The following is a 288,358-nucleotide window of genomic DNA, read 5'->3' as shown; positions in this document are numbered from 1 at the left end:
AATTAGACCAACTGAAAGAAGCACTTGATGAAAAGCGTTTGGAATTAGTCAACAGAAAACGCATAATCTTCCATCAGGATAATGCAAGACCGCATGTTTCTTTGATGACCAAGCAAAAGCTGTTACAGCTTGGCTGGGAAGTTCCAATTCATCCACTGTATTCACCAGACATTGCACCTTTGGATTTCCATTTATTTCGGTCTTTACAAAATTCTCTTAATGGAAAAAATTTAATTCCCTGGAAGACTGTAAAAGGTACCTGGAACAGTTCTTTTCTCAAAAAGATAAAAAGTTTTGGGAAGATGGAATTATGATGAAGTTGCCTGAAAAATGGCAGAAGGTAGTGGCACAAAATGGTGAATACTTTATTGAACAAAGTTCAAGATGCCTTTTATTTTTACTTAAAAACCGAAGGCACTTTGTGGCCAACCCAATATATGGATGAAGATAAAATAGCAGTGAAAGTTGAAGTCAGGCATTGAGAAGGGTAGGTAGTCAATCTTCTGGATAATATAAGTATTTAATATACTATCCAGAAATTTGAGTATCTATCAAGGATTTTTAAGGCTTTTTTTTTTTTTTTTTTTTTTGCTGTATGTGGGCCTCTCACTGTTGTGGCCTCTCCTGTTGCGGAGCACAGGCTCCGGACGCACAGGCCCAGCGGCCATGGCTCACGGGCCCAGCCGGTCCGCAGCATGTGGGACCCTCCCGGACCAGGGCACGAACCCGTGTCCCCTGCATTGGCAGGTGGACTCTCAACCACTGCGCCACCAGGGAAGCCCTTTAAGGCATATTTTTGTCTTATCATTTTTTAAACTCTGAAAGCTTAACACCCTTAAAAAAATAAAAGATTTAACTATTTTAGACCAGTTTTATGTTCACAGTAAAATTGAGAGGCAGGTAGAGAGATTTCCTGTATACCCCTTATCACCACATGTTTGGAGCCTCCTCCATTATCTATCTGTATCCTCCACCAGATTTGTTACACTCAATGAACCTACATTCATACATCATAGTCATTCAAAGTCCACAGTTTATATTAGGGTTCACTCTTGGTGTTGTACATTCTGTGGGTTTGGACAAGTATATCTTGACATGTATTCATCATTATAGTGTCCTAAAGAGTAGTTTCACTGCCCTAAAAATCCTGTGCTCCACCTATTCATCCCCCAACCACCAACCTCTGGCAAGCAGTGCCTTTTTACTGTCCCTGTGCTTTTGTCTTTTCAAGAATGTCATATAGTTGGAATCATACAGTATGTAGCTTTTTCAGATTAACTTCTTTCACTTAGCAATATGCATTTAGGGTTCCTCCACGTCTTTTCATGGCTTTATATGCTCATTTATTTTTTGCACTGAATAATATTCCATTGTCTGGATGTACCATGGTTTATTTTTCCATTCACCTACTGGAAGACATCTTGGTTGCTTCTATATTTTGTAAATAATGAAAAAAGCTGCTATAAACATCCATGAGCAGTTTTTTTATGTGCACATAAGTTTCCAACTCATTTGGGTAAAAACCAAGGAGCATGACTGCTGAAATGTATGGTTAGAGTACATTTAGTTTAGTGAGAAACTGCCAAACTCTCTTCTAAAAAAGATGTTTCACTTTGTATTCCCACCAGCAATGAATGAGAGTTCCAGTTACTCCACATCCTCATCTGCGTCAGCATTTGGTGTTGTCAGTGTTTGGGGTTTTGGACATTCTAATAGGTATGTACTTGTATCTCATTATTTTAATTTGCTTTTCCCTGATGACCAACGATGTATAGCATCTTTTCATATGCTTATTTGCCATCTGGATATCTCCTTTGTGTCTGTTCAGGTCTTTGGCCCATTTTCTGAAATGGGTTGTTCATTTTCTTATTGACTTTTAAAAGTTCTTTGTGTATTTTGGATAACAGTCTTTAATCAGATGTGTCTTTGCAAATATTTTCTCCTAGTTTGTGGTTCGTCTCTTGATCTTTTCAACATTTTAAAAACGCATTAATCTAACAGTTTTAAGGCTATGATGAAAAGACAGAGTTGCTATTATCATTAGGAATATTACCCTTCCCTAAGGTACATTTTGGAAATTGTGTGGGGGGATTTTGGGTGTCATAATGTTATTGGTATTTATTGAGTGGTATCTAAGAATGCTAAATGTCCTACAAAACATATGAGAATACTGCCTGAAGCAGAGTTGTCCCACATCCCATACAATTATCAAATATCCTACCAAACATTGAAATAGCTGACATCTATGAATCATTATGTAATTTTAGAACTTTAATCCATTCTTCATAGAAATAGTTTTTAAACATGGTTTTATATACCCTGAAAAGTTTATTTAAATACAACTTTTTTATAAATAAAAAAATGTGTATTTGTTTTAGATTTTTATCAAGCAGTATTCACCATTTTGAAAACTTTCATCACAATTTGCTACATTTCTTGAGATAATGAATGGTTCATGAAGAAAGCACTCTTGTATCTGTCTACACTTGTAGCTATTGTAATCACTGATTCTACATTTAGGTGTAAGCATCTAACTACTTCACTGTTTACTTTGCAATAAACTACTTGCCACAGAATAATAGATGAATGCTTGACAATTTGCCAAGAGAAAAATCTGGTACAAAAGGGTACATACTATATGACCCCATATGAAGTTCTAAAATAGGAAAAATATATAGTAGAAAGAAATAGAAATTCTAGTTCTGAGAGTTCCCACATGTTCATTCACTATGTCCACCTTTTCCTTTAAGCCCCGAATCATATTTATAACAGGTGTTTTTGAAGTTCTTACCTGGTATTTCAAACATCTGGGCTATAAAAAGTACTGCTTCTCCTGGATTATGGTTGGTATTTCCTTTTTTTTAATCCTTGTCTAGTTATCTTAGATTATATGTTTTACATTGAGACAGTGCATTGTAGACAATGGATTTTGTGTTTTCCTTTAAGGGACATTTTACTTAAATTACCAGTGGGTCCTTTAGATCCTTTCAGACTTGGTTTTTAATCTTTGAGCCACTCTAGTTTTGGCCTTAGTCCCAGGATATGACTCTTGTTTGGGTGCATGATTTTCATTGCCAAGTTACAGTCTCTCTATTGTCTTAAATGAATGCCCAATGTTCTCCATGAAGTCTCTCCACTCTGCTTGGACTATAACTCCATCACCCAGTCCAGTATGATTTCAGGTATCTGTATTCATTCATCTCCCAGTTTTACCATAGTCACCCTCTCCTAGGGCTCATGGCAATTTTTTCTATATATTTACACCCCAGTTCTGTAACAAAGATCCATGGGAGAACCCCCAGGCAGACTTCTGTCTCCCTCCATCACATAACTCCTTTTTCTCTAGTACTCTGGCCTGCAAATTCCAGTTTGTTCAGCTGCCTTGAACTCTGATCTCTACATTCTCAGCTTGGGAAGAATACCATTCTCTACCTGGGCTCCATGTCCCAGTGCTAAAGTCTGAAAAATAGCCCTAGGCAGGAAGATTGAATACTTTATATAATACCTATGCATATAGGGCACTTAGCATGATGCCTGCCCAGAGAAAACGGTCAATAAATGCTATTTTTATTATGAAATCTATATTTAGTAAAATATAGCTACAAATTTCATTTTAGAAAAAATCTGTTATTAAAATATTTCGAGGGCTTCCTTGGTGGCGCAGTGGTTGAGAATCTGCCTGCCAGTGTAGGGGCCACGGGTTTGATCCCTGATCTGGGAAGATCCCTCATGCTGCAGAGCAGCTAAGCCCGTACGCCACAATTAGTGATCCTGTGCTCTAGAGCCCACGAGCCACAACTACTGAGCTTGCGAGCCACAACTACAGATCCCACATGCCACAACTACTGAAGCCCATGCGCCTAGAGCCCGTGCTCTACAACAAGAGAAGCCACCACAATGAGAAGCCCGTGAACCGCAACGAAGAGTAGCCCCCACTAGCCACAACCAGAGAAAAGCCCGTGTGCAGCAACAAAGACCCAACGCTGCCAGAAACAATAAATAAATTAATTAAAAAAAAATACTTCAGGGCTTCCCTGGTGGCGCAGTGGTTGAGAGTCCACCTGCCGATGCAGGGGACACGAGTTCGTGCCCCAGTCTGGGAAGATCCCACATGCCATGGGGCGGCTGGGCCCGTGAGCCATGGCCGCTGAGCCTGTGCGTCCGGAGCCTGTGCTCCGCAACGGGAGAGGCCACAACAATGAGAGGCCTGCGTACGGCAAAAAAAAAAAAAAACAAACAAAAAAACAAACAAACAAAAAAAAACTTCAAGTGATCTCAGTTTTGGAAAATGAACTTGCATTGATAGCTGAAAAGATATTTATTAAATAATACTACTAAAAATTTTTACCAAACTATGATTATAGTGGTCTTCAGGTAAAGACATAATGAGATAAATTATTATAATGTATTTTTAAAATAAATGATAAAAAAAAAACACAAAAGAGCACGGTTAGTGGTCTGTGAAGAGAGGGGGCAGGTCCCTCCACTTGGCCTTGGACGGAGTAAAATCATTTACCTATTTTTCATTGCAGTGGACCCTCTGGTTTTTGGGACTATTGGCTGGAAGTACTGTCTTCTCTGCCCAGTAGCCTCTGAGTAAGGCCTGAGTTACTGGCCTGGGCTCCTGAAAATACACCACCATAGGAGTACTTCTAAATTGTGTGTTTGAGTAGTTTAACTGAATTTTTCCCAGTTTTTTTTTTTAACTGTAAGCCAGTCTTATCTTTTAATCATACTGTTAGTACTCACTTGGATTCAGATAATTTTTTTATATCAATACCCTGTTTTAGCCTCTCCACATGAGTAAAGGAATAGAGGATAATTGTATATCTTTACACCATTGTCCCTGGGTGTTCCTCCTTCAGCTGGATCTCCCTGTATCATTGGTCAAGAAAGCACAAGCCACCAGAATCTAACATTTGTTATCATGTTTATTCAGGAAATTTAGCTGGCTGATCTAGATGGCTAGCATCTCTTTCCCAAAGCATTGGGCTTAGTTAAATAAGGCTGCCTTCCCTCTCAGAGGAATATGCTGTCTAGTCAAAAGCAGAGAAATATCTCTACTAGATTAAGGCAAAACACACACCTGACTAATATAATATGTTCTCAAGGATCCCACTATGTGGGCTAGTTTAAAAGTCAACAATTGTCAGTCACCTTGTTGTTTTCTCTCCAAAGAACCTAACAATCAATTTAACTAAAAAAAAATACTGTTAACCCTGCTTTAGCTTTAGCTACAAGGACTATAGACAAACCAAAGGAGAGATGGCAGAGTTCACCATTCCCTAGTAGTCATTCAGTGCCTGCAGATCTCTGAATGTCAGGGGATTACAGGCAAATACATATTTTCTTGGGAGCACTACTGTATATGCTCCCACTGCGAGTGAGGAAAAAATTAAAATAGCATTTTACCTGTGATTTGAAAGACTGAAGTACTATTAACTCCCCACAAGGAGGCTCCATTATTAAGTACAACAATTTTCAAAGAGGAAAATATCAACCATTTTAAAAGTGGCACATCACAGTGCATTTAAATACTTTAACATTCTTGTTGATTATGGTTTGGTTCTCATAAAAATAATGTATCTTCTTGGTGCTATGCAAATTTAAGGCAAATGTATCGTGTTAGATCCATAATTTAAATTGAGGTGAGTGCATAGAATAAGACAGTCTATTTGTGGAACAGAGAAAGTTAAAGGGTGGTAATAATAAAAAATTTAAAAACAAGTTCCTCATGCTTCAGTTATTAAATTTCATCCAGCAGTTGTCACCAAGGTTCAGCTTTCGCTTTCTAAGTCAAATAAGAAAGATTATTAACCTTTGGTTAAAATTCTTTCCCTTTATATTACCTGTTTGGTAGCACCTAGGGCCATGATGTTATTTTTATTTATTTGTTTCTAAAAGGTTTTTTTTTTAACATCTTTATTGGAGTATAATTGCTTTACATTGTTGTGTTAGTTGCTGCTGACAACAAAGTGAATCAGCTATACGTATACATATATCCCCATACCTCTTCCCTCTTGCATCTCACTCCCACCCTCCCTCCCTATCCCACCCCTCTGGGTGGTCACAAAGCACAGAACTGATCTCCCTGTGCTATGCAGCTGCTTTCCACTAGCTATCTATTTTACATTCGATAGTGTATATATGTCAGTGCCACTCTCACTTCGTCTCAGCTTACCCTTCCCCCTCCCCGTGTCCTCAAGTCCATTCTCTACGTCTGTATCTTTATTTCTGTCCTGCCCCTAGGTTCTTCAGAACCATTTTTTTTTTTTGATTCCATATCTATGTGTTAGCATACGGAATTTGTTTCTCTCTTTCTGACTTACTTCACTCTGTGTGACAGACTCTAGGTCCATCCACCTCACTACAAATAACTCAATTTCATTTCTTTTTATGGCTGAGTAATATTCCATTGTATATATGTGCCACATCTTTATCCATTCATCTGTCGATGGACACTGAGGTTGCTTCCATGTCCTGGCTATTGTAAATAGAGCTGCAATGAATATTTTGGTGCATGACTCTTTTTGAATTATGGCTTTCTCAGGGTATATGCCCTGTAGCGGGATTGCTGGGTCATATGGTAGTTCTAGTTTTAGTTTTTTAAGGAACCTCTATACTGTTCTCCATAGTGGCTGTATGAATTTACATTCCCACCAACAGTGCAAGAGTGTTCCCTTGTCTCCACACCCTCTCCAACATTTATTGTTTGTAGATTTTTTGATGATGGCCATTCTCACTGGTGTGAGGTGATATCTCATTGTAGTTTTGATTTGCATTTCTCTAATGATTAGTGTTGTTGAACATCCTTTCATGTGTTTGTTAGCAATCTGTATATCTTCTTTGGAGAAATGTCTCTTAAGTCTTCTGCCCATTTTTGGATTGGGTTGTTTGTTTTTTGGATATTGAGCTGCATAAGCTGCTTGTAAATTTTGGAGAATAATCCTTTGTCAGTTGCTTAATTTGCAAATATTTTCTCCCATTCTGAGGGTTGTCTTTTGGTCTTGTGAATGGTTTCCTTTGCTGTGCAAAAGTTTTTAAGTTTCATTAGGTCCCATTTGTTTATTTTTGTTTTTATTTCCATTTCTCTAGGAGGTGGGTCCAAAAGGATCTTGCTGTGATTTATGTCATAGAGTGTTCTGCCTATGTTTTCCTCTAAGAGTTTTACAGTGTCTAGCCTTATATTTAGGTCTTTAATCCATTTTGAGTTTATTTTTGTGTATGGTATTAGGGAGTGTTCTAATTTCATTCTTTTACATGTAGCTGTCCAGTTTTCCCAGCACCACTTATTGAAGAGGCTGTCTTTTCTCCATTGTATATTCTTGCCTCCTTAATCAAAGATAAGGTGACCATATGTGTGTGGGTTTATCTCTGGGCTTTCTATCCTGTTCCATTGATCTATATTTCTGTCTTTGTGCCAGTACTATACTGTGTTGCTTACTATAGCTTTGTAGTATAGTCTGAAGTCAGGGAGCCTGATTCCCCCAGCTCTGTTTTTCGTTCTCAAGATTGCTTTGGCTATTAGGGGTCTTTTGTGTTTCCATACAAATTGTGAACTTTTTTGTCCTAATTCTGTGAAAAATGGCATTGGTAGTTTGATAGGGATTGCATTGAATCTGTAGGTTGCTTTGGGTAGTAAAGTCATTTTCACAATGTTGATTCTTCCAATCCAAGAACATGGTGTATCTCTCCATCTGTTTGTATCATCTTTAATTCTTTCATCAGTGTCTTATAGTTTTCTGCATACAGGTCTTTTGTCTCCTTAGGTAGGTTTATTCCTAGATATTTTATTCTTTTTGTTGCAGTGGTAAATGGGAGTGTTTCCTTAATTTCTCTTTCAGTTTTTTCATCATTAGTGTATAGGAATGCAAGAGATTTCTGAGCATTAATGTTGTATCTTGCTACTCTACCAAATTCATTGATTAGCTCTAGTAGTCTTCTGGTAACATCTTTAGGATTCTCTATGTATAGTATCATGTCATCTGCAAACAATGACAGCTTTACTTCTTCTTTTCTGATTTGGATTCCTTTTATTTCTTTTTCTTCTCTGATTGCTCTGGCTAAAATTTACAAAACTATGTTGACTAACAGTAGTGAGAGTGTACAACCTTGTCTTGTTCCTGATGTTAGAGTAAATGGTTTCATTTTTTCACCATTGAGAACAATGTCATATATGGGCTTCAGTATGTTGAGGTAAGTTCCCTCTATGCCTACTTTCTGGAGGGTTTTTAATCATAAATTGGTGTGGAATTTTGTTGAAAGCCTTTTCTGCATCTATTGAGATGATCACATGATTTTTATCCTTCAATTTGTTAATTTGGTTTATCACATTGATTGATTTACATATATTGAAGAATCCTTGCATTCCTGGGATAAACCCCATTTCATCATGGTGTATGATCCTTTTAATGTGCTGCTGGATTCTGTTTGCTAGTATTTTGTTGAGGAGTTTTGCATCTATGTTCATCAGTGATATTGACCTGTTGTTTTCTTTCTTTGTGACGTCCTTGTCTGGTTTTGGTATCAAGGTGATTGTGGCCTTGTAGAATGAGTTTGGGAGTGCTCCTCCCTCTGCTATATTTTGGAAGAGTTTGAGAAGGATAGGTGTTAGCTCTTCTCTAAATGTTTGATAGAATTCGCCTGTGAATCCATCTGGTCCTGGGCTTTTGTTTGTTGGAAGATTTTTAATCACGGTGTCATTTTCAGTGCTTGTGATTGGTCTGTTAATATTTTCTATTTCTTCCTGGTTCAGTCTTGGAATGTTGTGCTTTTCTAAGAATTTGTCCATTTCTTCCAGGCTGTCCATATTATTGGCATATAGTTGCTTATAGTAATCTCTCATGCTCCTTTGTATTTCTGCAGTGTCAGTTGTTACTTCTCCTTTTTCATTTCTAATTCTGTTGATTAGACTCTTCTCCCTTTTTTTCTTGATGAGTCTGGCTAATGGTGTATCAATTTTTTTTTATCATCTCAAAGAACCAGCTTTTAGTTTGGTTGATCTTTGGTATCGTTTCCTTCATTTCTTTTTCATTTATTTCTGATCTGATCTTTATGATTTCTTTCCTTCTGGTAATTTTGGGGGATTTTTGTTCTTTCTCTATTTGCTTTAGATGTAAGGTTGGGTTGTTTATTTGAGATGTTTCTTGTTTCTTGAGGTAGGATTGTATTGCTATAAACTTCCCCCTTAGAACTGCTTTTGCTGCATCCCATAGGTTTTGGGCCATCGTGTTTTCATTGTAATTTGTTTCTAGGTATTTTTTTTATTTCCTCTTTGATTTCTTCAGTGATCTCTTGGTTATTTAGTAGCATATTGTTTAGCCTTCATGTGTTTGTAGTTTTTGCAAGAAAAAAACTAAAAACTACAAACACATGAAGGCTATTTTTCCTGTAATTGATATCTAGTGTCATAGTGTTGTGGTCGGAAAAGATGCTTGATATGATGTCAATTTACTTAAATTACCAAGGCTTGATTTGTGACCCAAGGTATGATCTATCCTCGAGAATGTTCCATGGACACTTGAGAAGTAAGTGTATTATGTTGTTTTGGACGGAATGTCCTATAAATATCAATTAAGTCCCTCTTGTTTAATGTATCATTTAAAGCTCATGTTTCCTTATTTATTTTCATTTTGGATGATCTTTCCATTGGTGAAAGTGGGGTGTTGAAGTCCCCTATTATGATTGTGTTACTGTCGATTTCCCCTTTTATGGCAGTTAGCATTTGCCTTATGTATTGAGGTGCTCCTATGTTGGGTGCATAAATGTTTACAATTGTTATATCTTCTTCTTGCATCGATCCCTTGATCATTATGTACTGTCCTTCTTTGTGTCTTGTTATAGTCTTTATTTTAAAGTCTATTTTGTCTGATATGAGAATTGCTACTCCAGCTTTCTTCTGATTTCCATTTGTATGGAATATATTTTTCCATCCCCTCACTTTCAGTCCATATGTATCCCTAGGTCTGAAGTGGGTCTCTTGTAGACAACATATATACAGGTCTTGTTTTTGTATCCATTCAGCCAGTGTATGTCTTTTGGTTGGAGCATTTAATCCATTTACATTTAAGGTAGTTATCAATATGTATGTTCCTATTACTATTTTCTTAATTGTTTTGGGTTTGTTATTGTAGGTCTTTTCCTTCTCTTGTGTTTCCTGCCTAGAGAAGTTCCTTTAGCATTTCTTGTTAAGCTGGTTTGATGGTACTGAATTCTCTTAGCTTTTGCTTGTCTGTAAAGGTTTTAATTTCTCTGTTGAATCTGAATGAGATCCTTGCTGGGTAGAGTAATGTTGGCTGTAGGTTCTTCCGTTTCATCACTTTAAATATGTCCTGCCACTCCCTTTTGGCTTGCAGAGTTTCTGCTGAAAGATCAGCTGTTAACCTTATGGGGGTTCCCTTGCATGTTATTTGTTGCTTTTCCCTTGCTGCTTTTAGTATTTTTTCTTTGTATTTAATTTGTGAAAGTTTGATTAATATGTGTCTTGGCATGTTTCTCCTTGGATTTATCCTGTATAGTACTCTGTGCTTCCTGGACTTGATTGACTATTTCCTTTCCCATATTAGGGAAGTTTTCAACTATAATCTCTTCAAAAATTTTCTCAGTCCCTTTCTTTTTCTCTTCTTCTTCTGGGACCCCTATAATTCTAGAATGTTGGTGCGTTTAATGTTGTCCCTTGAGACTGCCCTCAATTCTTTTCATTCTTTTTTCTGTAGTCTGCTCTGCAGTAATTATTTCCACTATTTCATCTTCCAGGTCACTTATCCGTTCTTCTGCCTCAGTTATTCTGCTATTGATTCCTGCTAGAGAATTTTTAATTTCATTTATTGTGTTATTCATCATTGTTTGTTTGCTCTTTCATTCTTCTAGGTTCTTGTTAAACGTTTCTTGTTTTTTCTCCATTCTATTTCCAAGATTTTGGATCATCTTTACTATCGTGACTCTGAATTCTTTTTCAGGTAGACTGCCTATTTCCTTTTCATTTGTTAGGTCTGGTGGGTTTTTACTTTGCTCCTTCATCTGCTGCGTGTTTCTCTGTCTTCTCATTTTGCTTAACTTACTGTGTTTGGGGTCTCCTTTTCTCAGGCTGCATGTTCGTAGTTCCCGTTGTTTTTGGTGTCTGCCCCCAGTGGCTAAGGTTGATTCAGTGGGTTGTGTAGGCTTCCTGGTGGAGGGGACTTGTGCCTGTGTTCTGGTGGATGATGCTGGATCTTGTCTTTCTGGTCGGCAGGACCGCGTCCAGTGGTGTGTTTTGGGATGTCTGTGAACTTATTATGATTTTAGGCACCTTCTCTGCTAATGGGTGGGGCTGTGTTCCTGTCTCGCTAGTTGTTTGGCATGGGGTGTCCAGCACTGGAGGTTGCTGGTCATTGCGTGGAGCTGGGTCTTAGCGTTGAGATGGAGATCTCTGGGAGAGCTCTCACTGATTGATATTACCTGGGGCCAGGGGGTGTCTGGTGATCCAATGTCCTGAATTTGGCTCTCATACCTCATAGGCTCAGGCCTGACACCCGGCTGGAACACCAAAACCCTGTCAGCTACATGGGTTTTGGGAAGTCTGAGGTCTTCTGCCAGTGTTCGATAGGTGTTCTGTAGGAGTTGTTTCACATAAAGATGTACTTTTGATGTATTTGTGGGGAGAAAGTTGATCTCCACATCTTACTCCTCTGCCATCTTGAAGATCCTCCCTCTAAAATGTTTTTGTCTAGTAGGCTGCCCTTTTCCAGACCTTTGGTTAAAGAAATCAGGCTTTTGTTGGGGCTTGTTTTACCTACACCCTTTGGTCATTTCGGGTTGCCAGTTTCTTCAGTAGCCAGTCTTTTTAGATTGGAAAATGCAGTTTCTGCTTAGCTCCAGCTTGAGTTCACCTATGAAGAACATAGTCTGCTATGAGGCGGTAATGGGAAGCCTGATGGGAGAACCCAGATCACAATGCTGCATGGCAGAGGCCTTCAAACCCAGGTCTGACTGCATGTCATGCTCCTTGTAGCTTTCAAGGCTTTCCTTCAAGCCTCTGTCCTGAGAGTGCCAGGCGGGCACTGTCCAGGCCTCCTCATTTTCCCATGGATGCTCTTGGAGGTGGTGCATGGCTGCCCTAGAATGCCTGAACTTTGTTTTCCTCTCTGATGTGATTAAATTACTGAACACACTTCAGGCATCCATGACAGGAGTGCCACCTGGGAAGTCCATAGTGTTATTTTAATATCTCTCTTTAAAACAAAAGCAGTGAATACTTCTTATTGGATGATGTAAGGTCTTAAAATATTGGTAATAACATTTCTAAATAGCCAAAAATTTAGTTGAAATAGTTAATAGGAAATACAGACTAAATACATAATTATTTATAAAATTAAGACCTTTATCAACATGATGTTAAAACTAAGTGTAAGATTTAACAGCATACAGTGTTGCAACTTTCTTTTGCCTCCTAATTCTCTGAAAAAAAAACTTAGAATAAATATGACTAGTGCTATGAAAGTTCAAATCATTTATTTAATAAATGATTAAGGCATTTATTTCACAACGTGTTGATAAAATGTCAGAGCAACTGAGAGACAAATTTCTTTAGATGGAAAATAGAATGAGGCTTATAACTTAGGAGTTTTAGTCTAAGACCTTACCTTCTAGAGGGGGGTGTTGGATTTGGCTGGCATGACTGAGTGCCCCCATTAGGTCCTTTGCTTACATCGCTTATTTCATATCTGTGGGCCAGATATTACTATTCCCATTCCACAGATGAGGAGACTGAGATTCAAAGAAACAACTTATTCAGGATCACATAGGCAGCTAAACAACAACTAGAATTGGAGGTACTGGTATTGGAACCCCAGCAGGGGTCTGGGGTGTGTAGGGATGCAGTTTGGGAGTCTGTGAGTACAGAGGAGGCAGGTTGATGTGAAATGAACATAGAGTCTAATCATCTGCGTGCTGTCAAATGTGTGATTTATCTCGGTTAGCATGCCTCCCTTGTCCTCCTCCGGCTCTCTGCTGCCAGATGGAGCTTGAATTTTTTTCAGTTTGAATTTCAGCATCAATATTATATTTGAAATGTAAGAGTAAAATTGACTTCTGTGATCACTTCTGAAATGATGACTGGGTGCCCAGGCAACTAGCTGTGGAACGTCAGGTCCCTCTTCCTAAAGGTCAGGACTGTGCCTGGCTGGCTCTGATAATAGAGTGAACCTAGTGGCTATGTCTCAGGGCAGCCTGAGCCAAGTGGTCAGGAACTAACAGACTCATGGGTGCCCCCTGTGTACCTGGAGGAACCTGGTTTCCTTGGAGATGCTTAGGCTGCATGATTAACTCCACCCCTTGCCTCCGTCATCAGGCCACCCAGCCTGCCGCCTACAGTGGTGTAAACCTTTGTGGCTGGGGAGCCCCTCTGGTCTTCCCCACAGGAAGGACAGGAGGCTTCAATAAAGCTTGCTTCTATTACTTTTAACTTGTAGGCAGATCCACCTCTTTAGAGGAAAGAGAAGATCCCCCTAGTTCTTTGGAGATGGAAAGTGAGTCTTACAGTCTCATGTTATGGCTAAAACAGATTATCCTCAGATTATCCACACAGACTGCCTCTGGGAACTGGGATCGGTCAGATTCTCTTAGTGATCATGCACAATCAGACAAGGGCTGGATGGGAATGCTTTTCGATTGTGGATTCTTTCTCTTAATTACATGAGACCCACAACAGGACAACACCTCCCTTAAACATTAAAAAAAATATTAAATAAAATCATGTCAATTCAGGCCTTCCTGAATTTGGTGAAAATGTAACACAGGAGACGAAGAATAGAAAATGTGGTCATGTGTAAAGGCTCTGTTCTCTTGTTGTTACTGAACATTCTGAGTGTCTCCTAAACTTTTTCCTGTGACATACTTTGAAGTGAGAAGAAGGGAAGGGAGGGGAAGAAATTTCTTCCTAAAAGAGAAATAAAGAGAAGAAAGAAGAGGAGGCTGAGGAGGGAGGGAAGGGGATAACAAGTTCTTTAAAAAGGAAAGAGGGAAAGAGAAGTTGGCTGCAATTATAGGGTGTCAGATGAGCAACAAAAACATTAGTTTGAAATATTTACTGAGCATCTACTATGTGCCAGGCTCTCAGACCCTGGTTGAAAGCAGGGGAACAGACAGTTGTTTTGTCTTACAGAGCACGTAGATTGAAGGAAGCACAAAATCTATTAAAGTAAATTAGGTTGCTAATAAGTTCTTAGTTCATTCTATTTTACCCTATTTCCTTTCATCCCCCATAAGTTTATCCATAAACCTAAGTAAAGAGAAATGAACTACTCTGGACTATTAAAATATAACATTGCCTTAAAATTTTTTTCCAAGTTAACTTTTTCTTTTTGCTTTCCTAATTGAGGTAATGTTTTTGTATTACTGCATGTCTACATATTTTAAAGGAGCTGATAAAAATATATTCATTCCCATGTAGTCTACTTGATCAGCCTATTTGCCAAAATTTTCCTGAGGAATGTGCAGAGGGAAAAAAGAGTCAAGAGTAGATTTTGTTTTAAATCAATAATTGGAATAGATGTGAGACAAAAATAATCTGAAATTAAGCACAGTGTTGGATTTAGCTTGAAGTAGATAGCAGTCTATCAAAAAAAAAAAAAAAAGAAGAAGAAATCAGGGGCTTCCCTGGTGGCACAGTGATTAAGAATCTGCCTGCCAATGCAGGGGACACGGGTTTGATCCCTGGTCAGGGAAGATCCCACATGCCGCGGAGCAACTAAGCCTGTGCACCACAACTACTGAGCCTGCGCTCTAGAGCCTGCAAGCCACAACTACTGAGCCCACGTGCCACAACTACTGAAGCCCATGCACCTAGAACCCATGCTCCGCAACAAGAGAAGCCACCGCAATGAGAAGCCCGCACACCGCAATGAAGAGTAGCCCACACCTGCAGCAACTAGAGAGAAAGCCTGCACACAGCATCGAGGATCCAACGCAGCCAAACATAAATTAATAAATTTATAAAAAGAAAAACAGAAAAAGAAATCAAATACGCTTGTGTACCACAGCATTTAAGTCAATAGCAGAGGTAAACTTGAGGTCAATGCTGTTATAAGTTCTATATAGAGTCCAGACTGGTTCTTTGTTTTGGTGCCAAAAAGACTGATCAACTTTATATCTACAACTTACCTTTTAAATGATCAAACTGTAGGTGAGATAGACAAATATTTAACAACCAGTATGGCATGGACACAGATACTGGCTATATACCCTAAAATCTACTTTTGGGTGGATCCTGGTGGAATGAATATCCACCCTAATTATGGGGAAACTGATAAGTAGTTCACATAGAATGAAATTCCCTCCTTGGTCCATTTAAAAATTAAGCTACTCCTTTGGAAGAAAGCTACTATGACTGGCTTTGTCCTCAAACAGCATAACTAACATGGGAAAAGAAAAGATGTTCCTCCTGAAGATATTCTCCATTTTTGGAGAACTTCTCAACCTTTCTAAAATAATGTTGGCATTCTGGTTGTCAACACTATGTAGCAAAGATATAGAGGATGCAATTTGAAAGCACATGTCTGTTTAGTATACATCGAAACATCAATAGCCATACTGTGAGACACGTCTCAAAGGGTGGAGACTTTTTAAGTGCTGGCTTCCCAGAGGGGCGAACCTAGCTAAGCTTTTTAACTAGGTTGTAGGCGTCACAGGTCCAGCAGGAGGCAGCACTGCTGTTACACAACGGGGAAGGAAAAATAAACTTTGTTTCACGTGGTCTCCTGGGCATCATTTAGTATTCTCCTGCCTAACCTGGCAGTAAACAAGTGCCTGAGGAGAGCATAGTGAACACGGGTTTGGATCACACAGTAATGAGGGTCTGGGTCACCTGAGCAGGTAAGCCACCTAGACTAGCAGAGGTTCTAGCCAAGGGTGAGGGGAATTTGGGATGTGTAGTAGAGAAGGGAGATGCTGAATATTCATTGCAGCTCTGAGATCAACTGCTGTAGTGGGATCATCCCACTAACGTTTATCCTGTAAGTTTCCCAAGAGAAAGAGACCAACCAGAATCCCAAGGATGCTGTACCCCTATGGAACAAATGCTTTATACAAAGCAACTGAATCCAGGCAGTGGTAGGGGTGAACTCTGGTGGATGCTGTGATACCCTGTCCAGATACCCCCTTCTGGACCAAGTCACTCGTTTTCGGAGCTGGCAGACATATTACCTGTTGATGGCTCATAGCTAATCCCTCCCTAAGATGAAAGGAATTCCTTCACCCAAGGATATGCCCACTCCCAGGGGTAGCCCATATCCAATGACTGGTCAATGTCAGGGTACAAAAATCCAGGCCTCTTATCTTAATTTGGGATAGCTCTGAAGGACCATGCCAGCTCTCAAGTTCCTGTGGGTTCTGCTGAGGACTTTCTTGAAATTTCATCACAGTTCAACTTCTTTCATCCCTACTGCTTTCTTAACGCCTCACAATTTTTATTCCTGAGAATAAAAATACATTCTATACTATACAATAAACTTCCTGTATACAAATTTCTTTCCTGGAAAATATGATGTAAGCATTTCCTATTAACTGTTTTATTTATTTATTTTTCCTATTTTGTACCCTTTTCCCATTGTGGATTTTCCCTTATTTGTAATAAACACTTATTCTGAATTTGGATTTGACTTCTGTGCATGCCATGCTTTGCCAAGAACACCATCTGTTCACTTACTGAATGTCTAGTCATCATCAGGTTAAACCAAACAATATTACTTCTAAGAAAATGCAATTTGCAATGAAAGAAGTAAGGCAGTTGGTTGATATTCATGGGATTTGCTAGTCTTGTGCCCCCAAAACAATTGGCCTTATGGAATATTGGAATTATTTTCTTGCTGTTAATATTTTTTTGAAGTATAGTTGGTTTGCAATGTTGTGTTAATTTCAGGTGTAGAGCAAAGTGATTCAGTTATACATGTATATATATATATATATATATATATATATAATCTATTCTTTTTCAGATTCTTTTCCCTTATTGGTTATTACAAAATATTAGTATAGTTCCCTGTGCTATGCAGTAGGTCCTTGTTGGTTATTTTATATATAGCAGTGTGTATATGTTAATCTCAAACTCCTAATTTATCACCCTTCCTTTCCCCTTTGGTAACCATAAGTTTGTTTCTATATCTGTGGGTCTATTTCTGTTTTATAAATAAGTTCATTTGTATCATTTTTTAGATTCCACATATAAGCAATATCATATTTGTCTTTCTCTGCCTGGCTTACTTCACTTAGTATGATAATCTCTAGGTCTATCCATGTTGCTGCAAATGGCATCATTTTATTCTTTTTTATGGCTGAGTAATATTCCATTGTCTATAGGTACCACATCTTTATTCATCTGTTACTGGATATTTAGGTTGTTTTCATGTCTTGGCTATTGTAAATAGTGCTGCAATGATTCTATTAACTATTTTAAAGATACATGGAAAAGTATGTTTGTGACACATTTTATCAAAAATATGCTAGATATATGCTATGGTTGAGTTCGTTAACTAATTTAGCAAACCTCAGTAAAACAAATGTAAAGATTTAGCAAAAGAACAATATTTGGTAATTAGTTCTAAATCACTAGTCAGGCATTCTAAACATGTTATTTTAAGGCTGTGTTTTAATAAGTAATTAATATATGTTTAGCCAAATCAAATAAACTGCTTTAGTTCTTTTTATAACATTTGAGGCTAATAAACATCAATATGATAATGCTTTCACTTTTCCATGTTGTCAATTTATCAAAAATTTTAACTAAGCTTCATAGTCACGAAACACATTTTTAGGCCTAAGGTTTATTACTTTTCAACCTCATGCTTTCAATAGTTTGGTTTAATTTGTCTAATATGACGAGTTTCAAAATTCCTTAAAAATTATTTTGTTGAAATTTCATTCCTCTAAATGGGAGATTCTACATTAGATGTCTTAAAGTTCATTTCACAAGCACATTGAAATTAATGAGGGCTGAGAGATAGTAAATAATAAAGCAACATCGTAAAAGCTGTTAAGCACCTTTGTTTTAACAGCTTTGATATATCATTTATATACCATTTGATTCATCATTTAATGTGTACAATTTAGCAGGTTATGGTATATTCACAGACTTGTGCAACCATTATCACTATCTGACTTTAGAAATTTTTCATCACCTTAAAAAGAAAGCCCACACCCATTAGCAGTCAGTCCTCATTTCTCTCTCCTTCCAGCCTCTGGCAACCACTAACCTACATTGTCTATGGATTGGCCTATTGTGGACATTCCATATTAATGAAATCATACAACGTGGGTTATGTTGTTGTTTTTGGTGACTGGATTTTTTCACTTAGCATATCTTTTAAAAATTTATTGAAGTACAGTTGATTTATAATGTGTTTATTTCTACTATATAGCAAAGTGATTCAGTTATACATATATACACATTCTTTTTCATATTCTTTTCCATTATGGTTTATCACAGGATATTGAATCTAGTTCCCTGTGCTATACAGTAGGACCTTGTTGTTTATCCATTCTACATATAATTTGCATCTGCTAATCCCAAACTCCCAGTCCATCCCTCCACAACCACCCCCTGCTTTGGCAACCACAAGTCTGTTCTCTCTGTGAGTCTGTTTCTGTTTCATAGATAAGTTCATTTGTGTCATATTTTAGATTCCACATATAAGTGATATCATATGGTATTTGTCTTTCTCTGTCTGACTTATTTCACTTAGTCTGATAATCTCCAGGTCCATCCATGTTGCTGCAGAAGGCACTATTTCATTCTTTTTTTATGGCTGAGCAATATTCCATTGTGTATATACACCACATCTTCTTTATCCATTCATCTGTTGATGGACATTTAGGTTGGTTCCATGTCCTGACTATTGTAAACAGTGCTGCAGTGAACATTGGGGTGCATGTGTCTTTTTGAATGTTGGTTTTCTCCAGATATATGCCAAGGAGTGGGATTGCTGGATCATATGGTAGCTAGCTCTATTTTCAGTTTTTTAAGGAACCTCCATACTGTTCTCCATAGTGGCTGCACTGATTTACATTCCCACAGCAGTGTAGGAGGGTTCTCTTTTCTTTACACCCTCTCCAGCATTTGTTATTTGTAGACTTTTTTTTAATGATGGTCATTCTGACCCGTGTGAGGTGGTAGCTCTTTGTAGTTTTGATTTGCATTTCTCTAATAATTAGCAATGTTGAGCATCTTTTCATGTGCCTGTTGGCCATCTGTATGTCTTCTTTGGAGAAATGTCTGTTTAGGTCTGCTGCCCAATTTTTTTTTTTTTTAAAGAAGATGTTGGGGGTAGGAGTTTAGTAATTAATTTATTTATTTTTGGCTGTGTTGGGTCTTTGTTTCTGTGCGAGGGCTTTCTCTAGTTGTGGCAAGCGGGGGCCACTCTTCATCGCAGTGCGCGGGCCTCTCACTATCGCAGCCTCTCCCATTGCGGAGCACAGGCTCCAGACACGCAGGCTCAGTAGCCGTGGCTCACGGGCCCAGTTGCTCCGTGGCATGTGGGATCCTCCCAGACCAGGGCTCGAACTCGTGTCCCCTGCATTAGCAGGCAGACTCCCAACCACTGCGCCACCAGGGAAGCCCCTGCTGCCCATTTTTTGATTGGGTTTTTTTTGTTGTTGTTGAGTTGTGTGAGCTGTTTGTATATTTTGGAAATTAAGCCCTTGTTGATCGCATCATTTGCAAATATTTTCTCCCAGTCCAAAGGTTGTCTCTTCATTTTGTTTGTGGTTTCCTTTGCTGTACAAAATCTGTATTTCACTTAGCATATTAACCTTATTTTCAAGCTTTATCCATGTTGTAGCATGTCAGTACTTCATTCCTTTTATTGCTTTACCCTTTTATTGCTGAATAATATTCCATTGTATGGATATACCACATTTTGTTCATCCATCAGTTAATGAATGGGTTGTTTTGGGGGGTTGTTCCCACTTTTTACCTACTGTGAATAATGCTGTTATTAACATTATGAGTTTTATATGGACATATGTTTTAGTTTCTCTTGGGTATATTCCTTGGAGTGAAACGTAGGGTTATATGGTAACTCTCTGTTTAACATTTTGAAGAACTGCTAAACTTTTCCAAAGTGGCTGCACCATTTCCTATTTTTATCAGCAGTGTATGACGGTTCCAATTTCTCCACATTCTCCTCTACACTTTTTATGGATTATTGTTTTGTTTTGAATATTAGCCACCCTAGTAGGTATGAAGTGGTATCTCAGTGTGGTTTTTATTTTCATTTCCCTGGTGACTAATAACTGTCCTGTGAAGGATAATGAAGAACAAAATGGACGTTTAACTTGGAAAAAGGAAGATTTTGGCAGAAGGGCCTGATAGTTGTCTTTAAGTGTTTAGAATAGGGGCAGAATTTTATTTAATTACAGATGTACAGAGAGGTGATGTGAAATAGTGAAATTTAGCTCTGTAAATGGAATGTCTAATGAAATAGATTGAACAGGGAAACAGTAGGTCCCCATTCCCTAGGGATGTTCAAGCAGATGGTGTAGAAGGATTCTGTGGTGCTACTCTAATATGCTATGGTTTTAAACCTGTGTGGCAAATTTACAAAGTATATCGTGTTAGGTAGGTACATGACACACCAACCAACCAGACAACCAATCATCTCTTGCTGATATTATTTATCTCTTGCTTACTTTCACTGTCTTATCACCTAAATACTTACCCAGTTAAGAGAAGATATGAACTTAAAAAACAGGAGATTCACTTCCAGCACTGAATCCTCTGTTGATTGATGATATCTGCTCAAGTAAAGTGCTTTTGACTCAATTGGAAAGGAGGAAAATTGAGCTTAACCTGGTGCCTGGCATTTGCCTGAGAGGCATCATGACCACTTCCTGAGTGATATGTGGATGAGTTCTGACCCGGGTAAAACCACTGGCAAGTGACATCCAAGTCAAAACTGTGGGGTTACTCAGAATCATAGATAACAATATTTAGAGAGATCAACTTTTTTGATAGTTTTAAAAATATTATTAAACTCTTTATTCTAAGAAAACTGTAGATTCCCATGCAGTTCTATGAAATAAGAGAGCCTGTGTGCCTTTTACCCAGTTTTCCCCAATAGTAACATTTTACAAAACAGTATTACAACCAGCATATTGATGCTGATACAGACAAGATATGAGACATTTTCATCACCCTCAGAATCCTTCCTGTTGCCCTTTTGTTGCCACAGCTGTTTCCCTCCCACATCCTTAATCCCTGGCAAACACTAATATGTTCTCCATTTCTATAAGTCTGTCATTTTTAAGAGTGTTACACAAACAGAATCATACGGAATGTAACCTTTTGGGATTGGCTTTCTTCACACAGCGTAATTCTCATAATTGATCCAGGTTGTTCCATATATTAAAAATTGGATCCTTTTGATTGCTGAGGAGTATTCTGTAGTATGAACGTACCACAATTTGGCTTTTGTTAGCCATTCATTGACATCTTGGTTGTTTCCATTTGGGGGCTATTACAAATAGAGCTCATGTGAACACTTGTGTACAGGCTTGTGTGTAAATTTAAGTTGTCACTTCGTGGGGTAAATGCCCAGGAGTGCAATTGTTGGGTTGTATAGTAGGTGCGTGTTTAGTTTTTTAAGAAACTGCCAAGTTATTTTCCAGAGTAGTTGCACCATTTTTTATTCCCACCAGGAAGGTATGAGTGATCTTGTTTCTTCCTACACTTGCCAGTATTTGGTGTTCTGATAGGTGTGCAGTGAGACTTCATGGTTTTCATTTGAATTTCCTTAATGGCTAGTGATGGTGAGCATCTTTGCATGTGCTCATTTGCTTATTTCAACTGCTGTTTCCAGAGCGTGCTTGGTGTCACCATGAGGTGGACATGGCAGCAAAGAGAGCTAGGCTCAGGAGCCCCCCTCTGCTTCTGCCAAAGCTGCTCTATTTCTTTGAAAAACCCGTTTTACTTATTGGGCTTTAAAGCAAGATTTCATTTATTTTTTAAATTTTTATTTTTTTAAATAAATTTATTTATTTATCTGTTTTTATTTTTGGCTGTGTTGGGTCTTCGTTGCGGTGCGCGGGCTTTTCATTGTCATGGCTTCTCTTGTTGCAGAACACGGGCTCTAGGCGCATGGGCTTCAGTAGTTGTGGCACGCGGGCTCAGTAGTTGTGGTGCACGGGCTTAGCTGCTCCGCAGCATGTGGGATCTTCCTGGGCCAGGGATTGAACCCGTGTCCCCTGCATTGGCAGGCAGATTCCTAACCATTGCGCCACCAGGGAAGCCCCAAGATTTCATTTAAACAGGTTTCCTTTGCTAAAGAAAAAAAAGTGTGAAATCAACTTACTTCATCTATTTTACTGATGATTTTGTAGGAAATGACTTAATTTCCCACTATCCTAGACAAAAATTAAATTCAGAATTAGAAATAAATGCATTCAAATATATTATATAAAAATATATTCAAAAGCCAATTGCTTAAGCCAGTATGTGCTCTTTTTATACCTTTCAGTGAATGATTGCAAGCTGACTCTAATTTTTAAAAATGAAAATTGTATCTCTCCCTAATTTTAAAAAGGCTAAAACATCTCTCATTAATAATCTGGAAGACAGTTTCCTTTCCCACAGGACAAGCACATTAATTATCTTTCTACGTGTCAGGCAGTAAGGGCACTAGTGTAGAGGAATAAAAAGTGAAGGCTTTCATAATTTGGTTGTAATATCCTAGATATAATATACTTATAACACCTAACATTGATGGCAAATACATGCAAAATGCTTGCATACCGTCTGACTTTGTGCTTCTATAGATTAGGTTTTAGAAAATAAAACATTCCCAGGGAGTGTGAGTCACGCTCACTGAAATCTTGTAAGGAAAGTTTCTCTGGAGACACTATATTTTAGCCTTTCTTCCCATATTCAGGTTCTCTTGCTTTTTCCTCAGGGAGAGATCTTTTTGAGTGTGGCCAAAAAACTTGTCACGTTAAAACAAACAAAAAATGCAACAACAGCAGCGCTATCCCTGCTATACTTTTCCTAGTAATTTCACAGCCCAGTGATGGGAGTGTCAGAGTCGGCATTCTTGGAGGGAGGTACAAGAGGGCATTATGTAGCCGGGCTGATGCTAACTTGGGAGGATCTCAGATGGCCTCAGTGAGGCCATGTGAGCCGACAGGCTGCAGCTGGACAGGAGCCAGTGTGAGCCACATCCTCCCGGAGGACTGAGAGACAGAGGCCACTCCATCCGAGTTCCTGGGGAGCAGCATGACCTCCCCAGCCACTGCGGGAGGCAACTGAGTCTCTCGGCTTCCCGTCCACGTGCACACAAACAGCGCTCTGGAGGAACAGGAACTGGCCACAGTGGAACATTTTTCTCCCATGTCATCATCCACCCTGATCCTTCTGCTGGGAAATCTGTGAGAAGTCAAGGATAGGCCTGGTGAAAAGAAAATTGAAGCAAAACACATTCGTGCGTCTTGCTTCTGCACATGTACCGTCCCCAAATACTGAGGTCCCCACGGCTGTATTTGAGGGCTTCGTACATGGTGGTCAGAAGGCTGTCTGGAGAAGTTCCACGCTGTTGGCTTGTGCGTGGTTTTCTTTTTCTCTGTGTGTGGTAGAAGGAATTAGTGCGGGGGAGGGGTGGATAATCTCTTTTGGAATAATGTTTTACGATCCCATTGGACCTTGGGTTCTCTAGCACAAGTAAATGTTGAGAAGGAGTGTTTTCATCAAGGTAGAACAGAGGCCTGCTGCCTGACTACACCTTAGGGAAGAACTTCTGCAACCTCAGCTCTTGCTTCATTGGATTTCCCTGCCCGGGCCCAGTCAGAACCCCAGCAAAACCGGAAGGTGGAAACAGGGCGCTGGCCAATTCCATCTTTCCCACGAATAAGCTAATGGCGTTCCCACCAAACTCACTTTAGCACCAGCCAGAGGGTCCAGGACTGACAAAGCCTTCACTCTTTTTCCTTGAGGAAGTAAAGGCCCTAGTGCCTAAGAAAAAGTGAGACTTGAGCCCATCCCCAGATAATTAGGGAATCAAGGCAATTACAGTGTCCTTCTGGTCCTGGCCCTTCCAAAGTAAATGTGGTTGTGAGTTTTAGCAGAAGAGCATTGTTCTAAAGTAGTACACTATCAGTTTCTGTCCTGGCTTCTAAATAATCTACATGTATCAACAGTCAGGGAAGTGAGACACTTTGAAAAGAATGATTAAAAACTGGGATTGGAATTTTATAAATATTATCTCATTTAATCTTCATAACTGCCTGTCAGGAAGGTACTATTACAAGTTCCAGTTTACACACGTGGAAACCGAGGGCTGGTAAGCTTGAATAACTTTCCCAGAGTCACAGACAGCAAGGTGAAGTGCTGGAGATTGAACATGGATTTGGGCTCCAGAGCGCTCATGCTTAACCATTCAATAACACCACCAAGAAGACCTGCCACGAAGGGTTGGTTATGAGGGCTCACAGGAGAGACACCAACAGACTGGGGGTGAGCGCGGTGGCTGAGACTGGGAGAATTCTCCCAGGACTCAGAACCTTGCTCAGTCCTGACGAATGGAAAGGAATTAGAAAGGGAAGAAGGGTAAGAGGTGGGAAATGTGAAGATTAACGCAGAAAGGGGAATGGGATGTACAAACACTCAAAGGCGAGGGGGAACATGGCAAGGGGAGGAAAGCTAAGTGGTGCGGTGAGCTCGGATCATTGAATTTCGGTTGAACTGAGCAAGGGGGTGGGGTAGGGAGCAGAAGTCGAAGTGAGAATTAAAACTGGAGATGTTTCTAACTCATGCCCAACAGAATTTAATTTTGAAGGTTAAGGGTAGCCAGTAAGGGATTTTAAGCAGAGATCAGGGTGGTAAGTTTTGCATTGCAGAAAGATCACTGTTTGTTTAGGGTGTCTCTGCAGGAAATGAGGGCTCAGGGTGTGGCAGCAGAGTCAAATGTGAGACAGCAAGACTAGTTAGGAGACAATGCCTCATCCATTAAGAAACAAGGGTACAGACTAAGAGTGGAGGTGGAGAGGAGGGAATGGATCTGAGAGCTACTGAGGGGAGTGGAAGGACTCTGATGACTGAATGAGTGGGAAGAGCAAAGGACAGGGAGTGTTCATGGTGAAATAACATTTACGCATTTCATAATACATGATGCTGGCATTCATTCAGCAGGGGGAAAAGGGGCAGGGCTGGCAAGGAGTTGGGAAGGGTAATGAGAGCAACTTACAACATAATTGAGTTTGAAGTAACAATGGGGCATCCAAATAAATATTCTGGGCGGCTGGGTTGTTGGCTAAATGAGCCTACGGCTCAAGAGAGAGGCTTGGGCTGGGGAAATAGGCTTTTAATCCTCCTGTGGCATTTAAGACTATAGGGCTGTGCCAGGTTTTCTTCTCTCTCGATCCAAATTCACTCTCTGCTCATTTTCAGCTGCTGGAGCTGAGACTCGGCAGACCATGTTTCTGCTTTGCCAGTTGCCTCTTCCCCAGGCTTTGCCACCAGAGGGCAGCTGCAGGACTGGAGGAGGGACAGCGGAGCGGGTCCCCTCCAGCTCCCTTCTTCACTCCAGTGGTTGTAGTTCTCTCCAGTAGGAGCTGCTGGGGCCAGTGTGCAGTTTTTCTAACACTTGAAGAACCAGCTTCCTCTTGCCCCCATTTGAGGCATGCCAGCCCCCAGCTATGCCCCTCCCCCAAGGGCTGGGTCCCACCTCATGGGGCCTCTTCTCTAAATGCTAGTTTTAATAATCCCAGCCTCTTCCTTTTGTACTTTCAGTCCTAGAGGTAGAACTGCTTCCAGTAGGAGCTACCTGCCATACCTTAGAGTTCTCTTTTCACCCTTTCAGTTACCTAGTTAACAACTTTATGCCTAGTCAACAGACAATTCTGTATATTAATTTATCGCAGTTAAAATAACTGATGCGGTTCTGTCTCCTCACTGGCCCCTGACTTTGTAGGGTGAATCTGGGGACACCCAGGGAAAGTGTGGAGGGTAATGAAGAAGAGAGCTTTGCAAAGGACCCTGGGGCCGCCTATGTTTAAGGGCTGTCAGTCCTTAAGGCATGGACCAGGGAGATGCTGGAGAATCCAGAGGATTCTGTGTCTAAGGGGAAAAAAATCAACCAAGGAGAGAGCATTCAGACTAGAGACATCATTGTTAATGGGACAACGTTCCTAAGAAGATGGAGAGAGTAGCCTTGTTCCTGGAAAAGAAAGGAAAGGAATGGAGGTGGGTGAGGAGTAGATGGGGAGGTCATCAGCTGAGAGTGCAGGATGTGGAGAGGAGGTTTGCAATAGCCTCTGAAGAGGATGGAAGAGAGGGCTGGCTGGGGGTTTGCTGGGGGTTTCCTGGGGGACAGCGCTGAGGGTCAGTCAGGGAACAGGAAATTGACATGACTCTAGTCAAATTACTGGGTCTGTGTGTGTGTGTGTTCTATACTATTAGAACATAGCAGCCTTTTGTGGGGCATTGACAGTGGGATTAACTCAAGGGAAGGAGTTTGCCAGGTGCTCAAGAGATGCTGGTATGAGCAAGAGAGGGATTACATGAAGGACCTTGGGCCAAGGTTGGCTAGAAAATGAAGTGAAGCTCATAGGGCTGATGTACAAAACCACATGACTCTATGTGAGCTCATGATGGTGTGCATAGGGTTGAACTCTCTTTAAAGCCATAAAAGGAAAAGTTTCAAATACGCTCTAGCCAGGCAGCGGAAAATCTTCCACAGAGATGGGACACTAGTTTTAATAAAACATGGTGGTTCATTTTTAGTTCCAACCTAATTTGCAAGTTACCTAAGTCAAACAGCTTATAAATCTGTATATTTAAAGTCCTTATTTATTTAGTAAAGGAACTGTTTTTGAGAAGCAGTGTAATAAAGAGCTTAGAAAACTTTAGAACACCTCGAATATGAAGAATCAAGGATGTAGGGATGTCGTTGTAATGAATACTACTTTGTTTTTGTTTTGTTTTGTTTTTTTTACTACTTAAACTTTCTTATGGCTGAGATCAAGTCTGATAAACACTTTACGTTAGGCAAATAATGACGGTAATAAAATACTATGCCCTTGCAAAATATACTAAATGCCCAGGCTTCCGAACTTTTCCAATTATTTTCTTGTAAATGCATTTGTATGGGGATAGTTTCCCCCTAGGGCAGACTATAATTTAAAAAACTTGAATTCACTGCAGCCCTATAAATTACTGTTTCCCCTTAATGTTGGCAAGTAGTGATTTATTTTAGTCAAATTGCAGACCTCACTAGGCATGTTTTACTGTATAAGTACTTCCCTAGGGCAAGGAAGACTTTTTAGTGTATTATTTGGGGGAAGCATAAAAGCTATTAAATTCATAAATTAATTTACACTTGAAATCTTAGTTTATCCTGATTTGTCACATATTTTGTACAAAATGGCTGTTATATGTGCATTATCCATAAGCAACTAAAATATACAACTATTAGTAATTCTTACATTTTTAGAATAGAGCTTTAATGTTGCTAAATATTTTCAAATGTATCTTTTTCACTTTTGCAATCCTGATTATGAAAAGGCATTTATATAATTTATATCTGAGGCTCATTGACATGAAATCTATTTTGCTTCTCTCATCACAGGTTTATCTAAGAAGGGCATAGGAAAAATAGTTAAGCTGAAATAGGAGTGCTTTTCTTTAATTCAGTTATAGAGACATTTGAAAATAAATGTATCCAGAAAAATATACGGAAAGGTGAATGTAGTATAAAATGATGGAACACTAAATGGTTTGGGGCAGGGGTGGTATGGGGATCCAATGCCATGAAGTGCAGCTACGCCATCACTTAAAAAGTCTGAGTACTGCTGCATCAGGGACCATGGTGGTGAACATTGTAGGGATCTTCACACACCTGACAGAAAAGAAATTACTTAGTAGAAAAACCACTGGAGTTAGACAAATATATGTTCAACTTATAGCTCAGCCACTTACTAGCTTTTGACCTTGGTCAGCTTTAACTTTTCTTAGTCACTATTTGCTCGTCTGAAAATTGAAGATAAAGTAATTACCTCTCAAGGTCCTTGTGAGACACCATTGTGACTACAGGTGTTGAGTGCTAGCACCTGGAAAGCTTGGGGCACCATGGCCTCCTGCCTTTATGGGCCCTACATTCCTCAAGCCTCAGGCTCTGACCTCCCAAATGACCATCTGGGAAGACATCAAGTAAGATTTTGCTAGAACTTTAAGGGCAGATGCCACCAACAGACCACCATCCTTTGACTGACTGCAGACTTTAAAATGTGGAACTATTTATACTTTGAAGACCTAATGTAAAATGTGTGATGAAGAGAACAAATTTGTTCTAGAAGTTGTCTCCTTCAAAGAAGGGACAGTGGACGGCACCATTGATTCCTCCACCAATGCCTTGTCATAGAAGCCCCCACGTATCATTACTTAATTTGGAAACCTGACTGAAAATGGAGACTCAAAAAGCAGTTGGAATAATCAAGAAAGTTGGAAGGATCAACCTGGTTATTTGAGGCATAGAGGAGAAAATCTCTTGTCAAAAATAGCTTGGCTTAATGGCTCCTTTGCTATCACATCCTATCCAAGGAATAGCAGTGTGATTATTTCATTTGACTGTTTCTCAGAACCATCAAAAAATCAATCCCAGTTGTACTGTTGGTTGACCTTCTCAACAGCAGCTGTTCATTCTTCTGTTTCTCATCAGTTTGAGTCTTTGCAGGACTTGACAGCTTGTAAAGGATTTTCCTGTTGTTAACCTCCTTAGGCATGCAAGACAGGTTTCATCGATCTTTCCTCAGTTCTTGTTTCTTTTTTTTATGGCAGTCTCAACTCTCCTGTGAAGATCTGTCACCCACTCCCTCACTTCTACCAATAGTTCTTGGCACGTATCTCCAGAATCTCTAGCCTGGACACTTCCCTGATTTAACCCCCTTTTCTAGTTGTCTGCTGGACACCTTCACACACGTGTCTCCCAGGTACCTCGATCTCCTCCAAGCCAAAGCTGAACTTCTCTTTCCTCTTAACTCATTCTTCCTGGTTAATGACATCACGATTCCCTTGGATACAGGCTCAAAAGCTTTGGCTTCTCTTTTGCCTCCAAAATTTAAGCAGTCTCTGTGTTCTATATAGTCTGCCTTTATTAAAAGCCTTTCAAATGGACTCCTCATAAAATTTTTATACTTTCTGCTTCATCACAGATCCTTATTACCTCCCCCCAGAACTACTGCGATAACCTTCTAAAGAGTAGCCCGACTTTACCCCATTCTGCATGCTCTTGCCAAAGCTCAGCCCTAGTGCTGGTGCTCCCCTACTCCAGCATCTTTGCGAGTCCTTACTGCTTAGGGACCTAAGATCCAACTTCTCATCCCACATGAAGGCTCTCTGCATTACGAGTCCAACTTACTTTCCGCTCCCTTATATCTACTTGTATTCCAACCAAACCGATTGAAACCACATTTTTATTGATCACTTACTATGTTTTAGACATAGTGATAAACATTTAAAATATATCATTTAATCCATAGAGCATATAATGATATTATTTTGCCCATATTACAAATGAGGAAATTGAGATTTGGTGAATTCAGGTAAATTGTCCAAAGTGTTATGGTTAGTAAGTGGCATTGAGAAAATTTAAATCTGAACTCCCCAAATAGACCCTATGCTTTCTTGCTCATCTGCCCTTATTCATGTGATTTCCTCTGTGTAGAATTGTGCAATGTCTTCTCTCCATATATTTTGACCTCAAAATCTTATTCATCCTTCAAGACACATATCAAGTGCCACTTCTTCCTTGGGGTCTGTCCTGATGTCTCCAACCAGTGGTGCTGGTCCTCCATCTGAGTGGCCACACATTGATACATGCCTGGCATTAGTGAATGGTGAGCTTGTCCGCTCTCATCTTCATCACTGGGGCTGGTGGCTTTGTGAGGACAGTGGCCACGTCTTGGTCATATTTTTACCCCTGCACTGAACACAAATCCTGGTGTGTTACAGATGCTCAGCGTTGACATGAATTATCCTATAAGTAAACAGAGAAGATGCAACACTAGTGTTGGCAAAATAAAGGCAAGAAGTCCCTACTTAACAGTCCCTGTGCCTTCCCTGGAAATCATGGTGCTCTGTCTAGCAACTAAGCAATTAAATATGACACAGAGGAGGAAAGGGTGCCTTACTGAAAGGTTGGCTTCTGACACTCAATACTTGGTTTGTACATATGAACAAACATAGACACTTTCTTAGATAATCAGTGGGCATATTTGCTGATCAACTGACTCTTTTTTTAATAAGTCAGAGGTGAGTGATTACCCAGTTCTTGTTTTGGCCAGAGAATTATGTAGTGTTATTGGCAACAAAATGGACTCTTTTCTATGTCCATGGGTGCAACATTAACCAATACCTTCCCCTCTGTTCATCAGTTATGAAATCTGGGGGTGTTCAACATTGAAAAGCACTCAAACTGATAGCACCTAGCAATTCGGCTCCATAGAAAATGTATGAAAACACATGTTCACACAAAACCTTGTGCAGCATTATTCATAACAGCCAAAACGTGGAAACGACTCAATGTCCATCAACTGATGAATGGATAAACAAAATAGATATATAACTATCTATACAATTGAGTGTTACTCAGGAATAAAAAGGAAGGAAATCCTGATGCATACTACAACATGGATGAACTCTGAAAACATGCTAGGTAAAAGAAGCCAGTCACAAAAGACCGCATATTGTAAAATACCATTTATATGAAATGTCAAGAATAGGCAAATCCACAGACAGAGAGTTGATTAGCGGTTGCCTAGGGCTGGAGGAGAGAGGAATGAGGGGAAATAAGGAGTGACTGTTAAATGGTGTGGAGTTTCTTTTGGGAGTAATGAAAATATTCTAAAATTGATTGTAGTGATGGTTACACAATTTTGTGAATCTACTAAAAGCCATTGAATTGTACATTTCAAGTGAGTGAATTATGTTGTGTGAATTATATTTCAATAAGGCTGTTATTTTAAAAAGCTGCCAACATGATATCAAGGATTATTGTGGGATGAAGAGATATGCTAGTCAATTGTTACATAAGCTGTTAAAAATTCTGTATGAAAAAGAAATTCAACATTTGAGTAGGCCTCTACCAAACTTTCTTCTTCTCAAAACAGGTTATAAGGAAGCAGAAGAGATGAAAGGGAAAAGGTATTTGGTTCTTTGCACAGCGCCCTGGTATATTTTACTTGGAGCAAAGATTATGCTTTGGTTTAGATCAGTCAGGAAATACTTTTTCAAAAATACTTTCTACTCTTCTATGTCTTGAAAAGGCAAAAATGAATATTTTATCACTTGGATAATGAGGAACTTTTATTTTTAGCTTTGGTATTTTAATTTTAAAAGGCACTTAACACTAATGAGCATTTTTACCCAGCTAGATATATGTATTTTAACACAAACAGTTTTAAACTTATCTAAGAGCATTTAACAACTGAGCTATACATGGAAACTATTAAAAAAAAAAAAAAAAGCAGCTGTGGTGTTAATGACTATTGCATACTCCCAGCCAGCTGAGACTTGACAGAACATTGGACTCCAGAAACCCTATAAGTGAATAACATGGGAAATAGTCTATAAATAGGAAGAGTATCAGTTATTCGCCAAAACACACAGATTCTGGTGTGACCACACAGAAAGGAGTAGGAAAGGCATCAGGATTTCTGACAAGCTGAATGAAACTTGGACATACAGACAGCAATAAAGATATTATGTTCTCCTGAGCAGATGTTAGGGGCTATGGCTCAGACCTCATCTCTTACTTGGTGCCTTTCCAGCTCTCCAGAAGCGAAAGCTGAGCCTGGGAAGATGAAATGCGTGAGAGTGAAATCGGGGACTTTGGCTCTGATGCTGGGCTCCCTGTGCTCTTAAAAGCCAGTGCACAAGAATTGGGTTGGCAGGGACCGTGCGCTTGTTTCAGAGATGCTGAAAGAGTTTGGAGGGTCTGGAGGGCTCCTGACCGGTGTGCCTGTGGCCGCGTGAGTTTCTCCCAAGAGACTTATATTCCAGCTCTGCTGAGGTTCTCAGCATTTCCAAGCACACTTGGTCTGATACTGCTGTGTCTGCGCACATACCATTCCCTTTAGTCAGAATCCCCCTTCTCTTCATCTGGAAACCTCCTACTCATCCTTTCAAACTCACCTTTTCCTCAGCTCCCTCAAGCAAAATTCGTTATCTCCACCTCTGTCCTCCCAAAGCTCTCTCCATCACAGCCCTGAAACCAGGCCTCATTCTCCCTCCCCAGACAGTGTCTCAAATACAAGGATTACATCTATATTTTAAAATCTTTATCACTTAGCTTGTCTGGCATATAGTTTGTGCTTAATAAATGTTTGTTGAATTCCACTAGATTGAGATTCTGATATGCAGTCTGAGAATAGAGATGAGTAAACCAGCTGCCTGGCTCAGAAGGAGATACAAGTGTGTGTGTGTGTGTGTGTGTGTGTGTGTGTGATGTTAAGAGATTATTAAACTGAAGAGCCAAAACCAAAGGACTGACTACCTCTCATGGGACTATTCCAGGCGTCCAGGGGAGAGAGTTGTTCAAATCATGTTACAGTGAGCATGTTAGTTTGCTGGGGCTGCCATAACCAAGTACTACAGACTACAGTCATTTAAACAACAGAACTGTATTTTTTCTTCTGATTCTGGAGGCTTGGAATCTCAGATCCTAGCATCCGCAGGGTCGGTTTCATCCTGAGGCCTCTTCTAGGCAGCTGTCTTCTCTCTCCGTCTTCACAGGGCCTTTCCCCTGTGTGCATCTGTGTCCTAATCTCCTCTTCTTACCAATCGTGTTGGATTAGGGCCCACCCTAGTGACCTCATTTAACCTTAATTACCCCCTTAAAGATCGTATCTCCAAATACAGTCACATTCTGAGGTGCTAAGGGTGGGGACTTCCACATATAAATTTTGAAGGGATGCAGTTCAGCCCATAGAAGTGGGTAACCACCCACTTTGCCTGAGGTTAAGGCATGCCTTGTACATCAGTACTGCAAACTCGTTTTTTATCTCCCTTCAACTTGAGTTCAGATCTAAGCCATGTTGACAGAGACCCTTCAAGCGCACATTTAGATGGTAATTGGAACTGGCAAATGGGAAGCCTGGATGCTAGTGCAGATTTTCTTTTCATTCTTCTCAGCGCTGCCTGGGCTGGGGAGACCTAGCCTTGGGTCTCTTTCATGGGATGCCAGGAGGTACCTGGTCTCCAACTCTATTACAGCCTTTATTTCACAGGCTGCTTTTATGCCACAGAAGAATGTGCCATCACAAATCTCTGCCAGCATTTTCTCTCATTGCTTTCTGGTGAGCACTACTCGGCATCAAACCAGCTTAATGCTCGTGCATGAGGCTGGAGGGGGAGAGATGACCAGCTAAGGTCTCTGTACCATCCTGACAAACTACAATTGTGAACAGTTAAAGACATCCAGCCCCGGTGCTGGACCGAAAGCTAGGCAGGTCAGAGCAGCACATCATTCAAGTGTAGGTGTCCCTTTTAAAACAGAGCAAAATAATCATCATAATATAGTGAAACTGCTCAGAGTGGATTCCTCTTGGAAAGAGCAATACTGGAGTACTTTCCTGAGACAAGATAAGCTTGGGCTTATAGGGCTGGCACTCCAGAGATGCTCTTCCCCTGCTTTAGTTAACTATTTCCCCAAGTGAGGCCCTAGGCCACTGATGGTGGACTCACAAGGGGTTTCTTTTGTTTTTTTAATTAATTTATTTATTTTTGGTTGCATTGGGTCTTGGTTGCTGTGCGCAGGCTTCTCATTGTGGTGGCTTCTCTTGTGGCATAGCACGGGCTCTAGGAGCGTGGGCTTCAGTAGTTGTGGCTCGCTGGCTTCAGTAGTTGTGGCTCACAGGCTCTAGAGCACAGGCTCAGTAGTTGTGGCACATGGGCTTTGTTGCTCTGCAGCATGTGGGATCTTCCCAGACCAGGGATTGAACCCGTGTCCCCTGCACTGGCAGGGGGATTCTTAACCACTGCGCCACCAGGGAAGCCCTCATGTGGGGTTCTTAACTAAGCTCCTCTGCACCTCGTGATGACTAAATTGGGATCTCTGGGTGAACACAGGAAAAGGAATTTTAATTTTGCCTGCGTTATTCTTACCCAAACGTGTGCAAACCACTGATTAACTGCGTGGAAATGTAGGAGAGGCACTGCCAGGTGAGTGGTTTCTGCTTGGATTGTGGCCTCATGATCCACTCAGCCTTTCCATGGGTGTGGTTCACGGAGACTCAAACAGACTGACAGTCACAATGACCAGGTACCAAGGACCCAGCTCTTGATCACACTCCAGGGCTCTGCCCACAACTCCAATTGCTCTGTCTTCCATATCCCTTTATTCTTTGAAGTCACAGCTTGGATCATCCCTAATTTAAAAAAGAAAAGTACTTGAAAGTTTCCTAATCCTGAAATGACTCAATGTTGATGGTGGTGCAGTCAGTAGAAGGGAAATATCACACCCAGCTCCTGGGAATGAAACTGGTACGATCACTTCCAGAGGGCATTTTAGCAATGTGTAGTGAGAAACTGTGAATTCTATTTCCAGAAATGAACCCCAAGGGCAAACTGATTCTGTCTAAGACTATATACAAGAGCCTTGTTTGTAATAGTGACAAATGTTCAACAGATAGGAAACTTGTCAAAGAACTTGTCATAAAATTTTAATTAGTCATTTAAAATTCTGTTGTCACAAAATACCTAACATGTGGGGAAATACATTTTATTAAGTTAAAAAAAAGTAGGGTAGGGGCTTCCCTGGTGGCGCAGTGGTTGAGAGTCCGCCTGGCGATGCAGGGGACACGGGTTTGTTCCCCGGTCCGGGAGGATCCCACATGCCGCGGAGCGGCTGGGCCTGTGAGCCACGGCCGCTGAGCCTGCGGGTCCGGAGCCTGTGCTCCGCAACGGGAGAGGCCACAACAGTGAGAGGCCTGTGTACCGCAAAAAAAAAAAAAAAAAAAAAAAAAAAGTAAGGTAAAAATCTCTCTACATATATAATAATTCCAATTCTCCCTCCCCCTGCCATACACACACACAAATTTCTCTGTTTCTATCTGAAGAGAAATATACATAGTTGTTAAAAATGATTATCTTTAGGTCAGGGGCTTCCACAGGGAGTTAAAAGGGCAGAACTCTGAGGATTGCGTCACCCAAGTATTCTGTGAACTCACATTAATCTATTGCCTTCATCTTCACTTGAGCTGAGATCAGCAAGCTTGGGTGAACAGAAACTTGGATTTGGAGTGGAGGAGCAAGTAGGCAATTAGAAACCAAAACGGTTAGTGCAGTGGCTCTCAAACCTCACTGTGTAAAAGGATCACCTGGGGAGCTGGGTTCAAATGCATATTCCTTCTAGAAAGTCACCACTTACAGAAATTTCTGTGTAAGAGATGGGGCTTAGTCATCTTCATTTTAATAAGCCCCTGATGTCATTTTGCTGCAGGTGACTTGAGGGTAGTAGTACCTGGAGGACGAACAAGCCAGAGAGAGAACCCCAGAGGAGGCCTAGGGAAGCAAAGCGTTCTGGGAAGCCAGAGTGAGGGGCAAAGAAAGAGGCGTCAGATTTTAACATGTTCCTTTCTGTTCCATATAAACCAGGACTATTTACTGTAGTGCCAGGGCTATTAGAACAGTCTGAAAGCCCTTTGTAGGCTACCTTGAGGACGTGGTTATCATTTTAAACATGATTTCTAATGGAAAATGTGTTTCAAGTTTTCTAACTCCCATCTGAGCTTTTGGAATTCAATGTGTTCCTGTCCTGAGGACTATCTGTTGTAATCACCATTGCCATAAGCCTCCCAACCCTGATGTAACTCTTTAGATGCCTTTCCATTTTTCACATTGATTTTAGCTCATTTATCAAAACAGAAAAAAGGATAAATCTATTTTTGACCAAAAAAACACCCCAGATATTCACTGTTAAATATAAGATTACGTTCAATCTCAAGCCAAAATACTGTGAGTTAGATTTGAGCCTCTATTTTTCTTTTTGCAAAGAGCCTTAGATTTTTGCCTTTTTGGAAAGAGATAGTATGAGGAATAGGAAGGAATGTAGCTTAAAAATTCTGATCAGCTTCTTTAGATTTAGTCTTGAATTTGGAATCGTCCCTTAAAATTTTATAAATTTCAGATCCAATAACTCTAAAGAATAAATTATAGAACAAATCTCTTTTGACAGACAGGAGTGGGAAATAATAAAAACTGCCAGCACTGCGTGTGTACACAAAGAATGTGCTGTCGTACAATTTGGTGGTAATAATAAGTTGTTTAAAGGAAAGTTCAGATGTGATTTGGAAACAGGTTTGAAGGTGCTGGCAATGGGGTGAGTTAGGACGGCAGTTGTTCCCGCGTCTGTCTTGACTGTGTACAAATGGTGGTGAGATTAAAGAGGCTCCTAAGGTGCCACCTTCTTCTCACGTTTTAATTCATTTGCAGAATAAATGCGTATAAAAATCAAAATTATAGTCTCCAAGAGCTGAACTAGATGGTCACAGTTTGAACTACCAAGGACAAAGGGAGCTTAGATGAGATTTATGATGCTTCCAACTTTAAAAACACAAAACCCTTGGTTCAAACAACCCTTTGCTGAAGCAGAAGCAGAGTCCTGGCCCCTCAGTCCTTTGAACACCCCCAATTAGACATTTGTATCAGGATTTTTCAGTTCCAAGCAACAGAATCTGACTCTGGCCAGTTTTCAGAATTGCTGGGAAAGCTGAAGAGCTAAGCTTCAGAAAGGACTGGACCCAGGGAAGCTCCTGAGTTCTGGGAAGCAAGGACTAACAGCAGTCTCTTCAGGGATTGTCACTGGAACCAGACTTGGTGTTCCTCAGCTCTGATTTGCCTTGCTTGGGTCACATGACCATCCCTTGATCTAGGGGTATGGGAACATTCTGATTGACCTTCTGGTGGAAGAGGATGGTTAGCAGAAGAAAGGGGAGTTGATAGTAGGAAACTAAAATGTGTGTCCACTACAATAGTCCTTTGAGGTCTCCTCCAGTCCCAGGATTCTAGGACTACTGTTCTATTATCAGAAAATTCCACTTGCAACAGTGAGCCAAAATGGCCCCAGGGAGCTAGCTGCAGGCTCTGTTCTAATTTCAAATTTTAATCTCAGAGAATAGCATCACCAACATAGGAAAAAAAAAATTAGGTGGCTAATGGCAGTGTCTTGCAAATTTTTTAAATGGAATATTTGTTAAGGTCTCAGACTTTTTGGTCAGATTATAGTTGAATTTTGTGTAACCTTGGGTAAATTTCTTTTCCTGAGCCTAGATTTCCTCCTCTGTAAAATATATGAGTCATTGGGTTTTTATTGGGTTGTTTTTATGACAAATGCTTATTACAGGGCCTAGCCTTAATAAATGGTACTTATTATCATTCTAAAATGAATTTCCTCTCAAATGTTAATCATGAAAATTTATACAGTCATATTTTTATGAGTTCATTTTCATAAGTTCATTAAAGCTTAGAGACATGGTAAACAGATATTCTTGATTCTCAACAACCAAGCCCAAGGGGGCTAATGAAATGAATGGTAGCAATTCACTGATTCACTAAAGCTTCAGATTTGTCTTCCATGAACACAGACATGTCATAGGGATTGTGTCCAGGTATGTAGATGGTATTTATATTTGACAGCAACCCGGGCAACATGGTATAAATATTATAAATATTACAAATCCTCACTCCGGGCTTCGACATAATGGCATGGAGACCACATTTCTATAGAATTTTGATATAGAATCAAAATCCTGTATATCCTCTGTCCTTTGGCAAATGGGAGAGGTTGCTGTGACTCTTTGGTACATCACTGTGATGACTAAAGCACAGATGCTTTTCAAGCCAACCATGTGTCCTGGGAGTTATGAAACCACATGCTTCCGGAAGCAGCTCTCTAAGAAGGATTTTAAAACAAAGAGGTGCTGAAGTCTGGGGAGAGAATTCCACTCACTTAGTTCATCACAAGCACCTTATTAGGAATGGGAAATGGGGAAAGGAACTGTTTCTAATGCAGATTTACAAATTATCCTGGTGTGACCAGAATTATGTCTGAGAGAGAGATTCCTGTGCCTCCACGCCTCCACTGAACACACTTCCTTCCTCTGGAGAGTGTGAGTTGGAAAGTTTACCCTTCCCTCCCAGAAACAAATGCCAGTGTTCAAAAGCTCAGCATTAACCCTCCAGAATTCCCCAATCCTATTATTTCTAAAACCAATGAACCAAAAACATTTGTTGGCCATGTACCTACCTATCTTTTTATGTATCACCTTGCTGCCCACTTGAGCACTCAGAAGAAAAGGGTGATTCAACACTTCTAGTCTCCTTGGGAAGACATGGAAACACATGAAATAGTAAGACCAAGCAAAAATCAATATGAGGCTTCCCTGGTGGCACAGTGGTTGAGAATCTGCCTGCCAATGCAGGGGACACGGGTTCAGGCCCTGGTCTGGGAAGATCCCACATGCCGCAGAGCAACTAGGCCCGTGAGCCACAACTACTGAGCCTGCGTGTCTGGAGCCAGTGCTCCGCAACAAGAGAGGCCGCGACAGTGAGAGGCCCAGGCACCGCGATGAAGAGTGGCCCCCGCTTGCCGCAGCTAGAGAAAGCCCTCGCACAGAAACGAAGACCCAACACAGCCAAAAATAAATAAATAAATTTATTTTAAAAAAATCAGTATGAAATAAAAACTTATCTCTGCAGCTCGCAGGCCCAGTGGGGCTAGACAGCTTTGTGAACTTTGCTGGATGCGTGGCCAAACCCCTTGCTCAGCTGGAGGAGATTTCAATCAGCAAGCTTATCTGTGCCTAACGGAACAGTGTCCAAATTTGTCACCAGGCCATGCTCAAAGAAACAGGCAATTTGTTGAAGTCATTTCGGATGCAGGAAATCCTGTGTTTACTACCTAGGAAATACTACACAAAGGTTGGGATTTTTTTCCCCTTGTAATGCTCTTTCGAATTGAAATTTGGCAACAGAGACACTGCTGATAAGAAGAACGTTGCTCAGGAAATGACAATATGGTGATAGCCGATCATACACAATAGGCCTTACTTCTTTGTTCTGGTTCTCAAAGTTAGTTGATAGAATCGCTTCCTTCAGGGTGTCCAGTCACTCACAGGTTCATGTTTTGCGTGCTGATGCCTTCAGAGAGTCGCTGTCATCTCCCTAATCATGTCTAAAAGGATGTAGGAGAGAAATGCCTTGAAAATACTGGACTCCTCTGTAAAGTTGATGGAGAATGTATAAGAGGGACAGTAAGAATCACTAGGTCTCAGTTAATCCAACTACATCAACTAAATGGGCATGAAGTAGGCCCTTTCTAAAGTCATCAGCTTATGCAATAACGTCTATACTTGTGACTGAAGAGCTTCCTCTAGTCAGAACATCGGGGGCTGCAGACAAAATCTGATGGACGTTACACAGCATGACAAATACGTGTGGTAGTATATTTAAAGGAAAAAGACATCAACAGAAGCCAGAGATAGGGCACCCGGAAAAGGGGTGAGTAGATGTAGAGTCATTGGAGTGTATCCAGTATTACCCAGGAATTAAAGGTCTTGAAGATTATAGTCCCACCAGCAAGGCTGTAACTAGAGTGGGCAAGGGTTCCTCCTTTAATTAACTTAGCCATGAGGCATCCCTTTAGATTACTAATATTGTTTTCTTTTGGTTTATTTTGTTGTTTTCTCTTTTTAAGTTAAACTTTTAGTTCATTTTTAGTCATTTCTGTTGTTAAGAAATGAAGGCATGGGACTTCCCTGGCGGTCCAGGGGTTAAGACTTTGCCTTCCAGTGCAGGGGGTGCGGGTTCGATCCCTGGGGGGGAACTAGGATCCCACATGCCTCACGGCCAAAAAACCAAAATGTAAAACAGAAGCAATATTGTAACAAATTCAATAAAGACAAAAAAAAAGTCTACATCAAAAAGAATCTTAAAAAAAAGAAATGAAGGCATCAACAGACATAACTTTGCCTTTGAGTACAGTTTGGTCTGTATTCCGTGTGTAGTAGCTATACTATATTTTTATATGTAGCAATGTTATCTTCATTATTTTATGGAGTTGCCACATTTAGCTAGTAAAATATTAATATGCCCAGTTAAATTTCAATTTCAGATAAACAGATACATTTTTGGTGTGTGTCTAAAATATTGCATGGGACATACTTATACTAAAAAATGATTATTATCTGAAATTATAATTTAACTGGGCATCCTGTATTTTATCTGGTGGCCCTATTATAAACAGATCTTAGATGTAGTTTTGGTTAACTTTTTTTTAAACATCTTTATTGGAGTATAATTGCTTTACAATAGTGTGTTAGTTTCTGCTTTATAAAAAAGTGAATCAGTCAAACATATACTTATGTTCCCATATCTCTTCCCTCTTGCATCTCCCTCCCTCCCACCCTCCCTATCCCAACCCTCTAGGTGGTCACAAAGCACCGAGCTGATCACCCTGTGCTATGCGGCTCCTTCCCACTAGCTATCTATTTTATATTTGGTAGTGTATATATGTCCATGCCACTCTCTCACTTTGTCACAGCTGACCCTTCCCCCTCCCCATATCCTCAAGTCCATTCTCTAGTAGGTCTGTGTCTTTATTCCTGTCTTACCCCTAGGTTCTTCATGACCTTTCTTTCCCTTAAATTCCATATATATGTGTTAGCATATGGTATTTGTCTTTCTCTTTCTGACTTACTTCACTCTGTATGACAGACTCTAGGTCCATCCACCTCATTACAAATAGGTCAATTTCATTTCTTTTTATGGCTGAGTAATATTCCATTGTATATATGTGCCACATCTTCTTTATCCATTCATCCGATGATGGACACTTAGGTTGTTTCCATCTCCCGGCTATTGTAAATAGGGCTGCTATGAACATTTTGGTACATGACTCTTTTTGAATTATGGTTTTCTCAGGGTATACGCCCAGTAGTGGGATTGCTAGGTCATATGGTAGTTCTATTTGTAGTTTTTTAAGGAACCTCCATACTGTTCTCCATAGTGGCTGTACCAATTCACATTCCTACCAGCAGTGCAAGAGTGTTCCCTTTTCTCCACACCCTCTCCAGCATTTATTGTTTCTAGATTTTTTTTTTTTCAATTTACATTCTCACCAACAGTGCAAGAGGGTTCCCTTTTCTCTACACCCTCTTCAGCATTTATTGTTTGTAGATTTTTTGATGATGGCCATTCTGACCAGTGTGAGATGATGTCTCATTGTAGTTTTCATTTGCATTTCTCTAATGATTAATGATGTTGAGCATTCTTTCATGTGTTTGTTGCCAATCTGTATATCTTCTTTGGAGAAATGTCTATTTAGGTCTTCTGCCCATTTTTGGATTGGGTTGTTTGTTTTTTTGTTATTGAGCTGCATGTGCTGCTTATAAATTTTGGAGATTAATCCTTTGTCAGTTGCTTCATTTGCAAATATTTTCTCCCATTCTGAGGGTTGTCTTTTCATCTTGTTTAGGGTTTCCTTTGCTGTGCAAAAGCTTTGAAGTTTCATTAGGTCCCATTTGTTTATTTTTGTTTTTATTTCCATTTCTCTAGGAGATGGGTCAAAAAGGAAATTGCTGTGATTTATTTCACAGAATGTTCTGCCTATGTTTTCCTCTAAGAGTTTGATAGTTTCTGGCCTTACATTTAGGTCTTTAATCCAAATTGAGATTATTTTTGTGTATGGTGTTAGGGAGTGATCTAATCTCATACTTTTACATGTGCCTGTCCAGTTTTCCCAGCACCACTTATTGAAGAGGCTGTCCTTTCTCCACTGTACATTCCTGCCTCCTTTTTCAAAGATAAGGTGACCATATGTGTGTGGGTTTATCTCTGGGCTTTCTATCCTATTTCATTGATCTATATTTCTGTTTTTGTGCCAGTACCATACTGTGTTGATTACTATAGCTTTGTAGTATAGTCTGAAGTCAGGGAGCCTGATTCCTCCAGCTCTGTTTTTCGTTCTCAAGATTGCTTTGGCTATTCGGGTCTTTTGTGTTTCCATACAAATTGTGAAATTTTTTGTTCTAGTTCTGTGAAAAATGCCAGTGGTAGTTTGATAGGGATTGCATTGAATCTGTAGATTGCTTTTAGTAGTAGAGTCATTTTCACAACATTGATTCTTCCAATCCAAGAACATGGTATATCTCTCCATCTATTTGTATCATCTTTAATTTCTTTCATCAGTGTCTTATAATTTTCTGCATAGAGGTCTTTGTCTCCTTAGATAGGTTTCTTCCTAGATATTTTATTCTTTTTCTTGCAGTGGTAAATGGGAGTGTTTTCTTGATTTCACTTTCAGATTTTTCATCATTAATATATAGGAATGTCAGAGATTTATGTGCATCAATTTTGTATCCTGGTACTTTACCAAATTCATTGATTAGCTCTAGTAGTTTTCTGGTAGCATCTTTAGGATTCTCTATGTATAGTATCATGTCATCTGCAAACACTGACAGAGGTACTACTTCTTTTCCGATTTGGATTCCTTTTATGTCCTTTTCTTCTCTGATTGCTGTGGCTAAAACTTCCAAAACTATGTTGAATAAGAGCGGTGAGAGTGGGCAGCCTTGTCTTGTTCCTGATCTTAGTGGAAATGCTTTCAGTTTTTCACCATTGAGGACGATGCTGGCTGTGGGTTTGTCAATATGGCCTTTATTATGTTGAGGAAAGTTCCCACTATGCCTACTTTCTGCAGGGTTTTTATCATAAATCGTTATTGAATTTTGTGAAAAGCTTTCTCTGCATCTGTTGAGATGACCATATGATTTTTCCTCCTTCAGTTTGTTAATATGGTGTATCACATTGATTGATTTGCGTATACTGAAGGATCCTTGCATTCCTGGAACAAACCCCACTTGATCATGGTGTATGATCCTTTTAATGTGCTGTTGGATTCTGTTTGCTAGTATTTTGTTGAGGATTTTTGCATCTATGTTCATCAGTGATATTGGCCTGTAGTTTTCTTTCTTTGTGACGTCCTTGTCTGGTTTTGGTATCAGGGTGATGGTGGCCTCATAGAATGAGTTTGGAAGTTTTCCTCCCTGTGCTATATTTTGGAAGAATTTGAGAAGGATAGGTGTTAGCTCTTCTCTAAATGTTTGAATGAATTCACCTGTGAAGCCATCTGGTCCTGGGCTTTTGTTTGTTGGAAGATTTTTAATCACAGTTTCAATTTCAGAGCTTATGATTGGTCAGTTCATATTTTCTATTTCTCCCTGGTTCAGTCTCAGAAGCTTGTGCCTTTCTAAGAATTTGTCCATTTTTTCCAGGTTGTCCATTTTATTGGCATAGTGTTGCTTGTAGTAATCTCTCATGATCTTTTGTATTTCTGCAGTGTCAGTTGTTACTTCTCCTTTTTCATTTCTAATTCTATTGATTTGAGTCTTCTCCCTTTTTTTCCTGATGAGTCTGGCTAATGGTTTCTCAATTTTGTTTATCTTCTCAAAGAATCAGCTTTTAGTTTTATTGATCTTTGCTATTGTTTCCTTCATTTCTTTTTCATTTATTTCTGATCTGGTCTTTATGATTTCTTTCCTTTTGCTAACTTTGGCGTTTTTTTGTTCCCCTTTCTCTAATTGCTTTAGGTGCCAGGTTAGGTTGTTTATTCTAAATGTTTCCTGTTTTTTAAGGTGGGATTGTATTGCTATAAACTTCCCTCTTAGAACTGCTTTTGCTGCATCCCATAGGTTTTGGGTCGTCATGTCTCCATTGTCATGTGTTTCTAGGAATTTTTTGATTTCCTCTTTGATTTCTTCAGTGATCACTTCATTATTAAGTAGTGTATTGTTTAGCCTCCATGTGTTTGTATTTTTTTACAGATCTTTTCCTGTAATTGATATCTAGTCTCATAGTGTTGTCGTCGGAAAAGATACCTGATACAATTTCAATTTTCTTCAATTTACCAAGGCTTGATTTGTGACCCAAGATATGATATATCCTGGAGAATGTTCCATGAGCACTTGAGAAAAATGTGTATTCTGTTGTTTTTGGATGGAATGTCCTATAAATATCAATTAGGTATATCTTGTTTAATGTATCATTTAAAGCTCATGTTTCCTTATTTATTTTCATTTTGGATGATCTGTCCATTGGTAAAAGTGGGGTGTTAAAGTCCCCTACTAGGAATGTGTTGCTGTCGATTTCCCCTTTTATGGCTATTAGTATTTGCCTTAGGTATTGAGGTGCTCCTATGTTGGGTGCATAAATATATACAATTGTTATATCTTCTTCTTGGATAGATCCCTTGATCATTATGTAGTGTCCTTCTTTGTCTCTTCTAATAGTCTTTATTTTAAAGTCTATTTTGTCTGATATGAGAATTGCTACTCCAGCTTTCTTTTGGTTTCCATTTGCATGGAATATCATTTTCCATCCCCTCACTTTCAGTCTGTATGTGTCTCTAGGTCTGAAGTGGGTCTCTTGTAGACAGCATATATATGGGTCTTGTTTTTGTATCCATTCAGCCAGTCTGTGGCTTTTGGTGGGAGCATTTAGTCCATTTACATTTAAGGTAATTATCGATATGTATGTTCCTATTCCCATTTTCTTATTTGTTTTGGGTTTGTTATTGTAGTTCTTTTCCTTCTCTTGTGTTTCTTGCCTAGAGAAGATCCTTTAGCATTAGTTGTAAAGCTGGTTTGGTGGTGCTGAACTCTCTCAGCTTTTGCCTGTCTGTAAAGATTTTAATTTCTCCATCAAATCTGAAGGAGATCCTTGCTGGGTAGAGTAATCTTGGTTGTAGGTTTTTCTCCTTCATCACTTTAAATATGTCCTGCCAGTCCCTTCTGGCTTGCAGAGTTTCTGCTGAAAGATCAGCTGTTAACCTTATGGGGATTCCCTTGTGTGTTATTTGTTGTTTTTCCCTTGCTGCTTTTAATATGTTTTCTTTGTATTTAATTTGTGAAAGTTTGATTAATATGTGTCTTGGCATGTTTCTCCTTGGATTTATCCTGTATGGTACTCTGTGCTTCCTGGATTTGATTAACTATTTCCTTTCCCATATTAGGGAAGTTTTCAACTATAATCTCTTCAAAAATTTTCTCAGTCCCTTTCTTTTTCTCTTCTTCTTCTGGAACCCCTATAATTTGAATGTTGGTGCATTTAATGTTGTCCCAGAGGTCTCTGAGACTGTCCTCAGTTCTTTTCATTCTTTTTTCTTTATTCTGCTCTGCAGTAGTTATTTCCACTATTTTATCTTCCAGGTCACTTATCCATTCTTCTGCCTCAGTTATTCTGCTATTGATCCCTTCTAGAGAATTTTAAATTTCATTTATTGTGTTGTTCATCATTGCTTGTTTCATCTTTAGTTCTTCTAGGTCCTTGTTAAATGTTTTTTGCATTTTGTCTATTCTATTTCCAAGATTTTGGATCATCTTTACTATCATTATTCTGAATTCTTTTTCAGGTAGACTGCCTATTTCCTCTTCATTTGTTAGGTCTGGTGGGTTTTTATCTTGCTCCTTCATCTGCTGTGTGTTTTTCTGTCTTCTAATTTTGCTTATCTTACTGTTTTGGGGGTCTCCTTTTTGTAGTCTGCAGGTTCGTAGTTCCCATTGTTTTTGGTGTCTGTCCCCAGTGGCTAAAGTTGGTTCAGTGGGTTGTGTAGGCTTCCTGGTGGAGGGGACAAGTGCCTATGTTTTGGTGGATGAGGCTGGATCTTGTTTTCTGGTGGACAGGTCCACGTCTGGTGGTGTCTTTTGGGGTGTCTATGGACTTATTATGATTTTAGGCAGCCTCTCTGCTAATGGGTGGGGCTGTGTTCCTGTCTTGCTAGTTGTTTGGCATAGGGTGTCCAGCACTGTAGCTTGCTGGTCGTTGAGTGAAGCTGGGTGTTGGTGTTGTTATGGAGATGTCTGGGAGATTTTTGCCGTTTGATATTACGTGGAGCTGGGAGGTCTCTTGTGGACCGGTGTTCTGAAGTTGGCTCTCCCACCTCAGAGGCACAGCACTGACTCCTGGCTGTAGCACCAAGAGCCTTTCATCCACACACCTCAGAATAAAAGGGAGAAAAAGTAGAAAGAAAGAAAGAAAGGAAGGAAGGAAGAAAGGAAGAAAGAAAGAGGATAAAATAAAATAAAGTAAGGTAAAATAAAGTTATTAAAATAAAAATATAATTATTAAGAAAAAAAATTTTTTAAGTAAAAAAACAAACAAAAAAACGGACAGATAGAACCCTAGGACAAATGGTGAAAGCAAAGCTATACAGACAAAATCTCACACAGAAGCATACACATACACACTCACAAAAAGAGGAAAAGGGGAAAAAATAATAAATGTTGCTCTCAAAGTCCACCTCCTCAATTTGGGATGATTCGTTGTCTATTCAGGTATTCCACAGATGCAAGGTACATCAAGTTGATTGTGGAGATTTAATCTGCTGCTCCTGAGGCTGCTGGGAGAGATTTCCCTTTCTCTTCTTTGTTCGCACAGCCTCTCTGCGTGTTGATCGCCGGAGGCCGTCTGTTCTTCTCTCAGACAGGATGGGGTTAAAGAAGCCGCTGATTTGGGGGCTCCGGCTCACTCAGGCCAGGGGGAGGGAGGGGTACGGAGTGCGGGGCGAGCCTGCGGCGGCAGAGGCCGGCGTGACGTTGCACTAGCCTGAGGCGTGCCGTGCGTTCTCCCGGGGAAGTTGTCCCTGGATCCCGGGACCCTGGCAGTGGCGGGCTGCACAGGCTCCCGGGAGGGGAGGTGTGGAGAGTGACCTGTGCTCGCACACAGGCTTCTTGGTGGCGGCAGCAGCAGCCTTAGCGTCTCACGCCCGTCTCTGGGGTCCGCGCTGATAGCTGCGGCTCGCGCCCGTGTCTGGAGCTCCTTTAAGCGGCACTCTTAATCCCCTCTCCTCGCGCACCAGGAAACAAAGAGGGAAGAAAAAGTCTCTTGCCTCTTCGGCAGGTCCAGACTTTTCCCCGGACTCCCTCCCAGCTAGTCGTGGTGCACTAACCCCTTCAGGCTGTGTTCACGCTGCCAGTCCTCTCACTGCGCTCCAACGGACCGAAGCCCGAGCCTCAGCTCCCAGCCCCCGCCCGCCCCGGCGGGTGAGCAGAGAAGCCTCTCGGGCTGATGAGTGCCGGTTGGCACTGATCGTCTGTGCGGGAATCTCTCCGCTTTGCCCTCCGCACCTGTTGCTGCGCTCTCCTCCGTGGCTCCGAAGCTTCCCCCCTCTGCTACCCGCAGTCTCCGCCCGCGAAGGGGCTTCTAGTGTGTGGAAACCTCTCCTCCTTCACAGCTCCCTCCCACTGGTGCAGGTCCCCTCCCTATTCTTTTGTCTCTGTTTATTCTTTTTTCTTTTGCCCTACCCAGGTACGTGGGGAGTTTCTTGCCTTTTGGGAGGTCTGAGATCTTCTGCCAGCGTTCAGTAGGTGTTCTGTAGGAGCTGTTCCACGTGTAGATGTATTTCTCATGTATCTGTGGGGAGGAAGGTGATTTCTGCGTCTTACTCTTCTGCCATCTTCCCCTAGATCTAGTTTTGGTTAACTTTTGACCCAGTATTTCTTGGAAGATTTTCTCCCCAAATGATTGTGATATTTTTTTGTTTTAACTTTTATTATTAAATTCTGCTCTTTTTGTGTATGTATGGCTTAATTTTAGGAATGTAACCATAGATGAGTGGGTCTCCACTGGGAGAGATTTTACTCCCCAGGGGACCCTTAGCAATGTCTGGAGACAGTTTTGGTTGTCACACTTGGGAAGGTGTGCTAATAGGTAGAGGCCGGGGATGCTGCTAAATATACTATAATGCACACAGCAATCCCTATGACAAAGAATTATTCGGCACAAAATGTAATAGTTGCTGTTGAGAAACACTGTCAATCGTTTGAAAAGAGGGTTTATCTTTTCAAATATATCTTTGTTTAAAATAGATCAATTAAATCAACCTCACCAATTGCATTATTCATGTCATCTCTATTTTCTGCATATTCAATCTATCAAAGAGAGTGATATATTGAAGTCATTCATTCAGTTTAAAATACATCACTGAGATCCTCTAGTATGTCAGAGCTTGTTCCAGATGCTGGGAATCCTCAGTGAGCAAAACAGAGTAACATCTCTGACTTCATGGAGTTTTTATTCCAGTGGGTGGGGTCGGATCAGGAGACATAATAAACAAATAGTATATAAAATATATGATAAGTGTTATGAAGGAGAGCAGAGAATAGGGATGGATGCTGGGATTGGCATAGGTTGTAATCATAAATTGAGTGGCAAGAAGGTTACAGTAGAAGAAAGACCTCAAGGAGATGACAGAGAAAGTGATGTGATATCTTAGGGAAGAGTGTTTTAGGCAAAGGAAACAGAAGTGCAAAGCCTCTGATGTAGGTCAGCGCTTGGTATGATCAAGGAAGAAGAGGAAGCAAAGGGAGGAATAAGGAAAGTAATGGTGACGGATGAGGTCAGAGAGGTGATGGTGCTGGGCTGGGGTCTAGACCATTTAGGGCCAAAGATGCCATTGTGAGAACTGTTGCATTTATTCCTAAGTGAGATAGGAAGTCAGAGCTTCAGTAGACTTGTTAGAATTTTACATACATTTTGAAAGCATCACTTTGGCTGTTGGGTTGAGAATAGATTATGGGGTGAAAATGCTGAAGCAAAGAGACTAGTTAGGAGGCCACTGCCATAATCCAGGAGAGAGATGATGGTGTTTGTTGCGGGGGGGGGGGGGGGGGAGGGGTTGGGTAACAGTGAAGATTGTGAGAACTGATTGAATCCATTAGGCACACCTACCCGCAGCTGGAGAGAATGCAAAATGGTACAACCCCTATGAGGGGAATTCAACAGTCTTTAATAAAGTGACCTAGGTGTCTACTCTTCAACCCAATGATACCACTTCTAGGAATTTATACTGGAAATATACCTCCAACAATAATTAATAGAGATACATAAGGTTATTTATTGCAATGTTATATGTAACTGGAAGGTATTGGAGATTGGTTGAATAAACTATGTTTATTCAGTACACACTATGCAGCTGTAAAAAAACAATGAGGCTAAAAATCTGGATGAATCAATATGGAGTAATTTCCAGCAGATATTAAGTGTAAAAGGCTCACTGCAAAAGGGCATATGTAGTTTGATACCTTTCATGCAAAAAAGAAGGAAAAATACATTTATCATTATAAAAGAAAATGTTAAAGTTGGGTACCTACAAGATAGCATGAGGTGAAAGGGACACAGGGTAGAGTGACACTTCCAAGTGTACCTTTTCATAGAGTTTTGACTTTGAAAGTATGTGAGTGACTACATATTCAAAAAATAAAATTAAATCAAGAAGAATGGGAAGGGGACAAAACCTAACTAAAACTGAAAGAAAATGGAAGCAAATGAATCTTAGTGTATTTCAAATGATTACTATAACTATACTGAAGGGGGAGAAAGAGCCTATCCAAGTTATTTATGAGCACAGTTTTTGATTATCTTTCTCAGTCTGGAACAGAATAGGATGTGGGGAGGGGAAGTAGAAGAGAGAAGTATATACGAATTCAGTACTCTTTAGTAGGTTAGTTTTTGGTAGTGTTAGGTAAGAAGCAATTTTGAAGCTTTTATATTCAATATAGGATTGAGTATGTGTTGAGTATGTGTTGGTATGGTTGGGAGTTAAGGTTCATACGGGGGAAGGAGGGACATAGAAATACAGAACAGGAGGCAAGGAAGAGCCTGTGGGGATGGAGTAGAACTTGAGGTATTGGTGTGAAGTCATCATTTCTAAAACATCTTATGTATATACTTGTTTTTGTGCACATGTATATTTGTGTATATGTGCGTTTTATGGATATATACATGTATACATTTCCTCACTCTGTCTGTGGAAAGGGTCAAGAAGCAAAATAAATCTTGGTCCCTAATACTATTCCCACTAAAAGGCACCAGAGTTCCTTGGAAAAATGTCTCACTCCAAGGCTGGGGCAGGGTAGGTAGAAGATAAACCTGGAAACTTTGGTTTTGTTAGAAAATTAGGAAATGTTTTTTTTTTTAAATAGCATATATTACAAGGACACAGGAGCAAGCTTGAGGGGGCTCCCCTTGGTCAAATCTAGAACAATTTGAGCATAAAAACTTATAAACCACCAGGCAAAATAGGACTTTATGAGTCCATATTGATCACAGAAAAGTAACAATGGAGGAGGTAGGAGGGATCTCGCTTATAGTAGAATACTGAGGCCAACTGGTAAATGTGGGAAGAGTATTGGAGTTGAACTATATAATCATTTTGCAATTATCGTAGTAAAGATTGGTTCAGCCAAAAATCATTGAAGAATGCTCAACCTATGGGGATATTTTGATGAGGAGCAGACTGCTTATTAATTGCAAGAGAGAACAAAACCCTGTAATTACACAGAGAGGAAACTGGGTGATACGTTGGCCTGGGTGATCAAAATTTATGTCACTTATGAGGGACGGACAAACATTGTGTGCCTCCAGATGTGATTTCTTGATACCACCTATGATATATTCCAGCTGAGAATGTATAACTTCATTCTAAAAAAAAAAAAACCAGTCAAACACAAAAAAGGGAAAATTATAGTTAAAAAAAGTAGGTGTGGAGACGTGTATTCCTTGGCTGGTGGCCCCCTTCCATCTTCAAAGACAGAAGTCACATAACTCTAACCTCTGCTTCTGTCCTCACATCTTCTCTGATCCTCCTGCATCTTTCTTATGACCCTTGTGATTACATTGGCCCCACCTGGATGACCCAGGATAAACTTCCTATCTCAAGATCCTTAATCAGTCTGCAAAGCCCTCTTTGCCATGTAAGGTAACATATTCATAGGTTCTGGGGACTAGAACATGGCCATCTTTGTGGCAGCCATTATTCTGTCATCCACAGGATTATTGTTCAAAAACATTAATGTCATAAAAGACAAAAGCTGAAGAGTGTAATAGGCTGAAGAGTGTAATAGGCTGAAGAGTGTAATAGGCTAAAGAGATATGACAACTACATGCAATATATGAATCTTGGACTAGATCCTTTTCTGGGGGGGGGGGTAATGCTATAAAGGACATTCATTATTATGTCAGCTGACAAAACTGGAACATGGATGGTTGATTAGATACAAGTATCAGTATAAATTTATAAAGTTGACAAATGTAGTGAAGTAATGTAAGAATATATCTCTATTCATAGGAAATGCACACTTGAGTATTTAAGAATTAAGGGCCATGATACATGCAATTTACCCTCAAATGGTTCAGGGAAAAATATGTGTACACACCACACATACAAAGAGCAAGAGAACAAATGAAGCAAAATGGGGCAAAATGTTAACGATAAGCAAATCTGGGAAAAAGAGAAAAGCGTGTTCTCCATGGTATTTGTATTCTTGCAGTTAGGTTTGAAATTATTTCCAAATAAAAAAAATTTTTTAATCATTTTTCTACCCTGCCATTTAATCCTAAACTTCTGACATCCCTCATGGGATGAATGGTCATTCAGTCTAGAGATGTGAATGCCTCTAAGGATAGTTGGACTCAGTATCTAATGAGGCAGCCTGTCCAATTGCTGTCAGTTAAAGGAGCTTTGAGGTTCTCTACAGGTTAGGGAAAGTGAAATCAGTGTGTGGGTGACTTTCACCTGTTGGTTGCAGCCCTGTCTTCGGGCGAAATACAGAATGTCTTCTCCCTCTTCAAATATTTGAGGCCAGCTGTTGTATCTCCTTCATAATTTGTTTTGCTAGCTAAAAGGTTCTTGTCAGTGGATGCTTCTGAGACAGTTTTTAAACCTCCTTACCGGGATGTGTTTTTGTTGCATTTAAAAGGCAGTGTCTGGGCAAACACAGCACTCCAGCCGTGGCCACTCCCGTGAGGAGAGCAGTGGGCCCATCCAGTGAGTTTGATTTGTTCCTTCCTCCTCTTCCACTTCACTCTTCCTAGGTCACTGAAACCTGTACAGGGAAAAGCCACGTCAATGGTATACACTGACTTCATGACTAAGTCAATGCATGTAGTTTTGGTGTAGCCCCGATGGGGCTCTGAGGATCCACGGTACCATGGTTGCCTGTAAAACAAAGGAAAACCCTGGAATGAGCCTTTTTGCTACTGAAACGTAATCTGCTCTAAGCAATTGCGTGACTGCTGGACAGTGCAATCAGGACAGTGTGTTTAATTCTAGTTAGTGAGTTGGTGGCATTGAATCCCCGGCACGCAGGGACAAGGACCTCTGAAGCAGGACCATGCGTCCCACTATGGGAAGTTGTAGAACTGCTCTGCCTAGCTCCCAAAAAGGGAAGTGAAGGCATTCAGGAGGTCCATGAGGCTCCTAGTTCATGGACGCTGGCAACAGACAGCTCAGAGCGATCAGGTTCTAGAGCGTGGCTTAGAAATCAGGGCGAGAAAGCTTGGGAGCAGCCTTCTGTGGGGAGTACTTTAATGTTTAAATTTTAACTGTCTCAGGAATGATCAGGGTCACCTGCGCCACATGCTAGTGAGGGAAATTCAACGCCAGGTGCCCTCGAAGCATCATTTCTCCAGATCGTGTGGTAGAGGCTTCCCTTCCCTGTGGCATTAATCCTTTAGCAGCCACCGAGTGAGACAGGGCCGGCCTGAGCCCTCCTAGCTGTGCCTCTAGCCATAGAACTCACCAGCCATAAAAATGTCAGGTCACTAAACAGCTGCTGCATTTCAGGGTCAAATATCTCACATTCAAGGCGATAGGAGAGGAGTGTTTTCTGCAAAAGCTTTTAAGAGAATTCCAAATAATGAGGCCTTTATGGTGGTGGAGTGACTAACAATACTGGTTTGAGGGAAGGAAGAATGGGAACAAGGCAGGGCAGGCTCTTCCTGTGAGCCTTCTAATGACAGTCAACCTGCAGAAACTGTCTTAATCTGGAAATCCTAAATTTATGGTCTAAACTACCTAAGCGTGACTAGTTCACTAGTGACTAGCCCTTCCTTTTGTTTCTTCCCCCCTCCACCCCTGGCTTCTAAGGAGCTGAGACATGGACAAAAAGGTCCTATTGGTCTAAGAGTTAATCCTGAGCTTTTAGAGACTGGGCTGAAGTCTCAAAAGGTGTTTTTTTGGAGATACACCCAGAGGTGAATAAACTGGGGAAGTCAGAGGGCACCATAAGTTAACCAAGGGAGTTTAGCTAAGGGGGTGTGTTCAAGGGAGGAGGGCAGCCTCGGCCAGTTTGGTAAGGAAGTGTGTGGCCAGGCATACGGGGGCTTTTCTCTCTTTAAGCAGCTGGTAGAGATACCTCCTTCTCTCCCCTGTCCTGTCTTCCTGAGTCATTGCTCAGCATCACAATCGCCGAGTCTCCAGGCACCCCTCCCATCCCTGGAGAGTTAGGACGGCCCCCCAATCTCATTAGACTTAGGAAGGTTTCTTTACACTGCAGGCAGAGTGGGAGGATGGGGACAAGGACACTAAGAGATGCTCACTACTGGAGGATTGCCACTTCCTTTGCCACAGAAATGTCCCCACATGATCATAATGGGTATAAATGAAATGGGAGATGGTACCGAAGGTCAATATAGAACCATTGCCTTTTTTCCACCTCCCATTGAAAGGAACCACAGGCAGAGAAGCAGAGAGAACACATGCTTTATTTAAGTGACATGGGAAAATTATACTTTGGAACCTTTCTCTTTCCCATGGAAAACAAAAACATATCAAGGTTTGATTAAAATAATGATCTCCATTGTCAAAAGCCCCTAGTGTGCAATCTCATGTTCATGTTATTTGTTTGATACCATGGAAACACACAGTTGATTGCAGTGGACAAAAGCATGTCAGGGAAGAGGCCAAAAGGTTAGATCTGATGTTTTCCTGACAAGTTGAATGAAAAGTAATTGACTGGTCTTCACTATGGAAAATATGAAATCCTTATAAATTTCCTTCCTCCAGAGGTTGCAAGCTTTCTCCAAGATAAAGAATTTATAGATTTTAAGCCATTTCTCAATAATGCACTTGAAAGTTTTTAGACTTCAGTAGAGTTCCTATTAATAGAGGGAACAGGGATATAGAGATATAAGCCAATATACAGACCACATGGAGAAAATGAGCACCTAACTCAACATAGTGATGGTCCATGAATGACCCCAATGCAAGAAGAACCCTGACTTTAAAACTCTCCATACAAAGTTCAATGGTTCTAGAAGCTAGTGCTTATGGAACTGAATGCTATCAAGTAGCTGTTAAACCTTGGGAGGTCTTTTTTTTTTTTTTTTTTTAACATCTTTATTGGAGTATAACTGCTTTACAATGGTGTGTTAGTTTCTGCTTTATAACAAAGTGAATCAGCTATACATACACATACATCCCCATATCTCCTCGCTCTTGCGTCTCCCTGCCTCTCACGCTCCATATCCCACCCCTCTATGTGGTCACAAAGCACCAAGCTCATATCCCTGTGTTATGCGGCTGCTTCCCACTAGCTAACAGTTTTATATTTCGTAGTGTATATATGTCCATGCCACTCTCGCACTTTGTCCCAGCTTACCCTTCCCCCTCCCTGTGTCCTCAAGTCCATTCTCTAGTAGGTCTGTGTCTTTATTCCCATCCTGCCCCTAGGTTCTTCATGACCACATTTTTTTTCTCTTTAGATTCCATACATATGTGTTAGCATACGGCATTTGTTTTTCTGACTTACTTCATCTGTATGACAGACTCTAGGTCCATCCACCTCACTACAAATAACTCAATTTCGTTTCTTTTTATGGCTGAGTAATATTCCATTGTATATATGTGCTACATTTTCTTTATCCATTCGTCTGTTGATGGACACTTAGGTTGCTTCCATCTCCTGACTATTGTAAATAGAGCTGCAATGTACATTGTGGTACGACACTTTTTGAATTATGGTTTTCTCAGGGTATATGCTCAGTAGTGGGATTGCTGGGTCATATGGTAGTTCTAGTTTTAGTTTTTTAAGGAACATCCATACTGTTCTCCATAGTGGCTGTATCAATTTGCATTCCCACCAGCAGTGCAAGAGTGTTCCCTTTTCTCCACACCCTCTCCAGCATTTATTGTTTGTAGATTTTTGATGATGGCCAGTCTGACTGGTGCGAGATGATGTCTCATTGTAGTTTTGATTTGTATTTCTCTAATGATTAATGATGTTGATCATTCTTTGATGTGTTTGTTGGCAATCTGTATATCTTCTTTGGAGAAATGTCTATTTAGGTCTTCTGCCCATGTTTGGATTGGATTTTTTGTTTTTTTGATATTGAGCTGCATAAGCTGCTTGTAAATTTTGGAGGTTAATCCTTTGTCAGTTGCTTCATTTGCAAATATTTTCTCCCATTCTGAGGGTTGTCTTTTCATCTTGCTTACAGTTTCCTTTGCTGTGCAAAAGCTTTTAAGTTTCATTAGGTCCCTTTGTTTATTTTTTTTATTTCCATTTCTCTAGGAGGTGGGTCAAATAGGATCTTGCTGTGATTTATGTCATAGAGTGTTCTGCCTATGTTTTCCTCTAAGAGTTTGATAGTGTCTGGCCTTACATTTAGGACTTTAATCCATTTTGAGTTTATTTTTGTGTATGGTGTTAAGGAGTATTCTAATTTCATTCTTTTACATGTACCTGTCCAGTTTTCCCAGCACCACTCATTGAAGAAGCTGTCTTTTCTCCATTGTATATTCTTGCCTCCTTTATCAAAGATAAGGTGACCATATGTGCGTGGGTTTAGTTCTGAGCTTTCTATCCTGTTCCATTGATCTGTATTTCTGTTTTTCTGCCAGTACCATATTCTCTTGATTACTGTAGGTTTGTAGTATAGTCTGAAGTCTGGGAGCCTGATTCCTCCCGCTCCATTTTTCTTTCTCAAGATTGCTTTGGCTACTCGGGATCTTTTATGTTTCCATACAAATTGTGAAATGTTTTCTATTTCTGTGAAAAATGCCATTGGTAGTTTGCTAGGGATTGCATTGAATCTGTAGATTGCTTTGGGTAGTATAGTCATTTTCACAATGTTGAATTTTCCAATCCAAGAACATGGTATATCTCTCCATCTGTTTGTATCATCTTTAATTCCTTTCATTGGTGTCTTATAGTTTTCTGCATAAAGGTCTTTTGTCTCCTTAGGTAGGTTTATTCCTAGGCATTTTATTCTTTTTGTTGCAGTGGTAAACGGGAGTGTTTCCTTAACTTCACTTTCAGATTTTTCATCATTAGTGTATAGGAATGCCGGAGATTTCTGTGCATTAATTTTGTATCCTGCTACTTTACCAAATTCATTGATTAGCTCTAGTAGTTTTCTGGTAGCATCTTTAGGATTCTCTATGTATGTTATCATGTCATCTGCAAACAGTGACAGCTTTACTTCTTTTCCGATTTGGATTCCTTTTCTTTCTTATTCTTCTCTGATTGCTGTGGCTAAAACTTCCAAAACAATGTTGAATAAGAGTGGTGAGAGTGGGCGACCTTGTCTTGTTCCTGATCTTAGTGGAAATGGTTTCAGTTCTTCACCATTGAGGATGATGTTGGCTGTGGGTTTTTCACATATGGCCTTTATTATGTTAAGTTCCCTCTATGTCTACTTTCTGGAGGGTTTTTATCATAAATGATGTTGAATTTCATCGAAAGCTTATTCTGCACCTATTGAGATGATCATATGGTTTTTATTCTTCAATTTGTTAATATGGTATAACACATTGATTGATTTGCATATATTGAAGAATCCTTGCATTCCTGGGAAAACCCCACTTGATCATGGTGTATGATCCTTTTACTGTGCTGTTGGATTCTGTTTGCTATTATTTTGCTGAGGATTTTTGTATCTATGTTCATCAGTGATATTGGCCTGTAGTTTTCTTTCTTGTGACGTCCTTGTCTGGTTTTGGTATCAGGGTGATGGTGGCCTTGTAAAATGAGTTTGGGAGTGTTCCTCCCTCTGCTATATTTTGGAAGCGTTTGAGAAGCATAGGTGTTAGCTCTTCTCTAAATGTTTGGTAGAATTCGCCTGTGAAGCCATCTGGTCCTGGGCTTTTGTTTGTTGGAAGATTTTTAATCACAGTTTCAATTTCATTGCCTGTGATTTGTCTGTTTATATTTTCTATGTCTTTATGGTTCAGTCTCAGAAGGTTGTGCTTTTCTAAGAATTTGTCCATTTCTTCCAGGTTTTCTATTTTATTGGCATATAGTTGCTTGTAGTAATCTCTCATGATCCTTTGTATTTCTGCAGTGTCAGTTGTTACTTCTCCTTTTTCACTCCTAATTCTATTGATTAGAGTCTTCTCCCTTTTTTTCTTGATGAGTCTGGCTAATGGTGTATCAATTTTGTTTATCATCTCAAAGAACCAGCTTTTAGTTTTATTGATCTTTGGTATCATTTCCTTCATTTATTTTTCATTTATTTCTGATCTGATCTTTATGATTTCTTTCCTTCTGCTAACTTTGGGGTTTTTTGTTCTTCTTTCTCTAATTGCTTTAGGTGTAAGTTTAGATTGTTTATTTGAGATGTTTCTTTTTTCTTAAGGTAGGACTGTATTGCTATAAACTTCCTTCTTAGACCTGCTTTTGCTGCATTCCATAAGTTTTGGGTCGTCGTGTTTTCATTGTCATTTGTTTCTAGGTATTTTTTGATTTCCTCTTTGATTTCTTCAGTGATCTCTGGGTTATTAAGTAGTATATTGTTTAGCCTCTATGTGTTTGTATTTTTTTTACAGATTTTTTCCTGTAATTGATATCTAGTCTCATAGCATTGTGGTTGGAAAGGATACGTGATACGATTTCAATTTTCTTAAATTTACCAAGGATTGATTTGTGACTCTAGATGTGATCTATTCTGGAGAATGTTCCATGAGCACTTGAGAAGAATGTGTATTCTGTTGTTTTTGGATGGAATGTCCTATAAATATCAATTAAGTCCATCTTGTTTAATGTATCATTTAAAGCTTGTGTTTCCTTATTTATTTTCATTTTGGATGATCTGTCCATTGGTGAAAGTGGGGTGTTAAAGTCCCCTACTATGATTGTGTTACTGTCGATTTCCCCTTTTATGGCAGTTAGCATTTACCTTATGTATTGAGGTGCTCCTATTTTGGGTGCATAAATATTTACAATTGTTCTATCTTCTTGTTGGATTGATCCCTTGATCATTATGTATTGTCCTTCTTTGTCTCTTGTAATAGTGTGTATTTTAAAGTCTATTTTGTTTGATATGAGAATTGCTACTCCAGCTTTGACTTCCATTTGCATGGAATATCCTTTTCCATCCTCTTTCAGTCTGTATGTGTCCCTAGGTCTGAAGTGGGTCTCTTGTAGACAGCATATATATGGGTTTTGTTTTTGTATCCATTCAGCCAGTCCATGTCTTTTGGTTGCAGCCTTTAAACCATTTACCTTTAAGGTAATTATCGATATGTATATTCCTATTACCAATTTTCTTAATTGTTTTGGGTTTGTTATTGTAGTTCTTTTTCTTCTCTTGTGTTTCCTGCCTGGAGAAGTTCCTTTAGCATTTGTTGTAAAGCAGGTTTGGTGGTGCTGAATTCTCTTAGCATTTTCTTCTCTGTAAAGGTTTTAATTTCTCTGTGGAATCTGAATGAGATCCTTGCTGGGTAGAGTAATCTTGGTTGTAGGTTTTTCCCTTTCTTCACTTTAAATATGTCCTGCCACTCCCTTTTGGCTTGCAGGAGCTGAAAGATCAGCTCTTAACCTTATGGGGCTTCCCTTGTATGTTATTTGTTGTTTTTCCCTTGCTGCTTTTACTATTTTTTCTTTGTATTTAATTTGTGATAGTTTGATTAATATGTGGCTTGGTGTGTGTCTTCTTGGATTTATCCTGTATGGGACTCTCTGTGCTCCCTGGGCTTGATTAACTATTTCCTTTCCCGTATTAGGGAAGTTCTCAACTATAATCTGTACAAATATTTTCAGTCCCTTTCTTTTTCTCTTCTTCTGGGACCCCTATAATTCGAGTGTTGGTGTGTTTAATGTCCTGGAGGTCTCTGAGACTGTCCTCAATTCTTTTCATTCTTTTTTCTTTGTTCTGCAGTAGTTATTTCCACTATTTTATCTTCCCAGTCACTTATCCGTTCTTCTGCCTCAGTTATTCTGCTATTGATTCCTTCTAGAGAATTTTAAATTTCATTTATTGTGTTGTACATCATTGTTTGTTTGCTCTTTAGTTCTTCTATGTCCTTGTTAAACGTTTCTTGTATTTTCTCCAATTTGTTTCCAAGATTTTGTATTATCTTTACTGTCATTACTCTGAATTCTTTTTCAGGTAGACTGCCTATTTCCTCTTCATTTGTTTGGTCTGGTGGGTTTTTACCTTGCTCCTTCATCTGCTGCATGTTTCTCTGTCTTCTCATTTTGCTTAACTTACTGCGTTTGGGTTTTCGTTTTCGCAGGCTGCACATTCGTAGTTCCCGTTGTTTTTGGTGTCTGCCCTCAGTGGCTAAGGTTGATTCAGTGGGTTGTGTAGGCTTCCTGGTGGAGGGGACTAGTGCCTGTGTTCCCGTGGATGAGGCTGGATCTTGTCTTTCTGGTGGGCAGGTCCATGTCCGGTGGTGTGTTTGGGGTGTCTGTGATCATATTGTGATTTCAGGCAGCCTCTCTGCTAATGGGTGGGGTTGTGTTCCTTTCTTGCTATTTTTTGGCATAGGGTGTCCAGCACTGTAGCTTGCTGGTCATTGAGTGGAGCTGGGTTTTGGCATTGAGATGGAGAGCTCTGGGAGATTTTCACCGTCTGATATTGCGTGGAGCTGGGAGGTCTCTGGTGGACCAATGTCCCGAACTCAGGTCTCCCACCTCAGAGGCACAGGCCTGACGCCCAGCCAGAGCACCAAGACTCTGTCATCCACATGGTTCAGAATAAAGGGGAGAAAAAGGAAAGAAAGGAAAAAAAAATAGAATAAAGTTATTAAAATAGATAGTAGTTATTAAAAATAAAAAAATTTTAAGTAATAAAAAAAGGAAAGAAGAGAGCAACCAAACAAAAAAACAAATCCACCAATGATAACAAGTGATAAAAACTATACTAAAAAACAAAAAAACTGTCAGAACCCTAGGAGAAATGCTAAAAGCAAAGCTAAACAGACAAAATCACACACAGAAGCATACACATACACACTCACAAAAAGAGAAAAAGGAAAAATATATATATATATCGTTGATCCCAAAGGCCACCACCTCAATTCTGGGATGATTTGTTGTCTATTCAAGTAGTCCACAGATGCAGGGTACATCAAGTTGACTGTGGAGATTTAATCCGCTGCTCCTGAGGCTGCTGGGAGAGATTTCCCTTTCTCATGTTTGTTCACACAGCTCCTGGGATTCAGCTTTGTATTTGGCCCTGCCTCTGCATGTAGGTCATCTGAGGACGTCTGTTCTTTGCTCAGACAGGACAGGGTTAAAGGAGCAGCTTCTTTGGGGGCTCTGGCTCACTGAGGCCGGGGGGAGGGAGGGGTATGGAATGAGGGGAAATCCTGTGGTGGCAGAGCCCGGCGTGACATTGCAGCATCCTGAGGCGCACCGTGCGTTCTCCTGGGGAAGTTGTTCCTGGATCACGGGACCCTGGCAATGGCAGGCTGCACAGGCTCCTGGGAGGGGAGGTGTAGATAGTGGCCTGTGCTTGCAGACAGTCTTCTTGTTGGTGGCAGCAGCAGCCTTAGCGTCTCATGCCTGTATGTGGGGTCCGCGCTGATAGCTGCGGCTCACGCCCGTCTCTGGAGCTCCTTTAAGTGGCACTCTCAATCCCCTCTCCTCATGCACCAGGTAAGAAAGAGGGAAGAAAAAGTCTCTTGCCTCTTCGACAGCTCCAGACTTTTTCCCAGACTCACTCCCGGCTAGCTGTGGCGCACTAACCCCTTCAGGCTGTGTTCACACAGTCAACCCCAGTCCTCTCCCTGGGATGTGCACTCCAAAGCCCGAGTCTCAGCTCCCAGCCTCCGCTTGTCCCGGCGGGTGAGCTGACAAGCCTTTCGGGCTGGTGAGTGCTGGTCGGTACCGATCCTCTGTGCAGGAGTCTCTCCGCTTTGCCCTCTGCACCCCTGTTGCTGCGCTCTCCTCCGCGGCTCTGAAGCTTCCCCACTTCCGCCACCCGCAGTCTCCGCCCGCGAAGGGGTTTCCTAGTGTGTAGAAACCTTTCCTCCTTCACAGCTCCCTCCCACTGGTGTAGGTTCCATCCCTATTCTTTTGTCTCTGTTTTTTCTTTTTTCTTCTGCCATACCCAGGTATGTGGGGAGTTTCTTGCCTTTTGGAGGTCTGAGGTCTTCTGCCAGCATTCAGTAGGTGTTCTTTAGGGGTTGTTCCACATGTAGATGTATTTCTCATGTATTTGTGGGAAAGTGATCTCCATGTCTTAGTCTTCTGCCATCTTGAAGCTCCTCCAAACCTTGGGGGGGGGTGGTCTTAACTTAGGTTTTCTATATGATTAGGAAATAGGTGGTGGTTGTTGTTTAAAAAAAGTCACAGAAAATTCCCCCCTTTCATAACTTGATCTTTTAAAGAATTGTGTCCAAACTAGCTTATTAAATATTATCCTTTTGCCTGACCAACCCGTGTTAAGTATAGGAAAGGGGCAGAATCCTGGAGGGTTTGAACAGCTTCACCGCCTGACAGAAGCACATTTTCCCCAGTGATGATTTTCTCGGGAAAACTGAAGATGTACAAATAAGCATAATGATCTGTAATTTTCAGGTTTTTCCCTGTTTCTGTCAATACACCAAGGGCTGCTGAGGGTCTAGATGGTTCTGTATGTAGGTCCCCATGTTTGTAGGGAGGAATATAAAATTTGCTGACCATGCAGCAGGATCTCTCCCGTCTGGATGCCAGTGTAAAAGAACAAAGTAGTCTTTGGATACTATGCAGTAACCAGGGACTAGATAGAAAAAAACAAGATGTTAGCAATTAGAAGAACATTATGAGTCCACTCTCAAGATCAGAGGTGCTTGGATTCTCAAGCAACCACTAGGATAATTTGTTTTCAGCTTGACTTCGAATTGGGTAGAGGATGGCCAGGAAACCGAAGTGATGTGGGGCTGAGAGAGTCCCAATTTTCAGAGAAGAGAATACACACTCCTTCTATATGGTAATGCTTCCCATATTGACCTATATCATAAGTTAATCTTTTAAAAGGAAATGCTTCAAAATGAAAAAGATTTTGATTGTAGAGATTAGAGACTCTTTTCTATATCCCCAGTTGAATAATTTCACCAGTAGCTCCACCACGAAACTGTTCAACACATACAGAGTTATACCAAAAACATGTTATAGAAGGAGGTAGTAGTATATGGTAGTCTGTGGACATCCTGAACACTGCCATAGCAGAAAACTATACTTCTCTAGGCCCAGTATGTACAGGTTTAAAAAATGTATCATTTCTAATTTAGTAAACAACTTGAAATATTTCATTTTAATGGTGGAAAGTGCAAAGAAGTTTGATAATGCTGTTTTAATAACTCATAGAAAGCATATACATAACACCTAATGAAGTCATCTCTTTATTGCATGTTGCTATTTAAAAAAAAATTTACAGTCTCATGACACAACATTTTTTCTTGGTACTATAACAACAGTCTCGCACCTAAAGACTAAGTGGTTCCAACTACTAAGCTAATAAGATACAAGACATACAATTAAGTTTACAAATTATAATGCTTTTTCTTTTTGGCATTAATTTAAAAAAACAAACAAACAAAAAACTTTTAAAATACACACCCAAGAGAGGAAAAAGTGGCTACTTACACCAGCACCAATCTAAAAAGTAGGTTTTTTTCTCAACAATGGCACATGGAATTACCTGCACACAGCTTTCGGGGAAAGAAACGAAAAATGGAAATGGCAAAGGCGGCCTACCAGGATGGCCATATCAAAATGAGGATGATGAAAAAGGGCGAGAGGAACATGCTACACAAACTTGCTCCTTTATGTGACTCTCCCTCCACTTGTCCATTCCTTAAACTGTAAAACAAAGCCATTTTCAAACGACAGTTCCAAACTTGAGCCAGATCAAATTTCTCCTGCTCTAAATAGAAAAGAATATATATAGAGGCACTTTAGTTAAGGAACAGACAAACCCACTAGTACATCCCACTTCTCCTCACCTCCAAGCTTTTTTGAGCAAAGTCTCTTCTGCACCTTTAATGTGGTGTACTTGCAGACCTTGGTACATAGGAGCTGGGGGAGTGCGACGTCTGCTGTGTATTTGTGACTGTTTTATTTGCTAGAGTCATCCATATAATGTGTAGAAAGTTGCTAAGTTTGCAGTGAGGGGGGAAAAAATGTAAAACCACGGCTCTTGCCAACTCTTAGAGCACTATTTCACAGCTTTCATGTAGTGCAGACCTTGCCATCTGCGCTAGGCATTATAGTTTATACAAATTATTTTTAAATAGCACGATTCCTGTACAGCACACGCATCGGTATTCTGTTTGCCCCTTAACTGTCCCCATTAGAGCATAAGCTCCTTGGGGGCAGGGGCTCTGTCTTGCTTACCACTGTAGCCCTACTATGCCTGGCACGTAGTAGGTGTTTCAATAAATATTCGTTAATTGACTGAAAAACTCAGTGAGTAAATAATGTTCTAGTGCAATAGGACAAACTACTCTCTCCACAGGAAACCCAACCACAACAGGATCGATGGAAAGAAAACAGAGAACCTTAGCTCCCCTCCCCAACTACTAATAAATAAAGCAAAGCAAAAAAAAAAAAGTAACAGTCCTCTTTATATATCATATAATTTAAGGATATTAAGAGTTGGTAGGTTAATGGTAAGCATCTATATTTTATTTTCTAATGTTCATTGTTTTTATTCATTTCTCCCTGAGAGCTTTATCTTTTGGACTGAAATTTTACAGGTAGTGTTACTGACACACAATTTAAAATGACAACATATAAACAGCAAACCACATCAAACATACTTAGAGATAAATAGCTCTTGGCATGGCATCTCTGTTGGTGGTGTTGACATTTTGTGCATTCACTAAATGTCCTTTAGTCCAGACCTATATTTACAGAAGATGCAGCTTGTCCTACAAAACAGAAAATACCAAAAAAAAAAAAAAAAATGCACCCCATAAAATTTTTTTAAAAATAATTTTTATCCCTTCAGAGAATTCCTCCTTGTAGGTCTTGGGTGGGAAATTTTATTTTTAAAGTTTATAGGTCTATATTATTAGGAAAACAAGCATATTATGGTAATTTTGTTCTTTAACAAGAGCATGGATTGCATTTAGATAGTGTTCTTTCCAAAAGCAATCTAAAGAAATCATCAAGAGTGCTTGGCAGAGAACTCGAGGAAATTAGGGGGTAAAAATTGATGTCCAAGTTTTAAACATATAAAAGAACTCTGATTGACAGTCTACATAATTCAGATTGTGTGCCAGATGTTCTCAATAAACATTTACAGACTGCATCCCCACACCAATGTCAGAAATTCTAAGCTGGTCCTATCAACTACTGATGTGATGCACCAGCATCATACTGTCAACTATCAAAAAACATTTTAAATCTATATTTTTCCAACACCAGTTTCACCAGTGAAAATAATTTCAAAGTATATCAAGCTTGGAAACCATAAAATATTTCTCAAGCTTTATTTTTTTTCTTTTTTCTTTTTACTCTAGGGAATGTCTCTGTATCTCTTTGAGGAGATAGTATTGTGCTTCTGAACAGTCATGGTGTTCAGGGGAAGAAGATGAGCCACACTCAATACGAATGCATATACACAAATGGGTTCTGAGCACATACATAAACATAGATTTTTTTTTTAACCAAACATATAGGTCTCCAGACAACTCTCAGATTTCTATATACATTTCTTCATATATACACACACATACATTTACATACACACACATTCACGCATTCACTCGCAGATGAAAGGAGAAATTGCCACTGTTTGGATTGCAAGGCAGTGTAATGAAAAGTTCTAGTCACTTCAAAGGGCCACTAATGAGCTTTCTAAAAAAGTATTCAAGGGAAATTAGAAATTAAGTTTTGTGACCGGTCTCTCCCGGCTGCTGTCTGTCATCTGGTTGGTAATGCGCTTGCGATTCCGTTTCAGTTTAGAAAGGTCTTTGTCAAACACTTCTCCTGAGCGCAAAGCAGAAACCAGGTCATCAAACTCTCCGCCTTCTTCACTGTTCTCTTTCGCTTTCCTCATTTTCCGTTCCCTTTCACGTTGTTCCTTGAGCTGCAAATGGAAAGTGACCTCTTAGAGAAGTGTCAAAATAATACTGTATTTTGTATTGAGTGGAGATGAATTCTGTGGAACATGATGGTGCTTCAGTCCACTGAGCCACGTTTGTTGATAGCTGCCAGCCCCCTTGGATGTCATGAGAGAGGATGACTGGGACATCAGGGCTCATCAGAGAAGCAAGGAACAATGAAAAAACTGACCACCACTTTGTGATTAGACTCTTGCTGTCTAGAATCTCAGTAAACCCCATGATATTCTAGTTAAAATGAGAGCAATTAAGGCTACTCATATTTCTATGATGGAATAACAAAGTTATCACTATTAAATAGACCCCAAATATTGGTTTCTTTGATGGTATAGAGACACTAAAGCAAATGCTCATTAGGCCACGTTCCTGACATCAAAGGCTAAGCCTGTATCTACTGTGGATGCCTGGAACCTGTTATGCAAGAGTTACTATTATTAAGAGCCAAATAATACACACACATTATAGAAAATTTAGATATCCTTAAAGAATTAAGGATAATTTGTTCCCCTTTTGTTTATCAAGAGATAACCATTGTTATCTAAGCTTTCTCACATCATTAAATATTCTTTAAAGACATGACTTTTAAGGACTGCATAAACAGTCCACTATGTAGCTATTACATCATTTAGAACTAATGCCCAGTCAGTAAATGTGTAGGTTGTTCCAGGTTAGGGCTTATCATAAAGACTGCTGCTCTCTTTGTGCTCATGTATGATTATTTCTTTAGAATGATTTCTAAGAAGTGGAACTCCAGATCAAAGGAAGGGGATATATTTTTTTAGGCTTTGTATATAGCTTGCCACATTGCCCACGAGAAACTTTCTACCGATTGAAACTCCCAGCAGCCTTCTAGAGAGGACATTGATGCCCTCCTTCTTGCCAGCATGACAGAGTGCTTCCTAAAAACCAAGGAGATGCAGCAACAGAACTTTCCAGGGGTGGAACTGGCCACCCACTTACCTGAGCCTCCATTCGAGCTCGGCGCTCTTCTTCCTCCTTCTTCTTTCTCATGTTTTCATTCTCTTGTTTGGCTTCTGACACAGCCTGAAGAAACTGATCAAAAATGCCAAAGAACTCATCTGGCTGTATTTTGCCAGCCTCTTCCCCAAAGTGTTTCACTGCTTTAGTAAACTGGAAAAAAGAAGGTTTTAAGAAGTTCAGTCTTCCAAGAGAACACCATGATCACATAAATATCAATCTCTCTCAAGGGGCTAAAGGTCAAATTGAGTCAAATGTAACTCGCTGGATTTATCTTCAGCTGCTGAACGTGTCTATCAATCGCTTCTAAAGGAAAAAATGTAATACTCCACGACTTGTGAAACCATTTATCCTTGTCCACCTAATTTCAGCTTAACATCTATGATTACATCCTATGACTCTTTATTAACTAAACAGTAGTAAAAACAAGAAAGCAGAATATCACAGGGCAGAGCTCCCAGGACATAAAACTAAGAGCAAACTCAGCAGGGGTAAGGAAACTTGTACTTTTAACTTTTCTTTGAAGTAGCTTAGTATCATTTATTGGTGCCATGTGGTTAGTATCAAAAGCAAAAGGATACAGTGTTTCTTAGCTGCTTTTACTAATCATAAATAATATTGGTATTACTGTACTTCCTGGGCCTCAATTAGAAAACACTCATTGATTATGGAATCATTAAGGCAACCCAAAATTCATAACAGAATACAATTTTATTCTAAATCCTTTGTTTTAGAACCCCCTTCAAGGCAAACTTTTAAAAACAGATAAAATGCAAAATATTAAGGGCGAATTTTAAAAAATTAAATTAAAAAAATATAGGGTAACAAAATAGCACAGCCAGTCTTTTTAGTTTTAACATTTCTGTTTTTAGTTCTTCTGGTTGTTATCTTCACAACTCGAGATAGTATGCTTTCAAGTGTCTTAGCATTATTATGACCATCCAAATACTGTTCAATGCCAGTCAAGTTGTTTTTTAGAACTATACTCCTTTCTGTAAGGATCTAATGCTATTACGTCTAAACTACAAAGGACAGTGTTTCTAACTTCAAGGTCAAACAAATTCTTACTCCCTAAGCCTAATCAACTACTTCAAAATTTCCAGATCTTTCATTTTCTTCACAGTTTGAAACTCTTAGGTTGCAGAGGACTGCATAAATACTTCATGGTCTAATTGCTTTTATTTTTCTTGCACTACTTGTCTTTAGTATATTAAGATTTCCTGACATTTTGGCAATCCTATCTCTATAAAGGAAATATTTTCAACATTTATTCTTAAAGAAGACAATTTTCAATTTTTTATATATATATTTCATATCTTTAAGTTTATAATAATGCTTTTTTACCATTTTTCTTTTCATCGATGCGTTCTCAATCTTTTACTTATTTGGAAATATTTTATTAGAAACTAAGCTCTTTAGGGAAAAATACGACATTCTTCATACACCACATGCAGCGCTTCAGTTGCTCCATGGTTTTATAAGCTAATTTCTGAAAGTTCTGGTATGAACAAAACAGCAACAGATAGCCTACAATTGAGTTTCTAAAACACTCAAGTTCAGGCACTTCAAAGCCATCCTGAATGATCTTTTTATCTAGGAATTCTAGTGATGATGAAGTCATGTATATTTTAGTCTTAGAAATCTGAACAAAACTAGTCTGAGACTAAAGTTCCCACACTAAAATTTAAAAAAAAAAGAGTGTGTATAAATCAAAAATTAACTATTCAGTTGATTCTTAGAAAAATGTTTGAGCCCGTGATGAAATAGGTACTGTACTGCCTAGATTGAGGTGGGGGCCATCACAGGGGAGGCTGCTGACATCAGTTCACTGATTTCAATCAGGGGTACCAGGGGCTGGACCTCTGACAGTGGTCATTCAAACATATCTTGTCTTCCATTTATTTAATAACATTGGAGGTGGGGTTTCATGTTAAGATTAGCTAGTGTATCTTAACACAGTCTACTTCTGAACTTCAATGAGTATGTGTGTACACTTACATATACAATCATCCATATCTACAACTGAACAGGGGACCACAGAAAAATGAGATTCATTACTCAAGTTTCAAAGGAAAGATTCAAGTTAAAGCAAAAGAGTGTTGTCACAACTGAGAGATGGGCAGTGTGGAGGAACTCAGTAGGGTGGATAGAAGCTTAATGACATTTGTTAATAATGAGAAGGGGACAAGAGAATGTGCACATGTATATGAATGTGTATGAATTTTGGAAGAGGAAATAACCAGAGAGAGACAGAGACAGAGAGATGGGGCAGGGGGATTTTAAGGTGTTGGTTATTTGCCAATGAAAACTCTTCCCTTACAGGAAAACAAGATTTTGTAATAGCAAAATTCATTTTTTAAAAAAGTCATATTAAAAATATGCCTTTTGGGCTTCCCTGGTGGCGCAGTGGTTGAGAGTCTGCCTGCCGATGCAGGGGACACGGGTTCGTGCCCTAGTCCAGGAAGATCCCGCATGCCGTGGAGCGGCTGGGCCCGTGAGCCATGGCCGCTGAGCCTGCGCGTCTGGAGCCTGTGCTCCGCAACGGGAGAGGCCACAACAGTGAGAGGCCCGCGTACCGCAAAAAAAAAAAAAAAAAAAAAAAAAAAAAGCCTTTTGCAATGAGGCTCTGAATTAAAGTGCCTATCAATCATTTAGTAAGTTCTTCTAGAGATTTAAAGAGGGAATATCCCACCCTCCTAAGTCTCTATCTCAGGTGAGCATCTTACAAGTTTCTGAAGCCCGAGGCCTCAGTCATACCTTGATCTCACATTTCATCCTGCCCTTGGTTTTCATAATCCACTCTTTTCTGTCTCCCAGAGATAATTACTTTGATCCAATAACAATCAAGAGAAAAACTATCAAAGTATTTAAAACTGTCAAAGTATTTACTTGTTTTACACCATTCAGATACTTCAAGGTCTTACTAACCTCAAGGCCAGTTAGATAGAAAGCATGTGTTTCAACTGATCACAGTCCTAGAAATGAAAGTATACTTATAATATCTGAAAGTACCAGCTCTGTCAAGCAACACTCAGTGCCCAAGGGGAAATTTACCAGGTCTTTAGCTTCTGCTAGAAGATCTTCAACGTCAGAGAAGCTGAAGCTGGCTACCGTGATGAACTGGCTGACAACAGACACAAACTTATCTCCAGGCCTTGAGGGCTGAGACTTCTGATATTCCAGCTCCTTAAACACAGGAAATGGATAATGTCAACGTAGGCTTCAAACACAGACACCCCTTTGTCTCATTTTCCTTATGCCTCAAGTTTAATAAGTCAGAATGGCAAACCCATCAAAACTAGTGTAAAACATTTTATGATAGTCCAGTTCCCCCTGCCCTTCCACCAACCCTGCCAGAGCCAAACCCATGTGCCCACACACAGTTGCAAAATGCAATTTAACCAGTCATCTGAGTATTTTATTGGTGTGATTTTGTATACTGGCTTTAGAATGTAAGGAGATTAGCATTTGGATAAAATTAACAGAAGTTAAACAAATAATGGAGAGCAAATTGGATTCAAAAGGTGTGTGACTGAAAGCAAGGGAATTTGATTGTTGATATTCTGTGCTCAGATCTCTGGTACTTTTGATTTTTTCCTTCTCTCCATCTCTGCCAAGTCTACTTATTTCCTAAACTGTGATATCTAGGTGAGTAGAATTTCAACTGTAGCGTTTGGCACCATAATGCCATTTTTCTTCTCATCCATACCATTTGGATTTTGTGAGCAGACAGGTAGGAGTATTAGTGTGTCATTAATCATCCATATTCTCCATTACCATGGTGATGAACATAGATTATTCAAATCAACTTCAATAATAATTTCAACCATTGCCAGATGCATTTTCTTATTTCATCCCACAAAGCCTCTGTGAGTGAGGCATTATTATCCCAATTGTACAGACACATAAATTGAGGTTCAGAGGGATTAAATTCTTTGCTCAAAGTCAAGTAGCTGATAAGTGACAGAACCAAAATTTGAACTCACGTCTGCCTGACTCCAGGGTCTCAGTGACAACTATTCTGTGTACCTCCTGACCTAATCTGGATCTCTGTTTCCTTCCATACCTGCTTTGGCAGAGATTCTAACGAGCAGGACGGTAGAGGTCACGGGCTAGGGGTTCTGATTCAGTTCTACCACTGATTTGGTACTTATCCATGGCAAGTAGCCTGGGCCTTAGTTTCTTCACTCATAAAAAGAGGGCAGGGAGCTTCAAGATGGCGGAAGAGTAAGACGCGGAGATCACATTCCTCCCCACAAATACATGAGAAATACATCTACACGTGGAACAGCTCCTATAGAACACCTATTGAATGCTGGCAGAAGACCTCAAACCTCAGACCTCCCAAAAGGCAAGAAACTCCCCACATACCTGGGTAGGGTAAAAGAAAAAAGAATAAACAGAGAAAATAGGGACAGGACCTGCACCAGTGGGAGGGAGCTGTGAAGGAGGAAAGGTTTCCACACACTAGGAAGCCCCTTCGCAGGCGGAGACTGTGGGTGGCGGAGGGGGGAAGCTTCAGAGCCGCGGAGGAGAGAGCAGCCACAGGGGTGCGGAGGGCAAAGCGGAGAGATTCCCGCACAGAGAATCGGTGCCGACTAGCACTCACCAGCCCGAGAGGCTTGTCTGCTTGGCCGCCGGGGCGGGCGGGGCTGGGAGCTGAGGGAAAGGACTGGGGTTGGCAGCGTGAACACAGCCTGAAGGGATTAGTGCACCACGGCTAGCCGGGAGGGAGTCCGGGAAAAGGTCTGGAGCTATCGAAGAGGCAAGAGACTTTTTCTTCCCTCCTTGTTTCCTGGTGCGTGAGGAGAGGGGATTAAGAGTGCCGCTTAAAGGAGCTCCAGAGACGGGCGCGAGCCGCGGCTATCAACGCGGACCCCAGAGACGGGCATGAAACGCTAAGGCTGCTACTGCCACCACCAAGAAGCCTGTGAGCAAGCACAGGTCGCTCTCCCCTCCCAGGAGCCTGTGCAGCCCGCCACTGCCAGGGTCCCATGATCCAGGGACAACTTCCCCGGGAGGACACACGGCACGCCTCAGGCTGGTGCAATGTCACGCCGGCCTCTGCCGCCGCAGGCTCGGATCGCACTCCATACCCCTCCCTCCCCCTGGCCTGAGTGAGCCGGAGCCCCTGAATCAGCGGCTCCTTTAACCCCGTCCTGTCTGAGCGAAGAACAGACGCCCTCAGGCGACCTACACGCAGAGGCGGGGCCAAATCCAAAACTGAACCAGGAGCTGTGTGAACAAAGAAGAGAAAGGGAAATTTCTCCCAGCAGCCTCAGGAGCAGCAGATTAAATCTCCACAATCAACTTGATGTACCCTGCATCTGTGGAATACCTGAATAAGACAACGAATCATCCCAAACTGAAGAGGTGGACTTTGGGAGCACAAGAGATATATATATTTTTTTCCCTTTTTCTCTTTTTGTGAGTGTGTTCTGTCCATCCGTATTTTTTTAACGTTTTAAAATTTATTTCTTAATACTTATTTTTTATTTTATCTCCTTCCTTCCTTCCTTCCTTCCATTTTTTCTCCCTTTTATTCTGAGCCGTGTGGATTAAAGGCTCTTGGTGCTCCAGCCAGGAGTCAATGCTGTGCCAGTGAGTTGGGAGAGCCAACTTCAGGACACTGGTCCACAAGAGACCTCCCAGCTCCATGTAATATCAAACGGCGAAAACCTCCCAGAGATCTCCATCTCAACGCCAAGACCCAGCTTCACTCAACGACCAGCAAGCTACAGTGCTGGACAACCTATGCCAAACAACTAGCAAGACAGGAACACAATGCCATCCAATAGCAGAGAGGCTGCCTAAAATCATAATAAGGACACAGACACCCCAAAACACACCACCAGATGTGGACGTGCCCAGCAGAGAGACAAGATCCAGCCTCATCCAGCAGAACACAGTCACTAGTCCCCTCCACCAGGAAGCCTACACAACCCAGTGAATCAACCTTAGCCACTGGGGGCAGACACCAAAAACAATGGGAACTACGAACGTGCAGCCTGCGAAAAGGAGACCCCAAACACAGTAAGTTAAGCAAAATGAGAAGACAGAGAAACACACAGCAAATGAAGGAGCAAGGTAAAAACCCACCAGACCAAACAAATGAAGAGGAAATAGGCAGTCTACCTGAAAAAGAATTCAGAGTAATGATAGCAAAGATGATCCAAAATCTTGGAAATAGAATGGAGAAAATACAAGAAATGTTTAACAAGGAACTAGAAGAAATAAAGAGCAAACGATGATAAACAACACAATAAATGAAATTTAAAATTCTCTAGAAGGAATCAATAGCAGAATAACTGAGGCAGAAGAATGGATAAGTGACCTGGAAGATAAAATAGTGGAAATAAATACTGCAGAGCAGAATAAACAAAAAAGAATGAAAAGAATTGAGGACAGTCTCAGAGACCTCTGTGACAACATTAAAGGCACCAACATTCGAATTATAGGGGTCAAGAAGAAGAAGAGAAAAAGAAATGGACTGAGAAAATATTTGAAAAGATTATAGTTGAAAAATTCCCTAATATGAGAAAGGAAATAGTTAATCAAGCCCAGGAAGCACAGAGAATCCCATACAGGATAAATCCAAGGAGAAACATACCAAGACACATATTAATCAAACTATCAAAAATTAAATACAAAGAAAAAATATTAAAAGCAGCAAGGGAAAAACAACAAATAACACACAAGGGAATCCCAGTAAGTTTAACGGCTGATCTTTCAGCAGAAACTGCAGAGCCAGAAGGGAGAGGCAGGACATATTTAAAGTGATGAAGGAGAAAAACCTACAACCAAGATTACTCTACCCAGCAAGGATCTCATTCAGATTTGAAGAAGAAATTAAAACCTTTACAGACAAGCAAAAGCTAAGAGAATTCAGCACCACCAAACCAGCTTTATAACAAATGCTAAAGGAAATTCTCTAGGCAGGAAACACAAGAGAAGGAAAAGACCTACAATAACAAACCCAAAACAATTAAGAAACTGGGAAGAGGAACATACATACCAATAATTACCTTAAATGTAAATGAATTAAATGCTCCAACCAAAAGACACTGACTGGCTGAATGGATACAAAAACAAGACCTGTATATATGCTGTCTACAAGAGACCCACTTCAGACCTAGGGACACATACAGAGTGAAAGTGAGGGGATGGAAAAAGATATTCCATGCAAATTGAAGTCAAAAGAAAGCTGGAGTAGCAATTCTCATATAAGACAAAATAGACTTTAAAATAATGACTATAACAAGAGACAAAGAAGGACACTACATAATGATCAAGGGATCGATCCAAGAAGAAGATATAACAATTGTACATATTTATGCACCCAACATAGGAGCACCTCAATACCTAAGGCAAATACTAACAGCCATAAAAGGGGAAATCGACAGTAACACATTCATAGTAGGGGACTTTAACACCCCACTTTTACCAATGGACAGATCATCCAAAATGAAAATAAATAAGGAAACACAAGCTTTAAATGATACATTAAACAAGACGGACTTAATTGATATTTATAGGATATTCCATCCAAAAACAGAATACACATTCTTCTCAAGTGCTCATGGAACATTCTCCAGGATAGATCATAACTTGGGTCACAAATCAAGCTTTGGTAAATATAAGCAAATTGAAATCGTATCAAGTATCTATTCTGACCACAATGCTATGAGACTATCGATTACAGGAAAAAATCTGTAAAAAATACAAGCACATGGAGGCTAAACAATACACTATGTAACAACCAAGAGATCACTGAGGAAATCAGAGAGGAAATAAAAAAAATACCTAGAAACAAATTACAATGAAAACACGATGACCCAAAACCTATGGGATTCAGCAAAAGCAGTTCTAAGAGGGAAGTTTATAGCAATACAATCCTACCTTAAGAAACAAGAAACATCTCAAATAAACAACCTAACCTTGCACCTAAAGCAATTAGAGAAGGAAGAACAAAAGAACCCCAAAGTTAGCAGAAGGAAAGAAATAAAGATCAGATCAGAAATAAATGAAAAAGAAATGAAGGAAATGATACCAAAGATCAATAAAACTAAAAGCTGGTTCTTTGAGAAGATAAACAAAATTGAGAAACCATTAGCCAGACTCATCAGGAAAAAAAGGGAGAAGACTCAAATCAATAGAATTAGAAATGAAAAAGGAGAAGTAACAACTGACACTGCAGAAATACAAAAGATCATGAGAGATTACTATAAGCAACTCTATGCCAATAAAATGGACAACCTGGAAGAAATGGACAAATTCTTAGAAAAGCACAACCTTCTTAGACTGAACCAGGAAGAAATAGAAAATATTACCAGACCAGTCACAAGCACTGAAATTGCAACTGTGATTAAAAATCTTCCAACAAACAAAAGCCTAGGACCAGATGGCTTCACAAGTGAATTCTCTCAAACATTTAGAGAAGAGCTAACACCTATCCTTCTCAAACTCTTTAAAATATAGCAGAGGGAGGAACACTACCAAACTCATTCTACGAGGCCACCGTCACCCTGATACCAAAACCAGACAAAGATGCCACAGAAAACTACAGGCCAATATCACTGATGAACTTAGATACAAAAATCCTCAACAAAATACTAGCAAACAGGATCCAACAGCACAGTAAAAGGATCATACACTGTGATCAAGTGGGGTTTATCCCAGGAATGCAAGGATTCTTCAATGTACGCAAAACAATCAATGTGATACACCATATTAACAAATTGAAGAATAAAAACCATATGATCATCTCCATTGATTCAGAGAAAGCTTTTGACAAAATTCAACACCCATTTATGATAAAAACCCTGCAGAAAGTAGGCACAGAGGGAACTTTCCTCAACATAATAAAGGCCATATATGACAAACCCACAGCCAACATCGTCCTCAATGGTGAAAAACTGAATCCATTTCCAGTAAGATCAGGAACAAGACAAGGTTGCCCACTCTCACCACTATTATTCAACATTGTTTTGGAAGTTTTAGGCACAGCAATCAGAGAAGAAAAAGAAATAAAAGGAATCCAAATCAGAAAAGAAGAAGTAAAGCTGTCACTGTTTGCAGATGACATGATACTATACATAGAGAATCCTAAAGATTCTACCAGAAAACTACTAGAGCCCATCAATGAATTTGGTAGAGTAGCGGGATACAAAATTAATGCACAGAAATCTCTAGCATTCCTATACACTAATGATGAAAAATCTGAAAGTGAAATTAAGAAAACACTCCCATTTACCATTGCAACAAAAAGAATAAAATGCCTAGGAATAAACCTACCTAAGGAGACAAAAGACCTGTATGCAGAAAATTATAAGACACTGATGAAAGAAATTAAAGATGATACAAATAAATGGAGAGATATACCACATTCTTGGATTGGAAGAATCAACACTGTGAAAATGACTCTACTATCCAAAGCAATCTACAGAGGCAATGCAATCCCTATCAAACTACCATTGGCATTTTTCACAGAACTAGAACAAAAAAATACAATTTGTCTGGAAACACAAAAGACCCTGAATAGCCAAAGCAATCTTGAGAAAAAAAACAGAGCTGGAGGAATCAGGCACTCCGACTTCATACTATACTACAAAGGTACCGTAATGAAGACAGTATGGTACTGGCACAAAAACAGAAATATAGATCCATGGAACAGGATAGAAATCCCAGAGATAAACCCACGCACATATGGTCACCTTATCTTTGATATAGGAGACAAGAATATAGAGTGGAGAAAAGACAGCCTCTTCAATAAGTGGTGCTGGGAAAACTGGACGGGTACATGTAAAAGTATGAAATTAGAACACTCCCTAATACCATACACAAAAATAAACTCAAAATGATTAAAGACCTAAATGTAAGGCCAGACACTCTGAAACTCTTAGAGGAAAACATAGGCAGAACACTCTATGACGTAAATCACAGCAAGATCCTTTTTGACCCACCTCCTAGAGAAATGGAAATAAAAGCAAAAATAAACAAATGGGACCTAATGAAACTTCAAAGCTTTTGCACAGCAGAGGAAACCATAAGCAAGATGAAAAGACAACCCTCAGAATGGGAGAAAATATTTGCAAATGAAGCAACTGACAAAGGATTAATCTCCAAAATTTACAAGCAGCTCATGCAGCTCAATATCAAAAAAACAAACCACCCAATCCGAAAATGGGCAGAAGACCTAAATAGACATTTCTCCAAAGAAGATATACAGATGGCGAACAAACACATGAATGAATGCTCAACATCATTAATCATTAGAGAAATGCAAATGAAAACTACAATGAGATATCATCTCACACCAGTCAGAACAGCCATCATCAAAAAATCTAGAAACAATAAATGCTGGAGAGGGTATGGAGGAAAGGGAACTCTCTTGCACTGCTGGTGGGAATGTGAATTGGTACAGCCACTATGGAGAACAGTATGGAGGTTCCTTAAAAAACTACAAATGGAACTACCATATGACCCAGCAATCCCACTACTGGGCATATACCCTGAGAAAACCATAATTCAAAGAGTCATGTACCAAAATGTTCACTGAAGCTCTATTTACAATAGCCAGGCCATGCAAGCAACCTAAGTGTCCATGAACAGATGAATGGATAAAGAAGATGTGGCACATATATACAATGGAATATTACTCAGCCACAAAAGGAAACGAAATTGAGTTATTTGTAGGATGGACCTAGAGACTGTCATACAGAGTGAAGTAAGTCAGAAAGAGAAAAACAAATACCGTGTGCTAACACATATATATGGAATCTAAGGGGGAAAAAAAGGTCATGAAGAACCTAGGGGACAGACGGGAATAAAGACACAGACTTACTAGAGAATGGACTTGAGGATAAGGGGAGGGGGAAGGGTAAGGTGTGACAAAGTGAGAGAATGGCATGGACATATATACACTACCAAACATAAAACAGATAGCTAGTGGGAAGCTGCCGCACAGCACAGGGCGATCGGCTCGGTGCTTTGTGACCACCTAGAGGGGTGGGATAGGGAGGGTGGGAGGGAGGGAGACGCAAGAGGGAAGAGATATGGGAACATATGTATAACCGAGTCACTTTTTTATAAAGCAGAAACTAACACACCATTGTAAAGCAATTATACTACAATAAAGATGTTTAAAAATAAATAAATACTCTTATAAATCATGAAACTTGCTCTGATTAAAAGAAATTGCCACAATCCTCGTTCTTTGACCTGGAAAGGGAGTATATGTATGTGTGTGAAGTGCAGAGATGTGAAAGCAATTTTTAAGTGTTTCATGAATGTATAATTCCATAAGACTTCTGTCTTTGATACCTTCAAGCAATGTAATCGATCTGTGAAAAGAACAACTGGGACACATGAATGTTTGGACGGATTAAAGTCTGCCTCCCGATATTTCCTTCCTCTTAACATTTAAGCTGCCAGAGGGAGGGGGAGGCCTCTGTAGCCCCTTTCCTGTGAAGAGTGTGTTACATTGTACAGGACCCAGGGGCTAGAGAGATTTCAGCAAAACAACCTTTAATAAACCCCCCAAACACGTAACTTCCTTGGGACCGCTCTCTCATGCCTTGCTCTGAACTAGCTCAGATGCAGGGGTCAGAGCCTCCATTGTCAGGCTTTAGGACTGTCAGTCACTGCCATGCTAGTCTCAAGAAAGCTTTCCACTGGGAGGAAATGGCCGCAGAGTGAAGGCTATAACACAAGCCTCGTCCCAAACTGCCCTTATCCAGTATGGCCTCTGAAAGCTGAGGACCGTCCTCCACGCGCACTCAGTCTCTCAGCCCACAGGGGCTGGGAAAAAGAGTATCTACTGCTCTTTTTAAACAGCGACCCACCCCTACCCCCCTCCCCCAAAATAAGGAAAAAAGGAAAACCTTACATGCTCCTTAATTTATTAAAAATAGAAAAGGTTAGACACTGTGACTCTAATTTTTATTAGAGCTATTTCTTTAATGAAGTCAACTACTTCCTATGGCACAGTTTTACGATTATAAGAAGGAGGAGGTGGGACCTCCCTGGCGGCGCAGTGGTTAAGAATCCACCTGCCAATGCAGGGGACACGGGTTCGAGCTCTGGTCCGGGAAAATCCCACATGCCGTGGAGCAACTAAGCCCTCGAGCCACAACTACTGAAGCCCGCGTGCCGCAACCACTGAAGCCCGGGTGCTGCAACTACTGAAGCCTGCGCACTTAGAGCCCGTGCTCCGCAACGAGAAGCCACCGCAGTGAGAAGCCTGCGTGCCTCAACTAGAGAAAGCCGGCAAGCGGCAACGAAGACCCAATGCAGACAAAATAAAAAATAAATAGATAAATTTATTTTTAAAAAAAGGAGGAGGGTCCTCCTGGCATTACTAATAAATGATCTGTGGGGCACCTTCCCGAGCTGCCTGTAGACCAGCCTCCTTCACCAAGTGCCAGGCCAGAGCTCTGCTCTCCCGAGCGAGGCTTCTCACCCTGACTCGCCCCCGCCCTGTCAGCAGCCCTCGTGCAGTACCCACGGGGCACTGCGCCCTCACAGTCTGGTTAGTTCCACCGGCTCCACTGCCTCCGGCACCCTGACCTGCTTTCCTTCCATGGAGCCCAGGCCCAGGTCATCTCGTATAGCTGGGACAGCCTCTCTCCTCTGTACCTAAGTTCACCCTACCCTCCTTCTAAGCCACAGCTCAAAGTTCATCTCATCCAGAGGAGAAGCTTCCTTTCACACACGCCAGCCATTCCCGAAGCCTCGCGCTAACCTACATCCCCGATCCTCCTCAAGGCACCTTTGTCATCACTTAGGAGGTGAACTGCTGACTGCTCCTGGCCACTGTAACACCTGGAGGGTAAGGATTCTGAGTCATCGTGATCCCCTCGCCTTGAGAATGGACTGTACCCCCAAAGTGCTCAAAAAATACTCCCCAAGGGACCAACTCAAAGACAACAGAGAAGTTCCATTGCTCTAAGAGTAAACATTTATAAACAGAAACACCGAGAAGACCTTGAAGACTCTCTAGCCAATCCACTTTCATGAGTCCTGCCTCACAGTAGGAAAGTGGTGGAACTCTGGGTCCAATTTCCCAGTTCCTGTTCCTGTGATGCCCCCATGACATCCTGCCACCTGTCACTGCATCACCAGGCTAAACACAGCCTGCCTTTGCTCCTTTGTTGTTGCATTATTTTTTTTCTTTTTTTTAAACAATAAATGTTTATCCTGCATGCCAAGGCAACCAGCAACTCCTCTGCTGGATGCCATCACCAGCACCAGAGAGAGTGAAGGGACTGGGAATTAGAACGAGAAACATACTCACCATCTCTACTGCTTTCAGGCCACTTCTCAAGGTGCTTATTTCTTTGTCCAGCTCAGTCATGCTGTTGTAAATGGCAACATTTTAGTAACCAACATGGGACTTACACTTATTGTATTAAATATATGATGAGTTTAAATATTTCATGCTTGGAAGTCCACACTACTTCATTTTAAATGTTTAAAATTCCCTTCAGTGTTCAGATCTCACAGAAAGACAGCAACATTTTAAACTTATGAAATTTAGGTATGGAATTATGTTTTTTTTTTTTGTTTCCCACAGCCAGCAGGTATAATATTTATAGGTTAAAAAGGGCAGAATAGAAATATGTCATGTTTCAATCTCACAAAAATCTCACTTAAACAAATTACTGTATGTGGAAATAAATTTCTTGCCATGTGTGGCTCCCTTTGGACAAGGAAAAGAAACAGTTGATCCACAATCGTGTGTTGTGCTCTTCATTATTATTATATTGCTTTTCATGAATGCTCTGGTAGTATGAATATTACAAGGTGATGGCCTACATTTCAATCAACAGTGATTTTTCTTAAAGTTTTACTAATTAGTTTTCATTTACTATTTTTTTTTTTTTAAACAGAGAAAGTTTCCTGGGCTTCTCCCATAATGCTTTTTATTTGACAGCTTTTAAACATGAGAGATTACGACTTAATTCTCGCAGAGAATTCACATGTAAACAAATTCATTGACACTTCATTTACTTCAACATTGTAATTTCATGTCTTACATGGTACATTTCTACCAAACTCTACAGAGGGAAAAAATTAGCCTGCCCATCAGGCTTTCTAAAATCACTGCAAAAAGGTGCAGTTTAAATATGTTTTTAAAAAAGGGGAGTGGAGTATTTCCCTGGTGGCACAGTGGTTAAGAATCCGCCTGCCAATGCAGGGGACACGGGTTCGAGCCCTGGTCGGGGAAGAGCCCACATACCACGGAGCAACTAAGCCCATGCGCCACAACTACTGAGCCTGTGCTCTAGAGCCCGCAAGCCACAACTACTGAGCCCACGCGCCTGGAGCCCATGCTCCGCCACCGCAATGAGAAGCCCGCGCACCACAACAAAGCGTAGTCCCCTATTGCCACAACTAGAGAAAGCCCGCGCGGGACAACCAAGACCCAATGCAGCCAAAAACAAACAAATAAATAAATATTTTAAAAAGGCGGGGTGGGGGCAAAAGGAAGCAGAAGGAACAGAGAGGAAAAGTGCCTGCCCCTCATGAGGTCTCTGAAAAGTGGTGTGAAGTTTGTGGGGAAAGTTTAGTGACTTTCCACTTTATTTTTAGTTCCTTCATTTGCATAAAGACTGCTTTCCATTAAAAGGTTGCTTGGTTTCTGGGAGTGTGTACACATGGGAAAATTACTAGCAACACCCTGACCTGCAGGACTTCCATTTGCTTAACAATGTATCCTCATATCCTCATTTAACTAAGGGTGTTCCCACCTGTATTTTAAGAGAACCACCCTTTCCAACTACTAGTGAAGCCACACTGCTTCCCTAGACTCTTCATAACTCAGAAAATTAGGTTTTGTAGAAGTTAGAAACTGCATCCAGGAATATTCCGAAACAGCTAGAACAAGTACACAGTGACCCTTGAACAACACAGGTGGGAACTGTGTGGGTCCACTTATACGCAGATGTTTTTTCAATAATTATGTACTACATGATCTGTGGTTGACTGAATCCTCAGATGTGGGACCACGGGTACTGAGGAACCCCGCACAGGAAGGGTCAGCTATGAAGTTATATGTTGGATTTTCAGCTGTGCAGTGGGGATTCGGCACCCTTAACCACCCCCCACCCCCGTTCAAGAGTCAACCGTATATTCAAACTCATGTAACACATCTGAGTGACTTGGATACTATTCAAACTTTATTTCATACACTGTTCAGGGGAAAGCAAACAGAAGGACCCTCTTCATGCAACGCTAACTATCTCAACGGCTAAACCACAGTCCAACAGATTTAAAAAACTGAAAGAATTCACTCTAAGTACTTACTTTACTTTTGCTGCTTGAGGAATGTCCCGCAGCTCCTCATTTAGATTAAGAACCTTGGGGTATTTATTTTCCACAATAGTTATGAGATAGTGCAAAAGTGTAATGTTCCTACAATTACAGGAGAGAGTATTAAACATGGTTAGTATCTGCATATGATTTGTATATTCAAGTGATTACTTCCACAAGAATGCTATATCCCTGCATTACTTTCAAAATGTGTAGGTTCCTGAAAGGCAGGCATTCTTAAGAGAAAGGGAGGAGAGCCTTCATGGGATTTACAAAAATATATGTCAAAAGGAGCACACGTCTTCTGAAAGGGAAGGGCAGGGGATAAGAATTATGTTTTTGGCCCATAATGGGGATCCTTCAAAATCTGCGTAATGCGATGGGTGATGGAAAGGAGTCTGAACCACTGCCAAAGGGGACATCCCTTCACAGTGCATCCACCCAAAGACGAGGCCTGCCCTGCAAGTTCCTAACAAGCAGGGTGGGGTGGGGAGCGAGGGATGTTTAATCCACTAGAGAGGACAGCTAATTTTCAAGTCTGAAAGTACAGAGCAGCAACTCACTGATGAAAATTACTGACAATTCTCATTTAAGGGTTTCTTTCAACTGGGTGATAACATTTTCCCCTTCTGACTCATTTGTTTTGCTCTTTCCCCTTCTGACCTTATTTGTTTTGCTGTGGCAGTAAAGGATGGCTGGAAAGTTAGAATGCCCCCTATTTCAGGGCAGGACCTGGAAATGGGCCAGGACTGTGCCATCATGGATATGATACCCTCGCAGCCTAATTTTAGCAACACTTCAGCTCCTAACTGCACAACCAGCTCCCTCTTTGGTGGTGACAGGGCTGAACCTTGACTGACCTGGGTTGAAAAGGCAGGCATCTGATAACACTATCTATGAGGCCACACTGTCGTAGCCTGGTCCCCTGGTCCCCGACTCTGATGCACATTACAATCACCTGGACCCCAGATGCCTGGGCCAACCTGAGATTCAGTCATTGGAATGAGGTGGGACCAGGTGTGGGTATTTTTTTAAAACTCCCCACTGAGACTAACAGCCAAGATCAAGAAGCACTTACGCTATTGAAAGTTAGCATAATCAGGACACAAATGCATTTCTTTAAAAACATTTCCATAATTTTTAGGCAGTTTGCTAATTCACAAGGCTAAGTACGCACCGCCCCCAACAAAAGTAAAGCAGAGCTGCCAAACAATTTTTTCCCCATAGCAGTGCAAACCATTTCTGGTTACCCTTGCAGCTTCCTAGGAGTCAATGCAATCCTATTCCTCTGAGTCAACTGGCCCACATGGAAAAAATTTCCCCTTATTTTTCTTGTGCTAATAATTAGAAAACCATTGCTCAGCAAAGAAAACAGTGGCTAATAGTTCTGGCCACATATTTTGCAGGTGTTCAGCTGTATTGTTCCACTTCCATTCTGCCTTTCACAGAATCTATGTGTCTGCCATGTGCCGGCTGCATGAGAGGCAAAATCCCAGCAACCATCGCGAGAAAGAGTAATGCCATTTTCCTTCATTATTTCAGAGAAATGCTTTGTTAGTCAGAGAAATTTATTTAATTAACCATATATGCCTTTTTTAGTGTAGAAAGACTTAAAACCAGATCACATTTGGATAGCAAACCACATTTGTTTGCTATCCAAATAGCACCTCATATGAGTGAATATAAATTCCTGAATAATAAAAACAACAACTAAACAGCCTCACATTTGACTACTCTCTGGTCATTACCAGAAATAAGCCTTTAATGCAGAGTGAAGAGGGAAAAGAAGAAGATCAGAAATGTTTTTAATTTATTGTTTTGAAAAGGCTTATTGTGTATTGGATAAATTTTATATCATTAACTAGCAGATAATCATGTAGTAAGTGCCAGCTTATCAGTAAGTTGGAAGGTGGGGGGCAAATGTGTGTGTGTGTGTGTGTGTGTGTGAGGGGGGGAGAGAGAGAGAGAGAGAGAGAGAGAGAAGGAAAGAGAAAGAGAATAGGACTGACTGGTGGTGAGGATTTCCCTCCTCCCCAACCTGCAAGCCCAGTTGAAGAGAATACTGTTCCTTAAAAGATGGCTGCTCTTTATATGCAAGTAAGATGCTGCAGTTACTTACTGCAACCTCCAAATAAAATCAGTCTGTTGGTAGAGGAGAGCTGTGGGCAGACCACTAGAACAACTGTCAAATACATGTAAGGCCAAACACCTTGCTGGTTGTGACCTCAGACAAGCTAAATGAGCCACCTGACCCTGCCTCAGTTTCTTTATCTGACAACAGGTGATACAACACTTGGCCTGGGGACTTCACAGGTTGATGTGACAATCAAATGTGAACGGGCTCTGAAAGGATCAAGTGCTTACATTAAAAATAAGGTGGTGTTCAGAGAAAACCATAATTCAAAAAGACACATGCACCCCAATGTTCACTGCAGCACTATTTACAATAGCCAGGTCATGGAAGCAACCTAAATGTCCATCAACAGATGAATGGATAAAGAAGATGTGGTACATATATACAATGGAATATTACTCAGCCATAAAAAGGAATGAAATTGGGTCATTTGTAGAGACACAGATGGACCTAGGGACTGTCATACAGGGTGAAGTAAGAAAGAGAAAAACAAATATCATATATTAACACATATATGTGGAATCTAGAAAAATGGTACAGGTGAACTGGTTTGCAGGGCAGAAAGTGAGACACAGATGTAGAGAACAAATGTATGGACACTAAGGGGGGAAAGTGGGGGTGTGGGGGTGGTGGTGTGATGAATTGGGTGATTGGGATTGACATATATACACTCATGTGTATAAAATGGATAACTAATAAGAAGAACCTGCTGTATAAAAAATAATAAAATTCAAAGAAAAATAAGGTGGTGTTGATAGAACGTATCAGCTGTGCTTTGTTCATCTATTTCTACACAATGCAAAAATAAGGTTTAGCCCCACAACTGAACATACTGCTTGTTTCTTATACGATGGATTCAGGGTTGCCATAATGCTATGCTTCACTGACCCTATAGAAAATATAGAATAAAGAGTCTCACTGGTTGGGAATAATTAGGGTGAAGAGCCTATACTTCTAAAAATAATTCGGGTTACAGAGAAGTTTACTTAGAAACAAATTCCTTCCAAGTCAGTGGGAAACACAACTCTCAGGGAAGCTAGAGTTAAAATGCCTAATGCCCTTACATGGAAATGACACTAGCACATTTTCACCTTCTGGTGTCTCTAACAGCAATCTGTTCACCTAAAACACACTTTCTAGGAAACATTTTAATGAGTCTTGGGATGAGCAGCTGAATACCAACAGCCAAAATGCATTTATACATTGTCATTTTTTAATGTAGCTGCTAGCTTCCAGGAACCAAGGAAACCATAACCTAAAAAGCCAACAAACTTCACATTCTGTCATCAGCTGTCAGTTTTTTATCTCTGTGGAGGAGTAGCAATTCGGAGAGGCCGTGAGGGGGCTACTAGGGTGCTGGTAAGGTTCTGTTTCTTGAACTGGGCACTAGTTATACAGATGTGTTCAATTTGTGAAAAGTCATCAAGCTGTACCTTTATGGTGAGTGAACCTGTCTTTCGTGTATTACACTGTAATAAGTTTACTCGAGAAAACCCCAAACACAAAAAACTTGGACTAGATGATATCCCTGTGGAATGAAAATGAAGGATAACTGGCCCAGTGGGAACCTGGGGGTACGTGTGGTCGTGAGACAGGAAGGGAGGAGTCAGTGGAGAAGGGAAGAGCAGGAGAAGGAGAAGTGCAGACCAGACACTTCGGGATGAGGAGGCCCAGGAGGACCAGAGGGTGCAAAGTTGAGCCCCGACCTAAGCTCCCAGATCTTCCATACTTACTTATCGATACTGGATTTTGTGTCAGCAATCTTATTTAGGCTGGATATCTTGAATCCATATGCATTGCCTCTTTGGCCTTTATTCATGTAATTTCCAAATGCCAAAACCACTTCCAGCAACTGCTTCAGGGAACTGCTCCTAAACACCTCTTCTGAACCAGAACGAATTGCTTCAAAACAAAATACATAAAACTATTACAACAAGACTTTTCAATGATACCCATCCTAAATCCACACACCTGATAACAGATACTGACGATGTAAGATGGGGCTGTTAGACTACCAGGGAGCACTTTCCGAACACCTTTACCAGAAGCCAAGAGCAAGGGGGCAAGGAGAGCCAGCTCAAGTTGTTCAAGAGACCCAGAGACAGGTGCACAATCCTAGCCTTTCTCAGTCTTGTTCTTGGCTGACTCACCAACCATAAGCAGTTAGGAATACATAGAGCAGCTATTGCATTTTCCACATTTCTTTGCAAACCCTTTCTTGCCCGGTGTGAGTCAGATCACAGGACAATTGATCTATTCCACTGATAGAAAAACTGGGCAAAAATGTGTGACATGCCACAGCTAGCAGGTGTCATCAGGACCCCAAAGTCAGCCTGCACTCTGTGGCTGTGCTCTTCAGTTGCCCACATTTCAAACACCTAAAAATTTAACAGCCTCAAAATCAAACCATATATCAGCCTCAAATCTTCCCTCGGAAAAATCCAGTAAGGCCCCGTTATGAGAAAGCTAACTGTAGGTTTAATGCCAGTAGCAATCAAATAAATTCCTCACCAACACCCAGATAGCAAAAGCCCAGTTCTGCAGAGGAGTCCAGGGAGTGTGCTGTGAGTTCCAGAACCCAGGCTAGGCCATCAAGCCAAGGACAGACCTTCAGTAATTATCTGCCAGAATTCCAACAGATTTCAAGCAAAAAAAAAAAAAATCACCAAAGGGATCCAGTTTACTATATGCACTTGCATTGCACTTGTAAATGGGTACTTGAGATGAACATCATTGCCAGTCTGGGCAGCTTGACTTTACCTTCTACTTTGGGTTTCACTTCTGCCACACGCTCTGCAAACTTCTTTTTGAAGTACAGTGACTGCAGTCTTTGCTGATAATGATTAATCCTGTAAGAGCAAGCATCAACTAATGAACATGTACTTAATACACCTATGTTCACTCAATGAATATGGAGGTGATGGTACCTTAGAGCACTCCCACCCCAACACGCACACACACACAGAGTTCCTCTCCTGGACAGGAGCATAGGGCCTGAGGCCAACTGCACCTGGACAGCCCATCTCCCAGTGCCCTACAGGGAGTGTTCGGGCAAGTGCAGCAGGGCCTCAGCTCCAATCAGCTTATGCAATTGCTAAAAGAAAGTGAGAACTAACTGCCGTTGACTAAAGCCCCCTTCACTTCCTCAGAGTCCTAGTAGCTCTTGAGAACAGAAAAGCGATAAAACGGAATGAAAATGTAAAGACTCCCCGCTTCTGCTGCAAATGAGGGGCAGTTGCCTGCGCTCCTGCCATGGTGCTTCACTCGCCACAAAGTGTGCCTTGCAGAACTGTAGGGTAAAACTTGTCTCCGGCATTCTCTCCTCACACCATCCTCTCCCCACTCACATCCCCAAACCTTCCTCTTTCTTCACAGTTAGGTCCCTAGCTGCACCCCTCAGGGCTGGAAAGCTCTGCCTTCCAGGATAGAGACTAGCGACTAGAGATAACAGGGAACTGGCCTGTGATCACCACCAAGACAGGCTGCTTGGTGTTTCTGAGCGGGTGAGGGTGGGCATACCTGCCCAGGCCTTCTGAAGTCGCTGCCTAACCTGCTCTCTGGTGGAAACTTCAGTCCAATAGGACTAGCGATCAGCCCTCATCCAAAACTATACCATAAAATCAGACAGATGCAGGCTAGGTTCTGCTCTTACTAGGTGACCTTGGGCAGGAACCTTAACTCCTTCAGTTGCTGGCAGAGAATACCTCCCTGCCTGACAGCCCTCCTGACAGGGCTGATAGCAGGATTAAGATGCATGCGAAGATCTAGACAGTTACTAAGGGGCAGTTATTGCAGGTGGCCATGTATTTGTCCACACAAAGGGTTGCTGGGCACATGTGTCAAAATTTCAAAACCATCCTTTGTTCTACAGTAGTATACAAAATGGCAAGTTGAGGTGAAACAACAAAAATAAGTCCAGATATGGCAGAAATGCAGAGTGGCATGTTCACCTTGGCCACCATGTAGGCCACTGGCACTCAGGGGAGGAGCTCTGCCCTGGGGTTGACTGAGGGTTTCAGGATCACTGGTCCTTGTCTAATGCAGAATCAATTCGCTAGGCCTGGGATGGCAAAGCAACTCAGCTCACAGGCCAAACTAAATTACGGAGCAGCAGCTGCTGCGGGGCTTTCTGGAGAAGGGTTGAGAAAGCTTGCCAAGGTTCCGTGGGAAGAGTGCCACGATCGATTAGTGATGTCTGCGTGTGTCATGATTTGACATCCAGACCCTGGCTATTTAGTTATGTGGGCTCTACGTTGATGCCTCTGAGTCTGCCCATTTTTTTCTATTTTACAACAACCTTGAGATGTTGAGGTATAAGGAGGAGTGGGCTAGAATCCCAAGGGATCAAAGTGCTGAGGAGAATGACACTGACTAGAACCCAGAAAAGTTATGACTTGATTAGGTCAAAGTACATGAGCCAAAGAGGCCCAGAAATAGAGAGAACTGTGAAGAAACTCAGACCCTGGCTCACCCATGGGCGAGAACTCACATAAACAAAACAATCAAGTTCCACACAACTCAGACTTGAGGAGATTTGGGGATTCAAAAAGGCTTCAAGTTAAGGCAGGTTAACTGGCCCAGATAATTCAACAGGAATCAAAAGATTCACTTCCTTAGAAAGGCCAGGGGCATCTTTGCTTTTTAAACATTTTCAAACTCACCTGCTCATCTCGAAAAGGAATCTATCAGCCTTGGCCATCCGATCCAGTTCATGTTTATGTTCCTCCAACAGATCAATGTCACTTTTTTCAGGAACAAATTTCAAGAGCTAAAAAGTACATGCAAATATTAAAACTGAGGTTTATAACTTAAATTCTTGCCCTAATTTTTCACGCTTTCAGTTCAATTTGTCCCAAGATGAAATTTTAACTTTTAATTTATAAGCTCTCCTCACAGGTGACTGTTCAGATACAATGAAGTGATTAAATCTTTCCATTTAGGTGGCCAAAAGGTACAAACTTCCAGTTACAAGATAAATCGGTAACGGGGATGTAGTGTACAACATCATGGTTATAATTAACACTGCTGCTTGATATATATGAAAGTTATTAAGACAGTAAATCCTAAGAGTTCTCATCAGGGCTCCCCTGGTAGCGCAGTGGTTGGGAGTCTGCCTGCCAATGCAGGGGACACGGGGTTCGAGCCCTGATCTGGCAAGATCCCACATGCTGCGGAGCAACTAGCCCCGTGAGCCACAATTACTGAGCCTGCGCGTCTGGAGCCTGTGCTCCACAACAAGAGAGGTCACGATAGTGAGAGGCCCGCGCACCACGATGAGGAGTGGCCCCCCACACTTGCCGCAACTAGAGAAAGCCCTCGTACAGAAACAAAGACCCAACACAGCCATAAATAAATAAAATAAAGAAAGAAAAAATTAAAAAAAAAAAAAAGAGTTCTCATCAGAAAGGAAAAAAAAAGGTTGCTTTGATTTTTTGCCTTTAAAAAACTTTTATCTATATGAGATGATGGATGCTAACTAAACTTATTGTGGAAATCATTTCACATCTGTAAGTCAAACCATTCTGCCACACACCTTAAATTTATAGTGATGTATGCCAATTATATTTCAATAAAATGGGAAAAAAACCTTTCTATTTTTACTTGAAAGTAGTTAAACTGGTGTAAGATTCATTTCTGGTACCTATGTGTTCTATAGTGCCCCTCAAATCAGAATTGGGAAGTTCTTTACTAGGACCCACTTTACATAGTCCATTAGAGGGGCCTTGGAGATTCAACCTTCTCATGAGAAGATGCTACAACTGAGGTCCAGAGAGATTAGGTCATTCACCCAGGATTATAAAGCAAGTGTGTGTGATCTTCAGAAATAGAACCTAGGTCTTGACTTCCAGCTCCGTTTTTTTCCTATTACATCATTACATCATTTCATCATGCTGAAATGAGTAATTTTATGTGTATTTTCTAATCAATTTGCTTATTTCTTTGGCTTATCTAATTCCATCTCATTTTTTGCTCCATGTAGAGTTAGGTGAGAGGAACACAATGGGATGTGAAGTTTTTGATTCCATATTTTATTTTGGATGAAGAAAGGAGCATGGAATGTGGAAGAGATAGCAATAATATTTAAAGTAGAAAAAGCACTTTTGTATGTGTCTAATTTTCTTTAAAGGCACAAACATGTATGTGTATGCCCAGGGCTGTGTTTGTGTGCTATTTTCTAGATCAAATATTCTTGGACTTTTTTAAAAAAAAATTACACTGAGCCTCTGGACCCTGAGATCCTCCCCATAAACTTGATGCTGGCATTGGGTGGTCCACTTAGCAGGTTTTCAAATGTTCGTTGGATTTAATTAAGGGATCTCAGAAAAGGCAGTCAGTCTGGGTACCACCAGCAGAGAAAGAGAATTGGAACTACAGGGAAGGAGATGAACGGTTTGAGGTTGGAAATATATTCCAGGCAGAGTGCTTATCATGCTGGGTTCTGGAAGGGGCAGTGCAGCACTTACACAGGAGGAAGAGCGGCCACCACAGCAGTGGGGGAGGGCAGCAGTGGGCAAGGTCAGGGAGGAGCAAGGGCCTTGCAAAAAATTCAGTCTTTATTTTGAGGGCATGGGATATAACTCAAAATCTCAAGTAGGGGAATGAGTTTTCACTTTAAAAAGAACACTCTGCCTGCAGAATGGAGAAAGAATTAGAAAGGATCAAAAGTACTGGGGGTTGTGATTAGATTGTTGATGCAGTAATCCAGGTGAGAGATGGTGGTGGCCTGGAATGGGTAGTGGACAGGTTCTAGAGCTATTTATGGGGTTTGAACTGGCCTGATTTGTCGACTGTGGTAGATGAGGGTCAAAAGGATGAGGCCCAGGCTTCCGGCTTGGGCGATGATGTACACAGAGTGTAACAGGGAACCCAGGAGGAGAAGGTTGGAGGAAGGTGGGTGAGGAGAAGGTGAATTTAGTGTTTGAAATACTGGCAAGAGAACCAAGTCGTGATTTCTAGTAGGCAGGTGGACAAATGGGTCTGAAATCCCAAAGAAATCTGGAAGACAAAGCTTTGGTGTGGGTTACAACATGCATGGATGTGAGTAAGGTAACCAGGGGGCCCATCAAGAGAAAAAAGCAAGGCTGGAGAGAAGCCGGCATTGATGGGATGAGAACAAGAAGAGGAACCTTCCTAGAAGGGCAGTGGAGGGGCCTATATGGAATCACAAGGCCAAGGGAAGAGGTGTTTCACCATGGGGCCAGTGGCCATCGGTGTCACACACCACCAATACGTCAAGGAAGATAAGGACTGCAAAGTACTCCCTGGCTTTGTCAACAAGAAAGTTCGTATCCTTAGTGAGAACAGCTTAAGGGAGGTGAGGAGGACGGACTGCAGTGAGGTGAGGAAAAGTGAACAAGCTTTCAAGAACTGGCTGTGTCAAAAAAGAGAGAGGACAGTAGCAGATGGGGACGTGCGGTCTTAAGAGGTGTGTGTGGGAAGGGCTGGGACCTGAACAAGTTACATGTTGAGAGGGCAAGACGGAAGACCTTGAGGAGAGGGACAGGGCCCTCTGGGCGAGGTCCCTGAGCAGAAGGAAAGGATGGGCCAGAGCAGAAGCCAGGGACACCCCTCTCTCCTAATGGGGTGGAAGGCGGAAAGACAGAAGCAGATGCCAGGGAATTCACAGGTCTGGTGGCCTGAGAGCTTCTAGGCATGGATGTTCCCACGTTCAAATGGTAACACTGGACAAGTGTCTTCTTGTTCTTCCTCAGGGCTGGAGGGAAGGTAGTAGGGCAAGGGAAGGAAGGAAGAAGAGAGAGGACAAGGCTTATTTTTTCCCCTGAGTTTGGACTTTTTCCTTCTGGACAAGGAAATTCAGTTCTAGTTTCAGGGGTCCCCCCATACCTGCCCCGCTGAGCCTACAGGGCCCTGTTCAGGATAACACAGACACCATCTGTCTCTTGTTACTCACAAGAGCACAGTGAGAGGCACAGGCTAAAGGCTCAGGCCGTCTCAAGTCAGAGTCAAGAACAGACCGTGTTTGGACAGTTTTCAGAGGAATGAAGAGCCAGACAAACACCTGGAGATAAGGAGAAAGGTGTGCATCCCAAGAAAGAGGAGCGTATGGATCTCATCTGAGAACTGATCTCAGTGGCTAAAGGCAGCAGGAGAGGAGGGGTGGAATGTGGCTCAAATGCAGATCATAACGAGTAGTAAAGGACGCTGTGTGAAGGCAAAGGAAGCAGAGGAAGGGGGGTAGAATAAGGAGGAAAAGAAAGAGCCTGGGAGGGCTTCCCTGGTGGCGCAGTGGTTGGGAGTCCGCCTGCCGATGCAGGGGACACGGGTTCGTGCCCCGGTCTGGGAAGATCCCACATGCCGCGGAGCGGCTGGGCCCGTGAGCCATGGCCACTGAGCGTGCACGTCCGGAGCCTGTGCTCCGCAACGGGAGAGGCCACAACAGTGAGAGGCCCACATACAGCAAAAAAAAAAAAAAAAAAAAAAAAAAAAAAAGAAAGAGCCTGGGAGATGAGCAGAGAGCAAGACACCCACAACTATCAGCAGAGGCCAGGTCAAAAGTATCCACTTGGCCAGATTCTGCTTCAGTAGACTGATTTTCTTACTTGTATTTATTTGAAGTACGTTCTATTTGCACTACAAGCCCTTTTGGCAAGATTCTGAAATCCCTTCCCTCAAGGAGGAATTTTGCTGGTTGCAATTTCACAGTAAACAGATCTTGTGGAATTTTAAGCATATGACCTTATCGATAGAGGCTGAAGACCTAAGGACTAAAGCAGCTTTCTGCTTGGTTCTTCACACTGGGTGAAGCAATTTTTGATGCAGGCATTTGGAGCACAGGGTCACCTGGGGGCCAGGGAGGGACACAGGGCAGCTGGGCTCCACTCTCTTGGGGCAGAGGCTCTATTTTGCCTGGTGTTCCGCGAGGGAGGGAAGAGTGGGCAGAGGAGCTAAAAGTGCTCGAAAAAAGGAAAACGTTTAAACTATTTATACACAGAGCATCGAACAGACTTGGAAACATAGTCATTAGCTATTTGGGGAACTAAATCAAAACTTAAAAGGACAGCAAGAAAAGTTTCTCCACTGCTAAGTGTGACGGTTTTCACCCAGGATGACTGCAGCTGCAGAGGTTTCAGGGAGGGGCGGGTCCATGGAGGTGTGGTGATACCACACACATCATTCCTCCCTGCCTGGTATCTGAGGCCTTCTGGGAAATCAGTGAGAAGTGTGGAAAATGCACACGCATACAGGCACTCCACTGGGATCCCTGTTGGCGGAGCAAAATATCCATTTCCTCTTCTCCTGGGAGCTGAGCCTGCCTACAGGTGATACCTCAAGTTCAGCCTGAAATCATGATCACCTGTGTCCACTGTTGACCTTAAGTGGTCCTGGCTCTAACAAATGGAGGCCTCTGACCAAAATCTCTCAAAATATGATTCTGTTGCAGGGACAAGGAGACCGAACAGGCTTAGAGCATTCAGAGACTGTCCCCACAATGCACAGAAAAATTTAGAGCTAGACTGAGAGATAGGTAACAATCCCTGGGGCAACTGCTAGTACGGTATCATCAACAGTATCATTTGGGAAATAACTGAACCAAGCTGCTGACAACACACAACACAGCTGGAGTGGCTGCACGGAGCATGTTACGGAAACACTGCATGACGAGAGGCTAGGACACGACATCCAACTTGTTGCCTGGACATAAAAAATACAAATTATCTTCAAATACCATGGACAAGGATGTATACTGATTGTGTATAAATCTACGCCATACTTACTATCCCCAGCATTTGAATTTCCTGCCATTTACAATGCAAGAAGAGTGCTATACAACTTACGGAGACAAGACCCAGCCCCAAGAAGTTTACATCCCACCTTACGACACATATGAGTGTTTTGATGAAGATGACAGCGCTAGGGGGTTAACAGTGGCTTCTGTGGCTGTGGGAACAGTAAGCCAAGACCAAGACACAAATTGTGTCAGGGATTAAGCAATGACTCAGTTCATGCAGTGCAGCCTGTGACCTCACAGTGCTGGGATTCTCAATATTCCAGTGAAACAGACATTTTCTACTAAAGCTAGTAGATTTCTATGACGTGCTAAGGAGTAACAACTTGATGGCAGGCAGCATGAGAGACAGATTCCAGCATCGAGGGTCCCAGGCATTTGACGAATTCTGGACCGTCCTTCTCACCCATCATTTTGGAAACAAGGGAAGAATCAAGTCCTAGAGGCTTCTGACAGAGCTGTGTGGAACCTTGGTTCAACCTCCTCAATTCAGAGATGAGGAAATCATGTACCAGTAACAACCAGACTTCTTTCCTCAGTACCCCCTCCCTGCTGAGAGTCCGGTGTCGCCTGTGCCCTGAGCGTTGCCCGGCAGCTCACCTGTTCCAACATGTCCTTGGGCAGATCCTCCTGCTCATCCATGGTTAGAATTGCCCGTTTGATTTCATCGTTGGATAATTTCAACCTGGAGAAAGAATATTTTACTTGTTGTTAACGATATTGGCTTGAGCCGTAAACATTTAATACAAGGTAACTCATTTTGCTATCCCAGCTTCAAGTGCCGTTTTTCTCCAAATCTCTCAGTGAAAGCTTATTTCCTGACAATGTTGCCCCTAAAAACAGTATTTTGAAACGGCTTTAACATTCTTTCAGGGCTTTCTAATGCTCTGCTGACACAGAGAACAAAGCTGTTATGTTCTACCATTTAGTTTCCTTAAACAAGGGATTGGAAGATGAGAAATAGGGAAAACACCCACACATACCTGTTTTCTTTAATATACAGTATCCACAAATTGAAGGTGAAAGGGGAAAACTAACTTTTTAACTTATGTGTCAGGAGTGTTTAAAGTTCGCTCTCATATTAAAAATGGATTTTGAGAAGGTTAGCAGGATCTATGTTATTGTTAAAAAAACTGAATAGTTGATATACAAAATAAAATGTATAGCTGAGGAGTTTTCATATGTATTATTTCATTTAGCATTCAAATTAACTGTGATGATTTTTTTTAATTGAGGGAGAAACTGAGGCTCAGAATGGCTAAGTGATTTGCCCAAGGTCAAACATATACAAAGGGGCAGTATCTAACACAAACCCAAGACACTTGATTGCTAATCCCAAATTCTTTTTACAAATAATGCTTATCTAGTTAATATCTCATAGGGAAGGATTTAAGCAAAAACCCAAATCTGTTTTCTGTTTTTCTGTCTACCACTAATTCATACGATTTACTAATTTATATTAAGGATTTATGTCTTGATTCTGGCAGGACAACAAAGTACTGACTGTGAAAAGAGTTGAAATTAAAACATACTTATAAAAATATGTTTTTATTACATACAACCAAGTCAACCAGGGCAAAAAATCTTAATCAGATTATTAGCTGTAACAATAGGGTCATTCTTTTGTTCTACTTGTAAGCATCAGACCCAGACTTATTTAAAAAATCTTACTTCCTTATAAGCTACCACTAACGTGTTAGTACAATTATTCGATCTGTTCTTCTAGTTATGATCTTCAAGAAGAATGACATTCAGGACTGGGAATAAAGACATGAACACACAAATATAGAGCGAGGCATATAGCCTTCATGTGTAATGTTTGAAGGAAGGGACTTTGGCATCAGACAGGCTGTGGCTGGCTCTGACATTTCTTGGTCAGTGTCAGAAAAATTGGAAAAATTTTTTTCTTCAGCCTCAGTTTCTTCATCTATAAAATAGAGATAATGATAACCTATGTTAAAAAAAAAAGGATTTTTGTATGTGTATAAAGTGAAATAATGCATGAGACATGTTTAGCATAGTGTCTGGCCATAGAAAGGGCTCAATAAACTATATGTATACTCTGCAAGGCAGACTTTTCCACCCAGAAAAAAAAAAGCAGCAGTACTTATGTAACATTAATATTCAAGGGCAGCTATTTGATAAATAAACAGCGCTTAGTAGGGTTATCATGAAACTTCCCAAAGTGCTCTCATACCCATTGTTTCATCAGAGTTTCCTCTCTGTATAGAGCACCCATTAGACCTGGGAGAATTAAAAAATAATTAGAAGACATGGTGCTTATTTTAAAGGTGGTTATAATGTTTGAGAGAATCTAATGATAAGCTGAAACACTCCACACAAGGGTACATGAAGCATACATGGTCAGCTGTGCTCTCCTAGGTAAACGAGAGGGTTGGATGAGTGCAGGGGTGGCTATAAAGCCCACGAAGGAGGAAAGAACCCACTCTGGATACCTCTGGCTTGTCCTATTTCTCCAGATTTTGACACGATCTTGTTAAAACCATCCATCCTGCTGTTGAAACTGAATGTTGTTTCATGTACCAATAAGTAGGCCAGGGAAGGAACAAATTTGGGAATCCTATTGTACAAATATCATTCTCTTCTATTTCATGCATTCAAACCCAAATAGAGCACCTAGGCAACATGCCAAAGTGTCCATGTTCTAGAATAAGACCCATTCTCTTCCCTAGTCCAAGTTGTAGCACCATAATAACTCCTGGGCTGTGGACAGCGATTCTGGATCTGGGCAGACGTCTCTAGATTGATTTAGTCATTATGGAGTCATTTCCCATGAATATGTTCACTAGAACATCATAATGGAAAACTCCCAAACTTAAATGGAACAATTTAGCCAAGTTGGCATGAGTAAAACATATGACGGGAAAAACTGTATCTCGGCATCAAGGTCTCTACCATATGGGCCCTGGGTAGCCCTAGATTCCAGGACACTAAAGGCTCTTGAGTCAAGTAAGGGCAAACACCATGGTGTAGCCATGCAAGGCCAAAGAAGTGGTACATTAAGTAAGGTTGAAACTGCCACTAATGAAAACCAGCTGGCTGTGGAAATGTCTAGTTACCACGAGAAAAGCTCCACTTATTTAAAAAAAAAAAAAAAAAAGATTAGTTCTGTGTCCTTTTCACACGGAGTTGAAGAAACCACTTTATGGTGTCTTTCTGCTGAGTCCTTCTGTTTTGCATTTAAGAGAAAAGGAGTTGAACATCAGAGTGAGAACAATACTTGAAGTATCAGATTTGCATTTCATTAGCTCCCCATATGGAGTGCAGAACTTCTTGCTTTTGAAATTGTATATATTTATGCTGCTCAATCCCCAGAGGCTGTCTGGACCAAACACTAGCTCTAATTCATAACAATTTTGGTTTCTCTTCATGTGGCCCACAAAGAGACTTGAGACTTTAATGGCTAGTACTTAAGAAAATCTACCTGTCAACATCCCGCCTTGCACGTGGTCTGTGGGAGCAGACAAAAAAGCTGTACCTTTGGGGAAAGAGGAGAAGGGTACACGGCCCTCTGGGAGGCTTCTATAGGTTGCCAAAGAGTTCTTAGTGTCGTCTGTCATCCACAGATTGAGTCGCTAATCTCTGTAATTTAAGGACCCTACCAATCCTAACCTTTTAATTGCTTTTAAAGCTTGGCAGTGTTCTGGTGTGCAGGAGGGTGGCAACTTGTGAGACATCCACTTCGACTTTCTTTGCAAGGCAGGAAACGAACCAGCCATTTAAAACCAGTATTTAACTCCACCTTGCTCTGCTCAGGTATTTCAAAAATTTGCCCAGAGAACTGGAACATCCAGGCATAATTAAACTAAGTTAAGGATGGATGGCTAGATCAGCTTTAGCTCTGCTTCAGTGGATTTAAGCCAAATCCCTCTCCTTTAAAGTAGCCTTTTGTGGTTTACTACACCCCGGCTGTCATGTTAAGTGAGCATCTGGAAAAAAAGAAGGGCAGAACACTTCATAAAAGTGTATTTTAGGTGGGTTCATTTTGCAATATAAGCCAGCTTCCAAGTTTCTTTCTTTCTTTTTTCTTTCTTTTTTTTTTAACAGAAGGGAGAGGTCTGTTTTAGGGAATAAAGCAGAGTGAATCTTAAGTTGCCCCGTGTCGCCTACATACACACAGCAGAGAAGTTGTTGCTGGCTCTTCCAGGGGCCTGACGAACAGGTCTCATTCTCGGGTACATCGTGTCCATTCTACTCACTTCTCAGGTCTGTAAAAGGCAGGGTCCCTGGTGGCTTGGAGCGTCACACCTTCCAGACAGCCTCTTTCTGGGCGCTGTGAGGGACGCTGGCCTCTCATGCTGTGAGCACATGAAAAGGGCCTGTACTTCCTCCCCTGCTCAGCCCCTGGGATGAGAAGGCCTTTCCTTCCGGCCGCCTTCTCAGCTCCAGGCAAGGCTGTGGCAGGTGCCCCTGGCCAAAGAGTCCGTGAAATTTCGCGGTATGGGGGTAAGAAAGAGCTTTTAAAGATAACCAAGCGCTGCAGACACGTGTGCATCACAATACCGCCAGTGGAACATGCCACGGGCTTTCACCGGGGTGGAATCTGGTGTAATGACTGCGTGGCTGGTAATTAAATTCCTAGTCAGCAAGGTAAGACACAGAGAGGGTCACCAGTCTTTGAGAATGAAATAAGCAGAAAAGAAGAAAGACACTAAGTGTGGAAAGGTAGGAAGTCTTGACTTCAACTTGGAAACATTCCTACTCATTGTCCCCAGGCAGAAAATCAGTCTCCAAATGCTAGTGACAGGTTTTGTCTCTCTCCAGTCTGTCCCTCATCAGGTCTGAGCTGGGCAATAGAAAGAGCTCCCTATCTGAGAGTAGCCTGTGCCTCCAGCTCTGACCCCTCCAGCCTATACTGCAAACCCGTCAGAGATCAAACTCAAAACCTCGTTAAGACAGTGCTGTTCTCTGGAACAAACGGCACCAATTCCGGATCCCCCAGGTATACAAACGGGCCATTAACTGAGCAGCTGCCACGTACAGGCACTCTGTCAGTGTTTCTCACACGCTGGGTCTCATTCTTACAAGCCCACTGCTTCCATTACCTCCATTTTATAAACTGACCCTGGGCTGACTCGGGCCCTGACAAAGGCACCAGGCCTGGATCTCAGGCCCTCCTGCCTGGTCTCATTTAATCCACGTGATAATCGTCCGCTGCAATTGCAGGGCTCTCTCTATAGCCCGGCCTGTACCCCCTCTGGAGCCTTCGCTCCTGCTGCACCCTTGGAACTGCCTCCGCTCCCCTGCCTGTGTAACTGTCGATGGCCCTCGAGGCCGACTTTCTCAGGGAAACCCTGCTGCTGCCCCCTCGCCCCCCGCCTTGGCTGGGCTCCCTGTCTCCCATCCAGACCAGTCTAAGGCCTGAATTGTTCACAGGTCATCTTGCCTGTGTCACTGTTCTCCAATTAGCCATGCACTGCCAAAGGCAACAGTGCTACCTTAAGTCTTGGGACATCCTATGGCACCCAGCACAGTGCCAGGCAAATAAACACTCCAAAGCGATAACTCTAAGCAAAAAGTATCAAAGCAAAATATCACAGCTCTCCCCTCCTTTAAGCCCCTGGCTCCTTTTGTGTGTACTCATGCATTGCCAACGAAAAGGGGAGAGTGAAAGCAAGGTAAACCAACCGCTGACTGGTTAAACAACTAAATAAAAACAAATTAGTTCTGCTTAATTTCTTTTACCTTTAGCCCTGTGCTTTCCTGATGAGAGAGTAAAACCATTGACCACTGAGCAGACAAGCATGTGGTACTGAATCCTCTGTGGCAGAGAAGGTTTTAGACCCTGATCAATAAGGCCCAATTACCATAAGGTTAACTGCATCTCAAAATCACCTTGTTATGCATAATACATTTTAAAATTATGCTCATTGTAATACTTATCCATTAAATTGGATATCAATAGATAATTTAACAGATATGAGGCAAGTTCTTAAAATTATCTTCTAGAGAGTTCAGACACATTCACATTCTAAGTCACCTTAGCCTTTGACACTTTTGATGTAATGAGGGAATGATATACCACAATATGAAACAATTCCTCCAATAATGGGATGGGAAATTTGCCAGAAGGAGCTGTAACCTTATCTATAACTAGTGTAATTACCCTCGGTGGCATCTTGTACTGAGAATAATCTGTCTGTGAGAAACTGGGTCACAGCTAGAGCACTTAAATTACTATAGAAATTCAGAGTGATAGCTCCCTTTGCCAAGCTGTTTTTAAAGTGCTCCCCTAGACTGCAAAAGTGCAAAATAGAGGGGGAAATTCTAGGGTTTTAAAAGAAAAACTTTGCCCAATTTTTCATTTAATTTTGCTATTAAGTAAAAACATTATTTGTAAAAAGAAGTTTTAACAAAACAAATTGTATAGACCGTAGAAAAAAAAATGTAGCCCTTCAAAACTATTTTCAGTGGTGTCTTCCTGAACAAAAGTGGGGATAAACACAGGGCCTGGCCACTTACACAGCTTCCAGCCAGAGGCAGAAATTAAAAGCTAACAGGATGGTTCATGTTACCTTACTAAGTTGTATTAAAATTCAAGGGTCTTACCAAACTTCAATTTCTCTTCCACTAAAAGAAACATTTGCTCCATAAAGTAATATATGTCTGGCTATCAATCAAACTTCTATGCTGCAAACCAAGCAGCAGTGTTGTGCGTTAAAAGAAACTTACCCTAAGACCATGTGAAAAATAAGAACTACTACAACTTCTACTTTCCGTCTTTACTCTCCCTGAAAGTCACCTTATGCTAGCCTCAATACATATATAACATTCTTTCCAGAATGTAACCAATGTGACTTATACATAATGCCTCAAAGTTCAGGGTTCTTTATATTTTCCTTCCCTTCATCAGCACTAGGTATCTCTGTCTGATGTGAAAGTCCCTTTTAGAGAAAGAAGAAACTAGATTCAGAAAAACTACTTGAAATGCCCAGGACGACCTGACACATTGCCTGAAGCTATAATCAGATTCCAGGTTCCTGAATTTCCTTTTTTCTTTTCAAGCTCCAAGTCCATGATGGTTCACTAATTATGAGAAATACTTCTGAAAGGGCTGAACTGGATGAATTAGCATTTCACTGAGGTTTGAATTTTACACATTTTTTAGTCATAAAAATGTTCACAAAGAGCATGAAATAATATAATCTTGAAGTATAAAAAGGTGACTTTAGAAAGCAAAATGAAACTAAGAGCCTTGATGCCTTCACTGTGGATGCTGATTCTGTGACAGTGTTACTTCAATGGCTAAAGAATCTCTAAAGCCGAGAGGTATAAATAACAGTAAAGTACATTTTATAGGCTCTCTGGAAAAACAAAACAAAACATTGATTTGAGATGTTCTGCTCTTTAAGATTTAGGAGTCTGTGGAAATTAAACTGCAAGGAAGTAGGCATCCAGCTGTGACATATTCCACGAGGGAAAGGAGGCACTAATGGTCCTCTTCACGTCAGACAGAAGAAACTCAGAGAACTGACCCTCAGCAGAGTCCAGGTAAAAGGAGGAGTCCAAACATGTGGTTTGGAGCCACATGATAGAAAAGTTGGTCCTGATAGCCTCATCCATCAGAGGGCAGACAGCAGAAGCAAGAAGAACTACAATTCTGCAGCCTGTGGAACGAAAACCATGTTCACAGAAAGACAGACAAAATGAAAAGGCAGAGGGCTATGTACCAGATGAAGGAACAAGATGAAACCCCAGAAAAACAATTAAATGAAGTGGAGATAGGCAATCTTCCAGAAAAAGAATTCAGAATAATGATAGTGAAGATGATCCAGGACCTCGGAAAAAGAATGGAGGCAAAGATTGAGAAGATGCAAGAAATGTTTAAAAAAGACCTAGAAGAATTAAAGAACAAACAAACAGAGATGAACAATATAATAACTGAAATGAAAAAATACACTAGAAGGAATCAATAGCAGAATAACTGAGGCAGAAGAACAGATAAGTGACCTGGAAGACAGAATAGTGGAATTCACTGCCATGGAACAGAATAATGAAAAAAGAATGAAAAGAAATGAAGACAGCCTAAGAGACCTCTGGGACAACATTAAATGCAACAACATTCACATTACAGGGGTGCCAGAAGGAGAAGAGAGAAAGGACCTGAGAAAATATTTGAAGAGATTATAGTCGAAAACTTCCCTAATGTGGGAAAGGAATTAGCCACCCTAGTCCAGGAAGCGCAGAGAGTCCCAGGCAGAATAAGCCCAAGGAGAAACATTCTGAGACACATAGTAATCAAATTGACAAAAATTAAAGACAAAGAAAAATTACTAAAAGCAACAAGGGAAAAATGACAAATAACATACAAGGGAACTCCTATAACATTAACAGCTTATTTCTCAGCAGAAACTCTACAAGCTAGAAGGGAGTGGCATGATATATTTAAAGTGATGAAAGTGAAGAACCCACAACCAAGATTACTCTACCTGGCAAAGATCTGATTCAGATTTGACAGAGAAATCAAAAGCTTTACAGACAAGCAAAAGCTAAGAGAATTCAGCACCACCAAACCAGCTCTACAACAAATGGTAAAGGAACTTCTTTAGGCAGAAAACACAAGAGAAGAAAAGGGCCTACAAAAACAAACCCAAAAGAATTAAGAAAATGGTAATAGGGGGCTTTCCTGGTGGCGCAGTGGATAGGAATCTGCCTGCCAATGCAGGGGACACGGGTTTGATCCCTGGTCCGGAAGGATCCCACATGCTGCGGAGCAACTACTGAGCCTGCGCGCCACAAGTACTGAAGCCCATGCATCTAGAGCCCGTGCTCTGCAGCAAGAGAGGCCACTGCAGTGAGAAGCCTGTGCACAGCAACAAAGAGTGGCCCCCACCCGATGCAATTAGAGAAAGCCCATGTGCAGCAACAAAGACCCAACATGACCAAAAATAAATAAAATAAAAATAAAAATAAAATTTTAAGAAAACAATAATAGGAACATACATATCAGTAATTACCTTAAATGTGAATGGATTAAATGCTCCAACCAAAAGACACAGGCCTGCTGAATGGATATAAAAACAAGACCCATATACATGCTGTCTACAAGAGACCCACTTCAGACCTAGGGACACATACAGACTGAAAGTGAAGGGATGGAAAAAGATATTCCATGCAAATGGAAATCCAAAGAAAGCTGGAGTAGCAATACTCATATCAGACAAAATAGACTTTAAAGTAAAGAATGTTATAAGAGACAAGGAAGGACACTACATAATGATCAAGGGATCAATCCAAGAAGAAGATATAAAAATTATAAATATACATGCACCCAACATAGGAGCACCTCAGTACATAAGGCAAATGCTAACAGCTATAAAAGAGTAAATCGACAGTAACACAATAATAGTGGAGGACTTTAACACCTCACTTACACCAATGGACAGATCATCCAGACAGAAAATTAATAAGGAAACAGAAGCTTTAAATGACACAACAGACCAGATAGATTTAACTGATATTTATAGGACATTCCATCCGAAAACAGCAAATTACACTTTCTTCTCAAGTGCACATGGAACATTCTCCAGGATAGATCACATCTAGGGTCACAAATGGTAAGTTTAAGAAAATTGAAATCATATCAAGCATCTTTTCCGATCACAATGCTCTGAGATCAGAAATCAATTACAGGGAAGAAAACGTAAAAAACACAAACACATGGAGGTTAAACAATATGTTACTAAATAACCAAGAGATCACTGAAGAAATCAAAGAGGAAGTCAAAAAATACCTAGAGACAAATGACAATGAAAACATGACAACTCAAAACCTATGGGATGCAGCAAAAGCAGTTCTAAGAGGGAAGTTGATATCAATACAATCCCACCTCAAGAAACAAGAAAAATCTCAAATGAACATTCTAACCTTACACCTAAAGGAACTAGAGAAAGAAAAACAAACAAAATGCAAAGTCAGCAGAAGGAAGGAAATCATAAAGATCAGAGCAGAAATAAATGAAATAGAAACAAAGAAAACAATAGCAAAGATCAATACAACTAAAAGCTGGTTCTTTGAGAAGATAAACAAAATTGATAAACCTTTAGCCAGACTCACCAAGAAAAAGAGGGAGAGGACTCAAATCAATAAAATTAGAAATGAAAAAGAAGTTACAACAGACAGCACAGAAATACAAAGCATCCTAAGAGACTACTACAAGCAACTCTATGCCAATAAAATGGACAACTTGGAAGAAATGGACAAATTCTTAGAAAGGTATAACCTTCCAAGACTGAACCAGGAAGAAAGAGAACACATGAACAGACGAATCACAAGTAATGAGATTGAAACTGTGATTAAAAATCTTCCAACAGGGCTTCCCTGGTGGCGCAGTGGTTGAGAGTCCGCCTGCCGATGCGGGAGACGCGGGTTCGTGCCCCAGTCTGGGAGGATCCTGCATGCTGCGGAGCGGCTGGGCCCGTGAGCCATGGCCGCTGGGCCTGTGCGTCCGGAGCCTGTGCTCCGCAACAGGAGAGGCCACGGCAGTGGGAGGCCCGTGTACTGCAAAAAAAAAAAAAAAAAAAAAAATCTTCCAACAAACAAAAGTTCAGGATCTGATCGCTTCACAGATGAATTTTATCAAACATTTAGAGAAAAGCTAACACCCATCCTTCTCAAACTCTTCCAAAAAATATCAGAGGAAGGAACACTCCCAAACTCATTCTACGAGGCCACCATTACCCTGATACCAAAAGCAGACAAAGATACTACAAAAAAAGAAAATTACAGACCAATATTACTGATGAAAATAGATGCAAAAATCCTCAACAAAATACTGGCAAACAGAATCCAACAACACATTAAAAGGATCATACACCATGATCAAGTGGAATTTAACCCAGGGATGCAAGAATTCTTCAATATAGGCAAATCAATCAATGTGATACACGATAATAACAAATTGAAGGATAAAAACCATATGATCATTTCAATAGATGCAGAAAAAGCTTTTGCCAAAATTCAACACCCATTTATGATAAAAAACCTCCAGAAAGTGAGCACAGAGGGAACCTACCTCAACATAATAAAGGCAATATACAACAAACCCCACAGCAAACGTCATTCTCAATGGTGAAAAACTGAGAGCATTTCCTCTAAGATCAGGAATAAGACAAGGATGTCCACTCTCTATTATTATTCAACATAGTTTTGGAAGTCCTAGCCACAGCAATCAGAGAAGAAAAAGAAATAAAAGGAATACAAATTGGAAAAAAAGAAGTAAAACTGTCACTGTTTGCAGATTACTGTACATAGATAATCCTAAAGATGCCACCGGAAAACTACTAAAGCTAGTCAATAAATTTGGTAAAGTTGCAGGATACAAAATTAATGCACAGACATCTCTTGCATTCCTATACACTAACAATGAAAGATCAGAAAGAGAAATTAGGGAAACAACTGCATTCACCATTGCAACAAAAAGAATAAAATACCTAGGAATAAACCTACCTAAGGAGACAAAAGACCTGTACCCAGAAAACTATAAGACAACTGATAAAAGAAATCAAAGATGACACAAACAGATGGAGAGATATACCATGTTCTTGGATTGGAAGAATCAATATTGTGAAAATGGCTATACTACCCAAAGCAATCTACGGATTCAATGCAATCCCTATCAAATTACCAATGGCATTTTTCACAGAACTAGAACAAAAAAATCTTAAAATTTGTAAGGAGACACAAAAGACCCCAAATAGCTAAAGCAATCTTGAGGGAAAAAAATGGAGTTGGAGGAAATCAGGCTCCCTGGCTTCGGACTATACTACAAAGCTACAGTAAACAAGACAATATGGTACTGGCATAAAAACAGAAATATAGATCAATGGAACAGGATAGAAAGTGCAGAGATAAACCCACACACCTATGGTCAACTAATCTATGACAAAGGAGGCGAGGCAAGGATATGCAATGGAGAAAACACAGCCTCTTCAATAAGAGTGCTGGGAAAACTGGACAGCTACATGTAAAAGAATGAAATTAGAACACTCCCTAGCACCATACACAAAAATAAACTCAAAATGGATTAAAGACCTAAGTGTAAGACCAGACACTATAAAACTCTTAGAGGAAAACAGGAAGAACACACTTTGACATAAATCACAGCAAGATCTTTTTTAACCCACCTCCTAGAGTAATGGAAATAAAAACAAAAATAAACAAGTGGGACCTAATGAAACTTCAAAGCTTTTGCACAGCAAAGGAAACTATAAACAAGATGAAAGGACAACCCTCAGAATGGGAGAAAATATTTGTAAATGAATCAATGGACAAAGGATTCATCTCCAAAATATATAAACAGCTCATGCAGCTCAATATTAAAAAAACAACCCAATCAAAAAATGGGCAGAAGGGCTTCCCTGGCAGTGCAGTGGTTGAGAGTCCACCTGCCGGTGCAGGGGACACAGGTTCATGTCCCGGTCCAGGAGGATCCCACGTGCCACGGAGCAGCTGGGCCCGTGAGCCATGGCCACTGAGCCTGTGCATCTGGAGCCTGTGCTCTGCAATGGGAGAGGCCCGCGTACCACACACACAAAAAAAAGGGCAGAATACCTAAATAGACATTTCTCCAAAGAAGACATACAGATGGCCAAGAAGCACATGAAAAGCTGCTCAACATCATTAACTATTAGAGAAATGCAAATCAAAACTACAATGAGGTATCACCTCACACCGGTTAGAATGGGCATCATCAGAAAATCTACAAACAATAAATGCTGGAGAGGGTGTGGAGAAAAGGGAACCCTCTTGCACTGCTGGTGGGAATGTAAATTGATACAGCCACTATGGAGAACAGTACGGAGGTTCCTTAAAAAACTAAAAACAGAATTACCATATGATCCAGCAATCCCACTACTGGGCATATACCCAGAGAAAACCATAATTCAAAAAGACACACACGGGACTTCCCTGGTGGCACAGTGGTTAAGAATCCACCTGCCAATACAGGGGACACAGGTTCATGCCCCAGTCTGGGAAGATCCCACGTGCTGCAGAGCAACTAAGCCCGTGCACCACAACTACTGAGCCTGCGCTCTAAAGCCCACGAGCCACAACTACTGAAGCCCACGTGCCTAGAGCCTGTGCTCCGCAACAAGAAAAGCCACCGCAATGAGAAGCCCATGCACCACAACGAAGAGTAGCCCCTGTCGCCACAACTAGAGAAAGCCCACGTGCAGCAGCGAAGACCCAACACAGCCAAAAAAAAAAAAAACACACACACAAAAAGACACATGCACTCCAATGTTCATTGCAGCACTATTTACAATAGCCAGGTCATGGAAGCAACCTCAATACCCATCAACAGATGAACGGATAAAGAAGATGTGGTACATATATACAATGGAACATTACTCAGCCATAGAAAGGAACAAAATTGGGTCATTTGTAGAGATGCAGATGGACCTAGAAACTTCACTCATACAGAGTGAAGTAAGCCAGAAAGAGAAAAACAAATATCATATATTAACGCATATATGTGGAATCTAGAAAAATGGTACAGATGAACTGGCTTGCAAGGCAGAAATAGAGACACAGATGTAGAGAACAAACGTATAGACACCAAGGGGGGAAAGCGGGGGTGGGGGGTGGTAAGATGAATTGGGAGATTGGGATTGATATATATACACTAATATGTTTAAAACAGATAACTAATTAGAACCTGCTGTATAAAAATATTAAATTAAATTAAATTAAAAAAAAAGAAAGTTGGTCCTACCAGGAATGTTTAGACAACATCAACAATACCTCGATAGAAGGATGTTGCAATTCTGAGCTCTCCGACCATCAATCACCGAAAGCTCTCTGACTTTAAGTTTGGAGCCCAGTGTGTCATCAATGGCATCTGCTTCTTTCTATAAAGAGCATGAAAGAAATCCATCAAAGTCAAACAGGGACATTCCGACTTCAGATACACAGTTTTCCTTTATATTTGCTGTACACACACACACACACACACACACACACACACACACACACACGCAAAGCCGAGACGGTAAGCAGGGGAATGTATGGAAGTGGTGGAATTGAAACAAAGGCTAAAATGTAGTTGACAAAGGAAAATAAGAAAAGCTGACCACCCACATTTGAAAAAGCATTATTTGGAAGAACAAAGTGCTTCTAAGTTGAAGATGCATAAATTATCAATGAACGGTACCCTCCTTTTGTCCCCCAAATCCTGATGGAGAGCAGACAGAAGGACTGTCACTACGAATCAAGCTCAGCTGAAACATGCCACTGCTGGTCCAGCCATTTACAGGGCCCATTCACCCCACAACCATTTGCATCCTGAACACTCAGAAAGCTGAACAATAAAACCTCCCAAACGTCTTCATGTGCAACAGGAAGCTCCCAAGCCCAGATGGTACCTTGCATTACCCTGGAGCCTGATGGACAACGGGGAGGGCGCAGTTCAAGGCATTGGTTTGATTTACCTCAATTAACAATAAAACACTACTGGCACACTCTACTGCTGTACAGAGAGCTGTAAGCAATGAGGGCCAGTCATAATTTATGGTGGAAGAGGCATAAAACAATTATACATAAAATACTGTTTGAGTAAATTGGGCATCAAGGTGAAAACATAGATTGACTTGATAAATAGCAAGTTTGATTTTGTTAAAGGTCAGGATCAATTTAAAAAACAGATCATGCCATTAAAAAATGAAAGAAGCGAAAGCAGACATAGAGAATGGACGTGCAAGATTGGGATTGACATATGTGCACTGCCATGTGTAAAACAAATTGCTAGTGGGAACCTGCTGTATAGCGCAGGGAGCTCAGCTCGGTGCCCTGTGGTGACCTAGATGGACAGGATGGGGTCGCGGGGGCGGGGTGGTGGTGGTGGAAGGCAGGTCCAAGGGCGGGGGGATATGGGGATATATGTATATGTATAGCTAATTCACTTCGTTATATAGCAGAAACTAACACAACATTGTAAAGCAACTATACCCCAATTTAAAAAATAAAAAAGATTAAAAAATAGGGAACTCTGGCCAAAAAAAAAAACAGTAAGGAAATCAAAGAGTTCTAGAACTGGATAACAGTTTAGGAAACAAAGACAACATGGAGTTTATAATAAGAGGCACCATGTGACCAAACTTTAACTGTTTCGTATTGTGCTGAGATTTCAGGCATACCTCTCAATATTCAGTTAAGAGTTGAAACCCAATGTGAAATTAAGTAGGCATTGTATTACACTATGAGAAAAAAAAAAACCCTAGGAAAACCAAGACATTTTGAGCTTATAGTAAGCCAAGGAGTTACATTAAGCAAGGTGTGGGTTTTAGCTCACTTACCTGCTTGGAGTTACTGTTCACAAAGAAATCCTACAGCCATGGCAGAGGCATGGAAAAGGAAAATCAGATACATGCAGTTCAGAAATCACAGCAACCAATGGGGGAAGGTCAAGGAAATCAGTGACAGGGTAAGAGATGATTTTATGCTCCCAGGAGCAGCAATGAGAGTTGATGAAGATGAGAGTCTGGCTGGAGATACATTGAAGAGCAGGGTATTAAGCGTTCAGGGTAGAGAGAGAAGATGGCATGTGCTGTACACAGTTTTCCATGGTAGCAAATCAAATTCAGAAATGAAAGGGTTTAAAACACCCCCAAAAGACTCAAAGTGGTGAAGGAACAAATCCTCTTTGAAAGGACCACTGGGCTCCATGTATTCAACATGAAGCAGATTTCACGGTTTTCCCTTGAAGCAGAAAATATCAATCAACTCTATCAACCTGAGGGAACTACTCCCATTGTCATGTGCTACCGGCAAAATATGCTTTTTTGAGGGGATGGAATAATCTCCTATCTTCTTGCGTCATTAGGAAGGATTAAGAAATGAAAAAAGACCAGTTCAACAATATAGGTCAGTAAAACCAACACTCAGTACTCCCCGAGAGTCCAAACAATGTCTGTGGGCGCTCTGGGTAGGTATGAGGAAAAACACAGAACTTGCAATTAAGAGACAATAAGTGATTCATGTGCTGTGCAGCCATTGGTGGTCCTGTCCCCACTGCCTTGGGGCTGTTCATGCGTACAAGGTCAACAGCCTCTGTTGAAAATAGTTCATAGAAAAGACCTGGAGTGAAGAAGGGAAAGAGGAAGCAGTAATTGACATGTTATGAGAAAGTCACAGCTTTCTTTGCATATTTTTGCAGTGATGGCATGAATAAAGCTTCGGTGTGCAAAACACACCCCAGTTTTCGGGCCAATTACTTACACAATCAGCGTTTACTTAGCAGATTCCTTAAGGCCTCACTGGTCCCGGCAGCACTGCCAAGGCCAATTTTACACAGATGAGCTGTTTCACATCATTCTTCGAATGGGAAACAAAATGTATCCTCCCCTTGCTCCACCCATACAAGGGGGGATTACTTTTCTGGAATGGCGTTTAAAAAATGAAGTGATAACCACATGAAACTTTTCTTTCCTCTGATGTCACAGTTTTCTTTTGTCCCTGTTGTAACTGTCAAGTTTTTTACCCTGAAACTCCTTAGCACTCTTTCCCTGTAACAGCAGTTTCTCCTTTCAAGGGCAGAAAAAACTTTGGTGAAGTGAACTCCATGAGGTCATCTTATCCTACTTTTCTCTCTTAAAGAGACAAGTTGCAAATTGAATTTAGACCCTGCTCTCCCTGTCTGGCCTTCAAGGGAGAAACTTGTACGAAGGTGTCTGGCAACTCATTCTCCCTAAGTTCCCACTGTCTGGAAATTAATCTCTACTGTAGTGGTCTATGGAACCAGGCCACAAGCATTTACTAAGGATGTGACTTGGGGCTCAGTTTCACTACCTGTAAAATGAAGTAAACAACCGGATTTTTATTGTATTAAATGTGATATGCATGTAAAGCATTTTGTACAGTACCTGTCACATATTTATGAGCTCCATACTTGGAAGCTATCACACATTACAATTATTGTATCTTTCAAGCCAAGGATCAAGTCCATTTTTTTGCCTATTGCCCTGCTTTTCAGTTGAATTGAAGCACAGCTGGTCAAGATCTCCCACTTGTAACCAGCAGCAGCACTAAGTGTAACAGTTAATAGCTAAGTAATGTATCTATCTTTTGAGAGGTGAGGATGAGGAATGCCATGTGAGAGTTAGGTTAATTGGAGATCTTGAGATTCCCCTATTTTAAGAGTCCTTTAATCATCACATTTTAAATAAAATCACAAAGCTTATTAGATGGGGAATGTTAAAAATATTGATGCTTCCAGGCCTATTTCAAATAAGTTAATATTCTTTTTGAAACTTTAAATTATTCACTAATTGGCTTGGGCCAAACATGATAGAATTGCCTACATTTGGCTCCACCTAACAGGATGTCTGATTTTTCCAGATGATTTTTGGTGTAGGGCTTAGGGTTTGGAACATAAATAGGAAGATGGGGCTTGCATTTTCAGGAGCCAGTGCTGACAAATTCCTATAGATAGGGTTTCACCATGAAATAATGACTCAACATTTCATAGACAATGACAACCTTTATATGGATGGTTCTTAATCTTTTTGAGGTTGAGATCCCATTGTAAATCTGATAAAAGCTGGAGATCCCTCTCCAGAGAAATGCACGCACTAGTATTTATATAAAACCTTGTATTTGATTAACTCTTACCATGTTGTCCAGCTATATAGAACCTGTACCTTATACTTTGGTACTAAGAAAAACCACTATTTACAATTTTTATCTCCTGTCTTCATATGCCATGACTAAGGACAAAGCTTATTGAAATCAATGTCCTAAATCACATAATTTTCAATGTAAAAACTAGATATACAGAATAATAAAAAAATGTAAAAAGAATACAAAAAGAAATTTCTTTAGCCATTCATAAAAATTCAGAAGATACCACTGACTATTACAAATGGGACCCCAAGAATGACTTGTATATGACATGTTAACGGAGAGTTGGATTCTGGAGCCTAGGATAGTTATCCTTTGTAACTATTTCAAAGCAGAGAGGCTTTGAAATGTTATATCACGTGCTGATAATAGGACCTATAAAGAAGGGGTGTCCCCAGGCAAAGAGTGGGGAAGAGGAATGGAGATAACCAGCTGTTCACTTGTTGCTCCAGAGATATGTGTGCCTTTAGGTAAATGTAGTACTTTAGTTCATTTTCTCTCTGTCCAAATTGCATGTATAGGGAGAATGAATTTATAACATCTTAAGATGAAAATCTCCCACAAAACAAATATGAATGTTGTTTAATTGTAACTGAGACAGTACTACTATGCAATGTGCTACATTATGTATTAAAATAAGTCTCTTGTGGCTGGCCTAGAGATCATGTATAGTACAGTTTCAATGAGGAAAAGAGGTTCTGAGATTCAAGACATTGACTTTCAAATGAACTTTTGTAATGTGAGCAGGGGAGTAGCTGTATGCTATTAAATTCCATTTTATGTGGCACATAAGCTTACATAATCAGCTCTGCACACCTTTGATATCCACACTGGAAAAAAAAATCCTGAATAGAAATGATCTTGTTCTTAAAACTGGAGTTAAAGAAAATGCTTTACAAAGTCTAACCTTCATAATCAATAAAGCCATCAATAAGAACAAAGTGAAACTGAGAACTATGCCACTTGTACACCTGTCTGGACACTGAATACATACTGAGCCATATTTTTATTATCTGTGACATAGGAATAATACTCACCTCAAAGAATTCGTGTGAAGATTAAATGAACAAATAAGTATCAGTTCCTTGAGAACTAAAAATTAGGGTTGATGAGATTGGGGCTGTATATATTATATTCAGCACCAAAAATGTAATGGATACTTAATATTGATTATCATCTTTTAGTCTATATTCTGGTTATTTGCAGATTTTCCTCATCTCTGCTTTTATACTATAAGCTGCATTATAGACCTCCACAATAGTTTAATACATTTGTGTCCTTTGACATACTTTATATGCAAAGCAGACAGTAAAAATATCTGTTGTTTTTAATGATTCAATATTTCTCATATCAACAGGGCACATCTTGTGTGTGTGTGTACATTTACTTATATCAAATCTCTCCTACATGTCATTAATCAGTGTTCACCTAAATTATACTAATCTGAAGTTTGAAATTTTTTTCAAAATCTTACTCTGTGTAGTGTTCCTGTTGCATGCACACAGACAATGGTATTCATGGGTTCTTTGCCTCTCTGAGAAATTTACTTGGCCACACAACTGGCTGAAATCCAGAGAGTTCGACCAGGGTTTTATAACTCTGGAGGGAAGAAAGAGGAGAAATCATTGAAAAAAAGGGTTCCCGGTATTCATTTGGGAGTAGAAAAGAGAGCAATTCAAGTGTAACAATAATTATATAGAGCATTGCCAAGACTAAAATGAAAATGTATAGGTCTTGACGTTGTCATTAGTTACGAGACTAGGGGACACAATGACAGGCACTCCGTTTCCTTTAGTCTATCCTATGTGTTCCTACTAGTCTGTCTTCATCTTTTGACTTTCTGCCTCTCAACATTCAATAAATTCAATGGAATGGCTCAAATTATCTTCATTTGGGAAACACCTTTATGGTTTAAAAATTCTCAGCTCATGTTCTTACACCAAGAGGGGAGACATACTTGAGTCAAGCTGAGCGGGTGTGCTGAAATTTTTCTCTGGGAAGTTCTACTGCAAATGTCACAAATGATTCTACTTACCAGTCTACTACTGAGTGTTAAGTGCAACCGAAATGTTCTGGTTTATCCTGACTGGCATGACTACTGATTATTTAAACAGCAATTGGTTGCTAGGAGACAATTACCCAATGGCTAGGCTTTCTGCAACCCTGTCTCCTGGAGCTCTTGAGAACTGTCCACATATTTGTCCCAGAGCATTTTGGCAGCATCCTTCTGCACCTTCTGCTGAAAGCCAGTTAATTATGAGTCTTGTAAACGTGGGTCTTTCAACCATCTGCCTTCATAATAAATGTAACCCACAAGCTCAGACTTGAATAGCATCATTTGGAATACTGCTGTTTTCTCTTCCTTTTATTTACTTCTCTAAGTTCCCAAACCTTCATCTTAGGCAACTAGAATGGACCAGTATTAGTGACTGAAACTGAAGTAGGAAATCAGCAGGACGTGTAATTAGGTCAGAAGATTATTTGAATCCACCAGGAAACTGGCTATGTCCTAATGTCCCACTTCATGTTAAGGCCCAGAGGAAACTTTCGTGGGATGGGAGAGAGAGAGGAGGCCTGTTGTGGCCATTCAGGAATGAATCTGGTCCAAGTACCTGCCATACAAGAGCTCTCAACACATCTTTTGTTTGTCCCCTGAAAGATAAGGTATCTTGCTTTCAACTGGACAATGTCCTATCTTCTTTTTCGTCATTTTCCTTTATTTGGCACTTATGACATTGTACAAGTTTGCTGTCATACTTTTGGGAGGGGTCCCAGCTGAGTGCTCCTATCTTACAGTTATTCTGCCATGGCAGGCAACCACCTGCATTTTTGTACTTTATTAAAATAGCATTAAGGGCACTGCAGAGAAATATTCTCTCACTTAAGGGAAAATATTCTGGCTAAAAGATGTACTACTTTTTCTTTTCAATTTTAGTTGCATCAAAGGCCATTTTGAAAAAGAAAACCCTCAGCTGTTTTTTCTCCCCAGGCTCAGTCCATCTTCTCCCTTGGTGCTTGGCAGTTCTGTTCTGAGACACTCTTTCTTGGGAACCAAGCCAAGCCTAAGCAGACTAGGAAGTCTGCTGCTTGTCTGAGGATGCTCCACCCTGGGAATGATTCACACGGGAGTTAAGGGCCTCCCAGCAAAACCCAAGGAAAGCCCCTACACAGATGCCTGGCATCTGCCTGTTCCTGTTCCTTAAGACACACTCTGCTCTCATCATTTCTCTCCCTCAGTCACCCTTTGAACTTTGCTCCTTGCACCCTGAGACTCACTTTCCCCCCACCCCAGACCTCCGACTGACTGTTGAAGACCCCACTCCACCTCTTCCTTGTACTTCTGAGACTCTCTGTACCAAGCCACTTTGCTGTGAACTCTACTAAGATGCCCTCTCGAGGGGTGAGAGGTACCACACAGGTGTGACCAAGCTCACAAAATGATGCTGACTACTTGGCCAGGTTAGCAAGCACCAAATCAAGCTGCATGTTCTCATACTATCATGTTTGCTCACTTTTCAGAAGCTCCTCGGGTCCTATTTGTTCCACTGCCATCCCCACACTTGCTCAGCCTTCACAGCCCCACTTCTGAGTCGATCATGTTCAGAACAGAGCAAAAACTTCTTTCTAGGTTCCATCTAGCTGCCAACTTATAGTCATTTACCAACCCCCATACTTCAAAAGGTTCCATTTATTTCAAATAAGTAGTCCACTTCTGATAATAACCATTTGAGACAAAAATATTATAACTAAAATAGCTTCAGAAACAAACACTGTGGGGTGACACTACAAGTTAGGTAACTCTCCTACTATTTTCCCCTGGTGGCCCCTTTGACTAAGCACAAGTGACAATAAGATACAGAGTTCCTTCCACCAGTGGAGACGGTGTTGTGGAAAGACACCAGAGCCTGAAGCTCCCTAACAAGGAGCTTGTATACCTTCAACATGTACACACACACGCGCGTGCGCGCGCGCACACACACACACACACAAACTGACAGGAACCTAAACGCACATGCAGACCCACACACCATGCTGTTTGCAGGAACATAACAGGCTAGACCAAACAGCCTAGAATTAAGATGCCTATCATATCATGGTTATGGCAGATGGCCCAGGGATCATGCACAAGAACATGACTCCTTAATTATTTTAGCATCTGGAGGGCACATGCTCTTACCTGCTGTCTTTGGTAAGCAGAGAAAGTTCTTTCCAGGTCTTCAAGATCTAGAACTTTGAAGACTTTTGTATCATCAATTTCGGTCCACACTGTTCCTTCCAGTTTGTTCTGCAAACATCAAGTTAAGAAGCGCTGGGGTTTATAGTTAGACACAAAAAGAACAGATGTAGTTATTTTTTACAAAGCGCTGCTATCCCAAATATTTCACTCTACCGGATGCTCAGAATGAGCTGGCTTCAAAAATTGGGTCCCTTGATTCAGAAGCTTTATCACTTGAATATCTGAGCTAGTGAGAATCCTGAGTCCACACTAGAAGATGAAATCACTGACAGCCAGGGCGGCCTGGTCAGAGACAACACAGTGGGCTGCTAATGCCATCCGTTAGAGGGAAAGTTGGAACTAATGGCTCACCTCAGGCAGCTTAGACCAGTTGAAGGATTTCAGGGCATTCGTGGGCTGAGGAATGTTCTTCTTCTTGAGTGCCAGGCCCAGGGGGGCACCAGGAGGTGGCATGACTCCTCCCAAGGGAGGAGGCCCTGGGGGAGGGGGGGGTCCCCCTGGGGGGGAGGGGAGGGGGTGGAGGAGGAAGCGCTCCACCAGGCAGAGGTGGGGGTGGTGGGGGAGGGAGGAGGGGCCCGGGCACAGAGGAAGGAAAGGGACCCCCAGGGGCTCCAGGCGAGGCTCCGCCGGGGAGTGAAGTGCAGACGGCCCTCTGAAAAATAAAAATAGGAAAAAGAGGAGATGAACGGAAGAAGTAAATTCACTGGATGATTTTTAGGGTCTGAAACTTTGCCTAACATGTGTATTATGGAGAAATTCACACATCTGAGAATGTGGGGTTAATGACGCAGTAAGTTGAGTGGCCTCGTGTGCGACACTCTAGGGCTCGTTTGCAAAGGGCTCACGTGTCTCTCACTTCTGGTACCATCCTCCAGTTTGGTTTTCATGCAATCAGTTTTCACGTTAAGAAGCTAATGTGATTTCCTTGCTCTTGTGAGAGGATCTGTATTGGAGAACAAACGCATACCTCCAACCACCTCTGCTAACGTGCACGGTAAGCAGGGGGAACAGGTCGCACAACCACTGTGATGGGTCAGGAGACGGTTCAGGCTCTATTGCCCCCAGCAGAGATGTCTCCTTAAGGATGGGGGCTCTGGGATAAGGAGGCCTTGGCAGCTGCCCAGCAATGGGAGACCCAGCCCGGGGCCGTGAGCTCACCCTGCTGAGCTCGTGGAGCTGGGCCGTGAGGTCTGCCACCTGCTGCTTCACTTGCTTGTGCTCAGTGGTCTCCTTTTCAAGTTTCTCTTTCATTTTATTCAAGGTCTGCATCATCTCTTCCTTCTCCTGGGTCTTGGCATCGCATTCTCGCTCTTTCTTTTCCAATTTCTGTTGTAATTCATTGTGCTCTACACATGAAAACAACTGGACATGAAAACGGTGAACTCTTCAAAGCTGAAGCATTTTCTCTAAACAGAAGATCGATTGAGGGTGATTGTGAGGCTCTTTATTAGGTAAATATCATTCCTCTTCTCCATCAAAGGGAGCAACTCATGGGCTCAATGGTGCTCGTGCTTGGAGGGGGCTTCAGATGAACAACTTTATCAACTACATTCTGTAAAAGGCTGAAGAGGCCCTCGAGTCACAGTTCCAAAGACGGAACACAGGCGTGAGCAACTATTTGTGGAGGTGAATGGTGCCTGCTTGGTATTTAATTTAGAATCCTGTCCTAGAAATGGCCCTTTAGTCTCACTAGGGAAAATGACTATTAACAGGGCCTCTTTTCACAGCTTAGAAATGAGAACTAGACAAGTCCAGTGTTCATTAGCTGGGTTTGCTGGCTCAGATCCCACTAGCAGAGGGGCTGAAAGGGAGGATCCTGCCCTGGGAGGAAGTGCTGCTGCCGGACCCAGGGTTTGTCCCAGTGTGGAGTCATTGCTCCCACTGCCCTCAGAGGGCCCCTTGGACTTGAAGTGTTTTATGCGCTGGCAAACAATTATTAAAACTTGCAAGAGCAAATGTTATTATCTCAGCATTAAACACCTTAAGGGCAGTAGTACCTGCCGAGCATGAGAATCACGATAAAACGAGGAGAAAAATATTAGCTCTCAGCTGTAGTTGCACTCACTCCCCCAATCCTGCTATAACGGAACAAGGCATCCCATTTAGCATAATGCTTACTTATGTTGCCAACACGCCTGCTGACTCTAGCACTTACAGGAGTAATACTCTTTGGAAAAGAGGACTAACGAAGTTTAGCCTGCAGATTTTCATTTCAAATACTTGGCCCCAATCCCTAGTCTTTTTATACCAATAAACCCACTAGAGATAGAACCTACTGGGGCAGAGCTATACAGAGCTGGTCTCTATTTCTGAATTTGATAACATTTAAATTCTTGCTTTCTCTGTCTTTTACTTTCTCTCTTCTTAGTTCTCTAAAATCAGAGTTTGCAGAGAAGGGTTCAAGTCACTAAAATCCTTGGATTTTACCAGCCTTGGAGTTAAGATAACCGTCAACCCGCTTCTACCACTCTGTGGATGCTTCCCTGACTTCTTCAGCGACATCTAAAAACTACCCCACTGCATCCCACTTTCCTACTTCTATCTCCATTTCATTCCTCTTTGACAATGTAAGACCTGACTTCCCATTATCGGTCATTAGCCTTTGACAAATCTGGCCAAGCCTCAGAACCACCTGAGAGATTTTGACATTTCAGGACTCACAGACCACATTCCAGGGAGTCTGTTCTATAGATCAGGGGCAGGGCTTAGGAACCTGTGGTTTTCAAATGCTCCTTAGAGGATTCTGATAAAGTGCCCGGTATGGGAAGCTCCAGCCTAAAGGATTATCTCCACAAATGGTCTCCATTTGCTAAGCTTTTATTCAGTACTTACTGGGTATCCGGCACTACAGAGAATTCTCCCCAGATATTCTCCACCTTTCAGGTCCATAGTACTTCCTGTCTCCTCACAGCCTCCACCCTCTGAGAAATTCATCAACAGGTACCCTATTTAATAGAACTTTGCTACTTGACACTTACAGAGAAGAATTAATTTTACCGACAATATCTCCTTTTTTGCACTCTATGCATGACCTCACTTTAAACCATCCTATTCCTCCAGCTGATCTTGGCCATTTCCTCTTGTACCACCTCAACTGCCTAAATGCTACAAAACTTTCTACCATTTACTAGGCAGCTAATAAATGCCAGGTACTATGCTAAAGTCCTAATATTTGTCATTTACTCTTCACAACAACCCTGTGAGTTAGATGTAATCTTCACTTTGCAGAGGCAAAGACTGGAGGAGTAAAGGACATGACTTAGCCTACCCACACAGTCAGTCAGGAGCAGAGCTGAGACCCAGACCCAGAGCCCAGCACCGTGCCTGCCCCATGCAGCCATTCAGAACATACCCACTGCATGAAGGACTGAAATGACTCCAAAGCTTATGTCCTAAGTACTCTCTTCAACTTGCACACCTGAGTCTCCATGCTCCAGGGTATATCCCTAAAGTACCACTCATGGACCATCTTCTCTGGTATAATTCTCTCTTTACCCTAATTTGTTGTCAGTGTCTCTATTCTTTCTATAGAAGTTTCTGGAATTAATTTATAAAAATGTATGTGCAACCTCACTTATTTGAGACCTATCTGAATTCATATAAGGAACCCACAATATAACAGAACTTCATATTTGGTATTTTCCGATATCAGTGGTGAGCCTGCTTTTCTGCTCAATGGACAAAACGTGATGACAGGAAAGGAAATGCTTCAGCATCTCTTGGACCATCTTTTCAACACACTGAATACTATGGTGAATGCTACTGTATGTCACTGGATGTGACTGAGTCACTTGGACAGGGAAAAGGAAGTCAGTTAACCAGCATAGTGAAAGAGTAGTGGCCGGGAGTATGACTGTTTTCTCAAAGGGTCCAACTTTAATTTGCTAATATTTTGAAGGAGGGGAAGAGTTATACTTATTCTGTGAGTGGTTTGGCATGGTGACAGGCACAAGTGACCCCCCCAAGTCATTTGATGCTGAGTGTTGATATCAAAGACATACTGAGATACTCACCAATGGCTGGTCTGTTAATGTTTCACAACATGTACATCTCCAAAGGTCAGTGATTTTCTGCATGATTTCTCTTTTTATAACTGGTGCCAAATTAAGGGCACGTGGAGAAATGGGCTGCTGAAACCAAGTTGCCTGTGCTTCTCTTTTAAAATTCTGGGTAATCCCTGGTGTCCCTGATTATAGTTCTTAAAATCTAGTGTGCTTTAAAGAGCAGTTACGGGGAAGGCTGGGATGAACGGTAGTTAAGAAAATTTGAATTAATGAATACTGAACAGCAAATGCTTCAAAAATGCTTCAAAAAATGAATGGTAGTTCAGAAAAATTGAATTAATGAACATTGAACAGCAAATGCTTCAAAAAATGATTATAATGAAAGGATAAAATATTTGGGAATCAACATGACAACTAAGATAATCTGATTCAAGAAAAACCAGGCAAAATGCCCTGAAAACATGGGGGAGGGGAAAGGCTGTTTATACACCAAAGTCAATGAGAAGCATCAATGCAAATTTCTAAAATATACAGCAAGGAGAGTTGTCCAATAACCAGTAACATGACCTCTTCTCTTGTCAGGACCTCATCATTTACCTTTTCTCATTTTTTCTGCTTGTTCTTTCCACTGCTTAACTTCATTTTCATTAACCAACCTGTATAATAGTTAAAGGAGCATTCATTACAAAAAGCATAAAAGGCCCACTGCTAAATGCATTCTCTCTAGGTAGAAAAATTGTTTAATGCAGAGAAAGTCCTCAGCATGCTTGAAACCCATTTAAAACACAGATGTTACATACATATATTACATGTATACATATAGGAACTCATATCTGACCTCTAGAACATTTCAGTTCTCCCAGCTGCTATTTTGAAGTAGGATAATACAAATGCCTTATATTGGTGCTATTATCTCAAGGGTAGCAAAATAAGAAGAAACTTACATCCGTACGACATTTTTAATATTAAAGTTTTCCAAGGGCGTGGAGTCAGGGTCCTGACCTTTGTCATTCTGAATAACTATTTGCTGTATAATTCTATCTAGGAGTAGCCAGTACTGAACGGTGTTGCCACTTCTCTTGTCTAAAAAAGAAAAGAACAGTGGAGATACTTCAACTGGTTTCAAAACTTGAACGAATATTTTTCAACAGTGGTCACCCGCCAGAGCCACAAAACCAGACAGATGTTTACAACCCTTCCCAACGTTTCTGGAATTCTGACACACGATGATCACTTACGTGATTGAGAGGCACTTTCTGCCCCCTTCTAAATGTGTTGTAAGGCATATATTTATCTTTAAAATCAAAGCGAGTTATAATTTATTTCATTTTGAGAACTTTACAACACCCCTTAAGCTGTGCAGAGACACACTGGGCTGTCACAAAACTAAGGTTTGGAATCCCTGGTGTGCACCCAACCTAAGCCACACTGTTCAGAAGACAGAGCCCTTTGGATGATGTCCAAACATTCACAAACACACGTGTTAAGTCACAAATACACTCACAAGGCATTTGGAGGCAGTGGTGCAGGATGGACATGAAGTGAGGGTAAGCTTCACTGTGGGTCAGCCTCTTCCTGGTCAGCTCAAACATCTGAGTAGCACTTTTTGTGTCTATGTGAACCTATTTCATATGAAAAAGAAATCTAAGTCAAACATCCAAGTTCTTCAATTCCTGCAAGGTAAGGTAAGCAATTACAAGGCAAATAGAAGCTAATCCTGCCACTTAGATAGCAAAACAGAAATCTGACTTTGCTCTTAGGTTACATGTCATCTCTATGACACACATTACAACAGGGACATTTGCGAGCTGCTGAGTCAAATTAGAATAATTGTAAGCACACGTACCAGTTCAAATCTTTTGGCAAATTCTAGCTCATCTTCATTTCGGAGCATTTCAAAAAAATCTAAATGCCTGAAAGACAATTAAAGAAAAGCTATTAGAAGTTGAACATCCTACAAACACAGGCACGTAGGAATCAGGACATAAATACTACGGCCTTTCCTAAAATTTCAGAGGTATCTCGAAAAGAAGTACAACAACAAAATTTGAATGCCTTCTCTTAACTATGTTCTAAGGAAAAAAGACATCATCTGACTGAAATGAGATCCCTACAAGAGACAAATCTGAAAGCCTAGGATGTGCAGCACATAGAAGACAATTCATGAACGTTTATCAAATCCAAACACAACCAAATCCAGATTCTACTCATGGAATCTCTTTATGGAAAAACAAGGCCATATAACTAACTTGACTGACCACTGAATTAAAGATTACAAAAGAAATGTTCATGCCTTTCACTTATTCATTCAAATACTTATTGAGCCCCTGTTATTGACTGGGGAATGATAAGTTCTGTGAAGACAAATCCAACTGCATAAAGGGGATAGAGAATGATGGGAGGTGAGGTGAGGTGAAGAGTATGAACACAGTGGCTGGAAAAGGTCTCTGCATGGGAAAAAAGGAAAAAGCGATTTGGACATCTGTGGGAAGATCGTTTAATGCTGAGGAAATAGCAGGTGCAAAGGCCCTGAGGCAAGTGTATTTTGACATGTTCATAGACTATCAAGGAGAAAAGCATGGTGGAGTGTGTGAATGAGGGAGAAGCGTGGTAGAAGGAAAGATCTGAAAGCTGGTAGGATATGTTAGAAATTGTAAAATGACTGCAGACAAGAGCAAATGAACAGGAAAGTAGAAATTAACATTCATAGAATGTCTATCAAAGGTGCCATGTGATTCCACATGTTTTATAGTCAGCTTTCATAACAGCCCTGCAGAATAGTGTTATTGTCATCATCACTATTTCTTTACGTATAAAAACAGTAAGGTTCAGAAAAACTGAGTAACTTGACCAGAACACATAGCAGGTAAGTGGCAGGACTAGGATATGGATTCAAGTCTAATGCCAAAACCTACCCTAAGTTCTCTACACAAGTGCTGCTTCTTTCATCGAGAAAGTCTTACTATAAAAACATCATTACCTGGTCTAACATTTTGGTACAAGTTCCTTAGGTCACAAGTAGTTCATAGACTGGCACTATACACATGGAAAACACATGAACTATCTCATAATAGTGTGACTTACCTATCTAATGTTGAATTTTCATGTTCCCTTAATTTATCTATTACAGGTTGAATTCCCAACATCAGAAATTCATAGCGAAGATGAAGTCTAAAGTCCAAACTTTCCTGAAAGTAAAAGAGTGATGGAATACATTTTTAAGCTCTTTAGACTACACAGTTGGTAATCTTTTAAAAAAATTATTCTTTAATAATATATGTTTTAAATTGTGGTACAGAAGGCTCTTACCACTCCTGCGCCTTGGCTTAGCACTGCATTGATGAAGGACATGATGGCTGTCTTGAGACTCACTTCATCTCGATACCGCCCCGTGCTTTTATCCAAGTCATTAATTAATGTCTACAAAGGATACAGATGTAAAAACAAAGGACTGAATAGTTACTAACCTTATACTCATTTTATTAATTTTTTAATACTCTGAAGTTAATTTTTAAAAGCTTGTGTTTAGTCAGAATTACATTGATCCATAGAAAGCTACCTTTTTTTCCTTAAGATTAGTCCTAAAAACTCTACTTTCAAAATTCTTACATCATATATGTTTACATATACATGTATACAAAGTACAAAAGACTGTGCTTTGTTAACTCTGCTTACTTTTTATATTTGAGTATAAACAATGTGGTGACATAATCTCACTGTTTATATTGATCCTAAATCAAGACTGGCAACACATAAAATTTTCAGGGAACACCCATTTAGTGGATCGAAAAGTGTTTTATATAATGTGTAGGAAGCAGGGCTACATTTTTAAGTTCAGTACAGTAGCCTCCCCTTATTCACAGGGGATATGTTCCAACATCCCCAGTGGATGCCTGAAACCATGGATAGTACTGAACCCTATATATACTCCTATATAGGCTATGTTTTTCCTACATTAATGACTGGGTGTTTTATACCGTGTGGGTATCTAGAGAAAGGGATGATTCACATCCTGGGAGGTACTGAGCAGGACGGCACAAGATTTCATCATGTTACTCAGAACAGCTGCACAATTTAAAGCTTATGAATTGTTTATTTCTGGAATGTTCCATTTAATATTTTTTAACCGCAGTTGACCTCGGGTAATTAGCACGGTGGAAAGCAAAACTGCAGTTAAGGGGGGGACTACTGTAAATCCACAACCCCAGATTGATCAACTACAGAAAGAACATTCTACTCTCTACCTAAGAAGAAGGAAATGCTTGAAGTCCCATCGTGAATGCTCACCGCAGGGGAAAATCTCAAGTTAACATTCCCCCTTTGGGGCCAGGAAAGGCACTGGTCTGAAGGCAGGAATGAAGAAGTGGCAAGGAAGCACCCACCTGAAAGCGGGTTCTCTCGCTGGCGTACTTCTGGTAGTGCAGCATGGCCTGCAGAACCTTCTTGTGGCCCCCGGGAACCAGGCACACAGCGCCCAAGATTTCCAGCACAGCCACCTTCGTCTTAATGTTCTCTGTGCTCAGACTCTGAGCAATTACATTAATACTCTCAGAATGAGCCAGGACGTGAGCCCGACCTTGAGAGTTGTTCATTAGCGCCTTTATACATCCAATGAGAGAGGTATGTATTCGAGACTCCGAGGTCTCGTAGTCCATGGTCTTTAGAAAGTTGAGAATACATGACAGGCCGTCCAAGTCAATGAATCGGGTTACAAACCTGTCACGAGGAGAAGGTTAAAATGTATCAGACTTAAGACTTTTTGGAATATTTTAATAGCCCTTAACAGAAAAGTTTAGGGGGCTGGTGGGCAGGAGAAAGTAAGAAGATGTAGTTCTAAAGTACCCAAAGGCTTACATGAAGTCTTCTTAATTGGAGGCCTCTTCCTTGGCCCAGACCCAATGGTCAGGTCTAACCAGAAGTGTGAAAAAAATCTCCATTTGAGTTAAAAAGATCTTAACCGATATGAATAACCAGTTAACAGATCTTATAACCACAGAAAACCAGGAACAAGAAAACATTCAGAATATTCACCTTAGGTTAAAGTCATCTGCTGATCCTGTGTTATGATAGAATCCAGTCCCCATGCATGTTTAAGTGTTGACCACTGACCCAGGCACGCCCCATACCAATGAAAGTCAAAGACCATCCTTAAACTCCAGGATATCTACTTGCCAAACAAATGATAATCTATCTCATTAGTTTTATAGAAAAAACCTTCTTTTGTATGGCATGCTATATGGAATCCCAATATATAAAACAAATAAAAGCAATACTTTATTACTGTACATTAATTTTTGGTGTATTTATAGCACTTATTTACCGTAAAGTCAATCAATGAGAATAATTCACAATACACATCTGTAGATTGAGCCTCTGAAAAGTTCAAAAGTAACATAACCTGTTGATGTGACTACTCCAGAAATTTCCAAACTTATTTAGCCTTGGATAACCATTAACATCTGAGAATGCAGAACACACATACAGAGGGAAACACTGATCTTGTTAGGATAGACTAGAAAACTTCTGATATACAACTGTATATGATTTTTGAGGAATCAGTACATTTTTTCCTAGCATTTTATCATCAAATATAGGGAATTTTATTTCCCAGCTATTTTATCCAACCACATCACCTAGACCTAGCCAAGCTTCATTCATAGCACTAGTGCTGATGAAATGCATCTGTAAGCACCCCCATATCCCACCAAACCTCAGAGGATTAATGGAAAATGAAGGTATGGGAGGCACACAGTAGAAGCTGATTGCTCATCCATTTCTTTTACAACCATTTTATTGAGATATAACTCACATGCCATAAAATTCATACTTTCAAATGTGTAATTCAGTGATTTTTAATATAGTCATAGAGTTGTGCAACCATGGTCACTATCTGATTTTAGAACACTTTAATTATCCCCAAAAGACCATTTTCCTCTCTCCCTAACCCCAGGCAACCACTTATCTTTCTGTCTCTATGGATTGGTCTTTTCTGGATATTTCATATAAATGGCATCATACAATACATGGTCCTTTGTGTCTGGCTTCTTTCGCTTTGCATAAATATTTTCAAGGCTTATCCATGTTGTAGCATGTATCAGTACTCCATTCCTTTTTAGGGTTAAAAATATTCTGTTTTATGGATATGTCACATTTTATTTATCAATTCATCAGTTGATAGAATTTAGGTGTTTCCAATTTCTGGCTATTATAAATAATGCTAATATTCGCACACAAGGTTTTAGGGACATGTTTTCACTTCCCTTGGGCTATATATCGAGAAGTAGAATTGTTGGGTCATATGGCAACACTATGTTTAATATTCTGCGGAAATGTCCAACTGTTTTCCAAAATGGTTGCACCATTTTACATTCCCCCCAGCAATGAATGAGGGTTACAATCTCTCCACATGTGCACCAACACTTATTAGTTTCTGCCTTTTGGTATTTTAGCCACCTTCATGGATGTCTGCATATCTTTTAACCGAAGAAAAACAATTTATTGAATGTTCAGTGATTAAAGTATTTCATCCACGGTTCAATTACATGTTTTTAATTTAAGACTTCCTCAAGAGTTTGGCTATTGCAGAAAAATAAAGAAGAAAGGAAGGGAAAAAACAAGGGAAGAAGAAAGTAGAAAAGAAGAAAAAGAAAAGAGACACGTAGTACACGCTACCCAGTCTAAAAATTACCTCATTGGTTTCGTCCGTAGTGCTGTCTTCAAACTCTCTATAGTTTTACTTCTCTCTTCTTCCTCTTCCTTCTCTAAAGCCAGTAGAGATTTTCTCTATGCAAAGAAAACTAAAGTTACTTCTTCAATTTTTGTTTTAATGATAGTACAAGGAAGACAAGCCCACAGATGACATGCTATCACTTTTAATACACATAATCAATAATAATATGACCAAGATTTAGTACAAGCCAAAAGGTAGACCAAAAGCACCAAGAATTCTGCAAATTCATTCTCTGCACTACAAGTTAGTTCTTTTGAATTTAAATAAAGTTTTAAGAAAATGGTGAGAAATCTTAGTAGAGATTAAGTTGTCCAAATACTTGTGTAACTATTCTATAACTACACTCTGATGAAGATATTACTATTTATATTTGATAGAAAGAAGATGAGACCTATAGTTACATACAACAATCTGCCCATTAAAGTTAACATGATCTCACTATCAAAGAGAGGCAGGCAGCAATCTTCCCATGCCATCCCTTCCGTTTCTCAGTCAAAAAGGGTAATCTTAAAAAAAAAAGTGCAATTTTTTACATTTTTTGTTACATCCAATTATTTTTTAAGAGGAACGATTAAATTGGACCTGATACAAAGATAGACAATTCCTTTGAAGTAAATGCTTAAGTTTTAGAAATGATTCAATGTTATTTGGAAATCAGGATATGGAATGTATGGGTATGTGTGTGTGAGAGTGTGTGTGCTTTCCCTACCCAGGGATCTACTAGAGCAGTGCTTCTCAAACTTTAATGTGGACACGAATCGCCTGGGGATCTTGTTAAAATTCAGGTCCTGATTTGGCATGTCTGCGGTGAAGCTTAAGACGCTGCGCTTCTGACGGGTTTCCACGTGACGCTGATGCTGCAGTCTGTGGATCTCACTTCCAAGAGCAAGGCCCTAAGGAAGCAGATCTCAGTTGATATCATAAAGTTATGAATGCTAGTAAGGTTCATAGACTTGTTAAAAAGTCTTTTGCATTCCTTTTATGCCATGATCACCTAAATGTACTAAAAGTGTCACCAAGTCTTATGGCCCCAGGTGCTTCTACCCACGGAACCACAGGTCCCTTGCCTTCCTCCTACTCTTAACATGTGCTTGTCCAGTCTCAGTCTTTTTACTTGTTACCCATTCTGATAAAATGCATGGTTGGGAAACAGATTGGGGTACAGAAAAAAAACATCTGGCTCTTATCCACGTGTCTCAATGGTCCAGTCTCTCCCTTTCTTTCAGGTCCGCACATCATCAAGGGGTGACTTTACTTAATTTTTTTCAAGTTAACAGTACAAGCATTAAGTAACTAAATGCTAACTAAAACCTAAATTTGACTTCACACTTAGGATGGTGAAGCCCAAAGCAAACATATATCAGTATCATTTATGGCAAGTGAAATAAAAATCAGTAAAGTCTTGTTTTGTAAACTTGAATTGTTTCTGCTAAAGCTGCCCTCTTGCTGGTGATGCACCCGGACAGCTGTCACCAGAGGATGGTAGGGGAAGAGGCTGCACGCAGAAATAGCCAATGAATTTCTTCACAGCTCTGTGAGACCCATATCCTGGAAAATTTAGCACAAATCCAGCCAAGTACATTTAATCTCCTGTGGCACAGCTGAACTTGTTCAGACTCTTAAGCAATCACTTTGAATCTGCAGCCCAGAATCAAGACTTTTATGAACATCACTTCTTGTTCCTAAGTGTAGTCACCCAAACCTCTCAAATTAAAACTACACACGTTTCTTATTGTGGTTCATTAATACTAAATAAAGATGCACATATTTATCCTTTTATCAATCTTGGAGAGGGTGTAACCTCCAAATAAAGGCAGACTACATTAAGATTCTCCCTAGCAGAATTAGGAGATTTATGAAAAGTCAAGAAATTTAAATTGGAATTTCCTTCCCCAATATAAGGACTATTACTTTCCTCTCAAAACAGAAGACAGTATACTCTTTTCTGTGTGTAGTACAATGAGAATTGAATCTAAGATCGTTTATTGTATTGAGAAAGTCGAGGTTATGGAGATGAACCTGACATTCTAATGTGACTTTTTGAAATAAAATAATTTAAGTAGAGTCTCAGGTTTTCAAGCTTCACATTTATGGAGAAGTCTAAATTGGCAGCTTTTCGACAGAAAAGGGGATCTGCCTACATTTCTGAAGATGGCTGCTAGGCCAAACATCCAGTATGCACCTTGCCATACACTGGACTGGCTTGTGGCGGCCTCCTTGGGTGCTCTATGCACTTACTAAATCCTTGTTCACATGAGGAGTGGGCAAAGGACGAAGTGCATCCTGGCAGAGGATCTTCCAGTCAAAGCTGCTAAGGTTTACACTGGAACATGCAGGGCCGAGAGAGATGTGCAAACCAGGCACAGAAATCATTCCTGGTATGGAGTCTGGAACTAAGCTCCTGTTTGAACTATCTCATTGGTGTGAAATCAATAAGCCAACCCGCTAAGCACACTGAACTTCACCTCACATCCTTGCTCCCTGAGACTGCACGCAGAAGCCACACACCAAGAAAGCCCAGGTCCCTCTGGAACACGCACTCTTTTATTATATTGTTTTTCACTCTTTAAAAGCCAGCAGATCACTCAGGGGTCCTTTAAAGAACAAAGCATTCTTGTTACGAAGCTTCCGTAAAGTAACTGAACTTGTTCCACAAAGGGCTTCACAGACCAGTAAGCGCTGAGGTTCTCAACCTGGACTGCTTATCAGACTCTCCAGATGCCTGTTCCACCTCAGAAAGGCTGGGGGTGGAGGCGGGGGTGGGATTACCAGGCCTCTTTCACGTGCCAAAAAACTGAGTTAAAAAACTGAGTTAGTGAGAGGCAAACTGGAAAGGAGTCTTTGAGCTTAGACTGATAGGTTTAAGTTCCAGCTCTACCACTTCCAAATGAGATGACCTTGGGCAAGGTAACCTTTCTCTGAGTCTCAGATTCCTTATCTATAAATAGCACTTAGAGCATAGGGTGCTTGTAAGGATTTAAAACAGCATGTAAAGTGCCTGTTACATGAGGCACACTCAACAGCAGTAGCCGCTACTGATGCTGAAGACAGTGGATGATGACAATGTGGATAAACCCCCCTTCGACAATTCCCAAAGCAGACAGCCAGAGAGCTTAGCTGCCAGGCCAGGAGAGGATCTGGAGGAATCATGTGCCTTTCCAGTCCCCAGGGATAATGTCTTAGGATTTCTGCTGTGTGCTGTCAGGAATCCTCCAGAGAGATTGGCTAGAACTATGGGAGGATGTGGTGGCCACAGATAGGGTGAAAAAACCAGAAAACTCAGCATGGCGTTTCTGGCCTCATCAGGCCTCCTTGCTCCTTTACAGATGCAGGAGTGGTGAAGCCTCATTATTTCATCACCTGTTGTAATGCCTTCTACCCTTAACCCTGGAAAGATGCTGGCTCTGTCCTTCAAGAAGCATTAGAAAGCTTTGTGAGGTGTTTAACCCATAAAGAAGAGCAAAGTGACAATTTAAGAGCCTGGAAATGATACTCTTAGAGAGGGCTTTCGATTAGGAAGCAAATATAATTAAAATGTAGATGACTCATGAATGTAGCAAAAGGTTGTCCAAGGAGCTAGATGAAGGAGAAGGGAGGCTCTTGAAGAAGTGCCACATACCAGCACATCATGCACCCTCTAGTGCAGGAAATGAGTCAGGCTGACTCCGGAAAAGGCATGGAGTAAGTCACTAAAGGACACATTAACCTAACTGTCCCAAAATTTGAAGAAAGGAAAAATCCATATTATTTAGTACTTCTCCATTGATAGAAGTGAATTCATTAACAAAGGAGCAACTTCCCTTGTTAGACATCAAATAAGGCTGACTTAATTAGAAAGAGAGACAGCCTGCCTGACAGCTTGTTTTTACCCTAACAGCCAAGAACAAGAATTCAGAAAATAGGGACTTCCCCAGTGGCGCAGTGGTTAAGAAGCCGCCTGCCAGTGACGGGGACATGGGTTTGATCCCTGGTCTGGGAAGATCCCACGTGCCGCGCAGTAACTAAGCCTGTGTGCCACCACTATTGAGCCTGCGCTCTAGAGCCCGCGAGCCACTACTGAAGCCCGAGCTCCACAACTGCTGAAGCCCGCACGCCTAGAGCCCGTGCTCTGCAACAAGAGAAGCCACCGCAATGAGAAGCCCATGCACCACAGCGAAGAGTAGCCCCCCACTCACCACAACTAGAGAAAGCCGGCACGCAGCAATGAAGACCCAACACAGACAAAAATAAATAAATTAAAAAAAAAATTCAGAAAATAACCTTTATGTGCAGGAATTGTAAATGACTCTATATTATAATTGCTTCGGCAGATGTAGAAAAATCCCTGATGGTTATCACAAGCCTCATGTTCTGATAACATATTCATAGAAATGCTGAGATCACCCTTTTCTCATCTTTGCTGTTGTGTAGAATGCCTGGTATAAGGATTTGGTGGTTATTTTCTGTTCTTTTCTGCTGTGCTTTTAGAGAAACCCTTGGGGCAAAAGCTTATGCAGTTTCTTCTATAATTTATACAGCCCTCTTTACCATGGTGCTTATTATTCATCATGTGACAGCAGAAGAAGCATCTTCAAAGAAAAAGCTAGAAAAGAGGAAGTTACTAAAAGTCAAGGCCTCTGAAAATTTAGCAAAAGTGTGAATGATTCACATATAGTAGTCAGTTTTTAACTGTTGCAGCAGCAGCAAAATATTAGACAATCTAGAATGTTTGTTCTAAGTGATAAGAAATGAATTCTCCACAAGGGCTCTGTGGATGGCAGGAAAAGGAGAGGTGGAGAAAGTATTATGGAAGCTATCATCTGCTTGAATATAATAAACTCAAAGTTGAGCCTAACAGACTAACTCTTAAAATCGTGTGTCCATGGAGGCAAAGACTGCTCTCCTGTGAGCAGCCTCCAATTTTTATCAATGTGAACAAGATTTAGGCTATTAAGGCTCAAATGTTGATGACATGTTTTCTGCTGTATTTTTGCTGGCTCAACAGATGCCCCTCAAGCAGCTCAAAACTCTGACATCACAGAGACATCCATGTGATCAGAATGCATTATTTTAGACATTGAGAATGCATTTTCATCAATTACTAAACGAAAAATCCACATACTGAAGATTTCCCAAGGATATCTCAGCATTATCATTATTACGCCTTTCCATTAAACCACGTATTCCATGAAATTTTTTCTTATTTGTACGAGTAAAAGAGTACCTTCGTACCCTGTAAGATCAAGAACCCAGGAACTAAGTCCTCCGTTTAAAAAAAAAAAAGAAGGATGAGAACAGTGAAGGGATAGTTTCATTGTACTATTCTTACATGGTATTAACTTTTAGAATGGTGCTGCCCTATCAAAGTTCCAAATGATTGGTAGGAACAATTGCAAGTTAAAGTTGAACAGAGGCCAGATTTATGATTATATTTCCTCTAATAACATTAAACTCACTTATATTTTAGTATGTGCTGATTTTATTTAAAACATACTGGAAAAAAATCATTTTGCCAAATACCACTCCTGCCTCCCCTTTCTCCCCAACACTGAGCGTTTGGAATGGAGTTTGGAAAGATAATGACATTTGGTAGTTCTTACTCAAGTGAATACTTATTGTGCAACTGTGTGCTTTGTACTAAACTTACATTTTAAACTGTGAGTTGAAGAACAGAAAGGATACCTACAGCAGCCATGGAATTGAGCTGATCAATGTAGAATTCAGGCCAACTTGTTGCTCCCTTGTTTTCTTCCTGGTCCTAAAGAGAAAGAAAAAAAAAAAAAGTGATATACCACCAGATGTATATACACAACAGCCACAAGCACATCTGACTTCCAGAGCCTCTAGACGATGGCCCACACAAACCATTAGAAGACACTGAGATACAAGATATTTGTCTTTTAATGTTAGCTTTAAATCATCAGACTGTCCCCCTGATCAGGGTGGTCTTCCTGATCCAATTTCCACAGAGAGTGCTGAAGTCAGAATTAGGTGTGACAAAGGGGACATTTTCTGAACCAGCGTTCAAGGGGAGTTGACATGGGAACTTAGCCACACATGGTATGATGCTGTTTTCCTTCAGGGGCGCAATAACATTGGGAAGCTCTCTGTGTTTGTTGCAAGGACAAAGGATCTCTAGGTCCTGTGTCGCACTGAGGACGGTATTGCTACACCACACGTCTGGATGAAGTCCACAAAAGAGGGAAAGCTGCCTTTAGCCATGACCACAGGGGGATTCCCTGGCAGTGCAGTGGTTAAGAATCCGCCTGCCAATGCAGGGGACATGGGTTTGGGCCCTGGTCCGGGAAGATCCCACATGCCGCAGAGCAACTAAGCCCGTGTGCCATAACTACTGAGCCAGCGTGCTATAACTACTGAAGCCTGCACACCTAGAGCCTGTGCTCCACAACAAGAGAAGCCACCACAATGAGAAGCCTGCGCACTGCAATGAAGAGTTGCCCCCGCTCGCCACAACTAGAGAAAGCCCGTGAACAGCAACGAAGACCTAATGCAGCCAAAAATAAATAAATAAAATAAATAAATTTAAAAATGACCACTGGACTTGGCCAATTGTTAACCGGACTTTTTCCCATTAGTTTGTTCAGACTCCAGCAGACAGTAAAAATTTTGAAGAAAGGTCTCATTTGATGTGACCAAAAGTAGATGATACTGCTTCAGATGAGGAGGTAAAATAAAGCCCGACATTGGATGGAAGGTAACAGCATGAACATACATGAGTCCCAAGTCCAGCCCTCATGCCATGACAGCTTGTGAGTTTGAGAAAATGTAATATATCTGAACTGAAGAGAACTGAAACCCAAGGAATTCAGGAACCCATTCCTAAACCGCTCCAGTCAGTCCTGCATCTTACAAACCAGGGTGACTTAAAGCCAGCACCAGAGCCCCCAGGGCTTCTGTGGATGGGTACTCTGTGTCAGCCTGAGCTCACACCTCCCCCCAAAATCAGGTGGCTGTGGCCTCTGCTCCATTGGAGCATTGAGTCCACTTGAAGATGGCATTGTGGTGGGAGATTTCCATGCATGTTTGCACACCTGTGTGGCTCCAAGTCATTTGTGTGACCAAACAAACTTGAAGGGGAAAATTTCAGCTCTTCTCTAGCTTCACATTCAGAGAACACCTTAGTATAATCGGCATCTCCTGTCCCCTCGGAGAAGAGCTGGGCCAGGTACATGGAGCTGCTACCGGACAATGAAGTAGTTACTACCTATTTACTGTGTCAGGATCCCCATCCTTGGGATACGGGCTCCAAGGTAGGGCTATTAATTTCAGTCCTACACTTTACTTAAAAGAAAAGAAACAAACTTTCTCTAAACAAATCTTTCTAGGCAGGTCTACTCTGGTGAGATAAAAGAAACAATTTCAAAACTATTCTTTAAGTAGTCAGGAAAAGGGGGCAAAGTAACTGTTGCTTACAGTGCCTTGAAAGCTGGCAGTAACTGATATCTGAACTCAGGGGGTTGCATGAATTTCATCTGGAGACTGAACATCCCAGATGATGGGGACAAAGGCTATAGCAGCCGCTTTGAAGTTGGACTGGATTACACTTCCATGGCTTTAAAAAGCTTAGGAAATCTGATGAGTTTTTAGAACAGCCCCTGATTATTATTTAACATGTTAATAAAATAGCTACAATGGTAGTGTAAATGCTGAACACTTCTCTCCTATTAAAATGGAGTATTAAAGTTTGCAAAACCTCATTGTTACCAATGTTTTCAGCAAGCCAAAACCCAGTGATATTCAATGGTATTTGAACCTATAAAATGAAATAGAAGGTGCCAGATCTTTCTAGTCCCTCAATCTAGGGCAAATTTCCAAAATTACGACAAAATCACATCCCATGTCTGGGGTCCCATGAGAGCCTGCTGTAAGCTATTAAGTCCTGGTTACTGGAAAGCGATCATTTTAGAAGCTTAAGATTAGTATACAGAGAGAAATCTCTACACTCTGAAAATGCTTTTAAAATAATGTAAACAGATTAAGAGTAGATCTAGATACTGCAGTCAAAATAAGGGGAAGAAAGCTTCATTTTTATTTTACATGCCCCCAGTGCTGAGAAAATCAAATGAGCTAACATATGTGAAAGCTTCTCGTAAAAATACTAAGTGTTATCACTACATCCCTGAGGCGGGGAGGTAATCCTCAGAGTTCTTCATTTTAGCAGTGCATTTCCCTGGTCCTTCTATACAGATGTGTGCTACAGTAGCCAAGAGAAGCTCATCCCTGTGAACCAAATCTCCCCCTCCTTTGTGTGGCTTCTGGAGTCTGCAGTGATACACAGACACAGGCCAGAAGGATCTGAACGCAATTGTTCTCCGAGGTCCCTGAAAGAGCACTGGACACAGAGACTTGCCAAGGGGGAGACTTTCTCCTAACAAGTCCATGAAAGAGATCGCTGATGGAAGGGTAACATGTATAATATTCCTGGGAGGGTGGGTCCTCTGTATTACTAACCTCAAGTACGTATTATTCTTTGAGTCATCTGTCTTGGTTCTATTTACTTGTTCTAGAGAAACAAGTGGAAAAATACACGAGCTTGTATAAACTGTACTACTGTCGTTGTAATAGAAGCAACTGTAATATCCAGCACATACAGAGCTTACCATGCATCAACCATGCTGTTCTAATCACTGTGCTCTTCATTTAATCTACCCTGTGAGGTAGGTGCTGTCATTATACTCATTTTACCGAAGAGGAAACAGAGGTAAAGGGAGGACAGATGTGTTGCTAAAGGTCATCCTGCTGGAAATTCAGAGGCAGTGGGAAAGAATCATGGCAACTTCTTTCCTAAGGTTAGACCTCAGGTTAACCACAAGCAATACACATTGAGTGCAAAGCTGGCTTTTCACTCCTCACCACTTCACTATAAGAGACTCAAACATGGTTAGCGGCCAAAAATGAGTTCATCTCTCCCTAAACCCTTAGTGCTACTTTTGCTACATTCAACATTTCTGAATATTATTCTAAGGCCTGATGTCTTACCCAGGCTACCTCTGAACCCTCTCTCTAGACTTTCTGTGGGAACTCTACTGCCCCTCTATCAACACCTCATCTATCTTTGTAATGTGTGCATGCAGACAGCACTTAAGAAGCTTTTCCCTAACCTGTTCTCCCGTTCTGTTCTACACCTCATGTTATCGGCTGTCTTCATGGGGATTTCTCAAGAGCCCCTGAAGATGAGCCCAGAGCACTGACCAGCTGTGGACACTGAAATTGTAAACAAAACCCTCCCTAAACCATACACATCTAACTCTACTTTTGGCTACCTATTTCAGTGATTCCATTAGAACTTTCCTCTGATAAGCAAGAATATTGCCTTCATTCTGTTCTTTTAAAAAGTTGCTTTTCCCCTCTCTTTTAAAACAGGTGGTAGGTAACCCTTAAAGACCCCTAGAGAAGGTTGTCCTATGGGAATGCAAGTTCTAGCAATCACATTAAATGCTCTTTTCGTTCTACCTACAGAATGGATAATTCATATTAATATCTAGTTTTGTTTCTTCTTGAAATGTAAGAAGCATTTAAGATATATGCTTATCTTTAGAGGATCTGTTAGATTAATTAGAATTGAATTGACATAAACATTTTATGTTATTAAATTCTCCACTGATAACTGGTTTTTGAGACTATGTGCAAACATCACTTATATTCAGAGAGATGGTATGATGGAAAAATGACCAGATAGGCCATGCAAAGATGAGGTTCCAGAACTTACTTGTTGGTTTATTCAATCAGCATCTCTTGCTAAGCTTGAATATCTTTGGGCCTTGTTTTTCTTCTGTTCAAAATAAGAGGTGAGACTATACCATTTCTAAAGTCCCTACAAGCTCTACAAGTCTACATGCCTCTAATAGTGAGATGCCATGGAAAACACAGTTTGTTACTATATTTAGTTTGAGGGCCCAATTCCTAAAATCAGTAATTAAAAAAAAATTATGTTGTTCAGTGACTAAGTTACAAAACCCTTAACTTTCAACAGCTAATTCCTTTACAAGGTAATTAGAGGGGGAAGAAACTCCTCAACGTTAATTATTTTATTATTTATCTAATCCAACTCATCCTATTTTCTTAGTAGCTTGATAGTCATCAATAAGAGAGTATTCATGGACAAAATTTCCTGCTGGATGGGCACTTTGACACTGCCTTTGCTTTCAGCCTGCACTGACTACAGCTTTAACCTCTTTTCTTGGTTTTCCACTTTGCTCCTCCAATCTCAAACTCTGAAAAAACAACAAAACAAAACAACAAAACAAAAAAACTCTTTGCTAGTAAAGGGAACTTGTACAGTACAAGGGACCTTCAAGAACGTTGATCTTTTTTTGTTTTTGTTTTTTTAAATCAGGCTCTAATCAACCAACTCATTTAGAAGGTAAAGAAATACAGTCTATTTCTAACCTCACTTCATTTCCGACTGACACGTTATTCACTCCATATCTCTGGTCAGTGGCTACTAAAAAAAAATCCAAGAGATCCTCCCCCATTCTCTTTAAATGTTCGACAGTACATTTGTTTTTCTCAGCATCAGTTTGCCCGTAAGAATAAATTTTGCATTATTCATTTGTCTGCACTCTTTCTGAAGTAAGCATTCACAGCTATATCCCAGACTTCTGTCTCTCGCTTCACTATCCTCTCTCTTTCAATCCAAGCTGACTGTATTCCACTTCTTCTACCACCATCAACAGACAGGCACCTTAAGTGACTTCTAGGCAGGCAAGGTAAGTAATCTCTGCATGTGACTCAGTTTTAGTTTCCTTTTCTGTAAAAGGGGTGCCTACCTCATAGGGTCATTGTGAGGATTTAATAAGTTAATACAAGTAAATAAAGATCTGGGAACAGTACACAGAGAAGTGCTCAATAAATGTTAGCTAGGATGATAATGATACTCTTTAAGGATCTCCAGCTATGGCTATTCTAAGTCCTTGTTAACAGGATTGAAAAAATCGGAGCAGTTTGGAGGTAAATTTTATCAGTAATTGCTCACATTTAAAACACACACAGCCTTTGTCAGTCTACCTTCAGGAATTTAGCCCATGATTACACTTGCACAGTTACATATTACAAAGATTTGTTTCACTGTAGTGCTGTTTGAATTAGCATATAATAAAGTTAACAAGTATATGGAAAGGGGAATGGTTGAATAAACTACTTTGTAGCAGTAGCAAAGAATGGAGTGGAGTTGTGTAATGATATTAAAAATGACCCAGTATATTATGAAGGGAAAAAAATGCTTTAAAATATTATTTTCCATCTATAGAAAAAATATGTACACTACAGACAAACATTTCTGGAAACAGATATAATAAAATTTAACAATGGCTAACCCCTGGGTAGCAGTAGGAAATGTCTTTTACTTATAAACTTCTGTATGATTCAAACTGTCATTTTACTAAGAACAGGCACTATTTTCACAATTAAAATAGAAGTAAGTTTGAAAGCATTACGTGTTCTGTTAGGACAAGGGCTCTGCTTTTTCTAATGTTCTGTGCGACATGAACAACATCAGGTCGAGACTCTGCAACATTTGTGGTGTTTCTGTTCTCTATCCCTGGGGCACACCTCTGCTCCCTATAGCAAATTATTTTAAAACATTTCTCTAATTATCTCCTCTTATTGGATTTTCTATTTCTAAAGCAGACTATTAACCCTAATATCAGCTGTTTATGCAGACAAAGAAATTGAATGATCTGGGCTAAGATGTATGTACCCAAAGCAGGCTAACACTTTCTAAAATTTCCACACTTACATATTTGTGTTGCAAACAATTTCTTGGTAGCAGCTGAAGTCTTTCAGTGACATAAGTGGGTCTCAAAGTGCAGTTTAAACATGAAGTCTTAATGTAAATACTTCTTTTGAAATTACCACAGGGAAAATTTCCAATAGGATCAAGTAATAATATGTAAGACCTGGTACAGTTTTTCTTTAGTTTAAGATGCTCTTAGAAGGCCCAAAATAGGCTGTGCAAAGGTCAATCAATTGTAAAGGACACGTTCTGTGGCTGTTCACTAGACCACAAATCACAGGCAGAAGCAACATGCATTTGGCCAACAAAGGCCATAAATATCCATTCAGTTTCAAACCCATGAGGTTCTTAGATAATACTTGTTAGGAAATAAAGACACACTATTTAACCATCTAGATCAGCTAAAAATCTTCTATAACGATATATAATAGTACCATTAACTCAAAAACAGTAGAGACAAACTAAGGTTTAACTAAATGAATTTCAACAGCAGAAAGGTACTATTTCAGTATGATACAAAGTAAACTTTATTCTGATAATGTTCATTACAGGACAAAGGCAACTAAACACTAATAAAAACCTGTTCCCTTTTTAAAGAAGATTCTCTTAGAAAACATGTTAACTATGATCATATAGGCTCAAGAAATGCTACACCTTGTTAATGATCAAAATAGTCACCTGTTGCATTAAACTGTCATTCACATTCTGGATTTCATGGGTTCAGCCCCATATACTAATGAACACAATAGATGTTAAATAAATTCACTCTATACCTAGAATTTTTATAGAATACTAGGCAGAAAGGGCCAGACAGGTCAAAATATTTTATTCTATTAGGTATGTCTCCATGATGTGTGTGGCATCTAATAAACTCAAGTGAATGATAGGAAACAGATGACAATGTGGGTGAGACCAGGTCCAAGGAACAGGGAAGGAAGAGCAGGTAGGATGGAAGATGGAAAAATATTTTGCAGAAGGCCTTGCTAATGACTTCTGCTAACTTTCCCTTCTAGCTCAATAGTAGTATAATTAGCATCTTCTTGAAAGATGGCCATGATGAAGTATGGTACAGCCAGCTTCTTCTGTAAAGGGCCTGATCATACATATTTTAGGCTTTGTAGACCACAGTCTGTTGCAACTACTCAGTTCAACTCTGCCCTTGTACAGCGTGAAAGCAGCTATAGATAACACTTAAAGAGTGAGCCCTGCCATGTTTCAGTAACACTTTATTACAAAAACAGGTTATTGGCCAGATTTGACCCACGAGCCATAGTTTGCCAAACCCTGTGCTATATTAAGCTTGGCTCTCAAGAGAGCGGGAGTACATCAAAATTCTTACTTGGACACCAACTATTTTCCATGCTTTCTCCTCTCCTTGAAGCCACTCTATGTCCAATAGCCCCAATTAAAAGTTAGGCTGAACACATAAGTGTGTGGAACTTGCCTAGTAATGTGCATTTTTGCAAGAGAAGGAGCAGGACCTGCCATGCCTGAAAAGTCTACCTTCTTACAAAGCTCGCTGCTTCCTGAAATCTCATTTTTAAAAACAGCACAGAATCATTAGGTCCTTTAAATCCTGATATTTGCCTCCAACTCCTTCCCTCTTGTTCTTCTTTCATTGGGAAGAGAAAACCCTGTAGGGTCCACAAACCTGAACTCCTGGGACAGTAGCTTTACTCAGTCCTTCCAGCACTTACCTCTGACCCCTAGCAGTGGGCTGAAACTATATCCTATAACCGAAGTTCGCCAAAGGCAGGCAGTTGGTTTCAAAAAATACTTCCTATGTTGTCACATTTCAAGATAGTCATGTGGTTCCTGGGACTGCCAAGCCTGGTTACATTTTTTGGCCACTGCCACAATTACACATCAAGTGCATCTGCTGCCCAAATCCGGTTGGGCCCACACAAGGACTGATTACAGAACAGCATCTACTGCATCTGCCAGGAAATCCAACACCCCCTCCTAAGCCTAGAATGTCAGTCATTTTCTGGAAAGACTGGAGGGTGATTCGCAATAACAATGGCTTTCACATTTAGCATTTAGAATCACAGAAGAAGAGCAAACTTCCTTCCCCATTTTTCCTAATGCTACAAAACATCTGTATGTTTTTAAGGCAAGCCATCATGGAATTAGATAGCTAGGTCTTTGACCCTAGAGACACCCTAGTTTGAGTTTCTCCTCACAGGGATCCCTTATAGAAGGTCACCGGCAGGTGATAGATCATATGTTCTCTGAAAGAAGGCTTCAAGGGTCCACAATTGTTTGGAACCAGCGCTCTCACCGACTGTCAGAAAATTCACCTCATAACTGAATTGACAGATGTCTTCTTGTAACTTCAAGCACTTGTTGGCCTTAGTTTTGCCCTTGGGAACTACATGGAATAAGTCTAATTTCTCCTATGAAAAATAACCCAGCAAATATAGAAATGATTTGAATAAAGCTATGATGTTCTCCCAAAGTCATCTCCTAACCAGGCCAAAAATTCTCCACTGACTGAATAGCAAATGTTTATCTTCCTCAATTCATAAATAAATCTCAAATTTTCCATAAGGTCATCACACCCTCATGTCTACTTGAAAAAATAACCCCAATACATCCATCTGAATTCCTATGAAAGGGCTCTTCTCACATGCTTGTCGGTGATGTTCAACTCTACATGGTCTCTACTGAGAGGGCACTGGGAAGATATCCGACCAGAATGTCTCTCCAAGGGGAAACAGAACAAGTTCTCGCTTTCCTGATGGTCCACAAAGAATAACATTTATGATTTAGAATAAAAGATACATGAAACAGAGGTCAACATGGATAGTCCTTATTTTATCAAGCATACATATTTTAACAAAGTTAGACATAAACTCAATAGTAAAATTGGGTTTCTTTCTATAAGATTGAGGACACTTTATCTCTAAAACATAAATATAAGTTAACAGAAATGGAATAGAACCTAGGCTCACTAGCCGCCAAGAAACTTTAGGGAAGTTTAGGCTCCTTTAGGGCACTGTTTTTCAGGTCTCTGGATTATACATCTGCTGCCCCTGTTCTCCGCCTGTACGTGCATCCCTTCAAACATCATAGCTTCTTCCATGTATGAAGCCTGACACCTCTTCTGACCTCCTGAGCTCTGCTTTTCCCTATACAATGCATGTTTTCTCATAGAGGGCTTCCCACTATCATACAATGTACTCATTTAAAATTTGATAAAAGATCTCAGATTACTTAAAATAAGGTAGCCCCTCAGTTCTCCCTGAGTTAAAATTCTGTACTGATAAAGGATAATTTTTTTAAAGGTAAAATTATGGCATGAACTCAGGTCAAAGATTTTGTTGAACTCATTAATAAATGAGAGAGAACCAGTAAGATGTTACAACAGTTCAAAAGAAAATTCAAAGAGCAAAGATATGTATGAACATTGGTTTACAAATAGAGGCAAAACTGGTCAATACAGCAATAATCAATTGCATCAGACACAAGTTACTTCAATGGACAAGAATCATTTGTGTTGCTATCAGTTGTTTTTAAACAATTTGCAGATTTGTTAAGTAGCTCAAAGACAGTGAAAAGTGGAGATCACTTTGAAGAGTGCTATAGACAGAACATTCAGCAATTTTTTTCTGGCATTTCAATATAACTACAGTTTAGCAAAATAAAATATGTATGACTAGTCCTGCCTGGTTGAAGAGGACACAGTCTACAAAGGTGTTAAGGTGGAAGCCAAGCTGTATGACTAACACCTTGCCCCAGACTCTCACACCTAAATGACACAAATGCTCAGTCTTGCCCAAAGCTTTTGCTGAAGAACACCTACCCCATCCTGACCACTTCACCTCAGTTCTACCTGTTTCCGTTGCCTTGTCTAGTCTGTGTGGCATGGTTTCTATTTGTGCATCCACTGAGACTATTCTACTCTATCCCCCTTATACCCACAGATGCACCTGGTCGTCTATCCTCCCCAGAAATTTGCTGGGCAAATAGCTGGAGTACTTCTAAGAGACTTCTTGTACTGCTCATCAAAAAAAGCAGTGAACTCAGTGAGTTTAGGCCCTCTCCCCACCTCCCCTAACCCCACCCCAAGCCAGAAAGAAAACTACACTTGACCACTGTTCCCTTAAAAAAAAAAATCAGGCTTGTTGTGCTGCTTCTCAGCCAGTTATCATTTTTGTTCTCCCCAAAATCACCTACATCAGAAAAGCAAGAAAAGAGTGCCACTTTAAAGACATCTAGTCTCTCTGTGGGAACCCCAGCAGTGAAGCAAAAAGTAACAATGTGACTCTGAGAGTAAAGAAGCCAGCTGCATTTCTTAAACAGCTCAGAGGCCCAGCCTGTTTCAACACCCTCTTCTTTCCTGAAAAAGCCTTGGCTGACTTTACAGAATTGAAATCTTAAAAGTCATATGCTACAGGATCCTGGGGGAAAATGCATTTCATGTGCTAATATAGTTAAGAAAATAGCCACAATCCTTACCTAGAACTAAAAGCTGAGACTTTACAGTCCACTTTCCAAACTACGAGACATTTATTTTATTTATTTTAATAAGTCACTTCTTTGGCAAAGCACTTCACGGCATGGAATATGACTGGAGCCTAAACATCTCAATCAGTGTAACTCCAACATCTGAAGCCAATTTTAGATGACAATTTCCCTTCATTTTCACGGCAAAGAAAAAGAAACAGGCTCCAATTATTATTTTCAGAAATGATACAAGCCCACATCCCCCTGTTGCCTATGACACAAAGGTGTGTAATGACATAAAACAAATTACTTCTATGTAGCTTGTTAAGAGTCAAGTCTTTGACCCATGTGTCATCTGGGAGTGCTACAGACCCAGGTACAATTTAGTCCAGCTGGTTGGTAAATTAACATGTTTGGACACACATCACTAAACCCTCATGCAGTGTGGAAATCCAATCAGTGGTGTCAATGGCCTTTGTTGCCTCACATCTTGCTACCAGATTTGCTACCAGACCAGCCTTTCAGAATGTTGTAAAGCGGGTTTTGATGTCCTGTAACCTGCTCTTGGGAAAACAATCAAAGTGTGTTTATGATTTGCAATATAATGCTTAACACGAGGCCATAAAGAGAGGACTTTGGAAAATAGTAATTAAACTATGAAGAGAATCAGGGGAAACAGTGAGCCTGTAACGGCATATTCCATTCAGGGAAGCATTCTCAGGATGCCTGTGAAAAATGCTATGGCAGGGTTACCTGTCCCCTAGAAGGAGAGTCATAACCATATTTCTGATTTTAAGCCATCGTTGGCTCTACAGAATACTACTGAATTAATGACAGCATTTTTGGCAAAAGAAAGAAAAAAGAAAAGCATCAGTTGGAAGATGTCACTGTCTCAGAAATGTCTAAATGTGAGAACGTGGGGGAGTACATCTTAGAAACCGAGGAGACATAAACTGCTTTTCCTGACATACGGGGACAGATGAAAGGATGCCATCTTAAGACTGCTCCAGTCTAATGCTGTTCCATAGTGCACTGAAGAATAACAAGAGAATTTAAGACACTAATTTAAAGTTGGTATTCTTTGGTAGACTTTCTACTGTAACCCGTTTCTAGTTCCACACATTACTTGGTTCCCGGAGTGTAAGGAATCTGGAGAACTCTGCATAGAAGTTATTAGTGGCACATTCTAACTTATGCTGGAAGCTCAAAGCTTCTTCCTACTTCCCAAAAGGGAAAGGCTCTGAAATGCACCAACCGTAATGTGGATTCAATAACATTAGGTGTGCTAGAGCTATTAGTGAAAAGAATGAAATGAATATATATAGAAAAAACTCAGGAAAAGTGGCTTTTTTCCTTCTTTGGTCTCTCTTACAAAGTGGATACTTCCTTCTACTGATGTCTTTCATAAACCTATCTCCTGAAGACGGTGAAGTCAGGCAGGCTTTGGGTGGTCTTTTTATGAAAGTAAGTGCCATAGCATCTAGAGAATCTGGGAGAACCAGGGAGAGATGCAAAGGCAAGAAGCATGGAATGTGATACTTATGTACAACCATAATCTAGGCGCAAGAGTAGCCTTCAAGGGCAAAGGAGGGTAAATATCTGCTACAAATGCCACATTCTCCCACCATGTGTCAGGGCAGACAGTGCTATTCAAATACCACACTATTTGTACTGAGATCCTTCACAGCCTCCAAATGCTTCTCACAGTGCTCCAGGCTTCAACCCCTAGTTGTTTAGAGTTAGTAATCAAGATAAATCTTATGCCATCTCTGCTTGGAGTTATTCATAGTGCACTCCGTTAACCAGGGAGGGAAGCCACAGTCCAAAGGAAAACTGAAACAAAGGATGTGCGTTGGTCTGGAGTGTCTCATGAGCTACATGTTCCTGGGCTGGTGATAACTGGAACGGGCAGACAGTCCTGAATTCTCATATGTGAACCACAGTGATACTCCTTTCCAGAGATATAGTGATAGCTGAGAACACTCATTTAATGTGCAGTTCTACACATGCAGGTTGCAGAATTTTGGAAATGCAATGGAGCTGTGCCTATGGGCTTCAACACACAGGCAAGGGGCTCAAAGGGCCTCACAGAGTTGCATTTGGAACCTTGGTCCACAATAGCACTGTTGACAAGTACTCTATGGCAAAGACTGAGAGCTCCAAGATTGTCATGTACTCTAAACTCTGCAATCAACACCTGATGGAATCTGTCCTGTAGCCGAGCTGTCAAAAGGAATCTGCTTAAGAATTAAGATTTGGAAGCCAAAGATAGCAGCTCTGCGGTAGCTGAGAACGACTGCCCTCCCGGGGCCTCCATTCAAACCCACAGCTCCAAGTCTCTTCCAGTGACTGGAGCCGAAGCAGGAGTGTTCTCCTCACAGAGGGGCACCAATGCAGGCATGAGTGACAAGTACAGAGTGAAAGCTGTGGTGTCTGCTTCTCTAGCCCCCATTCCAGAGGGGAAAATAGAGCTCCACGGGACACACAACCCCCATACTCCCCATGACTCCGTATTAATTGGTTTGTCCAACTAAGATAACTTTCTTTGTCTCAGCTATATATTGCTTATTTATTTTTATTGTTCTTTGAAAGACTATAAGTGAATGTAAAACACAGGGTCATTCTCTTCCACCCTGATGTTCCCTAATTAGAGGGGGGGCTTCCCTGGTGGCACAGTGGTTGAGAGTCCGCCTGCCGATTCAGGGGACACGGGTTCGTGCCCCGGTCCGGGAAGATTCCACATGCCGCGGAGTGGCTGGGCCCGTGAGCCATGGCCACTGAGCCTGAGCATCCGGAGCCTGTGCTCCGCAACGGGAGAGGCCACAACAGTGAGAGGCCCGCGTACCGCAAGAAAAAAAAAGAGAGGTGGCATCCACAAAGCAGATGCATGGAGGATGGACAGACAGTTACTCAACATCTGAAGGAATCAAGGAGTACAAGAAAGGGGAGAGGCTTTCATAATTTGTATAAAGAGATGACTGAGATAAAGGTGCTCTGGTTAGAGGAGAAGAAAGAGACCAATTGTGTGCTTTTCCAGCCAACGCCAACATGCCTGTTTGTGCAGACGTGCCGATTCTGCACCTGCACTTTAGTCACCCACCAGGGAGGTGGCGGATACCTCAGAGGAACTTCCTGTGTTTGGTGATGGCATATATCAGTCAAAAGCTGGCTAAAGATGGAAACACAGTTTGCCTGGGTCTGGACCTGAGGGTGCAAAGAGGTCTAGAGGAGAGGAAGAGTGAACCACACACAGAGTAGTTTCCTTTGTAGTCAAACCAAATAAACATAATGCTGAGTGAATTGTCCATTTTTAGGTACTTGTAACATTTTGTACTTTGGTCCAGCTTTAAAGATATTTGAATGGAACGCTTTCATTTTCAAACCTTGGGTTTTTCTGTTTTAAATGAAATGTTTACTTCCTATTCCAGGAATTTTTACTTTAATTTGATCGGTTAAGGTATATGGGAGAAAACTGAAGAACTTTAATGACAGTGTCCTGTACCTGAAACATTCAAACTTACATAAAATGATTGATCAGGGCAACCAGACACTTGTTCCATCCCCTCAGACAATACCAAGCCCTCAGATGGTTGGCAACTAATTCACTGCAGGTATAAACTATTACAATGACTTTGGAGAACATTTAAAGGTAAAAATGTTCAAACCAAATGACCCAGTAATTACATGTCTAGGTGCCTATCCTAGAGAAATTCTTGAACACATATACAAGGATGTTCACTGCAATTTTTTTTAAATAATGAAAACTTGGAAATAGACATTATCCAAAGGCGGGATAAAAATAATTAAACTGTGGCATGTTCATATAATGGAACATTATATCATAGTTAAAATGAAGAGATACCATATATCGTCTATGAATATACACATTCAGAGTAAGATAATATACATATGGGCAAAGAAAAAAAAACACATATCACCTTCAGAATAGAGGTCACCTTTCGGCTTCAACTATATTTATAATGTTTTATTTCTTAAAAATCCATGGTGAGTATGATAAAATGTTAGCATTTGTTAAATGTGGGTGTTTCTTACATTCTGTACTTTTTTGTGTACATAAAAATTTCACACAGAAAAAATAATCAACCAGGAAATACTAGTTTATTGCATGATTGAGTAGAAAGTTATCAGAAGTTTGTTAGTTTTCTTTTTTAGAAATTTTAGAGAATGCCAATTTATTGGAACCCAGAATGTCCACTCGGGTAATTAGGTTTAAGACTCCTAACAATAGCAGCCACTGTGAAAAACAGCACGGAGGCTTCTCAGAAAACTAAAAAGAGAACTACCATATGACCCAGCAATTCCACTCCTGGGTATATATCCAAAAAAACCAAAAACACTAATTTGAAAAGATACATGCACCCCAATGTTCAGAGCCACATTATTTACAATTGCTAAGATATGGAAGCAACCCAAGTGTCCTTCGACAGATGAATGGATAAAGAAGATGTGGTACATATACACAATGGAATACTACTCAGCCATAAAAAGAATGAAATTTTGCCATTTGCAGCAACATGAATGGACTTGGAGGGCATTATGCTAAGTGAAATAAGTCAGACAGAGAAGACAAATACTGTATGATATCACTTATACATGGAATCTAAAAAATACAACAAACTAGTGAATATAACAAAAAAGCAGCAGACTCACAGATAAAGAGAACAAATTAGTGGTTATCAGTGGGGAGAGGGGCCAGTGGGGTAAGAGAGTAAGAGGTACAAACTATTAGGTATAAAATAACCTACAAGGATATATTGTACAACACAGGGAATATAGCCAATATTTTATAATAACTATAAATGGAGTATAATCTTTAAAAATTTTGAATCACTATATTGTACACCTGTAACTTCTGTAGTATTGTACATCAACTATACTTCAATAAAAAGACTCCTAACAATAACAGTATCTGCAACTGTGTTGAAACGTTCTGTTATTATTTCCTCAACACTGACATTTTGTTTTTTTAGCTTAATTTTAGAAATCATACAGCTAGAATGCACTATTGGATTACAATGCTGCAACTTTGAACAAGTTTTCTGGCTGAGAAGAGAACCTGTAAACCCAGTTCATTTTGACCTAGTAAGTTACTCATTTGTGAAAATTGACTTGTTTAATGGAACATCTTTGTGTTGGTCTAAAAATATTCTTTAATTGTCTTATTTTGAAAACTGAAGATATTTATCAACCACTTACCTTTCCTAGGCCACAAAGAAGGAATTTTAATGTTGTTTGCAAACCCAATGAAGTAAGCATCTCCACGGGCTGCCATGTGAAGCAGGGACTGAGTGCTGCAGTGGAACGTGGGTGAAAGGAAGAAAGAAGTGGACTGGAGTCTGACTTCCTCTTGGCCTCCATCATCCAAGACGTAAATTAAGGGTGCTCCTGAAATCAGATTCAGAGCTCTACCCAGAAGTTAAGGGACTGCCCGTTGACTACCATTGCCCTAGAACTGTTGAATTAAATGGGGCCCCTTTTTACCAATTTCTGATGCTCACAATAAAGACTTTCTTGGTTTCTTCCCTTATTTTACACAATGTATCCTCCCATCTTACTATTTCCCCTCTGAAATGTCCTGTGAACAACTAAGGGACAGGTGCTTTTGAAATACTCACTACTGTTCTGAGAAAATCAGGTATCATTATTTACCAATATGGAGCTGAATCCCAGGCTAGCATGAATGTGAACAAGCAGAAACTCAGTCCATACCACTGTTTCAATTGTCACCATCACTGACATTGCCAGTGATCACAGCTAACACTGACATGTCCCAAGTTCTCTGACAACTTCAAAATCATATTTTCTCAGTTTTCACAACAAGCTTATGAAATTGACCTCATTGTACAGATGAGAAGAGAGAAATGAGAGGGGTTAAGAAATACGTCCCAGGTCACACAGCTAGAGAATCAATGGGGTATCCTGCCTTCTCAGCTTACCCTTTGGATGGCCTTTGACTATGCAAAGTCTTTCTCATAGCTATTACTCGGCTTCTATTTATCTTAGAAAAAATAGTGTCAGACACATTACACTACAGTTTAGAACAACTGTGAGGGACAAACATAATTTAGGAAACCTGCAGGCAGATCCATTAATGGAAAGACATTTGGAGACAATCCACCCCAAGGGGAGGTTCTCTCACTGGCAGTATCTCAAGCCTGAAAAACAGAGAACTCTACAGAACCAGAGTATAACACCCCAACAGAAGAATCCAGAAGATGTCCACTCACTTCACCAAGCACCAAATAAGAAAGGTAGATATGTTTTGGTTCATTCTATGGGCAAGTTTGCTCACTGCTTCTTCATTAATGAAGCTGAGTCAACATTAATGAAAACAAAAACTGTGAGTTCAGGACCACCTGGACCCTCCATGGCAGGGGTGGCAGTAGGCACAGCTGGAATGATAGAATTGGTAACACTGGGAGGGAAAAATGCCCCCAAACTGGTATTATTAAACAAAGGGATTATAGGAAGAGGAGGCAAATAAATATTAATGAACCAACTGCCCCCTTTTTTAAAAAAATAAATTTATTTTACTTATTTATTTTTGGCTGTATTGGGTCTTCATTGCTGCACGCGGGCTTTCTCTAGTTGCGGCGAGCGGGGGCTACTCTTCGTTGCAGCGCGTGGGCTTCTTATTGCAGTGGCTTCTCTTGTTGTGGAGCACGGGCTCTAGAGCGCAGGCTCAGTAGTTGTGGCTCACGGGCTTAGCTGCTCTGCGGCATGGGGGGTCTTCCCGGACCAGGGCTCGAACCCGTGACCCCTGCATTGGCAGGCAGGTTCTTAACCACTGCGCCATGCAGGGAAGCCCCGGGAAGCCCCCAACTGCCCTTTATTGGGGTACAACTTTGGTTTAAGGGCTGCCAGAGGCAGAGAATCCTCAAATTTTGTACTCCAATTCTAAAATCTGGTGCTCATTTTGATAGCACTGGCTTTTGTAACAAAAAGAAAATAAAGACAGAAAATGGGTCACTGGCTATGAGATTATGCTACTTAGCAGGAAAAGGGCCATGAGAAACATGCCTTTAGTGGATTTCTGGGCAGAAAGCTGAGGCCATCTCATCAGGTCCAAGAATCACCAAGTTTTCACAGTTACTGCTTAAAGAGATCAATGGTATTGAAAAACTCTGGGTGGTTTACAGATTCACCTTTGTTTTAATCCTCCCATGGAAGAGTAAATAGAGAAAGTAAAGGGCCCCTGAGCTAAAGAAAAAAAAAAATGCTAGGGTTGTCTCTACAGCACAAGCACTGGTTGCATTTTAAATAATATTTATTTTTCCTCCTAATTTCAAAGAGCAATATGTGGTGGCTTTGTAATGTTCAAGTTGGCTAGACTGAACCAACTTGCCTACATACTTTCTTGTATCTTTCTGCGTAGGGTGAGCCACAAGAGACATTCAAGGGAGACGCGGAGGGTGGCAATGAAGCAGCAGCCATTTTGTAGTCCATAGGCATTGTTCTTTACCTGCTGGCTCACTGGTGTGGAACAACAGGTTTGCAACCGCTCCACCGCGTGTGTGTGTGTGTGTGTGTGTGTGTGTGTGTGTGTGTGTGTGTGTGTGTGTGTGTGTGTGTGTGTCGAGCTCCATGACTAATGGCTCAGGCTTCTGCAGGACACCCACTCCAGGGTCAGGCAGTGAGAACTACCACAGGTTACAGTCTGTCCCTGTGGGCTCCAGCCTGTCCTTGCTCCATCCCCACTTTACATCCACCCTCCTTCCCAACTGCCTATTCCAGGGACATGAAGCAAAGATAGTAGCTTTAGGGGGAGTGCTTAGCTAGCTTGCATGATTATATAAGGGTTAATCTCTTTGCTTTGTGTGTGTGTTTCCCCCAGTAGTCCTGCTTTTCTGACTGAAACTGACAGATATAAAATATACTCTACACATTTTTTTAAAAGAGCAATTTTATTTTTATAATCAGAAAAAAACAAAACAATCTTATCCCAAGGTAGGATGGAGAACAATGCACTGTGGAAAATTTGGGAAGTATTTGTATAAAGAAAAAAATGTAAACCACCCACAATCCCACCAAACAATGGTTTCTGTCTGCCTACTTCTATATCTACTCTTGGCAAACTTTTGATCGTACTGATTATACAGTTTTACATCTTTTTCTAAACCTTATCATTACATGCTGAGCAGTTTCCCATGTCATCAAAATTTCTTTGAAAGCATGACTTTTCAGCGGGAGCAAGATACTGTTCTGGTTGTGTACGATAATACAACCATCCTCCTTTAAATCGTTTACCATCATTGGCTTTCAGAGACAACACTGCAAAGAACACCTCACACATAGTTCTTTGCCTGCATCTTTTATCATTTCCATGGGATCGACTCCTGGAAGACGCATGTTTCAGGCTCTGGGTACGTATGATCAAATGGTTTTGGCCACCATCTTTAGGTCCATCAGCATCTCATACTTAGGCCAATGTTCAAAATATTTATCAACAGTGTAACACGGGCATCAGTGAATCAGAACGAATGATGCAATATGGGAACAGGGTCCTGGCGTCCCCTGCTTGTCATGCCAGGAGTTAACCCTTGAGTCCCTGAATCATGAAGGAAGACTGGTGGGCCCTTGGGGGAAAGGTCAGATTGTCAGGGCAGTTTTTATTGGAAGGGCTTGAGGCAGCTGCTCTTTACCACTGGAATTGGCAATATTTTGACAGATACCACAGTTTCACTGGGGTATGCACACCCAGTGAACAGACTGAGTTGGTGTTTTCACCTGACTTCTCTGGGCTGAACAAACCTCAGTTATTTCAGTCTTCCCCTCAGTGTCTTCATGTTTCAAAAGTTTAAGCCTCTCTACAGATTTCCTAACAAGCCCTAGAAATTGTAAATTGTTTAGTAAAGATCAGATTACCCAACAGTCTAAACTTGACCTTTTAAGCATTGGCAAAAAGGAAAAAGAACAAAGTACAAATCAAGAGGGAAAGTGTACAGCATATGTGAACATAGCTCAGCTGCTGGAAAAGGAGCCCATTTCTAAATGATGGGATGAAAGCATGACGACAACAACAGGTCCCTCGCTGGCATAACCCCGGGAGGGGTCAAAGTGGTGAAGGAACGAACTGCTGTCTCCAACACACACACACACACACCCCCCAGAGCTTGGAGGCTCCTTCCTCTGTGCCCCAGAGCCTGTCTGCTTACCCTAGTATGGAGCTCATGGAAAGACTTGTCAGTTATTTGATTTTATCTGCTTCCTCTACCCGCACCATCCACTCCAGGAAATTTGACTTACTTGTTTAATCATCCTCAGAATCTAGCCAATAGTCTGCCCCCAGAGAAGGTACTCAGTACACGTCGGGGTGAATCACACACCAACTAGTCCTTTACCAACTGCATTGCTTCATTGACTGAAGCACCAGATCCGTAAAGCTTGTTGTTTTTTTACTGCTTCAATCTGGGATTAAACACACATCCTCATCTCTCACAGCCAGGGAACATGCAGACAAGGCAGCGAGTTTCAGAGCCTGGAGATACCCATTATCCTCCAGCTACTGTGCTTCCCTCATCCGTTCTTCAGAGAAGTAGAAGGGGAAAGACAGCCCGATCTCTCTTCTAATCTTTTTTATGCCTGCCGCATTCTGTAACCCCTTAGCACTTAGGAGCACAAAGGCCAACTGGAATCCATTATCAGGGTGAAAACTCAATGACAGCAGACCAAACCAGGTACTTCTAAAGAAGTCTAGAAATACAGTTATGGATATCTAGTTTCCTCCCTTTTACTGGCTCTCTCTCCCAAATCTCGACATCTAGCAAAGTGGGCACCTGAAAACCTAACGTTCACTCTACTGCATATTCAAACAACTACAGTAACGAAGGAAGAGGAGACCTAACTCCTCCTCCCTCTTCCCTTCCCATTAGGAGACTCTGAACAACCAGAGGATTAATGTATCAACATCCCACTTCCTTGTTGTCCAGCTGGTTTGTCTGACAGTCGTGTAGAAGACCGATGGTTCCTTTTGTCTCTAATTCCACTACTTGAGCATATGTTCCTTTAAATCCCTGTTTTGATCAAACCACTTCCTCCCCACGCTCCAAACACAGGAGGGCCTTGACTCTCCAGGATCTAAAAGATCCTGATGACCACTCACCATACATCTTTTTGTGTTTGTGGTGAAGGAGAATTCCTTCTTGTGGAGAGGAGTGGGGAGGTGATCCAATTAGGATATGCGAACCAAATAAAGGGAGTGAATGAAAGGTATCAGGAGAATTTTCAGCCACTTTTCCTAGATGTCTTCAGAACATGCCTATCACCAGATCAGCACTTCCCACAAAGCTTAACGGCTCAACTGCAGCCAGGTTAGACAAGATTCTAGAGTGATTTAGTTAAACTAGAGTCAAAACAAACTCAGCAGCAGAGTAAAAACTCACCTTCTCCAAAGCAGACCTCAAAAGATACAGAAATGGGGACTTCCCTGGTGGCACAGTGGTTAAGACCCCATGTTCCCAATGCAGGGGGCCCGGGTTCGATCGCTGCTCTGGGAACTAGATCCCACATGTATGCCGCAACTAAGAGTTCACAGGCCACAACTAAGGAGCCCTCCTGCCACAACTAAGGAGCCCATGTACTGCAACTAAGGAGCCTGCGAGCCACAACTAGACCTGATGCAACCAAATATATATATATATATATATATATATATATATATATATATATATATATATATATAAAAGATACAGAAATGTAATATGGAGAATCTAGAGCCATTTACTTAAGCCTTGGCTTAGGGATCAGAAATGGAAGGAGGAAAAATTAGGTGCAGTCATCAAATTCTGATCTTTGCCTCAAATATCTGATGTTACTACAGCTAACAGCTTCTAACCCCATTCACTGACTTTGTGAACTCTGAAGCTCATGGAGGGGGAACAAGTATTTTCTGGACACTTACAAGGACTGGTTAAGTGACACAACTATTGCAACTGCTCCTGTGAAGAAGTGTGATTAAAGAAGCTTTCTGCCTGTGCTGATAAGATTGCTGTTGCCATAATATAGCTCGTACTACGCTATCTTAGTTTCTCCTCTCTGAAGACCTACTCCGTATTTTTCCCAGGGTTTAAAAATCATGTTAACAATAAGCAAATACAGCATGGCCAGATGCCTTTCGTGGTCAGATGGTTCATTGTTTAAAAGGCTTCAGTTTAAAATCCAAAAGATTGTTAACAGATGCAGTTTCTGGCTGAAGACTGGGAAAAACCTCACTTAAACAAAAGAGCATGTTGTGATTGGAACTAAAAAGGGAATTACCTTTAAAGATAAGAACCACAAACATTTCCTATTTGAAAATACCCCCAGCCCCACCAACAGAACCTTTTTTTGGACCTTTTGTAAAAGTTGAAAAAATTGACAGCGGATGGCTGCATAGGACAAACCATGGCTGACCAACCAGCTCAGTCATTTTTACAGATTTGTTTGGACTTTCAAGGCTGTGACATCCATCTCCTGCTCTCCCCCGGATTACTCAATTAGGCAAAATTCCAATTAATTTCTTTCCAATTCTTTTAGCCCCAGAAATACTTTTGCAGTTTTCATTTTGGCTCTGGAAATGGGTTTTCAACCAGAGGACTCAGATAGAGCCGTTTGAGAAATGAACACAGAGCTTGATAAGCAGATAGCCACTGCTGGGACTCAAGTCTCTACTGGATGGAAAAGAGCCACTTGGCCAAAGAAGGCCTGGCCCCATCTTCAGTTCCCAGCCCCGTTTGTCTCCACAACTGCTGTGCACTTTTACACAGAAAGCCTGCTTTTCACCAACTCTGTTTCTGTTGGCGTTCGTGGGCCCTTACTCTATGGCTTCACTATGTGTGAGAACATCTATGATGCCCTGGGTTCTAATCTTGAAAGATGGAAAGTCTGAAGGAGCCATAGGGGTGTAGCTTTCCCTCGGCCTGAGAAATAGATGTGGTCAGGCTTGCTGGTGACATGTCTGATTTGAAAAGGTTACTCAAGAGATGGTCCAAGGAAAACAATCTGTTCTCGGCGTTAAGGGCAGCCACCACGGGTTTCCTTCGGAGAATGGGCAACCTGTCCTGAAGGAGATTACCTTCTCGGAAGAGAGGCAAATATTGTGCCCTTTTCGTGCTTAGGATTTTGTGTTCTCTTGTTCATTGTGCTATTTCCCGATTTATTACGGGGCCCCAAAGGGTCAGTTTCAGACCAAAGGCACAGCATAGTTTTAACAGTCTGAGAAGCTCTAATCAAGAAAATCCTTAGTCAAGCCATTTTAATGTGAGGCAGATCTATAAACCCATGGGATTCCCCAAAGAGTTAAGATGGCTTTCCCACTCAGCCACACCACTGCTAAGTCATAAAAGGAATCCAAGCTGCTGGAATGAAGCTAGCAGGAGAACTGCATTTCCAAAGATCTGTGCAATCCGGCCAGGTACTCGCAGGAAGAGCCCATCCGTCAGGAAATGGGATTTTGAGGCCAGTGGCCACAACCATATCCATCCTCCTACAAAAAGCCAGCCCGCCACGCACACAGGAGACAAGGTTTGCAAGGGGATTTGATAGGCCTGGAAATTGAAAAATGAGCAGCAGCTGTGAACCTGAGGTCATTACTATCCTCCAGGGTTTGCCTTTTCTAATCTAAGGGGCAGTAGTTTCCATGATTAACTTTCAACTGCCGTCAAGGGTGTAATAAAATCTGGGAAAGAAGAAAACTTTCCCTTCGGTAAGCTGCTCCCATTTTCCTGCCCTTTCCTTTCCTCTAGTGCATATTCTCAATCCCCTCTTCATGTTGTTTCCTAATTTTGAGCAAAAAAATCTGCGCTCGGATGAGCCAAAACAGACAATGTCCTGTGTGTACTCAGGCACTTAAGGACTTTTCTTTCTCAGTTCTAGGGGCCAGGTCTTGAAGACAGCTGCAGGAGAAGTTCTCTTGTTTTCAAGACCATACACTACCATCACTTTCAGAACAGGACATGACACATTTTTATTTTCATTTTAAAATTCTTTCATTTTAAAATCTGTTTCCTGAGCCATTGACCATCAGTTCCACAGAAGAGAGGTTTTCTAGGTGGTAACATGTGAACAGAGAGAAAGAGGAGAAAAGGATATGCTCATTCACAAACACATCTTACTGGTTACCACGGGGTTAGGAACCCTTAATGCTCCAACTTGATCTGATCTGATAGTGGCTCAGAAATCATCTTGAAAGGCTATAGCTGGACATGTCTCTCAGCAAAGGCCCCCCGGAACCAAACCCCACATGTGGTTTTATCAAGTACAATGGCTCAGGTGGAAAACTAAATGTGCTTTAGATTGTTTGAGAGTTCAGTATAACACTCATGACAACTCAGTGGTTCATTCATCCTACCTTTGCTTCCAAGTATCGGATGCTGGCAAAGCTTATAAAGCCTGGTGGGAAAGGCGCACACGCAGGCTCACTGCTGGAGAGATGCTCCCAGGCAGGGGGCATGCCAATTACACAAGGCGGCAAAGGGTGGGGGGCAGCCATGGGGGTAAATGGAGGTCCCCAAATGCGTCCTAGTCCCCTAAGAAAAGGTTTCCCTGGCTGACACCGTGTCTTGACAAGATACTGGATTGTTATATTTTGTTCCTGTTTCCCTGCTTCCAGAGGTTAGTCATTGAGTGCCCACTCCTGTTGGAGAGGTAACATTTTTCTTAGGTGCTAGCCCTGACCTTCCCACTTCCCTGTCCTGATTTAAGTCTCCCCTAGAACAGAAGGAAAAGTGGCAAAAGGTGGCCATGAACAGAACTGGTTCCAAAAATGGGTGAGAGAACAGTCTAAGAATTTGCCACAGGGGTTTAAAAGATGGCAGAGTGAGCTTTACTGAAGGAGATACAGTCCATAGGGTGATGCGTAGTGCTAGGCTAGGGAATAGTTAGTTTTTTATGCTGCCCCCAATACCCTTTCTCTCCTCCTCCAAAGGTACTAGAACCCCCTGCTTTTACGTGTGGATGACTGCCCAGAATAAGGCTGCATTCCTGGCAGGGAAGTGTGGCCATGTATCTAACAGTGCGATGTGAGGTGAATCCAGGTCTGTAACTCCTGGATGTGGCCCTGAGAGTGGGGCCGTGGGGAGCCTGTGCCTCCCCCTTTCCTCCACCCCTAGTCTGGAACGTGAAATGGCTGCAGAGCCACCCCACAGCACGAGGACGGGCCACACCTTAGAGATGGCGAAATGGAAAGTTGTTAGAAGGGAGTCACAGAGGGCTGTGAAAACTACAATTGTGAAACCACAGTGTTAGTTCTCACCTACCTACACACAAACTTTCATGTAAAGGACAAGGGAAAAACACTTCAGTCTTCTGTAAGCTGATGTTATTTTGGGTCTCATTTACACAGCGTTATGAATAATGGTGTGAGGTGTGCGGGGTGCAATGAAGTGTTGATAAAAACAACATCCAAGGAGCTGGCCCTTTACTGCATGTAGCACCGAGGCCACAAGAGGACACATTCAATCTGGTTTTTACCTCATAAAGAGCTGCCTGAATTCTGGTGGTGAAATGGGAGAGCAAAGGGCATCCAAAATGATCATTTTCCAGTTAACCATAATCATAATGAATAGCTTACCTTTTTCTTGCTACAGTATATTTGCCATTTTTTCTCTGCTGGAAGTGCAAACATGGCTTCCCTGTGTTTGTCTGTGAGGTCAAGTTCATCCTGAGAAGAAAAAAAATAATAATTATTTCACAGATTAAATGTTATTCCTATAAGGGAAGTTATCAGCACTATCAGGGTGAGAAAACAACACCAACACATATTTAAATGAACTTGGGAAAAACCAAGAAGCTAAGTATAGGTGTATGTTACCAGCACTAAGAAAGCGGGTCCTTGGCCTGGGGCTAGGCACCAAGCACAGTGAGAGGGACAGGCACAGCCCTACATTTACCGAAGGGTAGGGAAAGGGGGCTGAACACAGGCAGAACTGTTCTGGGCCACCTTGTACTGCTGCAGGGGGTCCATCGAGCATTAAAGCCTTTAAAGCTCCAGAGCTTGGAAGGATTTAATCGTATTGCAGATGAGGGTTTGGGAAGGATGGCTCCACAAACACTGACTAGCGGGATGGGCCCTGAGGGACATGACGAGAGGGGTGGAGGAACAGAACCAAAGGCTGGGATATGGTAATGGATTGGAGTGTTCGCGGGGTACACTGACCAGCTTAGCTGAAGCACTGGGTTTAGGCAAAGAATCATCAGACGAAAGGTCTGAGAGGTAAGGAGTGACTTGTTTGTGGAGAATCTTAAATGCCCGATTAAGGAGCTTATTTTCTTGACCAAGAAGAGCCACTGAAGGTTCTGAGCAAGGGAGTGACATCTGCATCCCCATAAGCATCATCAAAATCATCATCAATATGTATTAGGTACTTTAAGTGTCAAGCCTTGTGCAGGCATTTTCTCATTTAGCTCTCACAACAACCCTAAGAGTTCCACTCATGATTACATCCTTGTTGTAATAATAACACCTGTTGTAATACAGCTGGGGGAAATTATGGCACAAGGTTGGGTAAGTAAACGCCTCAAAGACCACACACCTGGTAAATGATGGGGCTGGGGTTTCGGCCTGGAGCCACCTGACTCCAGGGCCCAGACTCGGCCTCTCAGATCAGGGTCTGGAACATTAATATTCTAGTGGTGTGCAGCTTAGACTGGACACTAACAGAAAGCAATTTATGAGCATCCATAACTAATGAACAACAATGGGATAATGACTGTAAAGTGCATAGAGAATAGTTCTTGGCATTTGATAACTCAATCCATGGTCAACATTATTATTGGTATTGAGTATCTGGTACATTTTTATCCCTACAGGGAAAGTTCAGTCTAGTTAAGGGCAGCAGATGGATGGGTGTGAGACATATTTTAAATTGCTATAAATTAAGGCACAATAATAAGGTTCAAATATCTGAGGCGTACAATGCCTTTGGGGTGTATCTGCAGCTCTACCACTCGTGAACAACGGCCTCCCATCTTATACTCCTACCTTCACTGGGTCATCAAGCCCTATCATTTCTTCCTTGAAAACTCTCACAATTTTTCCCTTTGTTTTGTTTCCAATGAAACTACCCAAACGTATGTCCTAATCACCTCTCCTTTGGCTCTGGCACCAGCCTTCCCACTGTTCCTCCTTGCCCTTTCCATCCTTCCTACAGCATGGCCACAGATACATTACAGCAGCGGTTCTCAGACTTGAGTGAGCAACAGAATCACCTGGAAGGCTCCTTACATCACGGATCGCCCAGCGTTGAGGACTGAGCAGGTGGGAGGAAGTGCAAAATGTCATTAGTTCCACACTGCCTGCAAAATTAATTATACATCCCTCAGCCTGTCTTTTGAGGTCTTCTATTTATAACCCCAACTTAATTTACCAGGCTTGCTTCTGGTTATCCCCTTATGCCCTATCCCGTTAACACCCGCACCTCCAGAGCCTAGCCACGCAAGGTCTGACACATGCTGTCTGCCAGAGGAAATTCTTCATCTCATTAAGCCTCTGCTTCCTCACCTCCAGGATGGGCGTGTCATTTCTCTGGCAGGGCTGGATGAAGATTTGCAACATCAACTCAGCAGGTAGTAATGCCCGGCACAGGCAGGGGCAACCTACTGCAGTTAGTTCTCTCATCATTTAAATACAAATCAGGGGCTATTTTCTTTTAAGAGCAAGGTAAACAGTTAAGTCACTAAAACACACACCCACACACTATTACACCCTAACCACAAGAAATTAGTTAAGAATTTCAACAATGGAAAACCAGGGAAGGAATGAAAAATATTTACAGAAAATTGCATTATAAGGGAACATGTTAAAATGTTAAAATTCTGGCGTGCAACCGTCATATATGTGAAGTAATTATTTTTCTTCCTTTCTTCTTTTTAATTTCCTGTAAGTTACACCTGCTCTCACGTATTAATGAATGGGGGACAATGGTGACATAAATCACTTCCCAACAATTAGGGTTTTCTGGGGGTGGGGGTCAGGTCAGTTATGCAAAGAGCTTGATGATATGGTGCTTAATCTGGGGAAAGGATTGTAATTTGTGAGAGAACAGTGCTATTAATACTGCTTCCTTTACTACACTTCAGCACTGTGTTTTTCCTAACTGAAAAGAGGTGTGAAGAAATGTGTAAATCCTAAAAACCTAGAAATTCACAGCAAAGAGGATTAATATTACCATATTTTGCTGTTAGAAACCTCCTGGTTCTGCTGAGACACAGAAATGACCAAGTTTGAATTGAGAGGACTCAGTTGAACTAGGACTTAAGGGCAGATGAGATGGTTCCATGCAAGGAGAGAATTTCCATAAAATAAAAAAATTAAAAACTGCGATAGAGGGGCTTCCCTGGTGGCGCAGTGGTTGAGAGTCCACCTGCCGATGCAGGGGACACGGATTCGTGCCCCGGTCCGGGAAGATCCCACATGCCGCGGAGTGGCTGGGCCCGTGAGCCATGGCCGCTGAGCCTGCGCGTCCGGAGCCTGTGCTCCGCAACGGGAGAGGCCACAACAGTGAGAGGCCCGCATACCGCAAAAAACCCCAAAAAACCCCCCCAAAACTGCTATAGGTCCTCTGGATATAATTTGAGATTATAGTAAGAAAATGCGAAGGAATACATGGGTAGTGATAATAGTAATAGCTAACAATTATTGAGCACTTTCTGTGTGCTTAATAGTAGCATTTTATATGGATTAATCTAGTTTATCCTCACAATAATCCTATAAAGTGGGTAATATTACCCCACTTTCCGGGAAGCTGAATCAGAGAGACTAAACAGCCTGCTCAAGGTAACAAAGCTAGTAAATGGTGGAGGAGGAACTTGAGGCTAGACTGTCTGGGTCCAGAGCCATGTTCTTAACCACTAGCCTATTATTCTATTGATCATTCAACAAGGTGGGTAGAACCATGACACTGATGCTAATAGGAAAATGCATCCATGAGCTGCACTCACGGCCTGCTGGGCCTGCTGACTGACTGTTCACACGAAGAGGAGGATTCTGTTGTCAGACATCCCTGAGTTCCAGGTCTGGCTCTTATGGATTATGTAACCTTCAACAAGTGACTTAACCTCTGAACTTCAATTTCTTCACCTCAAAAATGAGAATAATATATATCTGATAGCCTTCTCTCAAGCAACCAAATTCATGCAACCAAAACATTTTTTGAGTGTCTACTAAATGTTAGGCATTGTAGATGCAGGGGGTAGAAAGGTATCACAGAGCTCGTGTGCTCGAGGCGGCAGAAGGGAAATCAAATAATCACACAGTCCGAGGGACGATCACACGGAGCTGAGCTGTGAGAACCCACTTACTGTGGCGAGAGGTGGGGCCGTGAAGGCTGTGAGTGAACTGAAGGGAGACCTGAGAAATGAATAGGCATTAAATAGGTAAAAAGCACTGCAGACAGTGAGTGAACAGCAGCCTTGCAGGCCACTGTGAACTTTGGTCTTTATCTTGAGAGCAATCAGAGGTCACTGGTAGATCTGAGCAAGGAGAGTGACACAGATTAAATAATAATTGGGAGTGCCTAGGCGCAATGCCCAGAGTGTAATGAGACCCCCCCATCCCTCCATTCCAAAAGTATCTCTGCTCTGACTCATTCCGTTTTAATAATATGGCTGAAACAAGCATGCAAGATTCTAAGAGACTATCACACAGCCTTAGAGATCAATCAACACCTACTCGATGTCCTACCCATTCCAGGACCTTGTCCAGACATTACAAAGGATGCAAAGATGAAGAACAGACCTGGATCTCATGGAATTCAGATTCTAGTTAGGAAGACAAGATGACAGAAGGCTTCGACAGCTCCTCTCCTTAGGATAAAGTCCAAATTCCTTAGCTGGTAGGTAGGGCCCTTCAGGGTATGGCCTTTGCTGACTTGCCCCACCTTGCTGCCCCGGCTGTCACCTCCTCCTCCCCCTCCCCTCCCCTCCCCTCCTCCACCACCAGCAGCCACCTTTCAGCACGTGGGATCACAAGTTGCCCATTTCTGAATCTTCTGCACATGCTGTTCCCTTTTCCCAGAGAGCCCTCCCCACCATGTCTAAGAATCAATCCTGTTTATCTAAGCTTTTTCAAGGGATCGGCTAATCCCCCCAGGCAGCCTACCCTGACTTTCCTGGGGTGGGCAGCCCCTCTCTGCTCTCCTAAACTTACGGCATTTATCAGATTGCTGCAGTTATGTTATCAGCATGTATGACTCCCTTTCTAGACTCATCCCCAGGGGGCAGGAATGAAATTTGTTCTGTTCATTTTTGCATTCATTGCCAGTCCCCAAAACAATATCTGACAGCTGGATGGCAAAAAAAAAAAAAAAAAAAAAAAAAAAAGTAAGGTGAGGGAAGCTGGGGCAGCTGGGAAGGAGGGAGAGGAGATTATTGTGGGACATAGTGAAGATCAATGAGTTTCGATGATTAAAACCCATTCTTTTCTCTTTTTTGCAGTAAGATGTACATACAGTAAATGTACACTCTTAAGTATACAATTTTCAAGTTTGAAAGGTATACACTGAAGTGGTTTTGCACTTTATGCGTCAGAAACTGGTTGTACCACTGTACTCTCCCACCATCAATATATGGTAGTTCCAGTTACTCCACATTCACACAAACATTTGGTGCTGCATCTTTTTAATTTTAGCCATCCTAGTTTATGTGAAGTGGTATCTCAAAGCAGTTTTAATTTGTATTTTCCTGATGACAACTGATGCTGAATATACCTTTTCACAAGTTCACATGCCATTCATACGTATTCTTTTATGAGGTATCTACTCAAATCTTTTGCCCATTTCTGAGTTGTCTGTCTTATTGTTGCAAAACATGTCCTTTGTCAGAGGTATGTACTGAGAGTATTTTGCCTCACCTGTGTCTTTTCATTTTGTTAACAGTCTATTTTGATCACTAAGTGTTTTTTTATGAAATATAACTTATTAATATTATTTCTTTAAGAGTTAGTGCTTTGTGTCTTCTGCAAGAGATCTTTGCAAGTTGTGGATCAAAAAAATTATTCTATGGTTTCTTATGGAAGCTGCTAGCTTTAGTTTTACCTTCTGTGTTTGAAGCTACACCCCATCTCACAGACACCACTCTTGGGGTCATTCTTTGGTTACAAAATGGATGGATTGCTTTTGCCTTTTCTTTTCCAGCTACTTGCACTCATTTAGATACATTGCTGGGCAAGTTGGGGAATGAAAGCACAATTAATGCAAGGAGGAAAAATAACAGAGTACAAACTAATTGGAAATCATCTCACACATTAGTTTCTTCAAAGCTATGGAATTACTTCAACATAATATTACAAGAGAATTTTTCATTTTGATAATTAATTCAAATACTGAAAGAGGCAATCATGGAAAACAAAACAATTAGGATCACTGTACCTCAGACAGTATCTCTTTACATGAATTTTTTAAGAAAAAGAAGTCAATCTATAGAGGCAGAAAGCAGATCAGTGGTTGCTTGGGGCTACAGGCAGGAGCAGAGACAGACTGCAAATGGACACAAGAGGAGATGAGGTGATGGAACTGTTCTAGAACTGGATTGTGGTGATGGTTGCAAAACTGTATAAATTTACAAAAATGCACTGAACTGTACACTTACAATGGGTCCATTCTATGGCTTGTAAATTATATCTCAATAAAGTTCTAAAAAAAAGAAAATCAAGCCTGGTTGTTGGAGCCCCAGGAAAACAAAGAATTCAGAGTAGAGAAAATAGAGCCTTGTGTACACAGTAAGGAAAGAAAATTCTGGTTGAACATTAGATAAACCAAGGAATTGCTTTAGAAGAGAAACTGATTGAAAACAAATGTATGAAGAGGAGGGAAAGGGAAAAAGCGGAGCTCTTTAGTGTAAGTAGTTCAATCTGGGAAATGTGACAACTTCAGATACAATTTTTGTTTGAAACCGTGATCACTTCCATGAAATATTCCTGTCCTTTCCTTGGAAATTACATAGATTCTATTAGTATGCATTCCATTTAGGCCAAGAGATAGGCAATGTTTCCCCCAATGTCCCTTAACATTAAATTAGGTGATAGGTTAATATTAATGATTGAAGTCCCAAAGAATATTTTCAGTGTTTTTTGTTTTTCCTGAGTGGTGGACTAGAGAAGAGTATTGGCTCCTCTGCGGGTTAATAGCCAAGTTTTTCACTAAGATTAACAAACAAATGTAGTTAGCCCAACCTCAATCCCGGTTGCTTCTAGATCACCTTACTTTTACCTCTCACCTTACTTTTTTTTTTTTTCCTTTTTGCAATCCAACTATGTCAGATATTGTTTTGGGGAGTGGCAATTAATGCAAAGATGAATAGAATAAATTTAGTTCCTGCTACTATACCTCAGACTGGGATGGCCTAGCTCCTTTCATCGGCCTAAGAATTTTTTTTTTCATATTATTCTTTCTTGGACAGTTTTAAAAGTTAAAGGAAAATGATTTAGCAAATGAAAGAAAAAGAAACATCTGCACCAAGCATCACTCCTCTCCACGGAAAGCTCAAGTTTCTTAAAAACTGAAAGCAACGAACAAAACCCTAAAGGCTTTTTTTCTTGGGGAAGATATCAATTATGTTTTTCATAACTTTATAAAATATTTATTTCATATAGTTATATCTTGGAGAAAAGGTAATAATTAGACTTTTTTATTAATAAGAAAAGAACTCTGAAGGAAGCCCAGCTGCAGGAACTAAAATTCTAGGTTTCATCCCTAACAAAGCATATTATCAAGCCCCACTTCTAAAAGATTCTGTACAAAGAAACCCCACCAATCCTACACTCTAGAGTAAGCAGGCAGCTCTATAGAGAAATCTATTTAAATCAGAAAACAATTGGCACAGTACAAATCTAAGGAAATGGATTGATTTGCTAAATAAAGCAAGGGAAGGAATTTTGAGATAATATACAATAAGGGTCTTGAATGAGTTGAAAAGCTCTTGTCAGAGATGTGAGCTAAACTGAAATATGGGATTATTTATAACACCTTAAGTCCAATATTTAAAGCATTTATTCTTTGAAAATCTACCAAGTCAATAGATTTCAGTAAGCCAACAACAAGTGAGTTTCCAGATAACAAGAGAAATGTCTAATAAAGGAACTCAGGATTTCTATTTCTAATGAGTTAAGCTAACTCTATATTCACACAGAAGTAGAAAGACATATGATGAACGCTGGGAGAAATGGAGATTAAAAAAATGAGGAGAGGGAGAAGCTAAGACAGGTCCTTGGGGTCACCCTGCCAATCAACCCACTGTTTTGTATGTGTTTCTGTTTTGGGTTGTTTGGGTTTCTTGTTTTGGCTTTGTTTGTTTGGTTTTGGTTTTGGTTTTCAAACAGTCTCTGACAAGGTAATCATCCATCTGACTCACTGTATAGAGCTCACAGAATTTTCAACATTTTATTATTCACACAAGGCTAAATTTTCTCCTTCAAATTAAATACACCAGGTATTTACCCACAGCAAACGGGCCTAAGTCACCCATCCTAACCCCACCCACCAAAGGTTTCCCACATGCCCAGCAAGCAGCAACACCATGGGGCTCACCTCACATACACCCAACATCAGCAGTGCTTTCCCTGGATTTAGCCCTCTGCTTCGCCCACCCTCGCCTCCCATCCCACAACTCAACACCACCAGATAGAAGTCAAACCCTCTCAGAGGGACAAGTGAACAGGCCTGAAGTCACATGACATGGTGATAAGTACCACATCACAGGGAAAAGGCCAGACAAAGCAGTGGAGGGCTGAAGGGTGACACTGTGGCAACAAAAAAATTACCCTTTTATAAACGGATGGAGAAAATGTACTATTCAGCTGTACTAAATCATTAAATTTATGAACATCCAGCCTTACCACAGCAAATGACCATCGCATCAAGGAGTCATGAATTGCCATCACAGCTCTTAAAATTTAACCACGATGACCCTGAGAACAGTATTTTATTTTCATAGGGGTGGTTTGGAAACCTGAAAGTTAGAAACGACTTTTGTTTGTTTAAATAGAGGTGCATTCAGTGAATTATTACCTGTTCCTAACCAGTCAGGAAAGACATAAATGGAAAACAACGGAGAGTGTTAAGTCCCAAAAGCGATGTGTACACACAGAGAACAAACCTTGAAGGTTTTCAGCCTGTATGATTTCTCCCAACGTTCTTAGTCATTACACAAAATACCACAGTGTGACTCACCACCACCTACACAGCAATGTTCTCTGTGTCTGATAGACGTGTTTTCATTCAATATATATATAAAAAAAAAAGAAGTGAGAAATCCCACAAGCAAAGGGTGACTAATAGAAATAATTTTTAGTACCTCACTACCCATGGTTAATTGTTTTATACTATTTCCTCTCCTACTTTTAATAGTAGGCAATGCAAACTATCCAGTTTGCTAGATAAAGTCTGCTGCTAAACCTGTAGGCTTCTTATTTGGCTTCCTTGTGTTATTTCAACTAGAAACTCATTAGAGTAACTTTAACTTTTAATTAGTCTGCATCACCAGCAGCTTTCCAGTAATCTAAAATAAATAACTCTGTTCTAAATATATGTTAAAATCATCTCCCAATACCCATCCAGCCACCCAAAATTCCAATTTTTATATTTATAATCTAATACAACTTCTGTTGACAACGCTTAATTGAGAGAATTTCTAAGCAGTGTTTTCCTAAGTGAATGGAGGGACTTTGTCTCCTGAGACACAGAATCAGCTTATAGGGTGACAGATGAGAGAGGCACCCTAAGGCCCTGTGGACAACTGTGAAGCCAAGTTCCATACACGTCCCCCTCCCTCAGCGACACCAGCACTGCTATCGCCCAGACCCCTCCCCACCAGCTCAGCATGTCCTCCAGAGACGTGCTGGGCAGCTCGGCTGACACTTTTAAGTTTTAATTGGGTCAAAACGTATCTAGCACAATGAGTCTCTTCCCACACTGCAGCTATTTATTTATTTTACCACGTAATACAGGGTAGAGAGACTGTTAAGGACAGAAAATATTTCTTAGACATTATCACCCTCAGCCTTTTAATCTGCTATCCTTCATGCCAGCCACTCTGGTGCTCACACAGTAACTGACAACCAAATGAAGAAGATGAGTAAACAGAATGACAGTGGGTGGGTAGGGATGCAGGAAGAGTGCAGGAATCAGCCCAAATCGATCACGACTACTTCAAGAATAATTCAAAATAGGAACCCAACTGCTGGATGATTCAGCCGTCATTAATTCCTGCACACACACATGCATACATTCACTCAAATACATCCTGAGCATCTCATGTGTAATCCTTCAATAGTAAGTTACTCATCCAGGCCACAAGCATTTACTGAGCATTGATTCTGAGCCAGGTACTGCTCTGGGGATCCTGAGAGTGAAAAAGCCAGATAGGATGCCTGTACCATTCTGCTCTCTGAACGCAAAGAGGCATGTTCACTGTGGATTTAACATAATGAGTGTCCATATGTGAATAAACTCAAACCAATTGTTTAAAAGATGGCAAAGGACTTGCTTTTTCTTCTATATCCGAGAAATACCCATCTTTCCTGAAAACAACCCATGCATATATTCTAAGTGAGCTTCCAGTCATTTGGTTCAGTTTAGTTCTTAAATATTATATTGTGTAATGAAATAAACGTCTAGCAGCTGTAGGATGTTTCCAGTAGATTCATTTAAAATTGGACAAAAGGGGGAAAATTCCAACTTTTTTAGGAATCTGGTTTTTAAAAATATATATTATATATATATTACATATATATATATTTTTTTTCCCTTCATCCATGAGCCAGAAAATCATAACTAAAAGATGTAGCTGGTACTGAGCTCCTACAACACGAATCAAGAAACAGTTTGAAATTCCAGAGGAATTCTGGGAATTGAAGGTGGAGGATAGGGGATTCCAATCACAGCAGATAAAAAAAGAGTTGAGGACAGTTTAGAAATGAAATACACAATCCATGTATTGGGCATTCACCTCCCGCAGGCCATGTGACATATGTTTTTTGAGAGCAAATGGTGTTTAAATGATTCCCAGTGTATCAATAGATATTCTCAAGTGCAGTTATTTGTACAAACTAGCCATTACTGAAACACATTTTCAAAATTACACTTGAAAGCTTACCTAAACCACACTACTTATGGAGATCAAATTATCCTCCCAGTCTTTAAAACCTATATTGGTTTGTATGGGGACATGTAAAGAGTTGGCAAGTAGTGCAGTTTGCTGACTTTGTGTAACTCGGACATGGTAGCCTGAGGATTAAGTTAAACAATCAGATTTTAAGTTGTAGCCAAAAGCTAAGTAGATACATACCGCTCAGCACCTTTTTAGGACTCCTAATAATGAAAATCATCAAGGCCAAGGGGACTCATAACCATTTTCTCAATAACGTTATCAGTTCAGAGATAGTTTTGCAGTATTTGTATTTAAAAAATAAAGGTTTCGGGCTTCCCTGGTGGCGCAGTGGTTGCGAGTCCACCTGCCGATGCAGGGGACACAGGTTCGTGCCCCAGTCCGGGAAGATCCCACATGCTGCAAAGCAACTAAGCCCGTGAGCCATGGCCGCAGAGCCTGCGCGTCCGAAGCCTGTGCTCCGCGATGGGAGAGGCCACAACAGTGAGAGGCCCGCATACCGCAAAAAAAAAAATAAATAAAAAATAAAGGTTTCATGTTTCTTTCCTCCATCTCTCCCTGCGTCCCCACCGCCATTTCAGTCCCTAATCTAAATTAAGAAGCACCCAGAAATAAATGGACTGATAACAAACTATCTAACATGAAGTAAAAAATGTAAATGGAGAAAAGGACATTGGAATGGTCTTGATGAGATAAGATATAAATTCAGAACTAGAAAGAGTAAAATGGTTTTGTGGTTTTATCTTAAGCTTTCCTGGATTTGTTTTTGTGAATCAGAAGATTGAAGAAAACTTTGAAAACCATCTTGACCATCTTACTGCCTCTAAGCAGACAGGACCTCAACCAGTACAAAAGAAGTGTATACTGTCCATTGGGATGAAGATCGACTGCCAATCCTACTTGATTCCTGGATGTATTACAAAGTTATGTTCAAAAGTACAATAGATAAAAGCAAGCAAAACTACATATATCCACATCCCCTGTATCACAAATCATCAGGTGTTCTCAGGGCCTAAATAATTTGTTTATAAAGTTCTGGGTTTAGGATTGTTTTTGGGTCACCTTTAAATTGACTGTATATTGGCAGTAGTTCACATCTACCCCATAGGAATTTTAGCACTGAACACATTTAAGCCCATATCTACACTCCCACTTCCCTTTGTGATGTACTACATGTTTTCATACTGTTCCAAACATTTTTCTATGAACCCATCAAGTTGATTTATCCAAAAATGCCACAGTGTCAAGGGAATATCTACTCAATATTTTTTTTCTTCTCTGTCAACTAACCATGTGCTTTAGATAAACAGGATTTCCTCTTTTGACTTTTATAGGTTTGTCAATTGAAAAAACAAAATTAACCTCATGGAAATTGAACAAGTTTGATATCAATTCCTTCATTAGACTACGATTTTTGGCTTCCAGACAACTGAACACTTTGAGACTATTCTAGATATATCTTTGAAGTCTTTATAGAGTCTGATTTCCTCTGCTTAATTACCAAGCAATCCTTTACACTCCAATTAAGAACAACAGATTAAAAATATGACTTCTTACAAGCAGTTTTTTGGTTCTTCCATCAGGTTAATATCAAATGTTCCTGCTACTCAATTTTTTCATCTTTCTTGAAGACAAGGAACTGAATAGCTCCTGCAAGAAACTTTCTATTCTTAGTCATGGTCTTCGTATAAAAGGCAAGTTTTAAAAATAAACGGATAAAAAGTGTTGAAACTTTTCATCAATTCTGGTGATAATGGAAGAATTTTATTATTAAAGAGTGCTTAAAATAGCCCTAGTAATAAAAGAAATTATGTTGATAGCCTGAGAAGATGGGTACCAATTCACATGGCTAGTAAAAGAACAAAATCTGAATACTGGTAAATCATAAGACTAACTTTGATTCCTGTAGCTCTTTTCATACCAAAGTGACTTCAGAACATAATGAAAAATGAAGAGATTACTGATGTAGGTTCCCAAGGGAATTCATCTGGCACAGCTTACCTTGATTGTGAATTCATCTAACTCTGATACATCAACTAAGTCCTCTCATTCCTACTTTCTTCATTTCTCAAAGTCTATTCTGGTTACTAATGGTGAGAGTGTCCTCAGGACTTAATAACAATAAAACTGACCCATACTAAGTTATTATATTTATGAACATACAAATCTTCTCGTTATCCACCATCACTATCTTCCCCATTGAGACATTAACTTTTGTTGACTGTCCTCAATTGCATAAAAGGTGATTAATAAATTTCTCAATAAGTTTCTTTAAAATATTTTATGTTTCCTGGAAGGCACAGCACTGTATAACAAATTATCCCAGAACATTAGACCCATTGGCCAAATAAATGGTAGACTAAACACTGAATTTGAAAGAAGGCAGATTAATCAGGAAACACTGTAAATGGAATTGGTAACATTTCAGGCTGAGGAAAACTTGGGTCCATACTGCCTATTATTCCCAACTAGCTATAAATTCACAGTGATGTACTATATTAGAAAGGAAAGTTTTCCTCTGGTCTGTGAAACTGATTCCAAGTACAATTCTAAAATAATGACCATACTTGTCATAAACCTGGTTTCGCACCTAAAACCTCACCCAGGAAAAGCAGTTGTACATTCTGATGTTTCACAAGGCAAGAGAACTGAGGGAACCTGTGAGGAGACACCAGTTCCAATATGGCTGTTCCTGTGAAATATTCTGCAGAATACCCTTAGCCCATCAACTCTTGGCATATTCAGGAGTCTATGTATTTGGATAGAAAACTGGAAGGGAGCTCTTAGTAAATTCTCTTTCCTTTCCATTTCAAAATTAAAGTAGCCAGAGGAGGTAAGCATTGAAACAAGGCATCTCACCTCAACAACTGGACTCAACGGAAAACATACTCAAAATCTACCCAAGGAGACATGACACTTTTTTTTTTTTTTTTTTTTTTTTTTTTAATATAATAGTGTTTATTTTTACTTGTTGACAGTTTGCTTTATTTATTTATTTATTTTTGGCTGTGTTGGGTCTTCGTTTCTGTGCGAGGGCTTTCTCTAGCTGTGGAGGGCGGGGGCCACTCTTCATCGCGGTGCGCGGGCCTCTCACTATCGCGGCCTCTCTTGTTGCGGAGCACAGGCTCCAGACGCGCAGGCTCAGTAATTTTGGCTCACGGGCCCAGTTGCTCCGCGGCATGTGGGATCTTCCCAGACCGGGGCACGAACCCGTGTCCCCTGCATCAGCAGGCAGACTCTCAACCACTGCGCCACCAGGGAAGCCCAGACATGACACTTTTTGCTAAAACTTACTGATACCTCACAGAGACTGCAATGAGCAAGGGTTATTTCTGTAAATGTAACCAGACAGCAAAATATTTTTATGTACTTTGGTATATTTAGTTCATTGAGAAAACCTGTAAGAAAGCAGAGGTACTGTCCTTTGGTTCAAATAAGAATCTGAGATATATAATTAAATCAACACAACCATCCCCATCCCCTTTTTCTGGCTCTCAGAACCCCAATCCACTCAGCTCCTATTTCACACTCCATCTACACTGAACTTTCAGTTCTTTGAGCCTTCCACATTTTCTCTCTCACCTCCCAGTCCCATACATGCTATTTTCACTGTCTGTAACACTCTTTTCTCTCCTTTTCGCCTGGATAATTCCTTCTGGTTTTTCATGTCTTACATTTAATATCACTTCCTCCAGGAAGGCTTCCAAGATCCTTCCACACTAGGTACCTATGAGGCTTGGGGGTAGGTGTGAGTAAACAGCATCCTCCTTCCCCAACAAGAATGGAATTAAATGACAGCTAGGTTAAGAAATCAAGCAAATGGAGATCAAAATACCTTCCTTTTCACTCCTGAAAGCTGGGTTGGAAAACCCAACTTTCATCTGTAGACAAGTGGGCTTGTTGAGATTTTAGTGCTGAATTAGACACTTAGCCACCCATCATTCAGACAGCTGGACAATTGCAAACTCCCCAAGGGGGTTCAAACCTATGAAATTTATAGCACCAAGGGTCACAGAATGTATGCTTTCTGAAGGCAGGCTGATTTGCAGAGAATTAGAGAAAGGGAGAGAGACTAAGCTATGCATATTCCAAAGAGGAGTTGGAAGAGAAGCTGAGAATATTACTTCCTGGCAAGAGTGGTGGAAATAGAACCTGGGAATCAACTCTCACCTTGTGAAAAAAGAGGGGAATAAAGGCTCTTCCCCAGGAAAATGTACTGCTGGAGCGGCCCCTCGCACAGCCCTCGGTCACAGTGGATAAGAGTGCCTGTTTTGTTGCCTGTTTCCCCGCTAGACCTTCCGCTCGACAAAGTCATTAAGGACCAGCTGCCTCAGGGCCTGGCACAGAGCGGGCACTTAACACACACACATACATCAAAAGAATCGATCTGTCAATTAACAACACATTCTTCTGTTTTTTCCCAAGGAAATCTTCCACTGCTAATTAAGATGGAAGAAGTGGACTTCCCTAGTGGCACAGTGATTGAGAGTCAGCCTGCTGATGCAGGGCACACGGGTTCGTGCCCCGGTCCGGGAAGATCCCACATGCCGCGGAGCGGCTGGGCCCGTGAGCCATGGCCGCTGAGCCTGCGCGTCCGGAGCCTGTGCTCCGCAACGGGAGAGGCCACAACAGTGAGAGGCCCGTGTACCGCAAAAAAAAAAAAAAGATGGAAGAAGTTACTTGAACAAGGACAGTGCACAGAGCTATCATCCCCAGCACTCTTCAAATATGTTGGTGGAGATAATCTAAGACCTAAAAACGCTGTAGAAAAGACAAGACTTCAGCTATTTTCCGGGAAAAATGCTGAATCTCAGATTGGTTACATTCTTGATTTGTGGCTGAGGCAAAGGACAAAGCAGAAGTGGAGAGAGGAGGAGGAGGAGGTAATACAGAAAAAGGATTGATGCTCAAAGGCATAAAATATATGCAGACATCACACTAATGCTCAATATTTTATTTTTAAATATCCCAAATCATTTAAAAATTGTTGGCAAGAAGACTATTTCTATTTGGCAATTCTCTCTCTCTCTCTTTCTCTCTCTCTCTCTCTCTCTCTCTCTCTCTCTCTCTCTCACACACACACACACACACCCCCCCCCCCAACATGTTCCCAAGTTACACATCCTCAGTTCTCCAGGAGGTATAGAACCGCTTTAAAAGTAGCTGGTCGACCGGTAGGGAGTGGAAACTAACAAGAGTTGGCAAAGATGTGAAAAAATTGGAACTCTCATACACTGCTGGTGGAAATGTAAGATGGTGCAGTGCAGCCACTTTGGAAAACAGTCTGGAAGTTCCTCAAAAGTTATATACAGTGTTATATATGACCCAGAAATCCCGCTCTCAGGTATATACGCATGAGAACTGAAACTATATTTCCACACAAAAAAACTTGTATATGAACATTTAGAGCAGCAAAACTCATAATAGCTAAAGACTGGCAACAACCCAACTGTCCATCCGCAATGAGTGGATAAACAAAATGTGGTATGTCCATACAACAAGAAATGAAGTACTGATACATACTACAACTTGGAAAAACCTTGAAAAGATTACACTAACTGAAAGGAGGCAGTGACAAAGGACCACATATTATATGATTCCATTTATATGGAATGACCAGAATGGGCAAACTCACAAAAACAGAGACTAGATTAGTGGCTGCCGGGGATGGTAGGGTTGAGGAGAAGTGGCAAGTGGTGGCTAATGGGTAAGGGAGTTGCTTTTGGGGGTGATGAAAATGTTCTAAAATGTATTGTAGTGATGGGGGCACTACTCTGTGAATATACCAAAAACCAGTGAACTGTACACTTTACACAGGTGAATTATAGGGTATGCGAATTGTACCTCTACAAAGCTGTTACTAAAAACAAAGCGGGGGGTGGGGGGTGGTATGGGGCAGAGTGTGGGTCTGGGACCTCCAGAAATCACTACATCCTGAGGTTGGACTGCTCTGGACTGCCCCACCTGTGACAGGGAGACTGTTAGCGTAGGAGGCACTGCTCAGGGCCCCCATTCTTTAAAGATTCACACGGCTGACCTCTCACCCACGCCTGCTTTATTTATGAGATGATAAGGGTGCAGTAAGTAATTCTGAAACCAACCTATTTGGTAACACTTTTAAATACATCAAAATGAGTGACTCATGAGAAGAGACAAAGGAAACTAGTTTATAACAACCAGCTCTGCTGAGATGCTTTCCACCAGATAGAGGCAGAATGGTCTGCAAGTTAGGACCCACACTGGCGTGCTCACAGCAGGCAGATCAGCTTTCAAGAAAAGGAAAAGCCTGAGACATTTGCCCAGGGTGTTGTGTCCAGAAAATACCTGAACTATCTCCTATCCTTCTCGTTGTACTAGGATGTGGGGTATAAAGCACCCATGACTAGGTGCCAGCCTTTTAAAAGAAGCTGTCTTCTTTAATCTTCACACCAACCCTAGCAGAGAGATGGCATTATTCCCATTTTGTAGGTGAGGAAATAAACTCAAATTCCAATAGAAACCATTTCAGAGGAAGTTACCCTAGGTTGCAGCGTGCTCTGACTCCAGAGGCCACGTGGCCTCCCTCTCCTATGCATGAGCACAAGCAGAACTGCTCCCTCGACTAGTCAAGAGAACCCAGGGCAGAGGTTCCCAGTGGCTTTGAGCCCACCTCCTTTGTCCCAGGACACCCTTGGCAGTTGGGTGGATCCGTGGTCTAAGTCCCTGAAGTCAAGAGTAGACAAAAATCTATCCGTCACTCACCAGGACAGATACAAACCTCAAGATAATTTGTTTTCCAATGGTTTTGGCTTAAAGCTCTGGTTTGGCATTGGCTTTTTAGCAACTAACAGCTGTAGGCAATTTTCACACAGAATAAAGACATCAATAGGGCAGAGAGTGGAATTTTCTCCTTTATGAATACAGAACAGTGAGCTGTCTTCAAGATGTACATGGAGCTGCCACCACAAAGGCTCTGGCTTGGGTCTCATTTGGGGAGGCTGAGAGAATACAATTGAAAGGACAATGGAGGTGGATGCTTTGAGTGGTACTCTCTCTGCCCACCAGCTCCACTACCACTGAGGAGGCCTTCATCTATCAGCAATATCTGTTTCCTTAGGTTGACTTTTGGTTTTAAAATACTTTAACTGGGCAATAACACCAAGCACATCAGTGCATCATTACTGCCTTTCTTGACAGCCATCCTGATACATGATTCACTGCCCATCCCTGGGAAAGGACGGTGTCCTCCACCCATCCCAATCACCTCAGGCTTGGCCATGTGACTCGTGGTGCCAGTCTCTACAGAAGGATGATATGTCCTTACCCTGCGTGATGTGCATTGGCCAGAGAAATGTGGGCTAAAGTGACACGTGTCATTTCCAAGCATAAGCTTAGAGCCTGTTAGCAGTTCACCATGTCTCTCTTTCCTATTCCATGAGGCCTGGGTCTTGGTCTTGAGCAGAATAGGGCACAGAGCAGAAGCACAGCTGACTCACACTGGACATGCAGCATCAGCAAGAGATAAGCCTCTGCTGTTGTAACCACTGAGATTTTGCTATCACAGGATAAACTAGCTGCAGATGACCGAGACGGCCATGAACAATGATCCCCTCCACTTCTCTTCTCACTTTCTTTTTTTTTTTTTTTTTTTTTTTTTTTTTTTTTTTTTTTGCGGTACGCGGGCCTCTCACTGTTGTGGCCTCTCCCGTTGCGGAGCACAGGCTCCGGATGCGCAGGCTCAGCGGCCATGGCTCACGGGCCCAGCCGCTCCGCGGCATATGGGATCCTCCCAGACCGGGACACGAACCCGTATCCCCTGCATCGGCAGGCGGACTCTCAACCACTGCGCCTCCAGGGAGGCCCTCTTCTCACTTTCTATCCCTCCTCACAACTCACCTCCTCCAGAAAGCCTTCCCTGACCACCCTCCTCATCATTGTGTCCTACACCCCAAAACACATTTACACAGAGGTGTGTGTGCTTCTTCCTTTGGTGGCATTATACCTCTTGTTATACTCCTGAAACTGTCAGCTCTTTGGGAGCAGGTTCTAGTTTTCCGTTTTGAATCTCCTCGCTAGCATCTACAACAGAGTTCTGCATGCAGTGGGAATGGGAGAGGGAAGAGAGAGATTCCTGAAACACTGAAAATATTCAACGTCATCAAGTGTAAACATGCTGCCAGGAGTCATCTCTTTTCCCCACCGATTTTGGTTGGGAATCAGCCCATTAATCCACTCAGGAGGCCAGAACTCAAACATCAGCTTCATAGTACTCTCTCTTCTTGGTTTATCTCGTAAGAGAAGCTTAGAGGTGAATCCTGGTCCATCAAAGCTGGAGTGACAATCAGTTCAGTTATTAGCCCTTGAGGGCAGTGACACAGCCTACATTACTTTTTTGACCTAAGATTCATGTAAAATGATAGCAGTCTCTAGTATCTGTTGAACAATATAAATGGTCTGATTAGAACTAACTCCATTACAAAATGCCAGTGGTGATCAAGGGACGATAGAGTCCTCGTGTAACGTCTACTGAACCCCTAAGAAGGCGCAGGCTTTGGGCCATTCCCACTCTGCATTATTCTCATTTAGACATTACATCAAACCTAGGAGGAGGTGTTTTTTTTTTTTCTTCTGCTTTCCAGAATGTAGGCTCGGAAAAGTCATATGCTGTTTCCATACTGATACAAATAATAAAGTCAGAGCAGTAATTTGAACCAAGGTCTTCCTAATGCCCGTGCCAGTGCCCTTGACTGTGCCGTAATATCCTCCGGAACACAGAATGGAAAGAAATACTACTTTGCAGGTGCTTGAAAAACTAAGTTGAAGAGAGCACCTACATCTCTTGATGAATGGGTCCTACACTAGATACATCCCCTCACTTCAGTAGAGTGGAGTCTAAAATATGATAGTATCTATAAGAAGCTTCCCACAACAGCTATTATTGCAGTCCTATCATTAGGCTAAATAATTACACTCTACTTAAGTAATAATGTCTTTCATCCAAGGATCAAGGACAGGAGTGATAGTATGACTAATTTTTTAAAAGACACCATTACTACACACTGGGAGTGGCGGGAAGCATGGGGTAATCCCAGCAGGTGTGAAGCAGGTGAAGGAAATATCTGTGCACACAAGCATCTCAGGTTGGGATGGGGAGGAATTAGAAAGGGCAACTCAGGACGCAGTCGTGCCACATATCTGAAGACCTAAAGGTCTAAGTCCCTCCACTTAAAGCACCAGCAAAGCCCTCTGATGTAGTGATGCTACCCTTTCCTTTCTCCTTCTCCACAGGCTCAGTGCTGACAGTTGCGGGTGCAGATCAAAGGGACGGATGGGGGCCATTTCACTGAAGAAAGGCAAGCCTGTGTCTAACCCAACTGTCCACATCCTCTCCCCTCCCTCCTGGATAGCCCCGACGACCCCTGGGATGGAAGTCTGAGACTCACCACGAGTTCACTGAACATGACATCCAGCTCCTCCACAGGGGGCATGGGTAACGCTGGCTCCATGGTCTGAAGCGCAAAGTTGCTATCATTTCGCAGCCGATACGTGATTTCTGGGTGATCATTATTTCGGAAACAGCAGAAGATGAATGAAATCCCCCGTCCACCTCTCTTCCTCGGGGCCATGGCTGAATTCTGTTCTATTTCTTGACCGATTAAACTCTGTGAAAAGAGGACATGACATGTTAAGAATACAAAAATGGATAAGATATACATAGTTTTCAAGTCAGACCAATTCAAGAAAGAGCCCGGTGAGCCAGAGGCAATGTCAGTGGAGCCAACACCTGGAGGCAACGTCTGAAGGGCATAAGGGACAAACCCGAGAGGCTGGGGTCCACCTGGGCAGAGAGCACATGCCCATCTAGGCACTTGTTCAGTATTTCCTATGACCCACTGCTGAGCAAGCAGTAACACTCCAGCCACCTCACGCCATGGCAAACGCTCCAATCCCATTGGGCTCCGGGCTATTCTCTGCACATCATGTGCTCTTTCTTGCCAACCCATATTGTTCTTGTTACTCTCCTGCAAGAATGACCTTCTCGGGCTTCCCTGGTGGCGCAGTGGTTGAGAGTCCGCCTGCCGATGCAGTGGACACGGGTTCGTGCCCCGGTCCGGGAAGATCCCACATGCCGCGGAGCGGCTGGGCCCGTGAGCCATGGCCGCTGAGCCTGCGTGTCCGGAGCCTGTGCTCCACAACGGGAGAGGCCATGACGGTGAGAGGCCCGCGTACCGCAAAAAAAAAAAAAAAAAGAATGACCTTCTCTTCCTTGCCACCTAGAGGATCTCTTACTTATCCTCTAGGGTTTGATTGCAATTTCTCCTTTACTTTCCCCAAGCAGAATTAATAATATATATGCTAAGACATATCTATCCATTCTAGCTCATGTCACAGTCGAAGTTCCTTAGGAATGTGTCTTCCTATTAGACTGGCATAACTCAAAGCAGGGGGAAGGGGCTGTGTATCAAGCAACTTGGTGGCCCTAGTGCCCCGCACAGCACCAGGAAGTCAGAAGACACTCAGTTAATGTTGATTGTGTTGAATAAATTCATAACAAAGGAGGACTGACTTAACACGAGCTAGAAGGGTCCGAGATTTTCAAACAGAAAAGATCAAATGAATTCACTGATAGAGAGGTGGTTAAATAAATGATAGTATATTCACATAATGGAACATTACACACTCACTAAAAAGAACGAGGCATCTATGTATGTAGATATGGAAAAATGTTCAAGATACTATGTGATATGTATACTATATACTACAGGATTACATGTTTTAAAGCATTTATGAACATATGTCAGGAAGTGTTATCGGCAGTAACCTCCAAAAGGAGGGGATGGGAGAACTACTCCTTTTCACTTTATACCCTTCTGAATTTGAATTTTTACCATAAAAATACATTTTTAATGACTGCATAGTTTTTTTTAAGTTACAACTGCATGTATTGTCTTAGAAAAATTTCTAAGTTATCTGTCAAGTGAAAAAAGCAACTCAAAGAATAATGTGTATAACATGTGCCATAATGTCTTTTAAAAACAATCTTACACAAAAACCTAAATAATTTACATGGGACTGCATAGCAAAAGGCTTAGAAAGATACACAGCAATTTCCTAACTCTGAGAGAGGAAGGGGTTGGGGAAAAGGCAAGAAAGGAAACACACTTTTTATGATATATATATATATATATATATATATATATATATATTATGATGAGAGCATATTCCTGTATAACTTCTGTAGATTGTCAATTTTTAAAAAGAGATGGGATTGAAAGGAAAAAGAAAGGTGGATTATGAGTTGGCCCTTGGTGAGCTGGAAGGGCAGAGGAGGAGAGCCACATCTGTGCCAGGAAGATGGCAGGAACAAGGGCGTGAATTCCAGGGAGGAACCAGGGGGAGTCAGCGTAGAGAGGAGGGCTGGTGTGGAGAAGCTGCAACCCAGGCTGAGGAGTCTGGATTTATCCCACAGAAACTGGCAGTCACACTTAAAAGCCTCCCCTACACTTCTCTCTTTAAAAAAAAAAAAAAAAAAAATTAGAGAAAGCAGATGTGGTTGGGTCTTGACTACTCTTATTCTTTAGAGCTGTGGGCACATGACTTTGATGGAGAAGCTACAGTGACCGCTGAGCACCACAGAGAGTGCACAACAGATGATCAGACAATGTATTAATGTTCCCGTCCTGACAAACACAGCACGTGCTGAGACACAGGGCTAACACTACAGCAGGCACTTCCTGAGACAGAAGAGAAGACCTGAGGGGGAGGCAGAGGCCCGCAATTATCCTCGAACTGATTTCTATGGGTGACTCCATAGAAACAGGGTCAGAGCTGTGTCACCCCCCAGGATGAATTTAAAACCAATGGGTAGGGCTTCCCTGGTAGTGCAGTGGTTAAGAATCCGACTGCCAATGCAGGGGACAGGGGTTCGAGCTCTGGTCCGGGAAGATCCCACATGCCGTGGAGCAACTAAGCCCGTGTGCCACGACTACTGAGCCTGCACTCTAGAGCCCGCGTGCCACAACTACTGAAGCCCGTGCACCTAGAGCCCGTGCTCCACAACAAGAGAAGCCACTGCAATGAGAAGCCCGCGCACCGCAACGAAGAGTAGCCTCCACTCTCTGCAACTAGAGAAAGCCCGCACGCAGCAACGAAGACCCAATGCAGTCATAAATTAAATAAATAAATTTATTAAAAAACAAAACAATGGGTATAGCTGTAAGGAGACATAAGGAAGAATTTTCTAATGTCTATGATTGGGATAGGATGCAGGTGAGGAGTCCCTGGCTCCATTGTCTTTAGACTAAAGTTAGCTGTTAGAAATGCCTAAGGTGTGTAAGGTACCCCAACTCTTAGATGGGAGACGGGAGAGACATTAGAGATTTTCAGCGGGCTTCCCTGGTGGCACAGTGGTTGAGAGTCCGCCTGCCGATGCAGGGGACACGAGTTCGTGCCCCGGTCCAGGAAGATCCCACATGCCGCGGAGCGGCTGGGCCCGTGAGCCATGGCTGCTGAGCCTGCGCGTCCGGAGCCTGTGCTCCGCAACGGGAGAGGCCACAACAGTGAGAGGCCCGTGTACCACAAAAAGAAAAAGAAAAAAAAGAGATTTTCAGCAAGTGTTGACTTGAGCTTCTCACTCCAGCTTCAATTCCAGCAGCTCTGCTTTTATCCTTTTTTGGATATTGATATATTAGGTATCGATCTTATTTTATAAAAATGTCCTGAGGCTACTCACTGCAATTATAAGAACATGCAAAGGCCACGCAACAGCCTCCAAGGGCATCACAATCTGGCTCCTGCCTGCCTCCCCACCTCACCCTGTAGCTTTCTTCGTATGGGTCACTGCACTTCAACTACACTGGCCATGCTGGGTCCTGCCTCAGGGCCTTTGCATCAGCCATGTCCTTGACTGGTGTGTTCTGGCCACATCTGTGCACGGCTGGTTCTTTTCATCATTAAGGCCTCAGCACGAATTTCACTTTCTCAGAAAGCCATCCTTAGCCACTGTATCTGCCCCGGTCCTGTTCCATGCTCCAGTCACTCTCTATCCCTTTACCCTGTTTGAAGTTCTTCAGGGCAAGTACCACTATTTCAAATTATCCACTGTGATTATTTCATGGGGGCAGGGGCCTTGCATATATTGCTCATTGCTGTGCCCCCAGCACATGACAGTACATGGGACACATGTACATGGGATACTCACATATTTAACAGCAAACTTTTACATAAAGTCTCATTTAAACAAAGGACTTTACTTCAAAAAAATTTTAGACTATGGGGCATGGGGATGAAAGTCAAGGGGTCTTTAAGCTTTATCTGTACGATTTAAATTTTTAAAGAACAATGTATCCATACATCATTTATGCATTTAAAAATAAAAGTATACACACAGAAGAGAGACCAGAAGCAAATGTGTCAACATTTAACAATGGTTAATTCTGCATAGTGAGGAAATGGATGTCTTCGTTGAACTTTGTTCTTGTTCTTAAGTTTTTTATAAGTAAAATCCAACTTATGGACTTTCAGCATCTCTTCCAAATCAGAGAATCCAATTCCAAAATCTGTCACCAGTTTCTTGATTGTTTAATGATGCAAACTCGGGTAAAAATTCTCATAAACAACTATGTTTTGCAAACACTTCTAGAGACAAGCTCTCCACTCACTTTAAGGGATAGTGGCCTCCGAAAGCCAGCAACTGGAAGTCCTGAGTTGGGAAGGGAGAAAAGAGGTTAAGAGCAAGGTATCGGTCATGGAGCCCTCTGTGATGAACTAACTGACTCTGGAATAAAGACTTAGCCGAGATACCAATATCCCATTCTGTTGAAGCATACATCTCCTGACCTAGGGAGTACTTATGCAAGGTCATATGAGACATATGCAGTACCTGGGATTCCTTTGGTAAATGTGTATTAATATCTACTATATGCCAGGCATGATAGCAGATACCTAAGGATACAGAAAGGAGTGGGTCACTAGGAGCTTATAATCTAGGGGGAGAGAGTAGTGCACCAAATAATTATTACAAAAGTAATATGACATGTTATACAGTTAAGTGCTATGTAATCAAGCAGGAACTATGTAGGGAAGAATCTGGTCCCTGATGCTTGTGTGGAATTTTGACAGATGTTAGAAAGCAGGGCACTTAGGCAGAGGGACCAGTGCAAACAAAGGCATGAGCTGGGAAGGGGCATGGAGTACACGGGGAGTGAGGGGTGGTACGGTGCAGGTGGTGCTGTATAACATCTTCCCGTAGCTGAGCCCTGGAGGGTCTCATCTCCCTACTTAAAACCTACCAGTGGTTCCCCAACACCATTCTAAATTGGCTTTCAGTGTGCCATCCAATCCAATTCAAACTCACTGTTTCTGTCTTCTCTATTTCCTTAAAAGTATCCTACACTTAGCCAACAGACCGTTTTCCATGACCCATAAATATCTTGCACTCCCATCATCTTCCATCCAGGTGGTCCACTCATTTCTTCTGCCCTTATCTTTGTCAACAGTGTCCCCACCCTGACAGTACCAATGCTGAGAGTACTCAATGCAGTAAGCCTCATCTGCTGGTGGTAGATGAAATTTGGTTCAACATTTCTGAAGGGCAATTTATTAAGGCCTTAAAATAGTCACAGTTTTGACCTAGAATTTCATCTTCTGGAAATATATTCCACGGATATATTCAGAGACACTATCAAAGGTGTTTTTATAAAAATTTTCAAAGCTATAAGAGCTTTGAAACAAGGGATGCAAGAACAAAGCTATAAGAGCAAATAAACAAGGGCATAAAATAGATGTTAGTAATAGAGAACTATATGAAAAGGGTAAATAAATTATGGTACAACTAGATGATAGACCACCATGCAATCCTTTGAAAAAGAATATTTAATACAAGGATATATCGTACAGCACAGGGAATATAGCCAGTATTTTATAAAAACTATAAATGCGTGAGCCATGGCCGCTGGGCCTGTGCGTCCGGAGCCTGTGCTCTGCAACGAGAGAGGCCACAACAGTGAGAGGCCCGCGTACCGCAAAAAAAAAAAAAAACTATAAATGGAATATAATCTGCAAAAATTCTGAATCACTATGTTATACACCTGAAACTAATATAATATAGTAAATCAACTATAACTTAATAAAAAAATTAAAAAGAATATTTAATGACATGCAAATACTTATGATATATGAAATAAAAAATAGGTACACAATGTCCCATTTATGTACGAAAAAAATGTATATATTGATACATGGGCAGAAAAGAAGGACAAGAGAAATACACTAAAATATGAGCATCATTTAGCTCGTGTCAGCTGTATGGATTACTTTTAAAAAACCCCAAAACTCTTGTATTTTCCAAGTTGTTCTCACAATACTACTTTCACAATTAATAAAATGAGGTAAGATTTTTAAAAAACACTTTATACGATTATTTGTTTATGTGACAGAGAAGGGGGAAATGTGTACGCAAAACTGTTCCTATCAAAAACTTCTAAGTTATGGTGATCTACACACCAGCTTCTCAAACTATCTGTGGTGAAGGACGGTTTTCCCACCAATCTGCTACAAACGTATTTTTGTAAAATACAGTACAAATATCTCAGTAATGTCAAATTGCTATAAGGCTTTCTCTAAGTGTACAATTCTTGCACTTTGTTAACCAGCAGGTAGGCAGCAATGGCACTGATGTACACCAGGAGATGGGAGATAAGACTTATCTCATTAAACTATAACTGTTCATGTTTGTCTCCAGTGTGTGTCCTCAGGGCAGGAACCACATCCCACTCAGGTGTCCCACATACCCTACCACTGCTGGTCCGTCAACTGAAGAGAGACTGTTCAGAGGCTACTGTCAAGGTCTGACTGCACGCGCAAGTGTGTGGAAGGGGGCAGGGGAGGCAGCGCTCAGGCTGCCTGGAGATGAGGTCAAGGAAACAAGGCAGGCGAAGGCCAGCTCACGGACGGTCCATGCTCAGCCTTCAAGTTCATTGGCAGACAGTCTTGCTAACCTACCCACCCATCTGAACATGATCTGGGCCTATTAGCATTTTGAGACCCTCTACAATGCACAGCCAACAGGTACGGTAATCTGTGGTCTGGGTCTTTCTTCCCCCATTGAAGAGTCAACTCCATAGGGAAAAGTGCCCACGGCATGTGTTGCACAGTGCCTCACACATATAGGAGGGCAATCAATGTATTTGAGAAACTAATAAAGAGTAATTACTTTACTTTTGCATTTTACAAGTTGTTTCGCTTAAACACAAGTTACACTACGTTCTGGCGGTATAGAAGAGGGGCGCAGAGGAGACATTAAGATGTAAGAAAAATCAGTCCAAAGCACTTTTCAAGTCTTAAAAATATGCCAACAGTTCTATAAACAGAAGAATACTAAGGGGTCTTGGCTAATTTCTAAGATGGGTAATAAGATATAGAGCCTATTACATTTAAGGACCTAATTGAAATCATTTTAATAAGGACAAATATTGCCTTTGATAGGTGACTTGTGTTTAAAAGCCTCAGTAAATCCCAAAGACCAAGTTTTTATTCTGGCTCCTCTGTGGAACCCCAAATACAAGGTCCTCCACTAAGCCCATCCTTAAACTGTAGATGATGGCAAAACTTTGAGATTTCCATCCAACAAGCAACCATTTTTAATGCACTTGCTTGGAGCTCCACTGTTCAGAGCCTAGTTTCCTAGATATAGACCAAAACAGGAAGCAAAAGTAATCATCCCACTTGACCCCTTAGTGGCAGTAGGCACTTCTGGCCAGCTCTCTTAACTGCTCTACTATCACTTCACTAATGAGTGATCCCAACAACTGCCTGTGTACAAGATTCTAGAAGCACATTCACACCCATCACTTCTTTCCATCATCCCCATTTGACATATGAGATTTAAGAGGAGACTTGGCAGGGAGTGGGGCAATTAGGAAGAGTAATTTGAGAGAGACTTGATTTGCTGGTGAAGGCAAAGAGATGTTTATTCAGAACAGCCTAATTGTTGGGAGTGGGGTTTGCAGAGGTCAGAGAACCTGCTTGCTTAGTTCAGCCTCCTTTCATCTCTCCCCTGAATGACTACAACAGCTTCTTAACTCCTCTTCCTGACCCCAGTCTAGGGGTGGACAAAGCTTTTCTGAAAAGGGCCAGATAGTAAAGATCTCAGGCTTTGTAAGCCATTAAGCCTCTCTCACAACTGCTCAAGCCTGCCACATCATGAAAGCAGCCACAGACATCTGTGAACAAGGGTGTGTGCCTGTGTGCCAATAAAACTTTATTTGTGGACACTAAAGTTGAATTTTATATAACTTTCTCATGTCACAAATATTTATTTTAAACCATTTAAAAATGTGGAAACCATTCTTAGCTCATGGAACATACAAGAATAGGTGGTGTGCCCACGTGGGCCCGCGGGCTGAAGGCTGCCAACAGCTGCCCGAATCCATCACATTTATCCATTTAATTCATTGTGTCCCATGTTTATCAAGTATCAATCAGGTGCCAAACACTGTGCTAGGTACTAAAGAGAAAAGGCTGAAAATAAGAGAATGTGTCTTTAGGGAGCTTATTTGATTTGAAAAAGGCAGGTAAAAGAATCAAGTAAACTATAACATAATTACTGATTTTAGTTAGTGTTACAGGGTGCATGCAAGAAGAAAATGAAAGAAAATGGTGGTGATGGTGCTGGTGGGAGGGGAGAGCTACTTTAGATAGTGTGATCTGAGAGGGGGCATTTAAAGTGAGGATTGATGCATAAATGGGACCAGCTCTGCAGAGTGTCAGGGAAGAGGACTCCAGGCAGCAGGAGTGTGTGCAGAAGCCCAGGGCAGGTGGGGACCTCAGCACACTTGAGTCGGGGAGAAAGACTAGTGGGGATGGAGCACAGCGAGTAACGGGAGTGTTGTTAAGAGAGATGAGGTTGCAGGGGGCAGGGGCCCAGACCCGAGGGCCTTGTACACCGGAGTGAGGAATCTGGGATTTATTCTCAGCACGTCATAAATCCGACTATGTCACTTGGCTCTGCAGTGTCTCCTGGATATGGTCCAACTTCCCAGCCTGGACCAAATAAAGACCCTCCTTTATTTTCTACCCTCTTCTCCCACACCCTAAATGCTGTGCACCCCTGTGCCCGCCCCATACACACATGCCCGCAGCAGCAGTTGCACCTCTGAGCCCATCCCTCTGCAGTCCCCTCAGCCTAGGTGCTCCTCTCCATCTTTACCTGACTGTCTTCCACTTACCAGTCAAGACCCCACTCCAATACTGCTGCTTTTATCACCCTTAAATGTCCCAGAGATGGTCACACATTTCTTTCCACACCTCCGGCACCATATACATAGTTGAGTCTTTTTTTGGTTTGGGGTTTTTTTTTAATTCATGTCTGTTTCCCCCACTAAACTATGAGATCCTAAAGGCAGGGACCAAGTTTCATTCAGTGCCTGGCACACAGTATATTTGCAATAAGTGTCTGTTGAATGCAAAAGCACAAATGCCTAAGTGAACAGATGATCTCATCTCTGAACTTCAGGGTGGTGCAACTCGGTGTTCTTCCCACAGTTGCCTGTAGATCTGTTTTTCACAACTGCCAAAACATTTGAAGGCAATCAGATTGCCCAGTGCTCTTTAGCCACTTGTCAAGATTTCTGATGCTGACAGTAGCCTCACAAACAGACTTCATCCTGGGGGTATCTGCAGCTTCCCTACAGTGAGAAATTTCTCTCTGGCCGAACTGGCTGGTACTTGGTTTTTCCACCCATTCTCAAGTAAACTCCATTGGAAACAAATCCGCTGATAGAATCTTTTAGACATTTTCCCTACTCCTTACATTCAGTGAACACTTCACCCAAGAGGTATTCACTTACTCAGCTATCATACCTGAGCCTCAATAGGCCAGATTCAGTGCTAGGTGCTAGAGAAACAGGTGAAGAAAACTCACAGATTAGGGAGGTTACACCTAGTGGGGACATTTAGGGAGCAGTGAAGTCGGTCCTTTTGGCCACTGAAGAGGAAATGTGTAGTTACTGAAACCAGCAGCCGATGTTTCCACATCTTGGCCCCCTTTTCAATCAGATCGGCCTGAGGGAAAAGACGAATTCCACCAGGACAGCTGGGCCTTCAACCAGAACACATCTTCTCATCTCAGCTTCTGGCCCTGCTGCAGAGGGGAGAAGGTGCTTCTGGGACACCCAAACTCCAATCCACCTATAGCATTACAGATGACTATTGCTATGCCGTGCACAAGGAAGCAATTAAAAAGCTACTTAAGATTCTGAAGCAGGTGCATTTTGCTTAGCAAAGAATCAGAAATTTAATCCATCCGTGGCCTAGCTCAAAGTCAGAGTCATTTGTATTGCTCTTTACCAAAACAAACAAGAGTCTCAATGTGATAACAGTCAAAAAATGAGGACCAAATTTGCGGGAATGTTGTTTACGATTATGATGAGTAAAAAAACAAACAAACAAACAAAAAAACTAGAGAACAAAAACAGTCCACAAGAAAACCCCCTTTAATACTTTTCCTTTGATAATGCCAAGTCACAATACATACGTAATATGGAAAGTTTGCTTTCCACAAAGCTACACATGAGCAGTACCTAACATATGGGGGAAACTGGAAGGTCGTGTTGACAAAATAGATTTGCACTGATACATACATCAGCCTCACTGGCTCATCAGGGACTTGTGGCACACATTTATAAGATGGCTGAGGGTTACACTCACTGGCTAAGTTACCAAGGTCTTCCTCTAACCAAAGTGGTTACAGGGGAAACAACAGCTTAGATGCTGAAGGAAGGGAAAGAAGGAGACGGTGAGTCCCTTCCTGCCACCAACTTGGTTAAACAGTTGAGAATTTCTGCACGGACACACGAAACACAGTGGGCACCATGTATGTCGAGCCCCACGTCTATTATTTTAATCAAGATAGTATTTCGCATTTAATTCTCCAGTTATCATTTTACCCCTCAAATAGTGTCATTGTGTATTATAAATGGTCTCTGGAATTTCTGAAACAATGTCACAGACATAAAAAGAAGGGCAAGAAAAAAAAATTATGCCACAAGTGCAATTTTAAAGAGAAAGGTTAAGAGAACCCTCAGTTTTCATTAGCGAACCTATTGTTTTCAGAGCTGCAGTTTCCCTCCCATTTTGCAGAGGGCCCTGACATACGACTTGGGTTTCAACATGTTCATGTTAACCCGAATTCTCTTATCAAGAAGAATGTGAAAAGAAAAAATTGCTTTGCTTCTTTCCTTGGCCATCTCTCTCCCATCTCACATTCCTCATGTCTGGTTTCATTTCAAGAACACCAGATGCCAAATTCTATTTGGAGCTTTAAAAAATGATGGGTTGCAGTCTAAAGGTTGTAGGAGAAACGTCTGTAACGGAATGTGTTTTCCCCGTAAGTTTCAACATCCTCTCCATCAGGAAACGGAAAGGGCGTTTCTCAGTAAGTGAGTCCAGTGGAGGGACGGCCCTTCCCACACGCTTGGTCCCCAAAGGATGTTCTCATAGGGCACTTCTTGGAGTGGCTCCTGGAAATTCACCCAGCAGTCAATCCTCTCAACCCAGTGACTTTTCTGAGACAAGAGGAAAACAATGAGGGCATCCCACCATGGACGGGGAAACCAAAATCCAAACATTCAAATAGGCCTCTGGCACCCTGAAAACACTTCCTGCTCCACTGTGTAAGCAGCACAGCAAAAGCAAAGCACACTCCCTCCTCTGGGTCTGCCTGCATCAGTGTAGGTGGGGGTGTGTGCAAAGTGGAAGCCAGAACCAGTCCCCTTCCTTCCCTACTTCCTCCCGAGATAAGGGAGGAAGGAACCCAAATGAAGTGCATGCACACCCTCAAGCCAGCCAAGCCTCAACCAGCACATAATCAACAGGCTTGTTCCAGGCCCAAGCCATGGACTCCTGCCAGAAAATAGCCCCTCCTCACATAAAGAGCAAAGGAGGGGACCTCCAGGTCTTTACCCTGAAAAGCTGGCAATGACTCAATGCTTTAACCGTGGGTTTAGGGCATAAATCCCTAAAGCCAATATAACACAGATCTCGAGTTAGGAAGTTTGTGCTGTTCATGTGACAGAAACCAGTCTGGAAGCCAGGACATCTAGTCTAGATCATCTGGGAGAAGAGCCAAACCAAGTGTCATTGGAGCTCCCCACCAAACAAAGCGAAATCTCGCCAGAGGGCCTGTTACTAGTCTGTGAGGGAAATCAATAAACAAATTTAAACCCACACTGAAAGAAATGCAAATCATTTTCCCCCTTTGAGTTTTCTACCTCCCTGACTCTAAGGGACCCACTCAGAGTCTTTAAAGACAAATTGAGGGCTTCCCTGGTGGCGCAGTGGTTGAGAGTCCGCCTGCCGATGCAGGGGACACGGGTTCGTGCCCCGGTCCGGGAAGATCCCACATGCCGTGGAGCGGCTGGGCCCGTGAGCCATGGCCGCTGAGCCTGCGCGTCCGGAGCCTGTGCTCTGCAATGGGAGAGGCCACAACAGTGAGGGGCCCGCATACCGCAAAAAAACAACAACAACAAAAAAACCAAACATAAAGACAAATTGAGACAAACCCCCTATAACTGGGGGTTATACAAACATAAGAAGCTACCACTCAAACGGCCAGCTTTGTCACATCGAAGCTCTCACTCTTCCAAGAGGCCAAGTTTTGTTCTTCAACGAATATGTAAAAGAATGCAACTTTCCTGAATCACCTAATAGCTCTTTTCAGAAAGGGTAGGACAGTAAGATAGCACAGCCACCAGAAAAGAGTACTTGTACATTTTAGGACACCAGCAATCACCTGTAGTCTATATGCTCTGGTCCTCTGGTGATCCGACTGAAACAAGCCCTAAAGGTCAGAGTCTTCACCACTTCAGGTCAACGTGCTGCGTCTTAAAAGGTCTCCCCACCGAAATGACCACACTTGAGGTTTCAGACCTTCCCAAACAAGCGGCCAACCCTCTGGTGCCATCCACAGAGAATATGCAAATGACATTAAAAAGACATTGTCTAAAAAGAAACATAGTATTAGGCATTTTTTTGAACCTCCTAACTGAAATGATTCTGGCAAATTCTGAGAGAAAAGAGGGTGAGCAGATAAGTACAGTTGACCCTTGAACAACAAGGGGGTTAAGGGCTCTGATCCTCCACACAGTAGAAAATCTGAGTGTAATTTACAGTTGGCCCACTGCATACTCGGTTCCTCCCGTATCCACGGTTCTGCAAACAAGGATGCAACGAAGTGCGGATCATGTAGCACTGTAGTATTTACTGTTGAGGAAACTCCAGGTACAACTGGACCTTCACAGTTCAAACCTGTGTTGTTCGAGGGTCAACTGTACTTGATTTGAACAACTATGTTTTCCAAATCTTCAAGCAAAATTTAGTGTGATTTAGAAAAGATAAACTGGGGGGGTACTCTAGGCCGAGGACTCACGACACATCCTCCCAGTAATATTATCAGCAGAGGACCAGAGCATATAGACTACAGGTGATTGCTGGTGTCCTAAAATATACAAGTACTCTTTTCTTATCTACCCAGTGAGGCCATAAGACGTGGTCCCCTGGAAAAGTGAGTACTGCTGCTGACCCTCACAGCCCCAAACCAGATGCTGTTCAATCTTACTCCTTCTCAAATAGTATAATTATATTTTATCAAGGCCAAGTAGGTATAATTTCTATTTCTACACAAACCTCCATGGAAAATAACGTCTCCGTCGCCTGGTACCGTAGGTAAACTACAGGTCTCTGGACTGAAAATAAAGAAATAAAAACTTGCCTAGAGGGTTTATATGTTTTCATGTTTACTGAAAGCAAATTTTAAAACTCACTGATTACCTTCGTCTTTTCATGTTCTTCTAACTACTTTTATGCCAAGATTATTACAATTGCAACAGGAGAAAATAAAATACCATGTAGAACAAAAGCTCTTGGTTAAAATCAGCCTCACTCTCTGATAACTGTTAAGAGACTCCCATCTTTCTCATGGCAAATGTAGCTTTTCAGTTAGGGAAAAACGGATGAGCAGATATAATATGACAGGCAGCCGTGGAGTCATGACCTGGGTTCAAATACCAGCTCAAACACTTTTTTTTGGTGAGTGACTTTAAAAAAGACTTCAGCATCCTGAAGTTCTCTATAAGTGTTTGATAGATTTTAAGTGGACGTTACAAAGGGAAGTGAGAACTACATAAAAGAGTTGGAAGGGGGATTTATATTTGTTAGCTACTGTTTGGTGGAAATATGTTAACCAGATTCCTTTCCCTGACATTCCTGTGTGTATCAGCAGAACAAATTCCTGGAATGAGGCTGGTTTAATCTCTATAGGGCAGTTGTCACCACTAAATCAAGGGCTCTGCAGGTTAGTCAGCTTATCTGCAAATTGTGGGAAATTCTCTGAGGGTTTTGGGGCAGTGTGGAAAAGGCATTAAAGAAGAAACTTAGCCTTCCTGTATATTTTGAAGCATTCAACAGGTTTAATATTTCGATCCAACCACTTACACGAAAACTACCACAGAGCACACCCACTGCAACGACACTGACATTTGCAACACCAACCTGATTCCCCTTCACATTTTCCTCAGTGATCTCATCTATTTATTATTCTCCTTTCGACATCTGAAGGCATCTTGTCTGCCCAGGAAAGTAATTGTGAATTGGTCACCAAGGCAGAAAACCTACTGCAAGGTTTTACCAACTGGCTTTCCCAGTTTTGCCTCAGAAAGAGCAGTCTGAACAAGTGTGAACACAGCCATGGTTTGCCATTGTAGATGTGAAAAATGTTTATGGAAAGCTAAGTACATGGTGATCCTGGGTTCCAAATTACAGCGTGGTGAGCTGTTTACTAGATAGATGCCGAGTCTCTCCACACCCCTGCTGCTCTGAGGGGCTCATCTGGGGCAAGGCCAGCACCACACCTATGCTCGGGCTGTTCCTAATGAGTCCTGCTCAAGAGGCGGAGAGAGCAGCCACCCAGAAAAAACTAGGACTAGACGATGGAGTCACATTATGAAAGCTGAAACTCCTTTCGGAAGAGGCACCCTACCCTTCATAAAAATTCTACCTATAAATTTTACATAATAATTTTTCAAGAGAGGCTTATGGAAAGATGATAGTAAAAGCTTCCGTTGAAGGCAAGTTCAGCTGTAGAAAAAAGGCAGTAAAGAGGCACTCTGGCCTCCACCTGTTCAGGTCTCATGTGGCTCTGGGAGCTGCTGCTTTTAAATCAGAACCACCCAGCCCTGCAAGAGATGCACATTCCTCTAATGATTAGAAGTGAAGCCAGGACTGTCCTGTCAGCCTATGAAACTAATTTCCAAAGACACAGTACTAAAAACACCTAGAGAGGGCTTCCCTGGTGGTGCAGTGGTTGAGAGTCCGCCTGCCGATGCAGGGGACACGGGTTCGTGCCCCGGTTCGGGAAGATCCCAAATGCCGCGGAGTGGCTGGGCCCGTGAGCCATGGCCGCTGAGCCTGCGCGTCCAGAGCCTGTGCTCCACAACGGAAGAGGCCACAGCAGTGAGAGGCCCGCGTACCGCAAAAAAAAAAAAAAACACCTAGAGAAATAAAGCTCTGACATGAGATTTCCCCAATCTCCCTTCATGCTGGGAACCTCCATAAGCACTCAGATAGATGTACAACACTCCAAAATCTGAACAAACTTTTTTATAACCGGGGTGGGAAAAAGGCAGGCAAGGGAGAATACCAGTTAAAAAAAAAAAAAAAAAAAGGCAGCAAAAAACCCTCTGCCCCACAATGAACCATCTAATAACCAGTGAATGGGAGTCAATTGTATCGCAATCTGGCAGAATCTATTGTTGCTTATAATGCACTGGCCCATTGACCCACATCTAAGAATTCCTAGATTCCATACCTAGGAATTAATCTACCGACATACTTACACATGAGCACAGAGATATATTAACAAGAATGTGCACTACAACATTGTAATAGAAAGAAAACAGGATTCATTATTTGTAATAGAGAATATCTAAGTGTCCTTCAAAAGGGGAATCTTTTAAAAACTGTTGGGGCACCCATAGTATAAAACACTGGTGCTCATACTCTGATACCCAGGCTTTACACCACACCAATCATATAAGATTCTCTAGTACTGAGGGCCCAGGCTTGGATAATTTTCCAAATTCCACAGGTGATTCCAATGTGTAGTCAAGTTTGAGAACTAGTGCTATAGAATCCTATGCCTGGTTTCAAAGAATGTGCTAGGTCCATGGATACTGACAGGGGAAGATCTAACACATTCAGAGTGGAAAAAGAAAAGAAAAAAAGAAATCAAGTTGCATGATAATACATATCTATCACCATTTATGTTAAAACTCAAACAAAACCGTATTTGTAGCTACACACAAGTGCACACACACGCACACACACTTACACCCCTATATGTGTGAATGCATAGAAATGTTTCCAGAATTGGAGTATTAACTGTAAAGTCGCTAAAGTATTTAGCCAAATGCTTGGCACATGGAAGATTCTCAATAAATGGTGGCTATTACTTCCATGTGTGTCCAAGTTTGGGGGAGCCTATTGGAATAGTTTCACGTAGATGATGAACTCTCATAAGTGCATGATGCAGATGCAAGTTTTCTATTGAAACTAGAAATTTTGCAAGACTTCTCAATAAAACTCCATCAAAACTCTAAGTATATACCTGAATAACTCATTAATCATTATACTGATTCTTTTATTTAAAATTACAGCTTGCTTTCTTCATACTTGAATCCCATGCCCCAAAATGCAGACAGCTTCATTGTCAATATTATACTGATTTGTAGATCCATCAAAATGACCCATTTAAAAGTTGTTGTACGTCAGCCAACAAATCTAAAAACTTCAGTTGTAATGCTAGACACAACCTTGATGAACACATAGGGGAAGAATATTCCCAAGGCTGCAAGTACCAGCTATAGGGATAACAACATGACAAACTTTAAAAAAATATTTTGTTGTTATAAGTTCTGCATGTTGCAAGAGGCAATTATTGGAGAATTTCTGTTTCACTAAAGCCATTATGTTGGAAGTTCTTCAGATGGCCACAAGGATGCTTAGATGAGAGGCTGGGCAGTTCTATTATTTTTTCCTTTTATTTGGCTCTGTTTCAATTATACTTCTATTGTGGATCAGAAATCATAAGGGCATCACAAATATAACCAGAACAGGCGATTTCAGGATGCTTACATGAATGAATTTTCTTACATGAAGAAAATTTAGTACTTGGTATGTTTTTAAGATGCAATCAATTATACTTTAAAATTGTGTTTTTATAAAGGTAAATTCAGTACAATTTTCAAAATTCTTCTCTACCTTTAGGTACTTTGAAAAAAGGTATGCATAATCCATATTTACTTGGATGCCAAATGTTTGGCTACAACAACTTTAAAGCTGTTTTCCAGCAATTTTCTCTCAAGTACATGTTCCTGAGGTTCCATCTTTAAAAGGTGAAATGTTTGGGGTCCTCCTTATCAATAAAAATGTAATCACACTGCTTGTAGAACCAAATGAAAACATGGTGATTGTATGAATTTATGAGGCAAGAGATGGTCTTTCCAGGACCACATTAAGATTTTATCAAGGAATTTTATGAAATTGAGGTCTGATTGCTGACAACAGTCCTATGAGACAAGATTCTAATTATTTCCTGGCCATACCTCCCAAAAGTTTATGCCATTGAAACCTGATTCCTTCAAATATCACTAAATATTCATTGCAAACAGCTGGGAAGAAAATCAATGATTCTAAGAATGGCAAAATGATCACCAGTATACTGGTATCAGTCCCAACGAAACAAAGTTACCATTACTTTGGAAGCCAAAGCCTATTGTAAATGGGAGAGTAAAATGGATTTTTCTGAGATCGTTAGAAGACACTAGAACATAAGCACGCACAGCTCACAGACAATGATGACAGGGTCTGAACAAATCAGCATCAGTCAATGCAACACGCCTATCAAGCTATGGGAAAATATGGAAGACACCAGAAACTTATCTGTTAATAAGCTCCTTTGGAAATTGAGTTCCAAGTCACTTCCAGAAATCCCAGCTGGCCTGGGGAGAACTGGATAATGATGCCATTTCTGGGTGCTCAGAACTCATACAAAAGTAGAGCCTTGGGGCTTCCCTGGTGGCGCAGTGGTTGAGAGTTTGCCTGCCGATGCAAAGGACGTGGGTTCGTGCCCCTGTCCGGGAGGATCCCGCATGCCGCAGAGCGGCTGGGACCGTGAGCCATGGCCGCTGAGCCTGCGCGTCCGGAGCCTGTGCTCCACAACGGGAGAGGCCACAACAGTGAGAGGCCCATGTACCGCAAAAAAAAAAAAAAAAAAAAAAAAAAGTAGAGCCTTGAAGAAGTACAAAGATGAAGCACGTGCTCTCAAGAAAACAGAGTGTTTTCCTTTTAATACACACTTCAAAACTGCCTAACCTGTACACGATCAAAGCAATGAATAGACCTTGAGGATGGGGGAAAATGTAAAGTTGTGAGAGCTAAGTGGGCACACACCAAGGACAAAAGAGCACATGCGTTGAGTGGATGAATTGATAAACATATATCATCTCTTTTCATTCAACAAAGCTAACAGTCAACCCAAATAGAAATTACCAGCAGCTACAATAAAGAGTGTGTTTTCTCATTGGTGATTTCTCTCCATGTGGTAAGTATCCTTGGGAAGTTATTCACATAGCCTTATAAACAATTCTGAAACTGCAGGAGCCAAACAAATAGTGAGGAAGGATCCTTACTAAATTTTCATCATTAATTACTATACATGGATTACCATACTCTTGATTTAAAGCCAGGCCAAAAAAAAGTCCTTTCACCATCATCAAAAGGAAAGTGTGAAGGAAGCTGATACTATCCAATGTGCCCACTCCACCCAACTCTGTAATTTTCTATATAATTGGGTGAGAGCAGTAATTGCCTTATTGGGTAACTTAAGAAGACTAGACACTAAAGAGACTGCCTGTCTTGCAAAATCTGTTCTAAATGAGATAAGAAAAGCTCTGTTTTAAATTGTTACTTTGACTCACTTACCACACCTGGAGTAGTTGGACTAGGGTTCATATTTGGACTTCATATTCTTTTTTTTTTTTTTTTTTTTTTTGCGGTACGCAGGCTTCTCACTGCTGTGGCCTCTCCCGTTGTGGAGCACAGGCTCCGGACGCGCAGGCTCAGCAGCCATGGCTCACGGGCCCAGCCACTCCGTGGCATGTGGGATCCTCCCAGACCGGGGCACGAACCCACGTCCCCTGCAGCGGCAGGCGGACTCGCAACCACTGCGCCACCAGGGAAGCCCCTGGACTTCATATTCTGAGGAATATTGCTAAACAGCCAAAAGATATCATGTGGCTAAATATGGGAAGCTATCAATACAAGACTGGTTAAATGATTTAGGGTACTTCTGTGTAATGAAATACCATACAGCCATTATAAAGAATGAACCATCTTTTCTGATGTTCAGAGGTCTAAAGTATATTAAATTAAAAGTCCAATTTGCATAATAACCATGGTACACCATAAACGTAAGAAGGATATACTTATTTAAATATGCAAAGAAATTGTTGAGCATGTGACAAAATAGCAGATACAAAAGGCCAAGGAAGAGTGGCTCCTCCTGGAGAATAACATGGAGGTTGGAGAAGGAAGGGATCTTGCTTGCATTTAGTTCCTTCTAATGTATTTTTTTTTCTTTTTTTAAGTATGGGCTTGGACTACATTTTTTCACCTTAATTATCAAGCTGTTTCTGAAAGTTTAGAAAGGTTTAGCAATATTTGTTTGTAAACTCGTCTTTTTAAAAATTAAATAACTCTCTGTTATCAATCTTCTTTAACATGCCAGGCACTTTCAATTCCCTTTACATCCATTCAGTATCTTGGTTAATCAAAGAGATAAGCCATGAGTCCTTAAGTGTCTCTTTTCGTCCTTTTGGGACTGCAGCCCACTGTCAATGAATATCTATGCTCTGGCTCTGGTTCACAGAATGCTTTCATTTCTGCACTTTTCCATTTCACCACACCCACCCCTACAATTGTTAGTTCTCAAAATGAAAACAATCTGTTCAACTGTAAAACACCAATATGAGCAATGACTTTTTTCCTTTAAACTTATAATTAATTTAGAATGGTGGGGGGAGTGAAGAGGAAACTACCAAAGACAAGGCTGTATATCATTGCAGTTGCATCTAATCACCATAGCAACAGAATGCATAGCTGTTCACTTTCACCAAAATTGTACAATTCAGAATCTTCTTAAACCCAATATATTTTTTGCTTCGGAAGTAAATATTGCTACCTTTATCTTTAGAACATATACTCTCCAGAAGGCAGGTCCAGGAACATTACCTAAGAAACTAGAGGTGTCTAATTAAGGAATTTTTTGTTAGGTATTTATTGGCAAATTTGATCCAAAAGGAAAGAATTTGCTTAGTAATCCAAAACCCTACCTCCTAAAGCCCAGTTCTAAAGCTATTGAAAGAGCAGTACAGTGTATCCTGTTACATTCATGGCTTCTAACCAACCTTAAATAAGCAAGCGAATACAGTCATGGAAAGAATAAATTACAAAAGGGCACCCATGGAGGCATAACAGCCGATCCCTAGAAGATGAAGGCAAACATTGGTAACTACTTTTTTTTTTTTTTTTTTTTTTTTTTTGCGGTACGCGGGCCTCTCACTGTTGTGGCCTCTCCCGTTGCGGAGCACAGGCTCCGGACGCGCAGGCTCAGCGGCCATGGCTCACGGGACTAGCCGCTCCGTGGTATGTGGGATCTTCCCGGACCAGGGCACGAACCTGTGTCCCCTGCATTGGCAGGCGGACTCTCAACCACTGCGCCACCAGGGAAGCCCCGGTAACTACTTTTTAAAGAAGGATGAGAACATTAATGCCAAAACAAGAGGCAGTATAACATTAAAAGAGATCTCAAATTAGTCCAGAAAGTTAGCCTTTGCATTTCAAGGGATCATTCAATCCACTTGAAGACATGACAGAAAAATGCTTAACCCTTACTTATTCATGATGGCTACAGACATACCATCACCTTTCCCCTGCACCCCACGTCTCTTTTTTTTCTCCTAAAATCGGCGTTTACCTTACAGGTATCACTCTCCATTCCATGAAAGTAATCAACCAAGACAGCCTGTTTTTGTTAGATCTCCCTCCTATTCATCAGCAGTAACCAGAGCCGTGGTCAGCGCTCTTGCTAAGCTGGCTACTGGCTCCTCCGTGGTTACTCCCCCTCCACCGTCCCACCTCACAAGTGTAAGGTAACAGGCAGCTCCTTTGTGGAAAAACATGCTGGTTAACAACCATACTAGCTCATACTGGAAAAGCCACCAGCACAGAGATGCCCACAGATAATCAACCTACACACACACACACACACACACACACACACACACACACACGTCAAACTGGTTTTTCCACATAGACAATTCACAGGTAGTCAAGGACCACGCCTCCCCACACAGGTACACACCAATCCCAAATTCACAATTCTGCATGTGTGATCATTTATACATTTTTGTTCATTCATTCATGGACCTAGGGTGTGCCCACTCCCCTGTTCTGCGTTGGGATACAAGCATGAACAAAGCAGATGTGCACCTTGCCCTTGCAGAGCTAGTTCACAGGCACGCCTGAGTCCTGGCTGCTCAAGCCATTGCAACATTCCAGACTCTGGCTCAGAGAAGACAGATGGTGAGTGAGTGGAGGGAGTGGCCAATTTGTCAGCCCATGTTTGAGAGGCAAGAACAAATATCTTGCCTGCTTCAAATAGCAATTCGTTTTTTACTAGTAACTTCCATGTCCCCTGGAATATGGAGCACCCAGGAGAGGAAGGAAAAGGAAGCAGAGGGTGATGTGTGTGTTCTGGAGAAACAGGGGATGTAGAGTTACCCATGAGAGGCTAACATACAGAACTTCAAACAAGACACTGGACTCCCATTTCTGTCCGTGAAGGATTAACTGCTATGGGAATTGCACTACAGATAACTACAAAGATGGACAAAATACATGAAACGGAGAGAAGGAAATTCCAGGTGAGGTGAGCCCTGCTGTCTCCCCACCTTACTCCAGGCAGTAGTGCAAGAAGAGGAAACCCAAGCCAAGTTCAGGGGTCTTGCTGAGATGCAGAGTCAGAGATAAAGTTCAGGGAGGCTGAGGCAGCTAGTGCTCTGGAAATCTGCAGAGGGGTCCCCTCAAATCTTCAGCTGAGTACTGCTTTGCACATGGACCTAGGATCCACACAGGGCTGGGAATGATTTGCATTCCCACCAGCCTGAAGAGAAAGAGATCAAACTACATAAAACATCAGGAAGAGTCTCCAAAAGGGTCCTAGACTCAGGCTGCTCTGGAAAAAGCTTAAAAGCAACCTCAAAAGGATCTCAATGATCCCAAGGAACTTAACTGTGTGCCAGAACAAAGGCCAACACTCTTTAAAGGAAGTCCTTCAGGCAGAAAGAAATTGATACCAGATAGAAATGTGGATCCACACAGAGCAATGCAGAACGCTGGAAATGGCCAAACTGGGGGTAAACAGAAAACCAGACGCTACCTCAGAGATTCCCGAGCCACTGACCTGTAGGATGTGCTTTTGTAGAAATCCACCGATGACAACAACAGGGTCAGAAGGTCAGGATCAAAGCAGTTCCCAAGTCTACTACTAACTATCCCCCTAACCTCAGTCAGGCTCCTTACGCTGTCCGGGCTACTATTCCCTCAGAATGACACTCTCCCTTGAACTGTCATCACATTATATAATGACAACAAAAGCACTTTGGAAATTTCGAGGGTTCAGCAAATATTTACTGAGTGCTTTCTGTGCATATTTCTAAGCTCTATATGTCTGGGCCTCAGTTTGCTCATCTGAAAAATAAAAATAATAATAGTAGCCAGCCCACAGGGTTGATGTTCGGATTAAATAAGTAAATATATGTAAAATACAAAGAATAATGACTGGCCATAGTAAGCTCTTATAGATGTATTTTTTAGTATCATTATTATTACTATTATTATACTACTACTGCTACTACTAATTAATGCTACTACCAGGCATATGATGATAAAAAGGACCAATTTGGTTCTTGCCCTCCAAGTTCATACTTGAGCTGTGTCATAAGGAAAACAATGCTCTGGAGATAATTTGTTAAAATTTTGTCTGAGAAAACTGTGAGGATACCTGAGGGAGAAAAAAGATACTAGTCTGAGGGGAGACCTAGACTTAATCCCAGCTCTGCCCCTTAAGTTGCTCTGTGACCCTGGTTATTTAGCCTGTTGGAGCCTTAGTTCATCCTTAAAGAGGTAGGATAAGAATCCTTAAGATCACTTCCAGTTCTAACATCCGATGAAGTGAACCAGAGGATCCATTTTAGACGCATATTTTTCCTGCCATTTGAGCCATTTAATCCTCAGAGGGTCAAATCCCCATATAGAAAACAATTAATTTTGAGGAAGGGAAGTTCATGATTTAAGAAAGCTGGAAGAAATAAGCTCTAGATCTAGGATTAATATAAACGTCTACACATAAAGAACCCAAATCAAGAACCAAGACTACCTGATTTATCCCTCTAAAAATGGAAAGAAGTGCAATAGCCCCACTGTTTCCACCCATTGCTGGGTAAGCCATTGTTTTGATCTTTGAGAAGCTAAAGAATATAATTAGAGGAAGTAGGGAACTCTTCCTTCTGGTTCCAATTTTTGAATTGGCTCCAATAAAACAGAGAAGTCTCTCTCCTGTCTATGATTCTATAACTGAGAAGAAACATGGTAGTACAGTGTAGAAGCTCCTTATGCCTGAGAAACAAGGAGAAATCCTAAACAGCTAGCTTCTTCTACCCACTGTTTATACCAGCATGCACCACAATTGGTAAGCTATCAACTACAAACATAAAACCTCCCACAAAATTAACTGGTTCTAAACCTTACAAAGCACAGATAATTTTAGCAAAGTCTCAGAAATCAATGTCATCCTTTTTGGTAAATGTCATACAAGATAAAGGTTCCACTGGAAGCAATAGGAAATGGCAGAACCCTAAGAGAATGAATCTATGGCTGATCTTCCAAAAAGTTGTGAAAGGACCTTCCCTAAAGTTTTCCCAACATTTTGCAGAGGACAAGCCAGAGATTTTGCAGAGTCTTTAAAGTAAAACACCCCTATTAACTTTACTGGAGAGAACATGTTGTGCAACAGTAAAAAATTTTCTTTGTTCATATACACAAAATGTTGTACGTGATTTCAGGCAGGAACCAGATCCCCTGTAGCTCACCACATGGGCCTCAGCCCAAGAACTCTAGTTTAAAGTAACACACAACCAAAACACACTGAAGGAGTCCTTAAAGCACATGCACGTGCATGCACACACAGGTACAGAGTAAAATTTGAGTACATTGTGTCTGTCTTTGGGACATCTACTCGATCACTACCCCTAATGGGCATGTCTCTAACCTATCTGTCTACCTCGCACATCTTTGGGAACTTCTTCATCTCCTTCTCATATGATTCTAATGGAGTAATCAACCAAGTGGTCCTGCCTCTCCATCTGTAGAGGTGGGCACATGGCACTGTCTTGGCCAATCAAGGCACTCCACCCCCTGGACTGAGTGACTGATCTAGGATGGGCACATAACACAAAGAAGACCAGAGGTTTTTATGTGGATGGATGCTGCAGATGAGAGGGTTGCTCTCTTTTTCCTGGAATCGCGAGATATAAGGACCATTTACCCCTGGAATTTACAATAGCTGCTTTTTCCACCATGTGTTGGAAACTGCCCAAGAATGAAGCCAGCATAGACAAAAGCAGAAATGAGAGATGGGACAAGGGGGCTAGGGAGACAGGGAAGCTTTCATGACATCATTTAACTACTAGATCCAGCTGAGCTTCAACTCAAATATCCTTTGAACTTCCCATTGCGTGATTCAATGAAGGTTTTTTTTTCCCCCTTAGGCCATTTTAACTGGGATTTCTGTCCCTAAACAATGCAAAGAACACTGATTCATGCTCCACTTGACTAAATGAGATGGAAACAGCCACTTACTGAGTGCCTCCCAAGTGTCAGAGATCATGTGTGACATCAATGTGCATCATTTCAGCTCATTTTTATAGTCATGTTGGGAAGTAGGTATCACAGTTTTATAATAAAGAAAGATATGAACAGTCTCCATAGAACTAGGAGATGTCAGCCAGGGTTTAAACCCTGCCTGTCTCACGTCAAAGCCCATTCTCTTTCTACATACCACACCCCCTCAAACCATAAACTCTTTCAAGCTACTATTATTATTTTCCAGGAATCAACCTAATAGTCAACCTAACAATCAAGCCACAAATCCAAACACAAATGTCTCATTTTAAAGAAGGCTCTAAAGATTTTGCTGCTCACAAATCAGTATGACTAATGTAACACCTCTTTTCTCAAAGGATTCCTATTTTGGAAACAAATTTTACAAGGCTGACTTTCCAGGAATCTTAAATAAGCCTATGGGGGACTTGCTCCTTGAAGCTGGGAAGTAATAGAAGTTTTGGTATATACAGTGCTAAAAAGACATAGTTACTAGAATGTAAAAGTCATCATCATTGCTAGACAGGGAGCATTCAGAAATCACCACCAGTCTTTCTCTTTCTCAAAGACAGGCCACAATCCAAGATTTTAGCCATTCATCTCTAACTCTGTTCCCAGAAGTAGAGTTTGAGAGAGAAGCTGTGTGGCAGAGAAGGAATATAACAAGGGCAGGGAGGGAAAAAAAGCATACAACAAGGCAAAATTGAAGAAAAGTGTCAAGAATCTGAAAAGTCTACCATTGAGCCTGCAAAAGAAAGTGTCACAGGGAAAGGTATCAAACCCATTGCGGGCGATGAGAAAGAGACTGGAGAAACTGGAAAAGGCAAGAGGTGGTGAGTAAAATTTAGTGTTCTGCGCTGGGCATACAATTCATTAGTTATCGCTCTCTCTTTTTCTACCTAGAAAAAGAACTAGCAAGGCAATAAGGAAACTGTGTTTAACTAATTGGGTATTACCATCCTTTTGGCAGGACTTGGGTGTAACAGGTAGAACTTGAGGACCCTATAGCCAACTGTCCTAATTATAGGTTGGATTACTTATTTCATAGAATCACAAAAAATCTAAGTGTTAAAACCATAGGGTGTAACCTTCCTTTATAATATGTAAGAGTATAGTCCCTTCGTAAACTAATTTATGGTTTTCTAAGTACTCATGTATGCACTGTATCATTTGATTTTCCCAACAAATTTTTCCTGAGAGAGGAAGAGAGAGGCACAGGCAATCAGATATTGTCTTTATTTCTACTTCACAGATGAGAAACTTCTTTGAGCACTAACGTGACCTCCACAAGGTCAAAATACTCCGAAGCAACAAAGCAGGGACTTGAATTCAGGCCTCCTTTTCCCAGTATTCTGCACTGCCATCCTGCCCATCCTAGAATCATCTCATAAAGTAGCCTGAGGCTCTTTCACTAAAAGGCTCTGATGGAAGAAACATCATATAAATTATGTGTGAAATAGATTACTATGTGTCATCAACACATTCGATGTTTTAGAGGCTAATACATTATACTTCCAGGAGGTGTCTAGATCAGCAAAAATCATATAAATGTAGATATTCCAGTGTTTTATTGGGTCAACTGCAGCTTTACTCCCTCTTCCATTAAGCAGCTATTTGTCAGGGGTTATATATGAAGGATCAGGAATACAAAACTGAACACGCCATCCTCTGTGCCTTTTAGAAGTCAAGTAGATAAAAGGGAGAGGCTGCCCTGCAGATGTGCGATGAGAACACAGGGGAAGGAAAAACTATACCCATGACTGTCTCGATAGGGTGGGAGACAGTGAGAGAAATCACACTTGGTTCCAGTCATTCAGGAGCTTACAGTCTTAACAGAGACTGATGAACACAGCAAAACACACAGCACTAAATGTAAATGCCACAAAAGAGGTATTAAGTATAGGGATTCAGAGGACATAAACTGCACTTCCTAATTAGGATGACCTCAGAAACGTTTGAAACAGATGAAATATGAATGGGCCTTCAGAAAACTGTTACATCTTAGCAGAACAGAAGGAAGGGGCTACAAACACCAGCTGCCTGCTCCCTGTAGAGAGACATCCTGAGAAACTCTGGGTTCCATATGGGTCTGTCACAGCCATCTAGCTGAGGACAGGGGTCCTGCTGGACCCCTCTGAGCTTTCTCTCAGTCACAAGGTCATAAAGGCATCTCATAAAACAGACAGACAAAACTGATAAAAGACAACCAAGAGACTCACCTTACTAGGACCTGAGCCATTATGTTAAGAATATGAATTATTTGTACTTCCAATATTTCTCTCTAAGTAGCCTTCGTGTCCACGGATGGAAAGATTACAACATAAAGAACAAATAGCCTACTCTGCAAAATTGTCAGTTATATCCTCACAAGTCATTCCAAACAGACCATTTTGTTTTAAAGGAGAAGCAAGTTGTGAATGTATCACCTAAAAGCATGCTCATAGCTTCAAAGGGATATATGGGCTTCACTAATTTTCCCAGTTCCAGCAAAACTGGAGCTGGCATATGTGCTCAACTAAAAATCACCCCAGATTATAAAAGAGGCTTGAGAGATCATCTTCATTTTAGAGATACTGAGGCTTTGGGAAATTAAAAGACTTCCTCAAGGCCACACACTAATTTAAGACACAGCAATTAAGTAAGACTCAAGGAGTTATTCTAAATAAATTCTTGATTACCAGACAGCCTGACCTAGCAAATGAATCTCAAAATCCTGTATGACTGTGTTTTTTACCAAAATTAAAAACAAACTAACAAACAAACAAAAAACCTGTATGAATGTTTCTGGTTTATAATGATGTTGTTTTAAACATTGTTTGAAATTTTATCAATTTACACTCTACTTAGTAGAATGAGTCAACTTTGATTGCATTCTTTTAAACACTTTCAAAGAAAACTAGAAACCAGCTCCACAGGCAAATTATGTGGCATATCACTTGTGAATCTGTGATCCTTCAAATAACTGAATGAGCCAGTTCAGAGACACTTCCCACTGACCAGCTGGTTCCTGCCTTGGGGAGCAGTGTGGGAAGGAGGGAGAAAGTCCAGGGACTAACAGTCTCCTCAGCTTCTAGGAGCACTCAGCCATGTGGTAGTGTCTTATTAGAGACAACAGAGCCTGTGTCAATCCTGGTACAAAACGTTTTATAGAGTCAAGTTTTCTAAAGTATGCTTGATGGCATTTAGGTATCCTTGAGTTTATTCCTCCTCCAGAAGAAAAGTACATCAAGTGCTCCTTAATTTCCCATCAATCCATTTTCTAAATTTGCTGCATTAGCCTCAACTAAATCCTGTATTGGCTTAGGTGAGCCAGAGGTGGTCAAAATAAACTTTTTCAACTTCTAATTCTTATAAATATTTCTCCTGGTATTTCCACCGCAATGCTAGATCAGTAGTTAACTCTTCTGTCACAACACTCTCTAATGTGTATTCCACCACATACATATGGGATATCTCTCTTTTGGAATGTTCCTATCATGCTACAGATAATTTTCACTACACGTTCCCTCTAACGTAACAGGAATAGATGTTCACACTTTCCTTGTTGTACACCAGCTGAACTGAGCCTCTGATTAAGACAGCTATTCTTCAAATCCCACACTCTTTCACATACATTCCAGAATGTGTAGGTTAAAACTGATAGACCCTACATGAGGGATGGACCCAGAGGTCAAATGCGGCACCCCTCCCCTCCCCAACAGTTTTTGTAAAGTTTTACTGGGTCACAGCGACACCCATGTCTACAGACTGGCTATGGCTGCTTCCTGAGTAGTTGCCAGGGAGGTATTTTGGGCCCCCAAACCTAGAACATTTACTAACACCTTACAGAAAAAGTTTGCTGACCTCTGGTATATAATAATCACATGAAACAAAAGAATTTGGGGGAGGTTTTCAAAAACACTTATATTAAAAATAAATTCAGGGCTTCCCTGGTGGCGCAGTGGTTGGGAGTCCACCTGCCAATGCAGGGGGCACGGGTTCGTGCCCCGGTCCGGGAGAATCCCACATGCTGCGGAGCGGCTGGGCCCGTGGGACATGGCCGCTGGGCCTGCACGTCCAGAGCCTGTGCCCCGCAACGGGAGAGGCCCGCGTACCGCAAAAATAAATAAATAAATGAATGAATGAATAAATAAATAAATAAATAAATAAATTCATTTAATAAGCATATACTGAGCACCTTTGGAGACTGTTCTAGGTGCTCGAGACCCATCAATGAACCAGAAAGATGTGACCCTCATCTTCATGGAGATCATATTCTATTGAGAGGAGACAAACATAAGTACTCTAATTTCAGATAGATAAAACAGGATATTTAGAGAGAGTGGCCAAGGATTCTGAAGAGGCAGTGATTCCTTAGAAGATGCAAAGTCATGAAGATGACAGCTGAGGATATGCCTTTGGAACTGATATTTGAATGACGAGAAGAAGCCAGCCAGGCAAAAATCTAAAGAAAGACTGTCCCAGGCAGGGAGAACAGCAAAGGCTGGAGGGGAGGAAATGCGAAGCCACTTGACAAACAAAAAGGTGGCTGATGTGCCTGCAGCACGGTGGACAAGAGGAAGAGGCACAAGGCGAGGACAAAGGGCTCAGCAGGGACCAGACCATGTGTGATGAGTAATGAGCAGAATCATGATTCTAAGAAATTTCCATCTTCAGGTCCTTAGCTACTAAAAAACATGACTAGATAGAAAACTAATCATAGTGAAAGCATTGCTTTGGCAATTCTATTTTGCCGCAAATTCTTTCTTTCGATCTGCTGAAAATTACCTGAAGCTTCAAATGCCTAGAAGCTCAAGAAAGAACACTTTGTTAGAGAGTTTCTGCTAAGGAAATGATTACCCACTCCCTGAAAAAAAACTGACTGCCTTCCTCTTTGTAAAGACAATTTTATGTCATTTCAAATGGGACTTTTTTTTTTTAAGAAAGGGAATTTCCCACTATTAAGCATAATTAAGCCTATTTTCCTAAGTCTACCAGGCTATTCATTGGAAGAAGTGAGTTCTGCTTCCTTGTCACCTCTGCATACCAGCTGTGTACATGTCCCAACAGAAATCTTTCAAAGCAGTTAGCTGGTTTGGACAAAATGCAGTATTCCTCGAAAGCCTGTAAAGATGTACCATATGGTTTGGTCTACCATCTCCAAACTAAATGGAGGGCTGTTTCAAGGGTAGAGAGCTTCAATATGTTTGTAAACAGCTACCAAATCAGTCTCCTTTGTCAATGCCCTTTTCCCCCAATTTTTCAGACAATTTACGAATCTGAAAAGACAACTTTCTACTTTTAGATCCAAGAATAAAAGAAATCAAGAGCATTCAGAAGAAAGGCCAAGTCAGAGGTGCTCTGATAAAACCATGACTCTGGGCTTCCCTGGTGGTGCAGTGGTTGAGAATCTGCCCGCTAATGCAGGGGACCCAGGTTCGAGCCCTGGTCTGGGAGGATCCCACATGCCGCGGAGCAACTAGGCCTGTGAGCCACAACTACTGAGCCTGCGCATCTGGAGCCTGTGCTCCGCAACAAGAGAGGCCACGATAGTGAGAGGCACGTGCACTGCGATGAAGAGTGGCCCCCGCTTGCCACAACTAGAGAAAGCCCTCGCACAGAAACGAAGACGCAACACAGCAAAAATAAATAAATTAATTAAGAGTTAGGACTTCAACATATTCATAAAAAAAAAACATGACTCTCAGTGAACAATGTAAATTTATGAAGAATGAGTAGTTATGAAATATTCTAGCGATATGACATTCAACTGGCTTTCCTAAGACGTGACAATGCACAGATCTGCAGAACAAGCTTTCTTCATGCTGAACGCTGTGAGGTGACAGGTCTGGATGTTCATGAGCACAGCTGAACAGGCTATGGAAGAACAATGGGAAAATGTATGCAGGAGCGTGAACCTTCCAGAAGCACTGCTGGAGAAAAGCCAGTGCACAACTTCCCAAAGGAATTAACTTGCAATCAGTTTCCTCCCCTGTAAAGTGGGGATAAAACAATACTAACCCTAAGGCTGGTGGAGACTTTACCAAGTGCTCAATAAATAGTATATTTATCAAATGAGCCAATCACTTCACATGCCTTACCTCAATGAACCCTCATTAAGCCCGGAAGTTGGTACTACTGTGCCACACTTACAACTGATTAAAAACAAAGGCTCAGAAGCGTCACATAAGTTGCCCAAAGATACTCAGCTAGTACATGGTAGCACCTAGATTCAAAGCTGGCTGGCTCCAAAGCCTGTGCTCTTAAACACAAGTTGAATATTGGTGGTTCATTCAAGCACTTTCGTAGACCCACTCAGTGTTGACTAATAATATAGTAGCAGCTGGTGTTTGTTAAGCACTTAACTACCATATACAGGTCAGGCACTGAGTTCTTCTAATGGACTTTCTCATCAAGTTCTAACCATAAGCCTATAACGAGGTTTTTATAATTGGCATTATTTTTCAGTGACGATCTGGGGCTCAAGGATTAAGTATAACTGTCCAAGGTCACACAGCTAATAAATGGCATGGCTGAGATTTGAACCCTGGCTATCTGGCTCCAGAGCCAAACTCTTAATCATTAGAACAAACAGCCTCCTTAAAAAATAATGTTTTTAGGGGGCTTCCCTGGTGGCGCAGTGGTTGAGAGTCCGCCTGCCAATGCAGGGGACACAGGTTCGTGGCCAGGTCCGGAAAGATCCCACATGACGCAGAGCGGCTGGGCCCGTGAGCCATGGCCGCTGAGCCTGCGCGTCTGGAGCCTGTGCTCTGCAACCGAAGAGGCCACAACAGTGAGGCCCACGTACCGCAAAAAAAATAAATAAATAAAATAAAATAAAATAAAATAATAATAATGTTTTAAAATGTAATTTGGGGCTTCCCTGGTGGCGCAGGTGTTAAGAATCCGCCTGCCAATTCAGGGGACACGGGTTCAAGCCCTGGTCAGGGAAGATCCCACATGCTGCAGAGCAACTAAGCCCGTGCGCCACAACCACTGAGCCTGCGCTCTAGAGCCCGAGAGCCACAACTACTGAAGCCTGCACGCCTAGAGCCCCTGCTCTGCAACAAGAGAAGTGACCGCAATGAAAAGCCCGCACACCACAACGAAGAGTACCCCCGCTCGCCACAACCAGAGAAAAGCCCGCGCCCCGCAACGAAGACCCAATGCAGCCAAAAATCAAATAAATTTATTGATTTTGTGTGTGTGTGTGTGTGTGTGTGTGTGTGTGTGTGTGGTACACGGGCCCCTCACTTCTGTGGCCTCTCCCGTTGAGGAGCACAGGCTCCGGACGCGCAGGCCCAGCGGCCACAGCTCATGGGCCCAGCTGCTCCGTGGCACGGGGGATCCTCCCGGACCGGGGCACGAACCTGCGTCCCCTGCATCGGCAGGCAGACTCCCAACCGCTGCACCACCAGGGAAGCCCCAATAAATTTATTTTAAAAACTGTGGTTTTATTAATTGTCAAATAGTTGGGCATTCTATTAACATAGGACTTTCATTCTCAAGCAGCAGCAATTTGATGCACAAGCTTGCCAAGGCCCCACCACTCCCTACTCTTTCTCCAACACCAAGGCCAGGAGTCAGTTGCCATTTTTCATCATTATCACTTGCACTTAATTGGGAGGATGGTAAAATAATTCCCGCACTTGCATTTCTATCAAAAGTGGGAAAACAGACCACGTGTGCCACGTGTCTGAAGAAAAATGGGAGACGAGTGGAAAGGAATATTCTTGTGTGCTTAATATGCAAAATGAATAACTGCTTTCCTTCCCACGCTGAGTTACATTACCCACCTGCTAAAACATTTGAATTTAATCCGCCTTAACCTCTACATCACTGTAAGCAGCAAAAGACATGCTGACAGCAAGTATACAGTTGTTCAAGAGAAAATTTACAATTCTGACAACAGGATGATGAAAGGAGTCCCACGTGCCATGTAACAATGTTTCTTAAATTCAAATGGTCAATTTAATTAATATCTTTTTTGTTTTTTAAGTGTTTAATTTGCTTGGATAGAAAGAAACCCAGGCCCAGGAAGAGGTCCGATGGTATCCTGTGGAACACTACTGCCTCCCTGGGTAAGGGGACCCCTGTTTGTAAGAAAACGCCTCTAAGTGTCCCTGTCCACCACACCACCACCATCACCACCATCACCATTGCCCTGCTTGCTCAGCTGCAATGTTTGTTTCCAGTTACACCAGTCTCTGTGCTACCCTAGTCACACCTCCAGTTGGCAAAGGCTCCATGAGTCAAGTTCCACTATGGCCACCTGTGGGGACCTATCTGTAAGGAAATGGCAAAAGGCTCACCCAGATACCCACTGTTTCATAGAGAAACAATGGACTTGTCATGTGGTTTGCTTTGTCTGCATCACAGCTGAAATTCCATTTGTAAGGGAAAGAGAGCTAATGACAGGCCTTGAATTTAAAATGAACTAAGGTTTACACGGGTAAGTTGACAGTGCTATCACTGTTCCATTATTTCAAACATTCTACTCTTAAAATGGGTTTTGTGGAGAGAAACTTATTTGGCATTCATTGCAACCCAGTGAACTATTTATAGGCAGGAAAATAGCCCTGGCCACCCATCAGGATGGAAATACCATCCAGAGCCATGGCTTCCCCAAAGAGCCTCTGAGAGCTTGCTAAGAACAGAAGCCGACCCACAGGGTGGGGGAAGCCTCATTCCTTTGAATTTCAACTAAGAAGTATATCAAGCAGGTTTTATACAACCTATTTACTTTTACCAAGTTGTTAGAACTTAGGACTACACTGTTGACCACCTGTTACACAGTAAATGAATGGAGAAATATTTCAACTGTATTTACTTCAAAATTGAAAGCAGAATGAATATAAAAAGGGCCAGGACAAATTACAAGTAAATCTGGGTCTTCCTTTTAATCTTATTTGTATATTTTAAATCTTGGTTTTATCTCTCTTTAAGAACCATGTGAAGTGAATTTCTAAATCAAACTCAACAACAACAACAAAAAAACACTAAATGATACACTGGTGTCAGGAAGATCTCCTCCAAATGTAATGGAAACCAAATTACAAAAAGCATCCCCTGCTCAGTGAAAACCAGGAGTGTCTTTGGCAAACATGCTAAATCAATACCTTCCACTGCTGACGTATAACCTTGTGCAAAATGACACACACAGAGGAAACACCCACAGAGGACATCTTACAAATCAGCCCACTAAACTAAGCTTCTTAGTTTCAATACTTGCTGGCTAATCAGAGCTACAAATATATATTCAGTCAAATCCTCATAAAAAAGGAATTCATTAGACTACGTCTCTAACATTTTCTAAATATCATATAACTTAAAAAAAATCAATTGAAAATTAAGGTGTTTGAGAATTCAGGGGGAAAAAAATGGAGAGCATTCGTTCTACCAAGGGAGGGTCACTGGAGAAATAAATTACTTGAAACCAGAGGTAAATCTGAAACAAGTAACCTTTTGATCTGCAACACTCGGGGGAAGGGTGGAAGGAAGAGGTAGGCAAGGAAGACACATGGCTTATTCAGATTACAGACTGACGTGTACAGTGCGTGCTGGCTTCCAGGTGGTTCTGGGCAAAGAGAAGAATAAGGAAAAGCCATCAAGCACAGTACACATAAATATGACCCCGGCCCTGGGGAAAAAAATTTGAGTAATGAAGCCCAAATATAGGAGTGCAATCTAAAAATAACCCTTCTGCTTCTACAGAGTTATTTCCCTTTTAGCATCCGTTCAAAATGTGTGGGAAGACAAAACAGTTTGAGTTAAGTGAATTTCCAGATATCATCAAATCAAGTGATGCTCTAAACCATTTTCAACCAATAGTAAACATGCAATTTCTCCTTCCTTTAGTTTTCTCTTCTAAGTGGGGGGAAGGGGAGGGGGACACAGAACGATGCTGGGCAAGAATGTCATGTCTAAATTCTATGAGACGCTGATATTATCTCTAGGTAAAATATCTTAATATCCAACTTATGTCATGGGAAACCATTAGCTCCTTGGAATTGTGTCAGTGAGAACCACTGTAATTATTTTGTTTCCATGAAGAATGATGAATAGAGGATGACAGAATGTCGACACTGTAATTACATTTTCCTATCATGCCACAAATTTAAAAGATTTCAGTATCACTGGTAGGGTGTTTTCCGTCTCTTAAGATTAAAAAAAGAAAGAAGAAGAAGAATATGGTAAGAAAGGCCAAAATATGTTGTAATTCCAGCACTTCTTCAAAAAATATTTAAAGGGTATCTATTAGAACCAGGGTCTATGCTCCATGCTGCCCCCAGTTGAGGTAACAGCCTTACTTCTTTTCTCCCCACTATTTAAAATTATATAACTACAATGGTAAAGCAAAAAAGAAAAAAATAATAATGGAGTACCAAAGGATCCCACTGCACTATATAAGAGTGCCTGCCTTTGGAGAGGTAAGGACCACCCATTCCATAGTCCTGGGTGTGCACTGTGGTGCCCAGCAGTGAAGATCCTTCCCTCTTTAATCTTTCTCAACCTCTACTTCTCTTGTTAATAAAAGGGGAAGGGAGATTTAACCCAGGCTGGCAGATACATGGAGAGAGCATGTTAAGTTGGCCCCTAATTTCAGAGAACTGAGAACCTGCTGAAATCTACTGTTACTTTTGCCCGTCTAGCACACCAATTTGATAGGGAATGACCCACCCTTGCTCCTTACACTCCTGGTGTCTCGTCCCCACCCCTCCAATCCTGCCAAAAATGTGCCAATGCTGAGCAAAGGCCTAAAATAGGCCAAGTAGACTTTCTCCTTGGAATTCTAAATCTCCAGAGCCACCTGTGCTTTCCAGCTTTCATTAGGGCTACCCCATATTCTTCTGGCAAATTCTTTTTTTTGGCTTAAGTTTAATTTCTTTTGCTTGCAATCAAAATAATTCTGATGCATCAGCTGAAAGAAAAAGAACAGAGAAATAGCCACTTTGGTGCTACTTGGTGCCTTCTCTATGATCTTACAGAGGTGCAAACCAAGTCAGCCCAGAGAACAGCACACAAGGAAGTAGACATCAGTTCAATCCCCCTCTACTTAGTTGAATGTTCCAGGGAACAGTCTACCAAATGGATTCCAGAGGAAAATGTCCTGCACTCCATTCTCAAACTACTTGAAAATAATAAGAGGTACCAAGTTGACCTTTCAAATGCAAAAAAAAAAAAAAAAAATCATCCACAGGCAGCAAAAATATATTTTGGCATATATTCCATTAGATTCCTTGCAGCTGTTCTTAGTTGCCCCAATGTCATAAAGCTTGAGTTTCTTGACACATAAGTAAGAGGGTTCAATGAGTATAAATATCAATGCACAGATATACATGAGTAATGTATTACTCTTTTAGTAGCAAGATCTTACATTTTATACTACTGTGCAAAATGATTCCATGTACTCTTTCTCCTTTGATCTTCTCAAGCCGCCTCTAAGTAGACAGGGAAGCCAGGCATCATAATACTAATTTTATCAAAAGGGAAATTAGAGCAAAACTCCCCAGACTCAGAGCTAGTAGTGGCAAAGCCGACCCGAGGATAGGCTCAGATCAAGATATCTGCCCAACACACCCAGCATTCTACTGCATCCAGAATCCTAGAGCTGTATTCTATTTAGTTCCAGGGGTCCTCACTGCCTAATGGAATAAATGGGGCTATACAAATCTGTGGAATAAGGTGCAGGGAGGAAGCAAAGGCAAAGAACGGAGCCCAAGTCCTATTTTGTGTTAGAGGAAAAAACATTGTTTCATCAGTGTTGCCTCACTAACCACATTCATTTTTTGGTTTCATCAAGAGAGCTATTAATTATCACTAACATTCACAGTAAGTATTGTTGGAAGCAATAATGAGTGTGGTTCAAGAGGAAACCATGTAATAAACTAGTTCATTGTTCAAAACTAGGCAAGCTTATTTTCAATAGAGAATATTCAATTTTAGCACCTTTAAATGTTAAAAATTAAAACAAACAAAAAACCACATTGAGCACGTCTGCTCTAGAGTTAATCAATCAGCCAATTATAGTTTAACTACTATAGGTTAAGTACTTCAGGTTAAATATAGGTGATAAAGTAAAATATATTGCTTTTGCCTTTCAAGAGCTTACAATTTAGTTACGTTCCATAACATTTAAAGGAGAGAGACACCGATTCTCTGACTTCCATGAATCTCTTCCTCATCATTCTATCTCCTGCCAGAAGCTTCTGGTAAAACAAAATCTCAGGAGGAGAGGCCTTGAAACTTTGGTCAAATGCTTAAAATCAAGAAATTAAGTGAAGACAATACTTTTCCTTGTGGTTCAGTGATTGACAATGGATGCCATTCTGGAAAATCCATAGCAGGAACCACTCTTGGGTCCAAACACAATCTATGGCTAACACCCAGACAAGGTAAGTGTACACATTTGGAGCAAGATGTTAGACCATAGTTAAGAATGAATAAAGGCATGGCTAAATGCAGTACCACAGTCCCTGAGGCAAAGGAGTGGGCACCAAAGGAATACTAGAAAGGCAGGATCCTGAGAACAAGAAGCCAGAGTAAGTAAGGACAGGATGAATCAGAATGCATCACAGCCAAGTTCATGGTCAAACCAAACCTTGTATGTTTATATATTCACAAACATATAAAAGACATTGGCACTAAGTCTTAGGTAGATCTAAGGTCCAGTTCTGGCAAGCAGAAATTCCAATTTCCTAGACTTTAGTCTGAGTTTTACTCTTGGAGGAAAGAGTATTATATAATAGTCTGCATACAAACTTACTGTGGACTAAAAAGAAGCCAACAGCCAACCTTCTGTGACAATGGATATGTTCTATCTCTGCAATGTCCGACACAGTAGCCACTAGCCACATGTGGCTAACGAGGGTCTGAAATGTGGCTACTGTAACTGTGTTTTTTTAATGTTGGCATTTGGTAGCGATGGTGCCTACATCAAAATTATAACTAAATTCTTCTCCAAACTTAGGCCAAGTGTGTAATGCTGAAGAGGAACTTAACAGACTCCACTACCACCCCTATCACCAGCCTATCTTCAGAAACTTTGTAGGTGAGGTTGTGGGAGTTTGGTGTTTTGTTTTGTTTTCGGTTGTTTTTTCTTTTAAATGATCTTTTCTGCAGGCTGGAAAAACTTACTCCATAGCACTTAGCCAGTTTGTGGCATAAGCCCCTGGGGAGACCGCCGGCATGCTGTGGGAGCATCCTGGTCCTTGTTCTATGCTGTCTTCTGGGACAAGCAAGAGCACTTTCAGTTCTTCTTACAGAAGTGGCTTTACATTGTTCTTTTTTTTTGTTTGTGGTACGCGGGCCTCTCACTGTTGTGGCCTCTCCCGTTGCGGAGCACAGGCTCCGGACGCACAGGCCCAGCGGCCATGGCTCACGGGCCCAGCCGCTCCGCGGCATGCGGGATCCTCCCAGACCGGGGCACGAACCCGTGTCCCCTGCATCGGCAGGCAGACTCTCAACCACTACACCACCAAGGAAGCCTTCTTTGTTCTTTTGTTATGTTTCACACCTGCTTATCAATAGCCAATAGAGCTGGTCACTACTTTACTGGACAGCACAGGACATGTTTATTTAGAAGAATCGGATCTCAGACTTCCACTCATAACTACAGTTATAAGCCACACTGATACAGGCAGAAGTCCATCAAAGGTGAAAATGTCACAAAGAGATAAAAGGATGATGTTCTGTGGATAAGCTATAATGCAGATAAATCCACTCGCACTACTGAAGATGAAGGTAGCTGTATGAAGTGCTATGGTGACTGATGGTTGATCAATCCCTACTACCTTAGAAATCGGTCAAACACGTTCCCAGGGAGCTGGTCCTGAGGCCTGGCATGTCACACAGGCTGCCTCTCTGGGTCCACTGTGGTCAGTAACAAAAAAGGCACATATACAGATTAGGAAGAGCCAGGTTTCCACCCCCTACCTGCATGAGGCAGCCTTTTTTTAGACACTTCTCTTTCTCCCAAGACCAAGTCAAACACAATGTGAGATGAACTAATGTATATCAAAGATCTGTTTTAAAAAAATTTTAACTGCTGGAAACTCCTATCTGGGGGAGTTTGGGAAGGCATTATAAACTCTGAATCCAGTCAAAGCATTGGCTGGGCCAAAAACAAGTCAAAACAAATATATATGTATTGTATATAAACTCATTTTTTATAGCTCCAACTGAAGTCATTAAGCCAGATCATTAATTACTACAGAAATTACACAATGGGCTAGCTAACAGAAAATACATCAACTGTTACTCTAACATTAAAGTATTCTAATGCTTCATGGAGATGTGAAATTGACCCCTGAAATGGATGTACTTAAAAAAATTTTTTTGCCTAATCTATGACATATAGGCTTAATAAAATGGGTAGACATTTGCATGGTTGTAATACATAGACAGCTGTCCAAAAACCACATACCCACACTTACACATATACATTCATACCCCCAACATCATTTTAATGGAAGCAAGATATTGATTTGACAGAGGTAATACAGGATGTTGGAAGAATGTGCCTGAGATGGACAGTTTTTAATGGAGAGGATAAAGGAACATGGGGTCTTCTCCTGATTTGGGCAAGGCATTTCAGGGAGGGACTCTGGGAAGTCAAAGGAGGTATGGCTCGAGAGTGCTCAAGGAGGAGACTGCCAGCTAAAACAGGCCTGGAGAGGCCCTAGGGACAAACACTCACCTTCTAGACACTACCTGTGTGTAGTGAGCCCCACCCAAAAGGAGAGTGACAGAGGCGCACAATGAGTGTGTTAATGAAAATCTGTAGGGAATCTACCCTTGCAACCATCATTCATAAAGTTCTGCTCTGCAAGAAGATAAACGGCAGGGGAGGGGGTAGCCATTATTTGTCCCAGGCTGGGGCCCCCTCTAGCTTCTAGCTTTGCAGTTACTTGAATTAAAAAAATATAACCTTTTCTGGAAAAAAAAAAAAGGCGGGGGGGAACCTGAGAAAGGTGGTCATAAGAGGCGAGTCTTTGTTACAGTTTGGTTTCAGCAGTCAAAACAATCTGATTGCTTACTGCCAATATATGACCAAAATGTAACCAAGATAGTGGGAGTTCTCAGATCTACATACCAGAACTAAGAAACGACATTTCTTGTTGTTCCCTTCCCTGCCTACTCCCGAAGTCAGCCAGACAGGGCAAAGGAGCTGGGATCTTGTCTTTGGCTGGTGTCCTGGGCCATTTTCAAGATCTCTGGACTTGCCTGCTCACTGCCCTGGTGGATTATGAAAGGGCTTGTTACCCTTAGCTCGGACAGGGCAAATGCAAACACCACTGACTGGTACAGGTCTGTAACAACTGAGAGGCTGCAGCCTGCAGAAATCCCCATCTGGGGTAGGCCTGTCAACAGCCCGAGCCAGCTGACCAGCATCCAGTCATCGCCTCTTTTCCAAATACCAACTCAACAAACCTTGATTCAGCCCTTGTGTTACACTCCGGTGGAGAACAGCACAGAGGAAGCACCAAGAGAATGATTTTAGAGAAACTAGTCTGGGCATAGACCAAGTACATGCTCCCATGGAATTGTTAATAACTCAGGGGTCCTTTATGTTTGTTTGAACCTTCCATATCTAGCTGAGGAAAAGACGTATTTCTTTTCTCTCTTCAGGGAGAATAAAAGCAGGACAGTAAAATTCCTGGTAATGTCATATCCAGTCAAACAGGAAGGTTTATAGGCTAGGGGCTGAAAGGCTTCCAGAACTACATTCAGCCTATCTGAAAATAATTTATTTCATTTTCATTTGTTTCATTTCCTCCAAAGTTACCATTCAGCTCCCTACTCTTACACCCACCAAGACAAGAGGAAACATTTAGTAAACACAACAAAAACAAAAGTGTTAAAGAAACACCTGAGCTGCGGAAAACTGGAACCTTCATTCACTGCCGGTAGGAATATAAAATGGCACAGCCCCTTTGGAAAACAGTTTGGCAGTTCCTCAAAATGTTAAGCATAGAGTCTCCGTATGACCTAGCAATTTCATATTTAGGTATTTACCCAAGAGAACTGAAAACATATGTTCACACAAAAACTTATACATGAATGCTGACAGAAGCATTGTTCATAATAACCACAGAATGGAAATAGCCTAAATGTCCATGAATATACAAATGTGGTGTATCCATAAAATGGAATATTATTTGGCAATAAAAAAGAATTAAGTCCTGATATATGCTATGACATGGATGAAGTCTTGAAAACATTATACTAAATGAAAGAAGCCAGTCACACAAGACCACATATTTTATGACCCCATTTATATTAAATGTCCAGAAGAAGCCGATCCATACAGACAGAAAGCAGATTAATGGTTGCCTGGGATGAAGATGGGGGTGGGGGAAGGAAAGGTACACAGATGACTGCTAATGCCTATGGAGTTCCTTTCTGGAGAGTTGAAAATGTTCTAGGATTAGATTGTGGGGATGGTTACACAACTCTGTGGATAAACAATGAACTGTGAAAAAAACCAATTAACTGTACTCTAAAATAAGTGATTTATATATGTGAAATATATCCCAGTAAAGCTGAGGAAAGAAGGAGGGAGGAAGGGAAGGAGGGAAGGAGGGAAGGAGGGAAGGAGGGAAGGAGGGAAGGAAGGAGGGAAGGAAGGAGGGAGGGAGGGGGAAGGGAGGGAAGAAGGAAGGAATGAAAGATAACAGATCTGAAGTGAAGTGTCTCACCTGGAATGGTAATTCTTCTCAGGGTATTTTTCTTTTAACTTTTCAATCTTGCCATAACCTTAGATGCATAAGAAATTGGAAACAAAAAAAGAAGAAGAAGAAGGAGAGAAAAGTCCCCTGCTTTCCCCATTGGTAATATCTTACATAACTATGATACATTATCAAACCCAGGAAATTGATATTGACACATTACAGTTAACTAGACTACAGATTTACTCAGATTTCTACGGATGCCTTTAAGAAACAGTTTCTGGATAATAATCCTTCAGGTTACATTCCTACTCTTTTTACCTGAAACAGCAGTCACTCTATATGTGATTACAGCAAATTAATCAATAATTCCAGCGACACAGATATGACTGGTGGACATTTTAACACCTCCGAGATCCCAATTTGCCTTGAGAAGAAAATGAAGTTACGATGAATGAACCATTTCCACCAAAGCACATTAACTTTGTATATACTTTGAGGGCCCTTCAAACTCATCATGTTACTCACCACGCTCTCACTGACCCCCCACAAGGGAATCTGGTGAGCCTCTAGTGCATTGGTGATGAGCTATGGTAACTAAAGCTCTCATACAGTCTTCCCTTAGGTGGGCAATGAACTTGCAGTAAGCCATCCTAGCTTATTCTGAAAGAAAACAGACTTGTTAAAGGGCTGACGGATGAGAGGGAAATATCTCCTGTTAAAGACAACAGATAGGGCTTCCCTGGTGGTGCAGTGGTTAAGAATCCGCCTGCCAATGCAGGGCACACGGGTTCAAGCCCTGGTCAGGGAAAATCCCACATGCCGCAGAGCAACTAAGCCCGTGCGCCACAACTACTGAGCCTGCACTCTACAGCCTGCATGCCACAACTACTGAAGCCCGTGTGCCTAGAGCACATGCTCTGCAACAAGAGAAGCCACCACAATGAGAAGCCCGCGCACTGCAATGAAGAGTAGCCCCCGCTCACCACAACTAGAGAAAAGCCCACGTGCAGCAATGAAGACCCAATGCAGCCAAAAATTAATTAATTAATTAATTTTAAAAAATCAGAGCGGAAACCAAAATTAAAAAACAAAAAGACAACAGATGGTTTCAGTTTTCCAACGGAAGACTCTGACAGTTTTTTTTCTTTCTTCCTTTTATTTCCTAATTCTGCACTTCTACTTTAAGTAAAAAGTGAACTGGTCCAGAGAAAGTCACTTCAGTTTCTCAGCATCAGGCCTGTTAAAACATATGGGAAAGGAGCAGGTTGAAACTGTTGACTGAAGTGAAATGGCTGGCTTTGCCACAGTTACCAGAAAAGCACCTCTGCTCGGGAGATGGCCTTCCCAAGGAAGGCAAGGAAGCAAGCAGTCTGTCAGGGGTCTGTGGGAGCAGCCAACCCAGAAGAATCTGAATGAAAACACTTAACACCCCACACCCAGGCATGGTGCTGGGATCAACACAGCACCCTCTGCAAACTGTCACCAGGCACTTATTCCAGCTATTCTGGATCACCTACAGCCTCAAATGTGTAAGGTAAGCTGAGGTAAGCAAGTAAGCAAGTCCTAAAATCACACTGAGCTTTAGGGGGACATTCAGCTTCAGACTAACATCCCAGGCCAAAAAAAAAAAAAAAAGGTAGCCCAGACCAGGTATGTTAAGTATCATATTTGGCTGATATCTTGATGGCATGTTGATTTAATAATGATAATAGGTGACCAATGCAGAGAAATGAGCCCCAGGGTTGTCCTGTGATAGACAGCAAAATCTAGGAAAGAGACCAGAGATTCTGCTTAGACAATGGTTAAAATCAGGACAAGGTAAAACATGCCACAAACACAGCATGGGGAGAAGGCACCGCACAGCACAGGAAGAAGAGAAAGGAAACTGTCTTCTGTCCAAAGCATCACTCGTTACTGTTTTAAAATAAAATTAAGTTAAAAAAAGAAGCCTTACCATTCCCTCCACCCAACCCAAAGAGTAAAAGAAGCCCACACCCACACAAGACAAATATTTACAAATATGTACACCATAGAACCTTTTATTCAAGGGTGGAAATAGATTTGAGTTCCCTGGTATTACAATGTGAACAATTTTTCTTTCCATATAAGTATCTGCTGAACTCAGAGCTGGTGGTGGTATCAGCTTACATCCTCCACTGTCCTATGAATAGCAGCTCGGGTAAGGGGATGAAGAGTGGCCTGCAAGCTGCACAACAGTGGTCCTTATCTTGGCTCCAGTGTTAACTAATAGGGTAACCTCGAAACACTGTGTAAAAAATGGGCAGGTAGGATTATCGGTGGTTTTCAATTTTAAAAATCTGTGAAACCCTTAATCTAAATGAAAGCTCATGGAGAACCGCAGTATATAGAAGAGTTTGAAGTAGACAGGCTGGTTAAAGCTGGAAGGGCTGTGGGACAAGGGGGGCTCCCCTTGAGGCACCTCCTGGAATTGGGACTCCACAGCACACAGAATGGAAACCACTGATGAGGTCCCTTAAAACAAAAATTCAATCCTACTTAAACTAAAACCAAGAAAATAAAAGACAAAGTAATATAGAATAATGATTTCTAATACCTGACTCTTGGTGGCTGGGGATTGGGAATGGGGTGGGGGAGAGGGAGGGGGCTGGAAGTGTTAAAAGGGTCTTTCATTCATAAGCATGTAAATGTTTCATATGTATGTATGCCCACTTCTCCAAATGAATTTATATACTGTGATTAATAAAACTGAAATTCATTTAAAGTGTTACTGAATTCACGGTCATCTATAATACAGAATCTATAATTTTTTTTTAATTAAAAAGGAACCAACATGTTGGGAACCACTGCTAAAAAGAAGGCAACAATATTCCACTTGAATTAAACAATATAAGTAAACTTCCTTAAAAAAGAACTTAGAGTGGCCTTTTATATTTTAATGACTCTACTATCCACAATGTCAAACTAGTTAGAATTCCTTGTCTGTTAGCTGTGGCTACTAGAATATTGCTTTGTGATGGATTCTGAAGCCATGTCCAGGCTGGGTAGGAAAGAAATGTCACATTAGATAAGCATTAGATAAACACTGTCTGCCATAACTGTGGAGGGATAGGAGGTAGGGGAAGGGACATGTGTATCTGACATCCAGGGCTGTGTCAGATAATCATCTAGGATGTGATGGTAGTGGAGACCCGAGTTATAACTCCGATTCTATCATTACACTAAACATTACTAGGCAAATTACTCGTTCCAGTAATTTTGCCATATCTAAAAAGGAGTCATCCTGACTTCTGATGCAGAACTCTTAGGGTCAACTCAGACAGTGAATGTTACACCCCTTTAAAAGCCACTAGAGACAAAACTGTCACAGAACTGGTGAGCTAATCCAAACCTCACATTTTACATGTGAGGAAATTGAAACCCAAGAAACTGTGGGCCAAAATGACACAGTAGATAGCAGGCTAAAGAATCCGCATTTCCCAGCTGGAGAGTTTTATACAATGTGAGCCATAATATATGGTTTGAAACTTTGACTTAATTACTTGTATTAGTTCTCCTTGGGACAATTGATAATTTAAAGGCTTTCTGTCTGATATTACTTTTAAAAATTCTCACTTCAAAAAAGTTCACACCTCTCAACTAGATGACTGTACTAAATAAATTATAGCATTATTGCTATAATATGGACATATACTTTGTCACTTTTAAGCCTAGGTATTAAAACTGTTTCTTCAAAAGAACAAAACAAGATAAATAATACATTTGAAAATCTCAGTAAACACAAACCAAGTAACAGTTGAGAATTAATGATGTTACATCTTACAAACTGTCAAAGCTTTACCCACTTAGGACCAGTCCCTTTTAAAAATAAAACCTACATAAAGAAAGTTACAAAATGTGAGTCTATCAATCATATAGTCCACCGAAAACTTTTTTTTTAATTATTTATTTATTATTTATTTTTGGCTGTGCTGGGTCTTCGTTTCTGTGCGAGGGCTTTCTCTAGTTGCGGCAAGCGGGGGCCACTCTTCATTGCAATGCGCGGGCCTCTCAGTATCGCAGCCTCTACTGTTGTGGAGCACAGGCTCCAGACGTGCAGGCTCAGTAGTTGTGGCTCACGGGCCTAGTTGCTCCGCGGCATGTGGGATCTTCCCAGACCAGGGCTCGAACCCGTGTCCCCTGAATTGGCAGGCAGATTCTCAACCACTGTGCCACCAGGGAAGCCCCCACCCAAAACTTTTATAAGAAGAATTAACAGGGAATGGCTGAATCAGAAAATGACAGAGCAGTCTTTTATATATATATATATTTTTAAATTTATTTATTTATTTTTATTTTTGGCTGCGTTGGGTCTTTGTTGCTGCACGTGGGCTTTCTCTAGTTGCAGCGAGTGGGGGCTACTCTTCATTGACTGCGTGGGCTTCTCATTGGGTGGCTTATCTTGTTGCAGAGCGTGGGCTCTAGGCACATGGGCTCTAGGCGCGCAGGTTTCAGTAGTTGTAGCTCTCGGGCTCAGTAGTTGTGGCTCGCAGGCTCTAGAGCGCAGGCTCAGTAGTTGTGGCGCACAGGCTTAGTTGCTCCGCAGCATGTGGGATCTTCCTGGAGCAGGGCTTGAACCCGTGTGCCCTGCATTGGCAGGCGGATTCTTAACCACTGCACCACCACGGAAGCCCTATATTTTTTTTTTTTTTTTTTTTTTTTAAGATGATGTTGGGGGTAGGAGTTTAGTAATTTATTTATTTTTGCTGTGTTGGGTCTTCGTTTCTGTGCGAGGGCTTTCTCTAGTTGTGGCAAGCGGGGGCCACTCTTCATCGCGGTGCGCGGGCCTCTCACTATCGCGGCCTCTCTTGTTGCGGAGCACAGGCTCCAGACACGCAGGCTCAGTAGCTGTGGCTCACGGGCCTAGTTGCTCCGTGGCATGTGGGATCTTCCCAGACCAGGGCTCGAACCCGTGTCCCCTGCATTAGCAGGCAGATTCTCAACCACTGCGCCACCAGGGAAGCCCCATGCCCTATATTTTTAAACATTAACTATTGATAGAGAAGTATGTTTGAATAATTTTAGCCTAGGATTTTATCAGCCACAGAATAAAAGATTTTATAAACTCTATTCTGTTTCATATTAAAGATATTTCACAAGATTTTGCCTTTGCAAATCAATAAAACATGATAGAAAATTAAGACAAAACATCTCATAGTCTATTTTACATTAGAGGTGTCATTTGTCCACAGAATGTGCAAGTGAAGTGTCTGATTCTTTACTTAGAAAGGGTTTGGTACTTTCAGAAATTCTGTTCCATCGGTCAATTTATAATGAATCAAACCACTTATGATCTGAAGGGTGCCTAGGAACTAACTAATGAGCTGGGGAGAAATATCCTTTTCTAGGCTAGGAAGTCATGAATTGATGTTTCAAGGAGGAGAACGCAAAAGTGACCTTCTCCCCTAGATCTTGGTCCTTACTCCAGAGAATCCTTTCATAATAACCTCTACGCCACTGGGTCAAACCATGTTTCCCAAACAAACACACAGGGACTACCTGCCAACACTTGCCTTACCAGAGAAAGCTCCATAGAATATGTTGTGCATTTTGTTTGTTTGTTACTTCTTGAACAAAGATGGACAGCCACAGTGCCTCAAAGCAGAGTTCCAGAAAAAATGTCAACAGAACCATAATAATTCTGAATAGGTGGTCTTCTCTAAAATGTGCCGGGATGTGCTGGGAAACACAGCGTTATATTCTATCACGGGTTACCGTAACTATCTAAAATTAGTTTCAAAACACGAACCTCTCTCTCAATGCTTGGAAGAGAATTTCTTTTTTCTGTTTAAATTAAAACAAACCTAAAGTGCTTAAATGTAGGAGAAAAGCCACATTCCCACAATACTGATTTATGATATATCGACATGAAGACAATTAGACTGATGAGTACAGCATTATTGTAATATTAGGTGCTGTATAGGCAATGCCTTAAATACTTTAGCTAAGCAGCTGAGTATCTGTTTTGCGACACCATATATAAACAAAAAGAACTGGGTATAACATTTCTTTAATCGCATAAACCATTCTAATGTAAACTTCTGCCTCCCTCCTCATAATATTTGGACTATTTCATTGTTCTACCTCCTATTCTTCCAAACATCTTCAGTCCAATGGAAAAACTACATATCATCTCCCTTGTTCTCTCTGCCTTCAGAAAAGCCTTCTGCATTAGTCTCACTATCAGCAGAAAAACACACAGTAGAAACCACTGAGCCAAACTCCAGGAAATGCAAATTGGCCACAAAATGGCAGGAGTTGACCTAAGGTTTCCCTTCAGATAATGAGGAAAGGGCTTGTTAACATAATTAATTATGCAAATCTGTAGCCAGAGACAGTTAATCACAGAGAAATACTTCAGGTCACTTTAAAATGCACCTTGAGATCTCTAAGTTTTCTGCTAAGGGGTTCCGTGATTATTTATACATTTGTGAAAAGTCCTGGTGGCTTCATATTTGCATTGCTAATTAATCCCTTCTATGATCTCTTCAAAACACTGGGATTTAAATAGATAAATGGGCAATAGACCATTTGAGAAAGGAAAAATACAAATGGCCTAGAGAAAAAAGTTCTGTTTAACAAATTTTTAAAATACAAATTAAAATACAATGTGATAGCATTTATCAGTTGTTGAATCACAGATAATTTTAAGATAATGATATTCACAGCATAGACATGAAATTAAAGACATCTTAATATCCTGATTCAGCGTCAACCGGCAAAACCTTTCTTGAGGACAATAGTGGTACTTAATAAAAAACTTTAAAATTATACACCTTTTGACTCATTTATTTCATTTTTAAGAAATATATCCTATGAAAAAAAATCTGAAAAAGAAAAAAGTGTTCATAATAGTTTTTAATGGGAAAACATTAGGAAAATGATTACCCTATACTGCACATAAAATGGAAATAAATGCTATCATCTAAGAAGTTTATTGAAAATTTTAATAACCTCACACCCATTAAGATGGCGATTCAAAAAAAAACAAAACAGAAAATAAATATTGCAAGGATGTGCACTTTTGTTGGTGGGAATGTAAAATGGTAGAGCTGCTAGGGAAGAGAGAACTACCATATGATTCAGGCCCTGGGTATATCCCACCTCTGGGTATATATCCAAAAAAATTGAAACATGGTCTCAAAGTGATATTTGCACACCCATGTTCATAGAAGCATTATTAACAATAGCCAAAAGTTGGAAGCAATAAATAAATAAAGTGTTTCAATTCTGATTTCCAATATGATTTGTATATTAAACAAATTTCATTGGAGTCTTCAATATTTAATAGGGTCAAAATGCCCTGAAATGGAAAAGTTTGAGAATGTGCTGGGCCAGACTATTTCACAACTCTGTAGGGGTAGGAATTAACTTGCAAAAAACACACAGCAATGTAATGGCTTTTATCTATAAGGAAGCAAATGGATTTTGTCTGGCAGAGATAAAATTGATTTACGTAAATGTATAAAAGAAAATATTACATTGTGTAGCCCTTTAGGATATTAATCAGTTTTGCATCCACTAGCAAATTTATTCCAGCACTTCTGATTGTGGCTGTTTGGATGGATTGATAGACAGACAGACAGACATATATATGCTCTTCAAGTTCTCCTTTGAACTGGTCTTGACAGCTTACTGATTCCTTAACTAATTAATAAGTTAAATAAAAATTGTTGACATGTTTATTTTATAATTGTGAGAATCTTACTTTTTAAACTCTTTGAAAATTATTCTTTTAACATCAACTATCTACAAACAGATCAGTTTCTGCATTACAGGCCATAAGACTAACCAAACCAGAGAGTTTAATAATTAATAACCTCTAAAACAGAAAGCACCAGGCCCAGATGGGTTCACTGGTAAATTCTACCAAATATTTAAGGAAAAAATTATACCAATTCTCCACAATCTCTTTCAGAGGATATAAGCAGAGGGAATACTTCCTAACTCTTTTTATGAGACCAGCATTACACTAATAGCAAAACAAAAGATATTAAAAAAAAGATAACTACAGACCAATATTGCTCATGAACATAAATGCAAAAATCCTCAACAAAATATTAGACTGAACCCAACATGTATAAAGAATTATACACCAAAAGGAAGTGGGATTTATCCCAGGTAAGCAAATCACATGATAATATCAATAGATGAAGGAAAAGTATTTGACAAAATTCAACACTCATGCATGATAAAAACTTGCAGTGAACGAGGGATAGAGGAGAACTTTCTCAACTTGATAAAAACTATCTACAAAAAAAGTCTGCAAGATATAAGGTTAATAATAAAAGTAAATTGCTTTCTTATATACCAACAATGAATGAGTGGAACGTGAAATTAAAAACAACACTATTTACATTAGCATCCCAAAAATGAAATACTTAGGTATTCATGTACAAAAAATGTACAAGATCTATATGGGGAAACTACAAAACTCTAGTGACTGAAATGAGAGAAGAATTAAATAAATGGAGAGACACTCCATGTTCATGATAAGACTCAATATTGTCAAGATGTCAGTTCTTCCCAACTTGCCACACCCATTTGTTTACATATTGTCTGTGGCTGCTTTTCCTACAATGATAGAGTTGAATAGTTGACAGGGTCAGCATGGCCTACAAAGCCTAAAGTATTTACTATCTGGCCCTTTACAGAAAAATTTTGTATGCCCCATTCTAAGTTATGCTCTTAACTAAGCTTTTACTTTTCTCAACCAAATACTATTTTTCCTCCAAAATAAAATTTAAGCTAGACAGCCTCTTCTACTTTCCTTCAATGGCAGTCTTATAAAATTGTTCTCTTAAAACAATATTGTTACATTTTTTAAAATAGAATATTCCAATGGTTAGGATTTAAAATATACATCACCTTCTTTGAGGCCAAAGGACTTGTCTTTGGAGAGCCTACAGATATGAAATAACTAGCAAAGTCCTATTAAAGAAAAGCAGTTATTTCATGATCTTCACAATTTAAAAATCTGGTTATTTTCCAAAACTCGCACTGAAATACCTTCCTCCTCAAAAAAAAATTTTTTTTCCTTTTATGGAAGCTAAAACTCTATTTAACAAAAACACTTAGGCTGAAGGACTAAACAAATCCAAGTATCACTTAATGAATCTGTATATGGTATATTTTTCACAAGAATTTAAACTGCACTAATTCACTCACTTTAAGTATCTAACACTTAGACTGCTCTCAATAACAGGAATCTGAAAAACCTAACATACTTGCTCTACTTCCAAATATATCTCTAAATATCTATACACACATGTATCTAGTAAACTATATCTACACATTCTGTTTACCAAATAAGCTTTTCTACCTCTAGTGACCAGATAGGTCCATAGCATCAATTACTTTCATCTTAACTAATTTAAAGGAAAAAGGGGAAACAGAGATATTGTACCATGAGGGCCAGACTGCAGGAAATGTTATAGGACAAATAATCCAGTTCTTTTCACAAGTAAGTTGCAAGGAAAAATACTACATGGGATTTAAGGAGGCTTAACGGACATTTAAAAAATTTCAGTGTATGAACCTTATTGGAATTCTCAGTTGAACACTTTTTAAAAATCAACAGTAAATTTGAAAATTGATGAAATGTTTGGTAATTTTAAAGAAATAATACAGTGCTCGCTTTGGCAGCACATATACTAAAATTGGAAGGATACAGAGATTAGCATGGCCCCTGCGCAAGAATGACACGCAAGTTCGTGAGGCATTCCATATTTTTAAATGGGTGTGCACAAAAAATTTTTTTAATCTTCATTTTCACTCTACTTGAAATAAGAAAAGCAGGAATGGAAAGCAATAAATCTGAGGGGGAGGTATCTTAAAAAGACAGAGCGGTTCCTGAAGCATACTTGTGAATTGTCATACATTTTGGGATTTTGGATTTTTCACCTTAATAATCATCAGCAGTATATTAGCATAATTTCTGTTATCTTGTATGAAAGGCAGAACTTTAAATGATGCCCCATAACCTTTTGAGGGTGAGTGGAACCTATGAGTATGATGAGCTATTACTCTTGTGATTTTGTTATATTATATGGTCAAACGGAGATTATCTTGGGTGGGCCTGACCAAATCAGGTGAGACCTTAAAATCACCCACTTCTCTGGATGATTGAAGAAGACACCCAGAAGAAGAAACCAAACATCCTAGAAGAAACCAAACATCCTCGTGTGAACTTCCAGTGTAGGCCATGTGGCATAAAATGTAGGTTGCCCCTAGAAGCTAAAAGCAGTCTCTGGCCAACAGCTAGGAGTATTCAGTCCTACAGTCACAAGGAAATAAATTCTGCCAACAACCAGAGAGCTTGGAAGAATCCTCTTAACCCCAGATGAGAACTGCAGCCTTGGCTGACCTGTGAGTTTTACCCTGGAGAGACCCTGAGCAGAGAACCTAGCCACAGCATGCCCAGACTTCTGACCTGGTGGTGTTTTAAGCCACGAAATTTGTGGTAGTTCATTATGCAGCAATAAAACTAATATGTCTGGAAAAGCACCTTATACCTGAACAGTACCTCAAAGTCTACCTCTACACGAGTTTATGATCCCAGTGGCACCAAGTGAGTAGCTAAACATTCAGCAACTTAACATTAATGCAATATTTCTCAAAGGATCATGAATCCAAATTTGAGAAACCTTGAGCTACATAATCCCTTATAAATGAAATATTCTTTGTCCAACACACACGGTTAGCTTTACAGGCAAGATTATACACCTGAGTGCTTTTTACAGTGTGAAGGCTTCTACAGGAGAAAAATCCTGCAAAATAATCAAATGGAGCAAGTTTAAAGCAAATTGTGACTAAGCCAAACATATCACCAACACCTTAGTTTATCATCACACCAGGTATAAAACAGTGCAAAGCTTTCTATCCTTTAATGCCCTAGCTCACAATTAGGAGGTATGAGAAGAATATGAGCCAGATTCCATTAGAACAAAATTCCATTATAACAAAGTTTCCCATGGCTCAGGTGGTCCTGAGGAATTATCACAACTATTCTTTGTCCATGTTATACATCTATTTACTTAAAGAAAACATTGAGATGTACATGAAGAAAAGAAATAGAAAAGTAAGTCAAAGATATTATCCCAAGGTCTAAAATTCTGTTTCCAAGGTTTTACTTAGTCTGATTCTTTTTAGCCTTTTTTTTTTTTTTTTGGAATAACAGCTTTGTTTCAACATAATTCACACACCATAAAATTCATTCATTTAAAATGTAGAGTTTAGGGGGTTTTCTTATACTTACAAACTGGTAACCATTATAAGTAATTTTAGAACATTTTCATCATCCTTAAAAAAAAAACTCGTATTCTGCTTTTTTTTTTTTTTAACTGTCATTCTTTCTTTAACACCATGTCATGCTAACAAATTTTCCTCTAGTACTGGAAAACACTGGCTATCTGAGACTCAAAATCAGCATTTAGGGGAGAAAAGAGCTGAGGGTAAAAGATTTGATCTGCAGGAATAACAGATATTGGAACAACTGATTTGGGATTGTAGAGCATTGCTTCCTATAAATGATGCTGGGAACATTCCTTTGAAAACGTGGACAAGATCCAAATAAGCAAAACATGAAATTACTTGCCAGTGAAAAGCAAAGAATCTTTCACTGGGGAGAGTCTTCACCTATTGCACAATGTAATTTGTTTATTTCAGAAGCTGAAGACAGAGGATAACCTGAGCTTTATTTAGTAAAACAAGAGTTCTATATTCCAAAGGGAAAAATCTGGAATTTAAAACAGCATTCTGATATGCTCACACCCCATATCAAAACATTCTTCACCTGCCAAGTGAATAAACAAATGATGCTTTAAGGTGTCACTTCCATAGCTTATAAGATAGTCCATAAAATGCTCAATATAATATTTTCCCCTTAACTTAGTTATTCACTTGCCTCTGCTATGCTTGATAGAAATTTGGATCTAATCTGATTATTCTAAGTAAAATCCAAGTAAAAGGAGCCATTTTATTTTGTTTCCCACCTTTGGTAGTTATAACTCGAGACTTTGAAATCCTCCATGATGGCCCATGGCATAGGCCAAGTTAGGAAACTTGTAACAAACAAATCTGCCTCATGTTTATGAAGCCAGAGATGAGTCTGATCGGAAACTCACTCTGAGTGACAAGGTAAGTTTGAGTGCTGCCAAAGCCCAAGTGTTTGAGTCAAGTTTTACAGACATTCTTTTTTGAGGGAGAGAAAAAAAGAGGGACATCAGTCTGCTGCTAATCCTTTTCAAAGTTCTTCCCTCACTGCTGATTTGAGATAAACTGTCATTTTAAAGGCAAATGTCTTTTTCTTTTTTTAAAGCATTTTGGCGTTGGATAATAACAACAGAGATGATCTTTTATTTCCCCAAAGCCTCATCTTCTTTATCCACAGATAACTTTACTGACCTACCAACACAGGCTATGGGCTTCAAAGTTGTTTTCCCGCCAGGGCTGGTGGGCTTGCCCTGACCCAGCGTCAGTGTCTCACAGAGTCCCCTGTTGTGACCAGGGACATGTCCTTAAACTATGCCTGGCCTCCCAGGCAGTGGTCATGGAAAAATGGAGAAGTGACCCTGAAGAGTCTAATCCACTGACCTTCACTTTGCTCTAACCAACTACCCAAATAAATAAAAACAGCAGGATAGCTTGGTCTCCCAGATGAATTCCGATTTACCCCTAAATATCCAAGCCTGGTCCAATGTTTAAAATTCCCAGGCCATCCAAAATCTGTCAACTGGCTTTCAACTGGGCCCAATTTTGCTCGCCAGGGGACATCTGGCAATGTCTGGAGACATATTGGTTGTCACAGCTGGGGGAAAGTTTGCTACTATCATCTAGAGCGTAGAGGCCCAGGATGCTAATGAGCATCATACATGCACAGCACAATCCCCAACAACAAAGAACCATCCCACCTAAAATGCCTAAAATGCTGAGACTGAGAAACCCTGGATTGGGTCATTTGCCAGCCCAGTGCTGGAAAAACGTTTGAAGAGACTCTTATTGCAAATTAATTTAGTTTAAAATGGGGATTGAAAACTCAAATGCCTTCAAGGGCCAAGGAGGTAAAGAAATATCACATAAACAAAGTGGCTGTGTATGAGGCACTAGGGTGTTGTGAGGTCAGTGACAAATCAGAGTGTAAATGCTCACTAAAACCATTCCCTTTTTAAAAAGAACACTGTGTTGGCCAAATAAAACGTGACTGTTGGCTACATCCATCCTGTGTGGCAATGGTGGTAATCAAATTCTGGTTTAAAGAGATGATCAATTTAAAGAGAACTGGATGGTCACTCAAAGACACCATCTAGCCTCATCCCTTACTTATATCCTACGGAATTTCCTAAGCCCCAGGACTGGAGAACGTGACTAGAAGCTGTTTAGTTAAGCAGATTAGAGATCAGATCTTGAGGGTTTAGCTCCAGCCAAGAACAGGGTCTCAGAAACCTTGCGCTAAGAGCAGAGACCAATGTTGGAAATTCTGAAGGTGAAAAAATAGAGTTCCCCCTCACTGATCTCCATTCTAGGGAAACTCAGTGGACATTACATCAACGTTACACAGTGCCATATAAGTGAGGTCATTATGTTAAGATGAAACCATTCTCATAAAATTTTAGAATTTTCACATTGTTTCACAGATGAGGAAACAGAGGCCCAGGAAAGTTTAAAGGAACTGCCAAGATCATCCAAATCTAAACCTAAAATCAAACGGTGTTTCTTTTTCCTCCGTGCAATTGCCAAGCAGCAACCAAAAGGCGAAGGGATTTTATTCAAGGTGTCAAACATTCGTCTAAACTCTCGACCAACATAAAGAAGTTATACGTTAAACTTACTCAGCATCATCCCCTTTCCCTGTCAGAAAAATCATTAATCCATTTGCCCCAAGTCGTTGTTTTAGGATCTCTTTTTCATATAACAGAAAAATTTAAAGCAGGTTAAATATTTCCAGCCCTCCTTTCAGATTAAGCTGGAGAGGAAAGCCAAGTCAGCAACTGGAGCACAAGGAGAAGGAAGCCCCAATCTGAACATCCCCGTGTGGATGCATACTTTCTGTTGGAGGAATTCCTGACCTGTATAAACAAAGGCAATCCAGAGGGAAACAAATGATAAGATAAGTGAAACCCAATAACTCCCTCTGTCCTCCCTTCTACCTACTTCCCCCAACTTGTTCCATCAGAAAAACAATCTGAGCTTGGGAGAATTAAAATGTAAACCATCCCCTCTCTGCTGCCACACAGCTCCCTATTCTAAGTAGGAGGTTAAGGGGGAAGATCATTTGTAAGGTCGGTGAGTATGGCTCCCCTGGTATGGAACCTGGCCACAGGGGACCACAGTCTCCCTTTGCCCACAGACAGGCTCCTGGCACGGAAGTAGGTCACTGGTCCTTCAGACTCAAATTACAATCCAAGGAGTATAGTAGGAAAAGCTGGGGTATGGAAGAAAGGTACCTTCCGTCACAGGAAAAGAAAAGAAATTGGGTCAAACTAAAAATTTTATATACTTAAAAAAAAATTTTTTTTTTACTCACTTCCTTAGCATAAAATATGAAGCAAGGCAGTCTCTTGCCATGGTTCCTGGAACTGTAGTTGGAAGTGTCACCTACTCATTGAGTGTCAAGCCCTAAATGGGTCACAGAAGTTTTCTATTTTCTAATCTAATCTCTGTTCTTGATTATAAAAATACAAAAATATAATAACATGCCTTTCATTTAACCTTCTGAGGACATATTGAACTCATAGCTATCAGCTTCAATTCCAGCAAGATTCATTCCACACCCTGTCTGACTTTTACTCTGAATGACCATTGAGTGCTGAGCAGGGAGGGGGGTGTTGGGAGGAGAACCTCTAATGCAAACTAGATTGCCACACACAAAGAGAATGGGAAACAAACAGAAATGTTATTGTTGTTTCTTTTGCCACCATCATCCTAACTCAAATAGCCACCGCTAATATGGGGTAACTGTGGCAGCATTTTTTTTTTAATTCCTAAATCATTTACCTTGGCCAAAACCATATGACATTTTCTATATTCAAAATTTCACCAACTTTCAAGAGTAGAGAATGCAGCAAGGACCTTTAAATGGTTTGATTTGTCCATTTCATTTCCTTTAACTTTTTACAATAAGTTTTGTAGTAAATTCTCAGGATTTAGAAGGGCCCCTAGTCTAACTCTCTTGTCACAGAACTGTAGTTTCTAACTTAACTCTTGTCTAGACATTTCACTGCTCAGTTTTACCAAATCTCTATGAATCAAATACAAATTTAAGCCTAGACACATGTGAACAACCTAACTAACCTGGTGAATGATATTGGGCACGATCCTTCACTCTTCTTCCAGGGTGCAAATCTGCAGAATTTTATGGGAGAAGAGTGAAGCCCAGAATGGGCACCAAAACACACACTAATGACTGTGGTCACACCCCCAAGAAAGGGAAGGAAAAGACCAAGGCTATGTTTTAGGAAGCTGACCCTAGTCCTGACCCACACTCTTCACAGGACACCTGTCAGAAGCATAAACATAGTTCCTAGGCAAACTGCTGGTGAAGCCCTACCTCTAACTTATGGGGTCTGAAAAAACTAAGACCTTCATCAGTTCATTTTATAATATGGCACCATCTTTTGCCCTTAGTGATGATGGCTATGCACTGATATATCCACAGGGTCTATCCTCCACTGTCTAGTGTCCTTTGTGACCAAGAGCATGATGAGTTAAAAAAAAAAAAAAAAAGTTACTAGGATTACAGGTGCAGTTGGTGACTCCAAGACAAGGCAAAGCTAACCCATGCCCTTGACCTGGTTTGTACGTCACTAACAAACTGAGCTTAGCCAATAAGCCAGAATATAAGAACTCATCTCAAAAAACAAAAGATGGGCATCTGTATTGCCCAGACAATGCCCAAAGCTCGGATCTAGGCTATCTACACTTGGAAGTCTAAATTCAGACAGTCCATCAGATGGGCAATGTTTGCCAATCGTACAGAAGGTATTTTTTTCAGAAATGAAAAGGACAAAGACCAGTTTAATACGTGTCCCTAATTGTGTGCCTTGCAGAAATACAAGGAACCTTCAACTCCGATCCTGGTGCAATTTATAGAACAGAATGAGCTCAGGTTATTACTAAAGGTGAATGACATACTTAGGAAACGTAACAAGACGAATTTAAAAAAGCTTCTGAAACTAATGTCTGTTAAATGAATATTACGTTTGAGGAGCCTAAGGGCTAACAAGTCTTTTGTTATCATTTTCCTTTCCTGGCAATATGCTGTTAGTGCATAACTTTCCTATTATTTCTCTAAATGACACAGTTTGTGTTTTATTCAATTGTCTTCATTAAATATTGTCAAAGTGGCACAATGTCCAGTGTTAAGCCAAAAGTAAAAGATCTATTGTAAGTCAGGAAATCACACCAACTACACTGGAAATTGAACTTGCTTGCCTAGTTTTCCACATTTAATTCACAATAGTGGCTATGGTTTAAAAGAACTGCAATTGTATATTTGGTGCCAAATTTGCTCTGCTGTAAAAGTAAGTGTCTCTTCTAAGGTTGGGGGGGGGAAGCTTATTTTAATATGTAAGGATACCCAGTATTAGATTATGTGTTTGACTACTACTCAAGTTTTCATTTTCTTTTCAAAAGAGCTTTCACAATTTATGTTAAAAGACAACAGGGAGTTGGGAAGCTACAAAGTTATGGGAGTCTTAACTCTCAAGACAGGCTTCTGTGGCCCTGTTCTGGGTGAGAAGGGCTTTCTTCAGATAAGGGATTCAACCTACTGAAAAGTTATCTCAGTTAACAAGAGGGTCTAATGCTGGACAAACTCCACATAGATTCAGAGATGGCATTTAAGAGCATTTCCTTTTTCGAATAATTTGCCTATCATTCACAAAGCAAAAGGGAGGGAGTTCAAAAATTCTTAACATTCAAATAAGCAAATGCAACATTTTGAATCTCATACAACATTTTCTGTTCCAGAAAATCAGACTCTAAGAAACCATTAAGTGAAGAAGCAGTTTTACTCTTAATCAACTCAGTACTTGTTGACCCAGCACTGTTTCAGAATCAAGAGACAAAAAGGAAGCTGTGATTCCCCCAACTCAATGGAGAGAGAAGAATAACATATAGGAAAACCAGAAGCAAGGCAATGGGGGGTGTGTGTAAAGAACTAGAAGCCTGGGTCCCTAACAGGGTCTGCCAGTTACTAGCTGTGTGACCTGAGCTCGGTGAGTTCCTTAAGTTCTTCATGCCTCAGTTTCCTCAGCTGTAAAATGGTGATAACAGTACCTACCTCATGCAGCTGTGGAGGAGTCCATAGTTAAGCTCATGTAAAGTATTAGGAAAGGCCTGACCCAAGCTTAGCACCTCACATCCCTTGACTGTTAGTATCACATTAGGTATGAGTGTTTGTTTGCGTGGTCAGGCTGAGGGCGCTAAGGAGCAAGGAGCCGGCGTGGTGGTGAAAGCGGAGGGACAGGCAGGGAAGGCTTCCCAGAAGCTATGGCACTCAAGCTGGATCTGAGAGCACAAGGAGAATTCAGATGCTCAGAAGAGTGCTCATTCCAGATGAGGGGAGCCATTACTGCAGAAAGTCACAGACAGGGGTAAAAACCAGGTGTGCTTAAACATCAGCAGGGAAAATAAGCTCACCAAGGCTGAGGGTATATTTGGTAACCTCAGATTAATGGATTAATGGGCAGGGGAGGGGGGTGGTGCTCAGGCTCTGTGTGCTTGTTGCTATGCTCCTAGGACTTAACGTTTAAATCACTCTTAGATATGTGTACTATGAATGCAAACTCACTCTGAAATGCTCATTTCTCTGTTTTTGGAACAGAGGAAAGGATGCCAGAAAACACAAAGGTAAATGTTTTTTTTTTGCTGTGGAAATAGTCTGCTGGAGTGGAATGTAGGTCACCAAAATCAACTCGCATCTCATCTTCATCTGTCCCTCTTTCGGTGGAGGCAATAAGTGGTAGCCTGAAGGAAGGGGGAGGGGCAGCACTTCAGATCCATCCTTCAGTTCCAATCTCTATCAGCCACTCAGCCACTCCAAGCACAACCCTCAATCCAGCCTGCGCCCCCAGCCCTGCCAATCTACAGAAAAAGCCCTCCTTACCAAGTTCTGAAATATTACCTGTGCTAGCAGTTGCCTCTAAACCGAGCTCTCAGGGAAACCACTATCATCTGATGCGGTAAGTGTTTAAGATATACATTCACTTAAAAGATTCCTTCCATTACCAAGTTAGAAATTATGGTGCCAAAATAAGTGACAGTAGTCCACATTCCTTGTCCAAAGAAGAAAAATCACAAAACTGAAGAATTTTCATTTTGACTGGTGCCCCCTCTAGAGATTCAACAAGTTTGCTAACCTAAGTTGGCAAAGTTGCTTTGTTTCCTGAAATGTAAGGATAGACTTAACACTTGGAAATACCAGGAGCATGACACGAAGCCAGGGAGGGCCCCACAGAAGTTTCCTGAACCAAACACCTAAGGCTCTCAGTGGTACCAAACTTTGTTGGAAAAGCTTGTTTCCCCTGATCCAACAGCTGTAAGTTTTTAAGTAATTTCACAGAAGACCTCAAGATTCTCAAGCCAAAGCCACTCTTTATACTATCCCCCAAATATTTACAAAATGAAACACTTTCAGTCTTAACTATGTTTTGTTTGTAAACACCTTATTTGTTCTCATGACCACAGTATCAACACTAAAAGCAGCCTTTTAAACAAAGTAGCTCAAATAAAACCACACGCAGACACACACAAATTCTTAACACTCAGAGGCGTGTCCACAAAGCAAGAAAGCCAGGGTTCAAATTCCTTGGCACCTCTTCACTGAGCTCCTGTAAGCAGCACCCAAGGCCATGACCCACTGCACCCTCTTTACTATCACACCTCCTCACTAATTTACACTTCGGAAAACCCACAGGATGCAACTTACTGGATGATAACTGAATGCTACAAATGTTGGACAGATGTCTTTTACCCTGTTCCCCTCTCACATCAGCCAGCCTGAACAACTTACCCGTTTATAGAACAACCCCACCCCAAATGAGAGAGCTATTGCCCACTCTTCTACCCACATGGTGCCTCTGGGGCCATTGGCAGCCTGGCAAAAGTCCTAGGTATCTTTGCCTTGGTCTCTCTCCCTGGTCTCCTGTCATATACCTCCTGGGAAAGTTATCTGGGCCAAGGACAGTACAACAGAGAGAAATCTAGAAATATCTGGTTTGGGGTAATAAGAATTGTATTAAGAATTAATTATAGGGGGAAAAAGTCTCTGTGAGTGAATATATTCCAAAAGCAAATAGTTACAATTCGACTATTTCAAACACATGGAAGGCCGTTTATACCTCGTCACATGCTACACAGGAGTTTTGGTTTATGCTGAGATGAAACTGCTTGACAGAAAACTAAGAGGAATATTACAACTGATGACAAAACTATCAGTGGAAAGAATACAGATCTTGGATCTCCAATCATGGTTCTACTAGTCAGTAGTGATTCAACAAATATTTATAAAATACTTACCAATGGCCAAACACTGCTTTAAATGCTGGATAGACAGGGATAGACAAGACAAAGACTCTGCTCTCAAAGACCTTCACAGAGTGGGAAAAACCCACACACATTGGAATTGTTATCAGAATTATAGGGAGTCAGAAGTAAGGAGATAACTGAAGGAGATTTCAGTCAGTGCTAACTTATATGACAAAAATAGTGAGTGAAATTTCTGATCCTGTTTCCTCGTGGGGATATAACCACCTACTTAAAACAAGATGATGAATGTCAACCGCCTGGCACTCAGCAACCCCAAGCATTTACCTGCACACGAATGTACACGCATAGATGCTAGCAGATATACACCTTCCCCCCTTAACTGCAATGTCTGTGATAATCCACTTTGGTATGAAATGAAAGCAGAAGGTAGGCAAAATGTTTGCATAATTCAATTACTCTTAATGCAATTAAATTACAAATAACTGCATTCAACAAGAATCTATAAAAAGTCAAAATCTAAACAATTCTACGATAAAAGGATAAACAGAAGTCCAAATACTGGGATAATAGTAGTAGTAGAACTAATATTATAAATACTAATACAGCTGCCTTGCCCACTTTGAGGGATTACCATGAAAAGTCGGGCTATTTTGCCATACAAGTAAGGCTCAGAGATATTAACCTGATGTCACAGTGTCAGAAGCTGGGCTTAAACTCTTATCTTCAGATTTCTTTGAGAAAAATAAAAGACAATGAACAACTCCTTTTTAGAGTCACAAGATTTTATACCGAAAATCAACTTTAGGAAAACTGCTGTGCCCCTCTTCCCACGTGACCAATAACTGAGGTTCCCAGAGGCAGAGGGTTCACCCCAGAATGGGGAAGCCAGTAATGACAGAGCGAGAGCAGGACCCAGGTTTCCTAGATCCCAAACCTCTCAAGGATCTGCATCCTCTAGACGGGTCTTTCATGAGAACCACAAGGGATAGCTGTGACTTCCAGAATTCAATTTCAGTTATTACTTGTCCCTAAAAACTTCCAGTGAATTGCACCTAGGGCAAATTGAGGACCTTTACTGGTGGCCAGGGAGCTCTCTTCACGCATAACAGAGGAGAACTCCCTCCTGGAGAAAGCTGCCTTCAGCACTATAATATACGTTATTAGGAAAATGTATGTTTTCATTTTCTTGAAATGAGAGATCAGCCTGAAAGGAGGGAGATCTTTTGATTGTAATTTTCAGAGTTTGCCTCAGGACAAAGGCTCTTAACAGCTTTTTCTGTGGAGGGAGGTGGAGAGACCAGGTATGGGGACGCGAGAGGGAAGGGGGTCTAAAAATTGTGTCCAAGCTATTTACAAGAGAATGGAGAGAGCCCGGGGCTGTGAAACCGGTGACTAGGAGAGAACAGCTGGGCCCAGGGAGAGCATCTAACCACACCTACTGGCCACGCCCTCCCAGCTGCCCGCAGAGCAACACTGAATTGAAACAGCAGTGGGAGTAGTTAAGATTCCGACGGCAGGAGTCGCCATGGCAACGGGATTCATCTTGCAGGCAAATCCCGCTTCAATTCACTAGGTCCTTCTCGAGCCTCAAGAAACTACCAACTCAAGAGGAGCAAAACGGTCACGGGTGGCATTTACTCTTGATGCTCTCCTGCGGGTGAAGATGGGAGGCGGGGTGGGGAACGGGGGTTGGAGTGTATTCTATTCCTGGGTCCCCTAAAATATTTTATGGGCGCAAGAGACAGAACACCCCAATCGCAGGCTGCGAGCAACTTGAGAACAGAGCCTTTAGCAAGGGTTTGATGAACAAGTAAGAGAAAGGATAAGAGTGCTAGGGAAAGGAAATCCAGAGGACTTTATAGAGTTCTCAGGCGCCGCGCACGTCTCCAAGCGGATCACAAGCAGTTGGATTTTCACCACCAGCTGGGAAAAGCGATTATCCAGCTCTCCTGCCCCACTGCGAGTCGTATCGCTAGATTATTCGACACTCCCTACCTCTTTACCACCTCCCAGCCCAGCGCTAACGTCCCAGCTCAGGTGCAGACGCTTTGTCCCAGCTCAGGTGCTCTTTGTTGAGGGAGCCATCAGTGCAAGGGGCACCAAGATGCGTCCTACCCAGAGGGACGGGAGGCGGGAGCGCTCTTTGCCGCCTCGAACCCGGTCCGCAGGCTGCGCAGCCGCCCCTCGCTGCTGTCCGCCAACACCCCTCGCTCCTTCCGCAACGCGGCTTTCCCTCCTCTTTCTGGTTTGAGACCTTTAGCTTCCAACTTTGCCTAAATTACAGTCACCCCATCCCTTTCGAATGAGTCTTGAGGTGAGGGTGCCCGGGATGGTGGGGGTTCTGCTGGGACGCGAACGAGTAAACGAGTCCCTCCCCTTCGGTCTACACCTCCGAGTCTACCAAGCCTGCCTCGGGATTGTCCCTCCCGGAGCCCCCCGGACCAGCAGCTCCCGACAGCAGCAGTGCCCGCAGCACTCAGCCAAGGCCACGACCCCCAGCGCCCCAGCCCCGGGGTGTCAGCAGCAAGGCGGCGAGTGGTACCCTGCCGGCTCTCTTGGCATCCGAGCACCTCAGAAAGAAAGAAGGGAGGCACCCCCGTCCTCGGGGGCGCCTTCCCCCGGTCTCGCCTTGCTTTGTACCGCGCTTGCAGCCATTTTCCCAAACCCTACTTGGCAGCCGGGAGCTGTCTAGGTCCTGTTCCCACCCAGACCCAACCTGAAGGACGGGTTTAATATTTACCTACTGGCCCCGGAGCTCCGGGGAGGCAGCGGGAGGGCGCGCCGCTAACCCAGCACCGGGCCCGAAGAAGCACGCCCACCCCCGCGCCACCTCGCGGTGCCACTTAATGAAGGAGTGCGGCGGGCGACGCGGAACGTCCCCCTTACCTGAGCAGCCCCCGCATGCTGAAAAGGCGGCTCTGCGCTCTGGGTACAATGGGATCCGGTTAAACAGTTTCCTTCACAGCCGCTCGTAGGTTACCAACTCGCAGGTGACATCACCCTCTCCTCGCCTGATAGGATACAATGCGGCGCTCACTGCGCATGTACTCCCGGGTACGGCCCGCACGCTCCTGGGAGTTGTATTTCACATTCCACAAGCAGAGCCTGGGTAGCTACGCTACTGAGGGTGTTCAAACCACACTTCCCGACGCATTCCTGGGCCTCTTCGTCCCCGCCCCCAGCCCCGCCCCCGCCGCGACCCGCCCCCTCCCCGCCCTCCAGCCTTGCAGTGTTAGTGTTGGTCTTTCAAAAACCGAGCTGCGGACTCAGCGGGCGAGAGTGGGGGCAGGCACCCTTCGGTCATGCCCTTTGACTTGACCTCCACTCGGTCCCATGTGGGCTTTGAGGGACCAGAGGGGTCCGGGGCTAGTGTGCACCAGCCAGGCAGCTCTGACCAATCGGGCTCTGCTGGCCCCAGCTGGAAAGAGAAGATGAAGCCTTTCACTGCCTTCCCTACGCGTAGCAACTAATTAATAGGATGCATTGGTTTTATGGGTTAAATACGATCCTGGAATTCCCCCATGTCCCGGAGGATGAGGGACGCCGACCCCGACGGAGAGAAATCCCCCTTTGCCCCACTTGGTACAAATTACCCTTCTGTCTTCTCTTTCCTTCTCCCATTTAATGGAGTCAGGGTGACCAGCCAGAACTCGGAGAATAGCTTAGTTGGCTGAGCTGACCGAATAACGGAGGGTGTCACTAATAAAAATGCAGTGTAACAGACTAGATAGTTGCCTCAACCCTCCGTCCGGGAGCCAGCTGCTGCTGCAGAGATAATACTATCGGGCAGCCATGCTTTTGTTCTTCCCTGCAGCAGACTTCCCGCTCTCATGGCTCTCAACTCCCAGGAAGACAACATCCTTGCCTAAAGTTTTAATAAATGACGTATATGTATACATGTACTTTTAAATCCACAACACTCTCCTCTCAATTTACATACCTCACTGTCACTCAAGTTTCTTAAATGACCTAAACCAAAAAACACTGTGCTGTTCAAGAAGGGCTGTGATTGTAATACACATAATGTTTAAAGGTAAGCAAAAGGTGTGTAGCAGAATTCTGAACCTTCAGGAAAATTTTATTTTTAATATGTAAAATTTTTGCATGGCACTTTTCATTAGTCAATGAGTACCAAATATTATGAAAAATTAACATTGAGAGCAAATCTCTAGGTGTCTTTTTAAACGAAGAAAAAATCAATACATCTAGTTATTCCAGTTGTAAAGGTAGAGTAAATTATTATGGCATTCAAGGTCTTAATCACATATAAGGATCAGTTCACACCCCCATTTCCACTAGCAAAATCTTAGAAGACTACATCTTGTGAAAAGAAAGTTCACAATTAAAATTTCAAACAACTCTCCACCTAATTGTTGGTGACAGTCTTATCACTCTTATTTTCTCACGTGTTTGTGCAACAATAACTTGGGTTCAAGAGAAAAATATTCATGGAACTAGAGGATCTCAGGGGAGAGGGAAATGCTTTGTTTTGCTGAGAGAGGGATTGTAGTACTGAATTCTGCTTTTCTTTTGTCAAACCAATTCCTTATAGCCCAAACATATTTTTCTCTACTGAAGGAAGATAACTTTGAATGTTGCTCCCCTGTTCTGAGCCATTCTGTCCATTCCAAATATTGTCTTAAATGGAACCTAGACAATACAAATGTTCCACTGGCCAACAGATCAGGAGTACAATCAGTGATATTCTAGCTAATGGGTAGACTTAATGTATTGCAGTTCACTGTGAGAAAATATTCAGAAAGAAACTTGACCTGGGATGATTCTAAAAGCTCTCCCAGTTTTGTAACTGTGTAAAGCTTTTAGATGGAAATATAATCAGTGAGCTCGAAACTTATTGAGTCAGATTGGATGTGGAGATTCTTTATAAGGCAGGACTTAGCCTTACAGATAAAATTATATGACAATATTGAGGTACACTCTGAGGAGTAACCCTATAGGATAAATCACCCTATAGTAAGTTCTCCTGGGTCTTCGGTAATGAAGGAGAGGATGAAACCTGCCTGAAGAAGAAATTCCGTTCTCTAGAGCAATTAATATTATAGGGATGTGCCATGTTACATAGCTCATTTTTATATGTAAAGGACATCATACACACTAGATTATAAGCACAGAAATGTGTGGATGTACGCATGTGAGCTGCCCTTCCTATTAAATAGATATAAATTTAGATAATAAATATTGAAAGCAAGGCATTGTGTCTGGAAGCATTTTGTTATGCGTGATGGATCTGAACTGATCCCTGCACACTATTTCATTGGTAACCAAGGGAAACAAAGATGGCTCTTCAGCATCAGAAATGCAGTCCATGGACCTGGGACCAGAGGAAACTTAACAACTTCTATGGAGACAGAAAGAAACTCTCTCTCTCTCTCTCTCTCACACACACACACACACACACATTCACGTACACTCATTGTGTGTGTATTTCTTTCTAGGTGACTAAGTAGTCTCATGCACCATCAAAAACACCCATTCTGTCTAGCTTAACTTATGTTCTCAGTCAAAGGATTTTGTTACTTTTTTTCTTTTCTTTTTAAAGGACGGCTGCTGTTCTAGAATGATCTGAAGAAAGGCCTTGTCTTTCCCCATAATCATTGCCTATTAATTAGGAACCCACGGAACCACTGAAGATAGATTTAACTGACCATCTACAGGTGAAGGAGGGGGAAAATCATTGCCTATTAATTAGGAACCCACGGAACCACTGAAGATAGATTTAACTGACCATCTACAGGTGAAGGAGGGGGAAAGGCACCATGGGATATTTTGCTGATCTTTCAAAATAATCTCTCTCAGTTCTGGTTAAAAGGTTTTACTCTAGATGTTGGGTTTTAGATAAGGAAGGAAGTGAGATATCAACAGAGAAAGAATTTTAAGTTTGTAGCCCTGCCTGTGTTTTCACACTATTGCTTGGTGTTTTGCAACAATTAAGGTTGTGTGCTGAGCCCAGGTTTGGGATCATGACATTTTCCCACTTCCAAGCAATATGACTTTGCTTATTTCGTGTTGCTTATTTTCTCTGAGCTTCAGTTTCCTTATTTTTCAAATGGAGCTAACAATAAACCTACTTCATAAGGGTTTTTTAGGATTAAATTTGGTGAGACATATAAAAACCCTTTTCAAATTGAAAAGAACTGTACAAGTGCTAGTTCTTGTTATTATTTGCAATTTTCCCCTGAAGATTATCTCAGAAATGTCAGCCCTAATTATGGAACAAGTTAATAAAAACCTAGTTGAATAAAAAATCTTATTCTTAAGAAATTATTAGAAATTATACAGTGCACATATTATCTCAGTAATTTGTAAGTTGGCAAAATGTTCTTTGAGGAAAAGAAATGAGAAATCCAAATTAAACAGTGCTGGTCCTCAGCTTGTTTTCTTATCCATGCCTTGTTCTTCCACAGCCCCAAGCTGTCCTCAGTATCCCAAGTCATCTTCCCCAAGCTTCACAGCCTGGCAAGGTACTGCCGGGAGATTGGAGGTAGGAGAAAGGGAGAAGCCAGGGTGTTGCTTTACCTCCACAGAATTGCACTGGGAGATGTTTCCGGCAGCAGCAGCATTTTCCCCGTTGAACTGGTTCTTCGTGGTTCCAGCTTCTTCCAGGTCACCCTGGCCTCTGTCAATGCCATCTTCTCTGACTGCCCCTCCAGCCTACAGGTGGAGGTAGCTTCCTGCTGTTGCTAATCTTTTGTTGTATGTTTGTTTTCTCAGACCTTCTATCACCTGTGTGACCAATTCCCTGTCCTATATTATATCTGTTTTAAATACTTAGAATGGTTTTTGTTTTTGTGGTGGAACACTTAACTAATATACTCATGTCTTAGTTCAAGTTCTTTTAGGGGCAAGCAGCAGAAACTTTCTATGGCCAGTTTATGCAAAATAATGAAAGTATTAAGATTTATTCAAAGGGTTGAACAACCAAGGCTCCACCTAAGAGCAGGAGCCAGACCAGCCCTGGGAACCCAAACAGTGGTAGGTTTTGGACCTTCTCTCCAGAGCATTGCTCTAATAGCCTTCAGCTTCTGTGTCTCTTTGCTCCAAATTTCAAATTCCTGAGAGAAACTGATTACCCCATCTCAGAGCGACTATCTGTAACATTTATCTACAGCAGTGATTCTTTTTTTAATTAATTTATTTATATTTTATTTTTGGCTGTGTTGGGTCTTCGTTGCGGTGCGCAGGCTTCTCATTGCGGTGGCTTCTCTTGTTGCGGAGCATGGGCTCTAGGTGCACAGGCTTCAGTAGTTGTGGCACGTGGGCTCAGTAGTTGTGGCTTGCAGGCTCTAGAGCTCAGGCTCAGTAGTTGTGGCACACGGGCTTAGTTGCTCCGCGGCATGTGGGATCTTCCTGGACCAGGGCTCAAACCCGTGTCCCCTGCATTGGCAGGCGGATTCTTAACCACTGCGCTGCCAGGGAAGCCCTACAGGAGTGATTCTTTTTTTTTCTTTTCTTTTTTTTTTTTTTATTAGTTTCTGCTTTATAACAAAGTGAATCAGTCATACATATACATCTGTTCCCACATCCCTTCCCTCTCAGGAGTGATTCTTAAAGTATGGGCCCCAGATCAGCAGCATTAACGTCACCTGAGCACTTATTAGAAATGCAAATGCTGGGGCCCCACCCACAGACCGAATGGAAAAGAAACTTTAGGGCTGGGTCGCACAATCTTGTTTTGACAAGTCCTCAAGCTTATTCTGACACTCATGAAAGTTTTTGAACCACTTGTCTATAGCAGAGATTACAATATCGTGTGGCTCAGATATGATCACTCAGGACCTATCCCTGTGTGTCTGGGAGTCTTCCCAGAGAGGAAGAAGTGCTGTGAACTTGGCAGCCACCCCTAAGAGGTGTCAGGTAAAGCTGGTAAATTTGTCAGGATCTTAATGGTAAAATTTGGTTCTTCCTGAGGGAGAAGACTTTGTAGCATTCTGAACCAACGAAATCAATTTAGTCACTGCAAAGGCATCTGGAAAAGATTCATTTCACTATATTTAATTGAGAACACAGAAAAGCTGAAAAACCAGCATTGGGGCAAGACAAGCGAGATGGAATCTTATAGAAACCTAAGAACAGTAACAATACCGTCAGGCCACAGTAACAGGGGATGTGAAAATAGCTCCAGCCACTCAAAGTCTCTCCAGACCAGTCTCATCTGAACAGCTTCTGGGAATTTAGAAACAGAAATTCTTCTTTGACTATCTTAGCTACAATCCCTGTATCAGCTTATTTATAACTGGCTTACCCTTAGCCTGTCTATGAGACCTGCACTTTTTTTTTTCTTTTAATAAATTTATTTATTTATTTATTTTTGGCTGCATTGGGTCTTCGTTGCTGCGCGCGGGCTTCTCTTGTTGCGGAGCATGGGCTCTAGGCGCATGGGCTTCAGTAGTTGTGGCACACAGGCTCAGTAGTTGTGGCTCATGGGCTCTAGAGTGCAGGCTCAGTAGTTGTGGTGCACGGGCTTAGTTGCTCTGCAGCATGTGGGATCTTCCCGGACCAGGGCTCGAACCCGTGTCCCCTGCACTGGCAGGCGGATTCTTAACCACTGCACCACCAGGGAAGTCTCGAGACCTGCACTTTTCAATCCCGTACCAATGGCCCCATGTGGCTATTTAAGTTTAAATTAATTAAAATTCAATAAAATGTAAATGCACAGTTCCTCAGTTACAATAGCCATATTTCAAGCAATGAAGCCACACAAGGCTAATGGATGTCGTATTGGACATCTCAGAAATAGAGTATTCTCATCACTTCAGAAAGTTTTATTGGACACCACTGCCCTAGACTTTTACCTCATGAATTTTCATCCCACCATGCTGAAACCTACCCTCCCCCCCCCCATCTTTTCCAGGTCAAATTCCAGGGAGAAAGAAAGAATGAAAGAGAGAAAGAGAGAGAGGGGGAAAAAATCTGATTGTTCCAGTTCACCATTTTAAGGCAATTCACACTATAAATCACCAGCCACCATGAAAAAAAACATATAGCCAAACCGAAAAATGGCCAAAAATCTTGAATAGGCACCACATACAACCGCGCCACCCCCAACATCCAAATGGTCAATGAACATATGAAAAGATACTCCAATGAATTAGTCCTCAGGGAAATATAAATAAAGGCCACAATGGGATGCTACTACACACTCATCAGATTGGTTAAAATTAAAAGGACTAACTATACTAAGGATTGGCAAAGATGAGAAGCAACTTAAATCCTACACTGCCAGTGAAAGTATAAGTTTGTGTAACTGCTTTAGAAAACTCTTTGTTAGTATCCACTAAGAGTGAACATTCACATACTTTATATAGCCCAGCAATCCACTCCTAGAAATATACCCAACAGAATTGTGTATATACATACATTCACCAAAAGACAAATATTTGAATGTTCGCAGCTATGCTATTCAGCCCATGGTTGCCATGCAATATTTGGGATATACCTATATTAAAAATATTCTTTGTTGTTTGTCTGAAATTCAAATTTAACTGAGAGTTCTGTATTTTTATTTGCTAAATCTGGCAACCCTATTATACTCTCAAACTAGAAACAACACAATTGTTCATCAAAAGTAGAATGCATAAATCGATTGTGGCATAGACACATAATTAATACTATATAACCAGAGTCAGCAAACTTTTTCTGTAAAGGGTTACATAGTAAATACTTTAGGCTTTGTGGGCCATATGATCTCTATTACAACTACTCAACTCTGCCACTGTAGCATGAAAGCAGCCACTGATGTAAATGAATGAGCAGGGCTATGTTTCAATAAAACTTTCTTTACAGAAACAGTCAGCTGGCCTGTAGGAAATAGTTTTACAGACTATCCAGCAATGATAATGTATGAGTTGTGTCTACATGTAAGAATATGAATGAACCTCACAAAATAACATTGACTGAAAAAGTGTTTATGGTGTGATTACATAAAATTCAGAAACAGGTGCAACTAATGGTGGTGTTAGAGACAAAATAGTAGTACCTTCAGGGGATAGTAATAGGAAAGAGCATGAAGAAAGTCTCTGGGGTGCTGGTATTGTTCAAATTTTTTATCTGAGTTATACAGGTATTTCACTTTGTGAAAATTCATCATGCTGTACATAATTTGTGTGAGTTTATGTATGTGCATTATATGAAAATAAAATATTTATATAAATTAAAAACTAGGTCAAATTATCTCAACATCATGCCCATAAGAAATTATTTTAGGAATTCTGGTACCCAAATTTTTGCTTTTTCCTAATTATAACAGGAATTCATGTTCTTTGTAGAGAATTTAGAAAATCTTGCTACTTAATGTGATAAAATCTTGCATAAGTCTACAAACAAGTGAGAAAGATTAACATTTCTTTCTCCTGCCCTCCTTCTCTTTCGAACTCAGGATCATTTTATGGCTTATTTTATTTAAAAATATACCTTGGGAATTTTCTATGTCATTGATTTTTTTTTACATTTTTTTTACATTTAATGGCTGCATGACGTTTTATCATGTGAAGGTAATCATTTTCTATTTAATCAATCATCTATTATAGAATAAGTCATTTCCAATTTTTTGATATTATCAATAACTGATGTACATCCTAGTTCAGTTGTGCCCATTCATGATTATATCTTTAGGAGTACAAATATAGCATAGGAGAACATAAAGGTTTTTAATGCTTTTGATACAGATTGCCAAATTGACCAGATACTTGTTTTTATTATTTGTTGATATTATGGTTGATGTTTCCTGTGAGCCCACGTAGGTCTGGTAACCTCTCTGAGAGAATTGAATCATGTCCTGAAAGCAACTTAAACTGTTTGAGACAAAGTCTAATCATGCTAATGGGCTGGTTGAGGGAACTACCATAAGAATGAATGTCCAAGGGAAAGGGAAGTACTCCTGCTGTCCCTAGTTATCTGGCCTCTAGGATACGCTAGATGTATTCATTTGTAAGGAATACTTAACAGGGTACCACAGACTGGGTGGCTTAAACAACAAAAATTTATTATCTCACAGCTCTAAAGGCTGGAAGTTAAAAATCAAGGTGTGGGCAGGTTTGGTTCCTTCAGAGAGTTGTGAGGGAAGGATCCATTCCAGGCCTCTCTCCTTGGCTTGTAGATGGCCACCTTCTCCCCATGTTTCTTCATGTCATCCTCCCTCTATGTGTGTCTGTCCCTGTGTCCAAATTTCCACTTTTTTTTTTTAAGATGTTGGGGGTAGGAGTTTATTAATTTATTTATTTATTTCTGCTGTGTTGGGTCTTTGTTTCTGTGCGAGGGCTTTCTCTAGTTGTGGCAAGCTGGGGCCACTCTTCATCGCGGTGCGCGGGCCTCTCACTATCGCGGCCTCTATTGTTGCGGAGCACAGGCTCCAGACGCGCAGGCTCAGTAGTTGTGGCTCACGGGCCTAGTTGCTCCACGGCACGTGGGATCCTCCCAGACCAGGGCTGGAACCCGTGTCCCCTGCATTAGCAGGCAGATTCTCAACCACTGCGCCACCAGGGAAGCCCCTAAATTTCCACTTTTTGTAAGGACACCAGTCATGTTGGATTATGAGGTCACTCTAATGACATCTCTTTAGCTTGATTACCTCTGTAAAGACCCTATTTCCAAATAAGGCTACAATCTAAGGTACTGGGGGTTAGGATCTCAACGCATGAATTTTTTGTTGTCGGGGAGGGGAGAACACAATTCAACCCTTAACACTAGGTAAACCCAAATAAGAGAAAACGCTTTCTTGCTCTCAGCACCAGTGTTATACACCAGCATGCTATATTCACATAAATTTTAAAGCAGTTGAACATCTGATTAGAAGATATAGACAGGATCAAAAATCCGAAGACAGCAAACTGAAACTTCTCAAGAATAACAGAAACAGAAATACAGAGTGCTTCCTGCATTATATGCGGAAGCCTTGATTCTGACTCTTTCTAGTTTTGAAGGCTGACGTCTTGCCTCCAGGTACGCAGTCCTGTCACTCTTGATCAAGAATTCTCAGATGAAGACTCCACAGACTTTCCATTGGTAAAAATTCTCTGGCCATACATACATTTTAGACAAACCATCCCAAGTTAGCTTTCAAAATATCCCCTACTGACTGTGTCATACAATTTTCATTTTCTTTTTCTCTTTAAACATCAAATCTCTGCATGGGCTCTTAAACACTCAAATGGGCAGTTCATGTGTGGCAAAATCTTGTCTATAAGTAAAAGATGGGCTGGGTGTTCCTCGGAGAGAAAGAGTTCTGTTTACTTTTTTCGGTTTTGTAACTTTCCTCATTGGGAATTATCCTGGCAGATATAGTCTCCTTTGTAGCTGAAATATTACAGCTTGTAGGATTTATGTAAGAGCCTTGTATCACAGCAGGTTGTGCTAGCACTTAGGCACTGGATTTGGAGATTAGGGATGACTTTAGTCCTGTATTACATGAGAACCTTGTGATGTGGAATTTCTCATGGAAAGCCACACTTCAATACAATATGTCATGGCACATTATCTTTGTGAGAATATTTTCTCTTCACCAAACTGTGATTGTAACCTTTTCTCTTGGGTTGTCTGTGCCCTCTCCCTGTGTCTCAAGCTCCTAAGATAATATTTTGGGTTGTCAGAAGACTAGCCACCCAGTTAAAGGGGAAAAGGAGATATTGGAATGCTTTATTCTGGCTTTGCTTTCCTGCAAGCGACAGGTTTTCTTCTCTGGGGTTTATGTTAGTGTTTTAGAAAATTATATTCATTTAAATCTAAACATAGTTAAAGCAAGTAAAATATGACCCTGTTACTTTCCAGTCATGTAACAGTAATTCTGAATAACAGTATAACCTTCCTCATATGTATGTGAAGTTAACTATATTGGAAATTCACCTCTGACTACAAACCCACTAGATTTTGCAAGTTGAGTAGTTTTGAGTAAGGTCAATGCTAGGATGGGAATTTCTAAAGAAAACCCAGATGTCTCAGAGATGAATACAGGATTTAAAGTAAGTTTCATCGTATCCCTAATACTAGATGCAGATCTCCACAATCATCATTTCAGGAAGCCTTTTCACTATGCATATCCCTTCTTAAAATGTGCAGGTGAAGCGTCCCCTGCTCAAGGTGGCTCTACATTGGAGCCCATGACATTGCCTCACAAAAACCCATTGTGAAATTTCAGGAATTTTGTTAGCCAGGTGTTAAACACAGTTAATATTAAAAATTAAAGTACAGGGCTTCCCTGGTGGCACAGTGGTTAAGAATCTGCCTGCCAATGCAGGGGACACAGGTTCGTGCCCTGGTCCGGGAAGATCCCACATGCCACGGAGCAACTAAGCCCGTGTGCCACAACTACTGAGCCTGCGCTCTAGAGCCCGCGAGCCACAACTACTGAAGCCCACACACCTAGGGCCCATGCTCTGCAACAAGAGAAGCCACCGCAGTGAGAAGCCTACTCTCGGCAACTAGAGAAAGCCCATTTGCAGCAAACAAGACACAACACAGCCAAATAAATAAATAAATAAAATTTATAAAAAAAAAAAAAAAAAAAAAAAAAATTAAAGTACATAAATTACAAATAAATTATATTAAAAACAAAGGTGATAAATATTCAGAACTCATCACTTAGTAATTGCTACATTTTACTATTATCCGATCTTGAGGTTCCACCTGAAACTGAATGACAGAAATACTACATCATGGCTTACTGCTGCACTTCTCTTCCCAAATCCACACTCAGTGACATCACATTGGTAGCTTGAAATCAGTCATGGTGGAGTAGTTACATCATGGAAACCTGCAAATGCTACAAAGTAGGGCTTCCCCCACCGATCCAGTTGTTGAAGGGTTACTGGCATCTTCCTCCCCCTGCATTTGTTGCAGAAGAGAAGAACCCTCCTCTAACTGCTATGCAATGTTCTGTATTTTCCTCTCCTGACTTCATTCTGCTGTTGGGTCCTAGAAGTGGAGTACATGTGTCATCACACTCAACTTGGGCTGAAGTGTGGCATCAGATCCTTTGCTGAGAAGAGCCCAGTTCCTGACTGGATTCAGGGAGCTGAGCATTTTTGCTCCAACAGGAAAGAGGAACTTGGTGATAGGTTTAGTAGGGGGGTAGTTGTCTTGAACCCAGAAGAGAAGGAAGTCAGCCTGGGGCTATTGTAGGTATCAGAGAGAATGCAGAGAGAATTCTAGAATAACGGCACCAGCACTGAGGCTGCATGACTACACAGCAGCTTAGAACAGAGTCCCACATGCTGTCTTTAAAAACACTCACGAGTCTACAAAATAGTGATTAAAATAATCTTAAAAAGACAATGTGTAGAGTTTTTATGAAATGAAATTTTTTTCATACAAAGACTGTTCCTTATTCAGGGATCATAGGTTAACATCTCAAGAGTAATAAAGACAATTTTTTTTTTTTTTTTTTTTTTTTTGTGGTACGCGGGCCTCTCACTGCTGTGGCCCCTCCCGCCGCGGAGCACAGGCTCCGGAAGCGCAGGCTCAGCGGCCATGGCTCATGGGACCAGCCGCTCCGCGGCATCCTCCCGGACCGGGGCACGAACCCACGTCCCCTGCATCGGCAGGCAGACTCTCAACCACTGCGCCACCAGGGAAGCCCTAAAGACAATTTTATTAGAAGCATGAAACTATTATCCAAAATATATACATAGGTAGTTTATATCTTATGAATTATTTTGTCCCCAAAGTCCATTTTGTACCCATTTTCCCTGCTTGCACTAGAGAATACTTGTTTTTTCTTAAGAAAATTTAATGTTATAAATGGTGATCAGGTTTCCAGGCTAGACCAAAAAAAGCAAATACATCCCAGTATTCTGGGAGTTGAGTCATACCATTCATCTTGTTAGCCTGAAATCTGAATGCTAGGGAAAGAGGTCGTCTTCACAGCAATAAGAGGTAGTCTGCTCTTTGCATAAGAGGGGCAGAAGAGAAGAAAAAAGCATAGCTTTTCCTTCTCCTGAGCCAATGGATGGTGAAATAGGAAAATCTGAACCAGTAAAGTTTGTTCTCATCCACCCCCTCACCTCACTTGATGCCTTACTCTCCTAGTATCTGATAATCCTTCTCACCAGGCTCCCATTCCCTCACGATACTCTGTATTCTCCACCACAGTACCTTCAAAGGTCTGCATGAATTGCTAAAGTGCTCCAAGGTTCAAAACTTACTTGCCCTCTCCTACCCTCAGTCATAGCCCATCCATCCATTTTTCTAGCACAGCTGGTCTCAAGTGTCATTGGACAAGTTTACACATATGTGTGAATGTCTGATAGTCCCTAATTTTCCAGAGCCATTTGAAGTTTTAGGAACAGATTTTGCAAACATACGTTATTTCTAATTGGCAGTATATTGTGAAATATAAAAAACAAACAAAAATTACAAAAAACCAAGAGAGTAGGAGTCGGGGAAGAGGGTTGGAACGGGAAGGAACAGGGCACAGAGCACACTGCAAACTAGTTGCTTAATCCTTTAAAGTGTGTTTGTGATTTTCACAAACTCTTCCCTTTGACCTTCAGATTTTCCTGAACTGGCCAAACTTGGATTTGAACTAATCCTTGTTTTGGAAATTACCCACTGGTACAGGCAGAATAACAAATGTTTCAAGATTAAACATTACAATTCTCTACATTTTTTCACCTTCATACTTGAAAAACTCACACATTTCTCACAAGGGTTTTTTAAAATGGGAACTGTGACGTTTCCAGCCATAGAAGGGGGGTGGTGTGAGTGTGTGTGTGCACATGCACTCACATGTGTGCTGGAGTAGGTTGCAGATGTATGGATGCATACACAAGCTATTTATCATTTTGCAAGAAGAGCTCAATATATAATTAAACACTCAAGTGACTCTAGCCTTGCCCAGTTTAGGAGACGTCTTAATCAGCTCTAAAATCCAAACTCACATCTATAATTCCTTCTGTCCAGCTATTCCCTTCTCAGACCAAGGTCCTCCTGCTGTGGTTACTATGCATATTCTATTTACAATTATAATCTCATTGCTGCTTTTTTCCTAGTTAAAAGTATACTTACTCCCCTATGCTTTGCAAAAAACAGGTGTCCTCTGGTGCTTAAATTGCCTTTTGATCTATTGTTCAGAGTTAACCAGAACCCTCCAGTCTCATCTCTCACTCAGCCATTTCTCATTAACAATAAATGCTTATCAGTTAGCTATAGTTATTCATCTACAAACCTAAACACTAATGAACAACTGCAAATGTTGATAAACAACTACCAGGTGTAAACAATAGAAGGGAGCTTGCACAGATGGTGATCATTGTGGGTCAAATCTTTGTCTTGCATTTATAGTGGGTGAGGAGCCATGCAAAACACAAAGCAACATGGCCTCTGGCCTTGAGGAACTGAGAAATAAAAAAAATAAGAGTGTCTCTCTCATTTCCCCACAGGGAACTTCACCAGAGAAAGGGGGAAAACCTCAGCAATTTGAGCCAAAGTCAGAAGTGTTTTTGAAATGGAAATTGTGCTTCTCTTTGGACTGAGTTGAAAGGCAAGAGAGTAACTACTTGTCACTTACATCTTCGGCTAGGACGCACCTGCTTACTTTTTTGTCCTAGAGCACCACTGTCTGATAGAAATATTACATGAGCCACATATGTACTTCAAGATGTTCTAGTACCCACATTAAAAAAGTACAAAGAAATATTGAATTTTCATAATATATATTTAACCAAATACATTCAAAATAGCTTTTCAACATGTAATCAAATAAAAATTATTAATTGGATAGTTTACATCCTTGTTTTCCACACTAAGTCTTCAAAATCAGTGTGTATTTTACATGGACAGCACACCCCAATTCAGACTAGCCACATTTCAAGGGCTCAATAGCCACACGTGACCAGTGGCTACCTACCGGCCAGCGCAGGGCTAGAACATTCCACTCCAGAGAGTGCTCCATGTGAACTAAAGCTCGTATTTAGTGAGGAAGGGACACTTCACTTTCTCATTCTGTCTCCATTTCCTACAGTCAGAAATTGGTTGGAGGGAGGAAAGGAATAGGGTCAATCATTTTTAAAGTTTTCCAAGGAGCAGTTTAGCAATGCTTGTTATCATCCCGAGGTACTTAGGGACTGAAAAGCATCCTTGGGCAAAAGCAGACTTTCCTTGTGATGAATCAGAAGAATTCCCTGCATTCTTGGGAGTCTGATTTATGTCCCTGCACGCTCACCACCCATAGGCCTGGTGCTGGCTTTTTGCGCAGTCTCCTCTGTGGTTTGGGTTGAGAGGAATTCCCTGATCCATACTATCTTTCCTATCTGGGACTACCCAAAGATAATTCACCCTGGAAGCATTTCCTTCTGTCTCTGGTCCTCTTTAAAATGCCAAGGCTCTGTCTCCAAGGGAGTGTAACTGTTATCAGTAGCTCCCACCTCTCTGGTGTTTGGATCTTTCAAAGCAATCTCAAGGGTGCTATGGTGTTTTATCCTCATGTACCTTTGTTAGGATTGGCACTTTGATAAAGAACCCACATTTCTGAAAAAAATCACAGTGACTTCATGATTAATCTCTGGCAAAGGTTTTCAAATTTTAGTGTGCATAGCAAGCTTTGAGGATGTTTGTTACTGTTGATGCCAGGGCTCTTTGACCTGAGGGTCAGGTCCGTGCAGAGCTCCATTTTTAAGAAGCACTGCAAGTAATTCTGAGTCATGTGGCTAGGTGCTCTACAGTTTAGAAATACTAGTGGGTATTCGAACCCAGGTTCCTATACATGGAAGTCATTGCTTTGTGTCCTCAGCTGTACCATATCAGGTGGTAACACAGTAAATCACTTGCATTTTCATATGAAATTATGTTGCAAATCCTTTTTGCTCATCAGAAGGTTTCCCTGGCATCACAAAATTCTGTGTCCTTTTGGGAAAAGGAGCTGCCGGACAGCTGTTGTTGTTTTTTTTTCCAGATAATAAAAGGGATGTATAGAAGCTAAATAAAAATAGAATATCACTTAGGGTGATACTAGGTTTGATACTGATTTATTTTTCTTCCCTATCCTTGTTAGGCTTTTTTTTTTCTTTTATCAATTTAATTACTTAATTAGTAAGGCTCTCTTTATTTTTGTTTGTTTGTTTGTTTGTTTTTGCGGTATGCGGGCCTCTCACTGTTGTGGCCTCTCCCGTTGCGGAGCACAGGCTCCGGACGCGCAGGCTCAGCAGCCATGGCTCACAGGCCTAGCCGCTCCGCGGCATGTGGGATCTTCCCGGACCGGGGCACAAACCCATGTCCCCTGCATCGGCAGGCAGACTCCCAACCACTGCGCCACCAGGGAAGCCCATGTAAGGCTCTCTTTAGATAAGTGTCAATATACAGATAAAATGAAAAGAAAGTTACCCACAGATCCATCATTCAAAAATGTTTGCTTCTTTCTTACAAAATGGATTCCTAAATAAACATAAATTCTGTTGTATCTGCCTTTTTCCCCTCCATTTTAACCTTATAATTCATTTTATGTTTAAAAATGTCTTCATCCATATTACTATTGTTTTTAATGTTAGTTTCTTCTCCAGTATACCATAATTTCATCAACTCTCTATGTTGGAACTTTTACTTTTTTTTTTTTTTAATAGACCTTATTTTTTTAAGAACAGTTTTAGGTTCATAGCTAAATTCAGAGGAAGGAACAGAGACTTCCCATATGCCCCCTGCCCTCACACACGCAAAGCCTGCCGGATTAGCAACATTCCTCCCAGTGGTACATTTGTTACAACTGATGAACCTACATTGACACATAATAATCACCCGAAGTCCATAGTTTATATTAGGTTCACACTTGCAGTTGTGTATTCTATAGGTTTGAGCAAATGTATAATACTATTACAGTATCATACAGAGTGGTTTCACTGCCCTAAAAATCCTCTATGCTCTCATATTCATCCCTCCCTCCCCCAGTCCTTAGCAATCACTGATTTTTTTTTTACTGCCTCCAGAGTTTTGATTTTTCCAGAATGTCATATAATTGGAATCATACACTATGTAGCCTTTCAGATTTCTTTTTTCTTTTCTTCTTCTTCTTCTCCTTCTCCTTCTTCTTTTTCTTCCCCTTTTTTCTTTTAACAAAGCTAAGGTTAAGATTCTTTATATACTCCTTTTTGGGAAAAGGGCTTAATTTTTAATAAATGGAAACATACAAAGCAGTAACTAACACCCATTTTCCACCTCCCAGAATTAACCACTATTAATGTTTCAATACATTATTTCCCAGCCTTTCTACCTGTATAAATATCTGAAAAGTATGCAAATATTCTTCTTTTAAAAAAAGATGAGACAGTTCCAAGTAAAATGAAAATTCTCTTTGGCTGTAATCTTCTAATCTGGTCCCCTTCATCCTCTGCAGATGAAATATCAGTGATGAGTTTGGTGCATATTGTAATCCATTTTTATACATAACACATATATCTAAAAGCATCTAGTAACATCTTGTTGTGCTTTTTTACATAAATAACATTGTTCCACATGTATCGTTCTGCAGTTGGCTTTTCTCATGCAGCAATATGTTTTTGACATCTGTTCCCATGTAGTTATACATAAATCTAATTCAGTCCTTCATATTATGACTTCATCTCTTATTTATCTTTTCCCTATGTATGGAAATTTAGGCTCTTCCCCCTTCTTTCTTTTTTTTTGTCTATTATGAAGAGTTTGTGAACATGTCCTTATGTATTTCTCTTTGTGGATGTGTATCTTTTTCTCTAGATTAGATATCAAAAATTAGAATCACTGGGTCACAGAGTAAACACACAGTAGTATTTTTTTAAATAGTATCAAATTTGTCTTCCAAAGTGGGTATGCCAAGTTAGTTTCCTATCATCAGTACGTATCTGTATTTTCAGAAACTTGACAATGCTTAACATTAGAAAAATTAAGAATTTTTCAGTATCATGGATGAAAAATAGCATATTGTTTTATTTTTGTTTGTTTGTTTTTTGCGGTATGAGGGCCTCTCACTGTTGTGGCCTCTCCCGTTGCGGAGCACAAGCTCCGGACGTGCAGGCTCAGCGGCCATGGCTCACAGGCCTAGCCGCTCCGCAGCACGTGGGATCTTCCCGGACCGGGGCACGAACTTGCGTCCCCTGCATCGGCAGGCAGACTCCCAACCACTGTGCCACCAGAGAAGCCCTAGCATATTGTTTTGAGTTTCTCAGATAAGTAGTAAGGTTAAGCATCTTTTCAATGTTTATTAGCTAAACATATACTTATGTACAACTATTTTATTATATTCCCAGGAAAAATTCCTGTTTGGTCTAAGACTGTATTTTAAGGCTTTCAAAACATATTTTGAAGTTTCCATCTAAAATTTTTGTAAATATTTATATTTTTGTCAAAACTACGATAAAATATCTATTTTCCACACTCTCACAAAACTCGATTATTCATTTGAATCTTTGCCAATCAGATAAACAAAAAGTGTACCTTGTTTTAATTTTTCATTTCTATGATTGCCGGCAATGTTAAATATTTTTTCTTTTTAAAAAGTACATCCATATTTCTTTTACAGACCACACTTTATGACTTTAGCCAACTTTTATACTGGGCATTCTTTTTTTTTATTAACCCAGTGTCATATACTTTGCAAATATCTTCCCAGTTAGACATCTCTTTTAACTTTGTTTGTAGTAATTTAGTTATATGCACATATTTTTAAAATTTTAAGTATTTGAACATTAACATATTTTCACTATATTTTCTGCTTTCTCTTTTAAGTAATAGCTTTAATTTCTTATCTCAAAATGCATGTTCATTATGAGAAATTGTTAAAGTGCAAGTACATCAAAGGAAGAAAGTAAAACCCGTGTAATTTTACCACCTAGAGATAAGAATTACTAATACTTTGAAGTATATCCTTCCAAATTATTTCTATGTATATAAAATGTTCACATAATTTTAAAAAACAATCATTTAGAATATAGCATTGTAATTAAAAAATTTAAATGACATTAAATGTTCTTAAGAATTATAAATTATAATGGTATAAAGTATTACATTTGAGGATGTACACTCATTTATTTAGCCAATCTTCTATTTTTAAATATTTAGGGGCTTCCCTGGTGGCGCAGTGGTTGAGAGTCCGCCTGCCGATGAAGGGGACACGGGTTCGTGCCCCGGTCCGGGAGGATCCCACATGCCGCGGAGCGGCTGGGCCCGTGAGCGATGGCTGCTGAGCCTGCATGTCCGGAGCCTGTGCTCCGCAATAGGAGAGGCCACAACAGTAAAAGGCCGTGTACCGCAAAAAAAAATAAAAATAAAAAACAAAAAAATAAATATTTAGATTGTTTCCAAATATGATTACTTTCAAAAGAGAATCTGTTTGATTCCTTCATAGGATAAGCAATCTTTCATACAGTCTCCCCCCAAGGGGAGAAGTCACACTCTTTCCACAAGCATCAGTTTATTCTAGGACTGAAGATTTACATTATCCTGTTACATAGGATTATTACACTTCCTTCCCTAATGGTCCAATGGAGGAAAAAATAACCAGAACTCAGCGAGAGCTGCAGCTGTAGGAAAGAACCCAGTCAGTTTGAGAAAAGGCTTACTTCTGGAAATCCTAATCAGTAAGGTAAATGTGTGGATGTCTTACTTCCTCCACCTCTCCAAGTCCTCAGCAGGGTCCCAGCCATCTACCTGAATGGTGGCTCTAGAAATGTGCACCGCCAATCAACCTGCACCGTCATAAGTGGTGGCTCTGCTTAGGTGTGGCTTGGCCATTGGACCATTAGGCCTAGGGATCAAAACAGGTGGGATTTGCACCTTTCCGGTAAACCTGCTGAGCATGTGATTCAGGGATAATGCTCTAGGCCCCTGGTTCTCCAACTTCAGCACACATCAGAATCGCCTGAAGGCGCTTGTTAAAATACAGGTGGCTGGACCCTACTCCCACAATTTCTGATTCAGTAGGTCTGTGAGGAGACCTGAGAATTTGCATTTCTGACAAGTTCCCAGGTGATGTGGATGCTGCTGTTCTGGAGACCACACTCTGAGAAGCAGTCTTAGGCTCTCTCTCTCCAAACCATCACATTGCCGTCACTTCCCTACTTAAACCCCTTTTATGGTTTCCTTCTGTCTGCAGGACAAAGTTCAGACCACTTAGCAAGGCACATGTCTTTTTTTTTTTTTAATTTGTGTTTTGTTTTGTTTAATTAAGTAATTTATTTTTGGCTGCGTTGGGTCTTTGTTGCTGCGTGTGGGCTTTCTCTAGTTGTGACGAGCCGGGGCTACTCTTCATTGCGGTGCGCGGGCTTCTCATTGCGGTGGCTTCTCTTGTTGTGAAGCACGGGCTCTAGGCCTGTGGGCTTCAGTAGTTGTGGCATGCGGGCTCAGTAGTTGTGGCTCACGGGCTCTAGGGGGCAGGCTCAGTAGTTGTGGCACCTGGGCTTCGTTGCTCCGCAGCATGTGGGATCTTCTGGGACCAGGGCTCGAACCTGTGTCCCCTGCATTGGCAGGCGGATTCTTAACCACTGCGCCACCAGGGAAGTCCCAAGGCACACGAGTCTTTTATGATCTGGCCCTGAGCTGCTGCTTCTCCAGACTCACTCTTCACCCTTGGCCCAGCTCTCTGCCCCAGGGAGCTGACCTGTGTGGACTATACCAATAGGTTTTGTGCTCTCTACCTTCTGTGCCAGCGGACAGGAGACTGGAGGGTGGGAAGAGAAAGTCACAGTATTTTCCCCCTGGGCTTCTCTCCTCCAAGGTTTGGCAGTGGCTGCATTCCTCTACTTAAAGTCCAAACTGACTGGGTTCTTTCCTACAGCTGCAGCTCTCGCTGAGTTCTGGTTATTTTTTCCTCCATTGGACCATTAGGCCCAGGGATCATACTGACCTCCTGCTATAGTTGGCCCCAGGGAAGTTTCACCTTCCCTTTTGGGTTCCTTTAACTGTGCACACACTTCTGGGGACAATCTCTTCGTCACATTCTCCTTAACTACCCCCTTTTGATCGTTCCTTCTCTTTCTTGCTGAGACTCTGGCTAATTCAGACCCTCATTTTACTTTCCAGTCTTCTTTCCCACCAACCTCTTTCTAGGCATGCACTGACCACACATTTACCAAATACCATGTAGTTCACAATTCCTTGCTTGTCCCTCTGGCTGAAAAGTCATTTTACCTTTCTTTATGTGGAAAACTATTCTTCATCCTTTAATCCATAAATCTTCATAAAGCTTTTCCCTTCTCATTCAAACGTACTCCATGTTTCTGAGACTTTAAAAAATATACAGGTATATTGAGAGATAAACTTTACATACCATAAAATTCACTCATTTAAAGTGTAGAGTTCAGTGGCTTTTAGGATTTTCCCAGAGTTACACAACCATTGCCACAACCTGATTTTAGAACATTTCAACACCCCTGAAAGAAACCATGTGCCTGCCCATTAGCAGTCACTCCCCATTCCTCTCAGCCCACTAATCTACTTTCTTTCTCTATGGTTTTTCCTATCCTGGACGTTTCACGTAAATGGAATCATACAATAAGTGATCTTGGGTGGTTACCAAAGGGGAGAGGGAAACGGGGAGGAACAAATTAGGGGTATGGAATTAACAGATACAAACTACTATATATAAAATATATAAGCAGTGCAGACATACTGTATGGCACAGGGAATTATACCCACTATCTTGTAATAACCTATAAGGTTATTACCTATAAGGAGTATAATCTGCAAAAATACTGAATTGCTATGCTACACACCTGAAACTACCGTAGTATTGTAAATCAGCTATACTTCAATAAAATAAATTTAAAAATAAACGTAGAAAATAACACAAAAAGAACCATATCTTTATCATAAATAAGGAACCTTTTTTGGGGCCTTGAATAATAAAGGATATAATAAAGTCAACATGAAGCACAAACATTTTTCTGGTAAGGCCCAGGATTTTTATTATCTAGGCAGATTACACTTAAAGAATGACCCTTCATGTTGTAGGCAAAGGCATTAATCAGATTTTTAAAAAATGACAGCAAGGCCATCAAAACTGAGCAATTATTACTAAGATTTTTAACACACTTCATAGCTTTTTTTAGATTCAAGAATTAAAAACTAAGGCAAATAAAATACAGTTTCTACGTTTTGTCCTTCAAATTCATTCCAGCATTCATTTTCTCGCTATAAATGTGTGGTACTTTGAGTTCTCTTCTGAACCAATTATAATATCTTACTGGTTCCCTCATTATTAGTGAGTTAAATAAAATTTTTCATATGTGTTTATATTTGTATGAGAGCTGTTATTTTATTCTCTTGTAAACATAATTCTTTAACAGATGAGACACTAGGAACAGAGTCTCACCACTTTTTGCCATGTGATTGTGTGACCAACAGCTCTCACAGGATGGGAGATAGCAATTTTCCTCTCTAGACTGAAGAACAGGAATTAAATCTTTTCATTCTCCTCAGTGCTCCCCTCACTCTTAGCCTATCATCAGCTGTCTCAGAGTCAGCTGTTTTGGGTAGTAGAAACAGTTCTAGTATAGATTTTCATGGAGGAAATGAAAATCTGTGACATAGTAACAGGCTTCTGCTTCGTCCATCTTAAAAGTCAGGTTATTTTATTTTTTCTCTTTTTAGTTTTTTCTCTTCATCTCAATTACCTTGATCTTGCTTTCAAGATTTTCATTTCCAAGAGCTTTTTTTTTTTTTTTGGTCCTTTAATTTTTTATAGTATTTTGTTCTTGTTTTATGGGTACAATATCTTCCCTAATCTCAATGATGATATTAATACTAATTTTTTTAAAAAGAGTTCTCCTTGTCTTATTTTTATTTCCTCAAAGCATTGACTTTTTTTTTTAAATTTTGGGGTGCAGTCTTTCATTTTCATGTTAGGAGCTTTCACCAGAGAGTGGCATTCCCTGGCTGCTCAGGTCTGAGAGTAGGAAACTGAAAAACGCCCTGGAAGCTCTAGGTGTGTTGTATTTACCTGGCACTTCTTCCCTCTGCATTCCCCGCTTTCTAACACACCCTCTCTACTCTCCCCTGTTCCCAGTCTGGCTGCCTCCCTCTTTCAAGATTCGATTCAAGCATTACCTTCTTTTGGAAGTGGTTTTGTGCCCCATTCTGCCCCAATACTTTCCCATACTCCTAGACCATGCCACCCAGATTGGGGACAATCTGGCTCCCGCACCTGGTGCGGTCACACACGGCAAGCACTGGTGAAAAGAATGAACATACGAATCCCACCTCCAACATGCACTTTATATGCGTTACTTCTTTTTATCCTCGTGATAACTTTGTGCCATTCTGCTTTTTTCGTGGTTCTTTTCAATTGTGGAAAAATCAGAAGACTGACAACAGATAAGATGTTGAGCAAATGAACATATCTGCAAGCAAAAGAACAGCCTTCATATTGCCATGTAGGTTTAAAGCAGAGAAGTAAATGGTGAGGGAATGAGATTGACAAGGAAGAGGGAAGGCCTAATATGTACATGGCACTGTGCTAAGTAAGCATTTGTATACTTTAAATTATTTCTCAAAACAATTCATTGATTTATAGACGAGAAGTTGAGGCTCAGAGAGACTAAATAATTTGCCCAAGATCACACATCTATTATTTAAAATCATGTCCCTCTGATCCCTCTAAGCCTAGCTCCAGGGTGTCTCTAGGGGAATCCAGACAGGTAGGGTGTTGGCTTTGGTGGGACTTTTGGTACATTGATTGGATGAGCCCTGTCCCAGCCCACTCAACTCCCTGTGCCTGTCCTTAGTGCCCCTGTATACTCTTTATTTAGAAGGTTGCTGTGCTTTTGGACTGAGGCTTTCAAAAGAGTCAGGCAAGCAGCCTTACTAAGTCACTTGTAACTGAAACCCTTGATTTGGTTTCCTGTGTCCAGCCTAGTGAATGTCTGAACTGCTCAGGGCAAAAGGCCTTATATATGTCAACTTTGTATTTATCAGCACATTTCTTAGTTATAGCAATCAATAAGACATACCCTTTTTTTGCTAATGGCTGCATTAAATGGCATCTCTCCCTTTGCATTAAGAAATCACATTATACTGGTCTGCCAATTGACTGAAAAGAAAAGAGCATTTCCAACAGCTGTACCTTTTTAACTGCTGCTGCTTTTCTTTTGGGCTTAGCACTAAAAAGGCAGATGAGATGAACAGAATGGGACTCCTAGTTTCCTCGCCTTGTCCACCCCTTACATGGGCACTGACTATGAAACTAAACTAATAAATGAGCTTTTCAGGCCTAACTGTCACATGCAGCACTTAAGACACACAGGAAAGTTCTAGAACTCTTTTCCACAAGCCATTTCTCCACTTAGTAGTGTCAGAGAACTCACCCAACAGATGTGACTGAGCCCAGCGCACGGAGGAAATGGAGCATTTGTATTATGGGTCATCATTTTTTTATTTCCAGATCATTGGATTTAGGTCCAACCTAATTTGGGTAGGTCCAAGGCCAGATGACAGAGTGATAATCTTCATTAGCAAAGCAATATTGTGTATTTTTCCCACATCTGATTAATGGATTCTTTCCTTATATATATTGTAACTTTCTCTATGTTTTTCAAGCCATTAATCATTTCATCTTTCCCTCAGGCATGCAACCACGCCTTATTTTTGTGCTTTTTAAGAGTATTCTTTCAACAGAGTAAGTCACAGAAGCTAAAATTCTCTTCTCAATTTGTGGATCTGAACCACCATAAAGCATTCTGACTACATAAAGAAAGGAACTGTGTAAAAAGCAAGTATTATTAATGTATTACTTCCCCTGGGCACACTTGCCAACCAAAATATTAAGCTTCCCTTAAAGAAATGTTTGGGAATTATTAGTTTATCACTCAGTTAAAAGTTTATGTGTCTAAAAATATTCCAACCAAGCTTAATGTGCCTGGTAATGTAAGTCATATATAGTCTTCCAAAAGGGATATTTTGGGGTCTGCAATTTCTCCTGTTTGGGTTGTGATCTAATTTTTCTTAATTACTGGAATGCCAGAAAAGTGAGTTTCAGCGTATAGGTCAGTCTTGGATATAACTGTCAGTGTCCCTTTATGTCGAAATTATAAATGCCCAAATGGAAGAGTTTCTATTTACCACTTTTCTGTTTAAACATGTTGCCCATGTCTGCTACAAAAATAGATGAAATAAACCAAAATGTTTATTTAAATCCAAATAAAAATCATTGGCCCAATTTGTTTACCATAAATGATCAGAGTATTAATTTCTAGCTTAGCTTCCTTCTTCTATACTGCTCCTTTCCTCTTTGTTTTGAACTCAACACTTGAAAAATCATCTGTTCATTTTTGGTGTAGAATTGGAAGCCACGCTCCCACCCCACCCCCTGCCCAAGCAAGATTACGGTGAGTTTGTGGACGGGCAACGCATGGCCTGACTCCATCTGTGCCCCTGGACAAACACTGCTCACAACAATGCAACAGCTGTCGCAGACCAGCCTCTTTTTTTCCCAGCAAAGCAAGCAGGGGGCTGAGTCTCACTAACTGCACTGAACATCTACTTTTTTTTCTCTGAAAGGGAAGGTGGCCCTAATGCAGCCTGTCTCCAGCCTACCCTTTCCCCCCTAGCTTGCCCATCCACAAGCAGTAAGTTAGTCAGTTGAGGCTTTGGAGGTGAAATATGATGCAGGAGCAGACAGGGAAATCTTAGACATGGAACAAAGCCATTTGAGAACGGTCGCATCAGCCTAGCACTTTGATTTTGTGTGTTTGTCTCTTAAATGCTTGTTACTATAGCGACCACGAGCAACAGATAGGAAGGAGATAATGGAAACAGTCAGTGGCTTTTCAGGAGGAGTGTGTATCACATTTTTTTCTGAGTTTTACTTGCACTGACTGTTAAGTCAAGGATACCTACTTTAATTAATGGTTAAATTGGAATAGAAAATGAATCGTAATTAGCCACCTGACACTGATCATCTGAAACCTCAGAGTAAGATTTTCAGTATTCCAGGTTTCTGCCAGCTGTAGAAGTATGCATGTTATAGAGCTAACAGGCAAAGAGTCTCAAAAACCCACTTTAAGGCTTATTAATATCGTTCTTTATTCTGATTTAAATTCTCAATGTCAGATTTATCCTGTTAAGTTTAAATTGTAGAAACAATTGATAGCAATTCCCCTTCTCTCTGCTCTTCTTAAATGATTAGATGAGCATTTCCCCATATCATTAGACATTGCAAAGATTCAAGCATATGAACCACAGAGTCTCACACAGAAGTAATAAAGATGCTATAAAAGCTGAAGACCAACCTGCACAACTTTATGGTATTTCTCTGTCTTATAATCTATTTTCTCTTCAGTGGGCTGCATGTTGTCTACACAGCCATTACAAATTCTTACTTCCCCTTGCACCGAATTACCAGCTTTATAGTCAGAGGCGAAATTCTGCTTTGGTAAAGCCTGCACTGCAAACCCAAACAATACAGAGACTTACAAAAGATCTCCTCGAACTTAACAGAAAAGCAAAAAGTAAAACCGCTTCTCTGCTCCTGATGGAAGTGATTTTCAAGATTGCCCACAGAGAAGCCTCTCTCCATGATGCATGGAAAAGTTTCCAGAACATAATCTAATAACAGCAAAATAAATAGAAATACTAAATAGACCGACAAACCCACGGCTCACATCACTAATGGAAATCCAGAGTGCTAACAGTATGCGGGTTTTTCCAGAGCATGTAAGGGGTATGCACCCAACCTAGGTAATATCATACCGAGGTGTGGAATGTCATTGTGCTTTTCCATGTGGAAAAAGTGATGTACAGAAAAGGGATATGGCTCACCTAAGGTTATGTTGCACAGAGGTGAGCTTATTATGGACTCAAGCATCCTAATCTTCAGCTGAGGCTTGGTCTTCTAATTCATTGTCTTTTCTAGCACCTAAGCTCTCTTTTCACCATGAAGCCTTATACTTTCCTTACATCTCATGGAGCCTAGTGTGGTGATCAGAAAATAATTACTTTAACAATAACTTTTAAAATGTATGCCAGTGATGCATATTCATTCATTATGGAAATACTGAAACTATAGTCAAGAGAAAAGAAGGAAATAAAATCAACTGTAATTCTATCACTTGCATTTTAGACACTTGCATATTACCCTTTTAGACATTTTCCTTAGCATATTCATAGTATACACATAATACATATAATAAATACCTAGTCTTATTTTCAGCAAAATAGGATTGTATAATACATAATTTTATGGAGGTTACACATGGAGGTTGCTAATATATAAATATGTTAAGAAATATTCTTCTACCACTTCATTTTTAATGGCTAAATAATGTTCTGTTATATAGAATTCCATAATTGTGAACTTTATGGGTTGGGCATTTAGTTTTCTTCCCACTTTTATTTTTATTATTTATTTATTTATTTATTTTGCGGCACGCGGGCCTCTCACTGCTGTGGCCTCTCCCACTGCGGAGCACAGGCTCCGGATGTGCAGGCTCAGCGGTCATGGCTCACGGGCCCAGCCGCTCCGTGGCATGTGGGATCTTCCCGGACCGGGGCACGAACCCGTGTCCCCTGCATCGGCAGGCGGACTCTCAACCACTGCGCCACCAGGGAAGCCCTGAATTTTTTTAATGAAAAATTTTATTAAGTAGAAACACTGAAAAATAGGGGGTGAACATTTTTATAAGTAATATTTTACACATCCTTAATTACAAATACATAATTATTCGTTGATTAGTATTAGTCTAATGATGTTTTTAAGTCCAGCAACTTATAGATCACGTGCACCATAAAAGCATATTCCTTCTGAAGGATCCATATCCTACCTCCCTAGGGTACCACACAAATAGTTATCTGTTGAAAGTGACCTTGAACTTTACAGTCATTGCTACCCTGGCAATATAGGCAGGCAGGATTTTAGCACTGGGGAAAGAGGAGAGATGATGAAGAGTTGAAAGTTCTGATTAAATAAAGAGATTCTTCGTTAGTGAAAGAGTTCAGTGCCATCCCATATGGCAAATTCTGAATAGAAATATTCTCTGAACGCCAAAGGGATAGAAAATACTATCCGTGCAAAGAGACAAATTGTGGGGAATAAACTGTGAAGGCCAGATTGTTTTCTAAGAAGCCACATGGAGAAAGAAAACTCCTGATGACAGAATCCCATCAACCAGCAGGCCAGCCTTGAAATATGAACTTTCATGGGATATCATGAATCCTTCTAGGAACTGCAAATCTCCTTGATCTTTCTGCCTGCAGTGTTTTGGAGATGTTTACAAGTAAAACTGTATAACCTAAGACTTGCCTTTCAGGAAAAGAATAACTGGTAATCCGATCCTAGAAAGTTTTCTGCACTGGTTTTTTTTAAATAGTCAGCAAATGGAAGGATTTCCCTCCCACCTTGCCCACAAAGGGAAATGGGATGGGAACCAACACGTACTCAGTCACTTCTATGAGCCGGGTGCTACGGTAAGTACGTGCATCATCTCATTGCTTCCTCCCAACAGCCTCAATAGTGACTCATTATTTTTCCATTTTATATGAGAGGGAAACTGAGATTCAGAGAGAGTAAAAAATGTACCCCCAATCATACAGTTGGCTAGTGGCAAAGACTAAATTTGAACATAGTTCTGCCAAACTGCAAATCACATGTTTTTTCTACCACACTGATGTATTTAAAAAGTCTTTACCATGTCTCACCCAGATCTTGGTCCTTTTTGCTGTAAAGCTCAGTCAGTTCGATGGGTGCAGTCTTGGAGGTTACAGTCTCACTGGAACCAGTGTCCTGGACATTTGCTTAGATCTCTTCTGTATAGGCTCAGATATACTGAAAAATAGAACTTAACCCAATGTGTCCCATTGCAAAAGAAATAACATGTGTGTGTAAAGAACACCAGTTCACAATTTCAAAATTTATAAAATCCGCAACTACTAAAAAAAAAAAAATCCCACTATCTTGGCCTTTTAAAACTCAACTTTATGTTTGTCCCAGCGAGTTCCTTTATAGATGCACATTAAAAACAAATGCTAACAACACACTCTGGGGCTGGTTTTGAATTGTGTTCAACAAAAAGCTGACACACATTTTCAAAGCTGGCCTCTGCTTTCCAAAAAGTCTTTTTTTTTTTTTTGCAGTACGCGGGCCTCTCACTGTTGTGGCCTCTCCCGCTGCGGCGGAGCACAGGCTCCGGACGCGCAGGCCCAGCTGCCATGGCTCTCGGGCCCAGCTGCTCCGCGGGATGTGGGATCTTCCCGGACCGGGGCACGAACCCGTGTCCCCTGCATCGGCAGGCGGACTCTCAACCACTGCACCACCAGGGAAGCCCCCAAAAAGTCTTTTAAGGAAGTAGTTTAACTTATGTATAACTGAAACTTAGAGAAGGATGTGGTTATTTACATAGATTGGGATTCCCAAATTACCAACAATATCTAAAAACAGAAAAATTATTTTCTGTGAAGAGAAGACAAAATGAAGTAAAAATCAAAGCTTTCTTCTTATATCCTGTTTGGGTTTCTGAGGGTGGTAGCGGAGAGAGTAATTCTTTCTGAGGTCTACATAAGCTCATCAAAGCATAGTCATATTTGTATCTGAAAAGCTAAGACTAACCACTCAGAGAAAAGTGGATTGCAAGGTATAGAGTAAACAGGAAGATGGAGAGGCATCCTTTCAAAGATGGAGTACCCAGGTGTTCCTCCTGGTCACCTGTCACAGAGAAGTAGACAGCCATGGAGAAGGCCACTGAGAAGCCTATTTCATTCTCTGTCTTTCCACATTTAATCTAACATGTTCCTCTTTTACAATTTAATGTAGCTACATTTTCTTAATTCCTAGCTAAGGAAGAATTTTGAAATGGAGTGAAGAAAATAAGAATGGCAGTATTTTATGTCTTTTATTTTACAGGGTACTTGGTGATGGTGCTGGGTTGTGAAACCTAAGAGGGATTTTAATAAGAGTTTGCAGAGGACAACAGAGGACAACTTGGGGAGGTGCAGCGTTGAGGGTGTTGTGAAGATGGCAGGCCCAGGGTTGAAAAGGAGGCGAAAAGGCAGCAAAGACAAGCTTCCTCTTACTCAAGTAAGATTTGCTAGGTCTCTAGTTTTGGAGGTTCAACAATCTCCCGCTTTGTCTGTTACTATAAAACACCTTCACCCTTAGCATCAGCTCTTTACAGAACATACCTGCAAAAAGGCGGAAAGAAATAATCATGAAAAGTGTTTGTTTTTTGAATTATGAAAGCAAGATTAAAGACAGATGAACAGGGCTTCCCTCGTGGCGCAGTGGTTAAAAATCCGCCTGCCAATGTAAGGGACACGGGTTCGAGCCCTGGTCCGGGAAGATCCCACATGCTACGGAGCAACTAAGCCTGTGTGCCACAACTACTGATCCTGTGCTCTAGAGCCTGTGAGCCACAACTACTGAGCCCGCGTGCCACAACGACTGAAGCCTACGTGCCTAGAGCCTGTGCTCCACAACCAGAGAAGCCACCGCAATGAGAAGCCCGTGCACTGCAACGAAGACCCAATGCAGCCAAAAATAAATTAATTAAAAAAAAAAAAAAGACAGATGAACAAGACATAGCAAATGTTGGTTACATACAGGTTGGCTGTTGTTGATGTTAGAAATACAAGGTTACTACATTTAAAAAAATTAAATGGAAGTATTTTTTCCTTTAAGTGTAAATATGTAAATATTTAGTGTAAATATGGTGGGTTCATTTTTATAAAATGAGCAAACGGAGTGAATAACATCCTAATTTGACTGAAATATCCAGGAAATATAATTGAGGTCAAATCAGTTTATTTAAACTTATTCTATTTAAATAATTACTTTAATTCTTCTTCTACTTTAATTGTTAGATCAGTCCCATGCATTATTTTGGAATTTCTTAACCCTATTCTACATATGAAGGTTTTACTTACAAATACCTGGTAGGCATCTGTACTTAGAAAACTCCTCTATCATTATAACATACAACGTTATTAACAGGTAAAAATCTGATATGAGTTCTATGTACAAATAAGACCGAACCACTTGAGGGATGATCATCTATTCCTCTCTTGGTGACAATCTCTCAGCCTTGGGCAAGAATGTGATCAACATCATCAAATATTTCTTTGGTACATGCAGGAGTGCTGTTTTTGCACTGGGCTCCATGCCTGCTCTCTTCTGGTGATTAAATAGAGTTGAAACTTCAACCCCTCAAAGAAAATTCTAAGAATTCACTTGTGAGCTGAGCTCTAAAAATTAGTATTTTTATATACTTACATCTACTGTATAACTCACTTACACTGGAGCCAAATCACAAAAGTCTAAAAGTCTAAATCCTTAAAAGCACCAAGAAGAAGGTAGACTTGCTCTTTTAAACTAAATATCAGGTGATTGAGAGCTTTCAGACTATGACTTGTTTTGTTTTGTTTTGTTTTTTGAGTAGAGTGGGGATGAGTATTTGGGCTTAAGGGAAGCAATCAGGGCTCTGAATAGCCTATCTCTACTTTCAATTATAAATATATATATATTTGTACATGTTATACATACATAAATATATACAATATATTGAACATTCAGATTATTCTGTTGTAGTTACTTTATCTATCAGGATTTTAATTTGGGGGGCATCCTTAGAGTCCTTCAAAAAATAGTTTTATTCTCATATTATTTTCACCAGTAGTATGTAATTACACATCTTCACTAGGCTAAGTGAAATCCCGACACTTGGGTCTTTTCTTCATAAGAATAGTTTATTTCAGTATGTTCGTCTCCCTCTGGTTGTGAGATAAAAATTGGTGGCTTGGAATGGTTGTTTAACCATGATAGCATGGGGCCAACTGGAAAGGGAGGAGGGTCTAGAAGGAGATCTATCTCCAGAAATAGTGCCAACACTGAGAGGTAAACCTTGCAGCAGGGGCTGGCAGGAAATCCAGGTAAGCAGAATGCATAGTCTAGTGGTCTTCAAACATGAGTGTTTGTGAAAACCACTAGGACGGCTTGTTATAAACATGGGATTTTGGACCTCAGAGCTAGAGGTTCTGATTCAGTGGGGTAGGGTGGGTCAAAATAAATAATATTTTAAAACAATACTCCTGAGTGATTCTGCTACAGGTGATCTGTGGACCACACTTTGAGAAACACTGCTCTAGGGGGTTGCAAAATGGGTAACAGGTGAGATTCAGGGATAGTAATTGGCCACAGGAATATTGCATCCTGGGAACGGGCTGTCATGGAAGATGAATAGAGCCTTGGCTGAGGAATTCAGATGCAGAAAATATTCTGAGAGCTGAACTGGCAAGCAGTGGTAGTAGGAAAGTCCCAAAGATTCCATTTCCCAGCTGAGACCAGTCTCTAGCCTTTGGAAGGAGGACTATTAAGAATAAGGCAGTGCTCTATCCTGGAGGACAGGGGCTCAGACCAAGGAAACAAGGCACCCATCTGACCAGGGCATCAGGAGGAGACTGGGGCTTAGGAAAAAACTCTGTAATGAGTTGAATTGGGCCCCTCAAAAAAGATATGTTGAAGTCCAAATCCCCAGTACTTCAGAATGTGACCTTTCTTGGAAATAGGGTCTTTACAGAAGTAATCATGTTAAAATGAGGTCATTAGGATGGCTTTAATCCAATATAACTGGTATTATAAAAAGGGAAAATTTGGACAGAGAGACAGAAACTCACAGAGGGAGGAAGTTGTGATGATGTGACTGTGACGGTGTGTCTGCAAGCCGGGATTGCTGGCAAATGCCAGAAGCTACAAGAGTCAGGGAGGATTCTCTGCTAGAGATGTCAGAAGAGGCATGGCCCTGCCAACACCCAGATTTCAAACTTCTAGCGTCCCCTGCCAAACTGTGAGAGAATAAATATCTGTTGTTTTAAGCCAGCCAGTTTATGGTACTTTGTTACAGCAGCCCTGGAAAGTTAATACAACCTACACTTCTTCCCATCCCCATCACCCCTCCCCTGGCTCCAGCCACATGACCGTCTGTTGCCTGGATGCATCCAGCAGCTTCCTGATGCAGCCCTCCTCTCCAAATTTGCTTCTCTCCCCTCCATTCTCAACTCTTGGCCAGAGCAATGTTTCTAAACACAAACCTATCAGTTCATTTGCTTGCTTCAAATGCATTGGCTTCTCATTTCTTTTAGGATAGAGTGCTAACCTCATGTCATGGCTTATAGCCTTCTTATAGCACTGCCCACTTCCCCATCCTCATATCTTGTTATTTACTCTGTTTCTCTTACCCTTTGCCCACTCTACCCTCAAAACTAACACTTAGTTCTGAGAATATGTCACCTTTTCTTTCCTTTTAGGCATTGTAGATACTGAATGCTCTGTTTAGGACTCTTTCCACTGACTCTTTTGCTAAGTCACAACCATGCTTGAAGTCATATCTTGGATGTCATTCCTGTGACACTTGGGTTTGATGTCCTTCTTGGTATCCACAGCACCAATTAGTGTCCCCATCAGAGCACTTATGACACTTGGATGTCACTGACTTCTTACTTGTTGGTGTTTGACCCGCTAAATGTAAGTTCCATGAGGGCAGGGACCAGACCAGTGGGGGCTTCAGAACTTCCATGATGAAAGGATTTGAGTGGCAATGTGGTTATAAGAAGGGTTAGGAATTTATTTGGGGTGGGGTGGGGCTAACGGAGAATATGGGGTATCTAAAGTCTCCCCAAACTATTTGTTGTATTGCCTTTGGCAGGCATCATGCTTATCTTGTTCAGTACTGTGCCTGGTACATAATAGGTACTGAAACATGTTGACTAAGTGAATAGATGACTGAATATGTGGGAAGATCCATGATTATTTCTTGTGCTCAAGGTCAGAGCCAGATGTACTGAATCTCAAATGGAACTAGAACATCTTAAATCCTTCCTGCCTAAGGTCAGGATTGGTTGTCAGTGGTTCAAGCTGTTGGAAGAGGAGAGATGAAGAGACTGGGAACCAGGCTAAGCTCCATTCTGGGAAAGGCTGACTAGTCATTCCATACTCACTTCCTCTGGACTGGTCCTTCCTGCTGCTCATCAAATGTAAAGCTCTCATTATCAGCTCCTCACCAGATGCTTCCTTCTCTTGCAGCAAAATAAAAGGGTACCATTTCTCCAAGATGGATGGTCTACATAAGACTGATTTTACTGACCTCTAAAGACACCATAAAGCAGCCACCCTCTTATATTTTTATTGAATGGACATGACCATTCAGGATCCCATAACATTATGTCAATTTAGGGAATGGTAAGAGCTGCATTAAAAAGGGACATTAAAATAGAAAGTGATAGCACAAAAACTACTGTAATTGATAAACAAATTCAGCAAGGTAGCAGGATACAAGATTAACATATAGAAATTTGTTGCATTTCTTTACACTAACAATGAAATATCAGAAAGGAAATGTAAAAAAACAATCTTTTTAAAAATTACGTCAAGGGCTTCCCTGGTGGTGCAGTGGTTGAGAGTCCGCCTGCCGATGCAGGGGACACGGGTTTGTGCCCCGGTCCGGGAAGGTCCCACATGCCGCGGAGCGGCTGGGCCCATGAGCCATGGCCGCTGAGCCTGCACATCCAGAGCCTGTGCTCTACAGTGGGAGGGGCCACAACAGTGAGAGGCCCACATACTGCAAAAAAAAAAAAAAAAAAAAAATTACGTCAAAAAAATACTTAGGAATAAACCTGACCAAGGAGGTGAAAGACTTATATGCTGAAAACAATAGAACATTAATAAAGGAAATTGAAGATGATTTCAAAGAAATGGAAAGATATCCCATGCTCTTGAATTGGAAGAATTAATATTGTTAAAAAGGCAATACTACCCAGAGGAATCTACAGATTTAATGTGGTCCCTATCAAATTACCCATGACATTTTTCACAGAACTAGAACAAATAATCTTAAAATTTATGTGGAACCATAAAAGACCCAGAATTGCCAAAGCAATCCTGAGAAAAAGAGCAAAGCAGGAGGCATAACCCTCCTAGACTTCAAACAATACTACAAAGCTACAGTAATCAAAACAGCATGGAACAGACATATGGCTCGGTGGAACAGAATAGAGAGCCCAGAAATAAACCCACACACCTATGACCAATTAATCTTCGACAAAGGAAGCAAGAATATACAATGGAGAAAAGACAGTCTCTTCAGCAAGTGGTGTTGAGAAAGCTGGACAGCCACATGTAAATCAATGAAGTTTGAACACTTCCTCACACCATACACAAAAATAAACTCAAAATGGCTTAAAAACTTAAATATAAGATCTGATGCCATAAAACTCCTAGAGGAGAACATAAGCAAAACATTCTCTGACATAAAGCATACAAATGTTTTCTTAGGTCAGTCTCCCAAGGCAATAGAAATAAAAGCAAAAATAAACAAATGGGACCTAATCAAACTTATAAGCTTTTGTACAGCAAAGGAAACCATAAACAAAATGAAAAGACAACCTACGAACTGGGAGAAAATATTTGCAAACAATGTGACTGACAAGGGCTTAATTTCCAAAATATATAAACAGCTCATACAACTCAATAACAAAAAACCAAACAACCCAATTGAAAAATGGGCAGAACACCTAGACATTTCTCCAAAGAAGACATACAGATAGCCAATAGGCACATGAAAAGATGTTCAAAATCACTAATTATTAGAGAAATGCAAATCAAAACTACAATGAGGTACCACCTCACACCAGTCAGAATGGCTGTTATTAAAAAGTCTACAAATAACATGCTGGAGAGGGTGTGGAGAAAAGGGAACCCTCCTACACTCTTGGTGGCAATGTGAAGTGGCAAAGCAGCCACTATGGAAAATAGTATGGAGGTTCCTCAAAAAACTAAAAATAGAGTTGCCATATGATCCAGCAATCCCACTCCTGGGCATATATCCAGACAAAACTATAATTCCAAAAGATACATGTACCCATATGTTCATAGCAGCACTATTCACAATAGCTAAGACATGGAAACAACCTAAATGTCCACCAACAGATATATGGATAAAGAAGATGTGGTACATATATACAATTGAATATTACTCAGCCATAAAAAAGAATGAAATAATGCCATTTGCAGCAACATGGATAGACCTAGAGATTATCATACTAAGTGAAGTGAGTCAGAAAGAGAAAGACAAATAACATGTGATATCACTTATATGTGGAATCTAAAATATGACACAGATGAACTTATCTATGGAACAGAAACAGACTCACAGACATAGAGAACAGACTTGTGGTTGCCAAGGAGGAGAGGGGGTGGGGGAGGGATGGGCTGGGAGTGTGGGATTAGCAGATGCAAACTGTTATATATAGAATGGGTAAACAACAAGGTCCTACTGTATAGCACAGGGAACTATACTTAATATCCTGTAATAAACCATGATGGAAAAGAATATGAAAAAGAATGTACATGTGTATGTATAACTGAATCACTTTTCTGTACAGCAGAAATTAACACAACGTTGTAAATCAACTATAGTTCAATAAAATAAATTTTAAAAAATAGGAAGAGATAGGGAGAAGAAACGTAACTGAATGTTGGGTAGTGAAGGCAAACTTTGGAGGAAGAATATATACTGAGGTTGAAGAGACTGTGGAAAAATCCTGACAATCACATTGTTAGACAGCCAACAGCTATTTATTGAGTACCTTCAAGAGGTACTGTTCTAGGACTAAAGAGGACATGGAAAGGGGGCCATAACTTCCACAAGTGCGTTGTATGCATTAATGGAGTATGTACAATGGAACGCTTGTGTGTAGCTAACACTGCATTTCTATGATACATATTTGCAAGAGGACTAGAGCAGAGGAAGAATCCAACAGCCATGTAACATTGTAGGTTCCCCACCTTTATCTTTTCTAATGTAATTGTAGGCTACACTCCGAGCCAAAAAGGCAAACTGCTTTCATTTCAAGCACAAACCAAGAGGGATAATAACTCAGAATGAGAGCAGCTGGGGTTGAGAAGAATTCTGAGAGTATCTAGATTCAATGAGAAGAATGCCATGATCAGTTAGGGGTGTCTGCCAATTAATGGGGTGGGGGGGAGAACAAAGGCATCACATATTTGCATAAATTTTCCATCCCTGTTCTATCAATAGGTCATTGGCAGATATCTGAGTATCCTCGGGGGCATTCAGTTTCAACTTCCTTTCTAACTGTAAGCTGGAAGTTTGCACTTCTAGACATTCTTTTAATGAGATGGTAGATTTTGTCTTCTAGGTTGAAAAATAAGAGATTCAATTAAAAATGCACAGATACTTAACCTACTTCAATAAGATGGCTCATGAATAATCAAAGAAATTAAAACAAGTAAAATACTCTTTAAAAAACCTATTAAATAGTAAAGATGAAAGAAAAAAGAAAATTCAGGAAATTGTACACTCTCATATAACACTGAACAGAGTGCAATTTATTGTAACCTTCCTGGAAAGTCATTAGAGAATATATAATCAAGAGCCCAAATGTTCATATTCTTTTACTCAGTGATCTTAATGCCCCAAATTTGTCTTAATCATATCATCAATTAGCTACAAGGTTCAGTTTAAAGATATTTAATGCAGCATGTTTTTAACCAGCAAAAAGTTAAAAATAACCTAAATATCTAACAAGATGGGGTTGATTAAATAAATAATGTTAAGTGCATTAAATAGAATAATATGGGAGCCACCCAAAATCCTCACAGATTACTAAACATAAATTATCTATTCAGTGAAAAATGCAGGCTACAAAGCACTATATGTAGTATGATTGTAATTTACTGAAAACATTTTTCCTCTTTAATAGTGTGTACTAATTGTATTAATAGTGTGTCATAAGCACACATACACAAGACTAAAAGGTAATACACCAAATGTCAACAGTGATGATTTCTGGATTTATGGGTGAATTTCAATTATTTTTATTTTTCTGCGCTTTCCAAGATTTTTCACACTGAAATGTAAAACAGAGAAAGAAGATAATTGCTTGTTAAAAATTTACCCATGCTCTAAGTTGCCCCTGGGTGGTCGTGGTCTAGCCAATCTACTCATCTCCAGCTAGAACTGAAGAGAATTCTCTATCATAGTTTGTTACTTTGGCATGCATCGTACGAAGCATGCTACAAGTGATACTTTCTATAGGCAAAGAGATTGAAAACATTGGCGTGAAAGAGGGGACATAAATAATTAGGGTAAAGTCAGGCTGCAAGTCATTGGCAAGACCTTAAAGAAAATTAGACTCCGGTTTCCTAGACCCACACTGAAATCCCTCCACCACACTCTGTTCCATTGTTCAGACCCATTTGCCTGTCACGTGCCTGCTAATCAGTTAGAATTCAGTCTTTGCTGAATTGGATTATGAATAAAAATTTTTTTTTTCTTTTGTCTCAACTGCTGTTGAAGTCTCCTCTGGGGCCTTCAGACTAAATGGCTTTCCGATCTCAAAGAGCCCTTCCTATTTTTGTGACTATAGGATGTTTGCAGCTGGAGGTATTTTATGTAGCCATTTTTTCCCAGGCAACATCAATGTTAACCTTATTAACATGTTAATATTGACCTATTATATATTATTGGAATTTGTAATTTTGAGGTAACAGATACTTCTAGATATTGTAAGATTGTTATCTCACCAGTTACTACAAATGAAAATGACAAAACCAGGAATTTTTTTTCTTTTTAATCCAAACAACACAATTGATTCCATCAGATTGGTAGAACTGGGTAAGGGGTATAGAAGCAACCTATTTGTGATGTAACAAAGAAGGAAAGAATAGGCCTAGAAGCACAGAAATCTGTCCATTCTTTGTCTGACTTAATCTCCAACTTGCTCATAACTCAAACTGTTTTTTTCACTTTCTCAGAGACCCAGCGTCTCAGCTGTAAAACAGAATAATTTATGCCCGTCACATAAAACACAGGATTGGGGGAGGCGGCCCACTCAAAGTGGAGATTAGTTCAAAGTGATACAAATACCTTACAAGTTCCATCAGCTTCTTAAAGAAGTATTTCAAATAGTAAGATATTATTAAACTACTTTAATACTTGATTAAAGGTAATACTACTATACCTTACACTTGTATAGAACTTTTTAATGAAGTAATATGGTAAAGTAAAAATATATTCTCAGTTAAATGTGTCACATATTAACTTCTAAAGGGCCTTTTTAGGTATTTAATATATAAAGTAACATTATTTAATACAAACATTGTGAGTGTATTTTGTGTGAATCTGAATTATCTGCATTTGAATAGCACAATATAAATATAAAAATAAAGTTTTATTTAATGCACAGAACTTGAGATGAGAGTCCCCAAATTAAAAATGTATCACAAATCACGTGACTTCAAAACTGGTGGGCCGGGCTTCCCTGGTGGCGCAGTGGTTGAGAGTCCGCCTGCCGATGCAGGGGACACGGGTTCGTGCCCCGGTCTGGGAGGATCCCACATGCCGCGGAGCGGCTGGGCCCGTGGGCCATGGCCGCTGAGCCTGCGCGACCGGAGCCTGTGCTCCGCAACGGGAGAGACCACAGCAGTGAGAGGCCCGCGTACCACAAAAAAAAAAAAAAAAAAAAACTGGTGGGCCCAGTGGATTATTGATACTGTTGCCTGGAATGTGAGAACTTCATTTTAACCATTTAGGGAAACAGAAATACATGCTTTCTCTCAACAGGACTCATCCTGAGTAACACAGGTCTTGAAATAATTGTGAGCCCTGAATTAATCAAGTCTCTGGGCATCTATCCTTCATAAAACATGGTCCTGTTCCGCACATAAAAACAATTATGGGATATTAGCACTTATTACCTTGAATGCCTCTCATTTTAATTTTGACTTTAGATAAAAAATTAGATCAAATAATGTCAGTATTTTGAATCCAGTTAAACACGCCATCTGTATTTGCAGGAATAGCTGGCCTATAGTCTTCAAAGGCATAGTAAGACTCCTACAACTTTCATCAGGAAAGTAGTTTGTTCCTAATCCCAAACCGGCTCTGATGACTCAAAATGACAATGACTTCCCTGCTCAATTTCCACTGTACTAATGGCTTTTTAATGGCTAAATCCATAGATCTATATTTGGACCTCTTTTGCTTGGCTTCTCTGTATTATTTGCTTCTTGAAACCCTTCCCTTTGCTTCCTGGATATGACTCTCTACAGTTCTCTTACCACTCAGCACTCTGCTTCTGTCTTCTACTTGTTCCTCCTTTTCTGCCCGTAAATGCTGGTGTTCCACAGGCTTCCAGCTATTCGTCTTTTTCTCTTCTAACTCTATATAAACTCTCCCTGAGTGATGTCACCTGTTCCCTTGACTTTAGCCTCCATACATACAGTCATGACTCTTACCTATGACTATCTTTAGCTCTGCACACCTAACTGAATAGCCTCAGGCACCCAAACTGAATGCGTTATCTCCACAGTCCTCAACTTCTTCTTGGCCTTTTTATCTTCCTATATTCCATCTTTCATCAAGGTCATCACTCAGGCTCCAAGCTAGAAGACAAAGCCATCCCCAATCACTCCTTCTCCCTCACCTCTTACTATCCAGTTTCTCATCCATCGTTAATAATTCTATTATAAAACTATATTTTAAGTTTGATTCCTCTTCTCCGTTTCCACTGCTACTACATTAAGCAGGCTTCCTTGTGTCCTGCTCAGCCTACTGCAATAGCATCCTAAACTGTATCCCTGCCACTAGCCTCTTCCTCCACATAGCTCACTCCCTATGCCACCGCCAGAGTGAGCTTCCTAAAAAACAAGGCTGCTCATGCTTTAAAACTTCCATTGGCTCTCTGATCAATAGAAGTGTTTGAATAAATGAACAATGGATTTCTTTAATAGAAAGTTAATATTGCATAATGATTAAGAGGCCAGATTCAGGAGTCAGGCATAGTTTGACTCAGGAGTTTATTATCTGAGTGACCTTGGGCAATATCTCTAAGCTTTAGTTTCGGCACTGCCTAAACCAAGGAGTTGCAGAGGTGAACGATGATTTCCAAATGAATGAAATTAATTGAAAGATGCAATAATTCTGCTTTCATGAGTACTCGCTCTGTCTTTCCAGTCACAATATGTACTCACTTCCAAAAGGTTGATCAAGATTAGAAATGTTCACATATTTGGTTATAACCTTTACAAGGGCTTAGCTATTTCTCAGAGGATTGCAAGCACTTATTGAGACTCTAGCTCATCTTTCTTTACTCCACTTCCAAAAAAATTTCTTGCACATAGTTCTGTAGTCATAAGTCATCTCGAGTATCCCAGGCCTGGACTCTCCAGAGCTGCAGATCATCATCTGAATATAATTCTCAAATCTCCGGGTGCCACTCTGCATATTCCGGCCCTGCATTACTTTGGCCTCTTCTTTGATGTTCAGAAGTTGGTGTCTTCACATGTACATTCTCAATGATCCCTTGTTTTCATTTTTGGAGAGAGATTTCTTAATGTAGACCAATAGCATTTCTTTTTCAGTACTTTTTATTCATAAGATATTCTGAGGCATGCACAGTTCTGGCGTAATCTTTCAATGAACTTAAATTAGAATCATAAAATAGCAGAGCTAGAAGGGGTCTTAAGAGACCATCAGATCTAGCCCTTTGCCCTTCAGCAGTTGTCATAGCCTTTTCTCTTTGGGGCAAATTGGATGATTTATTTGTTTTTGTCACACCTGAGCAGCATGAGTTTAGTGTAAAAAGGGTTTAAACTAGTTTAAGATGAGATGGGTTTGGTCAAAGAAAAGGCCATACTCTTTATGTCAAAGGAAATGGATGTTGGGAGTTGGTGAGCATATATCACAGAGTCTGAACAACACGTTTCCCCAGGGTGGACTGGAATTCCAGTGGTTCATGATCCTGTCAAAATCAAGTGGTAGAGAGAAATGGGCTCCAGATTTCCTCTACTGTAGCTGAAACTTACATATGCTAGTCAGTGCTAAAATGAGAAATATTAGGACCTTTATTTTCTCTCATATAAATTATTTATACAGGAAGGAAAATAGAGATTATTGATCATTGGGTTACAACTTCAAAAGGAACAAGTGTTCTGTGGAGAACTCAGTTTGGTTTTGTGTGGAAAAACAGACCATCCTGGGAGCAATGGTGATTATACGTAAGCCACATGGTAAAAGAAAGCAAATTGTTAGCCATATGGGATCAGTCAAGGGAATCTGATTGTTTTGTAAAGGTCTTGGTGTCAGTCCAGGACTATTTGATAGGGGCTCTGGTACCTGAAGCTGAGGTCTTTTATGTGTTTCTTGCACATTTACCATCTGCTTGAGCCTGTGTTTTTAGAGTTAATTTATTTCACATGTTATCAGACCTGGAAGAAACCTTCCAGATCATCTGGCTTCTTGGTGGCCAATTCACGTGCACTCACGGGCCAGGTACTAAGGTAAGTGTGTGTGGTGCTGGGCATGGGTGAGAGGGAGTGGTGGGGACTAGGTTGGACTGGGGAGTGGAATAAACACTACCACCTCCCCCCCCCACACACACAAACACTGTGCCTGTCAAAGGATATTTGGGGCCAGAATTGACCCATGGGCCACAACTTTGCAACTGCTATGTCTCTAACCCCCTTATTTTGTAAAGGAAGAAACTGAGGCCCCCTGTATGACTGATGGAAAAGCTATGAATAGAAGCTGGGTCTCTGTTTCTTAACCCGACGGCTTGGGGAAATGTGTCCCCAGATGTGCAAGAAATGCCATATCACTAAGAAATGCCATCACTTGGTGTGGCTGGAGTGCGGGCTTCAGAGAGAGAGGGTGGAAAGTGATAGGAGATGGGGGCTGGACCATGAAGAGCATCCTCTGCCACTCTAATGAAATGAGACCCAATCTTGCAAAAATACAAAACAAAACCCAAAACTTGGGGAGCCACTAAGTTACAACAACTTGTTGAGAGAACGTTGTACGGAGGGGCCGCAACTTCAATGTGGGAGAACCCCAGAGAGTGTGTCAGGCCAAGTCACACGAGACCAGGCCAGGAGGCCAGTATTTGGAGGTGTTCTCTGCTCTTCACAGACTTTGCTCAGCCCCCAGGCCAGTGCACAGCTCAGTTCCATCCTGTGGCAGTTGAGTCAGATATGGAACACATCCCACAAATAATCTCCCTTGTTGATAGAGTTGGGCAGAAGTGTTGCTGGGGGATGAGAATATCAGTGATCATATTCTTGAAATTAGAAGCAGACAACTTTAAAGATTCATTGGTCTTAAAGAGATGATCTGTATAAATAATTTATGGATCAGGAATAGTAATTCTCCTAAATTCATTTCCTAAGGCCCTTATTATCCAAAGTCTTCTTTCTGCCTCCATCCTAAAATAATGTTCTCTTAGCAATCACTTTATCTACTCTAAAAAAAATTATAAAATGGAAACACATGAATTGCATAAGAAAGTCACAACTTTTCCTCTTAGTGTTCCTGTCTTACAGTATGGAAGGCAAGAAACCATGAAGGTTCATGGTGAAATGACTGAAGGGCCTCAGCAGGTCCAGTCATCAGTATAGGGACAGCCTTCTCATCATCCTCTTTCAATGCTTAAAATGTGTTGTCTCTTTGTTTTCCATCTCCTGTGGGAAGACATCTGTGAGGAATGGGGGGAGATGCTTATAACCCCTATGGGCAGCATCATGTGACATAATCCGTCTTTGGAAACTTCAGTGTTTAATTAGCATCAAAGAAATGATGAGCATTTCTGGACATTTCTGAGCGTTTCACTTACAAAAACACAGCTTTCTGGGAGATTACAAGTTATTTTTTTCTCCTCTACAGAAAGTTATGGTGGGAATGAAAATGTACTCTAAATTTGCTTAATTCGAACCTGCTATCAGCACTCTTCTACATAGGACATGTTATTTGACTTTTTTGGGACCTCCTATATATTGATCTCTTTACAGACAGTCCTCAACTTATGATGGTTCAACTTGTGATTTTTTCAGTTTTATGATAGTGCAAAAGCAAATATGATAGTGCAAAGCAAATATGCATTCAGTAGAAACTGTCCTCCAAATTTTCAATTTTGATCTTTTCCCAGGCTAGTGATATGCAGTACGATTCTCTCACCTGATGCTGAGCAGAGGCAACTCCCAGGCAGCCATGCAATCACGGGGGTAAACAACCCATATACCTACAACCATTCTGTGTTTCACTTTCAGTACAGTATTCAGTAAATTACACGAGGTATTCAACACTTTATAGTAGGCTTTGTGTCAGATGATTTTGCTCAACTGTAGACTAATTCAAGTGTTCTGAGCACGTTTAAGGTGGGCAAGGCTGCGCTATGATGCTCAGTAGTTTAGGTATATTATAAAGGCATTTTCGACTTACTATATTTTCAACTTACTATGGGCTTATTGGGACATAACCTCATCGTAATTCGAGGAAGATCCATATTATCCCCATCTGTGAGACTCTGTGTCTTTACTTCTCTCTCTAATCTGGTTTAGATTGTACTGCCCATCATTTTAATCCCTCTCTTGTTAACTCCCTGACCAGTCTGTCTGTAGTTGCACCAAGTAGATGAATGTTCCCTAACTGGGGGATACACATCACTGAAGACTTCCTATAAACTAGAGGGATGTACAGACCAACCATCAGGATTATAGAGCCAGAACTCTGAGATATAGTCTATGCATGTATGTGAGTGCTTCTAAAAAAATTTCAGTGTGATTCTGACACAAACTTTGATTAAGAACCACTGCTCCTACCAAAACCCCATGCTGGCTAATCTAGCTACCTGTCTTTTCTGTGATTGCATCAGGCAGCTGGAAAGTGTTAGGGAAATATCACATAACATGCTGATGATTATCACTACAATTTCATGATCACCAGCCTCAACTGGGTGCTCAACACTGCCCATGCATCCTGCCAAGTTGCCCTTGACTGACCCACCTCCTCTCCATGGTTACTCTTTCAAAGCTTCCACACTCTTTGGTTTCTCTTCTCTTCTTCTCTCAGTTTTAGCAGATTATTTTGCCTCTGATGTGGGAAATTCACAATTTATTTGCAATAAAATTTATAAACCTACCTATATCTGCACCCATTCTCATTTTCTCTGGCCTGTTGCAGAGGAGGAAGAATCTCTTCTCCTACCCAAAGCTAATCCTTTCACATGTCCTCTGGATCTCATCCCTTCCCAAATAGGCAGGAGGCAGAATTCAATTGACATATTTTTTCCTAGTGACCTTGACTTCTTGGAGTGTCCTTCTTGAGCTTCTCTTTCCCTTAGCTTCTGTGATACTACATACTCTCTTGGTTTCTTCTGTACCTCGCTGCCTCTTCCTGAAATCATCTTTACTGGTTTCTCCTATCTAATTTTAAATGTCAGAAGTCCTCAGGGATATACCTTACCATTTTGTGTTCCACTCACCATTTTCTTCAAGTCTCCATCTTTGTATTGTAGTGTGTGTGTGTCCGTTCAGTCACAGAAACTCAGGTGTGCAAAAATACAGCTTTTCAAAAACATTTCTCATGTTTTTATTTCTATTGATGAGGGTAACTCGGTCACTTTGGCTCAGGGTTTCTCACCCTCAATACTACTCATTTGGGGCAGGATAATGCTTTGCTGGGAGAGCTGTTCTTTGTCTTGTAGGATGTTTAGCAGCATCCCTGGCCTCGGCCAACTGGATGCCAGTAGGTACATTCCCTCCCGCTCTGTACCAACCAAAAAACGTCTCCAGACGTTTTCAAATGTCTCTCAAGGAACAAAATTAACTCCTGGTTGAGAACCATGGCATTTAGGGGTACATAATCATTTCCTATTTCATCTCTTCTCCCTTCTCCTTCACTCTCCCCAGGAGCAGTCAGAGGCTCTGGGGAATTTATGTATAATCTTGGCATTGAGAGAGAAACCTTGGCTGCAATCACTTTTCTGCTGGCATCCACTGTTGATGTAACTCAAAGACTGTTATCTCAACAGGCTCATCTCAGGGCAATTGCTCTGCTGGGTTCAGCCTTCTACCCTGTTGACAGGGCTCCAGACTCAGCTCTGGCTGGGGTCTGTTGAGCTTCTGAAACTCAGCAACATTTTCCATTTCATCTCCGACTCTGGCTGCCCACCCCCAGCCTCTGCTGTGAGAGTCCTCTCCCTCCTCTGCAATCCTGTACTTTAGTTCACTCTGTGCTCACTCAAGTCCCTCCTTCAGGCACTGCAGGTACAAACGGAGACTTAAGGTGTCATATGTGTGATGTGGGTCTTCCTCACATCCTTTTTCTCCTGCACTTGCCCTGTCCTTCCCCTTCTACTGTGGCTTCTCCACTTTGGTGTGGGGTACCCAGGAAGGCCATTTCCTCCCACCATTCCAGACAGGACACAGGGCACAAGTCCCCTCCTGTCTTGTCTTCCCACATCTTTGCGGGGGTTTCCATCACCCTTTCCCTCCTGGGATTTGGACCCAGAGGCAACAGCGTTAAGCAGCCCTTTTACAAAGGCCTCCAACACTCACTCCCTTTAAGTCTTTTCACTCTCCCACATCTCTCTAGCTCTCTCCCTCAAGTGTTCTTATTTTTTCTTTGTGTTTCAGGAAATCAACCCAGGACTTTATCATATAAACACCATGTTCTGAGCACTTCATGTTCTTTTCCTTCTGGTGCTCAAGAAAACATTTTTTTTGTTTTCGCCCTTTGAATCTGCCTCTGTCATAGGTTGAAGAACCTATTTTGAAATTCAGTACAGGTGTTTGATCCTACGACTTGATTCTTTTGTTCTTCCTGAGATTTTTGGTGCCTCCTCTTCACTGGGGCAATAAGCTCAGCATTAATGTTCAGTATAAATGATATAAGGACTGGAGAATAAAAAGAAATTACCAAGAAGAAGAGATAAAAAACATTATTCCCACTACATATGTCTGATTTTTTCACTTTTACACTTCATTTTGTAAAAGCATTTTGCAGGGCTCATCTTCTTGGAGGAGGAGGATGACGTTACCAGTTGCTGGCCTTGAATGGGACACATGGGGTTACAAAGAGCTGACCACTATCCCCTTTCTCCAAACTCTGGAGTGGATCAGCCATAAAATAGTTTGAGTCATCAGGGATCAGCTTTGAGAGGTATCACTGTATAGAACCTTCATTCTACATGGACATAACCAATAAAAAATTTGAAAGGAGTGTAAAGTGTGTATATATGTGCTTAAAAAGTTATTGGCAATGCCTGGTTGTTTCACTGCCAGTAATGGTCATTCATTTTTTTTCCCCTATAATTCTATTCAGCTTCATTCTTGACTCATTCGAATAGGAAGCCGACATGATGTCTACCAAAAATCATTTTAATCTCCAACTTCCATAAAACAATATAAGACACTCGTATAACTCATTTTCCTGGAATGAAGGTTGTATCAACTAAAGTGCTTCCAATTTTATTTTTAGAAACTGGTTCATGCATTTTACATCGAATTCAGTCTCGTTCCTTTCTGTGACAGTTGGGGAGTCGTTTTAAATCGCAGCCAGTGCGTAAGGGACAATTTGTTTCTGATTTAGATTTTTGCTTTGAAGAGACCATCAGCTCTATTAGTAAAACAAATGCTGTTTTTGTTTCCTTGAGAAGCCACAACCTATATAGTCTCTGCCGACAATCTGAGACAAAATGAATTGTGATCAACTAGATTTTATGTTCCAATGAGTCAACCTGACACGGAGCTAAGGGACTGGTCCTGAAGAGTGACAATCACATTTACTGCACTGCAGAGCCAAAAATGCTTCGTGACCCCTGCCCGCAAGTCCTTCTTCATGGAATTCCCAAGCCCTTGCAGATCCATACGCAACCTTTCAAGATAATCTATACCTCAGCTGGTTCCTAAACCTCAAAATTACTGCCCACAGACAAAAACATAATTTAGAAAAAAAACTTTCATAAAAATACACAGATGAAATATAGGTTGAAAATGGTATATAATTACTGGTATGTTACTGATCATTATTGATGCATTAGGAGTTTGCTCTGATTAAACAGATAATAAATCTTCGAGGAATTAAATAATTTCTAAAAGGCAAAGTGACAGTTAATGATGGATTTCTATGTCCCACTAGGAAAAACTAAAAAGTACATTTATGTGGGAGGTAACTTTTTAAGTTTCTCAAAAGACAGGATAAACACTGACTATCATTTTTGGTTCGAATGTAGAGATTGAATAACAAGTAAATCTTTGGTAAACCCCTTGCAGTCTGGAACTGGCTCAGAAAAAACAGACAGGAGAATTCAGAAAAGCCACGAGGATGAGAGCCGTTGGCTGATAGATGACAACCCCCCCAGCATAACTGCTGAAGAGGTTTATGTGCAAACCTCAAACCACTTGTATTAACTGATCGGCCCTCAGCGTATGTTATCGATCGATCATTTGTATCCTGCTTAGTGACTTCTTTTAAAATTAATATTGTTTTTAGGTTTGTATTTATTATTTTCCCCAACTTTTTATTTGAAAACTTCAAATAATGTTGAAATGAATAGCAGCATATCATTCACCTAGATTCACTAATTGCTAACACTTTACCACATTTGTGATAAATTTGTGCACCCTTTGTATACATCTCCCCCAGCTATTTGCAAGTAAGTTGCAGCCCTATATACCTCCTCAGAGCAAGGACATTCTTCCACATAAACAACCACAACACCATGATCACACCAGGAAATTTAACATGGCTATAAAAATATTATCTGATTACACAGAACATACTCACATTTTCCAAATTGTTTCCAAAATGTCCTTTATAGCATTTTTTTTTCTGATACAGGTCCAATCAAGAATAATGTATTATATTTGGTTGTCTGATGTCCTTTGTCTCCTTAAATCTACAAGGGTCAGCATTTTCTGTAAAAGATTATATATAAATACAAATATTTATGTATAAGTAATATATGATAATATAATAATAATATAAATATAAATATTTTAGGCTTTGCAGGTCATACTGTTTCTTTCCCAGCTAGTCAACTTGTTGTAGCACCAAAACAGCCATAGGCAATATGTAAAGGAAAGCATGTGGCTATTTCCATAAAACCTTATTTATGGACACCGAAATTTGAAATTCATGTAAAACTCATATGCACAAAATATTATTTTTTTGTTATTTTTCAACCATTTAAAAATATACAAGCCATTCATAGCTCATAGGTCGTAAAAAAACAGTAAGTGG

At 41.0% G+C, this 288,358-nt stretch overlaps 1 protein-coding gene across 1 annotated transcript; it reads right to left on the bottom strand.

Moving 5' to 3' along the window:
• Positions 1-63,762: 63,762 nt before the first annotated feature.
• DAAM1 (dishevelled associated activator of morphogenesis 1) lies at positions 63,763-176,804 on the bottom strand. Its single transcript, XM_079699264.1, is given in 26 exon segments — positions 63,763-65,086; positions 66,081-66,251; positions 69,153-69,284; positions 79,393-79,453; positions 81,405-81,512; positions 85,278-85,446; positions 86,305-86,393; positions 88,206-88,312; positions 93,893-93,977; positions 107,060-107,166; positions 108,610-108,639; positions 115,110-115,217; positions 115,521-115,673; positions 115,675-115,821; positions 116,328-116,515; positions 119,771-119,829; positions 120,118-120,256; positions 120,678-120,795; positions 121,020-121,086; positions 122,258-122,361; positions 122,483-122,593; positions 123,556-123,889; positions 125,862-125,956; positions 131,569-131,640; positions 156,656-156,745; positions 176,607-176,804. Coding segments are annotated over 26 exon segments (3,237 nt in total). The 5' UTR covers positions 176,790-176,804; the 3' UTR covers positions 63,763-64,876.
• Positions 176,805-288,358: the final 111,554 nt, after the last annotated feature.

The sequence above is a fragment of the Hyperoodon ampullatus genome (assembly GCF_949752795.1).
Source record: "Hyperoodon ampullatus genome assembly, chromosome: 3".
Taxonomy (NCBI): Eukaryota; Metazoa; Chordata; class Mammalia; order Artiodactyla; family Ziphiidae; genus Hyperoodon; species Hyperoodon ampullatus.
The sequence above is the reverse complement of the archived record's forward strand: the minus strand, read 5'-3'. Positions and strand labels throughout refer to the sequence as shown.